General features: G+C 36.0%; 11 protein-coding genes and 3 long non-coding RNA genes across 35 annotated transcripts in view; 8 read left to right on the forward strand and 6 right to left on the reverse strand.

Moving 5' to 3' along the window:
• Positions 1 to 9673, forward strand: part of slc46a1 (solute carrier family 46 member 1) — a 10870-nt gene extending 1197 nt beyond the window's left edge. The window contains 5 exon segments of the mRNA NM_200285.1: positions 1111 to 1502; positions 2838 to 3298; positions 5802 to 5885; positions 5962 to 6118; positions 9233 to 9673. Of these exon segments, the coding sequence (NP_956579.1) occupies positions 1111 to 1502; positions 2838 to 3298; positions 5802 to 5885; positions 5962 to 6118; positions 9233 to 9296 (1158 nt within the window). The 3' untranslated portion in view covers positions 9297 to 9673.
• Positions 9674 to 12695: 3022 nt separating this feature from the next.
• On the reverse strand, positions 12696 to 22914 carry sarm1 (sterile alpha and TIR motif containing 1). Its single transcript, NM_001130596.1, is given in 8 exon segments — positions 12696 to 12911; positions 13072 to 13193; positions 15736 to 15925; positions 17795 to 18121; positions 18471 to 18562; positions 18662 to 18874; positions 21191 to 21809; positions 22152 to 22914. Coding segments are annotated over 8 exon segments (2142 nt in total). The 5' UTR covers positions 22610 to 22914; the 3' UTR covers positions 12696 to 12790.
• A 2407-nt stretch (positions 22915 to 25321) lies between these two features.
• Positions 25322 to 32078, forward strand: vtna (vitronectin a). Its single transcript, NM_001020672.1, is given in 8 exon segments — positions 25322 to 25398; positions 25476 to 25595; positions 25673 to 26017; positions 27281 to 27420; positions 27907 to 28063; positions 28161 to 28313; positions 30429 to 30881; positions 31669 to 32078. Coding segments are annotated over 8 exon segments (1545 nt in total). The 5' UTR covers positions 25322 to 25343; the 3' UTR covers positions 31791 to 32078.
• A 546-nt stretch (positions 32079 to 32624) lies between these two features.
• Positions 32625 to 46950, reverse strand: scarf1 (scavenger receptor class F, member 1). Of its 2 annotated transcripts, XM_087284263.1 has the most exons (12): positions 46809 to 46950; positions 46367 to 46425; positions 46061 to 46162; positions 44286 to 44817; positions 41233 to 41451; positions 40648 to 40776; positions 40458 to 40561; positions 40269 to 40377; positions 37341 to 37465; positions 37094 to 37222; positions 33978 to 35064; positions 32625 to 33182 (listed from the first exon to the last, which is right to left on the reverse strand). In XM_087284263.1, the coding sequence occupies exons 1-11, from the start codon at positions 46907 to 46909 to the stop codon at positions 34007 to 34009; spliced, it is 2667 nt and encodes an 888-aa protein (XP_087140389.1). In that variant the 5' UTR covers positions 46910 to 46950; the 3' UTR covers positions 32625 to 33182; positions 33978 to 34006. The 2 variants fall into 2 exon arrangements, with proteins under 2 accessions (XP_087140389.1, XP_087140388.1); XM_087284262.1 differs by lacking the exon at positions 32625 to 33182 and having other exon boundaries at positions 33703 to 35064.
• On the forward strand, positions 36596 to 42054 carry LOC147833698 (uncharacterized). Its single transcript, XR_015509605.1, has 4 exons — positions 36596 to 38598; positions 38689 to 39318; positions 39461 to 39825; positions 39995 to 42054. It is a non-coding gene; the product is annotated as an uncharacterized LOC147833698 (long non-coding RNA).
• LOC141377859 (uncharacterized) lies at positions 45632 to 47583 on the forward strand. Its single transcript, XR_015509600.1, has 2 exons — positions 45632 to 45919; positions 46773 to 47583. It is a non-coding gene; the product is annotated as an uncharacterized LOC141377859 (long non-coding RNA).
• On the reverse strand, positions 47256 to 70682 carry rilp (Rab interacting lysosomal protein). The gene is made up of 8 exons (XM_087284273.1): positions 69998 to 70682; positions 65091 to 65214; positions 63365 to 63486; positions 61147 to 61341; positions 59602 to 59762; positions 53777 to 53899; positions 53593 to 53691; positions 47256 to 50649 (listed from the first exon to the last, which is right to left on the reverse strand). The coding sequence occupies exons 1-8, from the start codon at positions 70352 to 70354 to the stop codon at positions 50505 to 50507; spliced, it is 1326 nt and encodes a 441-aa protein (XP_087140399.1). The 5' UTR covers positions 70355 to 70682; the 3' UTR covers positions 47256 to 50504.
• A 1631-nt stretch (positions 70683 to 72313) lies between these two features.
• prpf8 (pre-mRNA processing factor 8) lies at positions 72314 to 85786 on the reverse strand. 2 transcript variants are annotated; one of them, NM_200976.2, is made up of 42 exons: positions 85668 to 85786; positions 84932 to 85063; positions 84664 to 84832; positions 84399 to 84563; positions 83783 to 84001; positions 83491 to 83703; positions 83287 to 83412; positions 83086 to 83191; positions 82814 to 83004; positions 82446 to 82565; positions 82037 to 82346; positions 81821 to 81955; positions 81582 to 81711; positions 81309 to 81505; positions 81027 to 81233; positions 80778 to 80941; positions 80545 to 80671; positions 80247 to 80439; positions 79876 to 80063; positions 79520 to 79758; positions 79281 to 79427; positions 78983 to 79193; positions 78634 to 78750; positions 78300 to 78547; positions 77547 to 77726; positions 77332 to 77467; positions 77060 to 77229; positions 76855 to 76984; positions 76616 to 76762; positions 76260 to 76420; positions 75936 to 76127; positions 75604 to 75841; positions 75386 to 75514; positions 75162 to 75275; positions 74908 to 75081; positions 74569 to 74762; positions 74246 to 74485; positions 74025 to 74166; positions 73526 to 73666; positions 73278 to 73417; positions 72953 to 73155; positions 72314 to 72850 (listed from the first exon to the last, which is right to left on the reverse strand). In NM_200976.2, exons 2-42 carry the CDS (start codon positions 85050 to 85052, stop codon positions 72696 to 72698), a joined length of 7029 nt encoding a protein of 2342 aa, NP_957270.2. In that variant the 5' UTR covers positions 85053 to 85063; positions 85668 to 85786; the 3' UTR covers positions 72314 to 72695. The 2 variants fall into 2 exon arrangements, with proteins under 2 accessions (NP_957270.2, XP_087138705.1); XM_087282579.1 differs by having other exon boundaries at positions 72321 to 72850; positions 84932 to 85060.
• A 5508-nt stretch (positions 85787 to 91294) lies between these two features.
• On the forward strand, positions 91295 to 176026 carry myo1cb (myosin Ic, paralog b). Of its 12 annotated transcripts, none has more exons than XR_015508716.1 (33): positions 91329 to 91413; positions 91503 to 91687; positions 144784 to 144939; positions 146037 to 146152; positions 149714 to 149912; positions 150353 to 150433; positions 152502 to 152681; positions 154004 to 154102; positions 154730 to 154843; positions 154987 to 155058; positions 156403 to 156522; positions 156762 to 156841; positions 158075 to 158180; positions 158520 to 158600; positions 158686 to 158777; positions 158857 to 158951; positions 159094 to 159140; positions 159236 to 159316; positions 161078 to 161183; positions 163036 to 163153; positions 163503 to 163616; positions 164475 to 164551; positions 164628 to 164781; positions 165579 to 165738; positions 165814 to 165897; positions 166623 to 166716; positions 166796 to 166851; positions 167073 to 167208; positions 169495 to 169565; positions 169644 to 169741; positions 173262 to 173361; positions 173448 to 174955; positions 175181 to 176026. XR_015508716.1 is itself a non-coding variant. In NM_001317189.1 (32 exons), exons 2-32 carry the CDS (start codon positions 91595 to 91597, stop codon positions 173472 to 173474), a joined length of 3207 nt encoding a protein of 1068 aa, NP_001304118.1. In that variant the 5' UTR covers positions 91295 to 91413; positions 91503 to 91594; the 3' UTR covers positions 173475 to 174679. The 12 variants fall into 12 exon arrangements, 4 of the variants coding, with proteins under 4 accessions (NP_001304118.1, XP_087139293.1, XP_087139292.1 ...); XR_015508717.1 differs by having other exon boundaries at positions 173448 to 174912; NM_001317189.1 differs by lacking the exon at positions 175181 to 176026 and having other exon boundaries at positions 91295 to 91413; positions 173448 to 174679.
• On the reverse strand, positions 141016 to 144096 carry LOC147833699 (uncharacterized). The gene is made up of 2 exons (XR_015509604.1): positions 143775 to 144096; positions 141016 to 143613 (listed from the first exon to the last, which is right to left on the reverse strand). It is a non-coding gene; the product is annotated as an uncharacterized LOC147833699 (long non-coding RNA).
• Positions 176027 to 178560: 2534 nt separating the features above from the next.
• On the forward strand, positions 178561 to 190052 carry si:dkey-118k5.3. Its single transcript, XM_087284264.1, has 7 exons — positions 178561 to 181193; positions 184748 to 185170; positions 185279 to 185365; positions 187659 to 187742; positions 187822 to 187905; positions 187998 to 188081; positions 188160 to 190052. Exons 1-7 carry the CDS (start codon positions 179386 to 179388, stop codon positions 188251 to 188253), a joined length of 2664 nt encoding a protein of 887 aa, XP_087140390.1. The 5' UTR covers positions 178561 to 179385; the 3' UTR covers positions 188254 to 190052.
• Positions 190053 to 192346: 2294 nt separating this feature from the next.
• slc43a2a (solute carrier family 43 member 2a) lies at positions 192347 to 232221 on the forward strand. The gene is given in 5 exon segments (NM_200251.2): positions 192347 to 192454; positions 194308 to 194533; positions 200599 to 200827; positions 202574 to 202593; positions 229591 to 232221. Coding segments are annotated over 4 exon segments (462 nt in total). The 5' UTR covers positions 192347 to 192454; positions 194308 to 194373; the 3' UTR covers positions 229644 to 232221.
• A 1978-nt stretch (positions 232222 to 234199) lies between these two features.
• pitpnaa (phosphatidylinositol transfer protein, alpha a) lies at positions 234200 to 248598 on the forward strand. Of its 4 annotated transcripts, NM_200935.1 has the most exon segments (12): positions 234217 to 234332; positions 239503 to 239533; positions 241918 to 242066; positions 242199 to 242290; positions 242448 to 242455; positions 242941 to 243015; positions 243131 to 243214; positions 244921 to 244998; positions 245080 to 245190; positions 245398 to 245520; positions 246550 to 246615; positions 247798 to 248598. In NM_200935.1, coding segments are annotated over 11 exon segments (816 nt in total). In that variant the 5' UTR covers positions 234217 to 234315; the 3' UTR covers positions 246598 to 246615; positions 247798 to 248598.
• A 6651-nt stretch (positions 248599 to 255249) lies between these two features.
• The window catches only part of git1 (G protein-coupled receptor kinase interacting ArfGAP 1), a 49169-nt gene continuing 16060 nt past the window's right edge, over positions 255250 to 288358 (reverse strand). The window contains exons 6-21 of one of the 6 annotated variants that reach the window (XM_087284265.1): positions 287429 to 287559; positions 286439 to 286533; positions 286059 to 286101; positions 285588 to 285614; positions 283836 to 283884; positions 280863 to 280935; positions 280219 to 280316; positions 276700 to 276811; positions 276439 to 276566; positions 270305 to 270457; positions 266883 to 267164; positions 262986 to 263063; positions 262820 to 262899; positions 260649 to 260813; positions 260493 to 260556; positions 255250 to 257754 (exon numbers count right to left, since the gene is read on the reverse strand). In XM_087284265.1, the coding sequence (XP_087140391.1) occupies positions 257539 to 257754; positions 260493 to 260556; positions 260649 to 260813; positions 262820 to 262899; positions 262986 to 263063; positions 266883 to 267164; positions 270305 to 270457; positions 276439 to 276566; positions 276700 to 276811; positions 280219 to 280316; positions 280863 to 280935; positions 283836 to 283884; positions 285588 to 285614; positions 286059 to 286101; positions 286439 to 286533; positions 287429 to 287559 (1794 nt within the window). In that variant the 3' untranslated portion in view covers positions 255250 to 257538. Of the gene's footprint in view, positions 257755 to 260492; positions 260557 to 260648; positions 260814 to 262819; positions 262900 to 262985; positions 263064 to 266882; positions 267165 to 267424; positions 268787 to 268838; positions 270458 to 276438; positions 276567 to 276699; positions 276812 to 280218; positions 280317 to 280862; positions 280936 to 283835; positions 283885 to 285587; positions 285615 to 286058; positions 286102 to 286438; positions 286534 to 287428; positions 287560 to 288358 lie in introns of those variants that run through there. The other 5 variants (XM_087284266.1, XM_087284267.1, XM_087284268.1 and 2 more) reach the window with 5 other exon arrangements.

Here is a 288358-nt window from a genome sequence, read left to right on the forward strand (position 1 = left end):
CAAAAAAATGGCACTTGCATATAATCCATTTAGTTTGATTGCTGAATGAATGACACTTCTGATCCATTTTGTTTGATTCCCAATTGAAGGATTGTCATGAATTGGTTCTTTTTTTGTGTGTGAATCAAATATACAGTAAAGCACATACTTTAGTTTGATTCCCAGGCAAGCCAATGACTTATGAACTGTTTTTTTTATATATATATCAAATAACTGGCAATAAAGCACGCTAACCAGTACTTTGATTCCTGAAAAAATGATTACATTTTTTGAGTGAGTCAAATAACACACACAAAAAACTAAACCAGTGATCTTTTGGCTCCTTAGCGAATGAAACTTTATCTTATTGTTGTTGTTTTTTAGTTAATTCAGTGAGAAAATATCATAAGTGTACCCCAATCAGTGTGTGATCAGACAAGGACAATGTCTAAACAAATGACACTTGAGTCAATGAGACAAAAAGTCATTTTTTGTGTGTGTGAAATAAAAACAAACAAACTATGTAACCAGTGAAGTCAAGCTGATACAAATTGTTCCTCTTACCAGTTTTGTAAACCTTTGTGAAATTTTTTTAAATCTAGCCAGAAATAGGAAGAAAATCTAATTTATTTTTTACCTTAAGACACGATTGAATATTTACTTAAAGGAGAAGAACCACCAAAAAGTCAATATTGCAAAAGAAACCAAACTGTTAAGCATATTTTTGTGGAATGCCCTATTTTTAATGTTATCAGACAACAATTTTTATCTGGACAGACTTTAAATGAATAATTTTAAAATGTGAATGCCTCTACAATTTTACAATTTTAACTTAAAAAAAAAACAGTTTTAAGTTTTTATCTTATATATTACCAATACTATTGTTAATATGTATGTTTTTTTTTTTTATGTTTTACTATAGAAAAGTGGTATTTAAAATCTGATAAACTTGATCAGTTTTTTTGCCATGACATAGCCAAAGAAGCTGAAATGGCTATAAACTCAAAATTCTGTAAGTTGCCACAAGTAATATAAACAGTTACCACTTCTCTGTCAAAACTCAATAAAGCATCTGTTGACATCCTTCTGTGTCATTTGGTGCAATTCTTACGGTTTTATTTTATTTTCAAGGAAGTGGAGACTCTGACTGCACACTGGAGCCTGTACATCAATTTAGGCGGCTTTCTAGTTGGACTGTTTATGGTGATCCTGCTGGGCTCATGGAGTGACCGTGCGGGCCGGCGTCTGGTTCTGATCATTCCTTCTCTTGGCCTGGCCGTTCAGGCAGCTGTGTATCTGACAGTAATGTACCTGAAGCTGCCCGTGTTCTGGTTCCTCATTGGGAGGATCTGCAGTGGCCTCTCAGGGGACTTCAATGCTATATTGGCTGGTTGCTTTGCATATGTGGCTGACACGAGTGAAAGGGGCTCTCGCACTTTTCGTGTGGCCATACTAGAGGCTTGCCTGGGATTGGCTGGCATGTTTGCAAGCATCATTGGAGGACAGTGGAGACGGGCCCAAGGGTATTTCATTTTTTCTTCTAAATTGGAATCTTTCTAAACTCAACCAAAACATAGCTGGATTGCACCCTTCGCCATGTCATCTTTAACTCCCCCATCTTCTGCCATTAAATTTTCTACTTGCTGTTTCACTTTCACTTTTAAAATTGGCTTATAATTAAAGGTCTTGTGAAATTAAAATAAAATAAATTGAGGTGCTATTTTCAGTCTGTTAGTTTTGAGGATATAAATAATTTAGTGGGCAAAAACTTAACAAAATTCACATTTAGAAAATTTAAAACTGATATAAGCAAAGCTTGCAGTTTATCACTTCCGTCTAAATTAAACCAACATTTTTTCACCTCACCTCATACCTCAGTTTCTCATCAAATCTCAACCAATCAAATGCTCTCTAGTATCTGACATGTCCCGCCCCCTTCAAGACGCATTCTATCAATCACTTGCACTGGCAGAACTGTGATAAAAACGAAACGCTATTGGCTTTTTTTTAAAGGGGAGGAGCTACTGTATGCCCCACCCTTTCCTTAAGTTTCAGTTGAGATTACGTCAAACATCAAATTAAAAAAATACCCATTTTAAAGCACTTCACGAGATCTTTAACATAATACCACTCACACACACATTACACACAGTACACATATGCCAGCACAGTACATCTGACCAACATCCGCTTTTCCAACTGCAATCAGTTATTGGATCTTTCCACTTGTCTTGTTTTGCGTCTTACTGTCACTTGGTTTTGTTCTAGTGATAAGGGGTCACATTTATAAAACCTTGCATAGAAACCTTCCTATAAGTGAACATAACGATAGAATAAATTTCAATTAAATTGTTAATGATTATGTGTCATATGATCATTTAAAGTGGTTCAATTAAGTCAATATTTAAGTTAAATATGTTTACTTAGATTTTACTGTGCACATTCTCTCGTCAATTTTTATAGATCACAGCTTTTGTTTAAGTGACATATAGTGTGTATAAATGCATTAAGAAATGAGACCCCTAGTCCCATGGTCTGTCGATTTGTTGTTCTGTGTTCGCTCTCCCTTTTACTGTATGAATATGTGTAAATTCATATATGGACAATATGCAAACATAATAAAAAATAATAATAATAATAATTTTCCCTCCAAAGAGGGGTGGTGGGGGTGAGGTTCTAAAAATATAATAAATGAATTATTCTTATAAATAAACTAATAATATACTAATAATTCATTAATAAATACAAATTAATCTATCTAAAAAAATCCACCACTGATATAATTTCAGAGACATTATTTTAAGGTAAAACAGATCTGTTTTTATAATGCAAAACAAATGGCTATTATGTTCCTGCAGGTATATCAACCCCTTCTGGTTAGTCCTGGCCACAAATCTCACAGCGGCCCTCTACGCCTACCTGTTTGTGCCTGAAACGGTCACCCCTGACCCTCAAGCCAGGCTCTTCTCCACCAGACACCACCAGGCCGTCTGTCGCCTCTATTCTTCTGATGCGCCGCCTGGACGAAGGTCTAAGCTGTGGCTGTACATCTTCTGCTTCTTCTTGGTGGTGACTGTCCATTTGGGCTGCAGTGATCTGTATGTGCTCTATGAGCTGAGCGCGCCGCTCTGCTGGGGCCCGGAGCTGATCGGCTATGGCTCTGCAGCCAAACATCTGGCTTACCTGACCAGCTTGACAGGACTGAGGGCCATGCAGTGCTGTTTGGAGGATTCTTGGGTGGCTTTGGTGGGCCTTACCTCTAATATGGTGGGCTTGGTTGTGATTTCGGTGGCTGACACTACAGCGCTGATGTTTACAGGTATTTATAGACTGCTGATGAAAGATTTTTCAGGCACACTTTATTTTAATGTACAATTCACACTTTTAACAAACCATTAGCCATCATAGTCAACCATCACACCAATAATAGTTAGTAGTTGGATTTAGGTATTGGTCAGGGTTGGGAATGTAAAATAAGATCATCCTTTATAAGTGCTAATAAACAGTTAATATCTTAATAATAAGCAGGTAATAGGTCTTTAGTAAATGGTGTGAATTGTTGCTTAGGGTGCTTTCACACCTATGAATCGATTCAGTTGTTCCGAAACAGAGATTAAAATTGTTACATTGTTGCTCTTTGCTCTTGGAGCGGTTCGCTTTCACACTGCAAAGTTTAAAATCGGACCAAAAGAGCTAAAACAAGTCATGTGCGAGTAAACTCTCCTTAAATTGGTCAGAGTGTCAGGGTTTATTTTGCAGCGTCCCGCTCAGCTGTCAGGAGAGGTGGTGGTTTGGTGGTGATTGACAGGGTGCGCGCGCATGACGTGTCTGAGGAGAGATGTGGTGGGGAGGGGTGAGAAGGGTGCGCGACGATGCCTATTTGAGGACTGGGAGAGAGACGCGAGATTACCGGGAGATCATCACTCGTTTGCGGGCATCCAGAGACTCGCGAAACTTCCCGCCCTACTCATAATTCTCTCTTCATATAGCCGTAAGCCTATTACATATCCATAAAACACTGTGATATAACCGCGCTCGGATCGGATCGCTTTCTCACTGCAATCGAACCGCTCCAGGGTTCGTTTCAATCGAGCCGAGACCACCTCATTCAAGCGATCTCGGAGCGATTACTTTGGCGCGGAACAGAGCGCGATTGCCCTGTTCACATATGCCAATCGAACCGCGCTAACTGGGCAAACGAGATACGTTCCGAAACAAAAGTGTAGGTGTGAAAGCACCCTTAAACTAAAGTGTTTCAATCGATTTTTCTTTTAACAAAATCCATTATCCTTATCTTAACAAGGTTAACAAGGACTTCAGTTTTTGATTTAAAGTACACTGACAATTCCAATAGTCTGTAGTATTATTATAACTACAACATTCTGCATTTCTAAATGCATTTAAATTCTTGCGATGGCTGCTTTATTTTCAGTATTTAGGTACTCTAGTCCAGGGGTTCCCAAACTTTTCAGCCTGCGACCCCCAAAATAACAATGCCAGTGATTCACGACCCCAGCATTTCTTGGAGGTGGTTATAAATATGCAAATGTTGCACACACAATAGGCCTATATAAAGACGATCATATTGACAATACAAAAAAGCACAACAGTCTAACAATCATATAATTTTTATTGTTTAATTTAATATTAACCTCACCTAAAGAGACTGGTGGGCATGGTTTAATTTTGGAGACCGCCACTCAGGGATCATCCTAAATGTTCAGTTGTGACCTGTATTTATTTTTAATGTATTTGATTTCCATAAAGTTGTCAAAGTTTAATCTGGTGCTATAAAATCAATCTGCTGCATCTGACACTATTGCTGTGTAGTTAATCTAACATAAACACACCAATTCTATGAAAATAATAATAATTGAAAGGCTGATTGCTTCTCATTGGCATGTTGTTGTTTTTTATGTATCTATTAACTACTATGTTTGTCTTCTGTGGGTTATGGATAAAATATAGTAATTCTAATAGTTTATTAACATTTATTTGACTTTTAGAAATCACCAAGGGACCCTCACTGCCCCCTACTTTGGAAACCACTGCTCTGGTCTTTCACAAGATCCTTCAGAAATCAGTCTTTAATACTGATTTGGTTTTCAAGAATGGTTTTGTAATATTATTCATTTTTTTATATACTACTTTTTATTATTTTATTTTACTCATTTATTTTAAGGACATTTAATTTGAAAAAATATTTAAAATAAAAATAATTGCAAAATGAAAATCTAGGGTTTTTTTTTTAGTTATTGATATCAACATTTTGAAGGCTTAAATAAATGCATCATTATAAAAAAATGGATGGATTTATGCATTATATATGTATATATACAAATGTGTGTATATACACATTACATGAATTTTTCATAAAATATGCTTAAAGGCACGTATACACAGACACAGTTTGTGTTTCGCATAAAATATATTATTTTATTACCTATATTGTTTTTTTAGTCATTTAGTTGTTTGTTTGTTGTGATTTTTATTTTATTTTATGCTGGTTGTTTTGTTGGGTAAATATCTCGCTTAAAAACCTGTCAGAGAATGTCAGGAAAACAAAAAAAAAAGTAGCAGTAAGCATATTCAGTTCCAAGCAGTTATCTTGCTCATTTTTTAACCAGAGAAGACTATAAGACCTGATGTTAATGTTTTACCATTTAGATTAGGCCTCCATTACAGGATAAAGGTCAAGACGATGCTTTGGGAACATTTAGAAATAAATGTAGTGCTGATGCAACCTCAAACTTTTCCTTCATCATGGTAAATGAACTTGCAGGGTTTACTAAAAAAACTGCTTCTCTCTCTGTTTTCAACAGGATATGGCCTCTGCTTTCTTTTTATGGCCTCTACTCCAGTCCTGAGGTCTAAACTGTCCAAGCTGGTGGACCCTGCAGAACAAGGTGAACAAGAACAGCATAAGTACTAATAAATGAAGTGGAAGAATGTGTTTTGAACATCTTTGTTTTTTGTTTTCAGGTGCTTTATTTGCTTCAGTAGCCTGTGTGGAGGGTCTCTGCTCACTAGTATCTAGTGGGGTCTTTAATGCACTTTATCCTGCAACTCTACACTTCATGAAGGGCTTTCCTTTTGTCTTTGGTGCCGCCATCCTTCTCATTCCTGCTGGCATTATTGGGTAAGACCTTCAATACTTGTTATTTCAAGGTGTCTGTAGGGTCCTAAAAAGTATTAAAAGTTGATAAATCAATTTAAAGAAATGTAAGGCCCTTAAAAAGTATTAAAGTCTTAAATGGTTTTTTTTTTTTTACAATGTATTACCTTTTGTATCAGTATGCTAAAGTTTGCCTGAATTTAATCTGTGAATCTGTCACGTTCCTTTGTTTACTGTAGTAACCAAGGCCACCTTCTGGACTAGCATTTTTATTCAGTATATGAATATAGTGAAGGAACTACTGCATGATGTATATTTGTATGCAAAAACCCAGAAGCAAGTTAGCATTTTAGCAGTTCTGGTTCCCTCATCCCAAAGTCAGTGGGTATTTTGAATGGGATTTTGGTTAAACACAACATGGCTGACACAAACTCAAGATATTTTCACTATTTTATCGTATGACATAAAACACATCAGTTACATCTCACTCTTGATTTTTTAAATCGGTTACGCTTCTTTAAAAAGACGGTTGCTGTCAAGTTGCTAAATTGGACTACAGGCGGTGTCAGAGACATACGTCATCGAGCTAAACTGGTCTGGAGCGCAGCCTGCTTGCGTTAGGCATTTGTATTTGTCTGTTATTTAAAGGGCCATGAAACCCCCTTGTTTCAGCAGGGTTTTTTTTACACCTCTACTTTTAAAAAAGTCAGGAAAGTGGGTGTTTCAAGCTCTGTTTAGGGAGGAGTGTCAGAGTAGGGGAAAAGGGAAGGTCTGTAAAAATTTGCATAAAAATAGGAGTGTCGGTTTGGGCACGTGCAAATTTTGCTAACGTGGCAAAACAAACACACAGACACAGGGCAGAAAGACGGTGACTGTGTTTACATAAACATTACTAATCAAATTATTTGCCAAATTAATTAATGGTGGACTTTAACTGCAGTTTGGCTCTTTCATTCAGGAATTTCATTTATGCCCCTCGTGACAAACGATATATTTAATTCAAGGAATTGCTGGAAGCATGTATTTTTCATGCAGTGTTTGTCACCGCACGGCGAATGAAAGAAAAAAAAAACCTCTGCATTTCTCTGTAACTTAGATGCACTTGGTAGGTAGCATCAGAAAGCCGAGTGTGTTATTCCTGTCACAAAATGCAGTAAAAATCTTACACGACAGTAAGATTGACTGTGGTGCTTACATGTTTACACTGGGAGAGCAGCATTTACAGGAGATTTTTCAGTCCATAGTATTGTAGTGATAATAGTGTACGTACGGTAAACTTTACTAACTTAGAAATCATTTGACTAAGGTTCGTCTTTAAACACTGAAAGAGTACTGCTGACGACACAAACTAACTTTGCCTCTGAATAAACAAACAAAGAGCACTGATCGCTTACCAAATCTGTAGAGACAGGACAATCAGCAACAACTGGAGCCGCGTCTTTATTAAAAGAAGACGAGCAGCAAATCCGGATTTCACCATTTCCACATGTGAAAAGCTCTCGGGTAAACAAATGTTCCTTAGACAGGTATTTCTGTCGCGCGTCGCGTGCACTGATCCACACGTGAGTCCAGCTGAGCTCTCATAGAGGGAAAATGAAAACAAAACCTTCACTGCAGCAAATTATAAAATGCAACACTGACAACCCGTATCTCCAAACAATTCTTGTTCTCCCGCTTGGCAACACAACATGGCGTCTCCCTGCCGTCTGAACACTGTACGGGTACAAACAGTCTTGGAAGCTATCATACATATTAATAAAGTTGCACCGCATACTCAATAGAGCTGATTGGTTTGTCTTACTCATGAATGAATGCAGCGCACTCAGAGACGTAATACGGTACTCCCATGTACAGACATCCAGTCTACACGCTGGAATACACGCCTAAGATCTCATGGCCGTAATGCAGCTTCAAAAATTCATTTCAAACCGGAAGTACGAATTTGCTTGAAATAACGCAAAAACTACCAATTTTCACTTTTTAGTAAAATATATGTGCCCTACTAGTGTTTTAAGCAACATGGGGGACACGTAGCACAAAAATGTGTTTTGGTGTTTCGTGGCCCTTTAAGCAATATTATGGGGATACACCTTACCAGTGCAGCCTCCATGTCTCTTTCATGCTCTCAGTAATGCAAACGTGTAAATAAATATGTAAAAAATATATATTCATTTGTAAATTTTTGTCATTTTAACGTGATCAATTGATTTTTCGTCATTTTTCTTTATCTGAACATATTTCATCCTGTCATAACTGCAATATTTACACTCCTCCCTACAATTTATAGCATATATGTTGTTCTCTATCCATGATGAAACTTGCAGGCATATTTGCACTTGCATATTTCTAAAAATAGGCTTGAAATGTTGTCTGTAGCAGGGTGCTGTTGACGTCACGGGTGAGCTCCCCGAAGGCACTGTAATCCGTTTAGAGCCTGATGTTAGATTTTTTTATTCTTGCGTTAGCATTTAAGATTCAAAAGTGATAAAAGTTGTATTTTCGTGTGAGGATTATCCAGTTGGACAAACGTGTAAGTGTAATGAATTGTGTTTAAACACAGACCTTATTATTTGCAATCTTCAAAAAGCCTATGGAAAAATTATAGAGGGATTTTATAGAGGGAACCAGTTTTAAGCTAGCAGCCGATTAGTCTACAAGTTGATGTCATAGTTCCTACACTACACTCTATACTGTTTTAGTTTAGGATTAGTTTCTTACAATCAGTATTTAGTTAATGTACTGTAAGTTACATTGTTGCAAATGTTACCAATGAATCCTAAAGTGGCGATGAGGTCTTAAAATGTTTGGAAAGACTCTTAAAAAAGGTCTTTAAAAGGTATTGAATATCACTCTGATTTCTGGATTAACCCTGTATTTAGCTGTTCAATCTGTGGATGAACCAAAACAACAAGACAATGTTAAAGATTAAGATTTGAATAGAAGTATTGAAATTTAGATGTAGAAGATGTTGAATGTACCATATTTAAATTTTCTGCATTATTATGTTAATCTTGTGTTTACCTTGTAAATAATGATACAATTAATTAATAAACAAAATAATAAACAATAAATAAAGGACTTTTAGTATGGCAGGAGGCCTGTATATTAATTATTACATTTTTATTTTGACGTGTACAGGGGCTTGGGTTGCCAGGAGAAGAGGGAGAGCAGAGAAAACAGAGAAGGATTTGGGATATCCTGACATTGAGTTATCCTTGGACAAAGTAACTCCTAGAATACAGGATGATTATAGGAGTAGATCCTGAATCTGACTGCCAATGAAGTTTACAAAAGGGACGCATGTACAACTCATGATGACTTGGGCATGGCATACTTTTTTTTAATTACAGTCTGGGATCAATAAGATATATTTTAAGATTTAAATTTTGTTTTTGTTTTCAGCAAAGATTTTTTCTAATATATTGACAGAATATAAATGGGTTAGAGACAAGCAATTTGATGCTTGAAAACCACACTTCCTTGACGCATACACTTTGTATGCATTATGCAATTTTAAGATTTCTGTTATTAATATATCTGCATATTAAAATGATTCCTGAAGGATTAAGTGACAATGAAGTAATTTTCAATGAATTTGAGATTTTTTTTATGTAGCACTGGTGAACATCAGCAACTTGTTTCTAATAACCTTTAAAAATTTATATTAAGCCCAAATGTATTAATGTTTGGTGCATTATTGCTGTTTTTTGTATCACGTTTGTAATTGAATGTCATTACTGTGAACTTCACCAGATTTAAATACCAGCAATGAAAGTTCCAAGATTAATGATTTTAAACCACACTTGCTGTTTAGACTCCACTCCAGACACTTTAAAGTATTCGCCATCTTGGAATGGTCGACATCAAAACATCTATACGTTTTCCAACATGCTACTTGTGCTATGAAAAAAGTGGCTGTATCTCAATATGCGTTCTTCAGAGATCTTGCGTCCTTATGTAACATCATAATCAACTGCCAAAGTTCAGTTCCAATACTCAAGACCACAAGAACGGAGGACGCGTGAAACATCACCGATGTGTTCTTAATATCAAGGACGCATGGATACAGACTTTGTCACTGAACTCGCTTGAGAAGTCCCAGAAGTCATTGTGACTGTAGGTGGGAAGCGCAGCATTTCATAAAGGTTTTTTATTAAAGTTCAGACATAAAGCTTATTTATCATAGGAGTTTGAAACGGTGAATATAAACATCTCAATGAAAATCTTAAGAGGCATATACACATTAAGGGTGTTTATTTTCTACAATTCGTATTAAAATCTGTTTTATTTATATTGTGCAATGCATATTTGTAAAGGCTTTATGCATAGTATATTTTTTTAAAAAGGGAAAAACAATAAATCGCTGTATGAATGCTGTAATGTTTAAATCATAAGGACGCAGCATCTCTTTTCTCACAAGATGTGTTCTCCGTTCTCGTAGTCTCCCGAGTTCATTCTTCTGAGGTGACCTGGCAAGACAGGTCTTCATAAGAAGTCTGTTCAAGTCTGTTCTCTGCGTTCTTGGAATTGAGAAACAGCCTTTATTTCAGGGTTATAAGCAGCCTGACACAGCAATGTTAGCTTAACCAATGGCTTAAGTTTCGGTTAGAGCTAATTGGGAAACCAGTATAAGCCGGTTTTTGCATCACAGCTTGGTGAAAATTACACAGTTAAAGGGTTAATTCGTCCAAAAAATGAAAAATTACTTGCCCTCATGTCAATCCAATACCCTGAGATCTTGTTCATTTTCCAAACACAAATGTAGATATTTTAGCTCTCTCGTCCATAAACAGCAAGGGTCCTGAGATGTTCAAAGTCCAGAAAAGGAACCAAAAACTTTGTCAGAACATTCCATGTGACTTCAGGGGTTCAAATGAAATTAGATGAAGTTCCAAGAATACTTTTGTGCCCCTAAAACCCTGTAATAATGTCTGTGCTCATAGTAAATCCACATTCTGACTCGAGTGAACAAAGACATTTTTACTTTTTTTTTGGTTTGTTTTTTTGTCATTTTGGAGATGAACGAAGATCTCAAGGATTGTAATGACTTTAGGGTAATAATTTACAACCTAAGTGTCATTTTTGGGTGAACTAATGCTTTGACATTTGGACATTCAGAATGTTAACTGGAGACCGCTCTGGTTCACTGGTGAATATTAACTTTGAGGCTTCCACATGTTGGTTGTGATCTAAACATGTCAAATCTGCAAAAACAGCTGAGAGTCATGTGGATTTGTGAAGAAACTCGTGCAATAATGGCTTGTATGCGTGGTTTTCTAACAGGAAGTGAAAATAAAATCTAAAATGCTTTTTGTGTCTAAAAAAATATCAAATCCATTATCCCAGCATTTCTGTGCTAGATTAGATTAAATGGAATATGGAAGTACAAAATAAAAAGATGTTTTCTGAAACGAGCTTTATTGCTGTTTAATTCTGAAAAAAAGGACATTATTTCATACAGGTTTGACGCACTGTATTACACCTGAAAGACAAACATCATAAGGCAACGGTAGGGAGTTTAACAGCAGGATAAAGCTTGAAGTGTTCTTAAATGCATTTTCCTCGACCCCTTGCATCCTCACAGTGGCTGAAAACGTATCTGTGACTCAAAGCAGCTGTATAGTATTTTCACAAATCCTTAGAAAGCCTCTAAAGCAGTGTTTTGAGCTATTTTTGTTAATACTGCATGAGGAGATAAATAACCATAATGATTTAATGTGGGTTTCATGAACTGCTGGGACATTTGTCAGAAGTGAAAAATGTTAATGATGCAGGGTACTTACTATAACGACAGCATAAACTTGTTAGCCATGAAGGGCCTACTGAAGAAAATTTAAAAAAATTATGTTTAATGTTCCAAAAGTCTATCTATTAATGCTTAAATGCAAGACTATTTAGTATATAACAGTGGATTGACTATGCTTAGCTTTATGCTGATGTCATAAATACAATAAATCCTGAGTAATAGAAATCGCCCTCAATTCTAGGAGCAAAGTTTATATGATTATTAATTATTATTTTAGCGCAGCTGATGTATTTTCAGTGTTATTTAAAGCCACTTATGCTGTCGACTTCCATTATGCAGTACTAGTAATTCACTCCAAATGTTCATTAAAAGGATAGTTCACTCCAAAAATCAAAATGATCATTTACTCTCCCTCAAATGTTTCCCAAAACTTTCTTTTTATGTTGAACACAAATGAAGATATTTTGAAGAATGTTGTCAACGGTAGCCATTGACTTCTATAATAGGAAAAATAAACACTATAGATGTAAACGGCTAGTGGTTCCCAACATTCTTCAAATCATCTTTAGTAAATGACAGCATTTTCATTTTATAAGAACAATCTAATTAAACTGTGGTCATATTTGCTGTTGTCTGGTGAATTTTCATTGACAAAATCCAGTACTTTCAATAGGAATCCACACAATGGAAGTGAAGATTTTTTTTTTTTAACAAGTGAAATCTCACCAAAATGTTGCTATTTTGTCCAAACCTTTAAAGCTCTATTGTATCCCAATGTAAATTACATTCTTTTCCCAAAATATATCCCCAACAGGAATTAGACCAGCTACATGCATATATTAAGAATATGAAGGAAACACTGGCCTCTGAGGGGTAAACAGTTGTGTTGTGGTGTAATTATTTGAAACACCTACTTATTACAGGCGATAAAAGACTTTTAAACTAGTGTTCTACTTCTTTTGTGGCTCTTTTTTGTCCGTTTTTGCCCCATCTGGTTTCTCTTGACTTGGGCATCCCTCGAGAAAGCGCAGAATCTTTTCTATTGTGGCTTCTTGATACTCATGGGACCACCTGTGAAGAGATTTGCATTCATTACCTCTACAATTAAATTAGCGCAAGTGTCATTAAAAGCTATCATTGATCTGGTAACTGCCAGTTACAAGAGTGGTATGTATTAAGTGTCAAAAAGTAACAACAACAGGTTGTTTAGTCAATCAGAGTGTTGACTCACTTAATGCCATTAAATTTTAGAATGGTGCTCATGTCCTCCGGCAGAGAGGTTGGATCAGGCCACACAAAGTTATCAGTTACAGGAACAATGTTCTTCTTTCCATTCAGAGCGGTGACGATCTCCTGTGGAAAACAAAATATTTAGCTTTGCATGGCAGATTGATGATACAAAGATATACAATAACACATTTTGAGGTGTGTTGGCGTCAGGAATGTTTTGATGTATTCTGAGAAAATATTCATCGGTTATAAAATAGGGGTTTAATGACTAATGATGGAAGCCTTTGAGAGTGTGTAAGTTGTTGGTAACTTGACACTGGAACTATCAGAATTCTATAACTACTAGAATTACCATAGCGGTCAGAATGTAAACATTCTCGTAAAAGACGTCATATTGTTGCGTCATATTTACATTCAAAGCTTCTATTGAGATATTAAAATTAAGCCTTGAAAGTCTGACATCATATTAAATTAAGTCATCACCCTAAATTTTTTTTTTTTAGCAATACAGTCTATAAATCTAGTTAGGCTACTAGAGCACCCATGAATGTCCGCGACAACTAAAATGCATGTGGTCATTTTGATTGCTATGGAAGTTCGAGGTAGAAAACAAATCTAACTCTTTTGTATTTTGTAATTTAATTAATGTTAGAAGGAAATATACACATATTTAGTAATGTCAGGGAATTATAGATGTGTGTTTTATTTCAACTAAGTTCAGGGTTTCTGCAGGGTCTTAAAAAGTCTTAAATCTCAAAATCTAAATTTTAGGCCTTAAAAAGTCTTAAATTTACTGAAATATTGGGCTTTATTTTGACGGTCCATGCGCAAAACGCAGGGCGCAAACGCCTTCAGGGCGTGTCAGGATGCGTTTTTGCTAATTTAAGGACAAGAAATCAGCCTTGCGCCACGCCGTATGTTCTAAAAGGGTTGAGTTCATTTTCTTAATGAGTTATAGGTGTGTTTTGAGAATAAACCAATTAGAGTCTCATCTCCCATTCTCTTTAAGAGTCAGCTGCGTCGCGCCAAGAACGCATTTGCTATTTACAGGACGCAAAGTAAGTCTAAGTGGAAAAAATGAGCATTTCACAAGCAAACAGTAAACAGTTTTTTTACAGAAAACTGTTAAATAGAGCATCTACTGCGTGAGAATGAGAGATAATGGATCACTTTCGCTCTTGGATAGGGAAACCTTTACGCACAGACATCAATTAGTCTATAAATAAATACTTTTGTTTGTTAAGCGCAAATATTCGTTTCAAAACTATTTCTAAATTCAGTTCTAATTTCCAGCAAACGAATAAATGAATAATAATAGCAAAATGTGCCCAAAAACCTGAGTTATATCCTAAAACACATGCTGTGCCCCATATGGTCTAAAACCTGACAGGTGGGCAAATCTAAGCTTGTTTTTAATAAAACAAATATAAATATGGATATAATAAATAATACTGCTAATAATAATAACATTATACAAAAAGCAAATTGGTATGAATGAACTGAAAAAGCCTCCCGAGATGAAGAAGACATAAAAGCAGTGGTTTTTCATATTTATGTAGGCTAGAAAATAATATGTTTTGTAATATTTAATCCTTTATATTTATATTCTATATCTATTCTTATTATGTACTATATATATCCTTAATATTTACATTTTTTCATATGAAAAGATATTTGCCTATTGCTCTCTTGTGCGTATTAAGCAGTGTGTAAGCGAGGCGCAACTCTGCGCCGGAGTTTAGACTGGGTTAGCTTTGGTCTAATGAAGAATCAATTATAGATTCTCAAAATAGCAACGCGCCAGCAGTGCGCCTCAGAACGCCTTCCTTTTTAGACCAGAACGCCTATGGGCGCAAAAATGAGCGCTAATGCATTTTCTATTTAAACAGCGTAGCGCAACGCCTCAAAACGACTCTTGCGCCAAGCTGAAACTACCAAAAGACTATTGCGCCGTGCCTTGCGCCACACTGCGCCGGGTGTATGATAGGGCCCATTGTGTTGTTGGTCTTGAATCTTTTTTAAACAGGTCTTAATTTTCCTTTGTTCATGTATTGCTACCAAATCTGGCCAAAACCCATACAATCACCAACAATCATCTGAATAAAACTTTAAACTTTTTATTTAAAAAAGTCATTTTTACTCTCTTTATCATAATGGTTTAATTTTTTACCTTACAGTAACATCTGTTTATTAGTTCTCCTTGTATTTACTGCTGGACACCGACCTGGACAGATTGTAGATTTAGTTTATTATAGTTTTGAAAACTTTTAAAACATTTGTTCATTTTTTAAAATTATTTTAAAGAAAGTTTATGTTGGAAAAAAGTGTTTGAATACAAGTAAAGCTTGCTTGTTTTAACAAAATATTTAAAATATTTAGCTAAGAGATAAAATCTAAAATATTTATATTTTTATCATAAATGTATTTTTGTATTATTAAATGTATTAAATTATATATATTTTTGATGGGCAAATAAAAATCTTTTCCATCTGGGCCATTTCCATTTAGCCTTTAGCTCTTTATGGGTCTAAAATTTCATTCATAATGGTCTTAAAAATGTCTTAAGAGTCTTAAATTTAACTCTCTAAGTTATCAAATTGCAAAAAATATAACGTTAATATAGTATACCATATAGTGTTAATATATGGAGATTTCTGCATCTAACCTTATGAACCCAGTCCTTCATAGCCACGTCACCCATGCATTTGTCCAAAGCATTGGCAGACAGCACTAAAATGAAGTTGCGTGCTCTCTGGACGCTTGTGATCAGCTTCTCCTCAAACCTGCCTGCTTCCAGCTTCTCCACGTCGATGAAGACACTGAAGCCACGTAACTGTAAGTGCACCTTTAGCAAGCTGCAGAGAAACAGAAGAGACAGTCCTTTATCCTCTGCATTTCAATTTATTTTATGAACCAATTAACAATTAAAGGGTTGTCCAATATTATATCATATTTAAAAATGTGTAATGTAGCTGTGTTAACATAAACAACATCTCTGAATGTAATATGCTCAAGGTTCAATACAAAGGGAGCCTTTGTCTTTTACAGAGTTAGCTTAGCAAAGCCTACAGCGAACGAAGTTTGGGGACTACAAAAAAAACATCCGGGTAATTGATGTCATAATCCCCATGCAGCGAAGGGGCGTGGCTGGAGGCGCTGTAATGTTATAGCACAGAAAGCTAAAATGCAGTCCAAACGCTGCTATTTCACAGAGCTTCTTCTGTTTCTGTATTTTGGGCTTGCAAAGGACACAACACAAAGACAGAAGTGTTTGTAGTTTAATTTTAATTATGTTCCAGAGAATATTTAAAAAAAGATATAGCTAACATTTGAGAGGTCATTTACAGTTACACTGACTGACAGTATTTACACAGCAGAGGCAAAGCATGTGCTAGTAGAGGTGTGACGCTGCCATCATGTTAGCTGGCCAATCAGAAGCTCTTGAGGGCAGGCTTTTGGAGGAATTAAGAAATATGACATATGTCATATTTTTTCGTGTTAGCAGATTAGCTGTATATAATCAAATAAGATATATATAACAAATAATGTAATTTTTACAAATGAAGCGTGAGCACACATTGCTTTGCACCATGTAAACACAACCAAGCCTTAAAAATTCACTCTGGACCACCCCTTTAAGACTTTCAGGATCACCCAAATCCTTTCAGAAGACTCAGAAACCTGTTTTAGTCTACACAGAAGGCTTACTCTGTTTTTGTTGATACTAACATTAATAAATAAGGAGGATGTGCTTTTTTTGTTTGTTGGATCTATACTGACAAAATCTGTAGTTTCTTATTCTCCATTACATTATGTATAGTCTTGTTAAATACAAAAACAAGTTAACCGATAAACAACTAATAATAAAATTCAACACAATTATTTATAAATAACAAAAGCGTAATATTTTTCCACCTCAGAGCAAAACTGGTGTATATATATATATATATATATATATATATATATATATATATATATATATATATATATATATATATATATATAAAATATAAAGCTAATTTTATATTATATAATTATATAAGCCATTTTGAATGAATCACTTTATCACTTAGCAGAGCAGGAACTCCCTCCTTTTAATTTTTTTTTCCTTTTACAGATATTTCCCAGTATGTTTAAGATTTACCATAGCAAAAAAATTTCACATTATTTCCTGTAATATTTTTTCTTCTTTTGGAAAATATCTTTTTTCTTTTAGTTTGCCTGGAAAGAAATGTTTGAAACATTTTTACTTAAAGTCAATAACAACAAAACACTATAAATCAATGACTTACCTGAATAACCTAACATAGATATGGCAAAAATAAAAGAAATTAGTTATTAGAAATATTTTTTTAAATGTTGGGAAAAACTTCTTAAACAGCACTTGGGAAATATTTTTCAACGAATTTAAATTTCACAGGACAGCTTGTACTTTAACTGTATATATGGCAATAAAATGGGTAATCTAAGGTGCTATTATTAAAAAAAAAAGTTTTCATGTTACCCCTGTGTCAGTGTGTGTTTACACCGGATACTTTGGTTTCCTCCAACAGCCCAAAGACATGCATGTTAGGTCAATTGAAGATACCGAATTGTCTTTTAAGATGATCATATATGAATTAACTGGTTCTTATCATCAATATAGACAAAGATGCTGAAACGGCGTAAGTAAATAAATTAATGTACATGTAAAGCATGCTGAAGCATGTTATGTGTGATCTGACCTGGCAAGCTGTGAACCCGTAGTGCGTCGGTAACTGATGAACACATCAGGGCCCTTAGGCTGGGAATCGGTTAAGCAGGGTTTAGATGGGCGTCGGGCAGCAGAAAGGATCTTGGCACGATGGATGCCATTCTCTACATGGCAGTCAGTCAGCAGCTGTTGGTCTGTGATGTGGACTATATTGTTTCGATCAACTCCTGACTGAACCAGGCCGTAGGTGTATTGGCGGAACCGAGGGTCTGCATCAGCCAGCCAGTCTGCCAGGTTATTGGGGTCACATGTGGAGTAATTGGCGTAGGTTTTCAGCACACGTAGATCTCGAAGAAACCTGTAGAGAGGGTGAGATGGAACTGTTTCAATAATAATAAATGTTTTCGTTTTGGATGATTGTAATTGGATTTTGTGTGGCTGTCAGTCACTAGTGTGGATAATAATTCTATGTATAGTAAGTTTGATCCAATAATGAATTAGAAAAATTTAAAATCTTCTTAACAGCTACCTCTGCCACTCAATTTAGTAAACATTATTAGAAGCTTATTGTTGTGAAATTATTTATTCTTTTTATTTTATTGATTTTAGATCACCGTTAACTAAAGAACTGCATGCTTTAAATGATTATACATGTAAAAAAATTTGCATAAATATGCAAGAATGTCCAACCACTGAGAAACACTAGCCTCTTGCGAGTGAGCCCAGACGTCATGCCCAGATCCTGGATCAGATCCTGTTCCGTGATATTGAGCAACAGATCTCCATCCACCTGCAGTTCCTGAGAGATGTGGTGCACAAGACTGTGTTTAAAAACTGAAGGAAACACCTGCATGATATCAACACATCTTCCAGCTTCATTTTGGTGAGCTCAACAGACCTGAAAGCGTTCAGAGAATGCACTGAAGCCAATCTGCTGCAGCCAGGTCTGCACCTCTCCACTCTTCCAGTTGGGTACAGATGACAGGATGCGCCTCGGGACCTCCTCACTCATCATTTTTAAGGCCCGCTTAGCCAGAGAGCAGACGGTGGCATTACTGGAGTACATGACGATCCTCTTTAGACTCTGAACAGCACCAATCTCCTGAAATATCTAAACAAAGATCCAAGAAAATATTACATGAAACATATATCAGCATTATTTAAATAAAATCTTTTTTACTAATTATAATTTAATCAAATAAAATCGCTTTATTATTTCTGAAACATCAAATTTGCTGCATAAATATGCAACTGATGTAATTATAATATAATTACATTATAACTAATGTAAAAGGTAATTATTTCTTTGGTTTATTAATGTAAATATGTAAATTATGTACCATCATTAGGGCACAATGTGGGTTTATTGGGTTTAACTAGTGTAAAACAACATTTAAATGTTTTAAATTTTTAATTTGGTAGTTGTTAAAAAGTTAGCAACTTAAATGTCTATCTATTTTTAATCATGTTAAAAATTACGAAAAAAAATCTTGTTTTACAATAGTTTAGGCCAGTGTTCTCAACCATGTTCCTGTAGAACCACCAGCACTGCATGTTTTGGATCTCTTTTTGTCTGTCACACCCATTACTGGTATTTCAGTCTCTGGCTGTGTCCGAAACAGCCTACTACTCAGTAGGTACTGTATTTGAATTTAAACGTACTACTCGGCCATTTAAAAAGTATGTTCTATACAGTGTGAATGTGAGCAGTATGAATGGAATTTGGACGTACTATATCTGCCATTTTGTCATTGTCACATGAACTACACACATCAGTTTCATCGCTTCACTCCAATTCATGAATTCTCTCGCGAGGCACCATGGGATAGCACAGCATGCAGGAGACATGCACTTTAGAATCTCACCGAAAGTAATAGGTCATCCAGGTATTTCTCGCGTACTGATTTTCGAATTCTATGAATTCAGACATACTACTCGGCTCGCATACTGTTTTTAGCGTACTATATAGTATGGAAGTATGCAGTTTCGGACGCAGCCTCTGCTAATGTGCTGATGATCTGAATCAGGTGTGTTTGGTTAAGGAGACTTGGAAAATGTGCAGAGCTGATGGTCCTCCAGGAACGTGGTTGAGAAACACTGGTTTAGGCTATCTCTGAGGGCCAAAAAAGCCCTGATTGTAATTATTATCATAAATATACACTTGAAATCTAAAATATTAGCCCTGTGAAAATGTCATTCTTTTTTAAAAAAACATTTCCCTAGTAAATATTTCCTAATAGGGATGCTCCGATCAGGATTCCTGAAGCTGATACAGAGTAGCGATTCCTCGTCATTGTGATCAATACAGAGTACTGATTCTGATGCTTCAAGCTGTATAATGCAATAAGCAACGTTTCCCTCCACGTATATTACTAAGTGGAGATCTCTACTTTCCTAAGAGAATAAATGAAGGATGTTGCATTTAATCCCTTAAACATGTCTCTTATAACAGTTTATTGTAAACATGTCATTGTCAGAAGCAGCTTTGCATAAAAAAGTACACAAGACAGATAAAAATTTGGTAAGAAAAATTGCTAAAAATGCCATTTGGAAATACTGCAAATGTGGGAAGGAGAATCCAACCAGTTTCAATGAAGAAAAAGTTTGTAGCGCATATTTGATGTGTAAGAAGTTCAAATGGATCTTCCTCTGCTTGTAAACACTTAAATGAACACTTGCAATTGGTCAGTGTGAACAGCCAGATTAGAGAGTACCAATCAAGTCATAAAATGTGATTATCGGCTGATACCGATCTCCGGCCAATCAATCGGAGCATCCCTATTACCTAACATTTTTTTTTTCTGAAGAAGAAAGCTGAAACTAACTGGATTTTCATTCATTCATTCATTTTCTTGTCGGCATAGTCCCTTCATTAATCCGGGATCGCCACAGCGGAATGCACCGCCAACTTATCCAGCAAGTTTTTATGCAGCAGATGCCCTTAAAGCCGCAACCTATCTCTGGGAAACATCCACACTAACACTCATACACTAATGACAATTTAGCCTACCCAATTCACCTGTACCGCATGTCTTTGGACTGTGGGGGAAACCGGAGCACCCGGAGGAAACCCACGCTAACGCAGGGAGAACATGCAAACTCCACACAGAAACGCCAACTGAGCCGAAGCTCGAACCAGCGACCCAGCAACCTTCTTGCTGTGAGGCGACAGCACTACCTACTGCGCCACTGCGTCGCCCTAACTGTGTTTTTTAAATATAATTAACTCTGTCTTTGTACTCTTAATCTATAATTAAAGCAAATTATTTTTAGAATTTGTATGCTTGTTAATATATATAAAAACATTTTATTTTATTTGTATCTAAAATTATTAATAGCTTGTACTGTTATACAGATTATATATACTGTCAAGAATAGCACCAAAATGAAAACCTAGAAATCTTGTAGAGTCTAGTTTCTGCCTGACCTTGGTATTACGTTGTCGTGATTTGATGCTAGTCTCCACACACAGGTAAAAAGCAGCGATGCATTTGCCCTCCAGACGTGTGCCATCCAGCAGAGGCAGCAGGTGTTGCAGATCTGCAGCCGTTCTGCCCTGCATGCTGTCTGCGCTGTCCAGCATGTTACGCGCAAACTCATCCGGGTCTAACGACGCAATAAAGGGCTCCACCAGCTCCAGAGTGCCAGACTTCACTACTTCTTTCTCCATCTCTCTATTAGCAGCCAGCACAGCCACCGCCAGACAGGCATGAAAGCGGATCAGCTCGTCCTCTTTGGAGAACGCCAGAGGAAACAGCCATTCTGCCGCCTGCTTCTCGATCATTAGACGCTGGCATCGGTGGCCGCCGTACATGGCACAGTTTGACAGGGCGACAGCACAGTGTCGCAGGACGGTGGGGTCTGTGCCACGGCACCAGTACAGGATGGTGTCCAGCGCCCCATTGGTGATGAGCTGTGCAGATGTTTCCTCTGTGTGTTTAAACATGTGCTCAAGGATGCCAGACACGCTCCGTGCCAGCTGGGCATCCTCCTGCTCACGGGTCAGGTTCAGGATGACGCCGAGCCCCATACGTGCAACATAATCCCTGGAGAAAATGTTCATATACAATTACTGAGATGCATATGCAATAATTCTGATGTAAGCTTTTAATCCAACAACAAACTAACTATATATAATATAATATAATATAATATAATCACACCAGATGGCCCCTACAAATGAATGATACATGACTTTTGAATTTACTTTTTACTGTAATCGCAATAGGATTTTTATTGGACACATGAATTGATCTTATGCTCACAAAAATAGCAACACTCAAAATGTACTAAAATTTTTCAAACTGTGTCCGTCTTTGAAATGTTTTTTTAATACTTTTAAAGGCCCACATGAACAAAAACCACACTTCCTCTGAAACGTTCCTCACCTGTTTTCTGACACCAGTATCTGTTCAAGCAGTTTGGCAGACTCGTATGTGATTTCCACAGCAGGAGTCTGCATCAACTGCAAGAGCAGCTCCAAACCGCCATCCAGCCGGATTCTGTTGCAGATCTCCTCCGCTACCCGTCGGCCCACTGTGGGCAAGACCCAGGCCTCCTCAACCAGCTGGAAAGTCTCAGCAATGGCCCGGCGGGTCTCTTCCAAGTCCCCCGTGTCTTTGGAAGACCTCAGTGTTCTGATAGCAGAGCGCAACGCGGGGAGAGAGCCGTCCAACACGGCCTGGACGTCGGTGCTGATCCCCGGGGACACAGCCCTGGGGTCGGGGGCCGTCCTGCGGTTGTGCAGCCGACTACTGACATATTCGGGAACCGTGAGCCTGTCGGAGCTAAACATGGAGAGATAACGGCAAATCTTGCTAAGGTAAACGACGAGGGACAAAAACATCTACCAGCTGATTGTCTGTTGCTACAATCGTTCTTATGTTTCTTTGTTTATCGACTGTGACGGAAATTTAACTCATTCCCTTTATTAGCTGCACTCTTATGCGAGATAATTGATTATCAGCGACTGTTATCATCACAGCACATTATCCCGCTGATGTCAGAAACAAAATATAAACACAAATGACGTCAGAGCCTTTGTGATCAATCCACCTTCAGAAGGAGACCGCGACGGTTATTTAAAACCTAAATAGCATGCTGAATCTTGGTATTTTGAGGAAATATAGACATTCGCCGGCTTGTATTGCTGTACACTGGAAGTCGATTGTAAATTGTCAGACAAAGACGACTGTTTCCACTCTCCTTTTCCCACCCTCACAGAGTCCATTGAGAAAGCCAACTGAAGTTGTAGTTATTTGTTTTGAAAAAGCAATCTGAATGCGTTAAATTTTAAATAGTCACGCTTGTTGATAAAGGATCTTCGAGCATCCTTAGTGTCCGCTTGTAGACCCGCCCAGTGTTTGTAGATGATGTGGATGTGGAGGATCTGCCTCAGCATCACAGGCATGTGCTGTTCAGTGTTGGGTTCCCCCTGCTGGAGAAAGACGAAAACGCGCTGTTACATGATTACATTTGAGGCAACGAGTCGACTGATTTGTGCTTAGTACTAAATTGTCTAAACTAAACAATTAGGCTGTTAACCTCATAAATGCTCATTGCGGTTTCAGCCCAAATGCCATATAGCCTTTAGCCACTAATGTTAACTTATTGCAAATATTTAAAGTTTAAATAACATCAGCAGCACATTTCTGAATGCCTCTTGTTGTCAGGTGCTATATTTAATTAGGTGGCTTTCACTGCCCAGATAAAGGGCGTTTTATTAGCTTGTCACTTATAATTACTTAAAGATTTATGTTATGAAAACTTTTTTTCTGAGCTAACTGTGTTTGATCCCTGTTAACGCTAGTTCACCCAAAAACCTTTACTTGTTCAAAACCTATTTGAGTTTCTTGGGTCTGCATGCAGACCTGGTGCAGTGCAATCTGAGCTGCATCCAATGCTTTTTAATAAGCTTACCTAACCCCACCCCAAACCCTACCCAGGGGTTTGTCAGTGGCTGGATGGACGCCTTATTTTAGACTTATTTGATATTTTGTGATACTTATTTTAGATACAGTATTTGTGTTAAAGTAGCCTACTCACTGTCTATGCACACCAAACAATTATTCTACGTAACTTTCAGAACCATTGATATTATTAAAAAGATTGAGTTTTTATTTTGTATTTGCAAGAAAGAGACATTTTGGCAACTGCAACATGTTACAAAAGTAGTCAAAAACACACAAAATTTCATATTTTTTCCTGCAACTGCATTTTTAAAAGAGCCCAATTGTGCAGGAAAACTGCACCATAGCAACACTCATCTACAAACAATCACAAAAACTACCTCACTTATGAGCCACTTAAATATTCATGAGGTTTCTACAGTCAGCCTGTTTTGCTCAGTGTGTAAACTCTTTTTAATCACTGCATATAACACCCATCAGTAACATTTTTTTTATCTGTTCAGTAGTCAAAATAAGTGAAGATTAAATATAAACTAATTGTCCACAGCTGGTCCCACATTAGCTTACAGTTGATTCATAAATCAGATCATTCCTAACTCACTATAAACAACCAGATTCTTAATGCAGTATCTTTGTCTTACCCCACTCACCCCTACTCCCCCTCCGTCCTAGATAGGTGACACAGTGGCCCAGGGATTAGCACTGTTGCCCCCCAGCAAGAATGTCTCTGGTTAAAGTCCCTACTAAACCAGTCAACATTTCTGTGCAGAGTTTGCTCGTTCTCCCTGTACTCGTGTGAGTTTTCCCCGGGTTCTTTGGTTTCCTTGCACAGTCCAAAAAATACGCAACCTAAGTAAATTCAACATACCGAAATTGGCAACATAGTCAAGTTCTTAGCAAGCTGTATATCTCTCCTTAGCCATCCCTATATCTGTCATTAGCCAGAAATAAGCAGTGGAGTTCATCGAGATCTACTTGAGCTCAAACTACGATCTTGCTCTGCTAACAAGAGCGAGCCCAGGGCAGCAGGGCTCGAGGATCCTATAAGCCCAGGGCTCTCTCCCGGGAAAGCATGCCAAATGAGCTTTATTTTCAATCATTAGCTAAGTGTAAACTCTTGAAACAAATAAGTAAGCTAAACTAAAGTTTAAATTCAAATCATCAGTGAATAATGTTAGAGAATGGTGGTCTATTAATCATTCACTCTTCACAGAGGTCGACAGGGTTGTTGTCCCAAATCTTGAGCAATTCACTCTCATGTTTTTCTAAAGGAGAACCCCGCCTTATAACTTTAGAAAGTTGAAAACAAGCATTATTTGTTTTTTACTTTGATCACCCACATGAAAAAATATGGTAAACACTATAGTGTTTTTGAAGCACACAATAGTAAAGCACTATGCTGTAGTAATTACCCAATGCTGTGCTAAGGTTTGTATGACTACATAAATTAAACTAAAGTATACTACAATATTTGTGTAGGAGTGTTTCGTGTATGTCCTGCTTACTGAACAAAGATGAAAGACAATAAAAAGTAAAAGAGAAAAGTTTAAGTCAAAGAAAATAAGTTTAAGTAAACAAAAGAGGGTGAGTGACCTCTAAATCTATTGATCCACTGATTTCTCTTTCCCCAGATGGTCTGTTTTTCAGTCACATTCTCTGTGAAACACCAGGATGAGGGTTTTTCTTCTGCTTCTCGTACTGCTTTCTTTTGCAGACGCGGCTGAAGGTAAGAATAAGAAGAATGCACAGTTTCTTTGTTACATTTTCTGCGTTATCTTGAATATGCAGTCTTCTTTCTTTCAGAGTCATGTATTGAGCGCTGTGAAAATGGGTTTGACGCCACCAAAAGCTGTCAGTGTGACTCGATGTGCACATACTACAAGAGCTGCTGCACCGACTATGAGTCCTTATGTCGTATCAAGGGTAAGTGTCGTCTTAAAATACCCATTAATTCACATGAACCCTAAACATGTCCAAATGATAAACTGTTTATGTTTCAGCTCGTGGAGACACCTTTCCTTCTCACCCCGAGGATGATTATGATGAGGAAACAAACAGCACAGAGGTTCCAATCAGATCTAGACCGCAGGTCAGAGTTTTGTCTCCATCTCCTTTGGAAATATCCAGCATGGTAACACCAGTTTTGGATACAGCGAATGAGCCAACACCAGTCGTTGCCACTGCTGCCACTCCAACCAATAAAAACCCTGCCACAACACCAGGTGCAACCACAACTGCTCAGCCCACACCAACTAAAGCCAAAGACCCTGATGCAGAGGTGTGCAGCGGCAGACCCTTTGATGCCTTCATGCAGCTCAAAAATGGCTCTATATATGCATTCAGAGGTACAGCAGAGATGAACAAAAATTTTAAAAGTTTACAATATTACTTTATACCTCAGTTGGACTTATTTTTAATAATAATAATATTGCCAATTTGTCAATGAAAGCATTTTTTGGACTTTTGAAGTTTGAGTTCTGACTTTACAGGATGTTTGGTAATACTTTACAATGCATGGCTTTGCAAGTTAATGTATTTCCCAACATAAATGAACAATACATACACTGAAAAACAATTCTAGCTACCTTAAATGTTTTAGTTGAATCAAATAAGCTTTTATAATCGTCTCAAAGTCAAATCAGTCGGACAGCCTAAAAATATTAGGTTAAGCTTTGTGTAACTTAAAAGATTAAGAGCTGAAACGTGATTGACTAATTAAAATAAGTTAAAGCAAAATAAATATACTTGCTGCCTTGACTTTTTGTTATTACATTTTTTTACAGTGTAGATTAAAATGTAATAATGCATTATTAAAATTTAGCACTGTGCTTAAGTCAAGTCAAAGTCAGATTTATTGTCAATTCAACCACATGTAGGACATACAGAGAATCGAAATTGCATTACTCTCAGACCCTAGGTGCCACTTATAATATTAATACAAAACTTAGAGTTTTTAAAATAAATTTCAAAAAGTACAACTATACGTAAAATGTAGTGTAAAAATATAAGTAAAAAATAAAATTTGGTAAACAATACAATTACTCTTAAGGGCAAATGGTACTGAGCGCAAACCAGAGTTATGCAGATGTAAAACAGTAAATAGTGCAAAAAATACAGTTTAATGTAAAAGTAAATAGTGCAAAAGGCTTGTAAACATGATAATTATTATTACGATAAAGTCAATGGACCGTGAGATAACATGAACTAGCTGGGACAGTGAATTCCTTGTTGATTTCACTGTCACCAGGAGGTATTGTTTTTAGACGCACGACACTTGCTCGATCCTTTTTTATTCTTGCTTCCCAAACAGGTTCCAAAACAAACATCTTACAACATTTTCTCAATGTCTTCCAAAGTAGCGTTTGAGTTTCTACCCACTGGCATGCTTCTTGCTGATTAGGTTCAGCTGATATTGACTCTCCTACAGTGCAGTGACTAGTATGCTCCATAGGTGGCAGCACAACAGCTGACAAAAAAACAGACCAAAAATAATACATAATAAAATAAAATGATTACATTACTTTCACAAATTCAGGGCTCTTACCACTTATACTTATGCTTTTACACATTTTTTGCTCATTTAAAATGATATTCATTTATGTCGCCAGGTGAATATTTTTTTGAGCTAGACGAGAAATCGGTATTACCGGGTTACCCAAAGCTCATCGAAGACATCTGGGGAATAAAAGGTCCAATTGATGCTGCTTTCACTCGCATAAACTGCCAAGGAAAAACATACATCTTCAAGGTATGGATGACTTCAGATTTATATCTGTAAGGCAGACAATCTTTATACATTAATCAAATGTCATTTAAAATATCTGAAATATATAACATATAGCGTTATATTTAATTGTATTGTTGGGAATTAATAAACTTGCTTCACTTCAAGATTGTAAATGATTGAGCATAATATTATATTTGGCATTTCTGTGTGGAGTTTGCATGTTCTCCCCGTGTTCGCATGGGTTTCCTCCGGGTGCTCCGGTTTACCCCACAAGTTCAAAAACATGTGGTATAGGTGAATTGGGCAAGCTGAATTGTCCCTAATGTTTGTGCGTAAATAAGTGTATATGGATGTTTTCCAGTGATGGGTTGCAGCTGGAAGTGCATCCACTGCGTGAAACATATTCTGGATAAGTTGGCGGTTTGTTCCTCTGTGGTGACCCCAGATTAATAAAGGGACTAAGCCGAAAGAAAAATGAATGTATGAATAATACTATATGATCCCCAGGGTAATAAATACTGGAGGTTTGATGATGGTGTATTAGATGATGACTTCCCACGAGACATAGCTGTGGGATTTGAGAAGATACCGGATCATCTGGACGCTGCCTTTGCCACTCCTGCACACAGCCATCATGGCAAAGAGAAGGTTTATTTTTTTAAGGGTCAGTCCTGCCTTTTAAGAATGGATTGAATTTAAATGTACACTGGTGAACTTTAATTTCATGTACATTGGTGAAACCGTACATTCCTACTTTACAGGAGATCAATATTACCATTATGAGTTCAAGCACCAGCCATCCCATGAGGAATGCATTAAGATGTCACTGAGATCTCCCTCAATGCTCTTCAGAAGATACACCGATATATACTACGACCGATGGACTGAGCATTTCAACCAGCTTTTTGGTGGAGGTAAATTTCTGACCCCGGACCACAAAACCAGTCATACGTGTTGATTTTTATTTATTAATTTAATTTTGTATGTCATCTGAAATCTAAATAAATAAGCTTTGCAGTGTTGTATGTTTTTTTAGGATAATATTTGGCCCGGATACAACTGTTTAAAATCTGGAATCTGGGGTTAAACAATGTAAAGATTGCCTGTAAAGTTGTCCAAATGAAGTTCTCAGCACTGTATATTATTGATCAAAAATTAAGTTTTGATATATTTATGAGGAAAGTTACAAAATGATTTTTGGCATCAAAAAAATTATAACTTTGACCGATAAAAGGTATTCCTATGCAACAAATGACTTAAGATATGATAAGGTTTTACGGTCAAGGGTCACATTCTAGCATGCTGTCAACATCAACAAAGTGGTTCTATTGTGCTTCCTTTAGTCTGTAATGTTGCTGTTTACGCATGTAAAATATCTGTAAAGTTACAAGACAAGGCTGTATGACATAATTGAAGAATAAGGAAGAATTCATTATGAGTATGAATTATGAGTATGAATATTTCAATTTCACAATTCTGACTTTTCTATTCACAATTAGCAGGGGAAAAAGGTCAGGGACCACGTTAAATTCCCTTTCAGTCACGAAATGACACTGTACTTTAAAAAAAATAAAACACTTTTAAAGTTATATAGATATTACTTTAGTAATATATGCGTAGTTGACAGATAGGCAGTAATATGTTTTTGTATAATAAAATTTTTGAAGAAAAACAATTCTCTCACCATTTTTTATTTTGTAGTTGCAATCAGAATGATTAAACCCCCTTTGATTTTTTTTTATTTTTTCAAATATTTCCTAAATAATGTTTAACAGAACAAGGACATTTTTACAGTATGTCTGATAATGTTTTTTCTTCTGGAGAAAGTCTTATTTGTTTTATTTTGGCTAGAACAAAAGCATTTTTTAATAGTTTATAAAACATTTTGAAGTCAAAATTATTACCCATTTAAGCTATATTTTTTGTCTACTGAACAAACCATCGTTATACAATGACTTGCCTAATTACCCTAATTACATTTAAATTGCCTTTAAATGTCACTGTATAGAAGTGTCTTGAAAAAAATCTAGTCAAATATTATTTACTGTCATCATGACAAAGATAAAATAAATCAGTTTTTAGAAATGAGTTATCAAAACTATTAAGTTATTATTAAGTTATTAAGTTTAGGAAAAGTCTTCTTTCGGTTAAACAGAAATTGGAGAAATAAATAAACAGGAGGGCTAATAATTCTGACTTCAACTGTATATACAAATAGCTTGAGAGGGATTTATCTTCATTGTTGGACACTTATCTTTATTTAGTCCTATTTTATATGAAATTCTAAATAATATTTTTTTGCTTCATGACTTGTCATACTTGTTCAATATTTTCAATAAATAGAGGTGTCACCAAAGTTTAACAAAATATAATAATTTTACAGTGGTTCCAAAAAAAAAGTTAACTATGTGAAAAATTATGAGACAAAACTTAACAGGTGCACATTATGAGCTTAAAAGGGCTTCAGTAACATGATCTTTAAAAGGGTCCTTCATTTAATTAAAGTTTTCATTGGAATTGCACATTTAAACTTAAATTATAATGTCACACCAGACCACATGGTTTTCAGTGACAAAATGGATCAAGTTGCTATGTATTTAAAATTATATGGATACAAAAAAATGATTGCCATTTATCAAAAAAACAAAACTCTTTTAAAATTAGGGCTGTGGTATTTATTAACGATTTAATGATTTTCCTTTTTAATTTAGAAGAGTTGAAATTTATTAAATTATGCTAAATTAGAGAGTCACCACTGGACATAGATTTTTTTGTGATTTTGCTTAGAAATGTAGGAATACAAATTGTAACGACGCAATGTTTAACCATTTACTGCATTTTAAATTACTTTTTTCATGTCAACAACAATATTTCTGATGAAATCCAAACTCAAATGATTTTATAAGATGTATTTGAAGTCGTTAAAACCACACAGAAATGCTAATGAGTAATGTATTAGAACTGGGATGGAAATGGAGCTGATGAATTCACACATGGTGTGTAAACATATACTACTTCCATTCCTCCAGCTCAGAGTCATCACGGCCATCACTTCATCAACAGAGACTGGATTGGTATCAAATCCCCAGTAGATGCTGTGCTAGTCGGCAGACTCTACGTCACTCCGAGATGGCAAAACAGAAGGCGCCAGGACAGAAATCGTCAGGACTGGGACCAGCAGCAGGGTCAGCAATATGGGCAGCAGTGGGACCAGCGTTATGGGCAGCAGTGGGGCTCCAGACGCAGACAGAACAGATCACCCTACTGGGAGAGCATGGCTGAAAGGGGAATCAGCATTGGGCAGGAGTTCAGTCAGAGGTTTGGGCAGGACAGGTGGCGAGACCAAGACAGACGCAGAGACTACTATTATGACAGACAAAATGACTACGATTATGACTACAGATACAAGCCTACTGAAGACATCGTCTACAACATACTGCGCAGGAGTCAGCCTTTACAGAGTGTCTATTTCTTCAAAGGAGGTAATGGAAATGAATGAAAATATTATATCATAATATATTACATCACATTATAATATAATATAATATATTTTATTATATTATATTATATTTTATTATATTATATCATATTATATTATATTATATTATATTATATTATATTATATTATATCATATTATATTATATTATATTATATTATGTTATATTATATTTTATTATATTATATTATATCATATTATATTTTATTATATTATGTTTTATTATTTATTATTTTATTTTTATTTTATTTTATTTTATTATTTTACATTACTATTTTATATTACATTGTATTACATTATATTATATAATATATTTTATTATATTATATTATATTATATTATATTATATTATATTATATTATATTTAAAGTAATATAGTCACAAATTATTATTGGAATTATTTAATCTGAATTAATCTGTTATTTTATTTTATTTAACAATTGACCGAATTTTATTAGTGTATAATGTTATATTATATTATATTTACAGTAAAATAATAGTTATAGTTATTTGAACTCTTTAATCAGAATTAATCTGCTCTTTAATTTTCTTTAATGACTTGACTGTATGATTTGAAATGTATACTATATAAAATATAGTATATTAGTCTACACTGTAGTTATGCCTTTCTATAATATTTAATATTAAAATTGAATTATTTTCTGTCATGTAGAAACTGAAAACGATAATAATTGCTTTCAGATATCATTTTTATTCTACTCTAATCCATTATATTGTATTCAGGTGACATTTTCATATTTGTTTTTTACAGATAAGTATTACAGAGTGAATCTCCAAACGAAGCGTGTTGACTATGCCAACCCTCCATACCCAAGACCTATTGGAAAATACTGGCTTGGCTGCAAAGACACGTCGGGAGCAGAAAAACGATGAGTCCATCTATAAAACACTGCCATTCAATAGTATTTATCATACAACAAAAATAAGTTCCTTTATACAATATCTGTGCTGGTTTTCACACTAATAGAAAGACGCTATTCATAATGTTTTACAGGCCACCGTAGGAACTACTCTGAGTTATATTCTTACTCATGCTCAGTCATCATGTAATTTTTATTCAAAGTATAACAGCTTTAATGAACCAATATATGGATTTGATCATATTAGAATTGTACTAATATGAAAATAAAAAGATCGTCTGCAATCTTCAATAAACATCAATGCCTTTGAAAGTTCTCTTAATTACACCGTATTAACAGGAATTGCTTTCACTTTTTGGCTTTTATCTTAATCGGCACAGTTAAAGACAGTTTCTTGTGGTTTTTACTGCCAACAACCAATGTCATGAACATTTCCAGTCAATGTTTTGACACACGTTATCTGTTTATTGTGGTTTCATGCTCCATTCTTAGTCTACTGCCAATAGCAGGCAGTTTTATAAGGCAAAGTTTATCTACATAACCTCATATTACATGATCAGAGTCATTCTGCCAAGAACAACTGCTCTTTAGGGATGCATGTAAAGACTGATCCTCATTTATCATGCATAGAGAGGCCAAAAACCAAAACATGCCATTGCACAGGAACATATACAGCCTTAAGAGAAAAGACACAGGAAGTACCTGTCAAATTATTCCAAGCCAGGTGCATTTAAAAAAAAAAATATATATATATATATAAGAAAGTTATTTCCTGCATAATTGCTGTGGGGTTCATGTCTTGGCTCAGTATAGATTTACACCACAGTAAAATGCATTAAAACAGTGATAATGTGAAATATGATTTATTGCAATTGGAAATTTAATTTGAACATATTTTAAAATGAAAATTCTACCTCTGCTGGAAAAGCAAACATCTGCATCTGTACTCATGTTTTCAGTGTGACAGGATCATTTAGAAATCATTCTGTTGTGCTGATTTGGTGCACACACAAAAAAAAAACAATGTCTTAATATCCTCACTGTTGAAAACATTTGAGCTGCTTAAAATGTTCACTGAAAGATTTTTTGGGGACTCAAAACTTTTATAATATTTATGTTTTGATTATCAGATTTAAAGTGTTAATTTAATTAGTAAAAAAAACTTACTATCCTCAACCCTCTGGTTATCTGTGTATGAAAACATCAGTTATATCTGGTATGTAAGAGGAACATCTCAATAAAATATTTAAAATATCCTTTAAAATTAGTTTTTTTTCTTTTCTTTCTTTTTAAAATAGCAATTTCAATTTAATGCAAATGACATGAAAGAGCAAAACATCTTTTTTAAGCAGATGTGTTTATATAATTAAAACATACAGTACAAGTTAAAGAAGAAAGTAATGCCCTTTAAGAGTGTGTTCACAGATGTTTCTCTTCATAGGCACAATATTACTCGTTCACCTACAGATGTCAGAAATTTGTCTCAAAAGTTTGTAGTAGATTTTGATTTGTGCGTCTTTTTTTGCCTTTACACAATTTAGTTCTCAAATGATAAAATGTCTTCACATGCATACACATAGAATGAATGTGTTTAAAACTATATCTGTTGCTAAATATACAGTTGAAGTCAGAATTAGTAGTATAATTTAAATAATAATTATTAGAGTTATTATTTTTTGTATATACTTTTCTGTATGTAGTTTTCAACACATTTCTAAACATAATAGTTTTAATAACTAATTTCTAGTAACTGAGTTCTTTTATCTTTACCATAATGACAGTCCATAATATTTTACTAGATAGTTTTCGAGATACTAGTATTTAGCTTGAAGTGACATTTAAAGGCTTAACAAGGTTAATTAGGCAAGTCATTGCATAAGTGGTTTGTTCTGTAGACAATCGAGGAAAAAATATTGCTTAAGGAGGCTAATAATATTGACCTTAAAATAATTTGTTAAAAATAAAACTGCTTTTATTCTAGCCAAATAAAACAAATAAGACTTTTTCCAAAAGAAAAAAAAAATATTATAGGAAATACAGTAAAAAAAAAAAAATTCCTTTCTCTGTTAAACATCGTTTAGGAAATTATTGAAAAAGAAAAAGAAATTCACAAGAGGGCTAATCATTTTGACTTCAACAAATATTTTTTCATTATTGGTTCGGAATCTGTTAAACCAAAATAATTAAATTGTGAACACACTCTTAAAAGCATAAGATGTAGCAGTGTTATCAATGCTTTAAATAAACATTCTCATAATTGGGCTCATTTTCTGCTTGGTCCATAACTGTGTCATTAATAATAATCTCTGAAGAGGTGGACACAGTGTCAGGCAGAGCCACAGTCTCATAAGTGTGCTCAGTCTGTATGCCAGTCTCCTCACTGTTCGGTTCCACCTCTAAACTTTGAAATGGATCACTCTCAGGAACACTTTTTAAAATGGAGGACAGCGGCCTCTTGGGGGCGCTGTTCTCTTGAGGAGAGTCTATTGCCCCGACTATGCATGGAGAGCTGAGAGAGCTGTGTTTTTTACGACTGGGTTTCCTCATGACCACTTCTGATTGGCCTGACCCGCTCGCTTGCTCCCATGCACTGGCTCGGGCACCTAGTTTCCTCCGTGGAGGCTTAACAATCGATTGGGCCTTGCCTTTAGCAACTTCTTCTTTTTGCCTCTGGAGGCTTCCTAGTCTGCGCAGCATCGCCTGAACAGGCCCTTCTGAAGGAGGCTCTTGCTTGACCATTTTGGAGGTCTTACCTACAGTAACGTATACTGTTGTTAACTTCTCTGAATCTGCGTCCTGTCCGCCGTCAGATGACTGGATGTTCTTTTTGGGGTTAGAAAGAGTGCGTCGTCTTCCACCGGGTACAGTGAGGTGAGTTCTCTGTGGGCCCGAACTATATCTTTCCGAATCATTTTGTAGTGTTTCAGAGGAAGCTCTTTGCTCCTCAGAGATGTTCTCCTCATCGTTTTTTTCTTCTTTCTCTGTTTCCGTTTCGTTATTCTGGTTTCCCTGTCCTCCTTGCAGGGCGGAGATCATCAGGACACCCCAGGGTTTGGGTTTTCGAGCGGTCCCTTGCAGATCTTGAGTTGAACTGCGACGCTCTTTTGGGCTGAACTTTGTACCCTCTGCGAATGACACTGAAGGGCGTTTGGATTTGGCGATGCTGGAGGTACGGGGGATGCCAAAAGCTTGTGACATGTCCTCGCTGCTGAAGGTTGATGGGTCAGGGAAGAAGTTACACTTGGAATTCAGCTCCTGAAGCTCTCCGCCGGCCTCTGTAAGAACATCTGTGACAGGAGGATGTTGAAACATGAATCAGTGTGTTAGAATGTAGTTCTGGACTGAAGCGGTTTTAATTTACTAGAACTTAATCTAGCTGTTTGACACAGTCTACACTGCTAAACTGCTAGATAAACAAATTAAATGAATTGAATACTGCTCTTCTACACTTCCTGACAAAAGTCATTCATTCATTTTCTTGTCAGCTTAGTCCCTTTATTAATCTGGGGTCGCCACAGCGGAATGAACTGCCAACTTATCCAGCAAGTTTTTACGCAGCGGATGCCCTTCCAGCCGCAACCCATCTCTGGGAAACATTCACACACACACTTATACACTACGGACAATTTAGCCTACCCAATTCACCTGTACCGCATGTCTTTGGACTGTGGGGGAAACCGGAGCACCCGGAGGAAACCCACGCGAACACAGGGAGAACATGCAAATTCCACACAGAAACGCCAACTGAGGCGAGACTCGTACCAGCGACCCAGCAACCTTCTTGCTGTGAGGCGACAGCAACACCTACTGCGCCACTGCTTCGCCCAGACAAAAGTCTTGTCTTAGGAAGTTTTTGGAACAACAAATAATAACTTGACTTCTAGTTGATCATTACATATCAGAAGTGGCTTATATTAAAGGCAAAGGCCTCTAGATTACGCTTATTTTACCAAAATAAAATATTATCATGCCTTGATTTTTAATTATTTAATAAGGACAGTAAGGTCTGACTTTGCTTAGACAAAAAATCTTGTCACTTAACAGAAATAATGTACGGTAAAAAATTTAAAGTCATGCTGCAGTGGGAAAATAAATTAATATTGTGTATGACTCCCATGAGATTGGAAGACTGCATCCATACATCTCTGAATGACTCAAATAACTTATTAATAAAGTCATCTGGAATGGCAAAGAAAGCATCTTGCAGGATCCCCAGAGTAAGTCAAGATTCTTTGGATTCATCTTCAATGCCTCCTCCTTTATCTTACCCCAGACATGCTCAATAATGTTCATGTCTGGGGACTGGGCTGGCCAATCCTGAAGCACCTTGACCTTCTTTGCTTTCAGTAACTATTCTTTGATGTGGAGGCTGCAGTATGAGAAGGAGCGCTGTCCTGCTGAGGAATTTGCCCTCTTCTATGGTTTGTAATGTAATGAGCAGCACAAATGTCTTGATACCTCAGGCTGTTGATGTTGCCATCCACTCTGCAGATCTCTTGCACTCCCCCATACTGAATGTTACCCCAAACCTTGATTTTTCCTACACCAAACTTGACTGATTTCTGTGAGAATCTTAGGTCTATGTTAGTTCCAAAAGGTCTTCTGCAGTATTTGTGATGATTGAGATGTAGTTTAGATGATTCATCAGAAAATCTACCTTCTGCCACTTTTCCAAATGACCAACTAGAAGTCAAGTTATTATTTGTTGCTCTTACAACTAGGATCAACGACAGGACGTTTGTCAGGTTGTGTGTATATGGCCACATTATGTGTGCTTCAAAAGCTATGCCTTAATTCTGCATATTTGTATGAATTATATAAAACCCATTAGACATTAATGTCAATTCTTTTTCAATAAATACAAAGTAATGCCTATGTAAAAAAAAAAAAATTATCATAAAAATTTTCTTTACAAGTGCCCTAGAGTTAAACAGTTGCGTTTTACCATTTTAAAATATTTCCAGTCGATCTCTGCTGGGTCTGGTAGGAGTACTTTTATCTTAGCTTAGAATGAATTGTGGAACTGGATTAGACAGTAGCATCTTACTCAAAAAAATCCAAGAAAAGTTTCGATTATTTTCCTATTTAAAGCTTGTTACATTGTGTACTAAAACCACCAGAAAATGAAAAGTTGCTCTTTTCATATACTCGACTCTGCGCTATTTCCCGCAAAAAGTGGAGTGTTCCATTTAAATACAGCCATTATAGCTCATGATTATAGCTAAAAAGGACACCCAATGCAAAACTCTTGCTGCAGCCATAAAATAATAGATACAGTGACAGTGAAATTAAAAATACTGAGATAAACTGCTTTACCTTCCCTGGGTGGTTCGCAGTAAACAGCTTCTCCATCCTCATCAGTTTCGAATGAATCTATTACCCAGCCGGATGATGGCTGCTCGATGAAGCTGTGGTTAAATGTGAGCTCAGGATCATGATGCGAGACTGAAAACACACCAGAGAACATTTAAAGTCCACTTTATGATCACCAAAACATAATCCCACTTACATATACTGTATTCCTCAGCGACAACTACATTTTAGTAGAAACATGTTAACATACCAGTAACCCTGGGCAAACCAGATGACCAAAGAGTGATGCAAGGCATTGCTGAACCCATGTTGGCCAACACAGTATAAACATGGTGCTTCATGCGGACTGCAGGACTGCCATCTCCAACTGTGACCCTGAAGGACAGAATTGGAATCATAGTGGGTACATTTAAATGGACATGAATGATGTAATTAGTAACCTTATTCAGAATAAGACAATATTATAATTAAGGTGTTTCCATGAGTTGCTTTTAGAAGATTAATTTCATTTTTCCATTTTAGTACATTTAGGCCAGATTTTCTAATGCAAATTTTATGGCAAGGCAGTATTTAAATGAATCACGCAATGGGATTTGCTACCAAGTTTGCTCTCCTTAAATTGGGTATTAGCATCTCTATTTAAGGGCTAAAAACGTGCTCTACCATTATTGGCCCTGTTTAGTAAGTCTGGCCTTTAGCTTTAAAATAAATAGACTGTAGACCAGAGATGCCCAGACAAGAGCCCACAGGCCAAAGTTGGCCCCTAGTAACCTTTGATTTGGCCTGACAACCAATAAGAGAAGAGATGGACAAATGAAGGGAAAGTTGGTGCAAATTTATCCAGCATATGTTTTACACAGCGGATGCCCTTCCAGCTGCAACCCGGAACTGGGAAATATCCATACACTCTCATTCACACAATATGGTCAATTTATTTTACTCAATTAATCTATACCCGCATTTCTTTGGACTGTGGAGGAAACCGGAGCACCTGGAGAAAGCCTATGCGAACACAGGAAAAACATGCAAACTCCACATAGAAATGCCAACTTGCTTGGACTCAAACCAGCGACCTTCTTGCTGTGAGGCAACAGTGCTAACTACTGAGTTACTGTGTGTTTTTCTATATATATATAAAATATTATTAAATTAGGAATTTACCATGTCAACTTTAATGTAATACAGTTTGGTATATTTAGGGCTGTGCGATTTGAGGAAAATATCGAATTGCGTTTTTTTTTTACAGATATTGCGATTTTTATTTGATTTGCGATTTAATTTTGTAGTCAAGCTTCAGCTTAATAATCTGCATTGTAGCTTCTAACTGCTGAAATGCAGTGAGTGTTAATAAAAAAAGGAACTTTATCAAGAAAATGATGAAAACCAAGATGAAGACCAAGACAAAGAAGAAGACAAAGAAGATGTAGACGAAGACACAGATGACGACTGAGATCAAGAAGATGACGACTAAGACGAAGATGACAATTAAGGAGACGACGAAGAAAAAGGTGAAGATGAAGACCAAGAAGAAGATGAAAACTACGACAAGGACAATGAACTAGAGGATGAAGACTAAGAAGATGACGACTAAGAAAAAGGTAAAGATGAAGACCAAGAAGATGATAACGACCATAAGGATGCAGATGAAGACAAAGAAAACCAAGAAGAAGATGACGACAAAGACTAAGACCAAGCTGACAATGACCATAAGGACAAAGATGGCAAGGTGTTCATAAGGTGAACAAGACAAAGACGATGAAGAAGAAGACTAAGACGACAAAGTAGAGGGTGAGTGACTTTAAAACCAAAATATTCCCATATTACCGACATACTGTTTTTCTTTAATATTAATTAGTTTATTAATGCTTCTGAAGTGGTAGCTGCCATCATCCCACTCGTCCATGATTTCCTGTTTTTTTATTTATTTTTTATTAATTGAGTAGAACAAAAGTGTGCTCACTCAACTGGCTAGTAAGATGGAGGTCACGCATTTGCTCTGGGAGGTGGAAGTTAAATAATTTATATATTTCATATCACAGCCTCTTGCGATTAGCTAATCACAACATTTAAAATCGCAATTGCGATTCGATTTTGATAAATCACACAGTCCTAGCTTCAGCCCACCATCCTCAATCAAGTTTGATCTTTGGCCCTTCATAACAAAACGTTTGGGCACCCCTGCTATAGACAATAGACCAGCGATCACCAATCTTATTCCTGGAGGGCCGGTGTCCTGGAGATTTTAGCTTCAACCCTAATCAAACACACCTGAACAAGCTAATCAAGGTCTTACTAGGTATGCTTAAAACATCCAGGCAGGTATGTTGATAAAAGTTGGAGCTAAACCCTGCAGGGACACCGGCCCTCCAGGACCGAGATTGGTGACACCTGCCATAGACTATAGTACATAATGACAAACTTCATTACATCCCCCCACAACACCATCAAGCTTTCCCTGCAGAATTACACATTAACAAAGTTCTTCTTCGGTACCATATACAGTTTTTGGTGCTTCATATTAAATATTATGAAAACTTTAAGTGCAGTAAATTATTTCTCATGCTATACATGCAAACACGCAACAACTGATACAAATTATTGTTAAAAGCTTTAGACTTTTTGTTCGATGTCAAAGTGTTGACCACTCCAGTGTGTGAATTCTGTTGCAAAATGCGGAGCGAAGTCTGACAAGATGGTAATAGTGTGAATAAAGTCCACGCGAAACCCATATTTCAGTATGTTGATGTATTTCATATATGAAATATTGAGATGGGGGGTGGGGCATTCTTTTGGCACAAATATTTGACTCAAAGCAACTAACAGTCAGAGGGGCGCGGTTAAGAACATTGTGGTTGAAACCCTCAAACTGATGTCCGCAAAGAAGGACCGCCAATCCAAATGTAGAAGCAAATTCTGACTTTGATTAAAAATATTTGTAGTAAATAAATTTGCACAGATTGTTCACTTAAAGAATATCAATGTGCGCTAGTAAGATAAAAACGTGTTTACTTTGAGTATGACTTGAATAGCTGGATTAAGCTAATCAAAAATCTGTTTAAATGACGAATTCTTGATCAGAGTATTGTCTTAATTGTGTTCATAACAGAATATTGCTGTACTGTAGATGTAAATATACTGATTGTTGCATGATGTAAGATTACATATAACATATTCATACCTTTCCTTTCCTTCGACTGGCCTCCCACAACAGCAGCAGCAGAACAACAAGGCGAGTATTAATATGCAGAGAGGAATCAAAAGCCCTGCTAAAAGACCAGCTCTGCTACCTAGTAGAAAAACACACAAAGAACAGATGAAGGCGATGTGGATACCAGCTGTGAAAATCAAATATTGTGTCTGTACATACTGTTTGGACAAGCCCCAGTGGCTGGATGGCAGGCTTGACTTCCACAATCACATGTGGAGGAGCAGTTGAAGCCATAAAGATTAAAAGGACATGTGCTGTTACAGCTACAACAGAGATTGACAAGTGAGAGACGCTCATTTGAATCTTACACCAAGTTGAAAACATCCTATAAATACCATTGTACCCTCACCTCTCACCCTGAAAGCCAGGAAGACAAATGCATCTTCCTGTCACATGGTCGCAGTGGCCATGATTGCAAGTTTTACAGAGGAAGCGACAGCCATCTCCGTATCTACCATCTGTGCAGGGTTTGTCACATCTGCAGAGAGGAAGAAGACCAAAATCATTAGTCAACTGAAAGATCTAAAATCACACATTGTTTAAAATAAATTAGATTGGATTCTGCCCAAGTGACTATGTATGGTAGTCAGATCTTTTAGCTGCACAACTAATGCTTAAAATGAACTGCAATGTAGATAATAATGTTGGTTCAGTTTGTTTCAAAATCTCTTGTTTTGATACTGTTTAGTTGTTCAATCCCAATTAATTGGGTACATTTAATTTATAAACTAATAGCCAGCTTATGAGAGTCATTTGTTTGTGAATCTGTCTACACAGCTCACACTGTATGATTAGGATTCACTAAAAAAAGATGGATCATTAGAATCAATTTGTTGTGAATCAGACTAGACAGGGGTGCGTTTCCCAAACAACGAATCAGTATGTTAGGCGACAGAATGTTTTCTTTAAGAGCTGAACTCCACTAAATCTGTACCTTGGTCCAGTCCAGCCAGGATTACACTGCAAACATGCACCAGTTTCCGGGTCACATGGGTCCATGTTTCGACAATGCGGACAAATTTCTTGGCAGCGATGGCCATAATAACCCGCAGGACAGCGTTGATCACAGCGAGTGCCATTCCATCCTGGTTCACAGGCATCACACAGGCCGTCCAGCTTAGAGCAAGGCCTGCCTCCTTCACAACGTCCACAGCTACCCTCACATATAGATAAGAGGACACACAAATCATCAACAATCCAAATATAGTAAACTTGTACTGAAAAATGAAACCTTAAATCATGTATAAATTATCAAATGTACATAATTATTGTTGGAATATCTAGCCAACTCCATGCGTGTTCAATAAGAAAAGGTCAGGAGAGGGTTTTCTTCAATGCCAAAAATATTAGTAATTTATTAGATACAAATGAATAATTTGATGACTGAGCTCTGGGTTACGTTACCCCAATGCAATAAAAGAATTACATTTAAGAGGTTCACAACTAACATACATTTCCCTGACTCCAGTATTTATACACAACTGATATTAACAGGTGGAGTTTTGGTGTAACATCACATCAGTCATTCTGCTAACTAAGTGTTTGAGTTTGAGTGTTGCAACCAGACATACTTCCTCTTTCTGCAACCTCTCTATGCACACCAGAACTGAATAATTAAGTGCATCTTGAATATATATTTCCCCCGCACTATATTTAATCTTATTCTGCTATTTCCCTCTTGTCAGCAGTTCCTTCTAAGAAGTATGCAACACAGTAAGAAAGAAAAAGTATGTCTGGGTAATATATGTTATCATACAAATAAAAAAGATTAATAAATCTGTTGTTAGTCTGGCCATTTTTCTAATAAGAAATTAAGACACAAAAGTAATTAAAATAAATTCCTTTTTTTCCACATTATATGCATTCATTATGTCCTGCTATAGCTGAACAAATATACAGTTCATGAGTTTGGGGTTAGATTCTTCAGTGTCAAACAATTCTTTAAAAATTAATGTAGCCGTTAGCCTAGTGGTTAAGTATGCTAACATATAGCACCATGATGTTCCTGGTGACTTGAGTTCAATTCCCAGCTTGAGGTTCTTTGCTGTATCTTCCCCTCTCGCTATTTCTTGTCAATTCTCTGCATTATTCTATCCATTAAAGGTTAACCTCTTGGTTCAATTGTTTTTAAATTGTATTTTAAACCCAACTGCGTATACATTTTTACTGTCACTTTAGATATACTTTATACTTAAAAACTAGAAGTGACAATAAAAATGTATTGAAAACACTTGTTCAGCTTAATAATTTTGTGCAAATATATTTAGCTACACCATTTACATCTTTTAAAATGGCTTTACTGGCTTTTGATACATTTCATGCATTATCTCTAAATAAAAGTATGCATTTCATTTACAGAAAAAATTTATAAATAATATTAAAAACAATGTTGATTAAAAAAGTAATACATTTTGTTGCATCTTTTCACTACTGTTATTTCTTAATGAAAAGTTTAATCTGTTGATTCTTGCCAAAGGCACCCTGTATCGAGATCCTGAGGGAAGGATTTGAAATAAATGAAAAAGAGGATGGGATATATCAGATGTAATCTGATGGGCTTTCATTAACACTTGGATTTTACACATATAACCCAGGCACTGATACTTTACTGCAGGTATCTAAAACCTTAGACAGTTGTCAGAGCAATAGCCTAGTGGTTAGTGTGCTGACATGTTGCAGTAGCACTTCAGGGCATCCAGAGTTCAAATCCTGACATTTCGCAATCCTTCTCCCAATTCGCTTCCTGTCTCATTACTGTCCTATCTAATAAAGTCAATAAGGCCACAAATAAATCTTTAAAAAAAACCTTAGACAGTGAGCAAACCAACAAATTAATGGAAAGGTTAGGCTTTATAAAATGCCTATCAATATTAAACTTGGCTAATTTCTGCAGAAAATAAAGTCTTTGCTGGCCTGTCCTACATAGTCTTACGGTATTTTCATTCATTCATTAATTCGTTGTCTTTTAGGCTTAGTCCCTTTTTTAATCTGGGGTCGTTACAATGGAATGAACCGCCAACTTATCCAGCATATGTTTTACGCAACGGGTGACCTTCTAGCTGCAACCTATTACTAGGAAACACCCATTCACACACATACACTACGGATAACTTAGCCAACCCAATTCACCTGTACCACATGTCTTTGGACTTGTTTGGGAAACTGGAGCACCCAGAGGAGACCCTCGTGAACACGGGGAGAACATGCAAACTCCACACAGTAACATCAACAGACCCAGCCGAGGCTCTAACCAGCAACCTTCTTGCTGTGAGGCGAACATGCTACCCACTGCGACACTGTGTAGCCTTTAAAAATTTTAATTTATTATCAATGATAGTACCTAGATACTTATAACTTTAAACTAATTCGATCTGGTGGTTATCAGCCATAGTACCTAGAACTACTTTCTGCTTCCACCGCAGGTCAATGCACATGTCCTTTGTTTTCTGTGTTCAGACTTTGACCACCCTCTTAACACCAATTTGAAAAATACTCAACAACAGGTCCATGTTCTCCCTCCTCATCAGTCAATAAACCTAAAATAACGGTGTCATCCGCAAACTTAAAAATGTAGATTTTCAAAGGGACTACGACACTCATTTGTGTATAGAATGTAAAGTTGTCGAGAAAGAACACACCTCTGTTTTGTTATATTAGACTTTACTTTAAATCACTTTTAATAAAGTCATACTTGCCGAATTAAAGTATAGATTAAATGATTAAATAAGTTTGATTATTTAAATGAATAGCATAGCTCTCCCATAATATGGTATTCTGATCTTTTAATTCAGAGGTGACCAACCGTGCTCCTGAAGATCAACCGTCCTACAACCCAAAACACACCTGCCTTTGATTATTTGGTGCTGTTTGGATCCTGATTAATTGGTTCAGGTGCATTTGATCAAGGTTGGAGCTGAACTCAGCAGAAGGGTAGATTTCCAGGAGCAGGGTTGAGCACCTCTGTTTTAATCATACCTTTGCCCTCACCTGTTCTTACAGCCTCGGCCATATTTTCCACTGTCACAAGGCTCATTGCAGAAAGGCTCTTTGTAACCTGGGTAGCACAAACAGCCACCAGTTTGCACATCACAGTCAGCATTGTTGAGATTGCAAATGCAGCGGCGGTCACAGGACGGGCCCCACCAGCCATGCAGGCACTGGCATGTCCCAGTGCGCTGCTGACAAGGGGACACATAGCAGTTGCATGGCAGGCTGCACTTTTGGCCCCAATAGCCCTCATTGCAAATGCAGCGGCCTGTGGCTTGGTCACAGGTGGAGGTAGCGAGGTGGCACTGACATGCTTTGGAGCAAGTGGATGTCCACCAGCCCTCCTCACAGGTGCAGTTCCCATAGACAGGGTCACATTTGCCATGGCGGCCACATTTGCAGCTGTTCTGGCACAAGCTGCCCCAGCGGTTGGGCAGGCATGAGCATACGCCAGTGGCTGGATCACAGAGTCCGTGAGGGTGGCAGGGACAGAACTCGCGACAGTCTGGTCCCCAAAACTCAGGAGGACAAGCTGTGGAAAAAGCATATTCAGATTTGTTACAATGCAATGCTATGTATTGGATTGCCAACAATGTATAAACTTTTGTCAAACAATAAATCACATTCAAAATAAAGTTTGTATTTACATAATATATGTGTTGAATTTTCGGGTTGTTCTGCAATTTATTTATGAAAACAACCCGTATAGTTACTAATAAACATTGATTTAAAAACGGTGTATAATGCATACAGTCATGTGAGCTAGTTTCATTGGCCATTGCGCTTTTGATGAAAACTGGCAGCACTGAGGTTGATTCTGATCAGATTCTGATGCCTTTTTTCTATTTATTTTTTATTAACAATGTTTAAGCAATAACAGTAAGGCATTAATACTTTTTTAAAAATTACACAAAAGACAGAAATAACAATAATTTTTTGTTCACAATCTTTCCATCATCATTAATAAAACAACATATATAAATACAATAACAAAAAATGTACAAAAAAATAAATGATAAAAAAACTACTTAGGCGGGGAAGTCAAAGTTCTCAAAATATTAAACCAAAATCTTCTAATGATAAAAAATATATATATATTTTTTTTGCTTTTCATCTCTCCTAATGTCTTCAAATATATCACAAATTCTTCTTTAAACACCACTAGTCTTGGGGAAATTTTTAAACATTTACATTTAGGAATATAAAATTGTAATAATAACAATAAATTATCCATTATATTAGATATCTTTATCCTTAAAAATCACTGTTATGTCGATTTGTCCTACCTTGTCAGATTGTCCTAACTCCCATTCAAAAGTAGGTAGCCCATTTTGATGACGCAATATGCTACCCATCAGATTTTGCTACCAGTGTAAATTTTAATGTGAATGAGTGTGAAATGAAGCTATAATATTGTCCTATAACCTACCTTATCCCTAACCCCAACATCAGAACAATTCAAATACAAGCGGATAGGATAAAATGTGAGGACAACGCCAAACTAACGTTAAATAATTTCCCATGAGTAGTTAAGTCTTAAAGATATTTCCAGATTCTGGTGTTTGACGGTTGGAACTACTTTTTGTTTGGCGGAGGAAGAACAGACAAGCAGTAACTGACAATATGTGCCAAATGTAAGTAATTCTATGATTACTTTATGCTTATATAAAGTAATATCACACTTGTACAGTTCCTGCTCTGTTCGTGTAATATTTTTAATCTTTAAGTTTGTAAAACGCAGTTCCAAAACCAGAAACTGAGATGATATTACTCACGAGCTTTGCACTGGTACCCGTAAAATCCAGCTTTACATCGACAGAGTCCAGGGTAAACACACACTTCATCCTGCAGACAGGCTCTTTCTCCCTCACAGAGAGCTGAGAAAACAAAAAAGACGGATAATCCGGATCTATAGCTACAGAAAACTGTAAGCTAACATTACCGAAAACAACTATTTCTCAAAACTGCTAACATCAGCAGGCTTACAGGAAATAATCCTTTGACCTTGATTCATCAATTAAACAACACATCGGGATATTTTGTATCAAATGTACAGATGATAACGTAGCATGAATACTCACGGACAGTGCATTCATCACCGCTCTGGCCCCATCCAGAACAACATATTGCAGAGGAATCCCTGGGTAATAAAATAGAGCAGCTTAATCTTTTGATTAAAACAAAAATAAGTTCATTTTAGGTCACAGAGACAATGTTTATAACATCTGAAAGCTTTAGGAAAGACAAAATACAACTGACATCTCTTTTAAAACTCAACTCATTGAAACGCAATTTAAGAATCAAAGGTCCTACTACTCAGACTAAAACGAAGAAATTTCAACAAAGAAAGTCGATGAGTTCAATATTATCAATTATTTCACATCAAGTTTCCTTAAAAATATCTTGTTGGGATCCACATTTGTTTTCATGGTATACCTTTATTGTATGTCATACAAACAACATATTTGCTTTTATTTTTTCCTTAAGAATTTGAAGATACTTCAACTGACCAAGAATCAGTACCTGACACTGAGGCAGACGTTCTTCCCGGTCAGAGAGAGTCTCTGAGCTGAGTACTGGACACACATGAGCATCAGTCCAAATGAGGTCAGAAAGGTGTCCATTCCCTCCGGACCGACCAAAACCTGTGCCACCTTCTCCCACCACAGCACCAGTACAGGTTAGTTTTGTATTAGTGGAACAGAAAAGATCCAGTCGAGTCCCTTTAGCAAAATGGGCTCTCCGAATCCCTTTGTTTCCTCTGCAAGTTTCCTGAGGAAGAAAAGCCAGCTTCCTCTAATTCAACAAGCCACTGGTTGTTTAAAGACAAAATCAAGGCCCAAAGTTTTAAGGGAGGAGTTGGCTGCTTTTAATGGTCAGAGTGCATGCCAATATTAGCATTTATAAAAAATATTATATGTTATAGATCCCTTCTTTTACAAACATCAAGAAATCACAAACACACAAATGTCACAACATCTCAGAATTTTATTTAATGTTGATAGTTTTTTAACAGAGATTTTTACAAAAATAAAATACACAACCAAAAGGTCAGTACAGGCCTCTTTTACTCATACCTCATAACTTTAATTTCTAAAGGTACAAAGATAAATGGATGAGTCACAGACACCAAAGGAATATGGAATTTAACTACAGGCCATAACGGGTATCCATTATCTCTGATTTCCTTCCTAGGAAACACAGACTTCCTTTCAATCAGGGAACACCTTAAGACTCATACTGAGTAGATCCGTATCACACGTTTTTGCTTCTTTTTTTTTTTTTTTTTTACAAAGTAGCAATGGACACACCATATCCATTCAGTTAAATGGCTGAAATGGGCAAAGCGCCAACTTATTAAAGGGATAGTTCACCAAAAATGAACATACAAATAGAAAATAAAAATGAAACGTGAAATCTGACTGTCAACACACTAAGTTTGGCTTAAGGTGGTAGTTTTTTTTACATGTTTCCTTAATAAATCCATAGTGTGATTATGCTGAGGCAGCAATATTTTTGGAAGGCAATACAATGTCTGAATTTTTCAATCACAGACAGTATTCCTAACGAATAAACATTACATCTCATGTACATATATCCCATTTTACCATTGTTTCACACAAATATATATACAAAATATATATATTTTTTTGGCTGTCCTGCGTTATAAAGCACTAAAATGGCCCATCTCTGCATGTTGACAATACAATTTTTACAGTCTTTGTTTGAAGTCTGCATGAAACCCAAGTTAAGATTGTAATTTTTTAAATATTTTGTGATAAATTTAATTGAAATTGTCCTGAAATTGGACAAAATGCAGGGTGGTGCATGACTTCATCCTGTAGAAACGATTGGATCTTTTGGATTGGATCATTGGAAGATGGGTGTTGCTATGGAAATAGAAAATTAACGAATGAACCAAACCAGGGCTGAAACAAGACAAGCACTAAAATGCATTTCATGTGACCAGAAGTGAAGAAAAGTCGTTTTGAGGGGGGAGGGAAGGTTAAAGTTTTTGAATAAAGATTAAATTCTTCATTCATTCATTTTACTTCGGCCTTGTCCCTAATTTATCAGGGCTCCCCACAGAGGAATGAACCTCTAACTAGCACTAGCACTACTAAAAATTAGACTAGAAATTTCATGCCAATTTTAAAGACTTTTGCCATCCATTGCCATCTATCCATCCAGGTCTGGAACAGGATAAGTAAATGATGACAGAATTTTTATTTTTGGGTGAACTATCATTTCAACAGATCAGACAATAAGCATTTAATTTAACATGCATGTACGTCTTTTGTCTCTTTGTAATGCATTGAATAACATCAGGTTCACATAATCCAAGAACTGTAATCAGAAATGACATTGCTAGACATGAACAAAACTACATGTGGAGGCAAATATTAAAATATATTTATATTTAAAACCATGCTTAAATTCTTAAAATACATACAAAATCAATGATTTTTAGGGACAGTCGACGTTCTATAGGAAAATATACTTGAATTCAAAATACTCTAATGCCCTCTAGTGACGTACATAAAAGGGTCAGTGTGATTATCTCATAGTAATGGCAATACAATGTCAGTATCTTTGGTTAAAATTCATATTAAATATACTCTCTATAAAAATAGCTGCTCTGCTCTCTGTTGCTTTCATGCAGAAATATATAGCATATAATGCCAGGTGTATTATGATTATCAAAACACTGCACTCCCATTTTTTTAAGTGCACCAGTCATTTATGCATCACCAAATGAAATTACAGGAATAAAGATTGTTTTCAAACCCTCACACCATCCCTACCAAAATAATTTCCCACTAAACAGTTTTTTATAGGTAGCCACATCCCATGCTCATGCCGTTGCTTGAGCCAGAAACACATTTAGGTTAGTAAATAGTAATTGAAAGTGCTAAAAACCATTGCTTTTAAAAGTGCGATTCTTTGGAAAACCAGATATCTTTCTTACAGTTGTCTTTGCATTTTACTGGGATAGAAGAATGAGGATTTGTACACATTTACATGTATTATCCAAAGTGAGGGCACACTTCACCTTTCATTAGGTTTGGGGTCTATAAGATTTTTTAAAAAGCATGTATACATAAAATTAATCAATAGAGACATTTATAATGTTCCAAAATGGTCTACTGCAAATAAATGCTGTTTTTAAAAGATAATCGTCACATTTTAAAATCATGAAAAAAATCATCGAATCTTATAAAATAGTGTTAAATATATTTCCACACAAATATTACACATAATTACTGTTTCTTGAGCATTAACTCAAGATTTCAAAATGTTTTCTGAAGGACAACTACAGACTGAAGTAATTTTGAGATTCAGCTTTGTCTCGGTTTAAAAAAAAAAGAAAATGAATTATATTAAAATAGAAAACAGTTATATATTAAACTATTACATTTTCACAGAATTACTATTGTTTACTGCATTAATGCCCAAATAAATGCAGTCACACTAAACATTAATGACTTTTATGAAAGACTTTTAAAAAATCGAACCAACCCCAAACTTTTGATGTGTGTCTGATTTATACTTATGCGTCAAGTGCACGAGTATGCTCCGGCGTATAGCCCTCGCCGTGGTTGTCGCTGACGCTGATGAGTGTGTGCGGGACCGAGACCCGTGCGAACCTGTTGGAGCAAGTGTTTACAAGTGTAGATTCCCATGAAGGAGGTCCAGATGCAAAGTTTTGTTTTCTGTTTACCTTATGATTAAAGTTGTTGATGGTCCCCTGGTTCCTTTTTTGTAGTTTGAGCTACTTCTAGATTAAGGTAGCGTTCCGAAAAAAACAAAACACAGCGAAGAAACTAGACACAGAAGAACAAATAGCCTCACTGCCAGCTAGCATTTTGGAAGTGTTATTGCAGAGCAACACAAATTGCGCACAAAAATATCAATGCAGAACTATGCGCAAACCATGCGCTGTAGGTCACGCTGATCACTCGACGCAGAAGTATAAACCAGGCTTTATGTGTGACCATCAGCCACGAATCTAACTACTGGTTAAATTAACAAAAGTGCCAAGTTATTTTGTACTATGAGTAAAAATGGCAAAACACATTAAAATACCATTTTTGCATAGCCAAATACGTAGCTATTGTTTCTCTCAATACAATCGTTGATCCATTCCTTTGTCTGAATTCTAAAAGAACATATTTGAAACTTCTCTTTCACAGACGATGAGTGATAGATGGATGTTTCTCAAGAGGAGCTGAGGGTTTCTGCCTCCTCCTCGACTCCCTGCTCATCTGGATCAATGATTTCCCACGTAGAACTGGATGCCGGAAGGCTGGATGACGGGGAAACCGAACTCCTGGTGAGACTGGGCCGCGTCAGGAAACCAAATCTAAAGGTTTGAGTCAGAGGAGATAAGAAAGCTCTAAATCACTGAGATAAAAATGACACAACAGAAGATTTTAGTGCTATTTCTGAAACTGTTCAGCTGGCTAGCTGGCATGCTCACTTACCAATACTCACTAAGGTTGCTAAGCCGAAGAGTGAAATGTGATTAAGAGATTAGGGTTTTCCTAAGAACATATAGTTTAAATGCTGCTAAAAGCCTGAAGACACAGCTGATATGTTTGAGTACATCACATGTGATGCACAAACAAGAGAGTTTAAAAAAATGCATGACCTCTCAATGAGTATATTGTTCATTGTGCATAACTTGAATTCACCAGCTTTCATACTTGATGTCCCATGCTTTACAACATGCATTTTAAGGTGCACTACGCAATATTTGAAAAAGATACACTTGAATCACTTTGTTTGTTTTGGCTCTTTTAACAAAAGTGTTTGTCAAAATTCACTGAGTGCACCTTTAAAATTAATGTTTAGCAAGCCCAAACTGCCCTTCAAGCAACACTGCATAAACGTCTGTCAGGTAACCTAAAATGTTGTAATATATATATATATATATATATATATATATACAATAAAATATGTATATGTTTATATAAACAATAATAAAAATAAAAAATGTTAAAAAAAGTAACCAATCATAGGGGTGTAAGAACTCGCTTGACAAAGCTCAGGAAGCAAGCAGGATATTTACGTTTGTTTATTTGCTATTAATGCTCACGTCGTTCTGTACATGTGCTCGAGTTTTTAAAGATACAGTTCATAAATCTAACTTTGTGTTAAAGGACAAAACTGTATTACAAATAATATTTAAATATATTTCTAAATTTTAATTCAAGAAATGTTGTGCTGTGAAGTAAAATCATATTGTGTATGGAAAGCATCGTCAATGCACCGTGATGCACCGAGATATCGAACTGTACCCAATCGATGGTGTGATTTTGATTTGCCCTATAAACATTTTTTGAAAAACTTAATAAATGTTTATAACATTTTTGTTAATTCTGAGCAAAATATTTTAAATATTGTTTCAAAATAAGCAAGCTCTAGTTGTACAGTTACACTTTTTTTCAACATAACCTTTCTTAAAATAAAAAAACTGATAAATGTTTTAAAGGTTTAAAAACTATAATAAACTATATTTATTTATTTGTTTGTGTGTGTGTGTGTGTGTGTGTGTGTGTGTGTGTGTGTGTGTGTGTGTGTGTGTGTGTGTGTGTGTGTGTGTGTGTGTGTGTGTGTGTGTGTGTTTGTGCGCAACAGTCTATCCAGGTCAGCTTCTTTAACAGCAAATACATAAAGGACTTTTAAATAAATGTTATTGTAAGACAAATAATTAAACCATGATGGTAAATAGAGTTAAAAATTACATTCTTAAAAAAAGTTGAAAGTTTTATTGAGATGAGCTGTTGGTGATTGGATGGGTGTAGGCCAGATTGGGTAGCTATACATGATAAAGGAAAATTAAGACCTGTTTAAAAAAAGATTCAAGACCTACAACACAATTTTTCAGTAGATTTAGGACTTTTTAAGACCCACAGAAACCTTGATTCATAATGTATTTTTTTGCAGTAGACTAAAGGCCTCTTCCGTATGGAATCAGATTAGTCTCAAAAGAAATTCACGCAAAAGACACGTTGTACACATGCGTAGCCAAATTCACGTGCATAAAATCAAATTCACGTGCGTAAAATATTTATTTAAATTCACTAAAATTTTTCACGTGCACAAAATAAAAATACATTTTCATAAAATACATTTCACAAATGCAAAGCACGATTTGCAAATGTATAAGCAGAGGTAGAAAGTAACGAATTACATTTACTCAAGTTACTGTACTTAAGTAGTTTTTTTGAAAATTTGTACTTTTTAGAGTAGCGTTTAAAATCTGTAATTTTACTTTTACTTAAGTATGATTTGCCTAAAGTATTGTACTTCGCTACAATTTAAATCATATGCGTTACTGAGTAAAAAATAAATATAAAGAAATGCAACGGAAAAAGAAAGGAAATTGCCCCCGGAAACCACGTCACTGCAGCCGCAGCGTGAGAAATATCTGCGGGAAACTTGTCTATTCACTGTTGCTGGAGTTTAGAAAGTTTATCAGCAAAATGCCTGTCAACCCCAACAATGACAAGGTAAGCTACACGGGCACAGTTTAGAATGCTTAGTATAAAAGCATCTCCAATCCCTTGTTTAATGTAATGTTTGCACTTGTTAGACTATAAAATCAAGTCACTAACGCTAAAGTTTGATAATCTTCCGTAGATCTTACGCTGACATGTGTCCTAGTGCGCATATCCCACAGTGTGCATTGTATATGGTTGCCATGACAGCCTAAAGCCCTAAACTGACACTTCTCTCACTTACTCGTGTCACTTACTCGTCCTTGCTTGTAATAGGCCTAAACATGTTTGATTCTCTTCCTTATGTTGAACACAAAAGAAGATATTTGTAAGAATGCTGTAAAGCTGTATCTAATGATTTCCATAGTATTTGTTTTATAAAAGTTGTGACGCAACCGCGGCTTGCACTTGTTTCCAGGGGGAGTCGTACGTGAAAGAGGATTTGCACATTCTCATTCAGGATGAACTCGCAAACATTCAAAACTTTTTGTACACTCTTATACATTTGCAAATCGTGTTTTGCATTTGTGAAACTTGTTTTATGAAAATGTATTTTTATTTTGTGCACGTGAAAATTTTTTTTGAATATAAATAAATATTTTACGCACGTGAATTTGATTTTATGCACGTGAATTTGGCTACGCATGTGTAAATCTAGTCTAATCTGTCTCCATACTTCCGTAAACCTAATTCTGCTGAGACCAGTTTTCGGTGACCTAGGTTCGCATTTAAGTACATTCCTGTGTACAGAAATGAGTTCTTAAACTATGTCAATAAGGTTTTAGCATGAATGCATCACTCACAGGTTTCTGATGCGTGACTCTTGCGGCCTGCTGTCAGTGCTGTCTGTATCATTGTCTTCATTTCCACTTCTCTCAAACAAAGGCCCGTCTGTCTCATCTCTGCATGATGGTGAAAGAAACACAGTCAAACACAACAGTAATCAAGTTGACCTTTATTACCAGAACGTTTGTGTCGCATACTCACGTGCTACATTCGCTAACAGGTATGCCGAGCATTTTAGACTTGATGACGGTTCTCTGCTTTTTTATAGCTGAGCGCACGGCATCGAGTAAAAACCCTGGACATCTCTCATCATTTAGGATTTCCCTGAAGAAACACAGATAAGCGTGTGTTCAGATTGTGATATTGTTTACTACAATTGGACTGTTCAATGAATAGGTGTACTACAGTAGCACATGTGGGATACAGTTTAACATATATATGAGCCTGTTTACACACAAAGAGATTTACTGAGATATACTTTTACTCCAAATTCACTTCTCAACAGAGTTCCCACACTTTCATGAACAGCAGATTCAAGGACTTTCAAGCTATTTTAAAAGCACCATTAATTTTAAATCGAGCAATTTTATACAGTGCATGCGTAAAGTATTCCACATTTTCCACCTTTTCACCATTTTCCACATTTGGTTATGTTACAGCCTTATTCCAAAATGGACCAAATTTATTTAATTCCTCAAAATTCTACACACAATACCCCATAATGACATTGTGAAAAAAGATTTTTAGAAATTGTTGCAAATTTATTTAAAAATAAAAAACCTAAAAAATCTTTGTTGATGCACCTTTGGCAGCAATTACAGCCTCAAGTCATTTTGAATATGATGCCACAAACTTGACCTACCTGTATTTGGGAATTGTTACCCATTCCTCTTTGCAGTACCTCTCAAGCTCTATCAGGTTGGATGGGAAGCGACGATGTACAGTCATTTTCAGATCTCTCCCGAGATGTTCAATAGACTTTATCTCTGGGCTCTGGGTGGGCCACTCAAGGACATTTACCGAGTTGTTGTGAAGCCACTTCATTGATATTCTGGCAGTGTGCTTTGGGTAATTGTCTTGCTGGAAGATGAACCATCGTCCCAGTCTGAGGGCAAGAGCACTTTGAAGCAGGTTTTCATTCAGAATGCTCATTCAGAATTCATCTTTCCCTCTATCCTGACTAGTCTTCCAGTTCCTGTTGCTGAAAAACTCCCCAGAGCATGATGCTGCCACCACCATGCTTCCCTGTAGGGAAGGTATTAACCTGGTGACAAGCTGTGCCTGGTTTTCTCCAAACGTAACACCTGGCATTCACTCCAAAGAGTTAAATTGTAGTCTCATCAGACCAGAGAATTTAGTTTCTTATGGTCTGAGAGTCCTTTAGATGCCTCTTGGCAAATTCCAGGTGGGGAGTGGCTTCCGTCTGGCCACTCTACCATACAGGCCTGATTGGTGGATTGCTGCACAGATGGTTGTCCTTCTGTAAGGTTTTCTTCTCTCCACAGAAGAACACTGGAGCTCAGACAGAGTGACCATTGGGTTATTGATCACCTCCCTGACTAAGGCCCTTCTCCCCCGATCACTCACTTAGACGGCCAGCCAGCTCTAGGAAGAGTCCTGTAGCATCATATATCAACGCTGCCTACACACAAAAACTTAGCGTAAGCCAGGTTTCACGCTCAGAATCGCTCACGTTTGGATTTAGTAATGATGAAATGAACGTGAGAATGTGCGTTGTTCCACGCCAACTTCATTTCTTGTGCGTGTCTGTTTTATTTCCATTGGCGACTCTTAGAGACAGTTGTGTTAATTTGCACTCTACAAAGTGTCTTTGAGCCGTGCAATGGCAGCTGTATGAGACGGGTTCATCCGCATGTCTAGCAGGTATATAAGGTTTCCATACCATGAAGTTGACCAGCCAAACATTAGAGCGCAATTTGCGGCCATCGCCGTTTTTCCCAATGTAATCGGAGCAATCTACTGCACACACAGTGCTATAAAGGCACCATCTGAAGATGAATTTGCATGCGTGAATCAGAAACATTTCAATAAATGTGCAAATAAAATATGATGCACAAACTTATTAATAATTCCTACTTGTCTTCCTCATGATAAAGAGTATAAGCAAAATCTGATATGCAGTGGTGGAAAATAAAGAATGAGGTCATCAGACGCTGGATTCGAACCGAGTTCATGCTCGAACGTGTCAAAACATGGTACCATGCGCTTTACGAGCTACGCCACTCACGCTGTTAAAGATGCTGCAAAATTTTACACCTATAAATCACACTATTTCTTTTTTAATCCACTCAGTGCGATGTTCAGACCCAACTGTGTTAACCACATCAGCTCTCCCACTCTATTTTTTTCTTTTGTTATTAATTCCATAGGACAAACTTGCAAATAACACCGTTTTTCTCCAATCTAACTCCGAAAGCAGCACCTCCAAAGCACCTGCCTCACGAGCGCAAAGTCCCTCCCTGCCTCCTCCCCCGTATGAATATGCTAATGACTCTACTTTGGCAAAACCAAACGAAAAAGTAATGTCAAAAGCAAGCAAGAAGAGAAACTTTGAACAGAATGTGAATTGGAGGTGCTGCTTTCGGAGGTAGACAAAAGAATTAATAACAAAAGAAAAAAATAGAGTGGAAGAGTTTAGCTGATGCGGTTAACACAGTTGGGTCTGAACATGGATTAAAAAGGACATAGTGAGATCTATAGATGTAAACTGTTATAGTGTCATTATCATCCTGTGTGGCGTAGCTCGTAAAACGCATGGTATCATGATTTGACACATTCGAGCAAGAACTCGGTTCAAATCCAGCAGCTGATGTATTCATTCTTCTTTTTTTTCCCACTACATATCAGATTTTGCATACTATTTATCACGAGGAAGACAAGTAGGAATCATTAATAAGTCTGTGTATCATATTTTATTTGCACATTTATTGAATGGAAATGTTTCTGATTCACGTATGCAAATTTATCTTCAGATGGTGTCTTTATAGCACTGTGTGTGCAGTAGATTGCTCCGATTACATTGGGAAAACAGGCGACCGCTGCAAATTGCGCTTTAATGTTTGGCTGGTCAACTGCATGGAATGGAAACCTTATATACCTGCTAGATATGCAGATGAACCCGTCATACAGCTGCCATTGCAACACTGCTCAGACACTTTGTAGAGAGCAATTTAACACAACTGCCTCTAGGAGTCGCCAATGGAAATAAAACAGACACGCACAAAAAATTTGCGTACGCCTGCCATGAAGTTGGTGTGGAGCTGCGCACATTCCCACGTTCATTTCATCGTTACTAAATCCAAACGTGAGCGATTCTGAGCGTGAAACCTGGCATACGCAAAGTTTTTGTGCATACGCAGTGTTGATACATGAGGCCCCTGGTGTTTCCAAATATCTTCCACTTACGAATGATGGACACCACTATGACTGTGGGATTTGGGGAAAATATCTAATTGCGGTTTTTTTTTTGTTTTTTTTTGACAGATTTGATTTTGGTTTTATTTGATTTGAGATTTAATTTCAAAGTCAAGTCAAGTCTTATATTAGCAAACATCTCTGAAATTTTACTTTGCTGTAGCTTACTGGAAGACTCTCTGTTATTGCCTTACTTAAACTCATCAACTACCAGTAGCTCAGTGGTAATGTAACTCACCTCTCATGCCAGAGACCAGGGTTCTATTCCTGACTCTGACAGAAAAAGAGCAAGATGATGACCAAAGGCCAAAAATCAACTTACATAATTTTCAAAAATTTACAACAATTTCAGAAAATCTTTTTTTCACATTGTCATTATGGGGTATTGTGTGTAGAATTTTAAGGAAATTAATTAATTTAATCTATTTTGGAATAAGGCTGTAACATAAACAAATGTGGAATATGTAGTGCCATGAAAGTCTTTACTGTACATGTCACTTTCACTTAATATTTATGTTAAATATGTCACATGAGTAATTTTCAAAAATTGTCTTTTTTTAAAAAGGTGTGTTTTAAGAACTAAATAAAATTTTGTGAATTTAATACTGAGATCTTAAAATTATATTTATATTAGATAAAATCTGATTTTTTTTGTCAGTGTTTTTGTACTATCCACAATCCAAAGATTTTTTGACAGATATTGAGATTTGATTTGATTTGCGAAATACATTTGTAGTCAAGCTTCTGCTCAATATTCTGTATTGTAGCTTCTTACTGCTAAAATGCAGTGTGTTAATAAAAAAGGAACTTAAGATCTTATCTTAGCAAACATCTCTGAAATTGTACTTTCCTGTTGCTTATTGGAAGACTCTCTGTTTTGGCCTTAACTAACTTCATCTCTTATTGAGGATTTTTCTGTTAATAATGAATATTCACAAAGAAGCAAGTTGCCTTTCGTTAACCGGATTCATCGACTCCCAGTAGCTCAGTGGTTACGTCATTCACCTCTCATGCCAGAGACCCGGGTTCTATCCCCGACTCTGACAGACGAAAAAGAAGGCAAAGATGAAGACGATGAAGATGACTACCAAGAAGATGAAGACCAAGAAGACAAACAGCATGATGACGCAGACAAAGAAGATGACTAACAAGAAGATGAAAACAAAGAAGATGAAGACCAAGAAGAAAAACAGCATGATGACGCAGACAAAGAAGACGACGATCGAGACCAAGAAGATAAAGACATAGATAAAGAAACTGGCTATGATAACATAGACGAGAAAGACCAAGAGCTTGTCTACAAAGAAAACGGAGGCTACCAAGATGAAAACTAAGACAAAGAATAAGTCGACGACCAAGAAAACAAACACCTAGAACAAGGAGGATGATGATGAAAATCGCGACCAAGAAGAAGACATAGATGATAGAAGATGAAAATGATGATCAAGAACAAGAGGATGATGACAAAAAAGACAAAGAAGATGAAGACCAAGACCAAGAAGATGACAACAAAGAAGATGACGACTAAGAAGAGGACAAAAAAACAAAGAAGATGATGACCAAGAAGATGAAGACTAAAGCATAAATGACGAAAAAGACAAAAACCAATAAGATCAAGATGACAACTGAAACCAAGAAGATGAAGACCAAGATGAAGAAAGGACCAAAAAGATACCGAAGACTTAGTTCAGTTGTGCAAGTCTGCAAGTGCAAGTCTGATTGGGCAGAGAAGCAAGTTGCCTTTCGTTGATCAGGTTCATCAACTAGTAGCGCAGTGGTTACATGACTCACCTCTCACGGCAGAGAGTTTTATCCCCAACTCTGACAGAACAAGACGAAGACCAAGCAGACGCCCAAGGCCAAGAAATTAACTAAGACGAAGATGATGACCAAGAAGACAAAGAGGAAGATGACGACAAAGGTGACAACGAAAACAAAAGAGACAGAGACCAAGAAGATGACAACCAAGGGCGGTTTTCTTTGATATTAATTAGCCTATTAATGCTTCTGAAGTGGCAGACACCATCATACCACTTGTCATCAACTCTGTTAACATCTTTTGTTTTTGACATGGTTTCATGTCACAGAATATGGAAGAAATTGTGCCATTTTATACAGTGATAAAGGTTATGTCGGTTAGCATTTCATTATAAATGTATTTTAATCTTATAAAAAAACACCCAAGATGACAGGATGAAAACTGATAAACCATAAATTGCCACAGTTATACTGTTCTCATGTTTGACCAGATTAAGCATTTCTATATTATTTATACTCAGCTTCAGTGACACATATGAGAAATTTGTGCGCAAGGTCGCCCTCTAGCTTCCAGTATGAATGAAAAAGTAATTAATAATATATTATATATCATAAAACATAATTATCATGATTTTGTGAATGCTTATACAACATATTTTAAGATGAAAATTTGGAAAGATAAAACTTCTAAATATTTTGTGTTTTTTATCATCACTGTTATTGTAATAAATCCCCCCCCCCCCCCCCCCCCCCCAAAAATGCGATAGGGTTTCATGTCCTGTGGTCCATATCTGCCATTCCTATTGCTGAACTATGTCAAACAGATGTCTCACCTTTGGTAATATGCAAGCTCCTCTTTCACCAGAAAGAGATTGGCCTTCAACTCATTCCTCTCAAAAAGCATGTCTCGTACTTCCTGCTTAGTAAAACATGGCCGGTTTGGATCCTTCAAGTCAATAATCATCTTATCTGTAAGGTCAATGGCTGAACTGCTCTGAAGGAGGCAAAGGTGGAGAAATATAAGTACGTGAGTGAAGCACCATAAATGTCTAACTGAGCTGTTATAATAAAATTAAACAAGATAAAAACAAAAGACACAATTTGCACATTTTTACTATAAATCCCCTAATTAATCAAAAAATGTGTGGTACACAATGTGGCCTACATAAAAGGCTGCAAATAATTTTATAAGAAACAATAAGAGTTAATCACTTTATATATGTTATTATATTTTATTATAAATATTATATTTAATTGTAAAATATTTTTGACCACAGTTATGCACACAACTCTTTAGTGCATTAAAAATCCTTTTAGTCTGCAAATTTGAACTTAACTTTTTTCATTAATTCATTCATTTTCCTTCGGCTTAGTCCCTTTATTCATCAGGGGTCGCCACAGCGGAATAAACCGGCAACTTTTCCAGCATATGTTTTACACAGCAGATGCACTTCAAGATACAACCCAGTACTAGAAAAAAACCTTTTTCATTTTAACAAAAATAAAATGCTTATTTGATTTTTGAATTGAAGTCATATCTGTTCATTAAGCATAACAATGAAACTTAAGTTTAAATTAATCAATTTTAAAATAAAATATTTATAAATAATTGTACAGATTTAGCTAAGATCTTCTGCATTTCTTGTTAATTTAAGCTTCTTTTATTTATTTCTGAATTTTAATCATTTCTGCTAATTAAGAAGCTAGTAAACAGGGTCAGAAATGAAGAGACATGTAACAAAAATGCATCTAAAAGTAATACTAAATTCAAGATAAGAGGTCAAAATGCCTTAAAATGTTAAAAAAATGTACAGTTAAAGAATCATTAAAGTTAAATCTACAAAATGATGAAAGGTTCAATTTGTGATATTACACTTAGACATATGCAAGTTACATCAGATATTATTTTGATTTATTTTAAATGCTTAAATCGAAGTATTCGACTTAATAGACAACACTGATACGTTTTCTAAGGTAGTTATAAATACTGCCCTCACAATGTTTGCAAAAAAAGCCCCAAGAAATCACATAAAATATTGCCCCTAATAAAAAGTAATAATTTGTGACCCTGCTAGAAATGCGAAAAAGATTCTGATAAGCATTTAATGTCAAAATGTAATCAAGCATCAAAAGCCGGTAAGCTGAAGGGAGTTGTGCACAAACATGTCAGTTCCACTGCTGTGAGGGCAAGCATGACCTATATATGCCTCATCCAACCAACCAAAGCGGAAATTAGTGTGCAACATAATAATACTTCAACCCCTCAAAGGGAACGTAGAAGCTTCTGTGAGATTATGACTTTAGGAAACAGACATACACACATACCCACATATTACCTATAAAAGGCAATCACCTTATTGTTAAGAATTATGACTAACCGTTTCAGCAGCAGTATGTACACTGGATCTTTCCAGTTGTGAGTTCAGACGCTGTATCTCTTTCTGCTTTTCGCACAGATCGGCTTCCAGGTCTGCTTTTCTCTCCACTGCGCTTTTCATCTGTGTATGTATGATGTTCTGCTTGTGTCTGAGCTCTGCATTTATCTTCATCAACCGTTCCTGCTGCTCCTGGAGCTAAACGACAAAATGCAGACACACTTCTTCTCACTGAATATCATTCATGAATGCTAACAATGCAAAAGAAGTTCACTTAAATCATTAAGTTAGTTTATAGATTTTCTGTTAATTTTTTATGCAACTTTTATCTCAGTGGTACCAGTTTGGCCAGTTTCAAACCCAAGGCAAAGCAAACATACAACATAATAGGGAAAACTCTGAACTGTAGTGTCTGTGACCACATGTATGTGCCTCTAATGCAATTCACGAGCAAATAATTGGCGGCCACAACCCCTGCCGTGCTGCTTGTTTGTTTAGTGTCAGTTGCTGCGACACACTGTTGACATTGTGTCCTAAATTCAACATGAAAAACCTTGATGTGGTGAAAAGCTAAACTAGGTTTGATGAAGAGAAAAGATCTGTTTCACTGTGGGGGGAATCGTTTTTACTATTTTTATGCATTTTGAAAAGAAATCTCAGATAGATTTTTGGTTATAGTACCTTTAAGGCCTTGACATAAGCGAAATAGAAGAACAAACTGGTGTGACATCTTTTTGAACAAAATCAGCCCAAATAAGTTTTGAGTTTGATACAGTCTGCTAAATGTCTTTAATTGGTATTTACAGGAAAGTCTCCCACATTTCTTCGGTTAAGTCTGTCAAAGTTAATTGTCCATAAGTAAAAGAATAAATATGAGAGAGCTGAGTTGTAGTACAAATTGTTGAGCTACACTGATATAGAAACTTTAGTCAAAATCGATTAATGATCTTTCTATAATTTTGAAGCAAATAACAAAATTTTAGGCTGACAAATACAAGTATTGATATGAAATTTGAATTAAAATGCAAATAAATAAAGTGGACAGCTGTATTTATTTATTTTTTTTAATTAAAAAATTTGTATCAATTACATTGTTGTGTCAGTAGGTGGCGACAAGTAACTTTAAAAAAAATCCATTGGACATTAATCGTACGCAAAAGAGATTCATTCAAAATGCTGACTCATTCACTGTGAAGCAAATCATGCTTTTGTGGGAGACTCATTTAATTTTTTATTACATTTTTTAAAGACGGCAGTAAGTTTTTTTTTCTGAACCACTAGTATTTACCATACTATTTTATTTGGTTGTCACCTCAGAATTATAAAAGCGACCTGGCAACCTTTATTGTAAACAAACAAATTGCGCTGTGTAGCTGTACTTTGAGTATAATGATCAGATTTCCTCTAGGATTTTTCCAGCTGTGGCGGCAGACCTTTTACACAGATCTACCAATTACCTATCGTGCTATTTCAGTGACAAATGTTGTGAGTGCAGTATTACAAGTCGAGATCACATTCATGTAATACAAGCATGCAAATCTCTTTACTAGCGCACCTATTTCCTCTATTCGTGCACAAAACTTCTTGCACGCCCGCTCAAATATACACTGCTTAAGTGCCGATTTTCTTGTGCGATTTGGTGCGTTTATGTAACAAGTATGTCTCTAACATTTATTAGATTTGCAAGGAATATTTATGAATGTTTCCAGTAGACCTATAGAGCGGCATTTATGTGTCCTGATAAAGTGAAACGGCTTTCAGCATCCTAGCTGAAAGCTACAGCATGTTTGCTAGCCTTATGCATCACGTGCCTGTCAGTCAGTCATTAAACAAATAATGCACAGCACTACTACTATTACAGAAAAGTTTGCGCTGTTATAATTTACTTACATTTTAATTCGTTTAGGTGCGATTATAATTATAACCTGCTATTGAAAAAACAAAAATGGGAAGCTGTTAATGTAGCCGTTGCAAGATAAATGTTGGTGTGGCGGCCTGCCATTGAAGAATGAATGTAGCAGAAACCATGATGAGGCATTCAGCATTTGTTTTGGCACAGATTATTTCTAATTTTATCCAACAAACAAAGACAAATAATTATCTGAGTTCTGTAATTTTATTATAACACTTGTAATCCCAAGAGTCATGGTTTAAACCCTGGTGAGAGTGATTGATAATATGCAGATTTATTTGAGCAGCTCAGTTTATATAAGATCCATACCGCTTCCACCTCCTTGGACATGCTGGAAATCTCCTGAACCTTCGCTCTTAACTCATCGCGCTGCTTATCCACCACTTCCTTTAGCTTGAGCATCACCTCTCGCTCCTGCCGCTGAGTGCGGTCTAGAAAGAAGAAATGTATGGTCAAATTTTAAAACAATGCATAGAGCAGTAATGTTCTAGAGCAGGGGAGCCCAAATTTTTCTTATAAAGGTCCAAAAACCATCCTTGACTGAGTCTAGTGAGCTGAAGGTAAATATAGTTGCCATGGGCAAGTTCCTAATTTATTTAATAATATTTAAAAAATAACTAGAAAACATTGCTTAATATTAACTAATACAGTATAATTATTTAATAATTAATAATGAACTTATTACAGTAAATCTCATTTATAACAGAATGGAGCTACACTATTTATTTATTTATTTATTTTTTGGCTCACCGATGTCTTCTGCATAGTCCTCTATCTGTCGGGTGATATTGTTTACATTTTTTAAAAACTAATTCATTTACAAAATTTCATTGTAACACTTCATTTCAGTTAGCTTTTTTGTAGCTCACCAATAAAACAACCAGAAAAAGGTTACGTCAAATTAGAAATGACCCCCAACCAAATCAAAGGTTACAATGGGCCAACTTTGGCCTGCGGGCCCTACTTTGGGCATCTCTGTTCTAGAGTGAGAACTACAAATACATTATATACAAACAGTATATAACATTAACAGTTGCTTAAGTACAAGAATTGACAACATAAATGCGTTTGTCTGCACTAATAGCCTAGTGGTTAAGTGCGCAGACATATAGCACCATGGTCCACACAGCAACTTTTTGTTTTCTGGCTCGAGGTCCTTTGCTGACCCTTTCCCTCTTTCTGCTCCCAACTATTTCCTGCCAATTCTCTGCACTATTCTCTACATTAAAGGTTAAAAACCCCTAAAAAATAATTATAAATAAATAAATGCATTTTGCAGACATTAACAGCTTCAGCTTGTATGGGTTCAACATTCCTGACTGCTGACTCAACAGTAATAAATAAGGAAAAATAACCACTCCCTAGAAGGAGATTAACAACGTTATTCAGTCCAAACTGAATATATGAGCTCATCACCTCTAAGAAACATCTAAAATAAGGAGACAGACAACAACCCAAATGGGAAATCCCATGACTTTGCTTTGTTCAAGCACTAACACTGTGGACTTTATACTGTACACAACAATTATAATAAATTAAATTGGTCCTACGTGGAAAGGCAATGGGCCTGTAATACTTATAAAACAATAAAAGACTTTGGATAATAATTACCCTTTTAAATAACAGATTATACCAGTTTTAATAACAGATTTTATAACTTTTTACAGAAAAAAACAGTCTGATTTAAAACAGTTATAAACCTGAATTCTAGATCCTATAGTGAATGGTTCATCTATGATTGGTTCACTGCTAAAACCTCAGAATGTAACCAAAATGTCATAACTAGATCTTCAAATGAAAACATCAGACTTTTTTGGTCTCTGGGATGTGCATGACAATACCAAAGAACTGTCTGTTGTTACTTTGGTTTCATCATGACTAAAATATATGAGCATATTTTATAAAACACTTCGTTTCCATTCCAGAAAGTGTCCTTAATCTATTATTACAATATAAACGATCATTTACATTTTTAATTTGACAGTGCTATTTGTATATATTCTTTAAAGTTTATATGCTTCTCATATTATTTTACCTTCTTTTGAATGAGTGCATTGTATGCGGGTCAGAAGCTCTTGGTTTTCTTCTTTGAGCTGATGCACCTGGGACTGTAACACTTCTAGGTTGTTCTTCAGTTTTTTTTCTGTCTGATGCCAGTCCTGAAGAAAAACAAAGCAAAACGTTGCAAAAAAGACAAAAAAAATCCCTTCAAACCACAAACACATGAAGTGAGACTCACCAGATGTCAGGCTGACATTAGTTTCATAAGCCCAACAATTTAGCAGATCACTTGAGAACACAATGACTTGTAAATCTATTCATGCATTATTGATGCAGGACAGTCCCTGTGCATTACATAAACTACCCCAAGCAGACAAATTATTATTAGAGAGGATGTAGTGTATGCCGTTTTATTTTTACGAATGAGGTGTCCAATAGAGTGCTGCAGCTGTGACATCAAAACATAACTAATTTACTTTTGGTTCCTTCAAGATTTTACTAGAGGTTATTGTTTTTAAATAGGGGGTTTTCATTTCACAAGCTCTGTGACAAACATAACTTACCACTACTTGGATGTTTTGTTGAACAAAATAAACTGCTGACAACATACACTCACTGGCCACTTTATTAGGTACACCTTACTAGTACGGAGTTGAATACCCTTTTGACTTTAGAATTGCCTTAATGCTTCATGGCATAGATTCAACATAGTACTGGAAACATTTCTCAGAGATTTTGGTTCATATTGGCATTATAGCATTACACCACCAGCAGCAGCCTGAACCATTGATTCAAGGCAGGATGGATCTATGCTTTCTTGTTGATGCCAAATTCTGACCCTAACATCCGAATGTCGCAGCAGAAATCAAGACTCATCAGATCAGACAATGTTTTTCCAATCTTCTATTGTCCAATTTTGGTGAGCCTATGCGAATTGAGCCTCAATTTCCTGTTCTTATCTGACAGGAGTGGCACCCGTGTGGTCTTCCACTGCTGTAGCCCATCCGCCTCAAGGTTAGACGTGTTGTACATTCAGAGATGCTCTTCTGCTGTTGTCTTTCTTTCAGCTGGAACCAGTCTGGCCATTTTACTCTGACCTCTAGCATCAACAAAGCATTTGCACCCACAGAACTGCCACTTAGGTGCTGCTCGATTTTGGGAAAAATCATAATCACGATTATTTTGGTCATAATTGTAATCACGATTATTCAAAACGATTACTGTTGAAGTCAAAATTATTAGCGCTCCTGAGAATTTTTTAAAAATAAATATATAAATGATATTTAAAAGTGCGTGGAATTTTAAGAGTATTTCCTATAATATTTTTTCTTCTGGAGAAAGTTTTATTTGTTTTATTTTGGCTAGAATAAAAGTAGGATTAAATATTTTGAAACCTATTTTAAGGTCAATATTATTAGCCCCTTTAGGCAATATATATATTTTTATTGTCTGCAGAAGAAACTACTGTTATACAATGACTTGCCTAATTACCCTAATTAAGCCTTTGAATTTGAATGCTTGTATTTTGAAAAATATTAAGTCAAATATTATTTGCTGTCATCATAGCAAAGATAAAAGAAATTAGTTATTAGAATTGAGTTATTAAAACTATTATGTTTAGAAATGTGTTAAAAAATCTTCTTTCAATTAAACATAAATTGGGGGAAAAGGGTTGCTAATATTCAGGAGGGCTAATAATTCTGACTTCAATTGTATATATACAGTTATTTTCCTTTCTGCAAAGGAAAGAGAAATAAATACAATAGAATAAAAATATTAAATAAACTGTGCTTTAAGCATCTGCACTGTAAGAAAAACACTTTAGCTACAAAAGTCCTTCAGTCAAGAGCAGCGAGTGATTTTCTCCTTTTGTTATTTGATTAATAATGATCGAAACAGGCGGCAGCAGGAATGGTGCACTGTCACTTTATTGGTTTCGCTTTCACGTTTCTTTTAATCCTCAACTCGTTTGTTTATTACACAAATACACCATTAAAGCGCTTACATTAAGATGACTGTAGATGCTCTGCTGGTCACAGTGTGCGAATGAGACTGAATGCTGAACGCATGCTTCTGACTGTGTGTACGCGCTGCACTCACACAGGAGCATGCGGTTTAGTTTGCGCTTTTAAGAGCAGCAAATGTTTACAACTGGAAAGGTGGTGGTAAATAATGGAATAATTGGTTATCTCGATTAATGGTTTTTCATAATCGTTAGAAGCCAAAATCAAAATCGGATTTTCGATTAATTGCACACTGGATATTTTCTCTTTTTCAGACCATTCTCTGTAAACCCTAGAGATGGTTGTGTGTGAAAATCCCAGTAGATCAGCAGTTTCTGAAATACTCAAACCAGCCTGTCTGACACCGACAACCATGTCATGTTCAAAGTCACTTAAATCACCTTTGTTCTCCATTCTGTTGCTCGGTCTGAACTGCAGTAGATCAGCTTGACCAACTGTTTGTTCAGTTTGTGTGTAAAATTTTAAAGTTTGTGTGTCCTGCTTCTTTAATAATAATTCAATGAATCAGCACTTTCTGAAAATTAATTGTTCCAGAAGTAAATCTGAAAATTAACATTTTCAGCTGTTTAGTTCGTTTTGTGTTCAGTTTGAAACAAAAGACATAACTGATTATGTTTTTGAACTGGATTTGACAGTTCAAATAAATCATTGACTTGTGCTCTCTTAATTAGTTTAAAAAACGGATTTCTTTACAACACAAAAAATACATAAAATAAAACATACATATACCTTAGGAATGAAATAACAGAACATTTTAGCTGTTTTAAAAACTTGACTTTTTCAAACTGCGGTAAACCTTAAAGCCAGTTATTATCCCATACCTAGATTCAAGATGTTTAACTATATTGTAATAACATGAACGTAATAGACATAATTTAAAACCAAACATGATTGTCTTGAGAGCATCAGAGACACGTGCTGTAAAGGATCCGCAGCTCATTTGTATTTAGTATACTATCACTCAAAAATGGGCATCTGCAGGACCTGTGGAGTAGTTTGAGCTAAACTTCAGAAACATTCATTCATTCATTTTCATTTTGGCTTAGTCTCTCCATTAATCAGGGGTCGCCACAGCTGAATGAACCGCCAACTTATCCAGCATATATTTTTGTTGTGAGGCAAATGTGCTACCCACAGCGCCACCATGACGCCCTCAGACAGTCTTAGATCCATTTTTTTTTACTTTGCTTCAAATCAGACTTTGTAATTTGATTCAACTTGTAGCTATTAGGTTCTGTTCACTAATATTAATTATTAATACTTTATTAGAAATACCAATAAAAGTATCTGCCCTGATGAAAAAAGTGGGCAGGTACTACTGTACTATAATAATAATAATAAATAACACTTTATTTTAATTATAATATATTAAAATATATAATTATTCTCTAATCAGTTGCCTATTATGTCGTGAATATACCCCTGTAATGCATACTTCACTCCTTTTTTGTCTGGCTTTCTCAGATATCTCACTTGTTCGCCAAAAATGACATTATATCCCTGGCAATGTCTGACATCGGCGCACACATTGAAAAAGCCATGCCAGACAGGAAAGCTTGACAGGCGTAGCAACAGTAACTAAGGAGGGTGGGGCTTAGCGAAGGGTCCATTCCCTGAGCCCTAAGAAACTGCTTACCTCGCTTATTGGTTATGTCCACCCCTGGTCATTTCAAATAATTATTCATGCATTATCACATAGATCTAACCCTTACTATATAGTAAGATCCTGTAATTAATTAATATAACTCAGTTGTTAAGGGGCGAGGCAGTGGCGCAGTAGGTAGTGCTGACGCCACACAACAAGAAGGTCGCTTGTTCGAACCTTGGCTCAGTAGGCGTTTCTGTGTGGAGCTTGCATGTTCTCCCTGCCTTCGCATGGGTTTCCTCCGGATGCTCCGGTTTCCCCCACAGTCCAAAGACATGCGGTAAAGGGTGAATTGGGTAGGCTAAATTGTCCGTAGTGTATTAGTGTGTGTGTGTGAATGTGTGTCTGGATGTTTCCCAGAGATGGGTTGTGGCTGGAAGGGCATCCGCTGCGTAAAAACTTGCTGGATAAGTTGGCGGTTCATTCCGCTGTGGAGACCCTGGGTAATAAAGGGAATAAGCCGACAAGAAAATGAATGAACTCAGTAGTTAAATGTACACTGTAACAAGGACACCTTGATAAAGTGTAACCAAATAATGTGCATTCATTTATTTTCTTTTTTGCTTAGTCCCTTTATTAAACTGGGGTCACCACACCGTAATGAACCACCAACTTATCCAGCATATGTTTTTACGCAGCGGATGCTCTTCCAGCTCCAACCCATCACTGGGAAACATCCCTACACTTTCTACTCACTCAAATACACTACGGCCAATTTAGCTTATTTTACCTGTACCGCATGTCTTTGGACTGTGGAGGAAACCGGAGCATGATGTGGGGAAAACCGGTGGAAACCCCTCCAACACGGGGAGAACATGCCAGAAATGCCAAGTGGCCCAGTCAGGTCTTGAACCAGCGACCCTCTTGCTGTGAGGCCATTGTGCTACCCACTGCGCCACCGTGTTGCCACCAAATAAATATTTTTTATTAAATATTACGAGGACATGAATATGAAAGGTAACAGGCATATATGAAAAGGAATGCGATATAATTTTGATATATTGGCTACAACATTTATGGATCGGCGAACAAGTGGTTTGAATGAACGGATTAACTGTCAAAACGAAAGCATTAAAACCCCCATCACTAATTAGATGATGGGCAGGGCAGCCCGGAAGTGACTTTTATTTGGCATTTTCTGTAATGTTCGAAATGTAATTCGAGTCAAAAAGCCCTCATCCAAAAGTGGCTATATTAATAGACTGTTTTAAAAAGAGCCTCGCTACACCAACAGTGTTGACATGTCGACCATGTTGTGTGTTCTTCCCTCACCCGACTCTCTGCGCTGCTGCTGCTCTCTTCGCATTCCTTCACATGCCGTTTCTTCTGCTGCTGTAACTGTAAAGTCTCGAACGCTTTCAACAATTCCTCTTCTTTACATTTATGAGACTGGTTTCTCGCTGCAAAACTCTCCAGGAGCTCCAGCACTTTCACTATGCGAGACACCAGACCTTCCACACTCGACTTGCCATAGCTGTCGATCAGCTTCTCCACTTCTGCTCCCACCACTTTCGCGATTTCATACACATCATCCACCGTCATAGAAGAAAATGTCCTATCGAAACACGAATGTGCCTCCTTGGCTGTGTCGTTTTGGTTTTCTTCGACGGCTATCACGCAAGTCTCCATAATGCACTTGAGTTGAACTTGAATTCAAACAGCGAGAATCGACAATTATCAGTCGGATCTAAACATGCTTCCAGTTGCGCTTCAGTCCGAGTGTTGTGCCGTTTCACTTTTAAACGCGTGCATATTCGCTCCGGGTTGTTTTATAACTACATCTTTTGTTGATACGCTCCAATAAGCACGACTGAGTTATAAAACCCGACATGTCCCTATGCGTTGGGAAAACTTGCATGTCATAACCTGATAATAACTTGATGATCCACGCACCCGTCACGAACATGTGGGCGAATTATGACCGTGCATGTTTGCATTGTGATCTTTTATTAAAAGTAGCTGAACAGAGCTACAGTGGCTTGCTTGAGATGGTTGTCCCTCCTTCTTTTCTGTCCAATGCAACTCGAGAGCTTTAACGCAGCATATATGGCAAGCCATTTTAATATTAAAAGTACTCTAAATAGTTTCAACGTTACATTCATATTTTTTATAGTGGTAGGCTACTTCTAATAGTGAGAAGTATCTATTCCTAGTCAACTAGTTCATCTGTAGTAGGCTAGCTGTGCTAAGTAGCATCTTTCCCAGTTGTAACATTTATTTGGTACTGCTGCTTTTAATATAATAAACTGATTATTATTAGTTATTAAAGAAAAAAAATAATAAAAACATCCAGGTTAAGGAGATCATAAACCCTGCAAGTTATGCACATTTACCAAGCACACATAGTGGCATGGCCAGAGGAACTGTAATGTTATGACAGAGAAAGCTAAAATGCAGGCCAAACGCTGCTATTTCCACAGAGCTTGTCCTGTTTCTGTACTTAGGCTTCCAAAAACATGACACAAAAAGAGAAATGCTTACAATTTCATTTTAATTACATTCCAGAGAATAAAAAAAAAAAATAAAATAAAAAAAAAAAATATATATATATATATATATATATATATAGAGAGAGAGAGAGAGAGAGAGAGAGAGAGAGAGAGAGAGAGAGCTAACATTTGACAAAGGAGAACTTCCAGAATCTGTCTCAGTTCAGAGCTGGATTCAGCTAAAAACTCCTTCAATTGATGAATTGTGAGCCACAACCTGTTTTTATTAGTTAAAATTGATTAATTACATACACAGTTTCTAGTGTTAACGGTATGCTGTAGCGAGGATGTAAACAACAGGAAATGCTGTTTGGCACCGCTAACAATTTAGCTACAAATTCATATTTATCAGTCAAACACTTGTAAACACCCAGTCTTCACTAGCGCTGCAGTGTCTCTACAGTATGTAGACGCTTTCCGTGCGTTTTACATCTCAAATAACAAACTCGCAAAAGAAATGTGAAAAGTTTATATTACTTACACATGCTTATTCCCAATATATGTAAAAGACGCTTGAGAGATTTTATTTTAGAGAGCAGGCGTGATGTTTATCGATGTGCACTGTACTTCATTTTCTGTCCGATTCAGCTACTGTTTACACAGCACCAAGGCGTGGGCTTGTAGGGGCATGATGCGAGCCGATCCGCAAATCACAGCACATGTTAGCTGACCGATCAGAGCCTTTTGAGGGCGGGCCTTTCAGAGGAACTAGGAAATATGACTGTCATTTTCATGTTAGCTGCCTTGCTGTATATAATCAAAGTAAGATATAAAAAAATAACATGACTTTCTACAAATGAAGCATGAGCACACATTGCTTTGCATCTTTTACAACACAACCAAGCCTTAAAAATACACAGTAGACCACCCCTTTAAATTATTTTTTTCCACCAAACTTGAGTACTGTTATTTTATCAGTTAATATTACATTTAAATGTTAACACATTTTGCCATATTAAGTTGAGTGCTGAGCTGTTCAGTGTACTGTAACAAATGCATGCAGATTGGTTTCCTCTGAAAGCATAGTGTCCTTGCACTTTAGATAATAAAGCTACTGTTAATTTAGTAAACAAACCAATAATTTACTCTACGAAACAAACCAGAGCTTATAAAAGTTGTAATCTTTATTTAAACCCAAACTACAGTGTACATAACAGATGCACAACATAGCTACAGGGAAAAGACAAATTATTCCGGATTTATAAAAAACACAATGTACTACAAACAACTCCGAAAAAGGGTACAGATATTTTTAGACAAAAAAGTCATTCATCTCACAACAACAGACAAAGCACAATGTGCTTTCAGACTTGTGCATAATCAAGTCAATGACAAGCAATTAATGATAAAGCAAAAAACAGATGACATGCTTCGAGTTTCCAAGCATTTACATTACTGCTAACAGTATAGAGGGACAAAACAGAACCAAAGCATTGCTTTAGCCTGTGGGTGCTTTTACTTTAAATAGTCTCTGTTTGTACTTATGCATACATATCCTCACGGTCAGCATTGTAGATTTCACCCTCCTGCAGAGAAGCAAAATTGAGGAAGTGAGACGGTCTGTGGACTTCATGGTAGAACTCTTTCGGATTGGCCAACTGCAGGTCATACTTCATGTTGGGATCATGGCGGACACCTAAAACAAGAAAAGAGAAATTAGCAAAAGTGCACTGTGGTATCTGCAATTTACAAACGTGTATCACTTCAATATATATCATAAAAATGAATCTATGCTCACCCATGAAGTTGTAGTTCCAGGAGACTTGGCCAGGCACCATGAAGAAGCCAAGGAAACGGTCAGACAAAAGCATCTGAACCCTTTCATAGTGTGAAGGCAAGTAACCTTTGGGGTTATTACCCTTATCTGTGTTTTGTCGACCCCACTCATATCCACTGGGAGTCAGCTTGTAGGCCGTCAGTGTGCAGGAACCAGGGGTGAAGCTAGACAAGCAAAACCAATAGGTTTAAGTCTCACATGCAATACTATATTATATGTAATGCAGTACATTATAAATTGGAAGTTAGGAACACAGCCACATTGTGTTAATGTGTTTAATCTATACCTGCAAGTGATAATGATAGTCTTTTCGCCATCCCAGGATGGGTTGTCAGCCATGACCTTTGCATGGGTGGTGACATCCTGAGGAGAGAGCTGGGGCGATTCATTGGGCTGTGTATGGATCCATCCAAGAGGCTCCATTTCCTATAAAAGAAAAAGGGCAGCATTTGAAAAGGCTGGGAGGACACAGACTGCTGATAACACCAAATTAGATGTGCAAATACAACAAATGTGCATGTGTAAATTCCTGACCTTCAAGTACTCGTGTTGTGGCAGTTGGTTGGGAAGGTGAACGGTCTGATGTGTACCCCACTGTGGCACCATCACAATACAGCGGATCTCCTTCACCTGAGGGTTATCTGGAGGGCTGGTTCCATACAGGTAACCTGCAATCTGCAAGGGGGGAAATATACAAGCACAAATAATGCAAGAAAGGTAGTGGAAAACCAATTTTTTTATTTAATTTCAAATAATTATTTAAAAAAAAAAAGGCAGATTATCAAGTTATGATGCAGAAATAGACGCTTTTCAATATTACACATAAAATTATATATTAAAATAGTGTTAGTCTCATGAATTGCCATACTTTGAACTAAAGAAACTTTCTCCTCCAAGTCTAATTTGTTTTACTCATAAAATTTTTTCAAGACTCCCACAGATCATATACTGTTTAAATCTGATATCATGACAGCCCTGAAATGATTCTAAGCAAAAATAAGAGAAGACATTTTAATTAGACTGTTAATCTAACCTGAGCACGCAGATCTGAGATGCAGATGAACTTCTTCAGAACGTTCTTGGGCAGGATGTAAGTGTAGCCCGTTTCTTTGATGTCATCCGATGACACATAGATGTGGTTGGTACGCAAGTGCAAGTTTGCAGCAGAGATCGCCCTGTGAGATGAAGAAAACGGTTTAACAGCGAACTTTAGCTGTGCTTTAATGACCAAAAAGACAAGAAACATTTCCGTACCTTACTCTCCATTCAGTTTTGGAAGAGAAGGTCTGCGTCTCGTAGTTGCTGGTGGTGGAGGTGATGATCTCATCTCCGTGTTTGTTGACTGTGCGAGTCTGAGTGGCCGTAAGCTGAGACTGCTCTTTGGTCTGCTTCTCAATCTCAGCGATCTGCTGTCTCTGCTGGGATGGAGCAGAGATTTCCATTCCCAGGATGATGTCCCTGATTTCAGACTGAGTCAAAGATGCCACATTCACACTGTGGAGAAGATTGAGAATTTACAATCTTGAACATCCCAAAGTATATATTTTTGAATGCACTTGGAAATCTGTATTTCTTACTTGTTCTTCTTGCCATAGTCAGCCAGGATGAGATCTTTGAGCTGCACCTCCACTTTGATCCACTCCTCATCCGTCAGAGTGGGCCAGATGTGGTGGGGCTCGGTAATGGTGGTCTTGTCAGGTTTCAGAATAACTTTGGCACGATCATTGTTGACATGAAGCGCTCTCAGGATCAAAATCAAACGAGAGAATGCCTAGGCAACAAAAACAGATTTTAGTTTTAGACATCGTAGCATAAGTGGTGGAACTCTCAGAAACAACAAAATTTTGCTTCAATGATTATTTAATTTAATGAATAGCTTATATTTATTAAGTTTATAGAATAAAAGCTGGATTTACAGTGTAAGAGGAGATGGTCTTCAGCCAGTCGTCATACAGATTGAACAGGACCATCTGAGGCTCTGTGGCCTTCAGAATGAGGTCTCCAAACTTCTCCACTTTCAAACAGGCCTGGAAGGGGAGCTGGAGCTCAGAGCCTTTGATTACAATGTTGGGGAAGTCCAGCAAGTGCACCTGGAGAAAACAGATAGTTGTTAACCTAAGAGTTAAGAGCTTCAACACTCGTTTTGGTTGCTAAAGGTTAAGTGCCTAACCTCAAGAGGATCCAACATGCCCTTCCTGGTCACAATAATCTGTTTGGGCTGCTCTTCAACAGGCAGCGATCGGATCAGGGCAGCCACTTCTTCAGCAGTCTTCCACTTAGCCAACTACAAAGGCAGAACCAGTAACCAGTCGGATAAGTAAAAAAAAGTACAAAAAAATAATAATAAAAAAATAAAAAACAACTGTGTAAACAAAATACGAGTGATAAACAGACCTGTCCAAGACGCTTTTGTCCAGCCCATACAGAAGTGTGAATGATCTTCAAGAAAAGCTGTCCAGTTCTGGGGTTGAAGATGAAAATGGCTCCATTGATGGGTTTGGTGGTCAAGTTACCTTCAAAGGTCTGAAACAGGATAAAATTGACATTTTACCACACAACCCAAGGTCAAAACAATCAAAACAACAAGGAACATCTTTAAAATGTTGACTTGCCTTGTGGATGGTGACTCTGTACACATTGGTGTCATCTACAAACCAGATGATCTGGTTTGAGAAGAGCTCTCCATAGTTCTGGGAGGACAGGTAAGGCTCAGTGGGCTCTGAAGAGTAGAGTTGCAGACCCTTGCGGATTCGCTCTCTTAACACATACAGAGCCGGATTGGCCTTCATTATCTTTGCCATTGCCTGCTGGATCAGAGGCTTGGCTCCGGGAAACCAGTTTCCATAGGCACTGCAGAGAAAAGAATAAATACTTGAACATCTGTTTTTTTTTTTTAAAGATTGTTCTTGATTATGTGACAAATCACATGATCTAAAAATCTGACCTGTGAAGATTGTAGGCCAGATCAATGGCAATCAGAACTCCAGTGGGTGATGGGTAAATACTCATGTTGTCAGTGGTGTAGTCCAAGAACTTGGCCCTGGCATATCTCTCAATGTCATGAGAGTCATAGTCACCCCATCTGAGCTGAATGTCAATCCAGAATTTCTGTGTGGTGGTGCTGTCCATTACATCCCTGTAGAAAGAAATGCAAGAATCTTAAAACAGGGCATCAGTATGTCACTTTCATGAGGGTATATGGGCTGGCACCATGCATGACATGATTCCACTTAATATACAAGTCAATATCTATGAAGCTGAGACATACTTGGAATCTGCTAGAAGTGAGGGGCGTGAGACATTCCACTTGTAGGAGGCAAACAGAAGAATGTCCGCACAGGAGGAATTCATCTTGTAAGACTTCCTGGGATGGATTGTCTCTTTTTGGACAGTCTCAATCTCCAAAGCATCCAGCTCTTGGTCAAACACCTACACAGAGCAAACAGAAGTTGGTTAAAGGACACTCACCAGCACAACTCTGAATTCAGTCAGTATTGCCAATTGAGCCAAATGTTAGCAACAGTTCAGTCCAAGTGTCAAATCACTTTGTATTAAATAACCATGAGTCATGTTTATTGCATGCTAATGTGATTAATTTATATGCATGTAAATGTATGCGTTTACCTGACAGAGATCCATGACAATGCTCTCATGAATTTTCTGCCACAAGTGAGCTCTGAAGATCTGGATCAAAGAGATCTTGAGGGTTGGGATTTTACCATGCATGAAGATTCCAGTGAGGTCCAACTGCACTTGGAAACCTACATATACCTACAAGAACATCAAGAGAACAGGTGAGTCTAAAATTGAAAAAATAACTTTGATTGTTTAGTGTAAATGTAAAGGTTTTTACAAAGACATACGTTGGCTCTGTTGATGGTAGGAGACCACCACAAGGTGAATCGTCGGTTAGGAATCTGGTTCAGACCAGATCTCTGAGCATTAGTGAGCTTCTTCCATTTCATAGACTCTTCAAAACCACTGGCCTTCTCCCTGCAAATGATTGCAATGTTGAGTTATTCAACCTTAACATTTTTGGGAAAAGTAATAATTGAATCAAATGCTTACCAGAAGAGACCCTCCCAGGTAGGGAAGTAGGTACCCTTGAACAGTGTGTGCTCAAGAATGCCTTCAACCCCTCCAAGTGCCTGGATCATGTCTGTTCGGTAATTGTTCAAATTCCATAGTTTTCCATCATGCCTTTGGTGAGTCCACCAGAATGGATTTTGCTTCAGCACCTGAAACATTAAAAAAATATTTAAAATGAACACTACCAATGTATCTGAAGTGCCACTGCCTTTACCACGCAAATCACTTTTACGAGAAGGAAAGACTCGTACCTGGTATTGCTTGAAGTCTGTTCTGACTCTCCAGCCCTTATCATAAGCAAGAGTATGTCTGTCCTTCTGGAAGAGGGTGTTGATACGTGGAATACCTCTGTCCCAGGAGTCCTCCAAATCCTCCAGTGTCAAACGTCTGAGTATCATCAAAGTTATATAATTATACCAAAAACATCACCATAATCTAGATTAAGGTTTGGTTTAGAGGACAGTACCTGTTCTGAGCAATGGCCTCCTGTCGCTTGAGGGCATATTCAGCCCAAACTCTCTGAGAATCAATGAACTCACTCTCCCATGGCTGGATGTAGCGGTACAGATTAGGAATAAGCTGATCCTCCTCATGACTCATACCAGAGCGGAAATGAGTGATACCCACATCGGTCTGTTTGGACCACCTGAGCACACACAGAACAACTATACATAAATTGCCTGAATCTGTAGTTGCAAATCAATTTCCTTAACGGCTCTTAACCTTTTTTGGGTCAAAAAAACAATCCATCATCTAGATTTCTTGGCACCAGTCACCCAAAAAAGCATGTCACTGATTGCAAAATAACCTATTTGATTTGGCCAGTTTCAGTATCATTACCATCAGTGTCCCAGAAAGCAATTCAACAGTTAGAAATTCAAACATGAATTAGGTACCTTATGACAAGCAGCAAACAAAAAACCTTCTTATGAATTTCAAGAGAAAAGGCTGGAGTATTTAGTGATATCATCTTCTTTGGGTGCTACATGCTGGAGTTTACCAAGGCAACAGGTAAAACGTATTTGGACAGTTTGCAACAAGTGTTAAAACTGACAAGCAGTCACAATGTTTCAGCTTGGTTGTAGATCTCTGGTGTAAACTAGCCTTTAAAGTATCAGCCAATGTTCTCTGAATGCATACCTGGGGCGATACCATAGCCATTAAGAAATGCTGCTGTAACTCATCAAGAAAAGAGCAATAAAAACCTCAAAGGACTCACCTAAGGTCAGACTGTGGGATCAGTACGTGTCCCATGGAAAGCATTCCCAATCCACCCAACTCCTTAGGGGTATAAAACACCACAGGAGGAAAACGGCTGGGCATTTTGGAGTTCAACCCAATCTTGATACGGGTTTGGATCTTATTCTCACACTTCACCAACAGGTCCAGAAGCTCTTGAGTGTTGACCACAGCTTCACGGAAGTAGGTCATCAGACCAATCAGAGCAGTGTTCCACTTATTCACGATCTGAGAAAAGCAAAATTATCTAAAACTGTGAGCAAAAAAAGAAATACAACTTGCTATCTGTTTAAAAACTGAAATTAAAGGCTCACCTTGGTGAAAGTGGTGGACCCAGAAGCCATCAAAATTTGTCGCACTCTATTGTGGAACCTTTGCATGGACTCATCATCTACACGCAGGAAACACTGTGCTGTCCTTTCTTTTGTTACCTACAAATGAAGCCAAAATGAACCACTATGCTTTTAAAAGGACTAAAAGCCCTGGTATACTTTAACCACAATTCTTTTTCATTCTTCTTTTGAGGGGAAAAAGTTTTTAAAAAGGCTGTGTGATTGTCTACTGGTTTTTGCAGTAATCTTGGTTGTAAAGGTGCCATTCTGCACAACACAATGATGTCTACTGAGAAAGAAGATAATACGACTAATTCGTCTTTTTGCTTACCTCATTCTGCAAATTCCAAACACCATCTTTGTGAGTGAACTCCTCATAACTAGTGCGACACTTCGGGAGTATGCGACACTCAAAGCCACACATGTTAAAGAGCAGATTGGGGTTGTCCTTGCTGTACACAGACACAAAACTGTTCTCCCATTGAATTGTGGTCACTGAACGAGGGAGGCGATTTTTGATGTCCCAGAACACAGCACGACCCCTGTGTGAAAAAGACAATCAATCATACCATGTACATCAGCCTGCGATTTATTGAGGGGTTCAGAAGGACAAAATCTAAGGGACTTACAAGTTGACATCATGTTTCATCAGTCTCATCCTAGCATCTCGAGGCCAGCATTTCTTATTGTTGTACCCCACAATGTTCTCATTGTTGGGGTCCGGGTGCTCAGTCAGGTACCTCTGGATCAAATCTCTGGCCTCATCAGCAGAGAACCTACATAAAGCCAAACCAGTAGATTAGAAAATATAACTTCAAGAATTAAACTGGGCAAAGGAAGATATAACTTATTTATCTGCACTACTAACCTGAAGAAGATATGAATGCGGTCTATATATCTGCAGTACAGACGGATGGGATGCGCGCTCTCAGTGGCCGTATCCTGGAAGCTGAGGAAATCATTAGGCATCTGAGGAGGTCCTGCCATCTCACTGGCTCTGTGCAGACCCAGCACCAGCAGGTCCATCACAAGTCCATAGTACTGCACAATGAAAGAGGCAAACTGCAGGCCACGAATGATACCGTACGAGTTTGTATGGTTCATGTCCTGTCAAAAGAAAAAACAGACATCTAAATATCAAGCTATGCAATGAAAGTAAACCTCTTAAAAGTATAAAGAAAAAGGGGATTTTAGAAATGAACTATTCAGTGCAAATAAACAGACCTTATAGTTAATGACAACGTTGTTTTTAGCTGTCATGTAATCAGCAATGTTGTGATCAACAATGAGACGCAGAAGCCTGTTCAGCAGCGTCAGATCAATCTTCTCATACATCTTCTCGTAGCGAGACTCCAGCATAACATTACATTCACCCTCTGCTGTCTCCCATACATCCTGCAAGTTGTTGATTCCTGCAACCACAAAGATAAAATGTTAAATAGTGAAATTAAAGACAAAATATGGACTCGGATAATTACAGGCATCACGCAATAAGCTTTTGTCTTTGGCCAAAGAAAATGTTGATTTAAAATTATTCCAAAGTAAAAGAACAATTATAAATGGGTCAATCTAGAAACAATAAATTCCTTCTTCACCTTGGCACCATTTGTACACCAGCAGTGGTGGTGGCTCTGTGTCAGCTGGTTTGATCCAGGGTGGGAAAAGCCTACGTTTGTCTGCCTCGTACCACAGGTACTGATCCAGGTATGCGTCAGTGATCTTTTCCAAAGGTTCAACATCATAAACCGGCACCAAGTGACTGTAAAGGTCCATGAACTCAATGCCAACCTGGAGAAGAAATTAACTACTTTATATGAAAGCTAGGACCAGTAACAGGCCAAGAGGAATTCAGAGGTTATATAATGTCTGCTGAAATTGTGATTGCGTACAAACCTCTTTGAAGGCTCTCTGAGTGAGGAGGTGACGTTTGATTCTGGACAGAGCCTCATGAGGGTTGTCATAGGCCTGCTCAATCAGACCCAACTCCTCACGCTGTGACTGGTTCAGCCTAGACTTCACACTGTAATAAAAAAATAAAGAAAAAAATAAAGAATGTCAGAAAAGATGCAATCATCTAAACCAACCCAATAGCTTCGCTCAGGTTTGTTTTATGGAACTGGCCTGACCTGTAAGCTTCCTTGAGTCTCTCCAACGCCAGAATGAGCAGCTTGGTGTCATGCTTGTAGGAGAGAGGAGGGAAGGGAATCGGAGAGAACCGACGACTCTCCAGCCAGTGCACTGTGGTGGTGTAGATGGCCACGGCCTCCTCAGCTGTGATGTAAGGCCCATCCTATAAAACAAATTATTATTTATTCCATGTTCCTTTATGAAAACAGCAAACTGTTTAAAGCTTATAAGAACGCACAAAAATGTACCTTCAGGTAATTGTGCTGTCTCTCCTGCTCTGCTTTTAGGTAGAGTCGAGTGAGACGTCCCAAGTTCTTCTTGCACACAGTCTTATCCACAGTTGCTCCTCTTCTGATTCTCTCACGGTTGTAGTGAGCCGTGTTGGTCCACCAGTCAGCTTTAGCCTTCACGTAACGAAGAATCATGTTCTCGATGGGAGTTGGAAGCCCAGGAACCTGAAAAATTAAGTAACAGTCCCTAAATGATAAACTTTTAAATCTGAATAATATTTATAAGCAACAAAACTGTACCTTCCAAGGAATGTTGGCCTTCCAGCATCTCCATGACTCACTGAGGTGCTGCAAGATGGTTCTGGCCTTGTTTTGCTTGATACCCTCAGGCATCATATCCAGGATGTCATGCATCACAGCAGCTCTCAGCTCCAGATCAAAGTGAGATTCCACACGCTGTTTGGTCACAGTCTTGGCAACACCCTTAGAGTGTCGACCTAAACAGCAATACACATCAAATTAATCCAGAACACCACCTTTCAGCATCCTTTGTAAATACAAAGCTTATTTTACCCTCAAACTGCCTAGCCAGAAGATTGCCGAGCCACCGCTCCAAAAGAGGGGTAATGCCTCTCATGAAGAACAGCCAGACTCTCCATCCTGGTGCCCAGAACCCACAGCCTGGACCTTTTCCAACTGGGCCCTAAAAGATAGATGACTTTAGTTGCAAGGAATAGCATCAATCCAAACCATCCATCCATCACATGTGACAGAAACAATGTTTTTTGATAACCCCATTGAGTGCTACTTACTGTGTTGAAGCGATAGTAGATGAGATGCTTCAGGTCTTTGCACATTCTGATCTGCCTCATGAGCTTGTACTTGTAGCGGTACATGCCAGTCAGTTGACCCACATGGGCAAAGATGTACTGCAAGCCATCAGCAAGCTACAGGAAGGCAGACAAGTTTATTAGTGGTCACAAAACTAACAAGCTTCACAGAGTGCATAAAGGTTGTATTTGTTATACCTGGAAAGCATCAACATTTCCAAGCCTGTACTGTACATGACTGTCCACCACCAGCTTGCTCAAGCGCAGAACCTCACGGCACAAGTGAAACGCATTTCCGAATCTAGACTTCTTACGTTCCTTTGTTGTGAGGGTTTTTACAGGCTTCAAGTTGAAGTTGTAGTCCAAGTGCAGGTAGTTCAGGTTCTTTCTGTGAATCAGCAGGTTCAGCATGTTGTAGCCCTGCCGGCACACCTGGAGTCCGACTTCTACCCAGTCCAGCTTTGTTGACTGGAAGAATTTGGTGGCCTTGAAAGAGCGGAACAGGTATCTAAAGAAGAGAAAGGAAAATACAACCATTGTTATATGCATTACAACACACCTCTTTTTAAATTACACCTTGCTACAGGCTCTGGAATAGCAGACTCACCTCTTTTTCTGTGCCTTTGGTGGTCTGTGTTTTAGAGCATTCAACACATAGTACTTCAGAAGCTTCTGGTAAGACACACGCACCTTCACAGGCTGGCCTGCAGGACAGTGCTCACGATACCTGGTTGCAGAAGAGAGAGCCTATTTATAAAGTTGTAGTCTTCTTGCAGAGTTTCTTAATCCTCACGTAGTATGCGAGTCCAGAAGGACCGGCACAGAACACATTTGTGTTAAACATAAGAGACACTTTAAACGTTTTTAGAAAAACAGTGTGATCCCGCAAAAGATCATGAACACAAAAAAGATCCATGCTTGAACAAATGTGTTGTGTGTGAATGGTCTTCTGCAGTATATTTTTCAAAAACCAACCAGTTTTTGACGAGAGGAACATCAATGGCTCGTCTGGTTCTTCCAGAGCGGAGATTGAATGGACGAGGTGCCCACAACAGAGCGATTCCATTAGCAGTGTTGTCAGTGTAAAGCGGCGTCTCCTTCAGGAACGGCTCTACATACTCAGGAAGTTCAAACTCCTCATCATCATCTGGCAGTGGCTCTTGGCTCTATGGAGAAAATACAACTTTGCAATAATTGTGGACTGAATGCACAGACGTTTAATTCATACAGTTTAATTAATTTCTGACCTTGACTGAGTGCCTATGAGAGATGGGGTTGATCAGAGGGTCAAAGTAGAAGGCGGGTAGATCAGGATCTTCAGTCTTGATGAACACCACATTTGGTGTATGGTACCTGTATAGACCACCACAGAACAACAGTTCACTTAAAAACATCAGTTCAAGAGTTTTTGTGAATGATTGAACTGAAGGAAAGATAATGGTTCCTACCAGGTGAGGTGCACATGATGTGGCAGATTGTTGTACAAGTAAGGGAATGCAATTTTGTATTCTGTCCTGATTGGCTGTCTGATGATGATCTTGTTGATGTCATTGAACTCATTCCAGTCTTCATCCCTAAAACGAAAGTCAAGTTAGATCCCTGGATAACATAAGCAATTGCCAAATATACCACAGTTAGGACACAGTACGTACTGGAGGTTAATGTCTCTGACAAGTGGCTCAAATTTAGGTCCTCCAGGAATGGCCATGTTCAAAGCTTTAGAGGTGAAGAAAGCTTTCAAGTCAAACAAGTAAAAGTAATTGTCATCCACCAAGTCTGTCAGCAGCTGATTAGCCAATCGATACAGAGTGGACATCATTGGCAAAGTGAATTGCCATCGTCTGTATGTGGTCCCATTCACGTATCTGTGGAAGGAAGAAAAAAGACAAACCATAAACAAATGAAGCAAGTAACCATATTTTTAAAATTGTCCCCAACACTCACTTGGTGGTGTCTTTCAGAGGTTGATGCTCATAGAGCCAGTCTGTGACAGAAGAGTCCTCATCAGGGTCCAGCTCCATCTGGATCGCCTCCAGAGGCTCCACATCCAGGATGTTGTCTGCATAATCCAAAGGAGGCTCTTCATCATCAAATGGCGGGAAACGCATGCGCTTGAAGTGCCGTCTGTCTCTCTTCTCACGACGCATCATGATCCACATTGTGCTGGTGTAAAGAGAAACAGTTTAAACATTATAAAACAATAAAAAAAAATAAAAAATTGAATAAACAATATTGCTACAGCTTCTCCCCAAAAAGGGCACTATAAATCTTTCAATCAAAATATTTCCTTCTCAAATATGACAAGCAAAATATTACAAAAAAATTAATTTATTTAATTTTCCTTGTTTTACTTTGAAATACGGTAATGATAAGATGTTTTAATGTTAATAATTAATTACAATAATATGACAATTTTTACTGCTAAAATTACACTTTGGTCGCATAACCACAATTTACTGCACAACTACGCAGCACCCCAAGAAAATACTACAAATGGCCTTAGCCAACATTTTTTCCCACTAATCTATCCTCTCACAAGTGACATCACACAGCCACTTACCCCCACTGAGAAATGTACACTGGCTCAATAACCCAAGGGATTTCATTCACGAAAGATATAGCGCCTGTGATGTGGTAGAGCACAGGTACATCTCTGATCTGCTCCCAGGGCATTGGCATGTTCTCCAGCAGTTTGAGCACTGCATGGGGCATATACTTCAGGGCCCTGCAGATTAAAAACAACAATTAATTTTACATAAAAAAAACTTTAATAATGATAATCATATAAAAACCAGCTACCTTTGTAATGATGCAAATGTTCTTACCCTAGGTAGACTCTTTTATCATGACGAAATTTCCTGTTCGTCATGTCACCATGATCCCTGATAATTTTGCGCACATGTTCTGGTGGCATGTCCTCTTTCTGAGCATCCACGAAGCCAAATTTCCTTTTCTCAGAGTAGCGCTTGGCCTGCAGCTGCTGCCATTTACGAGCTACAAGAAGGAGATTTCATTTGAAAAAAAGGAAACAAACTTTGAGTCTTGGGTACAAATTGCATGCCGTTGTTAACCTCAAGAATTTTGCCAACGCACCTTTCTCTTGCAGTTTCTCCTCAGTCATATAATCTGGCACTGGAGCAACAGCAGGAGGAGGTGGAGGAACACCTGGAGGCATTGGTCCAGGAAGACCTCTGTAGGGGAAAGGAGCTGCCATGGCAGCGTCTACTGCAAGCAGAAACATTAAATCATAAATATAGAAGGTTACACTGCAAAACATGAGTAACGCACAGAAAAGACAACAATTATTTCAATAAAACACGTCCTCACAAGCCTACAACAACAACAAAACCTAAATAAGAATTCAGTAAGCAGGAAGACTGACCTAACTAATGCTAATTTAATCGTTCTAAAAGAAACTAAAATGTGGAAGTATTATCAACTAGCTTTAAAGTACATAACTTAATCACATTTTTTTCATAACAATCACATCAATGAACTTAGCCGACTAACTTGCTATCGCGCCTGAACTCTTTTCTTACCTTCGAAAAATAATCTAGAAACTATTTATTTACACAAGACAGCCACCGGGTAGACTTTTACACAGTCTTTATCTTAAGTAACAATATTTACGACTGGTGTGTATGAATGTATGTGGTTTGATTAGTTTCTGTGGCATCGATAACGCATTAGTTAGCATGTTAGCTTAGCTTACCGAATATTACACAACAAGTAAACCGTTTCCGGAAACAAACAGTTTCAAATCGTAAGTGATACTTTGAAATCTTGCAAATAAAATATGCACAAGCTCGTACAGAATGAAATAACTTACAGTTAAAAGCAGTTTCTCGCCAGTGACTGTAGTTGTACGGTGGTTTTGTGCTCAGCGGAATGGCGTACTATGCACGTTGTGCGTAGAGTCTTTCCATTCTCCAAAGCGCTTACGTATCTGAACAATTCTACCTCAACGGAAATGATAACAAGCTACGACTTCGAACGTAAGAAAATGCGTAGGACCCAACTTCCGGATATGACACCGGATTTGAAAAGTCTCGCTGTCCTTTTTAATTTTTTACTAACATTAGTAATAGGGGACACATAAAACATTAATTTGTCCTAATATTGTGTGACCAGAATACTAATGATACATATTCGTTGTACAGCTAGTTACAAAGATGTTACAAAGGCTAAGAAAAAACAATACATAAAATGTTTATATATATATATAAATATATATATATATATATATATATATATATATATATATATATATATATATCTTCAGCATTTCAGTTGTCTTGGCAGCTTTCTTCTTTAGCAATTCATAATAAAGTTTTAAGTCAATACAAAATGTTCTATTAGGCAAACACTGAATAACTCTACATTTGTGAAGATGGAAAAGGCCACAAAGAGGTAAAAATGTCAACACACTGTCCAATTCCTTACAATCTGACTCCCAAAACAAAAACAATAAAATAATTGTCTTAAAATCAATAAGGATTTTATAAGCTGATAAGACAAGCCAAGATATTCTGTCTAAAAATAAATGTACTGTTGTACTATTAGATTTATAGAATGTGCATTGTAAAGAATTGTTTTTATTAAATTTAGATAGTAAAGAATTACAGGGATAGTAATTATGAAGGATTTTAAAATAAAGTTCTGTCATCTTATTTGGTACTAAAAACGTATTGATACCAGGCCAAATTGTAATGAGGGATAGAACCGGGTAATTTAATTTAAAGTTATAAAATGCTTTTCGGTACAAGCTAGACTTATTAACAAAATTTCTTCTAATGTGCTAATTATTACATTTAATATAAGTAATTTATCCAATAGCTAATTAATAAATAACTAATTTGTGCATTTCACATTTTAAGTCTGTATAAGCATAGGTTCTAGTCAAATATAATAGTTTTGTTAAAATAGATTTTATAACCAAATCATACTCTGGGCTAAGTATCCCTTCAGAAAATTGCAGAAAACTCAAAGTAAGAGTAAATGTTACCGTCCTTTTTTAATAAATCTAAAATAAGAACTATTCCTCTGTCCACCAATTCTTTAATAGAAATAGATTTTCTACTCTACAGCACATTCTGATAATTCCATATTATAGATGTGTTGAAAACAATTGTGGCAGAAATCAAGTTTACCTGCTTCCAAAGCTTACTTGTGAAACTTTGCAAGTTTGATAAGGAGTTTATTACAGCTTAAATCAGAGGCTGTCTCGTCCTTCTAAAGGCCACCTTTCTCCATTCTTTTTTATTTTATTTACTGCATTAGTCTTAATTTTTGTTATTATTATTTTATTGATTAGGTTTCTTCTATTCGACTCATGTGTAAGTATAGCTGGATAAAAAGTGTCTGCCAAATTAAATAATAAGTAACGGTACTGTAGAGTCAACATTTTATATATTCCCTTTATTATATTTTTTCACATTTATCGTAAACTTAATGCAGACAACTGGTCATAAGGTTTATAAACTTTAAAGAAAAAAAATATTTATATATAACCGTTGAACATTTGATATGTACAATACATCCAATATTCAAGTTTTAATATGGCTTTTTCCATTATGTTGAATTTGAAGATGCAGCACGTTCCCAATAGGTGGTGCTGTTGTATGTGTTGATGTCAAAAAGCAACCAATGATTATTAATGCCTGCTTCTTTAAAATAAGTAGAAAATATACGTTATAGTGTTCTTGTGGTTTAATTAATTTTATGAAAATAATCCCTAATATGTAGTGTTTTGAGCACTTTATAATATTTCCTGTTTAATTTAATTATTTTTTTTATTTACTTGAGCTAAACTAAGACTATTATACATCTTTATCATGTTTTAGGAGAGAAAATGCTATAAGAGTTAATTAATTAGGAGTAGTAATTAAATATATTGTTGGTAAAGGTAAAAGAAACCATTTGTGAGAAATTCTGCTGGACAGTTGCAATAGTATAAGAGCGAGACATGGGTAATAGGATGAAATATGTGATGCTTCCTTTTTCCTCTAAAATAGCTGTTTCATTTATTTTCAAGAGTTATTCTAAACGACCTCTTACGTAACTGTTGCAGTTCTGTTTACCAAGTGAGTATGAACACTCAAAGTTAGGTTTACCCTGCCTTCACCTCTCACCCTCCACACCTCAAACGAGTCCACGATTTCCCTTTTTTACAAACAGGATATCATTAATCCAGCTTTCAGTCTCAGGCTAAACCATCTGCAGTTGATCTGTGTTTGCATGATCTTTAATTCCCTGTCATTTTTTTATTTTTTTTGCTCTTATGCTGACCATCTGTTGTGCTCCCAGCACACTTTATACAACCAAGACAAGCAACGCATTAAACTGTCATCAGATAAAACCTTCCTATGTCAGCTTCATGCAACTCACTAAATGCTTTGCTGACAGGGATCAGTGTCTTTACCTAAATATAGATCATACTGTGCTCCGGGATGCCAAGGCCACTCTTTCCTGTTGATGCCCAGAAATCATGAATGTCTCAACTAAAGTCACAGGTCAGAGGATGTGAGTCTCTGTCATTTCCCCTTGTGGCAATCACAGTTTCAGGGAGTCGTGTATTGTAATTTCAAAGCACTTAAGATGTACTATAAACTTGTAGACAGATTTATTTCTAAGAGGAACTCTTCAGCAAACACAGTCTTCCATAGCACTAGTATATGGTTCCTTCTTGATTATTATTTTTTCATTTTCAATTCCCTACTTTTAAAAATAATAACAATCATACGTTTTACCATGATTTAGAGAAGACACCCACACAAATGTCATGCAGTGTAACAATAGTACTCTATACACTGTATTCACTCAACAATAGTAATAAACTCCGTAAAAATTGTTTGGTTATTTTAATTTGGAATCTAAATTTTATTTAAAAAAAACATACTAAATCATACAGTGTAAAATCCAAAAAGTTAAAGTAACGATCTATATGATTACTGTGAACTTAATCCATTTAAGTTGAAGTAATGAGGTATTTAATTAACTCATTACTTTCAACACTGAGTTCAAAACTCTTTTAAATGAGTAGAGTTAACTTTCAGAAAATTTTGAGTTAATTACATTTCATTTGATACAGTTGACTGTTGGGTTTAACTGTGTATTAAAAATACTAATACTTATAATTGTCAAAATCTTCTGTACCGTCTTTAAAACCATTTTACTCATTAATTCGTTTATTCATTCATTTTCTTTTCGGCTTAGTCCCTTTATTAATCTGGGGTCACCACAGCAGAATGAACTGCCAACTTATATGTTTTACGCAGCGGATGCCCTTCCAGTTGCAACCCATCACTGGGAAACACCCATACACACTTATTCACACTCATACACTACGGGCAATTTAGCTAACCTAATTCACCTATAGCGCATGTCTTTGGACTGTGGGGGAAACCGGAGCACCCGGAGAAAACCCACACAAACACAGAGAGAACATGCAAACTCCACACAGAAATGCCGACTGACCCAGTCGAGGATCGAACCAGTGACCTTCTTGCTGTGAGGCGATCGTGCTACCTACTGTGCCACCGTGATGCCCCTACACATTAATCAACAATATAAACATTTGTATGATCATTTATTGTTTAAAAGTTTTTTATCAAGTACAGATTTTTGTTTGATTTTTATATAAATATGTCACGTTGAATAAAATTTTTACATTTTTCAAAGAAAGTGAAAGAAAAAATCTAGAGAAAAAGTTGGGTCCAACCATTTCTCCTCTAGCCAAACTTCTTGTGCAGAGCTGCAGTCTATGCGCCAGGGGCTGGAGAACGCTGGATGATTATGAAACATTTTTTAACCCATATTCTATGTATATGAAATCAATTTAGTAAATTCAATTTAATATAGACAAAACATCTCCTCTTTGACACATTTATTACAAATATAAAGTAATACATGTATTATATATATATATATATATATATATATATATATATATATATATATATATATATATATATATATATATATATATATATATATCCCTTTGATTTTTTTTCTTTTTTAAAATATTTCCCAAATGATGTTTAATGGAGCAAAGAAATTTTGACAAAATGCATTATATAAATAAATATATTATAGCTAGCGTACCCACAGTCCAAAGTCATGCAGTATAGGTGAATTAAACAAACTAAATTGGCCATAGTGTATGTGAGTGTGTGGATGAGTGTGTACTGGTGTTTTCCAGTGTTGGGTTGCGGCTGGAAAAAATGTGCTGGATAAGTTAAAGTTCATTCCGCTGTGGCGACCCCTGATTAAAAGTGGACTAAGCCGAAAAGAAAATGAAGGAAGTAATGATTAGTGTAATGATTATGAAGTATGAAACTACTATTGCTACTACTATAATCATTGTTATTAATTTTATTATAACCATTAATAATAAATTGATTTTTATAGACCTACATATATGTAGTGACATAAGATATGTCCTCAGTGTAGGATTTATATATTAGAATAGTGTAGGATATATCTATAAGGGCTGCACGATATTGGGAAAAATCTAACATTGCAATATTTTTTTTATTTTGCGATATATTGCGATAAAAATACAATCCCACTAGATGAGTTGAATAAATTTTTGGAAAGAATTTATAATTTTAGATTGATTGGGATAAATCTGTAGGAGAATGCTTAACTATAAGAAACAATCTACAATTGTTTTCCGAGGAGTCGAACTGTATCAAGTATTATTTGCTATATATAATTCTGTTTGTTTATCTATTTTATATCAATTATTAATTAATTAACAGGGTGAGGCAGTGGCGCAGTAGGTAGTGCTGTCGCCTCACAGCAAGAAGGTCGCTGGGTCGCTGGGTCGCTGGTTCGAACCTCAGCTCAGATGGCGTTTCTGTGTGGAGTTTGCATGTTCTCCCTGCGTTCGCGTGGGTTTCCTCTGGGTACTCCGGTTTCCCCCATAGTCCAAAGACATGTGGTACAGGTGAATTGGATAGGCTAAATTATCTGTAGTGTATGAGTGTGTGTGTAAATGTGTGTGGATGTTTCCCAGAGATGGGTTGCGGCTGGAAGGGCATCCGCTGCGTAAAAACTAAGTTGGCGGTTCATTCCGCTGTGGTGACCCCGGATTAATAAAGGGACTGAGCTGACAAGAAAATGAATGAATGAATGAATTAATTAACAGTTCATATATGTGTAACCCTAAAGAGAATCAGAGGACAACATGTCTGGCTAAAGGTCAGCTGATTGTTCATGTCAAGATATTACAACCTGTCAGTAAACCTATAATAAGCTACATCCAACCCATCATACCTCCCTTCTTTCCCTCAAAAATGATATTTCCTTTTACCTGTCATCATCAAAACTCGCTCTTTTTTTAATATGCATCAGTAATGTGTATCTGCTTCAAGTGTGTGCAAGGGAAATGGAGTGAGGAAAGCTCCTCCGGTGTTTACCAGGGAATGTCGAGGACAGGATGCTGAAGGCGAGAGGAAGCCCTGACGGCAGACTCTCAGGGCAGCTCAGTGTCCGGATACTTTCATTACAGACCAGACCTGGACACCATTTACACATCTAACAGCCTAAACAGACTCTCTTTTTGGCAAGGGGTAAATACGACAACACCACACAACCTGGTTTGCTTCATGTTTCTGTCAGTAATAAACCATGTCCTCCCTCTTTCTCTTCTATCCAACAGAGCAGAAGCTGCAGTGAGGCGGATTGAAGCGCCTCTTCATTCACAGGCTGCTAGTGAGGAACGCCACTCGTACTAAGTCAAAGAAACACATCATGATGGAGCTGAAGATCCAGCTCATTCCCACAGGAGAAATCATTCTGCCTCCTGGGAAAAATGGAGAGTTTTACTGCCAAAGCTGCACAAAGGTAAGAGACTTTTTGACTGCAGAATTAACATAGAAACTTCTTTATTGTATCAGAATGGGATTTAAAACTCATTCATGAAAACAACACGTTCATAACAAATTGCTTTCTGTCAGGATGTTTTGTGTTGATCATAACTGTCCATCCCCTAAAATGAGGGCTTTTTAGTATTTTCCCTGATGTAAGCAAGATCTTTATTGTCAGCATATGTTTGTCTATAATAGAAGCAAACATCGCAAAATGAAATTGCAAGGTTTTGACTGGCTTTAAATGAGCCCACATGAAAAAGTACAGTAATTTATTGTAAATAAATACTAGTGTTTTGAACCATACTGTGGTAAAGTGTATTATACTGTGTGTATATATTATACTATTTACAACTCTTATGTTATTGAATGATACAGCATGCTGCTTTATTCAATATAGTGAACTGAGAAACTGTAATAGATATTGTACTACAGTATATGAAGAGTTTAGATGCAAAAACCTCTAAAAGCCATTTGATATTTTCTTCTAGCATCTTTCTCCAACTCTTGTGTGTTGGCTCTTTAATTTTACGTTCTTTGCATTGCCTTTTAAGTGAAATAACTGAACACAAACATACCGTAGGTGGCTGGGAAAGATTCTCATTTTAGGAGAAGTTTCAGATGGCATTTAGAGGTTTTTGCATCTGAACTCTTCATATATATTACAGAATATCTATAACTACAGTAAACCGGTGTATTGTAGTATAATATACCCCTATTTGTTGAGAATTTAGTGTATTGGGTACATTCTAAAAATGATGTGCAGTGTTGGGTCAAATAGGGATAAACTCAGAACTTGGTTATGTTTTTCCAATCAAACTTAATTAAACGATTAAAAAAGTTTGTCCATGTTTGACCCAACACTGTGTTAAAACAGCCCAGCATTTTATTGAGTCCTACCACAGCAAGTAAAGAACTACCCCAACAGATTCATTCAAGTACTAACATTATAGAATGTAGAAATTACTATAGTATTATGTGTCTTTTGTTTTCAACTATTTTCAATACACTTGAAATTCTGTAGTTATAAAATGTCAAATGGCTTTTGATATAGAGAATATAGTCAGTATTTTGTATCTCTGCAATGTTTTTCCTTCGACCACATCTTAATGTTGAGAAATTGGTCTGGATTGCTCCAGCACACTCCAAGGAATGTAGGGTGTATACTAAAATCTGTCTGTGTGTGCATGGAAAATGACCATTAACTCTGACAGAAGTTTAAATGTTTCTTATGGATTGCATAAAAGTTCCAAAGGAAATGCTCTGTTTGACTGTGAGTGTTACACCCGCTTCGTTCAAATATGCTCCATTTTTCTTCTTCGACTTGTTTTCTTTCCTTGGTTCATTTAGTGTCACTGGAATCTTGTTGATAAGAATCTGCTTTGCGTGTCTTTTCTAGTTTGAGAAACACTTGAGTTTAGTACCCATTTAATAGAGGTTAGAATGAAGTTCAGCTTGGATGAGGAAATGACACAGAAAATTCCGGAACGGCATACTTTTCCTGACTTTCTGGCAAGGTCGTGTCATCCTCGCTGGCTATGTTTGAGCTTGAGAGGGAGGTACACTAAAGGAATAGTTCACCTAAATAAATTCAAGTCTGTCATCATTTACTCACTCTCCACTTGCTCCAAACTTTATTGTTTATTGTTACTTTTTAATTTTGTCAGTATTGAAAGGCAGTGAATACCGATTTCCAAAAAATTCCTTAAAATATCATGATTATAAGTAATCTATCCCTTATATATAGATAAAATGCTGTACTATTATTAAATAAGCGATAAAGGCAGGAACAGTAAGAGTTATGCCCATTTCCACTCGACCGGTGACTGGAGACATGGACACTCCCTTTAGTACTGTCTGTCCCACATTGCCTTGTCAACAGGATACAACCTTTCCTCTCGTTTAGCCGGTCGGCACAAATGCGCTTAATGTCAGTCCAGGGTTTGGTAGAGAGCAGAATCGATCACTCCACCCTCTGGCTACAGCAGGACACTGCACTTCACATGCATTATATCAGCCGTCAGGTCACCTTGACATGGGGGATTGTCTTTCAGCAGTGTTTATTGATACGCTGGAATGTTTAGACGTGGATTTCCTTTCACTGTGTGTGTAGACTGAAAGAAAAGAGAGATGTTTTCAATGAACAGCAGTGATTCTGTCAGTGGCATTCAGAGATTTTCCTTCTGAATAGCATAAAAAGGGATTTATTCTTTTATTTTCCTTCAGCTTAGTCCCTTATTTATCAGAGGTCTCCACAGTGGAATGAACCACCAACTATTCCAACAAATGTTTTACACAGTGGATATCCTTCCAGCGCCAACCCAGTAACCATTTACACACCACTGTCAATTTTTATTCTAAAGTTTATTCAATTCACCTATACCTCATGTCTGTGGGGTACTGTGGGGGAAACCGGAGCACCTGGAGAAAAACCACACAAACACGGGGAGAACATGCAATGTCCACACAGAAATGCTAACTAAGACTCAAACCAGCAACAGTGCAAACCACTGAACCACATTGTCGCCCCTGTTAAAGTGTTAGTTCACCCAAAATGAAAAAAAAAAAACCTGCAATTGAAAACCTGTAACCATTGACTATAGTGGGAAAAACAAATACTATAGACATCAATGGTTACAGGTTTTCAGCATTCCTTAAAATATTTTCTTTTGTGTGCAAAGGTCAATTAAAAAGCCCAACAGGTTTGAAATAAGTAAAAGTCTGTAAATTATAAAATAATTGTCAGTTTTGGCTGAATTATCTCTTTAAGACCATTAATTGAAAAATTTAGAGAATTGTTGATTTGGGCTTAATAATGCCAAATACATGTGCATCAAAATACAGTATTTTGTTGATAAATCACCATAGAATTAAAAAAAAAAAAAATGTTCTCCCCGTGTTTGTGTGGTTTTTCTCCAGGTGCTCCGGTTTCCCCCACAGTACCCCACAGACATGAGGTATAGGTGAATTGAATAAACTTTAGAATAAAAATTGACAGTGGTATATATATATATATATATGAATTTTAAATAAAGTATAATCAAATAATTCAAATTATTATAAATATGTAAATAATAAAATCCAATATGTAAACAATAGAAAAAAAGTTTTTAATTAACTAAAACTTATTTTATTTCATTTATTAAAATTAGATAAAACATTACATACAACTTTAAAAGGACAAATATATGTATGGAGAAAATATCTAAAAACCACAATATTATCTCAATTGCACATAAACAACACTGCAGTCTATACCAGGGTGCCGTTGACTGTTGTTTTCTTCTTTATCCTCAGTAGAGGGCGTTATAACGCTTATATGCTCAGTTTCGAGTAACGCCTACTTTATCTCAAGTGTCCCTCATACCTCGAGATTGATGCATTTGTCGAAATACAAAGTAAATGTTCACTAAAACTACACATGCAAACAAGCACATGTAATCTGAATAAGCGATTAGTCATACTTATAAAACGAAGATGTAAGCCGTGCTTCTATTTCTGTATTTAAATATTACATATTATGCTTCTGAATGGAATAAATAGGCAATCTGAATAAAAAATCTCTTGTTTTTCCACTCAAAGCCTCCAACTTTTACTGTACAGAAGTGAAAGTCCCAGAGATACACATTATTAGTCGTGAACTTCCTGGTCGAGTGAAAGAGAGAGGGGGAGAGAGAGAGGGCGGCTGCCGGGTTGGTAGTGGTAATATATCTCTAACACTCGCTTCAAGCCAGTTCTGAGAGAATGTCCTTTGGCATGACGTTAGTTACTTCAACTAGAGCATGACTCTGTGTTTATTTACACTTAAATCTCCTGTAGTCTACATCTGCCAACACGACGTAAAAGCGGATTTTTAGTGCCATACAGGGGTACATATTAAGGTCGGTGGGATTCACACAGGAGAGAAAAGTGCAATTACAGCTGAAGTGAGAGAAGAAGTTTCCCATCACCGCCGAGTGTCTCTTATGCAGTATTACGGTTGTTTTGGACGTTGCGGGGTTTGAAGTTGGCGTGCTTTAATCAAGGTAAGTGCTTGACGCGCCATTCATTTCATTCAGAATCAAAGCACGATGTCAGTTTACGTTTCATGACGTGTGGGTTTTGAATCCACACGTGTAGTGTCTGTCTGTGTTTCCAAACGATTTGTTTCTTGCACATTTGCTGTATTCAGAGTGAATCGTTTAAAACGGTTCGTAAAATCGGTGTAGATGATTCTTTTGAGAATCGGTCAGAGCAGCTCTCTTTCTGGACATCCGATTCGTAATGAACCGAGCTTTTAAATGAACTGAACGACAATTATATATTTACAATATTTATCATTATTATTATTAAAAAAACTATAGTAATACTTGTTATTGTCATAACCTATCTGTGTTAAAGCAGTTCTTTATACCATTTTCAGACTGTCAGTCTAAATCTAAAATTTGTCCACACCTGAGTAGAATCTGTTTCGCAAGTGTGAACAGAAAAAAATAAGTTACTACTTTTACAATTCATTTCAGATTAAACCAAAGAACAAGCTGTGGTTTTTGTAGCTGAACCATGGTGACCACAAATTAATCATGTTTTTGCCACATTATGGCCATAGTTTGTTATCATTACAGAAGGAAAAGAAGAACAAAATATATACGAACTCAAACAAAATAGATATGGCCATAGTTTGTAAATACATATTACATTTTTACATTACACAGTTTAACCATTTAACCATAGTTTAAGCATGTTTAGCAAAACCGATTATACAAATAGTTATAAGTGTACCATAGTCTTAGCACTTTAGAACCATAGCATTTTTAATAAATAAACCATGTCTAATGTTAATTAGGACATTTATATCAGATTTTAGTCTGTACACACATTTTCTAAACAAGCTTTAACTGTTTATTACTGTTTAATATTAGCACTATTTAATATTACTGTTTTTCACTAAGAGAGCACACTCTGTCTAGACAGTAGGGCATCAGGTGTATGTCAGCTCTCTAGGGTTTGAAACACAGCAAGTGTCATTTGTTTATGGCCACTTAGATCACCTCCTACTTCACTCTGTTATTCATGAAAATACCACCCTAACCTGTTCACATTTGATTCAAATGCATGATGGTAATACAAACAAACCTCTATATCCAAAGCTTTTGTTAGGGAGTGATTTGGGCGGCTTCATACCACATTCTTTTCAGGACTCTCTAATGGACATAGGGAGTTAAAGAAGACCAAATGCTAATCATTTGTCATGCCAAAATAACCTCCTCTAGACTAATTATACATCAGCGCCTCCACTGGCAATATACTCCGCATTACCTCAGAGGTCAGTCTTGTAAAATTGTGTTGAAAATGTGTTGTTTTTACGATACTGCACATATAAGAGGATGTTGCTTTCACCTGTGTGGCCGAGCTGCACTTTGCTGATGACATCTTAAGGTCACTGACAGGTCGTGTCCTTAAGTGTCCTCATGCACATTCCCCTCTTGCATGTCATTCCTGTCTCCATGTGTCGAAAAACCTGGCGAAGACAAGCCTGTCAAGTTGAATGAATTGCTTGCAGAGTTGCAGTGGGAGATCTGTTTTATTGCGCAACACTGGATTGATGGTGTAACTAGTATAATTGACAACATTTAGGAGCTGACAGTTGCTATCTATAAAGAATTGAATAATGCAATAAACATGCTAGATTAGAGGTGTGTGTATGTGTGTGTATGCGCTGTCTTCCAAGAAATGTGTGTTTTTCATTTCTAGTGGTAGGGTTGCAAAAGATTAGTCTTGTTAATCTTAAAGTATGCTTCAGTTTTTATGTGAATAATAGAGTACTGCAACTGCTTTTAATTGTTTTAGAATCATCTTGTCACAAAGTTTCAACAGCAAACCAAGCCTTTCTTTTCCAGTCAGATAAGAATCATTAGATATGGAACAAAACAACCATAAACATCTGATCACACCCATGTTAATGAGGGCATTAATGAGGGGAATGACAATCTGTTTTACAAGTTCATTTAAATGAGTAGAAAGTAGGGTTGGGACATTTTTCGATGTTGATTTTCATGCACATGTTGTCAGTAAGGGTGTCACGATCCTCTAAATCCTCGATTCAATAACATTTTCGATTCTAAAGGCACGATTCGATTCGATTTTCGATTATGAACAATTAATTAATGATCAATTAATTATTTGTAGCCTACCGTTTAAACTACCTGACCTGCATGGTCTTTGTGTTACCCATAAACAAATCATACAGTAAATGAATAAAGGCAAGATACACACATAATTACCACCTGTCAATCACTTTTTTTCTGCGGGACTCGTGAATAGGCAGTGATCTGTGTCGTTATAATGGCGTCGCTAAAAAAGACGCACAACCAACAGGAACCAGCCAACAGTATCTGAGGTGTTCGCTAAAATGACTAAGTACAAGTGAGTGAATGATTGAAGCAATCTACTGATCCTCTGACTGCCTGAACCCGCTGTCTCGAGCCCATGGCTGTGTGTGTGCGTCTGTGTCTCTGTGTGTGTGTGTGTGTGGTCACGTGATGTGTGTTTTCAGCGGTAGTGAGGAAGGAGGGCTGCTCAGAAATGCTACACGCCACTGTGGATGTCAAATCGTTGTCGTTCTAAATGCCATTTAAAAACAAAGACAGTGTAAACAGGGCCTGAGTGTGTACTTTTTGCGAGCGGATTTGCAACGGGGGCGGGCGGAGGATCGCGATGCCGGTGTTGTCTATCAGACGAACCCTAATACGTACATAGCAGAGCTTGCAAAACTGTGTTTTTTTGTCGACAACACGAACGTTGTCAACATAACTCATTGGAAATCCAAAATGCTTACACACCGGCGACTTCATTGAAAGAGGAGAGGGTTTAAGTTCTGTCGACGGGTCTCCTGCTTCTGCAGTTTAACAAGCACTTCAACAAGCCTGTTTTTTTTCCCGCTTGGCAAGCCAAACTGACGTGACATGGGGGCGTGGCAGCATCGACGATTCTATTTTTGATTCGATAATCGAAATTGAGCATAAATTTCGATCGATTTCGATTAAAAATCGAAATCGTGACACCCTTAGTTGTCAGTCAAGCCGGTTCTAGTAAAGCTTCAACACATGCTTTCAGATGGAGCAGCATTCACTACACGGCACTATTGTTTACTGAAAAATTGGTTTCAAAATGGGAATTGATTTAATCAGAAAATAAAGACATTGAGATAAGCTCTGTGTGATATTGACAACGTTTGCATAGCTTCTCAATGAACTATGGCACTATGTGCTCCTAAAGGTCTACATCCCCTCCAAGAGCCTCCGGCCGGGGTGAAAGCACTGACTTGTGTTGCCATTGCAGAGAGACTATAGGTGCGTCTCAAATTGCATACTAATGCACTATTCTACACCATTTTGTAGTATTAACAGTGTAAGTAGTGAAAATAATAAGTGCACTTTAATTACCCGGATGATGCACTTATTCAACCGATAAACAGAAGTGTGGAATGATAGACACTTCACACACTCAAAGGAAGGGGTGGAGCTTTCAGGCACTGATGTTGAATTACATTATTTGTTTTACATTGAGGAAGCCAAATTCTCCTTCGAGAGTGATTATAGCACCTCCCGATGGTGAATGCGGTTATACTCATGGCAGGTATTATTTAGTAGTTTGCTCATTTATTTTGCTAATTTGGCAACCATGATCAAACATCATCTGGGGAACAGTTTGAATTTCCGCTCAGTAAAAAAAACATAAGTGTTCCATTTGGGACAACACTACATACAGTACATATACTATGCTGTTGAATGTGCATAAGTACAAAGTGCATAGTGTATTCGCTTGTTAAGTCGTGACATTTGGAATACTGTTTCCGGGTCCAAAACGCTACCCATTTGAATTGAGAAAATATGTATTTATTACCAGTTTTTAGTCAAATCACACTTTAAAGAGAATTTTATATAAAATCATAGTGTACACAACAGTCTCTAGATTTGCTCCATCACAAATACCAAAATTTGTTCAATTTATAAAAAATCAGTCACTTTCTGGCTGTGGAATTATAGGCATGGATATACACATGGATTTTGATTTTCGAAAGTATTACATCGTTTTGTAAACGTTTATTATTACCATTTGATGTGTCTCCCCATACAGTTTGATAGAGTGCTTGGACCCGGAAGTTGCTTGGCGTGACGTCACACTTAACAAGCGGATAGTGTGCCATTTTGGACGCAGTTAACCTCACTTTCTAAAAACTAATTCAATGCTCCACTCTGGTGGAATAATCTTCCTATTCTCACTTGGACTGCAAATTTATTGGTATTCTTCAAAGGACAACTAAAAACACATCTCTTCCGAGAACACCTGAACCCTGGTGAATAAAACGTAGAAACACTTTGTCTCTCTCTCTCCCGCTCTCTCTCTAAAAAAAACACTCCTACTCTAGCACAAAATTCTCTGAGCACAAACAAGCTTTGTATAACTAGCACTTATTGCGTGTATTGCCTCTTTTTGTTGAATCACTGAATGCCTCCCCAATTTTAAGTTGCTTTGGACAAAAATGTCTGCAAATTGCCTTAATGTAAATGTGTAGTAAATGCTGCACGGGAAATTACCACATATAATAACATGTTTTTACTCCAAACTCAGTTCACAGCTTTAGTTGAGTGTATGAAATAAATCCTAATTAGAGATGATTACGTGTATTTGGAGTTTCTGTCTGGCCTTCAGAGGAGATTTACAACTGATCACACAACCGTGCTTTCCTAACAAGATGTGCATGACAGTAACACAGGGTATTTGTGGGGTCTTAAAATGTTTTAAATTTTAAAACCAAATTTTACAAAAAGTCTTAAATCCACTAAAATATAACGTTGTAGGGCTTAAATAATTTTAAACAGGACTTCATTTTCCTATGTCAATGTAAAGCTATACCCAATCGGGCCAACACCCATCCAATCACTAACAATATATTTCAATAAAAGTTTTAAGAAACTTTAATTTATTAACTCTATTTACTTATTAAGATGGTTTAACTATCTTCCTTACAATAACATTTGTTTTTAATATTTTTTTTTAAGGTTTTGACTTTACTATTAAAAAAATCTTACAAAGTCTTAAATTTGACTTGATAAAACCTGAAGAAATCGTTACAGCTTTGCTAAATTTAGTTGGAAATTGTCCCTAAAAACACATGAATAATGTTGATTCAGCTCATTTTAAATTAGTTGTTTGAACTAACAGCAAACGTCATTTTTTTATGTGTATGTTGTTGAGTGTCATGTGTTGAGTTAAAATGGAGTATACATTTAAAGGTTGTGAAATCATGTGCGCTAATGTGTGCATAAAAATAAAATGTATACTTCTTACATTTATGGATTATTCCATTATTATAAATTATTTAAATGAGCTTCTTATTTTTTTAATGAATGTGAGTGCTTAATCTTTTATCAAAACAATGCTGCACCTTCCACTTATAATGACATCTCGAACAGTGGCTTAAGGGTGGGACAACATGTCACCCACGTGAGATCGACCAATAACAAACCTCACTAATCCCACTTGGCAAAATCAAGTCCTGCCCAACATTTTAAGTCTTGTCAGTTTAAACTCTTGATAAATTTGTGTTTCCGAGCACATGCATGTGTTGCTTCTCTGTCAGAAGCATGCAAAAATACGCAACTGAATACACATAATGTTGAAAATGTTTCTGTGTATACTGCCGGAGAAGAAATGGCATGTGTATCAGTGTATGTAAGCAGTGAAACAACATCTTCTGGATATGGAGTCAACACACTACTAAGTAACTTGATCAGTGGCATTAGAGAGTCCATAAACAGCACTTAGTTATAACGAAAGGACTTACTTATAAAGATAGTACTTGCTTTGTAACTTTGCAGACCTTTTTCAAACTCAAACAGAAATATTATGCACTAAAGAAAGTTTAATATATAAAAAGCAAAATTGGATCCCTTTAAGTCATCCCTGCAAAAATGATTAACTCAGACTTGTAATTGATACTTTTGCGACTTTGTCAAAGGGAAATATTTTTGGATGGGGCATATTTTCACAGCAGTGGGACTCTGGGTTTTGGTTAAAGGACAACTTTGTACTTAAACTATTTTCCAGCTTCCCCAGACAATTAAGTTTGTACGTCTGTCAGCAGTGAGCCATGTAAGTGTACAGTGTGTGTCCCATTTTCCATCTTACAAAAAAAAACATAGTCATACTTTGTGTCGGACAAAAACACTTGCTGTATCGACTGTTGAGACTTCTTGTTTAGTCTGTTTCTTAATCTCCCAATTACTCTCTGTTCATTTTGTTTATGGAGATGGTGAGATAACGGAGGAATATTTGGTTTGGAGTTTGAGAGCTGGTGACGTGTGTGGCTGTGCAAACCCAGCCCTTCCTTTATTGCTGGTCTGTCAGCTGTCAACGTGTCCCAGAAAGATCTCAGAGGGGATACACCTGCTTCTCAGATACTCAGAACAGGAAGTGTTCAGGGTTAACCAACTGCTTGCTTTGAGCTGAAGTTCTGTATTTAGTTGACTAAAAATAGTCATTTGTATTCCCTTAACACTATTTACTTCATATGCACTTTCTGTCTGTGTACTCTTTCATCAAAATATTTAAGTCCCACACTACGCTTTTGAAGCTGCATTGCATTGCCGAAGCAAAATAGTTTTGTAAACATCTTTGATGTTTTAGCTCCACATTGCAAGGTCTTTCTTCAGTAGACAAAATCATTCACCCATGTAATTGTGTGGTTTGAAATGTTTGCATGTAGAGTATGAGTGGTGTTAGCATTAGCTATGTTTCCATCCACCTATTTTTATGTGCATTTTGGATGTAATAATACGGTTGATGGAAATGCCAAGATGCCCATCTGTTTTGAAAATGCGCATAAAAGTCGTATGTGCATAACTGAGTAAGGTCATGTGATTATCTTTCAAGAGATCATGTGGTGATAAAAATGTATGTGAATGGATAAACCAGCAGGCTGACCGCATTGTAAACATCTGAAATGTTGTTTTGGTTAGTCTAAAACAGCTTAATTGTTTCAGTATTAGTGTTATTATACTTTTAATTACCTCCAGACCGTCTGAGGTCTGTGCTCTGCGTTTCATGCCTTCAAACGCCACTATGCATTAATTGCGTGTTGGCATGGGATAATAAGGTACCTCTTCAAGGTATACCGCGGTTTTGGAAAGTCAATGATTCATTTGAATAATTTAGCCTGACATGTTTACTGTTCCAAAATATAATAAATCTTTCAAAAAATAAATTATATTGTTTTCAAAGGGGGAAAAGTTTTAATTTTTTTACCCAAATATTTTAAAAGAATTTATTTTAGATCAGTAATCACAAAACCGTGATACCGTGAAACTGTGATATTTTCATCCAAGGTTATCATACCGCCAGAATCTTATACCGGCCTATGCCTAATTGTATGTCGCCATTGCCTTGTGAGGTGTAAGTAATTTATTAAATAAAGAAAAGATTCACGCAGCTTCTCCTACCGCAGTAAAGTCCGTTTTCACTTTTGATACTTGGCGCCATACAGTTTATCAGGAAGTGACAATTTTGTTCTCTTTGACTTGTTGGATAGAAACACTGCTTAATTCGCACGTCTTATGCAATATTCCAGTTTTGCACATAAATTTAATTTGCATCTTTGGATGCAAACATAGCAATTGATATCTTATTTGTTTACTGAATGAACAATGCAGGTTTGAATCTAGGTTTAGTGCGAGAACTGAAGAGTGTCAGAGGTGGAAAGAACTGGGGATAAGAAAGAGACTGTGGACTTGTGTGAGTAAATGTCTTTATGCCCTGTGGTGAGTCATGAGCTCATTGTAGGATCTGCAGTTTTTCTTAATTTAGCTGTGGCTTTTCCACTTGAAGTTTCCCATTGAAGGCCCAGCCCTTGGACTCCGTTCTGCTCCATATCAGGGAAAAAATGCAAAGGCCAGAAGAAAAACTTTTATCTATAGCTGTAAAAATGCATGGCTCATTTTAATGGTATTTCAAGATTCTTGTACTTAATGGCTATTAAAAGTACTGTAACTGCTGTGATGTACAGTAGTGAAAAATATTTGGGAAATTTAGGATAAGCAATATTTTTATTTTATATTCTTTTAGAAGTGAAACATAATAACATTTCAGTCACTTAATAAAAAGGCTTAATGTCTTAGTACTTTTTTGGCCATTGCTTATCATAATATTAAACGATTTGGAACTTTATTGCACTTAAACAGACTACGAGGAGAGGTGAGACCATCTTTGCATAGACCATCAGTCAAATGTTTTCACTTATTCTTGTCGAATGGGCAATGAGTCATTTGAGATTGCAGATGTGTTTACCTGCTCCTATTACATGACTTATGCTGACTGTGTGCTTTGGGAGCTTAAGATCCTGGTTCACAGATGACACACATGCACGGACTACTGATTAACCTGATGGTGTGATATATTCTGTAATCCATCTGCGATCCTTTCTCTGAGGCTTACAATCTGCAGTGATTGACAAGGACGGACATTGGAGCTGAGGGATTATTATAACACAAGCCAAGGTTACATTCCTTGTTCCAGAGGTGCAATTTGAGATGAGTTTACAGCGGTGATTGCTTCTTTTCACTGTACATCCATATTACTTTACATCCTTTGTGTTCCAGCATGCAGATTTGAACACAGCAAACACTTTTTTCCTTCCCAAGCAATGATGACCTGGTGCCCTTAAAGCATGAGAATGAAAGCTATTCTATGGGTTATCTTGTGCATGGTACCATTCTTCACATGCTTATGTCCTGTTAACCTATCATCAGGATAAATCAAGGTTTCAGAGCTGGTCTTTATCAAACCTTTGAAGTGATCACTTTATGAGCTCCCTTTGCTTCTCACGATCACATTGAGATCTGTAAGGCATGGGTTAACCTTTAACCAGACTCTCTCTCCTGCATGAAGATAAGTCATGCAATCTAGGCCAGGTGTGGCCTTAACCCAAACCACAGAAATAGGCATATGGCGCCTGAATGGTCCAGAATTGTTGTTCATTTTTGACGACTCTAGTGTCTCCATGATGGCACTGGTCGGAAAATCAATAAAGGATCTCCCTATACAATATCTACTCTGTCATTGTGGTGTTTTAAAAAAATGAATGTGATTGCAACATTTGAAGCAGGTGCTGTTTTCCATTTAAATGCCATAACTAAGGCCTTATAGTTTCAGTGATTTTGAAAACATTGGAAAACTTGGAATCCAGTCATAAAACATGTAATTGTCTATATACTGAAATAGGGCTGTGTGTATATGATGAAATATATCAGATGGACAAAATAAAAAGTATATCGTTTCTTATTATGCACTATCATTTATTTTGTGGTGTCACAAAATACATTGTTTATGGTAATATTTTTTTCAGAATTTATATGAGCGCAATATTACACGCCGTAGTGGGATGCAGACAGAAACATCATTAACATAAAAAACACCAGCAAATAAAGAAACGATCTTCATCAATTTGACAGCACACAGGTTGCAAATTGGTCACAACATAAACAATTGAAGAAACACGCAGCAAATTGATCACAACACAAACAACTGAAGAAACGCGCTGCAAATCGATCACAACACTGGCAAATATCCACGTAACACATTAGAAATGTATCTAGGGGACCCAAAAGCATGATGGACCCTGCTGAGATGTGTATGTGTTATAAGCCGCCTGTGGTTGTGACATCATTACTGTTGCTCAGTGAAGTTATTGGTGGTCTTTGAAAGGTGAGTTGTTTTTTTGTTTATTTTAACATCCTGATTACACAATATAAAAACATCCACATCTCAGCAGGGTCCGTCATGCTTTTGGGTCCCCTAGATACATTTCTAATGTGTTACGTGGATATTTGCAAGTGTTGTGACCCATTTGCAGCACGTTTCTTCAGTTGTTTGTATTTTTTATTTGCTGGTGTTTTGTGTAATTGCATGTTCTTTCTAAAATTGCAACGTCGCGTTAAGCTCTCTCGGCCACCTCAATAACAGCACCTTGAGAAAGTTCCAATATTGAAAGTACAGTGTTTACAGTTTGCATTTTATTTTGCAATATTTGTAAAAATAGGTTGGACCTGGTTAGTATTTTATATTTTTGAAATATTTATTTAATATTTCTACATTTTTATCAAACATTTGCCCTGAAGTTCTAAATCAAGTAAGAAATATGATCACATATGAAAGAGCAAATGCCTGAGTATATACTATAAAATAAGAAATATAAAAAAGTACATTTATAAAAGAAAATATACTATTCAAAATAAAGGATCTTTTACATGTGATCAGTATCTATACTTGTTTAAACTCTTTGTTTAAAATCAGCTGAAACAACACAATTCTGGAGTTTTTTGGGGGGTAAACTTAATTGTTTTACATTAACTCTACTTGCAGTCCACATGAACAGGAAGCTGTGACCATTTTTTTGTATTGTGACAATGGGTGTGGCTTGTTTTTTCTTCTGCAAGCTGATTGGATGTATTAAAGTAGGCATTTTATTCAGAAAGATCGGACAAACAGTTCGGGAAGAGTTATTACAACCTAACAGACTCCTCCTGCTCACCATTTCTGTTTGTTGTCAAAACTGACAGTCGGAGCAGCGTGATTAAATATGTTAGCCACGGCCAATTCCTAAGATATATGTAATCTGACAATTTAACTGAAAAACAAAAACACATACAGGAAGTGCATTTTCAGATTTCAATTAAAGATTAGAAGGGCAAGCTATTTTTTCTCTTAATGACATGTCATGCACAGTTGAATTATTCACCACAAAACTAGCAATGTGAGCTAACAAAATCATATGGCTAGCTTTGATTTTATGGGGAATTAAAATTAGTTACAGTTACTTAATAGATTAGTGTTGGGACAGAGTGAATTGTGTGGAGTCGTACATTTTTAACAGTGTATAAATTATTAGTTTATTGAATATACAACAATAGTATTATATTGTGATCAGTATAGTTGTCAGGATATGTATTGTGATATGTTTTTTTTTTTGTCAGGGCCCAGCTCTACTGCAGATTGTCACAGAATTTAGTAAGATTATAAACGAATAAGTCAAAAGTAGGGCTACACTCACATACAAATAAAAAAAAGTCAAAGTTCTGTTCTGTTAGTGTTACTGAAGAAGTGTGTGAAACTGGACACAGCACACCTTGAAAAAAAGCTGAGCAGGCATTTGCAGTCATTGTTTGTTTATAATCATTTATTTTTAGAGTTAAGAGTCACAGTTTGTAGGCTTTTTTGCCTTTATTATTGGGGGCTTCTTTAGGAATTTTATCGCATGTTGATAGTATCGCAAGTGCAGTAGAGTGTGTAAAGTCTAGTCCTGGCATGTTTCAGAGCAGTCAACAACATCAGATTTTGATTTACCATGCCTACTATACACCTCATTAAAGCACCTCATTTCCCAGACATGGCAGTTGTTACCAGACATGGAGTGACTCAAAGTAAAAACAAGTGATTTACTAAAGAAAATATGCAGCCATAAGCTCTACCAGACAATGAAGGGTGTTTATTTTTTACATATTTCTTCATTGGAAAAGAATGGATGAATGATGTTTTTAGAATTTGATTTCTTGTCGTAGATATTGAGGACATCATAGTTGTCATCATTTTTGATCATGTTTAAACTTAAGTTACTACATACAGGTTTTATTTTGTTTTTTTTAAAGAAATTATTCTTTTTTTATTTAGTGTGTAAACGTGACAATAAAGACAAATATCAAATATTTCCTTTTAAAATAAATGGAGTTTATAAAAACATTTGTATACATTAGAATTTCTTGGAAAAAGTTGTGACCCAAAATATTATGATGCACAGCTATTTTTAACCTTTTTGCTTTAGTTTTGTTTTATCTTAAACCTAAATAAATATTTCTTGAGGAGCAAATGATAACATTATGATTTCTGAAGTAACCCAAGTGAGCCTGGGGTAATGGAAAATTCAGCTTTTTAGTTAATGAATTGTATTTAAATTAAATAGAAATAGACACAAGTTATTTTTGAAGATCTTATCAAGATCTTATCAATTTCATTTTATTACTTTTATACTGTGTTAATGACATAAATTCAGCCTTGGTGAGCATTAGAAACTTTAACCACAAACCTTAGAACAGAGATGCCCAAACTAGACTGCATAAAGTGATTACTTAAAACAAGTGAGTAAACCCATTCCTTTAAATATTACAAGTTGATTTTACCTAAAAAAAATTAAAAAGCATTTATGTTGTAACTTTGAACTGTTAAGTACACAGCTTATTTTTTATAGTAATGCACAGTTTGTTTGCTTGATGATTTGAATGCAATGAGTTTACCCACGTTTTTCAACTAATAGCTTTTTACAGTGTAGGGCCTTGGGACCAAAGTTGGCCCATGGTAACTTTTGATTTAGCCTACCATCCCATCTAAGAAGAGAGAATGATGGGAATGGTTTTGAGATTGTCAATTCAAATTTAACGTAATCCATTTTGTTTGTTTGTTTGTTTTATCGGTAATGGCCCATTCACACTAGGCTTCAACGATTCCCATTCACTTTAAATAGGTGATTTCAAGTGTTGCCGAACTGAATTGTGGATCTGTTGGTGCCACTTTAGTGGCATTGCTCACTGCAGAAGTTGGGAATTTTTCAACTTTTTAAGTGCCAACAGATGTGTCAGCCTATTAGATCGTTTTATGCAAATACCCCAGCTCAGACAGAAGTCGATTGTGGACTGAGTTCATTGGCTGGTGCTGCTATGATGACAAAGTCCCTTTAAAGCAAGTCGTTTCACTCGGCGGCTGTCTTTGAAATACCACTCTGGCAGCATGCTCGGGCATTCTGTCTGAATGGGGAAACATCAAATTTTTCAAAACTGCTTGCCAAGCTAACGATTTAATTTCAGATTTTGAATCACCAAAACAATTAAACAACAACAGTCTCTTTAGTTTCATTTCTAATCATCTAAATCACACAAAATCTGCAGAAACTCACGTCTGTTCCAAGCTCTTCCCCTGAGTATCGTCAGTCTATAGCGATCGATGATTGGCTCCTGTACTAGAAGGCAGGATTTATTCACCATATAGCGATCGATGGTTGGCTCCTGTACTAGTAGGTGGGGCTTTAGTCACCACATTGACCGTTACACTTTTCCCCCATTTAAAAAAATACACGTGAAATGTCTTGTGTATTCTATAGTCTTTGTATGGCGATCACATCAGCCCTAACTTCAGACACATCCTCTGTCAAGCATTGATGCTGAAGCCCCATGTGAATGGGGCATGAAAATCTAACTAAAATTTAATGTTTCAATTAAATGGTGTACATGAATCAGATTTAAATGTTTAAATGTACATACTGTTACCCGACAATCAAGAGACTTTGGTGAGCAAATCAACTCAAAGACAAGTTCTGCTTTTATTTTTTTTTTTTATTTTATGTTCATGTTTTTATTTCAATAGGTATCATTTAAAAGTTATGTTGCAATAGTTAATACAATTTAAATTAATGCTTTCTATTTATTATTTCTATAATTATTTCATATTAGGAAATTACAGTAACTTTAATATAGTATATTAAAGACACTTGGTATATTTACCTTCGGCCCATGGCTCTCAATGATTGTTTTTTGGCCCTTTACACAAAAGTTTGTGCACCCCTCTCTAGAACAATAATGTCCTTTCAACAGTGCTAAACTTGATGTTGTCTAATGCAAAAATAGCAAATCCCCCTGCTCCTGAGTACTCAATTGGATAGAATAACTCGAGTGCCCTAATATGAGTATATCTATAAACTCTCCTATTGGGTCAGCAGTAACACTGTCCTAAGGTTGTTAGTCCTTTTGCCCTTCCCTAAGGAAATTGCTGGTATCTCATAATTATGGCTGTAATGTGTGGAATGAATGGGTGTGACGACTCTGGGCCTTTTGCTTGAAACTGTTACGTTTACGCGGCAACCAAGTGTCTGGTCAGCTGCTGACCATCAAGCCAAATGGTCTGCAACTGAACATTGTGTTTGTGTGCATTGTGTGCTCGCCTCAGCCTATGACTTGCATTTGAGCTATGCAGGATAATGAAATGAGGTTGCCATGCTTAGTCATAGCTGAGATGTTGTAAGAGAATGTTGTAATAGGCCGTCTTGTCCTTTCAGCGTGTTCCTTTGGGAGCAAAAGATTTTCACAATGGAACTGCAAATGGTTTGCTTCATCTCATCACTCCAGTTTTGTTCTTCGGGATTGGGTATAAAGATAATATCCATATTAACCCAAATAATCAAAAAATTTGCTGTTGCATTGATTGATTAATGCAGGCTGCAGACTAGACAATATTAGTGTGGTTTTGGCTTGATTGGTCTAACATACACTAAAAAAAATTGTTTATTTACAATTTCTGTATTTTGAAAAGTGTTTTTTACATTTATTTATGGTTGTGAATGTAATTTTGGGACATTGATCCCTGCTCTGTCAACGTTTGATGTTGAAAATTCAACTCTACAGTTTAACAAAGTGACTTTTATTGACATTTTAGTAGTTTAAAATCATATATAGAGACATTGGTCTGTAAAATAACTGAAAATGTACTGCCAGTTTTTTACAAGCTTTTTTGCTGTAATATACGTCACCAATCCAGACAATATATCGCTTTAAACTATTCCAATCCAGACAATATATCACTTTAAACTATTAAAAATTTTATTAAAAGTCACTTTTTCAAGGTTAAAAGTTGTCGGAAGAAAGATTGAGGTCCCAATTCAATTCAAAAGCAGAACTAAACAAGGAGAAAATAAATATACATAAAACTGCTAATTTATGGATCTTTTTTGACTTTGTAGGGTATCATGGTGATTCATAAATGAGAAAGGGTGATGGGACACAACCAATGGCGCATCTGGGACATTTCAGTTGATAATTTTGGCAGGCTTTTTATTTTAACAACACATGCCACTTGAGGATCCATTATTGTTTCATACTCTTGGTTACAGAAGACAGTCACTAGTTTCACCTTTTTATTGACACGATCACACACAATTGATGGCAAGTGATGATAAATTGGCAAGTAGTGTGTTCTCTGATTTGTTTCTTATGTGTGAGACATCAAGATTTTAGAAGTCAAACTTCCATAATCCGACACAGTGACTATCATAACAGACAAAAATATCATGTAGTCAGAACCTGGCAAAAGTCATGCTTTCTTGGGTACACAGTGACGTGCGGGTTGTGCATCATTTAGCATTGCCTTAACAGCGGCTTCAAATTCAAATTCAATGAATTTGAATTGATGTAACAAAGATAAATTTGCATTGCAATGTCATTGAATAAAAAATAAATCCATTGATATTTTTTCTAAGGTTTGAATGTTTCTTGATGGTTTTAACTCCAGCAGAGTTGCATGGCTTTACAGAACTATTGAACTTTATAATGAGTGATTGTTTCTTTTGAGTAGGACAATTTGAGGTGAGAGGGGCAACTGTGGGCTGCCAGACTCTGAAATCTGCAACTGTTCTTTGTGTTTTGTAAGAAACAGTCTGATTGTTGCCAATCATGTTCACTGAAGTACTGTAAAGCAATGAAAACAGGAAGGTCCATCATCTGTATTTTGGCAGCATCTTCAAGGATTGTTATGCAGTCCATTTCCAGTGGATGTGGTGTTGAAAATGAAATATCAACATCTCTAATTGACCTCTGTGTTCAGCTGCCTTGACTTATCAGTAGAGGAAGAGATCTCAGATCATGTATTAACAGATACTTAATGCTATAAACTCAACATAGCAGTAAAATCTAATTTCTAAACTTTTTTTTTTACAATGCATGAGAGATAAGAATAGGGATCAAAACATCTAAAAGCTAGTATTGTTGATTTGAGGCAAAGAGAGAAAGCAGTCAAGCATAGGAGCTTAAATTATGTACTTAAATTGAAAATAAAAATACCAAATATGATCTAGTAGTCATTCAAATATACAAACCGTAAGTCCAATGCATCCAAAGTAGGTGAACAAGTTATAAAAAGCCTTTATTGACATAGATATTGTTTAAAAAACTGCACTGTGCACCACACCTACAAGTTTTGGTGAACTTGCCTTCATCAAGGTGACCAGTCAGAGAGTCCTTTTGTTGTTCACAATAAAGTGTGGTGATTCATACCTTTATAATAATATCATAATAATTCACAGTAAAATGTAATAATAATAATAACAAAAATAAAACTAGAATAAAAAACATTGTTTATTTTAGTTTAATTATTCAAATTACTTTAGAAAAATTTCTATAAAAAAAATTGACTGTTTAATTTAACAAAATACAGTAGAATATATGACTCCTCTTATTGGACAATGGAGCAAAGGAAGCAGCTTGATAGAGGTCAGAGAAAGAAAAATGAAGGGAGGAGATGGCTGTGTCATCACTGTTTCATCCTCCATCCGCTCGACATTGGATAGAGGCTGGAACCCTTGTGGGAACCCCCTGTCCCACGCTCACAAGCATAACCTGCCCTTATAAGGCATTGTGGGTATTCTAAGATCTCGGAGGAGGAGACTTGAGGCCATTGCATTGCCAACCCAGCTGCTCTATATGAAAGCAATGGGAGATCCAGCTGGCCCTCAACAGCGCCGCTGTGCTGCTCTTCAGACCAGGCCTGGAAAAAAAGAAGGGCCGCTTGGGGGTTGGGTACAGGGCTTTTGCATGAGTCGGATGTTTGGAGTTCCTCTGACGAGTACAGTCTTGTCTGCTTGTCCCTCACTGAAACTTCTTTGGCAAGAAAAATGGCAGTAGTGAAGTAATGCTTGCCACTTGCCCCCTTCATTCCCTATAACCTGTTGGCTGCTTTAGAATTGGGCGTGTCAGTGGTGGACTCGCCCCTAAATATGTTGCTCCACTCACTATAGTAACAAAGAGAGCTAGAAAAGTGTGTAGGCATGGAAAGATAACCTGTTTCAAGGTTTACCATGGTTTGAAAAAGACAAGGTTTTAAAATCGCTACAATTTTCTTTTATACCATTCTCATGGTATATATGTATTATAGTATTGTTTTTTTTATTGTTTTTTTATGACTAATTAATTTAGTTATTTTTAGAGCAACAGTTTCTCCACATCAAAAGCTACTGGTCAGCCTAAATTCAGCAAACATCTGAGAAACAAACTGCTTATAAACCAGCATACAAGCATGCTACAGAGCTGAACAGTGCTTTACTTTATATCCAAAGAAAAGAAAGATATCAAAGATATATTTTCAAGTCAAGGAATCTGTTTTTGAAACAAATGAAGACAGCAGGAGTCAATGATTTATCTTAATTATTTAGCCTAACATGTTTACTGTGCCAAATAATTGTAATGTTTCTTTAAATAGAATATTGTGTTCAATAGGGGAAACTTTGTTGTTTACCAAGACATGTAAAAAGAGCCTTTTTTAGAGCAGTAGTCATAATACTGGGATATTTTTATTCAAAGGTTCTCACAGTGTCAGAATGTTATACTGGCCCATGCCTAATGTGCATGATATTATTGTGCTGGAGATTTCATATATCTATTAAGCCTCATTCACACTAGCTGCGACTTTGTAGCTGCCAGAGGCTCAGAGTGGCGATTGAAACCGTTAGGGGCCGATCACAACGAACACGCTTTATGCATTGAGAGGCGCCTTTTTTGATTGATTTGCTAACAGCCACAAGGGTTTTGCGCCCTGCACGCCTCGCATTTTAACCGCCTGCTTCTCCTCGCTTTTTTGCCATTGTGCGCTGTGCACTCGCAGTTGAAAAAAGTCAACTCTGAGCGGAAAAAGCGCATTGCGTCAGTCGATCTTTTACATTCTCCAATCAAATGAAAGCAGAGGCAGGGTTTCCGTTGAGGTGACAGCAGTTTGTGTTGTCAAGATGACTACGGAGACTTTTGAAGATAGAGAAGAGCCTAGTGGTGGCACTTTTGAAATATGCGGTAATGTGTGACTTCACAAATCTTAAATATCACAATATTATTAAATATTAAAATGATACCAATATCCACAGCAACACTCGCGCACATTGGCCAGCTGATTTAGTCATTGCCTTGCGGCATAAAAAATAATGCATTGCACATTTCTTTATTTTCATTGTGGAAGAGTTTACGTTACACTGAAAGTAAACATTGCTCAGAAAAACTCTAAATATAAATGTAATCAGTACATAAAATGCTTTATTAGAAAGATGATCAAGAAAAAAGTGAGTTCTCTATCATTGCAGCTATATATCTGCTACGAACTAGGGCTGGGCGATTTGTCCTAAAATCAAAATCTTGATTAATTTCACCACGATTATAATTAATGAACAATTATTTTATGAATTTTTATTGTAATAGAAAATATGATGCCTCAAGACATCTCTGCTGCAGCTTCCAATCATCGTCAATGTAGTGCAAACGTGTGATCTTGTTACATTTTTTAAGAGGTGCGTGAGTATGCGTCTGCGTGAAGCTGCGCTGGACCAATGGTCACTGTCTTCCCGTAAGATGGAGCTCACCAGAAGTCACTCACTCCCAATTGAAATGAACTGTCACTTTGCCGCAGCGAGTCACTCGTAGTGTGAATGCAGCGTTATACCTAATATAAAATATAAAGTACATAAATTAAATTCAATTCAGCTTTATTTGGATAGAGCTTTTACAATGTAGATTGTGTCAAAGCAGCTTCACATAAATGGTCAAAGTAACTGGATCAGGGTAGTTCAGTTTTTAGTGTTTAAGTTCAGTTCAGTTTAGCTCAGTTCAGTGTGGTTTGAAATCATTACTGAGGATCCAAACACTGAAGAGCAAATTCATCGATGCGTAGCTTTTCAGATCCTGAACCATGCAAGACAAAATCAGCCAAAATATGAGGAAAAATAAGCAACTAATACTTACTTTACAATAAAGAGCACAGAATGCATGGCTTTTCCTATAGGCATTTGTGCATAAAATGTGCTTTAGACTCAAGCCCAGTTGTGTTTTTAAGATTAACCTTCCTTTTTCCCCTAAAACACATAATTTTAGAGGCTCCAGGTTGTGTAGAAATGTGTTTAGTTTTGTTTAGTGGAGCGAGCTGACACTCACACTACCACGCGAGGCACTGTATGACTCAAAAATACCTAGATGAAGAATGGATGAGAGGAAACCAAAGAGATTAATGCGGCTTCACTCTCACTCGCAGTCAACATACAACTTCCTGCCTCGCACGTTGCCACAGTGACCTTGTTTAGTTATATCACAACATTGATTACTACATTGTGGTGAGATGGTGATGGGTTTCCCCCATGTTCACCTCCGACTCAGTCTTTCTCTTGCTGTCCCCAGTCCTGTGCTGACTGTTTAACACCCACATTACATTCTTCAGTTCTGACATCACACACACTCTCAGCTTTCCCTCAGTTTTTTTCACCCCCTCCATACACCTCCCACCCTCCTTCATGTAATCAAATATCATGTGTCATGGGCGTCCCATAAGTCTCTTATTGGTTTATGTTCTCTGTATGTCTCTGCTTCCCTCTGCAGGTCTTTTAATGTGTCCATTTTATGTTCACTCTCTCGTTCCCATCCTCCAATTCCCATGATGCTTTGGGCATTTTCCCAGTATTAGGCTTTTCTCACCACTCCCATTGCCCGAGGCTCTGACACATTAGTAAACAGTGAGTGGCTTATTGTTGCTTTGTTGTATTTTCTCTGCGACCACATTCTCAGGCTCAGACTTATTAGGTTAGCAATCTCAAAATTATCACCCTTGTGTCATTTCAAACGTGTGTGATTTAAGTGAATTTCTGACAAATATCCTGGTTAGTTTTTCAATATGAGTCGATGTGAATGGAAACTCTGGCCTAAAATGGCAGAAAGTACCATGAATATGTTCCAAATGACTCATGCGCTATATCTGACATATTCTGAAATCATACGATAACTCTGTGTGAGAAAAAGATCCACAATGTTCATTGTTGTTTTGGCCCTGTTTACACTAATAAATGTTTTAGTTTTAAAACGCATACGTTTTGCTATAGTTACGCCTTCCATGCACACTACCCAGAGTTTTTGAGTCCTAAAAACAGAGTGTTTTAGAAATGCTGAAGAGGCTGTTTTGGTTTTAAAAAGCTGCTGCTGCATGTCAGTGTGAATTAGGGAAAATGGAGACATCTGAAAACGGAGGTGTGATTGCTGACATTCTCTTATCTGATCTGTTTTTTTTCTTCTCAATATTAAGTAGCCTACACAAAGTCGCATCCTTTCCTCAGACTTTATAAGCTTGATATGGAAAACAAACTCCCGAGGGCACATCAAGTAAATTTTTAAAGGGAACAGTGTACTTTATAACCTCATTCACATCACCCTGCATGTTGTTTCACTATGTAAAAAAAAATTAAAACATCATACAGGGAACTGCCTATTTTCATTTTGATATTAACTTAAAAGACACAAAAAAATTTAAGGCGTCGTGTGGCTACATATTTATATGATCGTCATCTTCACTGTATATGTATAACAAAAACAGCCTATAACACATAACTGCCTCCTTTCATTTTCTTTGAAAAATACAAAACATACCCTCTCTTTTGCTGAATATCAGTTTTAATAATCAATAATGGCCATTATAAAAGTATAATGTACAATTGTACAATGTACAAAGTTGATAATTATAGGAAATAAAGGCAAGCAATCAGTCAGATGTGCAGAATCAGTGTATGTGGTTAAATATATTAATGTATTAACTTATCTTTGCGCTCAGCCAAAACATGTTACCTGATGGATTAAAAAGACAAAATTGTTGTTAGATGGAGACAAGATTAATTAAACATCACGTTTGACAACAATAGTGAAATTAGATCCAGCGGTATATTCTTGATAAACTGTCTGACGAGCACTGCTCTCACCTGTGGAGGTGTGCTTAAAGTACCCACTGACTGCCTGGAGCTCAGACCTCTGCATACGCTGCAGCGCATGCCAAAGTGTGTGTGCGGTCACGTGATGTGCAATTTTAGCTGTGTAGTGTGGATGTGGATAATTTTGGTTTTAAAATGCTGTTTTAAAACTAATACATATTAGTGTAAATGTGGCCTTATTTATAGATCAATCAGTCTAATCATTAATCACCACCCTATTTCTTCTAGGCAAGGGTTTCAGAGCAAATCAGTTCATGAACAAATATTGAGGGTATGCTGCCTGGCATGCATTGAGAGTACTGACCTGACATGCACAATTTGGTGCTTTTAGCCATTCTTGTTTATTTGTGTGCAAACACAGATTTGTGTGTGTATGACACTGTTGTTGCCTATTGACCTTATTGTTCAATGCGGAAGTGCGCTCGTTTTTGCGACTGTTGTAGAATTTCCGATTAAGTTGCCTGAGGGAGAAATGACTAGGAATAATAAACGGCAAAAAATAGTCAAACTACTTGCTCTACAAACAAGTGTATTCATGACTATACAGACGAAGTTGAATAATATAATAAGAAAATATCAGTTTGCAACATCAAGCAGCGTAACGAGCCGTTTTTAACGTCTAATAATGTTGCTAAAGTGCTTAACGTTGCTTAACGTTGCTTCAGTAACGTTGTTGTTAACGTGCTTAACGTTGCTAAAGGGCTTCTCCTGAAAGCACTTTAGCAACAAGACCAGCAGTGTGCGTGTCCAGCTAAATTCTATCAGCAAGCGCTCAGGAGTGTATATAAGCAGCTAGCCTCACCGCGGCAGCTTGAACTCCTTGTTCTAGCTCTTGTTCTCTCCAGACTGGACTATTAGTAGAGACCAACTCTCTACTAGCTTCCAGCTAACTCTATCAAACCTCTTCAGCTGCTTCAGAACGCAGCAGCACGAGTGGTCTTTAATGAACCTAAAAGAGCACATGTCACTCCGCTACTCATCCGTTTGCACTGGCTGCCAGTTGATGCTCGCATCAAATTCAAAGCTCTGATGTTTGCTTACAAAGCGACTTCTGGCTTTGCTCCTTCTTATCTGCTTTCACGCCTGCAGATTTATTTGCCCTCCAGAAACTTGCGTTCTGTGAATGAATGTCACCTTGTGGTTCCATCCCAAAGAGGGAAGAAATCACTTTCCCTAAATCTCGCATTCAATCTGCCGAATTGGTGGAATGAACTCCCTAACTGCATCAGAACAGCAGAGTCACTCCCTGTCTTCAAGAAACGACTAAAAACTCAACTGTTTAGTCTCCACTTTCCTTCCTAATCTGCAATTGCCTCTCTGGCTCCACCACTAACTGTATTATAATTATTTTTTTTAATTACTAATGTTTTGCTTCTTACACTTTACACACCTAAAACTTTGGATAAAAGCGTCTGCTAAATGACTAAATGAATGGAAGTGAATGAGACAGGAAGTCTCAACCAAAGATATTCAAATGGCTTTGGCCCCTCATACACCAAGAATAAGGTGAACACATGAAATAAAAAAAACACACAAAGGTTGTTCTGCTTTCATTCTCAAACTGAAGTGAAAAAATAATACAAAAACCAACAACAGCATTCTAGAGGTGAAGAGTTTATTTATTTCCTCATTCAGCTGGCAGGTAGAAGAAGTGTGTTTTACCAGATCAGAACAGGGTTTTTGAAGTTCATTCTAATTTGCATTTCTTTTTAACTTCAGCACTGGCCAATAGATTCATATAGTTGAACAATAACACAGCAGTCAAGGTTTATAACTTTGATCTTCAACCCCTCTGCACTGTCCTCTGCTCGACACAACAGTTTCTACAAATAGACCTGTCCTGGTGTGAGAGTATAAATAGGCTTGTGACAGAGTAGGCGGAGAAATGGAGGGAGGGGCAGAGAGAGAGAGAGAGAGAGAGAGAGAGAGAGAGAGAAAAGAAGTAGAGGAGGTGGAAACAGATTGAGTAAGTACAAAGACCAAATATTTTCATAAGTCTTTTTACACACAATTTGAAATAAAATCCCTCTCGCCCATTATTGTGTCCCATCAGGATCCAATTCCATATTAATGATGTGGACAGATGATTGTGGTTTGGAACAAAAGGGATTCAAATTTTTTGCATGGGTTAATTGACTTTTCCAAAGCACTAACAGGAGATCCAGAGAAGGCGAACATAGTAAAGTCCAGTGACTGAAATATGACTCATCTCTAAGTGGCTGTCAGCAGTGGGTGGAACATTCACCATGCAGAATCCTCAGACGTTTTTATTACAAACAGAAAAAAAAAATAGGCAGAAGATGTGTACTGTACTGGCAGCGCATCTATAAATGTTTTATTAGCATGATATTGTACAGCAGTTTCTAGAATTCTGAAAATACAATAAATAACAAATCAGTGATGTTTACACTTCTTATGGTGGCAGTAAGATTTGATATATTTATTTTAAGTTACTAAAACTTTTATTAAAAACAATATAACAGAGTTTTTACAACATTTTTTTTAGTGCTCCCCAAAAAAAAGAAAAAAAAAGAAAAAAAAATATATATATATATGGCAACTGAGGTCTGTGTCAAATATGGACCAAACAAGCTTCATGTTTTGACCCAGCTGATTCGGTTAACAATTCGACCCTTGACTCAGAGTTCGATAAATAACCTAAACAATCCAAACACACAAGCTAAACAAACCAAATAAAAATTTATATGTGTAATTTCAATGGAATGACACAAGGAGAAGGTACTGAACTCAAATAAAATGAAATGCTTTTTTGGTAATGATGGCTTCAATACACCTCTTGTATGAAGAAAATACACAGGCATTGCTTAGGTGTGATTTAAAATAATAATAATAATAATAATATATATATATATATATATATATATATATATATATATATATATATATATATATATATATATTTTTTTTTTTTTTTTTTTTTTTTTAAGCTGTGAGTCTAAAAATCTTGACCGTTCTGTGGGTCTTGTCTATCACCTCAGATCTTTACTTCTTGTTTTCTATTGGATTTAGGTCAGCCATTGTTTTGGCTATTTTAGCAGCTTTATTTTCTTTTTCTGAAACCAGCTGAGAGTTTCCTTGGTTGTGTTTTGGTTCAGTGTCTTGCAGAAATGTCTATTCTGGTTTCATCTATATTATCCTGGTAATGTAGATGTTGGACTGAAGCAGCTAATATTAATTTACACTGACAATGAGCAGGTTGCTTTTTAACTACTGTGATTTTATTGTAACACACACAACGTAATGTCTAAGCTAAAATATATATATATATTTTTTGTATGTGTGGATTAATAATGGACATCTGGTGAAAATTTCAAGTGAACAGCACATTAAGAAATATGTTTACTGAGAAAAATTGTGACATGTTCAATACTTTTACCCACATACATTTAACAATCACTTTATTATTTGCTTAAAAGGAAGGCAAAACAGGTTGGAAATTAAACAATCAAACACAAACATTGTTTCTGGAGACCGTTTAAGCCATAACCCAACACTCTGGTAAGATAACAAAATGTCTTAACCCAGCAATCTTGTAAAAAAATGACCCAGCATTTTTGAGATTGTGTATAATTGACTTTAAATTTGCATGTGAAGGAATTTGTTCTGTAGATTGAGCGATAAAGAAAGAGGAAGTGAAGGGCAGGGACCTTTAAAGTGGCCAATATGAGTATAATAGGGGTGAGAGCACGACAGGCATGCGGGGAAAAAAGACAGAGTTTCCATTACTGATTTCCCACGGATGTCATTTGACCACTATAAGGGAATAGAGTACTCCATATAACAAACAAAATTCTCACAGTGTTTGTTTCTCCGCCAGAAGGCCATGTGAGGATGTACGAGTCCTGCTCTTACAGTGACCTGTCTGTGTGCAAACATAATGAATGAGGCTTTATGCCATCTTTTAAAGGAACAGTTCACTGGAAAGTGAGTTCTGTCATTATTTACACACCAAACTTATTTATACAAAGACCAAGCTACCTATGGGTTTGCATACAAAACACGGTCAACACAATACATTTATGAAGAAATAAGGAAATATGAGCCCCTATTACACGTTAGAAAAGTTCATATTTTGATTTTGGGGGTCTCCAAAAGCAGATATGCATGCAAGGTCAAAAAACACCTATAGTGTGTTTCATTATCTTATAATATGCATTTATTTTTACCTACTTATCCCAACGACTGATTCGTTCAGTGATTCATTTGTTCCCAAACCACTTCTTAGCATGAAGCTAATCTGCGCTATTGGTTTGATGACCCAGTCTGTTGTGATTGGTCGACTGGGTTCAGCACGAGACCGAGAGAAACGCCCACCACAGTTATAAAGTAACACATAGAGTATATGCAGGAATGCAATAAAGCAATGCAGTTAAACACCAGCATACCTAACCCCAAGTAATAACAACTACACTCATTCAGTATTAATCCACACAGTGGCAAAAATTTAACTATTTAGAAAACTTATTGTGCCGCGCATGTGAGGAAAAGCTGATGGTGGCCATAGCAAAGACATACGGCAGAGGAATGCAAGTTCAGAAACGCATTTCAATTGGTAAAGGAAGAAGCAGCATGCGTAGTGTTTTCAGTGTGGTTTAGGACGGAATATGTGAATAGCCCCATACAGATCTAACCTGAGAGATACAGTACAAACACTAATCTATAACAGATAAGTGATAACAAGGTGTGTGGAGCGATTAGAAGTTACTACACACAATTAAATGCATATTTTGCAAACTACACAAAATGAGGAAACACTTTTATTTACACGTACCATAGGAAAATAAACTGGTCCATATGAACTGTAAAAGTTACTGACAAAGTCCCTGTCAAATTCTGACAAAGTCCCATACATAAGTCTCTTCTGCTCCTTCTTTTAATAGCAAACCGCCAGCAAATCCTGCATTGCAGTGTAGGTTATTGTATCAATCATCAAAAAAATGACAGGAACAAACACATCACATGGTTGGCTATACTGTGGTGTTGTTGTGAAAATAAACTTTAATTCTTTATTCCCCGCAGCCGAATCTCCATCTGTCAGTGGTCATTATCTCCGTGTCATGATCAGTCCCGTGGTTCCCATATTTATAACCCATAATATGGGCTCTTTAAATATGTTCAAATTCTGATCTGATTAGTAATAATAATTATTAAATGTATTTAATTGAATAAAATTTTAAATAGATGATGTGTGTTTTTATTTAGAATTTATTTTGAGAATTGTATAGGTGTATGTGAGTGTGTGCAAGAGTATGTGAATGTTTCCCAGTGTTGGGTTGCGGCTTGTAGGGCATGCGCTGCGTAAAACATGTGCTGGATAAGTTGGTGATTCATTCCGCTGTGGCGACCCCGGATGAATAAAGGGACTAGGCTGAAAAAGAAAATGAATAAATAAATTGTATACGTACATTTTTGTTTATTTACTGATTCACTCGCTCATAAATGTATTTACATATTTAATAATGTGTTCATTAAATTGGCAATAATAATTTAATGCATTCCTAATTGTTACAGTTTCTTATTAATTATTGTTATGAATGTATGATGGCAACATGGTGGCTCAGTGGTTAGCACTGTCGCCTCACAGCAAGAAGGTCGCTGGTTCAAGCCCAGGCTGTGGGCCAATTAGCATATCTGTGTGGTGTTTGCATGTTCTTCTCGTGTTCGCGTGGGTCTCCTCTGGGTGCTCCAGTTTCCCCCACAGTCCAAAGACATGTGGAATAGGTGAATTGAATAAACTAAATTGGCTGTAGTGTATGAGTGTGTATGGATGTTTCCCAGCACTGGGTTGCAGCCGAAAGGGCATCCGCAGTGTAAAACATATGCTGGATAAGTTAGTGGTTCATTCCGCTGTGGCAACCCCTGATGAGGGTCTAAGCCAAAGGAAAATGAATGAGTGTGTGGGATGCCATTTATTTTGAGTGCTACAAGTATCATTCATTCATGTGTGTGTATTTTTGTATTGGAAAAACAATTTAAACATTCAGCTAACGTTTTCTTTTGTCATGCTGAAATTGTGTATAGATTTTCATATTGTCTTAAGATTAACAAATGAGTTCAAATTACCTGTTTCTTTCCTTGTATTTCTCTATTAGGAAAGCTTTAGCTCATCTTTGGCTCAGTTTTAAGCAAAGTAAGGTGGAGCACTAACAAATTGCATTATTACCTGAGATTAAAGGATAACAGTGAGACAGCTTTTAAAAGAGAGATCAAAGTGACCCTGATCAAACAACAGGATGATTTAGAAACCGCTGTTTGTTTATCCGGTTTCTTAGACAACCATTGTAATCCATTGACTGCGGTTGTGTATCATAAATTCATAAAGTTCTCACTAGTACACACCTAGAAAGCCGTGTGCACAATGCATAGAGTTACAATGACATACTTGTGACTTTTCCTGCTCGACCTGGAGTGTCAATGTGTCCCAGTGAGAGAAAGAAAGAGCAACTCACGCCGTCTGGAAAATATTACTCAGATTCCAGCAGGCGGGGTTTCTGATTATGTTGGCATAAGTGGGAATAGGAGCGAGCAAGAAGGAGAGATTGATGGGACTGATGGAATAGGGGAGGATTTATGCCTATGCAATGCGGAACTCCTATATTTTGCAATCTATCCAGAACATTTCAGCATTTCTTTGTGCTTTTGGAGTGTCCATCAGAGGGCGCTGCTCTGTTTTTGGGTCAATGCTTGCAGTGACCTTGGTTAAGATTTTACCTGTGTACTGCTGACTATACAAGTGTGTGTGCGTGTGTGCGCGTGTGCGTGTATGTGTGTGTGTACAAGCGATTTGTCATGTTCATATTGGGTGGAGAGACCAAAATGGGTGTGTTGTCATTCATTAACCCTTTGTCCTGCACCAGAAAGACTTTATATGGTCCTCTAATGAGAGCTTTCGTAAGACTTTGACACGCTTTTCTCAACTTGCGTTTCTTCTTTGGTTTTATCTTTCTCTCTATCAGTTTCTATATCTGTTTATCAACTACGTTCACTTGATAAGCATGTATACAGCCGCCATACATGTAGCGGCATACATTTGTAGCACACTAGGCCTGTTTTTTTTAATCATTTTTTAAAAGGTGACAGAGCCAAATGCATCAATCTTATCTTCTTGATGGATCCCTATCTGAAATCTCCCTCGAATCTGCTTCAGCATGCTGGGAAAAGAGGAGGAAAATCTGCTTGGCATAATGACTAACTGCAATTCATCCAGCTTGCAATGAGAGTTACAGAGCTTTCCGGAATTCCAAATCCCGGATTCCTCGAGTCTGTCAGTACAAGACATGGTTTTTCATACAGTTTTTTACACATTTTGTTTGTTAACTTTTGTGTGCTGTAGGGGATGTTTTCATTCAGTTTTGGCCACAACATGCACTGTGTTTCAGCTATGGAATGATTTTTGATGACAAGTCTTATTTTGACAGATATTTTGGGAAAATGCTTTGAAAATATTCAAAAACTCAACAATACACTCAAATTTACTACCCTTTCGTTAAGTTCATGGCTGTTTTTTTGTCCCATGGACTTTCATTATAACCACATTTTTTTATTGAAAGGGCCTGAAACTATATTATTGTGTATTCTTTATTGTTGGTGGTTTTTCCTGTTAGAGTTAACATTTGTATTTTTTTTCTGTTGGTCATAAGTTGCTCTGAAAAAAATGATTAATTTATGGCTTTGGATTCTGGCTAAAATCAGAATCATGATTTATTATTATTATTATTATTATTATTATTATTATTTTTGCTCAAGATCACAATTTTCTCATGATTCTGTAGATGTAAAATACAGGTTAATATGAGTAGGCTATTATTATTGTTATTTCACAAACATATGGTACAACACTAATAATAATATTAGGCCTATTTGTGTAGGTCTACTGTTAATTAAAATACTATTTTTTGTATAGGCTTGGAATAGTGGATTTAAACAGACTTTAAATTTGTCCTGTTTGTTAATTCACAGTAAGTAGTGACTTATTATAATAACTTCATAATTTTAAAGTTGAATTATTATGTTTGAGACATATGCTTGTCATTTGTCATTGACAACATTATTAAACCATTTTTTAGTGGTAAAATAAAACATTTGGCAACATCACATTCCTCCTTGCATTTTATTCAACATTATGTTGGCTAAAGTAGTTATACTGACCCTGTAAACATTTATTTTCATGCACAACACTTTGTGTTTGCTATGAAAGAAAACACATTAAATGCTTTTCATAATCATAACTTTAAAATTCGTTATAATCGTTTAATTGATGTTTCACTTTTACTGCTGAGTGTGCTCATGTCATGGCTGCTGTCACAAAAACACACATGCAAATCATGCTTCCCGCGCGGCTCCCAATCAATCGCTCTGTGCAACAAACTGAAAGTTATTTACAACTTTATAACCTGTTATTCACAGCCTATGCAGGTTCTGTTAACTAAAGTAGAGTTCATTGGCGGGCACTCGCGTGTCCTCTTTGTAGTAAACAAACAGCTCATGTTTGATTTTGATGCCGCAAATACATCACGTTACATGAAGACAGAAATGACATTTTTGGGTCAATTATACCTTATAAATTCAGCATGTGACAACACATATAAAACAATGTGAAGACTTGTGCGAACGCTTTTGCTTCTCTCCTGACCTTGAAAAAATAATTGGCTGAATCGTAGAAAAGCAGAATTAAGATCGTGTGTAGGGTCGAATCGAGATTGTGATCTTTTTTTTGATTATCCGTGCAGCCCTACTTTGGAATTATATGTAGTACACTGCAAAAAATGCTGGGTTCCACACAATTGCTTTGTTACCTCAACTCAAATCGATTAACTTAATTATTTAATGTTCAATCCACTTAAATTGTAAAATCAATTAATTTGTCCCAAATAAATCCTTAAGAATTGTGTTGATTCAGCACATTTTAAACAAGTCGTTTGAACAAGTGGCTAAAGTAAATTTTTGAGTGGATATTGTGTGCGTGTGTGTGAGAGACCTTTGTGCACTTACCTTGATACGTCTGAGAAAAGCAGCTCACTCTCAAGACACACACACACACACACACACACACACACACACACACACACACACACTGTAATTAGCTCTTTTCCTCCATATTAAAGACAGAAACTTTTTTGCACATGCCTAAACACCTAAAGGGTTAATGGTGCTAAGTGATGATCAACAGTAAAAATGGCTAATTTTACCTCATCCCAAAAAGGAAAACCACCAGCAATCAAGAATGCGTGATTACATGATGTCATGGCTTTGCAATCAAAAAGTGGTTATAATGGAAGTCAATGGGGCAAAACAGCCACCAACAGTTTGAACAATATACAAGGGTTATGTAGAGGTACAGATTGGTTTTCAGGACAGGCACATGCAGTGCTACTATAGGGGGGTGCAAGGTTTTAGCTCTTGCTGTAAATCCCATTTCAGGAGGACAGAGCAAACGAGTGGAGGAAGGCAGAGAGAAGGGGGAGTGTGTCACTTTTCAGAAGGACTGACTCGTGCCTCCGTAGGCAGCGAGGGGGGGAGAGAGAGAGAGAAAGAGAGAGAGAAAGGGTGAGAGAGACTTGGGGAAGGAGAAGAAAGTTAAAGCTAAAGAAATGGCAGCTGGGACGCTCCCACACATGGTGCAGAAGAAGTTAAAGTAACAAACTCGGCACACTTTCTTGAACCAGAGCCGCTGTGTTGGAAATATTAATAATTCATATACGTGCAGCAACAAGCTGGGAAGAACGGGGAGATGAAGTATCGTGGCATGGTAAGAACCACAGCATGCTCCGTACTAAACTAAAGCAGCTGGGAGATTTCTGCAATGTCAGTGGAGGGCTTACGAAAGTGAAATATGTGGTCCTGGTCTGAACTCCTCAATATATTTTGTGGGTTTAGAGATTATGTAATGATTGGAAGGTAGTATCAGAGACTGTCTGTCTTATCTATCTGTCTATCTATCTATCTATCTATCTATCTATCTATCTATCTATCTATCTATCTATCTATCTATCTATCTATCTATCTATCTGTCTGTCTGTCTGTCTGTCTGTCTGTCTGTCTGTCTGTCTGTCTGTCTAATCTCTGATCACTCATATCAGGGTTTTTATGTTTAAAGGTATAGTTCACATAACAGTTTAAATTTGCTGTTAATTTATTCTCTCAGGTGAGGTAAGGTAAGGTCAGGTGAGATGCAAAGTATAGGGTTGTACAATATTGGAAAAAAACTGATGTTGCGATATTTTCATTCACCACGATATATATTGCAATTTCAGCAGATGACTTACATAGCTGGTGAAGAATCCATAATTTTAGTGGAGCATATTATCTGCATAAGATATAATAAAAAAATGACCACCAAAGTTAAATGCAACAGACAAAAGATGGAACTAAATAATAATTTATGATTTTCTGGGGAGTCAAACAATATTCAGAAACCGAAATGAAATAATCAGCATATAATAATAATAACATTTTATCGTTTTAATTGAGTAAATAATTATATAATGTACAGTTATTCTTTAACCTACAAACAGATCATTTATTGTGCCCAAATGACTTAAATTTCTTTCAGATTTTCATAGTCAGGTCTTAAAAACACATGCAAATGATAAACGTTGAGTCTAAGGTTAAAACTTGAAATTACTCCACTATGTTGGTAGCTAATATCTGGTCAATTATAATCCAAACTACATTGCAGATCCCTGCGATATGACAACATTGCGATATCGATGCCGACACGATATATTGTGCAGCCCTAATGTAAAGTAGATGTTGCTGAATATGGGATCCTTGTTCATTTTAAAAACACAAATCAATGGTTTCTGGCACTTTAAGAGTAAAAACAAACATACAGGCGAAAGGAACGGGGACAATAAAACTAAACATTCCTCAGTTTTTCTACACAAATCAGCTGTTACCCCTCATAATACTCCAACTGTGAGAAAAATTTCATATTTGGATGAAGATTAAAATCTTAACCTAACAATAAAACCATAACAGTTTTTTCATTTTGTTTATTGAAGTCAATGCTGACTAATGAAAAAAATAACGACCAAACTGTTAAATTAAATATTTAAACTGTTAAAATTAATTAGAACAGTTAAATACTAAAATACAACTGGCTCATGCATCATAAAGTAATGATATTAATTGTAAAATTGTAAAATTAATTGTTTGTCAATCCCATCATGTCCTTGTCCTTAATTGTAAAATTGTAAAATTAATTGTTTGTCAATCCCATCTTGTCCTTATCCTCTCTTGAGACCCTCTTTTATGCCGGACATTCTGACCATCAGTGTCTTGATGTGTTTATGCCATAGTGTTGTCTCACAGTGAAGCAATCTCTGGCTTTGACCCAGCAGCAATCACTGTTGAATTCCAGACTAGAAAGAGGGTGAGAGTCAGAGAGAGATAATGAAACTGGCGTCTGTCATCAGGCCATTCCACCCTGCTACATTTCTTCCCATCTCTGTCATTCACGACCTTCCTCTGAATGCTAACAGAAACTTTAAGAACAAGGCCTCAGTATGTGAATGCTGTGCTTTCTGAGGCCTGTAAGCTTTTACCTATTCAGTGATGTCCTATCATTTGAGTGTCATTTGAAGAGCATTATTTAGCATTCCAAACAACACACCTTGCAGTCAGCCCCACTTCAGGTGTGTTTAGGTTTCAGATTTGGGGCACATTATGTCATAAGCAGATAACTGATGAATGTGTGACAGTAGATTTATGGCATCTGGTGCAGTTTCATTCGAAATTCCACTGAGTTGCTAAACCGCTGCATTGCTCACAGAAAGATCCACATCTCAAAATATGAAGTTCATAGTGACATGTTGGTCTGAACAACTCAGTCCTGAGATATTATTGTGGTTCATAGCATTGTATCTATATATGATTGTGTGCTGTGCTGTATATATAAACACAACTGAAATCCAGTAAGCAGTTTACAGTCCTCCCGACTCATGCTCTTCAAATGCCCTCTGGCCATGAATGCATTGCGTTGTCCGGCATGCTGGAATGAAGGAGAACTGCTCACTTTCTATCTTCTACATGTCAAAAGGAGTGTGTGTGTATGTGTGTTTTACCATGTGTGCATATAACGCAAAGGCCCTTCACCTGTTTAGACAGAGCCGGTCACACCTGTCTGTTGACTTTCTCCACCAGCTGACTTTCCACAGCCCCTTTAACACAAGGACAGCCGTGCACTCAGCAGATCGGCGTGAATTACAATGCCACCTATGGAATTTCTTGCCATCTGGGTGGCGGTAATTAAGAAAGCATTGTAAGACATCTGCTGTGAAGATTGCTGATAGATGTGGCCTAATTAAAGGCAGAGTGTGTCATTTTCACTGTCATTTGCAGCAAATGAAGGTGTAGTTTGAGAAGTGTGGGATCATGGGAGTTGTGGTCTTCATTGCATTCAACGGGACTCCTGCAGAAATCGTGTTCGTGGTTGAGCGAAAGTTTGCAGAACTTATCATGGCAGTATGAAGCAGAATGTAAGGCTGATAGAAATTAAAGCGAAATAAGTTTGTTAATGATTGACAAATGCCATTCATCTGAGTTTTTAATATGGCAGAGTTGATCATTGTGATCACATGGGAAAGAATCAACAACATTTTATCATACTAAATACATATACATTTAGTATAATACAATACTTAGAGTTTTGTTCTGTTAAAGTTATCCTCTTTGAAGTCTAATAAAACCAACAACGCATTAAAAAGCATCTTTGGTGTTTTCCTATTTTCGAAAACCAAGGGTGTTTAATGCAAGTCACATAGCAGGGATATTTGATTGCATTTTTTTAAACACTTTTATTTAAATTTTGTTTAACACTGCAAATTTAACAATGCAAATTAAGAAAGATAAAATAAAATAATAAAATAAAATAAACAATCACAACAACATTAAAAACATATTGAGATATTGTACGTGCATGTCATATTTAAATTATGTACTCTGCTATAATGGATACATTATACCTTTTTGCATTTTTAGCACTTTAGCACAGTGTTTCATTGCCATTTTCATGACTATGCTTTATTGGTGGCATGCAAAGTAGAGGTCACATTTGTTTTAGAGAAGTGCTAAAAATGTATCCCTGACCATCTGGATGCTATGCTGCAGGGGTCTGATCTTTTCACACTTCTTTTTAAAAACACAACAAAAAAAAAAAAAAAAAAAAAGCAAGAAAACACTTGTTGCTTCTCACATATGTCATTGTTAGTGTTTAAAGTTGTGTGAAGTCTCCTTGATTTATTGTTGTTTTTTCAGCTTTGGGCATTTCTGTGTTTGTGTATATTTTAGCTGTTTAGTAAGCCATATTAAACACATTTTACAGTCTTTATTTGCATCTCCCAATTCTGTCAGTAGTTTTTTTTTTAGCTTCCGTTTTACTACAGTGTCATTTCCTTTAACAGCATTGGGTATGGAAATGACCTGTTAACCTTTTCAAATAACTATAAATAGTTATGTAAATAGTTGGTTTTGGTGGTTACAAAGTCATAATTTATTTTTTAGATGAAAGAAATAATTTTCACATAATGATTTTTGAATTGAATATAATTTTTTTGTTTTGTCATTTCACAAATAATAGAATTTCTGTATAATAATGCAGTATTTATTATTATTATTATTATTAATTTCCTTTTTTATTATTTTACAAATTATATAATGTCTATATAATAATACAGTTATTATTATTATTATTAAAATATATTATTAATATTATTATTAATAATAATCATAATGATAATACGGGGGACGCAGTGGCGCAGTAGGTAGTACTGTCGCCTCACAGCAAGAATGTCGCTGGTTCGAGCCTCGGCTGGTTTAGTTGGCGTTTCTGTGTGGAGTTGCATGTTCTCCCTGCGTTCCCGTGGGTTTCCTCCAGGTGCTCCGCTTTCCCCCATTTTGGGAATGCTCATCAACCCTAATACATAGATATACCAACAATATATAACAAAAATAAACCATGTTGTAATGCATGTAAATAGATTAATAGTTCCTTTAACTTTTAACATATTTCTTAACAAAAAAGCAAAACATTTGCATTTGTTGTAGCTTTAAAAACTATTTAGTTCTTTTTAATACAGTATGAAATTTTGTTATAGGATATGATATAAGTTGTTTGGTAATATCACACAACCAGGAATGTTTCTATGTAGTATGAGTATATAGTATGAGAGTATGTGTGTGTGTGTGTGTGTGTGTGTGTGTGTGTGTGTGTGTGTGTGTGTGTGTGTGTGTGTGTGTGTGTGTATATATATATATATATATATATATATATATATATATATATATATATATATATGAGCAATTCCATGAAAATGTCAACCTTATCATGAAAAAATAAACTTTTGACCAAAATAACAAAACCTATTTCAATTTGCTTATTAAGGTCTATATTTTATTGTTATGATGTGCTCTTGTTGAATTTTTAAGGAAATTGTTTTGTTTATCCATGAAATATGAGGATTGTGCCAATGGTAATTTTCATTATCATCCAACCACTTTTCGTGCTTTCAAAAAAGGGGTTAAAGACTCACCTTTTCCATGCTTTATGTTAACAGTAATCATTCTGCAGAAGGATTGGAGTCTGTAGTATAAATAATTATCCTTACTTTTTCATAACATTATTGCCCTTTTGATTTATGAGCTACATATTTAAGACATCACGCAGCTTCGGTCACGTGTCACGTCCGTAACGATTTAATGAAAAAGTTTATATTGTGGAATAAATATTATAACAAATAAAATGAAACTTTGTATACAAAGCCAAAATATGTCCATACTAATTATAATCGCCAACTCATCTCAGGTCTTTGCTCTAAACAACCACAATTTTGCGTTACGGACGTGACCATTTTTGAACTCCTTATTAATATAAGCCAATGACTAGCGCATATTTGTTCATTATGATGCTGCATTACAATTACTGACTTACATTACATAACATCCATATGTTATATCAAGAACTGAACATTTTTATTTAACTATAAACCACTTTAGTAACATTTCAGAAATAAATGTTTAATAAGAAAACAACATTTTACATATTGCCATTGGCCATAATGACTTAACCTATATTTCCTCCGTCTTACTTGCGGTTCATGTGCGCACGCGCTGCCTATAGTGAAAGATAATGATGAACCATAAGGCTTTGAACCTATACATTTTGTAAAGTATAGGCTAAGCATATAACAATTTTGTAATTTACATGTGATACTGCATTAATTTGCATACATGTTTTATAAGCTGTAAAATGAAAGCATCAGTTTGGTGCGAAGTTATAAAATATTTTTCTTTGTTTGATTTGTAGATTAGGCTATTTAAAATGTATATAAGAACCATTAATAGCTGTTATTTTCCAAATGGAAAAAAGGGTGGTTTGTTGATTGTAGTCTGCACTAAATCATGAATATGCCTAGTTGAGTTTATGACGCGGCTCCAGGCAGCACAGACGACCAGGATCAGCGCTGGTTCGTCAACTCCTGTGTCAAACTGTGGCCAGAATATCCTTCTTTCATTTTCCTTTTTTGGCAAAAAACATCTGTAAGCACGTGTGCTTGCACGTGTTACTGTCATGCGAGTAAACAAATATGTGTTGCTCATAAAAGCCGATCACAACGAACGCGCTTCTTTATTCCAGAGACGTGAGGCGCTCTGCAATGCATTTTATGTTGACAAGAAGAAAAGGAGCACGGTGCTCTTTTGAATGTCACTATAGATAACAACTGAATCAGCTGGTCTATTGTGCGCGAGTGTTGCTGTCAGTGTTTTCATAATTTAAATTTTTAAATAACATTATGAAATTCAAGATTTGTAAAGCCATATTTGGATGACTTAAAACAGCGACCACAAGTCTCTCCGTCATTAAAAAGTTCGCCGTAGTCATCTTGACACTTCTGTCACCTCCAAGGAAACCCCGCCTCTGCTTTCGTTTGATTGAAGAATGAAAGACGCCACTGAGGTAACATGCTTTTCTTCTGGAGTGCACAAAGCGCGCAATGACAAAACGTGAGGCGCGCAAGGCGCATAATCAATAACCTCCATGCATTTGGTCTTTTCCCACTGCTCAAAATGCGCACGCCGCGGGTCAGGCCACTGCGGAGTTTTCGTTTCATGCAGAGCATAAATGTTTTTTATTTCATTAATTAAATAACTATTTATAAAGATAAATTATCAAAGTGACACAATTCATTTTCCAAGCCCTTTATCCAAAATAGCACTTTCAAAGCTTGAAAATTGGCTATAGCCTACATTAAAATTGAAACATTTTCAAAGATTTCCAGCACCCGGCAAATGCGCTTGAGTGCTTATTAAAATTATTTTAATAAGAATAAGAATAAAATAAGAATAAAATCTTAATATTGATCTAAGCTTTAACTACATTATATGAGTATTAAATTTGTTAGAAAATCGATAGGACCTGCAGCTGTAAATATTTAATTCAATATTACACAATCGGTTAACTATAGCCTAAAAATATAAACATTATAGTCATCCATCGTACATGCCTACAACCAATGACTATTTTTCTATGCTTGTTTAACATAGCCTACACAAAACCTTTCTTAAGTTTTAAAGTTTTCTCTCTCACCCTGGTGCGTATGAACTTTTTGCAACCTGTCCTGAAGTGACTGCCGACGAGAAAAAGAAAGCAAGCGCGAGTGGAGAAATTAAATTATTTATTCCATCAACTAACACGTTAACTAGAATAAACTAAAATAAACTTTGTCAAATATAATATTGCCATATCTGTGACAAAACTAGATTTTAAATATTCTCCACGTAGACACGGTCTTGCGCAACAGTCGGGCAATGATTTAATTCAAGTTTGTCTGGAAACACTAACTTTAGGAGCCTGCTAAACATAGGCCCATTATAGCTGATTATGTTTATTATAAATTCTATATTAGTCAGAGTATAAAAGCACCATGTTAGCATGCAACATTGTTACCGAATTGAGTTTTGAACATTCGAACGTGCGTTAACCTTTAACAACACACATGCCATAATACGAATTAAATAACAAGGTGATATCTATTTAAGTTTGATTAATTGTGCAACCTTACCATTCAGATGTCTCAGAGGTTAAAGTTTATTGGTTTACACACCCAACAGATATCCACAAATAGGTCTTTGGTCAAGTTTTGAAAGCATTTATCTGATTTTCATAATATGTCAACTGTCAATTTCAGAGCAGTCACGTCCGTAACGAAGACAAGTCACGTCCGTAACGATAGTTTTTCCTCATTAATGCAAAAATGAAAAACTAAATAAAATTAATTATATATGTCCCATGCAGAGCCAACCCTTATCCTTTTGACTGTTATATATATTTTTGGCTTCTGCATTTTCATTCACAGAATTTTCACAAAGTATGTCAACTCACAAAACTCATGTCTTTTTTTTGTCACGTCCGTAACGCATTCATTTTGCCGTCATTTTAAATATAAAACACCTGCATAGACTGATATTTTTTTGATGCCTGAACTCCATGGTTAAGGGGTAAGAAAAATATAAACATATATTTCAATATACTGTTAACATATACCTTCTCTGAGAATATACGTTTCATTTTTTTACTGCAAATGTCACGTCCATAACGCTGGAATCAGCCATATATATATATATATATATATATATATATATATATATATATATATATATATATATTAGTGCATCTAAGAGCAACACCTTCATGCATTTATCATTGTTTTGAAGTTTGGTTCTGTAGCTGTGCTCTTCAGGACAGTCTGTGTGCCTCCACCCCGTGTTCTTTCTTGAGGAGGAAAGTAGAGAGAGGTAACAAGTGAGCCAAATGACTCAATCAGGATGGAAATAGTTGGTAACCTGAAAAGCTTGAAATCATAAGCAAGCGGGCAAGATTTACTTTTCTTCTCCACCATTCCCGGTGAAAAGGGGAGGCGCCCAATCCGCCCATGCGTTTCTCTGGATATCCAGGAATGTGCCCTTTATCCACTGCCTTCATTAATTATGAAAATAAAATGCACAGTACTACATTCTACTCTCGATCATCAACTCCCTGAATTGTTAACAAGGCAGAATCATTGACATCTCCTTAATGAAATGAAGTACTGGTATGTTTGATTTGCTTGTTCTCTCTTTTGGAAAAATCAATCTTTGTAATCATAGCTCTGCTCCTTATCCGTCTGTTTCCAAAGACTGCTAATGTCTTCATGCAATGTGAGAAGTGCTGACGAAAGCAGCTTGACTCGGCAGATCTTACTGACACAGCTCTGCTAACAAGAAACAGGCTAATCGGTAGGATGTTGCAAGGTCAAGTTAGAGCCATTTATTGTTCATTTCTTCCTTTGTACATACAGTACAAAACGCTCCATGTTTTTCAAAGAAGTTTAGAGTGAAAATATTTGCCCATGGTCCTGTCTGGAGTGTTTCAGTCCTTTTGTTTTGAGAGCAGGATTTGGAAAAAGTGAGCACATGGCAAGGGCGCATAGACCAGTATGCTTGGGAAAGGGGACCAGGGGTGGGAGCAGGAAAGCAAATTCATAAAGCCCCCAGAAGAACAATGCTGTAATGGAGCCTGTTTCTGAAGAAAGTGACTTGGGAAGGACATTTGGGGGAAAGAAGTTTTGCTTTCTAGCAATGGCATATTTATTGTTCTAAATGAATGGCTAGGTTCATTTAAATGTAAAGGTGTGTGGTATTTGTGGTATTTGTTGTCTGCAATATTATCATAATTGTAGTTTTAATGGTGTATGAGATGACATCATCAAGTTTGTCAATCACTTTGAAAAAAAGAAACAAACATTGAGTCCAAAACTGTGATGATTGTCTGAATTTAACATCTGTTACACTGGAAATAAAAAAGATTCAATGGATTTACTCAAATTTTTATTGTTAGTGGTTGCAATCAATTGATTTAAGCACTTTATTTGTTTGTTTAAATTTAGCCCATATAAATTGTTTACAACCACTAACTTTAAAAAATTTAGAAAATGCAATGAATAACTTTTACAGTGCAGAATGCAGTTATAATGACACTATAATTCCAGTTATAAAAGATTATTTATCCCATAAAAGGGTTTTGATTTATTTATTTTTTATTTTTTTTAATGTTAAGTAAGTGATCAAGTACATCCGGGCTGTTGTTATTGCAGAATATAATGCCCAACAGGCTTATCGACAGAAGCAGAATGGGGGCTGTTCTGTTGTAGGTCTGATGGGGCTTTATTCTGTGCAAACTGACTGAATGTCCTGACTGCATTTAACACTTATTAATTTCCCACTACTTGCCACAAAACATAAAAATTAAACACAAAACATTGTTCTGAGCCATAATAGTTGATTAAACGCAAAGCTGACCAAAGCAAAAATGTCTGAAAGAGCATACACTAATTTTACTCTGTCACAGGATGTTGTTGAACAGTCAAAAACCGCAGGATGCCAGACAAGCATGTGGATATACAAGCATATGGATGTGAACATATTCACTGACGGTCAAGTTGATTCTAAATTCTTGGATGAGTCTGTGTTGTTAGTTTCAGCGGTTGTTATCTGGGAATAACATATCTTGGAATGACAGAAAATATATTTTCCATAAAAGCAAAAAAACTGATGTGTTGGTTGTTTGTGGCATGGCTCATCCTTGTTATGCAATTGTCTCAACAGCGCTATATGGCTGTAACTTTTGCACTTGCTTTTTTACTTAGCTTTGGCTCTGCATGTGTGGCATAACCTATGTTTAATGTGTCTTTCTGGTTGAGGGAAAAACCCAAAGCTGTCCCATACTTTGATTTTACTTTTTGTGTCAGTGGCAAAATTTTATCTATTTTAAATCATGATCTGCGATTCACTTTGCAAAGATGGCCACTGGATATCAAGTGATGCAGCAGTATTGATATGACAGCAGTTGATATGCATCATCAGGAATTCATGATTGTATCGCTGTATTCTGATCACTTCACTATTAGACTTATCTAAAACCTAATATTATATGACTTTGGTATCCAGTTGAGTTTATTGGATGCTCATTTTTCTATTTTAACCTCCATTTGTTGTCATTTAATGCCTATTTTAATGCTTATTTTGTTTATTTTAAAAAACATGTTTATAAAAAACATGATTTTAAAAATTGTTTATTTATTTATTAATTTTAGTTTCCGTGGATGTTAGTCTGCCAGTCCAACCACTTTTCCAAATTTTCATTGCTAATCCCAAAGGTTTGTTTTAGGTCCATTTTGAATTTCCACACAACCAGTGCAGACCCATGGGGGTCAGGGAGAGGCTGGCTTGACCTCCCCTAAAATCGCTGTAAAACAAGAACTGTATGTATATATATATATATATATATATATATATATATATATATATATATATATATATATATATATATATATATATATATATATATATATAATTTTTTTATTATAATTTTTTAAAGATTTATTTTTGCCCTTTTTGCCTTTATTAAGTGAATAGGACAGTATTTTAGACAGGAAGGGAAGTGGGAGAGAGAGAGAGGGTATAGGGATGGTAAATTTCCTCAAGCCAGGATTTAAACTCAGGACACTCTGAAGTGCTACTGCACCATATCTCAGCGCGCTAAACACTAGGCTATTGCGCCAACAGATGGGCTATCCAATAAATATAACAGACAGTATAATAGAACATAAACATAAAATTTTTTTATTATTATTATTCTAAATTTAGATTATTATTAAATACATACAGTATTTTTTTTCTTCTAATTTGTACCCCCAAAAGTGTACAGGTAGAATTCAGCTTATTTTATCTTTGGTCATGACATGCCTAAAAAATAATACTAATCTGTTTAAAAGACAAATATTTAACGAAAGTAAAAGCAGATCTGCATTATATAAGAGTCTCAGTGTAAGTACAGTAGCTCCAGTACAAATGGTCTGTCAATGGGCTGGACATGTTATTCTTTGGTTGGCCAGCAAATGATGTCATGGTCTGTCTGGCCGGCGTGTTTAGTTTTGATTATGACTCCACCACCGATTATTAACTGTCAGCTCTGTGTCATGGCAGAACAATAAACGCATGAAATACGAGACAAACGAGCAGATGCAATTAGAGCAAGATTAAGAAAAGTGTGCAGTATGTTCACAGCTCACTTTCCTGATTTGATTATCAAATTTGAGCTCTGGGATTGAGCGACTACATTCTTGTTTGTTTGATTTGAATATACACACCAGCAGTCAAAAGGCTGTAAGGATTGTTAGAAGTGAATGGATTATCTCATGCTCACCAAGGCTTCAAAATCTATTTTAATATAGTAAAAACATTTCATTAGACTGAATGGTTGCCCATCTTGCACTTTTAGTCTGTACCTTTCAGATGAGGACTAGTGCTGATATAGCACAAGCATACAACCCTTTCTTAAAGTAAAATCACAAGTTTGAAGAACATGACATTCCCCAGCCTATTCAATTTAATATATTTTTTCTTTTCTCTCTCTTTTATATATATTTTTTCATTTATTATCATCATTTATTTTACTTGATACACCATGCTGCCAACCTCAACTTTCAGTCCTGACCTGTTTATATGCTTAATTTGTAAATTGAATGCACATCTTATATTGTTTATGCACATTATTTTCTGCTTGTAGCGCAATATGTGGGTTATAGTGTGGTTTATTTTTTAGTTTTTTAATCAATTTTGTATTGTTTGTGTTTGTTTGCGTATATGTGTGTATAAATATATGTATTTATATATGTATATATATATATATATATATATATATATATATATATATATATATATATATATTTTTTTTTTTTTTTTTTTTTTTTTTTTTTTTTTTGTACAAAATAACTTTAAACTTTAAAAAAATTTTGTGTTTGGCACAAAAATCTGAATCCGATAAATATATTCTTTAAAAAAAATACATTTCATGTAGTAAAAATAGGATATGTTATTGTAGTGTAATTGTAAGGTTTTATAGGATTAATTTAATAGGATTATTTGATATACAGAAAGTTCAAAAGAAAAACAACTTATCTGTAATAAATATTGATTTACATATTTCATCCTTGCTGAATAAAAAAAATAGTTTCTTTAAATATTCTAACTAAAACCATCGTAGTGTTAAGCATAACATTTACATAACATTTTTATTTGTGTATTTAACAGACTTAAAGTGAATGGGGCGAATTTAGCAGCCTGATCTCACAAGGAAACTTTTTTACATTTTGCCAATTTAGTGGCTAATTTGAACGAAAATGTATGTACGATTGATTTCATACAAATTAGCCACTAAATCAAAAAGTTACAAATTGCCATAAGATGTCGTTGATTTTTAGAGACAAATATACATTAAGGATATTTGGTTGATTCCAGACATTGAAATCAAGGATTTCTATTTTTTGTTCAAGTCATGGAATATCTGGGATTTTTGGTTGTCAGTTAAATTTTTTCTTCCCATCTATCAACATATAATTTTTCTATACCGTGCTCACATTGTTTCTTGTGTTTTGCCAGTGTTATATTTAGGCTATTTTTCACTTGCATTGTTCCTTTCCTACTTGTGAAGCAGCAGTTAATGCCATCACCTATAATTTTACCTGTTAAAATACTGTCTGCGGCAGTTTAACTGCTCAGAGCTCAACCAGTCCCTCCTGGGAGAAATTTCTGACTTTTGTGGCCTAAAATGACTGGTTTTGTTGTGGCCTTCTCAAAACATGTGGCAAAATTTCTTTTGTCGATTTGCTGCTAAAACATTCATACATTTATTACACAATTACTCATAAAACATTTGTTATTTACAAGATCGGCTGTATCACTGTCTCTCCACCTATAGCTGATGTGTAGTGAGCACACTGGCGCAGTTGTCCGGCGGCTGCTGTCGCATCATCCAATTGGATGCTGCACAATAGCGTTGTGGAGAGACCCCCTCATGATTCTGAAGAGCTTTAGGTGTATGGCCATACACGATGCTCTATAAAAATACACACATTACATTACATTATTTAAATAAAGATAACACTGAAACAAACAGAGAAAGCATTACCTTTTAAGCACATATATGAAGCCTAATAAATCACATGAATGAAGATCACATTTAACAAAAAGTCTGTTGAACAATAGCATTACAAAATAATGTGAACAAAACTTCAAAATGCAGCGATCAATGCAACGAATGTAGCACAGTGTCTTTGACAGCTAGAGCTATTGCACACCAGATTTGTTTTGTTATTGATTGATAACCAATAAATAATTGGTTAATTGGTTCAATAATTGATAAATTATGCATTTCTCTGGTGGTTGAACCCCTTGATATGGCTTGCTGCCTGACAGTTTTTTTTAATTAATTTACTGTTTTTTAGATTTTGGTTATATTCTGTGACTGTGTTGCTTTATGCATCTATTTTCAGGCATTTTATTTTTGTATATAAAAGTTAGGCCATAGAAATGAATGGGAATAATTGAATAATAAAGTTTAGAGATCAGTTCAAGCTTTTAAAATAACATCATTTGTTCACTTTATGCATTTGCCTTTTGTTTTTAAAATCATGCAGAAAAATATGAAAAAAAGTATATTTATTGGCTAAGATATCGACTATCGGCACCCAAATCTTAATAGTTATTGGGTATCAGTATCTGTCAAAAATTCCGTATCAGTGCACTTTCTATAGGCAATCATAATATTATTTAAAATAGAACAATGCAGATGGCACAGTAGAAAATTAGATGTTTCTTGGCTAGCCAAAATTTGTAGGACATTGTAGGCAATAAAAAAATTAGCTTGATTTTGCATTAAATTCTGCAATTTCAGAATTACATATTTCTGGAGGGACTGCATGCTCAACACAACAGGTCATGTAAATTCTGTTTTTTTTTTTTACATTTGGCTAACAGTGGTGTTCCTAATGCTCCTCTCTGAACATTTAGCTTTGCTTTTTTCCTGTCATATTTGTCAAATTTGCTTTTGCCCTGAATGACAGCAGCCCACAAAACACAGGAGCTCTTAAACTGCTTCTATATGAGAACCACATTTCATATTGTTGTTTTTTTATTTTTATTTTATTTTATTTTTTATACAGATTGTTTAAAACCAGATTTAAACAAAACCAGCCTAAAAGTAGTTTGAGTCCGAGGATTGGTCAGTGGAGCTCAGTTGGTGCATTCACCAAGCTGACGGATTGGGAATGAAGTCACTTCCTGGCACTACACTTGTCGACTGTTCTCGGTTATATTTTTCTTTCTACTTGTTTTTTTCTCTCTCTTTCACTGTTAGCCTCTCTCTCTCTCTGTGTGTGTACTGTTGTAGTTGGTGTACATCACCTTAATTAAAGTGCTTTCTCAGGTGTGCTGTATCTGTCTCTCTCTGTCTCTGCCTCCAGGGGACGGCCGCTGCTGTGTCAATAGCAAAACAACAGCCGTGGCAGCTGGTGCGTTCACACAATGTGACTGTGTGTATTTCAATGAATAATCACGCATTTGTTCATCTGAGTGTGGTTGTGTGTGTGAGTGTTTGTGTGAGTCGGTGTAAGTGGGTTTTTGTGTTTCAAGATAGGGAAGCGTCATCCATAGTCCACTTTGATCAGGATTGCAGACATTAGATGATCTGCTAGAACTTTTTTTTAATGCTAAAGACCATCCTAGGATAAGGATTGACTGCTAATGTTGATTCGGCACCATGGATTTGTCAAATCTCGGGGATCTAATGAAAAAAACCCAGAGCTCCATTGTGGAGAAGAGTTTTGCATTTAAAAATACAGATGCGGTGGTGAATGTGAGTATGATTGGGTTTCTGTTTCCAGCACTCTTGAGGTTGGGTGGAGTTTGCACTCATACATAGTGGTTTATGTGTGAAAACTAGTGGTTTGGAGCTTCTTGTTTCTTTTTTTAAAGGTATTATTGTCAAGATAATGATGACAAAACAGCCTTGTATCCTTGTGTTGCATACTAGGATACAAGTGTTGCAGTGATAACATTTAGCAATGATTAGATGAAATGCTAATATTGTGGTCAATTGAATAGATGTCATATATGGATTTATTATACATGCACCAGTGTGTCTAATGTGTTTTAAATACCTTTTATGGAAGTGCAGTATTAAAAATATTGTGTTATTAAATTACCAAAATATGTGAACAAAATATGATTAATGACAGTACTGTATACAGCATGGAAGATACATGTTTGTTTTCAAATTGGGTCCCACTTTATATTAAGTGGCCTTAACTAATATGTACCTACATAGGATTCAATAGTTTGTTACAATGTACTTATTGTGTAAATACATGTATTTATCGTGTACTTATGCTTGATTAAATACATGTATGTAATTACATTTGTAATTAACTTTTGTAGTTACATTTGTAAATACACTGTTGACCATCCCTTACTCCTTAGCTTACCCTTAAACCTACCCATGCCACCAAACCTGTCCATAACCCAACCTCTATTCCAACTCAAAAGCACAAGTGTTCTCAAATACATTATAAACACACTAAGTACATTGTATTTATTTATTTTTTGTAAGTACATAGTAGTTAGGGACACTTAATATAAAGTGGGACCTAAAATTGAGTTGAGATTGCATTTAACGGTTTTATTTTATTTATTAAAAAGATTAAATATAAGGGTAAATGTTAGGTGATTGAGCATGTAATATTAAATATCAAATATCAAGAAATGGCCATAATTTAAAAGGGTAAATGTGTTGACCTGTATATTGCTAAGCTTGAAATTGTTTCTTTTTTGAAAGAAGTGCCTTATCGTCACCAAGGCTGCATTTATTTGATTAAAAACGCAATAAAACAGTCATAGTGTGAGCATTAGGGATGTCCAGGTCTGATCACATGATCTGAAATCAGGCCGAATCACGCAGTTTCAGACTCGATCGGAATCGGACGTTACCCCCTGATCAGGACTCGAATATATTTACATACTGTATATATATTTACTCATTATTTTTTTTAAACATATCTATAGTTATGCGGTGGCACAGAATTAGACCTCCTTCTTCACAGCAATGTGTGCGGCATGACATCACTTTTTTTGCAGAGGTGCTATTGGTTAAATGCCGGCAAAGTAGAACATGAAGCAGCTTGAAGCAGAAAGCTTGAGTATGTATCGGTCTGGAGGTATTTTAAAGTTGATGACGACAACATTGCTATAGCAAACTGTGATATATGTAAACTTGGCATTGCCTGCCGGGTATTTTAAGTTGAGGTGCTGTTTGTTTTTATATTCAATTTTTTAAATATTTACTGTTACACTAAAGTCCAAAAGTGAAGAATTGATGTTACTTATTACTTGATTGTTCAAGCTACCTCACAGAAGTGCTCTGTTTGTTAACAGAGTTGTTGAATGTTAAATAAGGTGAATTCAATAAAGCATAAGGAACATCCTGGATCTGTTTTTTTTGCTCTTCGTTATTTTTTTATATATATATTATAGAAGTGTTGGATCAGTTTTGGGTATCAAATGACTCGGACATGGACTCAAGGGCAAAAAATCTTGATCAGGACATCCCTAGTGAGCATTATTTTACATTTAAAATGGCCACTTTCCTTGAATATATTTTAAATTGTAATCTGTCCTGTTAAAGCAAAGCTAATTTTTCAACCGCTATTCCTTTGCATGATCCTTCAGAAATGGTTGAATGTTTGGTTCTTATTAGTTGCTAATATGTGCAGTGAATCACACTGCTGAAGTTGTTCCAGACAGGTTTTGACTGCGTTACAGTTCCATATCACCGAGCCATTTCAGTAATTTCAGCTCCATACTGCTAAGAACCTATATGCACAAAGACAAGCAATTAATTACAAATGAATAAACATAGCAAACTCTCTTGTATTTAGACAAACAAACACACACACACACACACACACACACACACAAACACACACACACACACACACACACACACACACACACACACACACACTCACTCACTCACACACTTTTTGCAACTTTATTAATAAAACTGTTCTTAAAGCAGTTAAACATTTTTGCTATTCGTGTAGATGCTGCTGCTGGACACTTTTAAGAGATTCTCTCCAGTAATTCTCTCTCTCTCTCTCTCTCTCTCTCTCTCTCTCTCTCTCTCTCTCTCCCTCTCTCTCTCTCCCTCTCTCCCTCTCTCCCTCTCTCTTTGTCTTGTTCAGTCTCTATCATTTTCTCAAACTAGGAAGCAGACAGACACTGTCGGTAAAGAAGCATTATCAGCAGACCTCAACATTTGCACCATTCATCCATTGGAACTAAAACCAATCATTAATTCTTGTAATAAAATCAGATGTCAAGCAGAGTGGGATTTATATACTTCAGACCATTAGGCCATTCCAGAATTTTTTAATATTAGAAGAAGATTCAGAAAATTGTTCTTTCCATCAAATCCCTCTAGCACTGACCCTTGTTTAATTACATTGTGCTGGTTTTTAACATAGCGATAAAGCTTTTGCACTATTTCAGTCATTTTTAAACCATGTTGAACCAAATATATATTTCAATTAAATTGATTATTAAATTCTGTAATTATACCAAAAACTTCTCTCCATTATAGAAGCAAAAAAAAAAAAAAGACTAAACAAATAAACACGTTACTACGATCTGCTATCTTTTACAGTGTAGATCAGGGGTCACCAATCTCGGTCCTGGAGGGCCGGTGTCCCTGCAGGTTTTAGCACCAACTTGCCTCAACACACCTGCCTTGGTGTTTCTAGTATACGTTTTAAAACCTTAATTAGCTTGTTTAGGTGTGTTTGATTAGGGTTGGAGGTAAAATCTGCAGGACACCGGCCCTCCAGGAACAAGTTTGGTGACCCCTGGTGTAGATTGTGTCAAAAAGCTTAACATATATAAAGTTCTAGTATATTGAAACTGCTTCAGTTCAGTTTTCAAAGTTGAAGTTCAGTGTAATGTAAATGTCATTGCTGAAAGCCAAAACACTGAAGAGCAAATTTAACAATGCGCAGCACCATAGATGGTAGCATAATGTTCCCAAAGTTCATAGCAATACTTTAATATAAAAGTTGCACGTTTTTGAGCTTTGTTTTCAAATGAGCATGACTGTGTGCTTTGAAAAGGGAGGGGTTCTGCTGGAGTGTTTGAGTTTATTCTCAAGGCTCTCTGAGGTCCTTGATGAACTGCTTGCTTTGCAGTGTTTATATATCACCTCTCGCTGCTCTGCGTCTGGAGGGTGGACGTGTGACTTTGTATCTCAGTTCTGCTCTCTCTCTCTCTCTCTCTGTCAGGCTGTGGGCAGTGACGGAATCCGGGTCATGATGGAGAGTGCCCTGACAGCCAGGGACCGGGTGGGTGTGCAGGATTTTGTCCTGCTGGAGAACCACACCAGCGAGGTGGCGTTCATTGAGAACCTCCGCAAACGCTTCAAGGAGAACCTCATTTATGTAAGAGCTGCTGTCTCTCTTCTGTTCACTCAAACATTAAATTCATTCATTCATCAAAGCAAGACATTTTAAATCTGTATAACTGTCTTTTTTGACGGAACATAAAGTAATATGTTTTGTTAGGATAGGTTACCCCAAAGTTTAAATATACTTGCTATTTACCACTCTCATATGGTTCCAAACATTTTCTTTCCTCAGTTGAATACAAAAGAAGGAAACTGGTAGCCATTTAGATTCATATTAGGGGAAAATAGCGTAACACTTTATAATTACACACTATGAACCATTTATTAAGCAATAGCAAATAGTGAATTCATTATCTGTTAAGTATTAACTATTAACATTAACAAACGTTAGTAAGCAGTTTATTACTGTAGCTACAAATGCTGTATTCTTGACGTATAACCACATTTATAATGTGCCTAATAATTGTATTTTTATCATTTGTTAATGATTCATTTTTCATTACTAAATAAGTATGGCATTATTTACAAATCAGTTATTTAAGCATTTATTAACATACATAATAACCATTTCTATATGCCTGAAAAATAAGATGTATAAATGTTGATTTCAGTAGTTTATTAATCATTTACTAACTCATTCTGAATTATCTTAAAAACCTCCAACTACTCTAAAATACAAATGGTTTGTAAATAACGCAATGCTTAATTTAGTCATGATAAATTAATCAGTAACAAAGTATGAAAATACAATTATTAATGTGGCTGTAAGTCAAGAATACTGCATTAAGCTGCACGTATTTAGCTTACTAACGCTTATTAATGTAGAGGTAATGCTTAACAAATAATGAATTCACTATTTGCTATTGCTTTGTAAATGGTTCATAGTGTGTAGTTATAAAGTGTTACCGAGAATTCATATGAATTATAAATCATTTTTATATTTTGGTTATTTTACAGTTAATTTGAGTTATTTAACAATGGGCAAAAAGGCCAAAAGAATGAATGAATGTTCTACAAAAGAAAGAATTGACAAATTTGTTATGATGGGAATGTGAGTGTATGAGTTTTATGTGAACTCCAAAGCTTATATCCTAGAGTGTTCATTTGATTATTATTGCATTTCTTTTTCAGACATACATCGGTTCAGTGCTGGTGTCTGTAAATCCCTACAAAGATTTGGAGATCTACACTAAACAGCACATGGAGAGATACAGGGGTGTCAATTTCTATGAAGTGTCGCCTCACATGTAAGCCATCTTTATTACCCATGGTTCTGCTCTCTTCTAGAGAATGGCTACTCCTTTTATTTTCTAAACAACAGCTACAGTGGGTTTATCAATCATCAAGTTTTGATAGTTGTATTCTTTCTTTAGCATAAAATACAGCAGATATTAAATGCACACATGAAGTTTGACAAATAGATATTGTAAAAGAAAAGGCTGGTCCACTACGATATCATATTTTGACCTTTAGTTGATGTGTAATGTATGTGTGAACATAAACAACATCTCTGAATGTCTGACATTGGCTTTTACAGAGTTAACTTAGCAAAGCCTAAAGCGAACAAATTTGTTGACTTCAAAAAATTACATGGAGGCTAGTGAGATCACAAATGCTTCAGGTTGCAAAAGTGCTTACAATTTAATTATGTTCTAGAGAATTTTAATAAAGATGTAGCTCTAGCATTCGACAAAGGCTAGCTTCCAAAATCTCTCCCAGTTCAGTTCTGCATTCGCCTAAAAACTCCTCCAACCATAATAGCAGAAGCTGTGGATTGTGAGCCACAACCTGTGAGTGTTTTTATTTGTTAAAATTGATCAACTACAGGCATAGTTTCTAGCAGTATGTTGTAGCAAGGACGTAAATAAGGATGTAAACAACAGGAAATGCTGTTTGGCACTGTTAACAATTAAGCTACAAATTTATATTTATCAGTCAAACCGCTGTAAACACCCATACTCTCAGCGCTGCAGTGTCTCTCTATGCGGCCACTTTCCCTGCATTCTATATCTCAAATAACAAACTCACAAAAGAAATGTGAACGTTTCCTATTTCTTACACATGCATATTCCCAATATATGTGAAAGACACTTGTCAGGTTTTATTTTAGAGAGAAGACATGAGGTTCAGCTGTGTCCTCTTGTGTCATTTTCTGTCTGATTCAGGCCCAAACTGATACGGCTATCTGCTTCTCTGACTGACTGTTTACACAGCGCAAAAGCGCATGCTTGTATGGGGCTTGACACTTTTCCTGGTGATGTGGAGCCGATCCGCGAATCACAGCACATTATGTTAGCTGACCAATCAGAGCTTCTTGAGGTCGGGGTTTTCAGAGGAACTTGGAAATATGACAGTGGTTATCATGTTAGAAGAGTAGCTGTATATAATTAAATATGAAAAAATAACACGAAGCATGAGCACACATTGCTTTGCATCTTACAAACAAAACCAAGCCTTAAAAATACACTGTGGACCACCCCTTTAATAAATAAATAGTGATTTTTATATAATAATAATAAAAATGTATACAAATATTGCATTATAGCTTAATAAATATATCAAATATATAATAATGTTTCATTTATAATAAATTTGTTGTAATTCTTCTTTGAATTGCGAATTATGTGAATTTGTAGCATTATTTATGAAAAGGATTGCTTTATTAATTCATTTTTTTTGTAATTCTTGGCAATAAATATATTTTTCTTAATTTCTTTTTTATTGCTTTAATTGAATGAAGTTAAAATCCTGTAAAAAATAAAACATGACCTATATGTAATTATTAAAACCATGCATCCATGTGAAACTAATAGCTCAAAATCCAATATTCATCCAGGTTTTAGGCCAACAAAATGAGCACTTTTGTTAAATATTCATGATTAAAAATGTATATGAAACATGTTTTTGATTTCTATTTGTATGCCAAATATGCAAAATGACCTGATAGTTTGTTCTTTTTGACTAAGTGAAGAGGAAATTACTTTTTATTTTATAGCAGTAGTCGTTTATTATTTCCGTTTGTATTATTATATGTAATATTATTTATAATAATTATTTATTATTATTATATGTCTATTATTATAACTTTTTTCTGTTTTATAATATTAGTTTTGTGTTGGTCTAATAGTATTAATAATGTTAGTAATAGTAGTGTATTATTGTTTCAGTGTAAAATCAAAACTAGCAAACATTTTGAATAAAATATTAAGTAAGCAGTAATATTACTTGATTTATTATTATTATTATTATTATTAAGTATTTGACAGTTTGAATGCATTTTAATTTATGTAATTCAAGCTGATTGTTCTTTCTTTTTGACTTCTGTGAGTGAAGAGGAAATTCCTTTGGACTCACTATGAGGAATGTTAAGGACTATAAGTTTTGCTTCAGTTAAAATGTTCATAGACTCTTATCTGTAAGGTTCATATGTGGGAGCTTACAGCTATCAGAAGTCATATAAAGTTGCAGTAGGATGACCGTACGCCCACTGTTGCACGGATCTCATCTCACACTGATAGCAGATGTGTAAAAGTGATGAAAGTGTTATCTCAGCTCTCATACAGGCTGAAAAAACACAGACCGTCTCTGGTGTCACCCTGCTCTTTCCTCAAGAAAATGATTGTCAGCTTCATTTGCACTCTGCGCTTTTCCACTGTTTGCACAACACTTTTCTGACAGCTGAACATCCATTTAACTCCTCCTAAGGAATGTGTTATTTTAATGATCTCAGAAAGCAAATCTTAGGCAACTTTGCGCATTCTGTATAGACGGAAAGAGATCAGAAATATTTAGTTACATTTTAATGAAATGCATGTACTGCTAATTAAATATACATCTATACTATTAAAATAAGTTTTGATTTAATAATAAGTTGAAAAAGTAATACACGTTTTTTATTATTGTTGGTAAATCTGCACTGATAGAATTAACTAAAGCTTAAAATTAATTCTTAAACAGTACTTGAATAAATAACGCGTTTTAAATTAATTTAAAACTGCATTTCTAATCTATAAAGACATTTAATTTGTATAAATATACTTTAGTAATTTTTGTTTTTGGATGTATTATTATTTGTGTGTAGTGCCACAGTACATTTATTAGCAGTAGTAGTTTAATATTTGCTTTTATATTTTTTGTTTTTATTTTTTTCTAACCTCGTTTTTTAGAATATCGTTTTTGTGTGGGTCTAATAGTATTGTTAGTAGTAGTAGTAGTAGTAGAAGTAGTAGTAGTAGTAGTAGTAGTAGTAGTAGTACACTCAAAAAATACTTTTGCTGCTTGTTTAAGTTGAAATAGCACAAGGTTTTTTTGGAACAACTTCATTGTTTTATGGACAATCCAACTACATTTTTAAAAACAATTAAGTGACCTTAATCGATTTGTGTTGGTCAAACATGAAGGATTTTTTTATAGTAAATTTTTATTATAAAATAAAAATGTTTGTAGTTGTGTATTATTGTTTTGCTGTAAAATTAAAACTAGTAAACATTTAATAAAATATTAATTAAGCACTAATGTTACTTGCTGATTATTATTATTAAATATTTGCTTACAGTTTTGTGTTTTAATTTATGGAATTTGAGCTCATTTAATTATTAAAATTAAATAATAATTATAAAATTAATTATTCAAATTTATGTTTTTAACAACTAAACATTTCTAATATGCATACTTTCATCTAAATATCGATATTATTTTCTTGATTATTATTATTTAAATAATTCAAATTTGTAAAGTGTGGATTGTTAAATAAAATAAACAATCAAGTATTTGTGATCATAACCTATTTCCTATAACCCTATATACAGTTATGCAGTGGCTGATAATGCATATCGCTCCATGCGGACTGAGAGACGGGACCAGTGCATCCTCATCTCGGGTGAAAGCGGTGCCGGCAAGACTGAAGCTTCCAAGAAGGTTCTTCAGTACTACGCTGTCACCTGTCCTGCCAGTGATCACGTGCAGACTGTCAAAGATCGCTTGCTACAATCCAACCCTGTGCTGGAGGTACACATGCACTCAGCACTTCTAATCCAATGATTTTCATGGCATACAATTTTACTAATCCCCAAGTGCCAGCATGTAGTGGAGAGATCAGCACAGGCTGTAATTCCTGCCCTGGGCTGCTGTCATTGCACAAAATACTCCAAATGACTCCCAGCGATGCCAAGGAAAAGAGCAGAGTTTATTCTGAGAAGCCGGTAGTCCCGCTAAACCTCTCCAGTAATTATATGCCACAGTTACTATCTGTACGATAAGATTGGAACATACATGAAGACGTCTAAAAATGGGATAGGCCAAAGGAAGTGGCGCAGACGGCCAGTTTTACCAGATGTTTTGCAGATGTGCTGGAAACTGGCAGTGTGTGCACATCTAGAGTGTCTTTTTTTCTCTGCCATTCTGAATTGTTCTATTCATCTATATTCCATCATTGTTTGTTTTCTCAGGCCTTTGGAAATGCAAAAACTTTAAGAAATGACAATTCCAGTCGCTTTGGGAAATACATGGACATTCAGTTTGACTTCAAGGTGAGGTTACTCATGTTTAAAAGGTTATTTCACATATTTGCTGGTAATTTACTCCCCTCAGGTGATCTTAAGCTTTTTTAATGGTCAGTACAGTATGATTCGGCTTAGCATTGCTTCAGTTTGGTTTCGCCCAACAATACAACAGTGGCCTGCCGATGACTTTTTCAATATAGCAGGTTTGGTGTCTTTTGTGGTAGTGATGATTCTCTCTGACCACATTTTGGTAATGAACTGTTTGCTATTGTTGGCATCCAGCATTCTTTTTCCTGCAGTCACTGATCCACAAAACTAAAGCCAACTCAATCCTTAAGGCATCCAGACAGTGGATGCCCTGCACACATGACAGTTGGAAGTACACACTGGATGTGCACATTCGCACCACATTCTGACTGGGCACCACAGACGCCACTGATGTACCCGTACCGTTATGCCTACCCTGACATAAACGTATGGTTACCATTCTAAAATGAATAGCGCAGCCGGTGTGTCACCCCCTTTATGATGGTCTTGCTGCAGACAGTTACAACCCTTTTTGCATCCTTGTTGAAACTCACACTGCTAGCTATCAAAGATTAATGTTAATTTGGCAAGCTGAACGCATTCTGTACTGTACAGGAGACATAGAGGAGATTGATTGACAATGGTTGACAGCCAATCAGGACGTAGAACACAATGTGTTGTAAAAAATAAAATAAAATAAGCATGTCAAATTGTATTAAAAAAAATCTGCAAAACTGTGAGGCCGCGTGTTATAGCGAGGGACCACTATACATTTTTTTTGTCGGTTGAACTGTCTCTTTAAGATGTACGTGAATTGTTTTCTTCAGTAGAACATTAAAAGATTATTTTTAGCTCAACCTGTGGTCTTTGGAGATGCTGGCCCAGTCCAAAAAACACATTCAAGAAAAATAAAATATCTGTGGTCAATCTGTGAAAGAAATCAAAGATTATTTATAACATTATTAACTTTAATCCACACAGTGCACTCAGTCTGTAAATTATAGTTAATAACGTTGTAAATAGTTTTAAAGCGTTTTTGCACAGAACAAAGTATTTTGACTCTCAAAGTGCAGATTTCAGTTAACCATCTTGTTTCATGTTATACTGAAGAAAATGTCCTCTACATATTGGATGGCCAGGGGTGGATTTAACCAATAAGTTAGGTAACCGGCTGCTTGGGACCCCAGGAAATATGTGAAAATACCTAGAAGTGTAAATTATACCTATACATTATATATATCATCATTGTCTATATCATAACATATTTTGTATAGTGAGGGTCTAACAAGTAAAATGTTCATGGAATTATTACATCTGCAAAAATGTGTCTCCTACCCCCATCATGAAGCATTCCAGCAATCAAATTGGGTACAGATGTAGTTTTAAGATTGCATTAAAATAAAACAAAGAAGAAAAAGCAGCACAATAAATAAGTAAATAAATAAAAGTACAAAGGGTGCATTTTAGGACTGTTGGCCCCCATGGTCAGAATTGCTTAGAGCCTCCAAGTCACTAAATCCACCTCTGTGGATGGCCTGTGGGTAAGTGAACTACATTTTCGTTTTTTGGGTGAACTATCTAGTTTACAGTATTCTAATTGTTGTTTATTTTGTTTAGGAGGTCTCCTATAGTAGGTTTACAACAGGTGACGCATCATTTTCTCATAAAATGCATAGCTTTTCTCTCATTGTCTGAAACAGCTATGCAAATTTATTACAGACCCGAAGATGACTAAAATAATTTGACAGTAACGTTCAGAATCACTTCTTTCTTTGGGAGAACAAGAAAATTTATTGTGCTCTTTTACATTCACAATCAGTTATTTTAACACTGCAATACAAAAGCATTATTGTTGTTATCAACTGAAACTTACATCTCAACTGCTGTGATCCACTTTCTGTCGATGCACCTTTACCCCTACAATGCTCTTCTTGGTTTGGGGATTTGCCTGCATCTGCTTGTGTGTTCTTGTTCTTGTGCTTGTGTGTTGAATTATTCGTGCTTGCATGCGTGTCAGAAACCCGGTATTATCCCCTCTGCTTCTCCCTTTGGGTGTCCCCGTTGGCAGGGTGCTCCAGTCGGCGGTCACATCCTGAACTACCTGCTAGAGAAATCCCGCGTCGTGCACCAAAGCAACGGCGAGAGGAACTTCCATATCTTTTATCAGCTCATCGAAGGAGGAGAGGACGATCTGCTTAGGAGACTAGGCCTGGAGAGAAACGCCCAACAGTACCAGTATCTGGTCAAGGTGAGAGACTGACCTCGCTTGATATGATACAGCAGATGTCTATAGAGAAACCAAAACTGGCTTAAAAAAAAAGCTGGGGTTTTGTAGCCATTTCACATGCTTCAGATTCAACTCATTTCCTGCAAAAAATACTTTTATAAAACAAGTATAAAAAAAAAGTGTAAATAAAAAAGTATAAATACTTTTACAAAAAATAGAGTTTTGCTTACCTCAAAATAATCTACCACTGGGGTAAGCAAAATAACTTCTTTAAAAAACATTGACAACTTCTTTATTTATATAGTACATGCATTAAAACATTATAAATATATGTTGAACAAGATAAATAAAACAGATTTGAATTCAAATTTCAGCAAACAAACACCCTTTATTCGTTTATTCCTTTATTAAGATGTTCATGGTAATGTTTACTTTCACCGTTTCATTTAGGGAAACTCCTGAAATAAATATGTTATATCTCTGAACTTTATTAATAAATCTAAATAAAATGTTGCGCTTCCCACCTCCAGTCACAATGACTTTTGGGACTTCCAGAGCGAGTTCAGTGCTCAGGTCTGCATCAGTGCATCCTCGATATCAAGATATCACATCCAGGAAGTTTCACGTGTCCTCTGTTCTTGCGGTCTTGAGTATTGGAACTGAACTTTGGCTGCTAATGATGACGTTACATGAGAACACGAGGACGCAAGACCGCTGAAGAACGTATATTGAGAAACAGCCTTTAGCTCCAACTTGCCTCAACACACCTGCAAGGATGTTCTAGAAAGCCTAGTAAGAGCTTGATTAGCTAGCCCAGGTGTGTCTGATTGCGGTTGGAACTAAACTTTGCAGCACACCGGCCCTTCAGGACAGAGTTTGTACATGCCTGCTGTAACTACTTAATATTCTCATTCTTGGTGTAAAAGTAAAATCACGTTTTATTTTGACTCATACAAAGTATTTTGAGCTATTGCCAAAAAGCTACCTGTGCAACATAGGGCTAGTTTTGTCATCCAGGGATACATTTCTATTTTCAAACCTTATTTACAGTTGGCTAATCTTTTTTTTTTACTTTTTACCCTAAGGCAGGTACAGTATTCATAATCAACACAAATATAAAAAACACCAATATATGTCACCATATGCGTTTATGTCAGACCTGCGTATGAGTATTCATCATAAACGGCATCATCAGTTTTCCGACAACTATGTAGGAATGTCCCTCTGTTGCTTCCCCTCGCTCCCCTGGTGTTTAATAGAGGAAGTCAAGAGCGGCCCCTCCTCCTTCGGTTTCCTCTGCTGCGATGAGTGATCGTGTGTGTGTGTGTATGTGTGTTTTTCAGGGTAACTGTCCTAAAGTGAGCTCAATTAATGACCGCAATGACTGGAAGACAGTGAGGAAAGCCTTGAGCGTCATCGGCTTCACTGATGATGAAGTGGAGGTATGACAACCGGCCAATCACAACACACATTGTGAAGAATGATTCAATGTTTTTCTCCAAGAAACAGAAAGGCTCTCTTTATGTATGCAAACAGTGCTTATTTTGGAAATGTGTTGTCTGAAATTGAACTTTACAAAGCACTGCAGGTCATTTTGAGTATTTCAAGTTTGCTAAACTTTAATTTTTAATATGCAAATGATGAAATAGTTTTCCCAGAGATGGGTTGCGGCTGGAAGGGCATCCGCTGCGTAAAAACTTGCTGGATAAGTTGGCGGTTCATTCCGCTGTGGCGACCCCGGATTAATAAAGGGAATAAGCCGACAAGAAAATGAATGAATGAATGAAATAGTTCATTAAACAAATTGATCTTGTGTTTAATAGGAGAATGAATACTCAATTTGAAATAAACGAGCCTTCAAAAACTATTGTAATTGAAAAGCCATGAAATGATAAATTGAAAAAGTCAAATTGAAATTGATGAAAGTAAAATTAAACACATAATTACACATATTTTGGAAGGTTTCATGGCCAAAAATCTTTTAATTGACATAAAACTGCATAAAAAACAATCTCCTGTGTTTAATTTGTGATATTTCCTCTCATTTGCACCCCTCTCTCTCTCCACAGGAGCTTTTGAACATTATTGCCAGTGTGCTACACTTGGGGAATGTCCAGTATGGAGGAGAGGACAGCGGCAGTGCCTACATCACTACAGACACACAGATTAAATACTTAGCCAGGGTAACAGGACGGCTTATTTATATTACTGGGCCACAGCCACATGTGCATGACTTCTGTGCTTATTTAAAACCTCTTACCATCTCTCTTTTCCTGAAATGACATGTTTTTTGACACTTTTTTGTTTCGTGTTTGTGATATTGCAGTTGTTAGGCGTGGATGGCACAGTTCTTAAAGAGGCTCTAACACATAAAAAGATTATTGCCAAAGGAGAAGAGGTATGCATGTAATGTTTACAGTGAAAACGCTGAGCCAAATATCTTTAAGTAGGGTAAAATGAAATTGGGGTCCTTGAAGGATCCATAATATGTTAAAAAATGTATATAAACATAGATTTGCATTAAATTATTGATATGAGTACACTACCTGACAAAAGTCTTGTCGCCTATCCAAGTTTTAGGTACAACAAATAATAAGTTGACTTCTAGTTGATCATTTGGTATCAGAAGTGGCTTATATGAAAGGCAAAGGCCTCTAGATTACGCTTATTTTACCAAAATAAAATATGATCATGCCTTGATTTTTAATTATTTAATCAGGACAGTAAAGTCTGACTTTGCTTTGACAAAAGTTTTGTAACTTAACAGAAATAATGTACAGTATAGAATATAAAGTCATGCTGCAGTGGGAAAATAATTATTATTGTGTAAGACTCCCCTGAGCTTGGAGGACTGCATCCATACATCTCTGAATGACTCAAATAACTTATAATTAAAGTCATCTGGCATGGCAAAGAAAGCGTTCTTGCAGGACTCCCATGATTTCATCAAGATTCTTTGGATTTATCTTCAATGCCTCCTTCTTCATCTTACCCAAGACATGCTCAAGAAGGTTCAAATCTGGTGATTGGGCTGGCCACTCCTGGAGCACCTTGACCTTCTTTGCTTTCAGGAACTTTGAGGCTGAAGTATGAGAAGAGGCGCTATCCTGCTGAAAAAATTGCCCTCTCCTGTGGTTTGTAATGTAATGGGCAGCACAAATGTCTTGATACCTCAGGCCGTTGATGTTGTCATCCACTCTGCAGATGTCTTGCACGCCTCCATACTGAATGTAACCCCGAACCATGATTTTTCCTTCACCAAACTTGACTGAGTTATTATTTGTTGCTCTTAGGACTGGAATTGTCAGGTAGTATATGTATAGAAAACACTATAATTTTAAGGTGATCAACATTTGGGAAAATTAACTTTTTTTTGCTTCAAAATATGCATTATTTGTATGAACCATGTTAAATAACACATTTGACAACATGAAGCAGTGCTTTTTTATTATAATAAATTTGAAAAGTTTTTTTAATATAACAATGTAATATGGACAGTTGACATGTAAACACTTTTGTTTACAACATGTAATAATTGTAATAAAGGAGTTTTAATATATTATTTCCAAAACAAAGTATATAATATAATAAAATATGACATAATATAATAAATATATTGATTAAAAAGTGAGTTTTTTTGTTTACTGTTGCACAGTTGGGCAGTAAAATATAGTATGTGTGTACAATGTATAATAATTGTCCTGAATATTTCCCATAATCCTACTGTGTGTTTGCGTTGCAGCTGATGAGTCCTTTAAATCAAGAGCAGGCCGCTTCGGCGCGGGATGCTTTATCTAAAGCCATATACGGGCGGACTTTTTCTTGGCTGGTCAACAAAATTAACGACTCTCTGGCCTTCAAGGTATGGACTCGTTCTGTCGTTAAATACACAGTCAGCACTATGACAGAGAGGCTAGTTGCAAAATGTAAATATATAGCGCTCTCATGTGGAGAAGACGTGTAAACGCGCACCATCTGATTACAGCAGTTTTCCGTTGGCTGTTTTTGGAACACAGTTTGGTCATATCATGTCTGTGTATGTTTAGTCTGAATGTCTTGCTTGCAGCTGCTTAATATTTCTGTGCTTTTAATGCATTGCAGGATGAGTCATTTAGCAGTAAGAACGCTTCTGTCATTGGCCTGCTGGACATCTATGGTTTTGAGGTCTTTCAGAACAACAGGTAGAGAATATCTAGGTTGTTATTGTATCACTGAGGAAATTTTTGGGCATTTAAAGGTTTGATGCATTTCTTTTTTTATTTCTGTATTTTTTTATTTTAGTTATGGTTAGTTTAGTTTTAAGTTTTTAATTTAATTAAAAAAAAAAGCAAAAAAGGTGTTAGTTAACAAATTTGTAAAATGTAATAACATTGGATGTATTCATTTATTTTACTAAAATATTATAAAAAAATAAATAAAAATTTCCAATATTGATATAAGTATTTAAAATAATTAAATGAAGACTATATTTATCCAGTCTTTTTTTTTAGTTTTGATAATTTTATTGTCCATAATTGTATTTATTTGTTTATTTTTTAGAAATCTATGAAGTTTATTTATATTTATTTATATATGTTTTTTTTTAGTTTTATCTTTTAGTTTAATTATTAGGTTAAACTAAACGAAAAAGATTTATATAATATATATATATATATATATATATATATATATATATATATATATATATATATATATATATATATATAAATATATATATATATATTTTTTTTTTATTTTATTTTTTTACAACTAGCTGAAATAAAGTAAGTTTAACTTAAAATTAAATTTATATGTATTTGTGTAATTTTTTTGTTTAAAATTATTTCATGTGACAATTAACTTTTGTTAACTCATTTAACAAATTAACATTAATATTAATTAATATTAATTAATATAATTGATGGATTATTATATATGTCTATCAGTATTCAATATGGATTTAAGTATTTTAAACAATGAAATTGCATAAAAATGAATGCTTATTACCAGTATAAATAAGTGTTTTAACATTTCAGAAATCTAAATATTATTGTAATTATTTAAAATTTTATATATATATATATATATATATATATATATATATATATATATATATATATATATATATATATATATATGTTTTAATTTATGTATCTATAACTCAATTCTCCAAACAACTTATAATTTCTAACATTTATTTTATAGTAAAATTGTATATTAAATGTTTTATGCATGCCTGTGTGTGTATCATTATTAATATTATTAAATAATGTTGTATACATTTTCTAAAAATAAATTATCATTATTTGTTCAGTTATTTTGGAATCAAGCCAAAATAGTTAAGTTACATTTTAGTGTGTCATCAGGCAAAATATTTGTGTGTTATTTGGTTAATTGTCAAAGATATCTCACTCTGGCCCTCTTTGTCCTTAAAGTTTTGAGCAGTTTTGCATCAACTATTGTAATGAGAAGCTGCAGCAGCTCTTCATTGAACTGACCCTGAAGTCAGAGCAGGAGGAATATGAAGCTGAGGGAATCACGGTGAGGATTTCCCGACACACAGACGTCTTAAACGCATCGATACTGTATGACTCACACATTCATTGTTAGAATGGGTTCTTACCCACTGGCCCTCAGTATGGGCAATGTGTTGTGGGCTTTATTCTGTGCTGTTAGTATGGTAATGCTGACCTCTCACACTGCAGATAAAACATTTTGACGCATGCAAAGTTAAAGAAAGGCCGTTTGTGGCCATGACATAATGGTGGGCTCGGAATGCTTGGGATTTGCATTGCTTGAATTTCCTAGCAAAAGCAACATCACAAATGTTTTCCACTGATTTTGAATGCATTAAATGCTCATGTTTTTCTGTTTTTCCAGTGGGAGCCTGTGCAATATTTTAACAACAAGATCATTTGTGATCTTGTGGAAGAAAAGTTTAAAGGAATCATTTCCATCTTGGTGAGAATTCCCTCCATGAGTGTCCATTAACAACATTTTAAGTCTTTGCTTAAACTGAAAAATATTGAGCTTTTTTTCCCTGCAGGATGAAGAGTGTCTCCGGCCTGGAGATGCCAGTGACATCACCTTCCTGGAGAAGCTTGAAAACACTGTCGGAGGCCACGCCCACTTCCTGACGTCAGTAGCATTTTGTCATTGTAATATTGTACTTAAACTCATATATTGAGCATCTGAAAAGCATGGTTGTATATTTCAGGCATAAGCTTGCTGATGGAAAAACCCGTAAAGTGATGGGTCGTGAGGAGTTCAGACTGATCCACTACGCAGGAGAAGTCAACTACAATGTGAAGGGTCAGTTATTGAACAGAGGGCAGGGGAAAGTGAAGAGACTGAAAAAGAGTGTGTGCCGCTGAACAACAGCGAGCTCTTATGCCCACAGAGATTTCCCAGGCCGAGCGCTGACTGACGTCATTGTGTATTTTCCATTTTCTAGGCTTCCTGGACAAGAACAATGATCTCCTTTTCAGAAACCTGAAGCAGGTGAGGGAACAAAAAAATAATTATAGGAAAACTAGACTGCATTTGTGCTGAAATTGCCGTGATTATTAACTGTGTAACTGTGTCTGTATGTTTAGGTCATGTGTATGTCTGAAAACAAAATACTCAATCAGTGTTTTGACAGAGAAGAGCTCTCAGACAAGAAACGCCCAGAGACGGTACATATCTATCTGTCTGTATATCTATCTATCTATCTATCTATCTATCTATCTATCTATCTATCTATCTATCTATCTATCTATCTATCTATCTATCTATCTATCTATCTATCTATCTATCTATCTATCTATCTATCTATCCATCTATCCATCTATCCATCCACCCATCCCTGTCTTACTTTTACATTTTATTTATTTTTTATCTGTCCATCTATCCATCCATCTATCTATCTATAGTTCATTTGTTCATTCTATTGTTTGCTCTCTCTATTGTCCTGTGTATATAAATCTATCTATGTATCTATCAATAGATTGTCTATCAATCGTTCTATCATTCTATCTGTTGTTCTGCCTATGTCTGTTCTATTCTCATCCATTCATATATCTATCATTCTCTCTCATTCTATCTATCCATTGTTCTATGTACTCTTTCGTCAATCATTCCATCCATCTATCCACCCATACATCATTGTATCTATTGTTTATCCATCCATCCATCATTTTATAGTTCCATCCATCCAATGTTCTATCGTTCCATCCATCCATCCATCCATCCATCCATCCATCCATCCATCCATCCATTTATCAGTTCACTCACCCATTGTATCTGTTGTTCCATTCTTTCGATTATTTCTATCCATTCATCCATTATTTTATAATTCCATCAATTATTAGATCATTCCATCCATTATTCCATCATTCCATCCATCCATCCATCCATCCATCCATCCATCCATCCATCCATCCATCCATCCATCCATCCATCCATCTATACATCATTCTGTCAATTTAGCTGTTTATCTGTCATGTTGTTCTACTTATAACATTTTTATCTATCTATCTATCTATCTATCTATCTATCTATCTATCTATCTATCTATCTATCTATCTATCTATCTATCTATCTATCTATCTATCTATCTATCTATCTATCTATCCATCCATCCATCCATCCATCCATCCATCCATCCATCCATCCATCCATCCATCCATCCATCCATCCATCCATCCATCCATCCATCCATCCATCCATCCATCCATCCATCCATCCATCCATCCATCCATCCATCCATCCATCCATCCATCCATCCATCCATCTATACATCATTCTGTCAATTTAGCTGTTTATCTGTCATGTTGTTCTACTTATAACATTTTTATCTATCTATCTATCTATCTATCTATCTATCTATCTATCTATCTATCTATCTATCTATCCATCCATCCATCCATCCATCCATCCATCCATCCATCCATCCATCCATCCATCCATCCATCCATCCATCCATCCATCCATCCATCCATCCATCCATCCATCCATCCATCCATCCATCCATCCATCCATCCATCCATCCATCCGTATTACTGTTAATCATTCTGTTTTCTGGTAGTATTATTATTGTGAATCAGTGCGATGTTTATTATCTCATGTATTCATAAAGTTTAGCATCTTGGCCTGTGTCCGTGGTATTAAGAATCTCTGCCACCCACATTATAAGGAATGCCCTGGCTCTGTGGCACCCCCCATGACCGAACACAACCCTGAAATCCCCCCATCCCATTGCAGTGCCCACACTGCAGAGCTCCATTGGTTGAGTGTGGGTGGGCTGCTGTTTAGTTGTTTGCTTGCATTGTTGACCACTGGCTTCTCCCACATTGTCACTGCCTGACTGGACTCTCACACTGCCACTTGTGTTCCCTCACTCACTGCCCATCTCTTTATTTTCCTGTACCTTTGCACCGTTGGCTCGCTGCAACCAGGCAGCAACCCAGTTCAAGAACAGCCTGGCGAAGTTGATGGAAATCCTGATGTCTAAGGAGCCATCTTACGTGCGCTGCATCAAGCCTAATGATGCCAAGCAAGCAGGTTAGTGATCAATCTTCTATACTCTTTTTACAGATTTAGTGCTTTCACTTTTTTTCTCTGATTTCTTTCAGGAATTTGCAGTGTTTTCATGGTATTTACGACAATATTGTAATATTTTGATGTAAGGTAGCATGGTTTACTGGTACTATGGTAGTACCTCACAGTACTATGGCTCCAAAATACTGGTGGTGCCACTGTAGTTTGTAAACGGTAGTATCGTCATCAATGGTCTATCTACAATAGATAATGCATGTAGAAAAGTCACAAAATGCTCACATTTGTGCAACAATAGACCATTTTATTTTAATAGTCTATGGAGCTCTTTAAGGTTGCAAAACTACGTAGAATTTGCGCCTTTTATGGTAGCCTATTGCACCTTTTCTAACGCTTTAGTTTGAACGCACATCTGAATCTGTTCATTTCTGTTCCTGTCAATATGATTTAGTAGCTACAACAACCATGATAATATCTTTCTTACCCGATGTGACTGAAAAAAAGAAAAAAACAATAGATAAAACCTAAAATAGCAACAGGAAACATTGAAACAATTGACCACTTCATACAGCCCAGTTGTGTTGGAAAAATGCTCTTTTGTAACAAATTTCATTTGGTAAAATTTGTATCTTTATTTTAATATATTTTTTTTGTTGGTCAGTTATCTACAAAATAAACAAAAAGAATGAATAAAATTTAGGTGAAGTGAGGTGCATATAATACGTTTTACAATAATAAGGGAGTTATTAACTAAATTCAAATAGGCCTATTATAACATATAGTAATTCTGACAATTTTCTTTATAATTTGAGTTATGAGTTACAGTATCGCAATACTAATTATGATTATCATATTTCAGCTGGTATAGTATCATAAGATGAATTAATGGTATTGCGACAACCATACTTTGTATTGCATTGTTCTGAATTATTGGGATATTTCTATATACGGTATTTATGTGATTCTCTAAGGTATAACTATGATTGTATGACTTGTTGTCATGCTTAATCAACATTTAAAAACAATGAAAATGAAAAATGTTAATTAAATTAAAATTATTAAACTAAAATACATATTTATATTTATAATAATAAATTATTTATATGAGTACACCCCTTTTTGAAAACGAATATTTTATCCACATATAGGTAAAATATTTTGGTGGATTAGAACAAAACAGATTTATTAAACAGATATATTTATTCAAATTATATTTTAGTCACAGAACGTCTTTAAAAATGGACAAATAATACATTTAAATTGATGTAAAGAATTGCACAAAAAAAACTACAAAATGTTATATATTTTTTGTTTCTCTAGATTTTTGCTCCTTTTTTAATTAAATTTTAATTTAATGAATTATTTTTCCCTAACATAAATTTGAGCTACTAATTTTGGACCATTATCATAATTTATTTTGTCAGATAAGCTCCAGATTTGGCTTCACTACTGACTAATCTATTATATATGCACAAATATAATATTGTAAAGCTTCCTTTAGATAATATTCATTTAAATTAGTTTTAAAGTACATTTATTTTATTATAAATATATAAGTACGTTTAGAAATATAATGCTAAATCTTTTCATTTTTAAGACCAAAGTTTTTTAGTGCTATGTTCTTCTTCTCCATATGTGGTGCAATGGTTTCATTGTTCACACTGCAGTCATTCGTTCCTTCACTCTTATTCTCTCTTACTTAATAAGCTTCTTTGTTTTGCCATCCTCTTTGTTGATAGTTGTTGGTGTCTTTTGTTTGTTAAGCTGCTCTTATCCTCAACTGTAGAAAATATAATGGATTTACACCTACATTACATGTATATTTTATATTATTAAACTGAAATACTTCTCTCTACAGGGCGTTTTGATGAAGTCCTTATTAGACACCAAGTAAAATATCTTGGTCTGATGGAAAACCTTCGGGTGAGGAGAGCTGGCTTTGCATACCGGCGTCGCTACGAGACCTTCCTACAGAGGTTGGCATGTACATACTGAAAAAACATCAATCTAGACTAGTGCTAATGCTAATAAAACATACCTCATAATAACCCACAATCTGCTTTAATTGTCATTCATGCTATCCTGAAGAATTTTAGCTGATTTAGGCTGTTCTTTTCCAGCATGCCTCCACTAAAACTAAAATTTAGTAGTAAACTATGGTAAATTTGACACTTTCTAATCCTCTTTTAAAAGCTCTGTACTTCCTGTGGACTACAGTGGTAAATAAGGTCAAAGGGAACCAACAGTGTGTCAAAAACAGTGGTTCCTGTTTCTGCTTCACATGTGGGTAGATTAGTGGGTAATGCTGGTGTTTTCCTCTTTCAGGTATAAGTCTTTGTGTCCGGACACCTGGCCAAACTGGGACGGCCGTCAAGTGGATGGTGTGTCCACACTTGTCAAGCACCTCGGCTACAAGCCCGAGGAGTACAAACTCGGCAGGTTGGTTACAGAGATAAAATATTTCAACCTTTTTTATGCTATTAAAATCTGTATGTTTCACAAAAAGGCCTGAAGAATCATTATGTTGTGTTATGAAACAGTTAGGTCTTTTTTAACTAAAATCATAATGTATATGATTAGCAACTTAATATATTTACTATATACATACTATTACTAATACATATATTTATATTTTATATGAATAAAAATGTTCAGTATTGATGAGAAATCTTATTGTAACATATCATTGTAGGAAATGTATAATGTATAATCTGGGAATTCCCAAGAACAACCACTTTGGAATGAATGGAATTTTTATTAAATTCCTTTGAATATTCAACTAATGATGAATGTCTTAATTGTCATATTTATGACACCTAAAGGTGCTCCAGACCGTACATAACAAAATGGTGTAAACATATGTTTGTAACTTTTTTTTAAATTGTATCTCTTAAAACTCTTTTAAAAATGAGTTGTTAATCTATCAAGTATTTTTCAGATCAGTTTGCTAATCAAGCCAATCACTCTTTCGTTGGGTAGCCAATTATTCCTGTGGTTATTTTACCAGTAAACAATAGCTGAAAGAAACCATATTTTGAACAAAACTACATCAGTTGCTTATCATCTATACATTTTCTGTGTCTACTGGTCAAAACAGGCCTGAACGCATTGCTAGGATTAATGTTTTAACATTAGTATTATTCATCTAGAACCAAAATTGATGGAGACAACTTTCAATGTAAATAACAAAATTAAACTTTAACTCTAGAACTTCTATGTTAAGCTGCTTTAACACAATCTAGATTGTAAAAGCGCTATAAAAATAAAGATGAATTGAATTGAATGTATTTTTTAAAGGACCAAAATCTTCATCCGCTTCCCCAAGACCTTGTTTGCCACTGAAGACGCACTAGAAGTCAGGAAACACAGTCTTGGTATGAGCTGTTTTAAATACAAATCATGCCCACTGGGTGGTCTGCCTAATGTTAACCTTCACAAACTGTCCCTCAGCCACCCAACTTCAGTCATCCTGGAAGGGCTACAGTCAAAAAACCAAATACCAAAAAATGCGGCACTCGGCTGTCTGGATCCAAGCCTGGTGGAGAGGAATTCTGGCCCGCAGGGCAGCAAAGCGCAGGAGAGAGGCTGCCGACACCATTCGCAGGTCTGTCATACAAGATGGTCATCCTTAAAAGGGACCTATTATGCTCCTTTTTACAAGATGTAAAATAAGTCTCTGATGTCCCTAGAGAGTATATGTCGGCTTGAAATACAACACAAATAATTGTTTTAAACTCTTTAAAACTGGATCGTTTAGGCTTTGATCCTAATTGTGCCATTTTGGTGACCATTTTGGTGTAGCCTTTGTCTCACCATAGCGGCAGATTTAAAACTCTAAAGGTGGACGCTGCTTCTCGCTCAGGGCTGTTTATGCTAATGATGGAGAGATCGTCACTAATGAGCGGGGCTTTCCCCTTCTGATAACATGTAACAAAGGGAGAATGTGAATCAAACTGTTTCTGCAGACTGTTTTAATCAAGTGTGATTAAAAAAAATAAATTATTAGTTTTGACCAATAGAGGCTGGCTATATTCACACACTGTTGCCCCACAACTGTGCTTAACCCCCCTATAAAAGTGTTTTTTGCATAATAGGTCCCCTTTAAAGTTGAAGAATGAAAGTTTCAATGTTTATTTTGCTAGCTTACATTATCTGAGTTGCGTGGATAAGAATAACAAAGTGCTCACTGATCATTATCAGAAATGTTCACAGCATTTGTATTAAATCTATTTTGATTGATTGGAATTTAATCAAAGTGTATCAAGAGCTTGTGAATCAGAATAAAATTGAAGTGGAACAGTGAATCAATACCTAGCCTGATCAGTACAGCCAGTAATGCTGTTATTCTGTCCAGTAAGAGAGCTTATTCTCACTGCAGCTTTTGTTTTTCACACGTTACAGGTTCATTAAAGGCTTCATCTACCGCCACCAGCCGCGATGCCCAGAAAACGAGTACTTCCTGGATTACGTTCGCTACTCGTTCCTGATGAATTTGCACAGGTGCCAGCCTAAAACAGTTCTGGATAAGAGCTGGCCAACACCACCTCCAGCACTGGTCGAGGTAAGATTATCTCAGTCAGGAATCAGCCATGTTTTCCTCCAGATCTGAGCTGAGAGATTCAATCTTTTCTCTCAGGCTTCACAGCACCTCCGCAAACTCTGCATGCAGAACATGGTGAGGAAGTACTGCAAGAACATCAACCCAGAATGGAAGCATCAGGTCTGACATCTTATGAGATATTTGTTTGCATTTTGTTTATTCATTATTTCATATTAAATCTTTTGTTTATTAACTTCTTTGTTGTCTATTAGAAGTAAAGATTGAGCCCAGAATTTGTTTTAACATTTAAATTAAATTAAAATTGAATTGAATTGAATTTTTTATTTGTTGTGTAATGTAATGTAATTGTTAAGTTCTTGGAAATTCTATAAGATAATATAAAATCATATAAATCATATTTATAGGACTTTTTTTATTCACTTGATTGATGGACCTAAATAGAAATTTTGGAGGCAAAATTGATTAAAATATTTTATTTAATAAAAAATGTCATTGTTATATTTATGTCTTAAATTTTATTGTTATGTTTAATGCCGTTTGTTTATATTTGAATATTTACTTATCTATTTTTTGCCACCTGCATATTGAGCTCTAACTTAAAATGTAAGCAATCTGTCTCATTTTGAAATTTACTGTATATATCGTATTCATTACAAATTATTAATGATTTTATTTTATTCTTTATTTATTTTTTTATAAATGTATTAATTCATTCAACTATAGCTATCTAGATACTGGACATTAAGAAAAATGTTGTCAACTTCTGCACACATGTTTAGTTTTTAATTATTATTTTTATTATTATTATTGACCAAATTTAGTTTGTTATTGATTATTCATTATTTAGTCTACTGCAAATTAAGCATTATTATCTGCTGTTTCAGATGGAGCAGAAAGTGGTTGCGAGTAAAATCTTTAAGGACAAGAAGGACAACTATCCTCAAAGCGTCCCAAAACTTTTTGTGAACACAAGGCTCAGTGAGTTTTCAGTCACTATTATCAAGCTCAATTTAGAGATGCGTTGTATATTCTAAATGTTCTTTTGTGTGTTCAAAAGATGGTGAGGACATCAATCCTAAAGTGCTGCAGGCTCTGGGAAACGAAAAGATGAAGGTCAGTTGAATTCTGGACAGGCTATTTTGGAAATCTTTCTTTAATGTGATTCAAAAATCCATGAATCTGTCATTTTACATAATTAATTGTGAAATATTGCTTATTAGCCTACTTTGTTTCTTCAGAAAACAAAACAAAAATCCCAAAATGTGAAGCATGTGATCATAGACAGTATGTGAGTCTGCTAATGTAATCTAACCTTCATCCGTCCTTCCCTGTAGTATGCTGTTCCAGTCATTAAGTATGACCGAAAAGGATATAAAGCACGCAACCGACAGCTCCTGCTCATGTCTGACAGTGCCGTTATTGTGGAGGAGGGCAAACTCAAACAGCGGATCGACTACAACTCACTGAAAGGTGAGAAGGAGGAGGGATAGAGCTTAAATATGAATAGTAGTTTAACCTAAAAACTACAGTTAGGATTTATGTGAACATTTTGCAATGACAGATTTTTTTCCGTTAAACCTTGTGGCATTTGTAGTAATCACTCTTTCAGATTTAAAATTGTTGGAACAAGATGGTGTTTTAATCATCCAATGTTATTTACTTATTTACTGTTAGCAGTAGTCCGTTTACTGGTATTTGTGCCTTCATTCATTGACCAAAAAAAAGCATGTCTTGTAGAAATGTATATTTTGATTGTAGTATGTGTGTTTTAGTAGAACTGCTAGGACTTTTTCAAATATAAGAGCTGGTTAACGGAGGGAAGATTTTTTAAACCCATTTTTAAACAAAGTTTTAATAAATATTTAGCATTTCCTAAATCCATCGTTCCAACGAACATTCGCAAACTGCGTTGCAAATTTCAACATTTGCAACCACATCTCTAGAGCTGTAGTTCGAAGCATAGTTCCTGGCTGTGTTCTATTCCCACTTATCCACCCTATGCCCTATACCTTTCAAACATTCCAACGTTTAAACTTGGAATGATTTAAAAAAGAGTGTGAATGTGAATGTGTGGGTGGATGTTTCCCAGAGATGGGTTGTGGTTGGAAGGGCATCCGCTGCGTAAAAACTTGCTGGATAAGTTGCCGGTTCATTCCGCTGTGGCAACCCCGGATTAATAAAGGGACTAAGCCGACAAGAAAATGAATGAATGAATAAATGATTAAAAAACATCTAAATCATCTGTGGTAGATGTTATTTGCTTTCAAAGTATTTTTACAGTTCAGTTTTAGCGATCTTCATATTGTCAATTCTGCTCCCTTTGTGGTGCACTTTAAAAACTTTAATGCCAATTTTGAATGCTGATGTGGCTCATGACGAAAGCTATAGGTGACCTATTATTTGAAAGCAGAATTTACATTTACGTCTCCAAAGCATGTGGAAAAAAAAAAACATAGTATACGTTAATGGTTTTAATTTATAGTAAGTTATTTATTAAGTATCTGAACTGTATATGACATGGGCCTGTTGATTAGAACATTTCTGCAGTGGTTTGAATGCATTAAGGTGTTAAAGTAGGCTTAAAAATAATAATAATAATAAATAAATAAATAAATAAATAAATAATAAATATCCTACTTAATAATAATAATAAAAATTAATAATAATTATTATTTTTAAGTAGGATTTTTTTGTCTTTTCTCATTACATAAATTACAACCATTAACAATTTTTATGATTTATAAATGAGAGTAGAATACATGTTAGCTTAGTGGTTTCATGTTCTAGAATAGACTATGGAACATTCTCAATAATATTTGTAAAGGAAACATAGGCCCTGTATGTGCCGTATACATATATTTCAATTAATATGGAAAATGAGGGCATGTTTTTACAAAAACTCATATTGGATTTTTTTTTTTAAATGTGTGCGTGTGTAAACAATGTAATTGGCACAAAAAAAAAATTTTTCTCTAAAGAAGTTGTTACTTCACCCCGTTTAAAGAGTCATTATAGATATTTTATGTTAAAACTAACGTGGTTCAAATGATAGATCTGCGGCAAAGCAACTACGGTTTTAGAAAACACTCATCACTACATCGTTCTTTGCCCAAACAATGCATTGCGAGCTATGTCATTGTTTGGAAAAGACACTTCAGGTTGGTTTAATCAGTCATTGGATAACTTGGACAATTCTAGCCAGCCCGAAAAACTTATTTTCTTAGGGGGCTAATAATTTTGACCTTAGCAGTTTTTGTATATATACATTTTAAATGTATATCTATATTTTTATTCCAGCCAAACTAACAGAAATAAGACTTTCTACAGAAGTAAAATATACTGTAATAGGAAATACTTAGAAATTTTAATTATTTTTCAAAGAATTCTCAAATGTTGTTTTACAGAGCAATGACTGCACGTAGGTGTTTGCACTACCAAAGCTGCCCGATTAAACATGCTTTCAACTACCTTTTTTCCCCTTTATTATTAAATCTCACTGAACTGAGCTGTGCTAAACTGAACTTAAACAGTAAATACTGAACTACACTGTTTCAATTTACTATGCTACTATACTTTACTTACTGCTTTGACACAATCTACATTGTAAAAGCGCTATACAAATTAAGGTGAATTGAATACTTTTGGAAATGTCTACACACTCAAAACATTTTAGACTTCACTTACACCTGTGTTGATTTTTTTAAAAAGTGCTAACCAACGAAAAAGTGACAATGTCCACTTCTGTTTTGTCTGTAGGGATTTCTGTCAGCTCTCTGAGCGACGGCATGTTTGTTTTTCATGTTGCTTCTGAGGACAATAAGCAGAAGGTAAATCTAAACATTAGTTATTTGCTATTTATTCTCTTAAAGGAGCTGTTAATATGTGACCTGTTTTGCTGTCTACAGGGTGATGTGGTGCTTCAGAATGAGCATGTCATTGAGACGTTAACCAAAGTGGCTATCTGTGCTGACAAGATGGACGACATTAACATTAACCAGGGGAGGTGAGTTACAAGCCGAGTTCAAAATCAAAGATCAAGTCAGATTTAAGAGTTAGAGATGCACCACATTTTAGATAGAAACGTTTGATTTTTGGCCTGAAATGGTTTTGAAGGGCTAAAATTATTGAACAAAACCCAAATTTTTATTTATTTATTATTATTATTATCATTATTTAATTAATATATTTATTCTTGGCAGTGTGGCCGGTGTTGCTAGATTAGGCTGTTTTGAATTTGATTAAATGTGCGAGTAAAAAACAGCGTATGCGATGCGGGCTGACAAAATTTGGACGGTTTTGAAATGTTAATTTTATCTGCAAATTATTTAACAGAACATAACAGTGCTCCTGCTTCATTCAGTTAGTAGTTACTAGTGCATAGCGCAAACTGCATGGGCCCACCCGCAAGAGGAGGTGAAGGAAGTTGAATCAAAATCTGACTCTTTCTCATGCACGAGCTTTATGCAGTGCCAGCAGTTAAACTCACAGTGGTTTAATCATAACACTTTTATCAATCATATTTTTCTGCAATTGACAGCAAAAACAAACTTAGAAGTGTTGTCTGATTGAAAAGCAGCACCTAAATATGTTCAAAAGAATTTAAAACGCCAAATGGGACAAATCTATACCACATTTTTGAAAGTAAAACATACTCTAATAGGTAGTGGAATCTACACATCAAAGTGCAGTGTGTGGGTGAGCGGGGCACAGTGTTTCTGTGCTGTATGGTTAAAGGAATATGACAGTTAAATTAACTAGACTAATTTCTGATTTAGATAAATTTTAATTAAATAAAATATTAATCTAACATTTTGGGTGTTTTTGTGAGTTTGGGCGGGTTTTGGACAGCTTTTGGGCTGGAAAAAGTCAGCTATATCTGTCAACACTGAGTGTTACTGTTCAGTCATGGTGAAAATTTGTTCCAGAAATTGCATCAATTCACAGATATTCAAAATGCGTCACAATTTTCTCTTGAATCAATTGTGAGCTTATATTTTAACAGCATATGGTGCTCCAGGCTAGTTTTTAACTGTACACTCAAATGTCCTTAAAGGAGAATGCTTTTGCATACAGCTGTCATGTGAGCTGGTTTCATGAATTTATGTAAACGCAAATAACTTTAAACACTCTTTCCTGACTATAATTATTAATGATTATTTAAGGTATTTTAGATGAGTGATATTTTTTAAGGAATTGGATGTAAGCCGAGTATGCCCATTTGTATATCATACAGTGGCATCAGCATTATGAGAATCTAAGAATTAATGCAGAAACTATTTGCTCTAGGGTTTTCTATATAATTTTTTTCTATTTGAAGTAGTGTGGAGTCATAAATAAGAAAAACTTGCAAGAAGCGTATTAATGTTTTCAATAAAACCAAGTTGCAGCTTTCAGGTTTAGATCAGATTTCTAAAATAAAAGCATATCTTGCTGGTTGGTTAGTGTTACGACTTTACAAAATAGCTCAAGGGGTCAAAGAGGTAACATTTTGATGTAGAGAGTTGGTTTTGTAACAAAGTTCTGCAAACTGAAAACCTTTATAACAGACTTAAAAAACAAGTAACATGAAATCCTTCCACATATGTATGTTATGTACAATACACAAATTAAGGCTAATTGCCACCAACAAACACAAAAATCATCACTATTTCAAGCATCTTTTTATTAAAAGAGATCCTGGACGAGCCCCCATTTAAATGTTACAACTTTAAAGTTTAGCTCTAGGGGTTAAAGACATTTTGATTCGACTCAGTTCGTAGAGAATTGGTTTTGTAACAAAATTCTGCAAACTGAAAACCTCCATGGCACAGACTAAACAAACAAGTAACACGATATCCTTCCGCATATGTATGTTATGTGCAATAAACAAACTAAAGCCAATTGCCACCAACAAACACAAAACATCATCACTGTTTCTGGTATCTTTTTATTAAAAGAGATCCCGGACGAGCCCCCATTTAAATATTTTGACTTTAAAGTTTAGCTCTAAGGTAACCTTTTGAAGTGACCCAGTTTGTAGAGAGTTGGTGGCAAAATAGCAAAACGACAACCAAATAATGCAAAAAAACAAGTGAATTTATTTACAAAATTGAAAAGAATTCAAACAGCAAAATAATATGTACAAGTTTAAGTATCTCTCAAGAGAAAGATTAAATCATCTAATGTATGTTATTAAGGGAAAGAAGATTTATAACTTTAAACACTCTTTCCTGACTATATTAATGATTCTTTTGGGTATTTTAGGTAGATTATTTTTCTTAGGAAATGGATGTAAGCAGAGTACAGCTGTTTGTAAACTTCTAAAGTTTAGGGGTTAAAGAGGTAACATTTTGATGCGACTCAGTTTGTAGAGAGCTGGTTTTGTAACAAAATTCTACAAACTTAAAACCTCCATGACACAGATTAAACCAACAGGTAACACGATATCCTTCCTCATACGTTTGTTATGTGCAATAACGCCAATTTCCACCAACAAACACAAATATTCCTGTCAGCCCTCTCTTACAAAGCAAAGAGGTCAGATTCATAGATGTGTATTTTATAAGCTAAACGTATTATTGCTCTTAATTGGAAAAATATAAATCAACCTAGAATTGGAAAGTAAATTTAAGAAAATGCATATGTCAATGGAAAAGATCACATACATTGTCAAAAAGAAACAAAATGTGTTTGAAGATATCTGGAGACCTTTTAATAACTTTCTGAAGTACAATGTAAATGCTGGCAGTCTGCTACTACAAAATCAAGTTTAGAGGGAGTAGGGGAGTATCATGGTCTAAACATAGACCCGGGAAACATTCTGTTCCTGATTTAATCATATCCTTTATTTTCCTTGTATATTTATTTATTTTTTATAGGCAATGGGTTGATAGGAAGGAGAATAGGGTGTAAAAAGTTTGCTGTGTCTTCATGATTATTATTCTGTTACTGTGTTATCTGTTGTAATATGCAAATAGAACAAAGTAATAAATATGTTGTGCCAAAAAAAAACACAAAAATCATCACTATTTCAGGTATGTTTTTATTAAAAGAAATCCCGGACGAGCCCCCATTTAAATGTTTTGACTTAGAAATTTAGCCCTAGGGGTTAAAGAGGTAACATTTTGATGTGACTCAGTTTGTAGAGAGTTGGTTTTGTAACAAAATTCTGCAAACTAAAACCCCCCATGACACAGACTACACAAACAGGTAACACAATATCCTTCCGCATGCATATGTTATGTGCAATACACAAACTAACCAATTGCCACCAACAAACTCAAAAATCATTAGCCCCATTTGAATGTTAAGACTTTAAAGTTTAGCTCTAGGGTAACATTTTGATGTGACTCAGTTTGTAGAGAATTGGTGGCAAAACGACAACCAAACAATGCAAAAATAAGTACATTTATTTACAAAATCGAAAAGAATTCAAACAGCAAAATAATATGTACATGTTTATATAACAAAAACTCCAAACTGGCTGATTATTATCCTTTAAACTACCTAATAGAAATATGCTTTGCTTTTTCTCTGATGAACAGTATAAAGTTCGATGTGGCACAGGGAAAAGAAGGGATCATAGACTTTACAGCTGGCTCAGAGTTGCTGATAGTCAAGGCTAAGAATGGACACCTTTCTGTGGTGAGCAAATACATTTGAATCTATGCTTATCTAAAAATAATTCAAATCAAAAACAGTGTGAATAACAGCATGTTTGTATTCGTCAGACCGCCCCTCGCCTCAACTCAAGATGATGGACGAGTCGTGACCAAGCACTTCCAGATACGCTCCTTAGTTCTTCAATCACATGACTACAGGCGGAGCTTTTCTCCACCAATCAGACGCCGGCCAGCCAGCCGCACCAAAGGCCTCTGCTTTCAGTTGCGAAAATCCAGCAAACTTATTTATGTTTTGGGGGATTAATACTGCTATATGAATATATGATTTTATATGTCGAAGCCAAGAAATAACAATATATGTATGTGCATTTTTTCATCTTTATCTAGCTTATTTGGGGGGTGTTGAATGATTTGTTAGAGACGGTGACCTCAGCCATGATCACGAGGTAAATCAGGGTTCACAATTAGCTTTGGTCCTATTTATGATTCTTTTTGCAATCCAAACCCACTCAGAACCAGTACACATTTGCTTCTGTCACTATGATTTGAGTTATTATTGCTTGGTAACTCAATCAAATGTTCATAGGAAAGGTATTATGACTTTTTTGCATAGAAAAGATGACTTTCAGATTCTGTTGAACCTGTTTTACACACTATTTGTGCGACATAATTTCACTCACATGCCTAATAAGTTATTAATATTAGTTGATGTGAGGGATGTAAAATAAGGAGAGCATATGCCAAGTTTAATGAATGTGATTGTGTGTGATTTGTATGAAAAGGCTATGAAAATGATTGGATTTTATTTCTTTTTCTAGAAAATCAGCCCTATTGTGAGTCGTAATTCATAAACTACTTTAAAGGAGCACTCTTTGTTTTTGCAAATAGGCTCTTTTGGAATTTTTACAAACCCCCTATAGTTAAACAGTTGCGTTTTACTATTTTAGCTTAGCATAAACTATTGAATCGGATTAGACCAGTAGTATCTCGCTCAAAGATATCAGAAAAGAGTTTAGATCATTTGACTATTCAAAGCTAAACCTTTCTATAATTATAGTTATAAAGACCTACATAAATTGAAAAGTTGATATGAATTTTTTTAATGAGATGCTAATGGTCTAATCTGATTCAATGATTTATGCTAAGCTAAGCTAAAAGTGCTCCTGCCATACCCGGATATAGGCTGAATGAATTTCAAAATGGTAACTCAAAACTGTTTGACTCTTTGAAAGGTGAAGAGTTTCAGAGAGGTGGAGAGGCCTCATAATGTTAGGATTGGATTTAGAGAGTATCTTTGATAAGGGAAAGAAATGGGATGAAATACAGTGATGGACAATTGATTCTTAAATCATTCAGGATTTTTTTCTCCTAATACTTTGGCCACAATAACCTCTCTTATTAATGTCATTTCCCCATGTTAGCATTACTCTAAGTTCTTCATGAAGCTTGTGTCAATTGTTAGCTTTAATGGTATAAAAATTGTACATTATCTATTGTGATTCATAATTCATTGCCTACTTTAAAGGAGCACTGCACTTTTTTGGAAATAGGGTCATTTTACAGGCCCCCTAAAGTCAATCAGTTAAGTTGTACTATTTTTGAATTTATTAAAAGAAGCACTTTTAGCTTAGCTTAGCTTTAATCATTGAATCGGATGAGACCATTAGAATTTGCTCAAATATTTTTTAAAAGAGTTCATATTTTTTATGAAATAAATCTAAATCCTATGTAGTTACATCGTTTATAAGACCAACATAAATTGAAAAATTACTATGAATTTTTTTGAGCGAGATGCTATGGTCTAATCCGATTCAATGATTTATGCTAAGCTACGCTAAAAGTGCTCCTGCCAGACATGGTGATTGGCTGAATGGATTAAAACATGGTGAAACTCAACTGTTTAACTCTAGGAGACTTGTAAAATGTTTCTCAAAAAGGAGGAGCGTTCCGTTAATTTGAAAACTGACATCAGTAACAATTTTTTAATCTCAAAATTGTGCCTCAAAAGGGTAAGATTGGATTCAGAGAGTGTCTTTGATAAGAAAAGATTCCCAAATCATTCAGGCTTTTTGCTCCTAATCCTTTGGACACAATAATCTCTCTTATTAATGCCATTTCCCCATGTTAGCATTACTCTACGTTCACAAGCTTGTGTCAATTGTTAGCCTTAATAGAATGGAAGTTGTGAGTTATCTACAGTTAATATGGAACTTGGCTTTCTTATTTTTCTGAGGCAGGTTTGTGTATATGTAGATAAAAGGTAACAAAGCACTACTAAATGCTCAAAACCAAATGTAATATGTCATTTTTGAAACCAAAAGTGAACTGTGGCACCTAACGCTGTTGGTAGCACAGTTATTTGATTTTGCCATTGAGCATGTGCCTATCATCACTAGTGTCATAGTTGACGATGCTAAAGAAAAGAAAAACACTGTAAGAAAGACACACGATTAAATAAAGTCAAGTGCCGCATGTATTTAGAGCAAATATCTATTTTTGACATTTATTAAAACAAGAAATACAATACTATTTGCATAAGCTCTTGGCCCATTAATTAAGATGTAATTCACAGTTTGTGAGTTTGTTTTATACTTTTTGTGTAAAAAAGAAAAACCTGGAAAAATATATATGACATTTTGAAGCAGACTGACAATGTATCTGAGCATATTAAAGCTGATTAAAAGCTGTGAGCGTCTGGTTTATGTATAGTTTTCATTTGATAATGACAATAATTATTATTTGGAATGGAGAGAGTTTGGATCATTTTCATATTTAAAGCTGAAGTGAAATGAATTGTTTTGAGTGAGATGCTAATGGTCTAATCTGATTCAATGATGTATGCTAAGCTAAGCTAAAAGTTCTTCTACCAGACTGAATTTACAAAATGGTAAATCTCAACTGTTTAACTCTTTAAAAAAAGGTGAAGAGTTCTTTAATTTGAAAATTGAGGTCAATTACAATTTTTATTCTAAAATTTGTGCCTCATAATGTTAGGATTGGATTTAAAGAGTATGTTTGATAAAAAAAGAAATGGGATGAAATAAAGTGATGGACAATTGATTCTCAAATCGTTCAGGGTTTGTGCTTCTAATACTTTGGACACAGTAATCTCTGTATCTTCTTGTAAAATTTTAATTTGATAATGACAATAATTATTATTTGCAAAGGAGAAAATGAATTGTGTTGTTTTGGTAAGTCTATCCAGAGTGTGAGACAAATGGCAGCGGTTGGATTTTCACTAACCAAAATGTTTTGAAAGTATTTTGAACTGTGCATATTAATTAAATAAAAAGGAATCATTCATTTGTTTTAATATTTTAAGTTTTAAAAATATAAACTTTAACAGAAAACAGTAGGAAATGGAAATTGAGCTGTTAAACTCTTAAAACTAAAGGTTCTTTACTGGCATTTGATAGTTCGGTGTGCATTAACATTCAAAGAAGCATTCAACACAAAAACATTATTGTGGAAATATGTTCTTTGTTTATTTGGTAACTCTTTGATTTAGCAGGGTGTCTGCAGAGTTTTAAAAAGTATTAAAATGTCTGAACTTTCACAAACTAAATTTGAGGACTTAAAATGTATTAAATAGACTGAAATTTTGACTTGTCTTAAATTATTGTAAATAGGTTTTAATTTTTCTTTGTCCATAAAAGTCTACCCAATCGGGCCAACATGCAGTGGGTAGCACAATAGCCTCACAGCAAGAAAGTCGCTGGTTCAAGCCTCGGCTGGGTCAGTTGACATTTCTGTGTGGAGTTTGCATGTTCTCTCTGTGTTCGTGTTGGTTTCCTCCAGGTGCTCCGGTTTCCACTATCCAAAGACATGCGCTATAGGTCAATTGGGTAAGCTAAATTGGCCGTAGTGTAAGAGTATGAATGCAAGAGTGTATGGGTGTTTCCCAGTGATGCATAAGCTGCGAAAAACATATGCTGGATAAGTTGGTGGTTCATTCCGTTAGTTCCTGATTAATAAAGGAACTAAGCTAAAAAAAATTATAATAATCAATGTATATGCATACAACTAGGGTTTGCTTGTTTTGACATTTTTTTTTTTTTAGAATTTGCAGCTAAAAATAACTTAGAATATAATGTATAATAAAAAAGTCCTGTATAAGTGTGAAATGTAATTCATAATGGTCCTAAAAAATGTTTTAATCAGTCTTTGTGAAACCTGCAGAAACCATGTTTAAGGTGATGTAGTTACATGTTCCATATGCTCACAATTGTAGTTACAATGAATTACGCATCATTACATGTAACAAGTACAAGTATGTGCTGGGGTGGCTTTAAGCACTCCCAGGTATGGGGCTCTAGCATTGAAACTCAAAACACTCTCTTTCTCTATCGATATTAAATATAAAATATATTTGATGTGGAATCTTTATCTTCTTACTGTAAAATTAAATACAATAAATTCACACATATAAAGGAGGTTCACAAACTGCACAGTTAATGAGCCATACTTGATAAGACTTTAATATTTGCATGTGCAGTACAGAAGAAACATTTAACTATTCATAAGGGTCCTGATATTGAAAAGACGTAATGTTGTTAAAACCTTAAGGGTTATGGATAGATTAACCTATGATAGAACATTTATAAAAGAGCTATAGAGCATGGTCCCAACATATTTCCTGTTTTATATTTTTAATTTATAGAGCTTCAGAGATTTCAAAAAGAGACATGTTGATAAATAATTGTATTATAGCTTATTTTTCATAAGTTATGATTGAATTGTTGAATTGTTACAGTTATGGAATTGTTTGTTTGATTGGAAACGATCAATGGCATGACCACACTGAAATGGTCTATATGATTAAGGCTTATTGGGATTGGTCGGGTCCCCTAAATCCCTTGCTACTTGCTTAATGAAATTAATTAGTTAAATGAATAGTTACACTGTTAATATGTCACTTTAAAATAAATGTAACTGATAGTTCTTTACACCAAGAACAAATATTTTACTAAACTATTCGCTGAAATAGTTTAATATAGTTAATATAGTTTACTAATCGTTTCTTTGGTTTTGGTTTTCTCATAACGCACAGCAAACTCCTTTATTGAACCTTTATTTTAGGGGGTATTGTAAATACGAATGCACATCAGTAATCAGAAACCAGCCACATATTAAAGGAGACTGTTCAGAGAAGAGCACGAGTGTTTCTGGCTGTAGGCGGAGATCCTTCAACTTCTTGTATTTTGTTATTGCTCAATAAATCAGGTGACTTGCGGGGGAAAATGACAGAGCATGTCAATCATATGGACGCCTATAATGTTGCCGTTATATACTATAGCGATTCATTTATAAACTGTAATACGGTAGTAGCTTTCGTGTTAAGTAATCGATAGATATCTCCTATTTGTTTTACATCATGTGAATATTTTGAATACGGCTATTATCAAAGGAAAGTTTCACTTTCAAAATGAATGAGATTCTACGGAAGTGAGGGAAGCGTGTGATACTGTTTATTGGCGTATTTAGCCATTCCTTTGTTTTGGTTTAGGAGCTCTTATTATACCTGTTTGGATGTACACCGGTTATACAGTAAGCCAGATTTAATTCAGAGGTATTTAAAGGAATGTGTTGGGTTACTTTCTGGGCGTCAAGCTATTCGTTTGATTTCCCTGTCAGAGTTTGTTCAGTAATGTTAAGTACCGTTTAAATAATACATTGTGTTTTATTGATATGACAGTGAACATATTTGGACAAACACCTTCTGAGTTAAGAAACAATGACACAACATTCATTACTTTTTTGTCGATTTACCACACGATACCGACATAAATGAGACACGTTGTGTTGTCGTGCTGTTTTGGTTAAACTCTGACAAACACTTGTTTAACAGACATGTATCGTTGTTGAAATGTTATTTGAATACGCGGCTGGAATAACATTAATTGTACAAAAAAAACTAATTTTAACATAAAATTAATTAATTATTCTTTTTAAATAACTTCAAATTAGAATTGAAATCATTTTCAGGGGGTTCAGGCCATAATAAGGGGGCCCCAAATTCCCCCAGAGCCGGTAATATTTTAAAGTGATGGCTGTTAGAGTCTGTTGCACTGAGATTCAACTGCGTCGCGTGGAGCTGGTGGAGAACTACAGTATACACTTGACACGCCTTCTGGACGTGTTGTTTAATGTGGGGGCATTGACCGAAGAGGACCTCAGTCTCATAAGGGGCTCGTCTGTTAGAGGCGAGCGGGACTGTATGAGATTTCTGCTGGATGTGCTGAATGGTAGAGGAGAAGAATCATGCAGGGCGTTTTTCTATATACTACCAAGTATCCAAGATGGGACCTTACAAATAGGGCAGATCGGCAGACAAGAGCATCTCAAAAAACACAAGGAAATCTTATCAAGGGAGCACAGCCTGGTGGACTATCTCAGCATCAGGAGACACACTTCAGGGCAGGATGAGACCAGACAGTTGACTGATATCACCTTCTCAAGACAGGCTGGTTATGCATCATCTTCTCAATGCCGACATGAATCAACTGGAGTTGGAGATGCATTCAGAACATGTGCAGATGATATCTGCGTTTTCAGCGATGTTTACGGCAGTCTGCTGTCCAGTCAATCGAGTGGTGTGAACATGTTGTCAGGAGTTGCTGGAAGTGGAAAAACCACAGTTGTAAGACGCTTGGTGCGAGAGTGGGCTGCAGAAACCACTTCACACAAAATTGTCTTACCCTTGTCCTTTCGTGAGTTAAACCTCATAACTCAAGAGCAGAGCTTGCAAGACCTGCTCTCAGATCACTACATTCACCTCAAACCTTTCCTGCATGACTTACTCAAGTCAAAACCAACCCAGTTTTTACTCATCCTAGATGGTCTGGATGAGTTCTGCTACCCTCTTAATTTCGAGCACACTCCCAAATGCTCAGATCCCGAGAGGGTGCTGCCTATACAATCCATTGTGGTCAATTTAATCAAGGGAAATCTGCTTCCAGGCATGTCCGTTTTTCTCACCTCAAGGCCTCATGCGGTCTCCAAAGTTCCTCCGGTGCTGGTCAGCCAGTATTACAGCCTGTTGGGTTTCTCTGTAGATCAGCAGAAGCAGTACTTTGAGAAGAACTGCAGATCTCCTGAGGCTGCTGCTGCAGTTTGGGCCTCAGTGTCGTCCCATAAACCCCTTCTCCTCATGTGCCACATTCCCGCATTCTGTTGGATTGTGTCCACTGCCTTGCATGACGGTGGCTCCTGCCTTTATCCTGATCCTGTAAATGCCAAGTCAGGAGAGCAAGAAGGCCTCGATAAAGATGACCTACAGATACCTTCTGAGATGAGCTCCAAACCTGTGACGATCACCGAGATTTACTGCTGTTTCGTTAAATCCATCGTGCTGTTCCATGCCCAAGGGCGAAGCGAGGGCTCCCATCACACCAGGCTTCAGCATGCTCCTCATGTCCTGGCTGAAATGCAGCCAGTACTCAAAAGTCTCGGGGCGATGGCCTTCAAAGGCCTCCTGGAGAGACGATTCATCTTTGAAAGCTCCGATATAAACTCTTTTAATCTGGATAGCACCAAACTCTCACAGGTGTTCCTCTTCGAGATCCTTAAAGAGGATCGAGCGTCCCTCACCTTAGAAAAGGGCTTTCATTTCCTCCACACCAGCGTGCAGGAGTTTCTGGCCGCCTTGTACTATGTTCTACAGTCACTCTCAGGATCAGATGCGTTTTCAGGCCTCAAACCAAGAACAGGCCGATATCTTCAGTCTGCGCTTAAACAAATGGGATCAGCTGTCAACAAACTCAGCAGGCCGCGGCGTCTTTTCTGCAGACGTATTAAGAAGGCACTTCGCTGTGGGGAACAACATCAGTCTGGACACATGGATCTTTTCTGCAGGTACCTTTAAAAAAAGCCATATATAATTAAATGAATGCATACCCAACAAACACATTTACGTTGTAGCGATGTCTGTACAACGTTGCATGTTTTCAAAGGCAACATCACCACTAACCGCTTACGTGCTCGCTACATTGTTAAGACGTGAGAAGGCTGTAGCAACGTTGTCGTGTGACATTAAGCAACTGTGAGGAGACATTCTTGCTACATGTATTAATGTTTTTTTTCTCCTGGCAGTTTATCAATGCTGCCTAGAATACCGGATAACTAGTAATGATTTCCAGTAATGCTTAATATTAAATATTGGTCATTCATTTTTCTTTTTTAATTTAACAATTGCAATTGAAGTGTAAAAATGCCGCACAAATGAATATGATTAAACTTTTTTATTACATATTTCACAACACTTAATACATACAGTACACATCTAATTATAAGCAAACAGTATAAAATGAAGATTAAATCAAATACTTAACTACATATAATTAAACAAAGCGTAGGCTAAATTAAAATGTCAGTTGAGACGGTACAAACAATAGAAGTAAACAAGAAAGCATTAAAAATAAAAATAAATAAATAATTAAATAAATTTTTATTAATTAAAAAATGCAGACACGACATTAAAGTTCTGGACTGGAGAACACAGCAGACCGGGGAGCGCAGTCGAAAACCAGGTGTAACTTAGTTGTTGGTTCGGAGAAATCAGTCAGAGATAGAAATCCAACAGAGAATCCAATTCAGAGTTGGATCCACAGCAGCCACGAGTCAAAATAGGCAGTGAAAAACAGATCAGAGCTTGACACAACAGGACTACACAAATCCCCACTGATGACTTATTTAGCAAGAAGAAATAAAGCAATACTCACGTCTCCTCCTTAAATGAGACACTGAAGGCTCTGTTGAAATTTAAACTGATTCATTGATGATGAGTAAATGTTGCACAGTGGTCTTCCATGCCACCTAAGTACAACCTAAAGCAACAGATGTTTAAAATGGCAACATGACACCGCTGTGACAACCTTCAGCAACAACGTAGATCCTCAACCTTTTTACAAGGTTGGTACAACATTGTAGTAGCGATGCAATGGATAACAATTTCACTATTAACCGCACTTTAATTCGTCACTGTTAGGGCTTCTCAACAGGCTTCTCAACACCATGTTTCTGCATGGAACAAAACTGCTGCAACTTAACAAAGTTATGCCAACTGAGTGCTAGTTTGAAGTTCCAAGCTTGTACACCATGCACACTGGATTAACTATAGCTGAGGCTATTAACTAAGGGCCAGTCACATATCGCGTCTTTTGCGCGCGCAAGTTCGTCCTTTCTAATGGAGGTGCGTGGCTTGCATATGTGGAGTAATAGACTCGTTCTTTCAACCTACTTGTTGAAAGAATTCCGTGAGCGCCCTACACTGAGAAAAAAAATAAAACAAAATGAAAAATACCAAACATTTTTGTTATAGAGTTGATCAAAAGGTTCAGCAGCGATTGAATGCATTTCTTCACTGTAAAAGGGAAATACTTAGCTATCATGTAACTTAGATTTACATTAGACAAATACTATTTATTTATTTATTTATTTATTCATTTATTTATTAATTTTTAATTTTATTAATTTATTTTAATTTTATGTATTGATTATTTTAATTTATTTCATTTTTTATTTTAAATTTATTTATTCATTTATTTTAAATGTATTATTTTATATATTTTCATTTATTTTTAATGAATTAATTTATTTAAATTTTATTTATTTATTTTCATTTATTAACATTTATATTAATTTATTTACATTTTATTTATTTATTTAAAATTAATTAATAAATTTTTATTTATTTAAAATGTATTTATTTATTTATTTAAATTTTATTATTTATTTAAATTTATTATAATTTTTTTATTGACATTTGTTTTCAGTGTAAAATTATTATTTATGTTTAAATGTTTAAACGTTTTCACTTATTTTTACGTCCAAAGAGAATTGGACAATTGTTTGTTTTTTATTATTGTTTTTTGTCATATTATTTGGTTACTGAGCAACAATAAAAATCACTTTAATTAAAATATTAAAAATGGAGTTTTCATGTGATTTTTCTAAACTAGCTGTGTTTTGAAATTAATGAATGCATAATAATTGTGATAACCGTGATTATTCCTCAGACTATAATCGCACAACCAAAATCTATAACCGTTGCATCCCTACATTGTAGGAAGGACGCTATATGTTGAGGCAACGTTGTGTGTTTGTTGGGTATTTATATTGACACTTTTTTCCTTTTGTTTTTTCCTAAAGGGATAATTTTAAAAAATGAACATTTATTTACTATTTAAGACTGATTTATACTTCTGTTTCAAGCGCACGGGTATGCTCCGACACAGCCTTCGCACGGTCGCACAGCTCTCGCCGTGTTTGATGCTGATCCGCACCTCTCAAAAAATATAACTACACATCGCACCGATCCATAGCACAAGCTCTGTGATTGGCCACCTTGGTAACTGTGATGAGTTTGGGCAGTGCTGAGAGCCACGAGCCCGATGGAGCGAGTGTTTACAAGTGTCGACTCATTTGAAGGAGCTCCATATGGAAACTTTAATTATGTGTTTACTTATGATCAAAGTTGGTGCACGTTCGCCGGTTCCTGCCTCAAAATGAGCAAGTTTGAGCTACTTCTACATTAAGGTAGTGTTTAGAAAAAACAAATCACCGGTGAAGAAACTCAACACAGAAGAACATAAAAACCTCACTGCCAGCTAGTGTTTCTGAAGTGTTATTGCAGAGCAACACAAACAGCGAGCAGAACTATAAATGCAACTATGCGCCTTAACTCACCCTAAGGTGGTTCCAAACTTGGTCTTGGAGGGCCGGTGTCATGAGAATTTGAGTCCCCGCTGAGAATTGGGCCTGCCTAAAGGACCCAGAGTGATCCTATTGCTTTACTGGAGTTGTAAAGTACAGTATATGAAATCACATTCATAATTTATATAAAGTAAAAGGTGTGACTATTTCATTTAAAACGGCACTTATAAGCGTTATATTGACTCTTTCTCTTACTTGTGTATAATTAAAGGCATGCATTGGTAGTGAAAATGAGTATTTATTTTTTATACTCTTTAGTTAGCCCGTTAGCTTATTTGTTAGCATTATCCTAACCCTTACCCTTCTGTTAGTCTCCTGGCTACCATAAGCTAACGCAGTTCTGATTAACTACACAACAAGGTATCATTATAATGGCTTTTGATCAAGCGTTCAACACAGAGGATTCCTTAGGGGTTCTAAACGAACTCGATTTCGCGGGGGACTTGATTTCTCACCACACAGGTATCCTAAGTTTAGTTCCAATCCCAATCAGACACGCCTGGGCTAGCTAATCAAGCTCTTTCTAGGCTTTCTAGAAAAATCCTTACAGGTGTGTTAGGGCAAGTTGGAGCTAAAATCTGCAGGACCAAGTTTGTATACCCCTGCCTTAATATAAAAAATCTGACCAACTTTTTGAAAAATTTTGATCTATTTTGATGACTGCATTTCACTAAACTCTTATTTTCCTTCTGCAGATTTGTTTGTGGCCTGCTGGTTCCCAGGACACGTCTGATCCTAAATGGATTTTTTCCTGATGGGCCCAAAATGCATCTGCTCCGTTGCGAGCTCTCTCCAGACTTGACTCCTCCTTTCCTGCTCCATCTGTTACATTCTCAGCTCCAGAGCTCCACCCTGGGCCCGGAGAGGCAGGTCAATGTTTGTCACTGTCTGTACGAGGCCCAGGACCCAGGTCTGTCACAGCGCCTACAGGGTTGGATGAAAGTTCTTTCACAGCAGGCCTCAGATCAGTCTGGTTCGGTAAACAGGGACTGGAGTGAACTGGCTTTCCTCTTACAGCTCAGCCCAGACCTGCAGGTTTTACATTTGGACGCTCAAGGACTTGATGCTGATGGATTAAGCAGACTCCTACCAGTCCTTCCTCTTTTTTCAACACTGAGGTAAAAACCGTAGGCATAGTTTTTTTTAGACAAAAACAAAGCATGTATTGTTAAATGTTATTATGTATTGGGTTTTGTAATATTTTGTGAATGTTTTTCTGATAATAGTCTCGGTCAGAATCCTCTTGGTTCAGAGGGAGCTGCTGTGTTGTCCCTTGTTCTGAGAAGCCCAGACTGTTGTATTGAGAGGCTATGGTAAGTGCAGAAGGTCAATTAAATATAAAGTAATAAAAAGTGAATAAAAATGTTAAATTAAAGGGTTAGTTCACCCAAAAATGAAAATTCTCATTATCTACTCACCCTTTACTTGTTCACTTGTTTGACTTACTTTCTTCTGTGGATGATCAGGGGTGCACTTGATCAGCACGGCCACCCTTGTGTAAACTCTGGCCACCCCAATGTGATTTAGTTGTTGATATAATTAATTTAAATGTACTTACGTAAATTAACATTTTTTCAATAAATAAATTAATCAGTTAATTAATAAAATGCAGCCAGTAAACTATTGTGGATTGATCAGCGCCACTGACATAGCTGATTGACTAAGATTGCACACTTTTTATTAAGAAATTGTTATTTCTGAAAAAAAGAAAGTTGTGTTTTATCTGATTAAAAACCAGAAATTCAAAAAAATAAACATTACATTTTGAAATCAGCTTTTCAGAATCTAGTTTATTTAGCAAGTGGGTGTATTTTGCAATAAGGTACATCAAAAGAAGAATATGTATTAATGTATTGTGGCTCAAAAAGGAGCATGGATAAATGATAGTATTAGGGTATGTATAGTAAGTGTGTGTGTGCGTGTGTGTGTGTGTGTAGTAATGTCTTTCTTTCAGTTTGTTCATTTGTTTGTTTTATTAATTGGGTATATGCCGAGCTAGTGTTCTTCCCATACTGATAAACTTCCGGTGACCAGTTATTGTGAACTTTTTTCAATTTTATACGGTTCCTTATACAGCATCGATGTTGTAATGTCATTAAAATACATTCAGTTAAATAAACTTTGGCATTCATTTAGTTGTTCAAGTGTAAAACGAGACAAAAAGCCATTTACTCGCACGTGCCCGTCAGAATTGCCAGGCTAGCGCAGAAGCTCCATTGAATATACTGGAGTAAAATAAATGCTCATATTAAAAAGACAAGGCGGATGTTGTTTTAAAACGGTTCCCAAAGTGAAAAGTTCTAAAATCTACACCCTTGTGTTTTCCTGTGTACAATCAATCTATTGTATGTATTTTGTGAAACAATTAAGTCATCATCATGCCACATCTAGACCCTAGTCAAACACAACTACACCTATGTTTTATACGCATGCTCCAAGTCTTAGTTTTTTTGTGTATCTCTGTGATAGAAGAATTACTGTGCTACATACCTCAACCTGATCTCACTAAGTAGGACATGTTCCTGGATTAACATCCATGTTGATTCTGGAACGACAGTCCAATTATTCAGAATTAAGGCATATGTTTACCATTTATGTTAAGTTTAGGCTTATGGTTAAGTTTATGCACTTCTACATGATTGCTATACAAATATTTTTCCCCTCTGATTTTGGGAATAATTAACAGTCATGTTTGGGTTTAGGGATAGGGGTTAGGTATGGATTACATTTTTCAAACAAAAATGATGCTTCAGGATCAACATGGATTTTAATCCAGGATCGCATTGTACATGGCAAAAGTCATGACGTGTGCTACATACTTGTCTAGCATGTAAACAACATTGTTTGTAGTCATTGTTTGTTTTTTTGAGAGTACTCTTATAAAATTTAGGCAAAAATAGGCATCTGGCTTGATATGGATGTAGCCTGGGATGATTTGAGCTTTGTGACATGATGTCCTGTCGGAATGATCATCACAAAATGGGTTTACGGTGGTCATAAAGGGATGGACATGGTCAATAATAATGACCTGGGTCTCATTGATAAACATGCTGTACGCATAAAAACAGGGTGGAAAAGTGCATTTGCCAGTTCCCACGCAAAAGTTGATAGGAGAATGTGCACAGCTGTATTTTAAATATTATTATTAATATTGTTATTATATTAAATATTGACTTAATTGAGTCACTTTAAATCATATGAGCTATAATAATTAAAAATAAATGCAAAATTACTATGCTATTACTTGAAGGAAGGTTTCTACATAAGGTTTTATAAACGAGACACCTGATCCATTACTAAAAGCCAAGATGGTTCAATGCTTTTATGTTGTTCACACCAAATTCTGGCCCTGCTATCTGAATACTGCAGAAGAAATCGAGACTCATTTGATGTGCTGTGTGTTCAAAGATGCTGACCCTGATTGTACTGAGTGGCTATTTGAGAGAATGTTGCTTTTTATCAGCTGAAGCAGTCTGACCACAGGATCTAAAGCACTGATTTACTGCCATGTGATTGGCTAGATATTCAGACATGCCTAATAAAGTGGCCAGTGTGTTTTTGTGTAATTTATAATAAAATAAATAATAATGTTCATGTTCAATATAGGGTGGTTGCGACAGGGCTTGGATGCGAAGGCCTGAGGATCCTTGCAGAAGCTCTGAAGGAAAATCGTACCGTGACTGACCTCAGGTGAACACCGCAAAATGTTCAGTTACAAATACTGTACGTTGTGCTTTCCTCGTTTAACGCTCGTAATATCATTCATTAGAATGGCCATCAATAAAATTGGAGATGCTGGAGCTGGTTATCTTGCAGACCTACTGAGGACAAACCGCACGCTGACAGATATCAGGTGACCAAGACTAACCTCTGCATTGAAATTTCACAATAAATCAATGGCTTATCTTCAGCGTTCAATATGTCTGATTATTTCGCTTCCTACAGACTTCGTGACAATCTAGTAACAGATAAAGGAGCCGAAATCCTCATGTCTGCACTCAAAGAGAACACTACCTTAAAGTATCTGTGGTAAGAGTCATCTAGAGCTGATTTATTTCAGGTTATTTCTCTAACACAGGTGCTATAGATTTTCTTTATTTACTGCAGGCTCTTTGACAACAAGTTTACCAAAGATGGCGTCAGAAAACTGAAAGAATTTGCAAAGACCAGACCCAACCTGGACATTAAAGTGTGCATCTGACACTCAAACTGAAAACATCTCTCTAAAAGGAACGTTCGTTTCTGAAATGGTTAAGCAAAATTTCATTCAGAAATACTATGTTGCTCTGATATGTTATTTTTAACACACTGTTTCTTCCTTGTTTATGTTCATATGCCTTTTCTGTGACAACTTCTGAATTTCATTGAGATTTTCAAACCCTCTCATCTTATTTAATCAAGATCTCTACATCACTATTAGTAATACAGTGAAGTATGAATACCTGGTTTTACTGCACTTTCTCACAACATGTCCCATATATGTCCCATAACTGTAATGTCAACCACTAGTGCTTACACTACGAAAGCAGTCCAGGCACATGGGTTTTAGGTCAACAGTGGAGCTCAAAATATTTAGGCTCCATTTAATTCTTTCAGCTTGCACAGTAAACAGTGCAGGGTTTCACACAATTCTCCATGTTGTCCCAACACAAATCGATTAAGTTAGCTTAATTGTCCTTACAAATTTAAGTTGATTGAACATAAAACAATTAGGTTATCCCAAAAAGCTCAGCAATATTGTGTTGATTGGAAACAATTGTGTTGATTGAATTAACAATAACACATCTTGAAGGGATAGTTCACTCAAAAATGTACATTTACTCACCCTCAAGTGGTTCCAAACCTTTATGAGTTTAAGATATTTCAAAGGAATCTAACAATCTCTAACCATTGACTTCCATAGTAGTAAAAAACAAATACAAGTTTACAGTTTTCTTCAAAGTAACTTCTTTTTTTGTTTAATAAAAGAAGCAAGTATATTATAGGTCTCAAACTGGATTGCTGGAGGGCCGCAGCTCTGCACAGTTTTTCTCCAACTCTAATCAAACAGCTGATCCAACTAATCAAGGTGGTCAAGAGTTCTATGGTGTACATTAGAGGTGGTTGAAGCTAAATTATGCAGAGCTGTGGCCCTCCGGGAATTGAGTTTGAAACCATTAAAGGAAATTGTAAGTAAATGATGACAGAATTTTCATTTTTGCTGAACTATTATTTAAATATTGAACTATTCCAGGTGTAAACAGGGTCTCAGATTCACACTTCATTCTCTGGACACTGAAATGTATTCATTTTAGTAATACAGTGGACTCTTGTTAATAGGCAACCTTTTTAGCAAAAACCCCACAGATTCATAAAATGGTGCTCTCAAAAGACCTATATAGGTGTCTTACCCTTTAACTTGCACTATAGGAAAACTAAATTTGGCCATTTTGTTTGATTAAATTGAGTTCCTGAAACCACTCTAAGCAAATACTGAGGGTTTTTTAATGGTAACCAATGCACAGGCTTGTTAAAGGGTTAATACACTCAAGTTTATCTTGTACTTTATTATAAATTATTATCTTCTCTTTTTTAGCATCTCAGTCTAGTGCCAATGGTTTATTGCTCATTTTTGTGGGTGTTTTTATATATGCAGAGCTTACGGCTCCTGTAGATGCTTCATAAACAGAAGTAAAATGTACGTGTAAAATACACAACGGTATTGCATTTGTTGTTTAGTCAATAATAATATTATTAGTAATTGATTCAACATGTCAAATTAACATTAGAACTTCATGAACTTTGCTGTTTCTTAACCCCAGCTGTCAGATAACTGTTAGAAAAGTTGCACGTCTGTCTTCTTTCTAAAAGTTGCATAATGTGTTTCAGGCATTTCATTTCATCATGTCATTGACTGCCGCAACATCGTGAAATATGAATTGTGTAGTTATAGAAGTGTTATTATACAGCCATTAAAGCAAAATGTACAAACAGATGTTGAATAAACACAGTACATGGATACTCCAGATTCTTGTTTGCTTTTATAATGGAGTCTGCGGTTTGTCGTCCCTGCAAAGTGTAAACAGCATTGCTTGATGAATGATTACATATATTACTGCATGCTGTCTTGGATGCAAACACTTTCCATACATACCACGTTATTTATAATGTGGAACAGAACTCTCATATGTGGCATTAAGTTAGCCTAACTGATTTACAGGTAAATAATCAACTCCTACAGTACACACTTATAAAATAAAGCTTCTCTAGTGGCCTCAGTGGTTCCATGTAGAATCTTTGACATCTGTGGAAGCTTTCCATTCCACAAACGGTTCTTTATATAGCTGATATCAAAGGTATGGTACATTTAATAATATATAAATTACATAAAACATCCTCAGGCTTTTTTAATAGGATAATTCTCCAAAAATGTAAGTTTCCTCAATTTAAAATCTGTTGAAATCTGTTGAACATGCTCAATGCTTAAAATACATCAATAAAAGCAAATACTACCCACATAGCAAAATAATCTCTGACCCACACAATCAGCGTTTGCTTGACCCACATGGCCCAGTGAATTACGGTACATCACTGGACCAAGTTTGACTTTCAGAAAAGGGACAAAAATGGACCATATCTGGGTCAAGTCTCAGCCAAGTAAATAACCCATAACTGAGCCTAAACTGGGCCAGATATGTTGGTTTGTCATGACTGCAATGAAATTGAAAAACCCATGAATTATTGCAATTTAGGCATGCTATGGGCATGCTTTTTCACAAAAAAAATGTTTTCTTTATTTGAAAATATTTTAAATGTGGGTCAAGGTAGCCAAATTCACATGACTCACTTATCAATTATTAACATCTGGGCCGAATGCTACATTTTACATCTGGCCCAAATATTGTGTGCTCAGCCAATCCAGGGCCATGTTTGACCCACATGCTGTATGCCAGTGCCGGTGTCCTGAAATTTTATCCTACCCATCAGATTATGCTACCAATACTGTATTCGAATGGTTCTGGGGTTGGGGTTAGGGCTACATATCTCCACATTAAAATTTAAACTGGTTGCAAAATCTGATGGGTAGCATACTGCGTCATCAAAATGTGCTACCTACTTTTTAAATGGGAGGTAGGACAATCTGACAAGGTGGGAGAAATCGACAGAACCCCGGATGAATGCCTGCTGTGATTTACTGTGTGTCAAATCTGGGCCAGAATTCCTTGCTACCTGTGTATAAAAGTCAGCGGCTTGCGTTTTTCAACATTTAATATAATGTGTCTTCAGAAAGGAAGAAATTCAAACAGGTTTGTAAAACATAAAGTCTGAATAAATTACAACAAAAGCTACATTTTTGGGTGAACTGCCCCTTTAAGTTTACTTTTAACGGAATAAAAGTTTATTGGAGAATGAAACTGGCCTCTAAATGCTTTTGAAGTCGTTATTGTTAAGAATATGAACAAAAATTAAATAACGAAAAGTGTATATGCTGTTCCACAAGTTCATTTGAGATCAGTAATCCCCCATAAAGTAACATATTTCTGGAGTAAGGGGAAGCTGCAGGCCCGGAGACTGCATTTGAATGTAGTTGCTCATTTAAACCACCAGATGGCGACGTCATGTTTTATGACTCATAGACGATTAGTCCTTTGTTCAGTTCAGTGCTTACAAAAAATACAAGAAACCGAATACAGCAAGCTACTATTAATAAAGGTCTTCGGTCTTTGTTCGGATTCCATGTATCATAATACACCCTTTTGTATTTGCTACCAAATTAGCCTATTTATCAGTAAATGATCTTTGATAAACAGTCCATGACTTCAGAAGTTTGAAAAGAGTCTGAATATGATACCCAGTGTGCAAATGACTGAAAAACATCGAAACAATGTCAAATTCAATAGCCATATGTTATAATATTTCAGTTCATCAGTCGGTTTTGATGTGTTTTTGTTTTGAGTATCCTATCAGCTTGGCCATTATTATCACAGATGTTGAATTCATAAAGTATGGGGACAGCTTTCTTTGTTTTGTTTCGTCTTTTGTGTGTTATGAATGTTAAAAAGTCTTAAAAGGGAAGCAAATACCGAAAACGATAGCAGGAAGCACAACATCACACAATCCCCTGTGCTCTGAGTGTTGTTCTTTTGCTGTGGAGCAAAAAATAAAGTAAAATTATTTATATATATATTCGTCGAGCGGCGCTCTGATTGGTCGGTCTCATCTCTAGCTCAGGAACCAGCCAATAGGCAAGTTGCCTTGTTTATGTGAAGCAAGCGGTGCAAATATAAAATCGGCAATAAGAGATGTTTGGAAATAAATTGATGTTTGAACATAACCCAAGGAGTGAACTCGGCTTCAGAAAGCTGTTTATGCCTTTTCGACGCTGAAGACAGGCGAAGCGAGGATTTGGTGAAGGAAAATAGGTAAGACTTATTATAAGGATGCTGAGCTATAAGTTTACCTGTTATGAGTGTTGACATTGAAATAGTTAATATAATCATTGATGAACAATTCCACAATATGTATTTGTTTTAACCCATAGGGTATTCATTTGAAGACGTTAGATGATTTCTAGCATGATGTCATATAATAACGACCATAAAATAATCTTTGTTTAGGCTAATAACTGCACATTGCCATGTCAGTTGTTGTTTTGACGTTATGAAGCGTTACCAAACTGTGATGTGCTGTTTGAACTGTATATAAGGCGGTGAGTGTTTTATGCCGCAACTTTATTCAGTGTGTACTGTAAACAGCTGTATGACTTTGTGCTTTGACATGCTGTTCATTTGTGTTTTTGTATGTCATGGTTGCCATGCAAAAAAAAAATAATAAAAAACGTTTTATTTGATTCCCGTTGTGATGCGGGTTCTTAAATTTGACCTAGGAAACCGCTTTGCAGCATCTTATGACAAACAGCCGTCAAATCTGCCAGTACATCACATCTTAGCTATAAATGACACTGACTCTGCATTAATACAGTATTTGTTTACCCTAATACCGAACAATAGTGTGAAGCGAAAACCAGGAAGCGCATTTAAGGGGTCTGTATGTGCAGAGTGTGTGTGTGTGTATATATACAAGGACCAGCTGAGCTCTGTGTGCATGGGGAAGGAGGGGAAGTGGGTTCACACATACATATACACACACAGGCGGAGGCACTGATGATGATGATGATGATGCCTGTCCAGTTTAGACCAGTTTTTCTGGGCAGCACGTTTTCCGCAGGATACTGCTTATCGTTAAGACACAAACAAAACATCGCGAGCAAATTAGGGAAGAAAAGTCAACCAGTCAAACGACCGATTTCCGATGCTTAAAATTGTTTTATGAACCGTTTGCGAGCATATAAACAGCTTCTGTTATATTTCTGTTGGAATTCCCCAAACGACATCGTTTGTGCAAAGCAAGCATAGAAATAAACGTATATTATGACGTGATGTCACTTCCCCGCTGGTTAAATTGATTTAGTACAAAGATATCCGTAGCACAAAGCGGCTGACTCGCGCCGCACTGGTTCGAACCGGCTGGATCTTGGTCTCACGTGGAGCTGCTTTCTGAATCTGTTTATCGCGTAGCCAATGAGCGAAGAAGCAAACATTTGAATAGCCAATCAGATGATACAAGGGCGGAATTAGAGGCGGAGAAATGGGCGGGGTTTAGACCAACAACATGCTCTTTTGGAACTCAGCTTTTTTCCCTTCATGAGCTGTTTTGAAGCAAAGAGAGACAAAGGGATTGGATTTAAATGATGTTTGCTAGGAGTTGCGCTTAAAAGAAGCATTTTGTATTGTGATAAACAATTATGTGTATTCATTTGGATATTAAGAAGAATAAAAATATCAAATTTATCATTATATTTGTATTGATGCAGTTAGTTTACCCTGAAATGAAAATTACAGCATTATTTAAGCCCCTCAAGTGAGTCGTTGCAAACCTGTAAGACTTTTGAGCATTTTCTGAACAATAAATTAAATTATTTTATGAGATGCTGACCCAAAATGAGAATAAAAGACAAAATAAAGTTGTTTCTTTAGAAGACTTATTTATTTAGGTTTTTGGACATTTAGAAGTTTTGAGTGTACAAATTTTCAATGGTGACCTCAAACAACAACAACAAGCAGGGTTTTTTAAACATTTTAAATTAAACAGAGTGAGTAACGATGACAAGAGATTTAATTTCAGAACTTTAAAATACAAAAGTAATAATATATTTATAGCAGTATAATGTTTGTCATTAATCAACTAACACCCAACTCTATGGCCACTTTCACAGGATCATCCAGCGTTTAAGGGGATTTCCTCTGTATTCCCAGCACAGCTTGTATCATCTCCTTCAGCCATGGCTCCTACACTGGCCACAGCCTTCTCCAGGCGCTGGTGGATGGCCATCACTGCGGTCATCGAGAACCTGTTGTTCTCAGCCGTCCTGCTGGGATGGGGCTCGCTGCTTATTATGCTCAAATCTGAGGGCTTTTACTCCTACCTCTGCAGAGAAGCAGGTGAGGAGGGGGGCAAACGAGTGCACACACAAACAAACACTGGAGACAACAAATGCACTATGGATGCCAGATTGAATGCTGCAAATAATTAAGCGAACATCAAAGAGAGGGCTTATACATAGACAGCATATTAATTGCTTTAATAGTTTTGTTTTCACCCAAAACATGTCATAAAAGCTAAGATGTTGACTTGACCTACAAAAAGTTTATTATTTCGCAACAGAGGCTGCAACGGTTTATAGATGTTATAATCATTTCATTGCTTGAGGGAATGTGGTGCAGTGTTATAAAAAACAAAAAGTGTCTGGCGCCCATCACAGGGCTTATGGGAGAATCCAGACCTGAACAGGCCATCAATCGATCAATGAGAGTCTAAACCTTATTTGGAAGCTCTTTTGCTTTGTGTTGCAATTAAAGGAATTACAAACAGCATCTACACGCTTATTTGGCATTAGAATGTTGGCAAAAGGGGATCTAGATCATTTGAGATCTATCACAACATGCACACAGACCAGAGGACTATTAGTCTGCTTATATAATACAGTACATCAGCTCTATCTTGAGGATCTTCAGAATAGTTCAAATGCCTGTTAATTGCTTATTTGTGTTTCCAAAACAAGCATGACGAGAAGATGAAGAGCAGAGAACTACTCTGAACTGAAATGTGGGTCAGCTTACAATTATCTATATATATAGTGCACAAAAAAGCACAGGCTTTGATACAACAGATACACTTTTTATTATTATATATTATTATTATTATTTATATATTATATAAATGCATATTATTAAACAATTTAGTGTATAATTTTTGTGTTTAATAAAGTATATTATTGTTTATATATTAAAGTATAGATACAGGAGGTATTTCAAAAATATTTTATAAGTATCATATAATCATAAATATACAAACATCTAAGCATTCTAAACTAGATGCATTTCATTGAGAAGCAAAATTACTTCAAAGATGTTAAGTCTTCCTTCCTCCAACGTCTAGCATGATTAGATAACCAAGATGAAACTCGGAACTGCAACCAACAAACCAAAACACAATTTTTTATTATTCATTTTTAATATCCCACTTTTTATTTTCATAAATTTTAGCTATGATCGTAATTTAAATATAAAAAAATTAAATTAAACATTTTAAATGTAAAGTTGAATAATTAATGAGTAAAAGTTGAAAAAAATAATAAATCAAATGAATGAATCAAATTTATTTATTTGTTTTAGTGCTGTAACCAGTAGTAAAGAAAGGAAGAAATGATCTGTTCATGTGAGCTTGATCCATGCTGCAGAAACTTGATACATGCTGTTTAAACAAGTAAAAAAACTATTTTTTATTTGTTGAATTTTGGGATTAAATCAACAAAATGCAATAGTTGACACATTTAACGAGTATTTACAGTTGAAGTCAGAATTATTAGCCCCCTTCTTTTTTTTTCTATTTTAAATATTAAATATTTCCCAAATGATGTTTAATAGAGCAAGGAAATTTTCACAGTATGTCTGATAATGTTTTTTCTTCTGGAGAAAGTCTCATTTGCTTTATTTCGGCTAGGACAAAAACTATTTTTCATTGTTTTTTAAAGCCATTTTAAGGTCAAAATTATTAGCCCTTTTAAGTCATATATTTTTCGATAGTCTACAGAAGAATACAATAACTTGCCTAATTACCCTAACTTGCCTAGTTAAATTAAATAACCTAGTTAAATGTCACTTTAAGCTGTATAGAAGTGTCTTGAAAAATATCTAGTCAAATAATATTTACTGTCATCATGGCGAAGATAAAATAAATCAGTTATTAAAAATGAGTTATTAAAACTATTATGTTTAGAAATGTGTTGAAAAAAAATCTACTCTCTGTTAAACAGAAATTGGGGGAAAAAAATAAACAGGGGGGCTAATAATTCTGACTTCAACTGTATATTATTATATTGATTAAATCTCTTAGATCAATATTGGCCTAATACTGTAACTTTTTTTGCAATAGAGAGTAGAATATAACAAGAAAGCTAAAGTAGAGTGGACGGAAGTATCAGCAAAAAGATGCAAGGCAGGAATCACACTGAGGTCACATTTGCGCTAAATGTGTGTTTAACCACAAGGCTAGACACACTGACCTGAAACTGTTTTAATGCATGCAGACACACCAATGCAAGTGAGTTCATACTGAAAATAAACATGTTCTCGATTAAAAGGGAAAACAAGTCAATGTTTCTTAGCCATTAAGGCATATTCATTACAGATGAAGACAAAACCAAAACTACTGTGCAAGAGCATTTTTTGCCAGTGTAATTAATGCAGATACATGTGGACTGTAGCCCTGAACGACTGTTCAGCTCTGTTTACGACTCTTGGCATGTCTGTGGAGAACAGCATGTTCCTTCTGACGTCCAAGATTAACTTTATTTATTAATACAACCTGCATCCATTAATTACATAATCATGCACTAAAGCACACGTATTCGTACATGTACATATTAAGACTGCTAGCGGAGCTCATGGAAATATCATCACAAGGCCAAATGCCTCAGAGGTAAGAAAAAACATGAAAGCACAATGTGAGCCAAAAGCCATGTTTTGAACATCCTATAGAGTATGCCAAACAAAGACATTTGTGTTATGTATATTCATATCTAAAGGGGAAATGCACAATGATGAATAACGGCTCAGCTATTTGATTTTTGACCTTCTGTATGTTCATAACGTGTACTGTGTCATGTGGTTGTTGGCAATAGCAAAATATCTGCTTGTTGACACTAGTGTGGAGCGTTACATCTTGTTCTTCACAGCAACTTTTTCAGGGAATGGGGTCAGCAGACGCAAGCATGCTGCTCCTGGGTTATTTTTCCACTCTAAAATCTGTGACCTAAACGATTTAACACAACATTGTGAAAACACATTTCTGTTTTTCCAAAGAATCTTATGACCCATTAGCACAATAACACACCAGCACACCTACACCTTTTGTTTAAACTAACATGCGCCTTTCGATTATCCCATCTTTACATCTGTATGGAGCACTTTCCACTTGTCATCCAATTGACAAAAACACATTTTAATACTAAACTGAGCCTTAAGGTCTGCCATTCTTCATTTATGTGTTTGAGGCTTTGTGTTTCACGTAGCAATGTGAAGTGTGAACACAAACACAAATGCGTGGCGTTCCTCCTCCCAAATCCTTCTTACAACACTTACTTGACACATTTATTGATGGGAGAGTGATATATTAGTTCACAATGCAATCCTGTACATTCACAGTTCACTTCTCTCTTTATTTTCCAGCTGTCGTCAGCATGTAGACATCAGATCTCACATGAAACACGGAAGTATATGTGGCTTAAGTGTTTGCTCAGTGTAAATATTAGGCTATCTTGCTGTTTCCTCACCTACTTTAGTTTTTTTTTCTCTTGGACTCAGCTTTTTGCTTCATGTTATCTGCTGGTGGCTTCGTTTTAATCATCAGGCGTGAAGAAACACAGATCAGAAAAATGCTTGTCTGGCTAAATACTCTAGCTCAGCACGTCTGACCGAGGAGTTCATGACGTTGGTGTGCTTCAGACTCTATTCTGTTCTTCTCTCACTTCTCTTTATCAAAGCAAATGGAAAAAATGAGGCCTGGTTGTCTCTGGTTTGCCGGCGCTGATTAGATCTAGAGGATGAATGGGTTCAGGAACTCCTGAAATAGAGCTCTTTGCTCAGATCAAGAGACTTTGAAGGTGAATTTAGCAACAAAAAAAAACTTTTTGTCAGTTTGTCTTAGTCATATTTAAAGTCAGAAGCATTTGTTTGTAATTGATTTATTATTTTTTGCATAATAAGTATAATCTTAGGTAACAAACATTTTTTTTAGGATTTTTTCATAAATTAAAAGTTAAAATAAAAGTTCAGAAAAATGAAAAACTGAATATAAAAAATCTAATGATACAGATTTTAAAAATTTTGTCATTATAAATACCTTAACTGTCACTTTTGATTAAAAATAATGCATCTTTACTGAATATTATTATATATTCATAAAAGTAATAATAATGTTTCGGCGCTAATAGCCTAGTGGTTAGTTCGTCAACATATAATAATATTATTCGTAATTCCTTACATTTAAATAGTGCTTTTCTGGACACTCAAAATGCTTTACACATTTGGGTGAATCTCCTCATCCACCACCAGTGTGCAGCATCCACCTGGATAATTTGACGGCAGCCATATTGTGCCAGACATCAGCTGAATGCAACGGCAGCCATATTGCTATGATAGGCAGAGGCCAGTGGGCAAATTTGGCCAGGATGCCGGTGTTAAACCCCTACTCTTTTTCAAAGGACATCCTGGGATTTTTAAGGACCACAGAGAGTCAGGAACTCGGTTTAACGACTCATCCGAAAGACGACGCTCACTGAGCAGTATAGAGTGCCCTTCACTATACTGGGGTGTTAGGAACTACACAGACTGCAGGTTGAGCACCCCATGCTGGTCTCACTAAGACAACTCCCGACAGCAACCAAGCTTTTCCATGTGGTCTCCCATGCAGGAACTGACCAGGCGCAGTCCTGCTTAACTTTAGTGGGTGACCATGTGAGAGTTGCAGAGAGCTAGCTGCCGAGCTCGATTTCTGGCTCAAGGTCCTTTGCTGATAATTCCCCTCTCTCTGCCCCCATACTTTCCTGTCTGTAAATTTCCACTGTTCTATCAATAAAGGTGAAAACCCCTAAAAACAATTATATAAAAAAGTAATAATAATGTACAAGTATTAATTATTTTTTAGTGTATATTCCTGACCTAAAGTTTCCAATGGAATTTTTTATTTATTTATATATTTGATTTTTGGAGTGACCCACATTGTGTATAGAAAATTGCTTTATTCATTAAAACCTAAAACTTAAAAAAACATATACTACATATTGCCAACCTCATTTGACCAAGTACGACATGTTCTCAGATTAACATCCATGTTGATAATGGAACAGCATGTCAATCAGACAATCAGAGTTAAGGGATATGTTTACCATTTATATTAAGTTTAGGCTCATGGTTAGGTTTATGCATTTATACATAATTGTTATACAACTATTCCCTCTGATTTTTTTTACAGTTATGGTTGGGTCTAGGGGTAGGGAATAGGTATGGATTATATTTAAAAAAAAAAAAAAGCTGATGTTCCAGGACCAAGATCGCATTGTACTTGGCAAAATCAAGATGTGCTACTACATATGATGTCAGTCTATGCCTGCTAACTGGAGCAGCTATTGAAACCAGTGTGTATTGATTGACCCAGGGAAGATCTTTCTTTATTACTCAACAAAGGCCCAGCAGATACAGTATCTCTCCTCTAATGATCAATCGCTGAGCTCTAACCCATTTCTTCACATCTTTAGTCTGCTCAGCTCATCTCTGCTCTACAAACACAGCTCATCTGATTGTTGACTATACACACTGGAACAAATATCCATCACACAAAGTCTCTCTGTCTCTACCCACCCTCTTACGTTCATAACAGCTTTCTCCATATGCTGCAAACAGCCCCATCCCCCCATCTGTTCGCCTCAGAACAAGTTATTCCAGACCATTTTCAAGGCTGTTGACTGAGATTAGAACAGCGCTGGAAAAACAACTTTCTCGAGTCTTCATGAACAAATTAATGAGACTTTCTGGAAGCCAAAGTGTGATTGTTCCTATAGTCAAAACAGCCTGCAGCTCTGGGTGAAAGAACAGGCTTCAGTGCTAGTCAAGCTGCTTAGACGTTGAAGGAAGGTGTTGATTTCAGGAGGTTCGAATAGACTCTTGTGCTATTTCTGCAAGTTGTTTACAGTCTTCGCTGTTTATTTGACCCTTTGCCCAGCATCCTGGTCTCTATGGGAGGGGGAGGTGATGGCGGCCACTAAATCTCACAAAAGTGTTTCCTGCAGCACTTCCCAGAGTGTCATATCTGGTTTCCTAGAAGACAGACTCCCGTAATCCATAACATTGTGCACGTGCCTGCAGAAAATACCAGCTCAGGCATGATTTTTCCATGAATTTAGTCATTAGATTGCTCAATTTGTCTCTTGCTCTCTCCAATCCTCCAGGTAACGGTACAGGGCACAACGTGTCTGAGAGTGAGAATGGTACGATGAATGCCACAAGACTTGAGGAGGAGGATAATCTTCAGATGAATGGCTGGCCCATATGTAAAGAGCAAGATGAGATGCTGAACCTGGCCTTCACCATCGGCTCCTTCCTCCTGAGCGCCATCACACTGCCACTTGGCATTATCATGGACAAATACGGCCCACGCAAACTGAGGCTGCTTGGCAGGTATAAAAGAAAAGTGTCTAAATATACATAGTATAGACCCAGTAAGCAAATTCATCCAAATCCAAACTGATTACATCAGAGTGAACAGTGACTTGTGGTCAGTTTTCAGTGAATTATTCACTCTTTCGCTTAAAAACATTGTAAGAGTTTTGAATGATGAGGAGTATAAGCAATCCATACAGCTGAATGAATGTTATATTTATGCACTGACAAGCCTTACTATTTCTATATTTAATCATTTAAATTAACTTTTATTTAGAGGGTGTTTTATTCCAGAGCATTTTTTTAGGTACAGTAGTAAACAGAATAGAGTGTGTTAGTAACAGAAGGTTAAGGCCCTGTTTACACTAATACATTTCAGTTTTAAAACGGCAGTCACATTGGCGTTTCACCCAGCGGTTTTGAACAGCTCTCTGTTCACACTACACAGCTGAAAACGCACATTATGTGACCACACACACACTCTGGCATGTGCTGCAGCGTATACGCGTGTCTGAGCTCCAGGCAGTTAGCGGGGACTTTGAGCACAGAACCCCTGCTGAGAGCAGTACACGTCAGACGGTTCATTAAGAGTCTACCACTGGATCTAATCTCACTATATTTGTTAAACGTGATCTTGTCTATATCTAACAACAAATTCCTCGACTTTGGTCTTTTGAATCTATGACTTGTTCTCAGGTAACGTGTTTTGGCTGAACGCAAAGATAAGTTCATATATTAATTTATGTAACCATATACAGTGATTCTGCACATTTGACTGATCGCTTGCCTTTATTTCCTATATTGTATAAACTTATTGTACAATATACTTTTATAATGGCCATTATGGATTATAAAAACTGATATTTAGCAAAAGACAGGGTATGTTTCATATTTTTCAATGAAAATGAAAGGAGGCAGTTATGTTATAGATATAAAAATGCATACAGTAAAGATGACGGTCATATAAATATGTAGCAGCATGACGCCTCAACATTTTTAGTGTCTGTTAAGTTAATATCAAAATGAAAATAAGCAGTTCCTTATATCATGTTTTCATTTTATTGTTAAGAAAATCAAACAATGAATGCAAATGACATTATAAAGTAGCCTACACTGTTCCCTTTGAAGATTCACCCAATGTATTCTCGGAAGTTTGTTTTCCACATCAAACTTGCAAAGTCTGAACTTAAGGAAAGGATGCAAGACTGGACTTTGTGTAGGCTATTTTGGGCTAATATTGGCTTGTATTGAGGAAAAAGCCTCCGTTTTCACATGTCTTTGTTTTCCCCCATCCACATTGACACGGAGCAGCAGCGTTTCAAAATGAAAACGGCCTTATCAGCATTTCCAAAATGCTTAATTTTTGGTGCTCGAAAACTCCGGGGTAGTGTGTACAGAATGTAAAATCACAGCAAAACGTATCCGTTTTAAGACGAAAACATAAGTCTTGATGAAAAAGATGAATAGACCTTTCTTGACAATGACTAATGATTTTGCTGACAACTCAGACAATAGAAGCAACAAAGTAAACAAAACACTAGTAATATATAAGTACTTTGACAAGTCCCTGTTGAACTAATGCATCGCACAATTAACATTCTTTTGAAGTAGATCGAAAATAAAATGTAGAGTGTAAGTGGGCGTAAAGTCCCTACAACTTTTTTCCATTGACCCCAGTTAAAAAGCAAAATCCTCTGTGGAAAATGTATAAAGCTTTGGATTACTTTGGATTTATAGTATAATATGCAATTTTTCCAATTTCAGTGCCTCGTTTGCTATCTCCTGCATCCTGATTTCATACGGAGCCAGTGATCCTCAAAGTATGTATGCTAATCATCTGAGACCGTTACTCTTAATACTTGCCACTGTTTAACCATCTTGTCTTGTTATTATTTTACAGATCTCTCCATCCTGATCTTCTTCGCTCTGGCGCTGAATGGGTTTGGAGGCATGTGCATGACCTTCACCTCGCTCACAGTAAGTGTTCATGTTGTACTTGCTGCGGGTCTCCACGGGTCTGCTCCTCAATCTTTTGAGCAAAGGTCGTGGCGCATTCTCACATGCTGGCTGCATGCCACTAGACTCAGTGCAGCTGAATAATGCATTGGTTTTCTGCTCCCAAAAATTGCTCCATCATCATTTATTCATCCTCAAAGATACATCAGCGGCCCACAGGGTCATCCTAGAAATTGGATTGTACTGACAAAAGATTGAGTTCAAATCTGTGTATGTTTTTAAAAAAAAAGCATCAAGAAGATCCCAGCAATGCCACAGCAACCATGTAGAAAAGCAACCAATCAGTTACACAACCATTTACCACCCTATCAATCAACCTGACAGGATGGCAACTATGCTATAGTGCCCTGGAAATCTGCTTGATAATGAAATAGGACATGACAATATGATGTATAACTCATCCACATTTATATGGCACAAACAATAAGAGTAGTGCAACACTCATTGAAAACAGTCATTGTTTTCAAACGAATCAAGCAAATGATTCAATGTCTCACTCTTACAAACACTGGTTGAATTATATAACTATATATGAATAGTTATAACTATTACAACAATTATTTTATAATATAACATACTCATAGGCCACTTTATTAGGGACACCTTACTAGTACCAGGTTGGACCCTCTTTTGCCTTCATAACTGCCTTAATCATTGGTGGCATAGATTCAACAAGATACTGAAAATATTTCTCAGAGATTTTTGTCCATATTGACATGACAGCATCATGCAGATGCTATCATCCAAATGTCAGAGCAGAAATCGAGATTCATCAGACTAGGCAACGTTTTTCCAATCTTCTGTGGTCAAATTTCGGTGAGCCTGTGTGAATGGTAGCCTCATTTTCCTGTTCTTAGCTGACAGCAGTGGCACCCGGTGTGTTCTTCTGCTGCTGTAATCCCTCTGTCTCAAGGTTCGACATGTTGTGTGTTCAGAGATGCTCTTCAGCATTTATTAGTTGTAACAAGTTTTTTATTTGAGGTACTGTTGCCTTTCCATCAGCTCGAATCAGTCTGGCCATTCTCCTCTGGCATCAACAAGGCATTTGCGCCCACAGAACTGCCACTCACTGGATATTTTCTCTTCTTTTTTTGACCATTCTTTGTAAACCCTGAAGATGGTTGAGCGTGAATATTCAAGTAGATTAGCAGTTTCTGAAATACTCAGAGCAGCCTGTCTGCCACCAACAACCATGCCATTAGAAATTTGCGTTAAAAAATAATTGGACAGGTGTACCTAATAAAGTGGCCGGCAAGTGTATAGTATAATATAACATAATATAATATAATATAAAATATAATATAATATAATATAATATAATATAATATAATATAATATAATATAATATAATATAATATAAAAATATAATATAATATAATAATGGTCCTTTAGTATCTAAGATGACTAACATGACATGCTAATTCAAAGATGACAGTTTGTTTAAAATGTGCAAACAGAGTCAAATTACCACTAACAGAACATTCCATGTCAGTCATTTATGGAAATGTTTTAGTGTCTTTGAATGCAGCTGTCGAATGCAGCAGCTCAGTGCCATTGTGTCTCTGCACGTGCTTTTGCAGTTTCGGTGATGAAAGCAAAACATCTGCAGTTCATCGGGTCCGTATTGAGAAACATCACCAGGAGATGTAAAGAGAGAGGAATGGGTTGAAGTAAACAGGAAGCTGTACTCATAGCCAGCTGACGCGTAGGTGCCTCTTGTTACTGTGCTGGAGTTCAAAGCTGATGGCACAGACATTTTTTCAACCAGTTTCTCCACTTGTGTTGTTGGTTGTCTGTCCCGGGTTCTTGTGCTGCTTTTGCAACATGTCTCAGCCTGTCTGGGCAACTCTGCCTCTGTTTGATACACACTCACAGACAAAGAAATGAGCATGCAGAGAGTAGGAGCACGAACTGACATGCATGAGTGCAGAGTGGAACAGTACAGACTGTTATCTCAGCTGCCGGGTTCTTATGACCTCTCCCAGCTGTTCTGTGTAACTGTGTGCTTTACACTGCTGGTTGTTGTGACGAGAGATGATAACATGAGGCTCACAATTTAGACATCTGTTATTTTGCTGCCTCTCTCAAGAGCTGCATTACTGCTACTCTTTTAGACTTATTAAGAATCCTTGCTATGTCTTCACGGTTACTTTACACATAGCTATGGTTTGGCATTTGAACAAATATGCAAACGTCAGTACATAACTTGGATGCAGATATTAAAGGGCACCTATTTTACACCTTTTACAAGATGTAAGATAAGCCTTTTGTGTCTCCAGAATGTGTCTGTAAAGTTTCAGCTCAAAATACCCATCAGATAATGTATTACAGCCTCCAGAATCTGCTTCTTATCATGCATTACGTCAGATAAACAGCCGTCAGTGATAGAGACAGACTCGGATGAAGCTGAAATACAGCTCATTAGTCAATATTACTTGGTAAGTTTATTTGATGTATTTGTGGTGGAGTTTGTTTAAGCCTTTCTAAAATGATGAGTCTCACACAAATGCCGTTTGCAGTACACACACACACACACACACACAGACATATTAGCATTTACTGACACCATCAACAGTGATGATTATAGCCGTTAAGAATTAGATAGCGATTTTACTGTCTTTATTACAAACATGCTGAGTTTTAAAAATAGTTTTAAACTTAAAAAAATCACAGAGAGTTGGAACAGATATTTTAATCCCAGTTAATTTGCTAAATAAATGTTCTGTGGACATGTGTATACATGTTATTATATAAACATGGTTGAATTTTATCATAAGGTGCCTTTTAAGAGGCCATGACACCCCCCACTTTCGGTTAAAGTGTACTTCAGAATTTTTTCAAAAGATGCATGATTAATGTGGGTGGAGCCTCGCGAGCATCGGGCAGGAGTGGGCGTGGCCAGCAGGGGAGAACGTGAGCGAACGAAGCTAGCTCACAAAATGATACAAACCGTGAGGAGACGCATGAGCTTATAGTTTACAAAGTTAAAATGCTAAGAAATGAACAGTGATTTAATGCCCTGCTACATTTGTTATTCGTAATTTCATATACACATAACCACAATTTATATCATTATAATGATAAGTGTGTTCATGTAAACCCTATAAATGAGGACTTCTCCCTCAATCCCCGTATCCAAGAGACTCAGTGCAGCAGGTCTCCTGACCTGTCTATTTTAACCGTTAGCCGTGCTGGTAATCTGGAGGATTTAGGCAAACACAGCAGCACAGTGATGTGTCTGAATGTGGACGAACTCCTGATAAAAGACAGCGTCCGCCATTCTCTAATTCTCGTGCTGCTCTCCCGACAAAAATGCTAGCAGCACACACACAGCTTTGCTGTATGATCGGCCCTGACAAGATCGCGGGGGAAAACATGCAACAAACCCCGTGGATCATGGAAACAAACGCATATGAGCCTTCATGAACGGCTAAATACTGTGTGCCCGTGCCGTGGGTCCGTGACGTGTCTCACAGCTCAGGCTTTTCTCATAGGATAAGAAACTCCGCTATGAATAATACTGAGAAACCGACGCGTCATCATTGCACTTGCAGTACTGTGCTACGTCGCCGATTTTGATCCCGCCCCAAAAATCATTTTAAACACGGAAGCTGAAATTTGCTGACAAAAGCTCAAAATTATCCAGTTTTCCCCACAATTAAAGCTGACAGGTGCTAACATTGTCTTAACTGATGCTCAACACACACAAATCTGTTAATATAAAAAAAAAGTTCTCCAGGGTGTCCTGAACCTTTAATAGCGAAATTAAACTTGCTCTATACTGCAATATTGCACAAACCATTCTCAATTTTCTATTAAAGGGTCAAAAAGAACAAAATCGTCACCTCCTGATTTACTGGAGAGACCTTTGTTCATTGTCACTTATATTAAACAGCCAGAAGTGATCCCCAGAAAAGTTATGTAGTATTACCCTCGCAACCACTTAGAACAACCCAACAACTATATTATATATAACAGTGGCAACCCCATGGTAACATCCTAACAACAATAATCTAGTAGTTTCAAACCAAGCACCCAAACACAATTTGAAGTCAGGTGATTAGGTGAAGCTTGCCGTTTCGACTTCTTCCTGTTCCTCACGTTCTTGTCTCTGTCTCTTTCTGTATGCACACTCAGCAGTTTATAGCACAGCTGCTGTAAGAGCTTATGTTTCCTCCTAGCACACCTCTGATGTTTTCCCAGTACACTGACTCAGCTCTCTCTGGCTAATGGCTGTGCTGTCCCCAACCCCCATCACTAGCAGCAGCAGCCTCACAGCCACCTGACTCACTGTCTGACCTCAATCCTTCATCTGTCCATTTCTACAGCCCTTTCCCTTCTCCCGTTTTAGCTCTCTGTCTGCCTCTGATATATGTCACCCCTCTGGCTGTATGGCAAGCAATCATCTTTATATGGCGTTCACAACACTAGAATAAATGTAAATAAATAGCATTTAAAAATAAATGATTAAGGTGTTGTCTAAAATAGATCTTTCATTCATTCATTTTCTTTTCGGCTTAGTCCCTTTATTAATCAGGGGTCGCCACAGCGGAATGAACCACCAACTTATCCAGCATATGTCTTACGCAGTGAATGCCCTTCCAGCTGCAACCCATCACTGGGAATCTTCCATACACACTCAATCACACTCATACATACGGGCAATTTAGCTTACTCAGTTCACCTGTACCGCATGTTTTTGGACTGTGGGGTAAACCGGAGCACCCGGAGGAAACCCACACAAACATAGGTAGAACATACAACCTCCACATAGAAATGCCAACTGACCCAGCCGATGCTCGAACCAGCAACCTTTTTGCTGTGAGGCGATCTTGCTACCCACTGCGCCGCCGTGATGCACCAAAATAGACCTTTTCCTACTCAATTAAAGTAAATCAATATCAGAAGAAAGGCAGTGATTAAGTGATTGCAACACATCACACCTCAGCAACCATTTAGAAGATCCCAGCAATTAGTTAATTGCCTCGTTCAGTACATTAGCAACCATCCAGAACACGTTTTAGCAACATTCTGGCAACTACACAGCTATACCCTAACGGCCATCTAGAACAGCATGGCGACCAGACTACAATACAATAAACTACTATGCATTCATTCACTTTCCTTCGGGTTAGTTCCTATAATCATCAGGGGTCGCCACAGCGGAATGAACCACCAAGTATTACAGCATATGTTTTATAAAGCGGTTGCCCTTCCAGCTGCAACTCAGTACTGGGAAACACTCATACACTCTCATTCACTCTCATACACAATGGACAATTTAGTTCATCCAATTCACTTGTACCGCATGTCTTTGCACTGTGGGGGAAACTGGAGCACCCGGAGGAAACCCATGCAAACACAAAGAGGACATCCAAACTCCACACAGAAATGCCAACTGGCCCAGCCAGGGTGCTAGACACTGTGCCATCGTGCCGCCCATCAAAGACAATATTATTATATATTTTTATTATATATGTAATATTAATATATAATATTATTATTAGTTACTTAATGCATTTGTTTTATAACTGCATGTCATCATTTAATTTCTTAAAATCTTATCAAATAAAATTGCAAAATAAGAGCCATAGAATTTCTTTGGGCACATCTTGTTCCTCTCCCAGCTCTCTTTCTCTCCCAGCTCTCTCTCTCTCTCTCTCTCTCTCTCTCTCTGACGCACTAATGCATTTTTTGTATGTATGTGCCTTTAGTCCATTTATCACCCACTTCTTTAGGTTGCTGAGTCATGTGAGAAGAGTAGAAAAAAGGATTATAATGTGGGAATGAGAGTCTTTAGGCTCCAGAAAACATTATTAGATTATTAAAAAAACACTCAGACAAGCAGGCATCATTATCAGACACTCGTTCTCCCTGCTGCATGTCCATCAGAGACTGGCTGGAAATAACCTGTGAATGTTTTTTTTATTTTATAATTAGTCATCTAAATGCACCGGGCCACAGTCAGGCTCTTTCTGACAGCCTTATTAGGCATTTTGCAATATCAGGATTCGCTCAGCCTCTACTAGTTTTCACCAGCTTATACTTCAAGAGTCGTTCTTTCACTTCTCTGTTCGCATGTTCATTTCCTCTCTCATTGTTGTTCTCCCGTGGCAGCAAATATGACTGAGCCACTTCACCGCCCTAAACCCATTTACAATGACTCACCCACCGTCCTTCCTCTTAGAAAGAGCTGGGAAAAGGATTTGACAGCTTTCTGTGGTCATATGTTGCACAAACGGCGATGAGTGAAGCCAGATTTGTAACGAAGATCGGTGTGATTTCTCATTGAAACGTTCATTGATTTGTTTTCTTACAAAAGGCCCACACATATATCAGGTTTGACAGGTGTTTTGGGCAGAGTGAGTGGGAATTTTCTTTTTTGTTTCAACAGATCAATCAAGTCGCGCCCCGTGAGTTTAGTACACATTGATCCCAAGGTGAGCAAGCTTTTAGGAAGCTCCAGGGTAAAAACAGCACTGAGGCTGCATTTATACTAGTGCATTTTTTTAAACATTCTTTTTAAAGAATTCAATTAAAGAATTTTGGCACAAAAACGCTGATATCATTGTTTACATGTGAATACATCATTTTTAGAACAGTTTTTAGCATCATATACTTTATACGAGGTAAAGGGAAGACAAAAATGAAATTCAGGAAGAATAGGAGGAGAAAAATAAATAAACTGTGCTATTTCAAATGCTGCTATCTTGTTAAAGTATTCAATAAAAGGGTTCTATGGTTCATAAAAATACACTAGTGTATTTTTGTTTTAAAATGAAAACACTTTTCATCCAGACTAGTAATTTTACTGCGTTTGAGAAAAACGATCTCCGTCCACACTATACAGCTTAAGATGCATGACCATTCACTCACTGAGCAGGCATATTTTGCAGGTATCTGTACTTGCAGACTACCGTTTGTGTAATGGTCATATAAAAGTAGCTTGACCATTCTGAGATGTTTGTGGATACCTCTGTTTTCAAAAAAAAAAGTTTTGCAAAATGGCTCCATTTACACTAGTGCATTTTTCTTTTTTTTTTTAAATGCCATTTTAGAATGGAAATGCTCCCTGTCCAGTCTGCCAGTTTTACTGTGTTTTAGAAAAAAATATTTCCATCCATACTGTGGTGTAAAAGGCATGAAATGTGACCATTCATACCCACTGGGCATGTGCACATTTTGCCGTTATCTATACTTGCAGTTTTCCCCTTGTGTAATGGTCATATGAGAGGGGTTCGAAGCAGTGAACAATACACAGTAGTCCAGAAGACCTTTCAGGAACCAACTGTGGATAGCCATGCCTCGTTTTTCAAAAGTCTGCATTTCAGTCCATCTATATTGAAATAAAAAACCCAGCATTTTTAAAATAAAAAGGGGGTCTTCAGCATTTTCAATACAGTCCATTTTTGGTGGTCAAAGATGCAGGAGTATAGTGAGGATGCCATGCATAACAAAATGTACGCTTTAAAAATGAAAATTATTTAAAAATAATTTTAAAAATGAGTTTAAAATTATTATAGTGCAGTGCAGATAATCTCACACCTATGGTTTAACATTTTATTAGTTGATTCAACCCAAATTTGGGTCAAATATGGATGAAATCAATCAGTGGATAATTAAAAAAATCTAAAATAATTTATATTTGAGTTTACACTTTATTTGTTATTGTGAACAGTTTGCACATGGTTAGATACCTGTTTTTAAATGAATAACATATAGTATATAAACTATAGATATAAAGTAAACAATATGGCATTATACAGAATTATATTCTGATAGGTTGCACTTTAATATAATTAAACTAAACGCTGTTAGAATTGAATGTTTTTACACTAGAACATGCATATAAAGTTTTAAAATATTGAATAAAACATGCAAAATATTTTGTATATTTTTTAAAATATTTTTATATTGTGTAGTTAATCTAGTGTAAACAAAAAATCTAAATAAAGGCTTCTGCAATGCAAAGAACACTTTTTACATGCATATTCAATTCGGTTTGGGATCAAATCGTGATATATTAGGAGTTTAAAGAATATAATAGAATGTCTAACACATGTCAGAAAGTTTCTTATGCTTTTTGAAATGAACAGTTTGACTACAAATACTTTACACCCCTTCTTACACCCCTTCCACCAAAATTAGAAATTATTTAAAATGTTTTTCAAAGATGCCATAGTGTTTGGGTGTTTCCCAGTATTGGGTTATGGCTGGATGGGAATCCGATGCATAAAACATATGCTGGGAATAGTTGGCGGTTCATTCCACTGTAGCGATCCCTGATAAGTAAGGGATTAAGCCGAAGAAAAATGAATGTATGTATTTCAAAGTTATGGCAGTAATAGTTCATGTTATGACAGGTAAACATACAAATCTCTCTCTCCCAATGGCCAAGGCTTCAGAACCGCTTTGTCTCAGTGGATGTACAGTAATCCATACATTATCAAATGACATAAAAAGTTGGTTTCCAACTTTCAACATTTTATTTCAATCCCCATCTGACATCATTGCAGCAGGAACAAGACAAGACAGACTATGGCGTTATAATGCGAGATAAGTGTAATGGCAGCTAATGAAAGGGCCTTTGTTGCTGTGTGTCTTTGTGTCTGACATCACGTGGCCAGTGGCTGTTGACCGTCTGAGCAAGCAAAAGAACACGGTATTGTTGAAACAGTCTCTTGGGTACTTCACATGTTGCTCAACTCCATGAAAAAGCCATTCCTCTGTCTGTCCGGGCCGTCATGTGGAGCTCGGTTCATCGCTGGCCCTCTTCCACACTACATTCGCCAGAGCTGCTGATCTGGGTGTGTGTGTGTGTGTGTGAGGGTTATTGTAAGTGTCGTTTGGGATGTTTTGGCTCTGAAATGACCTTTACTCTAATTAGAGGCTGTGAATGACGTCTGGCTTGAGTTCCAGTGGAGAGCTTTCCCTCATTCTTGTCTTTTAACAAGCTTTTTGGACGGCAGAGTAAGCAGGGAGGTGGAAGATGTCCAGAGAGTTCTTGGAAAATCTGTGTTGATGTTGAACTGTGTGTTGTGGAGGAAACACACATTAAGACGATGGCGGCTGTCAGCAAGTATGACAGAGATGTTAGACTTTTATATTCAGAGAAAAACCGAAGATATTATATTAACATTTTAATTATTATACTAATATGTAAAATGTACTCCTTTTAGCTGTATAAAATGTATTTAATAAATAATAAAATCTGTGATGTTAAAGCATAACAGAAAAAAGGACATTATTGAAACTAAACACTTGTTTCACAGTTTGGTTCGGTTACGAAATAGTGAAAATAGTGAAATAGTGGCTCGTAAGTGCTGCTGTACTTCGGTGTCAGGGAAAAACCGACCCAGCAAACTCACAAGCAGTGAATTGTGCACAGTTGTCTGCTTTTTAAATAGTTGGATTGTTACATTACTTCCCCTCATATTGTTCGCCACAGTATTCTACCGCGGCATTGCGTATATGTGATAAATGACATCAGTACTTAATAACCGGTTATGATCTATTACTGAACCGATACTGAATTATCCGTGTCTACATCGCGGCGATATATATATACACACACAGTTGAAGTCAGAATTATTAGCCCCCCTGAATTATTAGCGCCCGTTTATTTTTTTCCTCAATTTCTGTTTAATGGAGGGAAGATTGTTTCAGCACGTTTCTAAGCAAAATAGTTTTAAAAACTTCTTTCTAAAAACTGATTTATTTTATCTTTGCCATGATGACAGTAAACAATATTTTACTTGATATTTTTCAAGACACTTCTATACAACTTAAAGTGACATTTCAAAGCTTAACTAGGTTAATTAGGTTAAATAGGCAGGTTAGAGTAATTAGGCAAGTTATTGTATAACGATGGTTTGCTCTGTAGATTATCGATAAAAAAATTAGCTTAAAGGTGCTCATAATTTTGTCCCAAAAATGTTTTTTTAAAAATTAATAACTGCTTTTATTCTAGTTGAAATAAAACAAATAAGACTTTCTCCAGGAGAAAAAATATTATCAGACATACTGTGAAAATTTCCTTGCTCTGTTAAAAATCATTTGGGAAATATTTAAAAAAGAAAAAAAAATCAAAAGGGGGCTAATAATTCTGACTTCAACTGTATATATACAGTATATGGCAAACACAAATGAGTATATTGTACCAACAATAAAATAACAATAAAATATTAATAAAAATAATTCATTTAAATTATTTTATAAACTTTTTATTGATTTGTTTTTGAAATAATTTTTTCACTTTATTTAATTATTTAAGATAACTACAAATAAACATTATTGCTATTTCTACCTCATGGAAATTATTAATATTTAGGATACATTTTAATCTTCATTCATTCATTTTCTTTTCAGCTTAGTCTCTTTATTAATCAGGAGTCGCCACAGCTGAATGAAACGCCAACTTATCCAGCATATGTTTTACACAGCAGATGCCCTTCCAGCTGCAACCCAACACTGGGAAACACTCACACACTCTTGAAAACACTCACACACACTACGGTCAATTTAGCTTATTCATTTCACCTGTATCGCATGTCACCTGTATCGCATGTGGGAGGAAACCCACCCTAACATGGGGAGAACATGCAAACTCCATACAGAAATGCCAGCTGACCCAGTCTTTCTTGCTGTGAGGTGATTGTGCTACCCACTGCGTCACCGTGCTGCCCATATTCTAATCTTATTAAATATAAATGTATTTTTTTATATATTTTATTTTTATGTGTCATGCATAGTAATATTACATTTCATACAGATTTAGATTTTTTGAATCTTAATTTAATTTCGAAGTTCATTTAATCCTATCATCTTATTTTGATTATGAATGTTAATTTAGAAAATTATATTAATAACACTAATTATTAAATGTAAAAATAGTTTATTTAAATGAATAACAATTAAATGACAGAAGTTCAGCAGCATGTCAGTGAGGTTTGAGAATATGAAGAGTACATTGTGTCTCTTTGTGGCTCATTTCCTCTTCTGATCTTCTATCTGCAGCGCTCTGACTCTCTTCCTTCCACTGTATTTGGACTGTGCAGCGTCTGACAGTTGTTTACCCTGACACTGCACTTTAGAACAGTCAGTGCTGTTCTCCTCCACCAAATAAGCATTACACAAGCTTCTCCAGTGTCTCTCATTGCCAAAAATATTCACGGCATGCAAGCCGTGTCCCCCCACCTACATGTTGATCCCAGCAGAGAACATCACTGCTCCCCTGATATAATGTTTACTTCATACCCGCTGCTATATCAGATGTGTTTTTCGTTTCAAACAGATCCAGTTACAAGTTCTCTGTTTTTGTTTTGCTTGTGTTTTATGCTCGCAGTATGGATGAATCTATTAGCGTTTTGTGCTATTATAGAGACTAAAGAGTTTTTAATCTCTCTTGTAGCTTCCCAACATGTTTGGTGATCTCCGCTCCACTTTCATCGCACTCATGATTGGCTCGTATGCTTCATCCGCTGTCACATTCCCAGGAATTAAGGTAAATCTGAAAACTATGTTGAACTTATTTAAAATACAACAAGTTAAAGAAGTAGATTCGGTATTGATCAAGTAGAACAAGTAAAGGGAAAATGAGTAAACGATAAGAATTGTTTTTTATTTTCTATCCCTTTAAATAAGAGGTAATGATGGCGATTGTTGCTCTGTCAGGTGATTTATGACCTTGGTGCTGCTTTCATCACCATCCTCCTGGTGTGGGCTGGCTGTGCCGGCCTCGTCTTCATCAACTGCTTCTTCAACTGGCCACTCGAACCCTTCCCAGGACCCGAGGACATGGATTTCACGTATGTATTGCAGAAAATGAATAAAAGGAAAAAAATGTAAATGATAAGCGGTAGTAAATAAAAAAGCAGAATTGTTGATACTGTATGTGTAATCTATTACTGGAGGTTCATCAATAGATCAGCCAATAACTGATAACAACCAAAAATAAAACATTTAAAAAAAAGCTAACTTTCATGGCCAATTATAATAGAATCTTGGGGTGTTTTCACCTGCCTTATTTAGTTTGGTTGAATGACACTAGAGTTCGTTTTCCCTCTCTTCATTTGGGCAGGTGTGAATGTAGCAATCGCACTCGAGTGAGCACTAAATGCAGACCAAAAAAGCATACAGAGACCCCCTTGAAAAGGAGTCTTTCAAATGAACTCTGGAGCTGTTTGTTTGTGGTGTGAGAACATGATCCGAACTAGAATAGACCCAACTGTAAAAAGTACTGCGCCTTTTTAGATTAATCCTGCTGCTGTAGTCCGATGCACTGTGCATTATAAGATGTGGGGGAAAATATTTGTTGACTTTTACCAACAATTTTAAACAGATAGAGAGAGAGAGAGAGAGAGAGAGAGAGAGAGAGAGAGAGAGAGGGAAAAAATAATTACCTGATGGATCGTCGCAGTTTAGCTAAATAAATTCACGCCTCCTCCTGAATTGACTTGCGATGCACCTTCACCGTTTGTAATGCATTAAAACATAGGTTTCCAGCCGCTTCATTCTCAAAATGTATATTGTCTAAAGTGATGTAAACAATTTATATAGTATACTTTGACCAGGGATACACTCAACAAGCGCAGTCGTCCCTCCGTAGTAAAAAGCCACATTGTGTGTCTGCCGGTTTGTTTACTTGTGGGAGTTTCATTGGCATTTTCCCGCACGTTAATTCTGACTAATCAAAAAGCAGTTTAGGAAATACATTCAATAACATCTGGCTAATGAGTGATGTGGATTTTGTCAAATGACTGCATTTTGGTTCTTTTCAACTGGTTCCGACTAAAGTAATCAGTGTGGTGAGAAAAGGACCCAAAAATGGCAGAGATATGCTACGATGTATCGTTTGTTGCCCTTGGTCCAGACCAAATGAACCGAACTAAAGATGTGAATGCATTTTAATTCAGACCTTAAGTTTAATTTTGATGTCAAAACTGTGGTTTGTACTACTAAAAGTTTGTAAGGTGGAACTATTTGTTATGAGTAAATGTGATCACAAATTAGTTTCTTTTTTTTACATTCAGTCAATTTTAATATGACATAATATAGCTCAAAGTCATAATCAAAAACAATGCATAAAAGGCAGAACCATCAAACTATCGGTAATAGCTAATATCACTCTGAATAATTGGTTATTATATTGAAGAGTTTTTTTTTTTTATGGGAGCAATTCTAGCTAAAACCAAAATTAATTTTAAGATTATAATCACAGTAACCTTGCTTTCCTACTCGCTTGGAAGCATTGTAACATGAGTTTGATTATTCAAGATCTGCATTTTGAAATACCTGGTGGAAATGGTTGTCTCTCGGATCAGATCAGGTGTAACCAGAGCCCTTGTCTCTTTAACAGTGTGAAGATCAAGTTCAGCTGGCTGGGCTTTGACCATAAGATCACAGGGAAACAGTTCTACAGGCAGGTGACCACCGTCGGCCGGAGACTGAGTGTGGGCAACTCCATGAAGACCAACCCAAAACAACTGGCCACGCAGGACGGCAATAAACTCTGCCTGTCCACCCTTGATCTGGAGGTCCAGTGCAAGCCTGAGGAGGAATGTGAGTATCGTCACTAAATGGTTTCTATTGACCGGTCTTGATAATCTGAAAGTGAAAGCTTAAAATGTAACAAACATCCAAAACAATGCTGTCTGATGGGTTAAACACGCTTTTAAGGAATGTGTGTACATATGATGGTATCATTATCAGCGGAGAACTCATGAAGAGTTTTGAAAAAGTGTAAAGGAATCAAAGAAGCGTAGCACAAACAAAACATGTTACAAGGAAAAGCATTTCTGATGCCTGAAATGAAATTTAATGAGCAAAATTGTTGACTACAACGAGACAGAAACAGGTATGCTTGAGCATTCTTTTTTTGTTTATGCTCACGTCCTGTGACATTATGTCCTGTTCTTGTTCTCTTTGGTCTAAGTTGCATTCATATTTTTAATGAACCACATCTGAGTTCATTTGGAAGCAAATCGAGACCCATTTTTCAGCATATTTGGGGCTCACCAGAGTTAAAATGGCATCGTTCACACTTATTCAAATGATCTGCACTAATAGATCTATAACACCAGAGTATATGTTCATCAAGCCAAACATGCCAACACACCCTAAAGTTTTTGTTTTTTAATTCATCTTTATTTCGATAGCGCCTTTACAATGTAGATTGTGTGAAAGCAGCTTAACTTAGAAGTTCTAGTAAACTGAACCTGTGTCAGACCAGTTTTCACAGTTGAGTTTCAGTTTAGTTCAGTTCAGTGTGCTTTAAATTTCACTGCTGAAAGTCAAAACACTCAAGAGCAAATCAACCAATGCGCAAATCCACAAGTCCCCAACCAAGCAAGCCAGTGGTGACAGTAGACAGAGGAAGAAACTTCACCATCTGACAAAATAGATCCTCTGGCCAAACGCCTTGTGCAGAGCTGAAGTCTAGGCATACATTCATCTTGGAGAAGCTGCAAGTGGGAGAGGTCACCAGCTGGTGTACAGGTTGGCCCTTTAGGATCAATGCAAAGACTCGTCTGTCACTGGGGTCTCATGATCACCACAGCAGCTGCTCAGGATACAACCTGGTCTAGAATTATGAAAACCTCTGGAATAATAAAAACAGACTAACATAAGCGCAGACGCCGTTCACATTATAAAGTCTTGTAGGAAGTGTTCCCGGCTCCAGTTGCCCTAAAGAATGAAACTAACAATCCTTTAAAAGATTTGGATTTCAACAGCATTTGTGTTTTATGTGTATGATAATGCAGAGAGATGTGCCTTTAATCTAGTTTTAATGTGTACAAGTTTGGCAACAATTTTAAGCTTTACAGATATATGAAATCTGGCCTTCAAATGACAGGTTGCTATCAAAACAGCTTTGGTCTGAAGTTTTAAGCAAAATATCAACACTTAAGAAAAACTTAAAAACATTATGATATACTTCGTAAATTTAATTAACTTAAAATTATTCATATTAATTAACAGATAAACTAAAAAACAAAACAAAAAAATGAGGTAACTAAAAAAAAATATTGTACCAGCAATAAAGTCTAAATAAAATAATTCTTGATTGAGTTTATTTGATTATTTATTTATGCATTTATTATTATTTATGAATTATTATTTATTATTAATTATACATTTTATTATACGTTATACAATATTTAATTTTATTTATATATTTCATTTTTATATGTTATATTTTTAATTGTGTCATGCATAGTAATAGTTCATTTCATACAGATTTTCATTCTAAAATTTTCTAAAAGTTCATTTAATCCTAATATTTGAATTCTAAAAGTTATTTTCTACAAATATATTAATCACAATAATAATAATTAAAGGTAAATTAATTAAATTAAAGTTCAATCAAATCAATAATTTTTAATAGTTTATTTGATAATAATAATAATAATAATAATAATAGTTTTTAGGTAACTGTTGATAACATCTGGTAAAAAAAAAAAATCCAAATTACAAGTATCTTCATTAGTATTCTGACACTGTTGGATTTCACTGTAAGTGTCATTTAGGGTCAGAGATACTGACGTCACTGCCAAGCAAGAGATCTTTAATTCAATTTGATCATTCATTATTAAGGCATAAAAGTGATTATCGGATTACCAAAACTCGTTTACTTCCATCGTTGTAATGCGTTAACCAAAGTCTCAGTTCATCAAATTCAAGTGACTTATGCAATCCCACAATCATGCATATTTCATCCAGAAGCAGACAGAACACAGAGAGACTTGGCTCTCCCCGACGTTCTTCCTCGTCACTGCACACCAATCGCCATCCAGACACGCAGACAGGGGGCGATGCTAATGAACGCTTCCCAGTAAATCCCCTTTACAGTAATGGGGATTCCTTCATTATCCATGAGCCTGCTTTCTGACATCTGGGTGTTCATGCTGCGTTTGCACTTTGCTTCTACTAACCCAAATCTGTGTTTCGCAATTATTCCAAATTCACCTCAAACTTGTCAGAGTAATGGCTAAAAGTGAACTCACTCCCCACCGGCTCCCTTTTTTAGGGTTTCGTGACCCTCGGCGGGGCTCCTGTATGGGCTCTTTTGTAGCAAACGGAGCATGCAATTGATTGAGACTGCGTTCCTGGAGGACTCTGGGCATGGGGCTAAATTTGGCAGAAGGTGGCAAGGGAAAGGGCAGATACATGAGGAGCTGTTGGAGACACGCAGCTGGAGATGTTGAAGCATTAAAGACTGATTCATTTACCGCCCCGTGTTTCCATTACCCCGCTCAGACTGGAAAGTGTGTATGTGTACTCATAATGAGGCCATTTGTTTGTGTATGCACATTGCTTTCGGAGCAGATCAGGTGGCTTTAGCACAGATTCCCCGTGCACCAGGTAACTGCACCATAAATACATTCTGTGGAGTGAAGCGTGTATTTAGGGCTCTAGAATTAGTGGATTATTAACAAACGCAGACCCCCAGGCCTCTGTGTTTGTGTGCCAGGCATTGAAGAGTTGCCTGGGTTGTTCTTCCATGCACCTGTAGAGTTATTTTCCATCTGGACATTCCTGTTGCTCTACTCTCGGTATATTGCTGCTCTCGGTTGATTTGAAGTGCTTCTTTTATTCTCATTTATTAGCTGCTTTGGATAAAAGCATCTGCAAAATGAATAAATGTAAATAAATGGTCAAAGACACTGGAGGATCATGCTTTTGATGAAGGTGACAAGCTTTCCTGTGCTTTTCAATGGAACAATGCATGTTGTAGGAATATAATGAAAAATGCTGCTTGGGGTCATAAATATTTAGCCTTACCTGCCAATTGCAGAGAAAATGTACATATTTTTACTGCCTATCAAACTGTAATATGCATTATTTTATTAAAAACATTATTATTATTAAGGGCCAAGCACCAATTAGCTATATGCACACAGACTTTTAATTTTCTGGCAGGCAGCCCAAGGCTTCCAGTGAACTGTCTTTGCATTACAAAATTGTCACGTTTAAGATCTGATTTCTTCAAAAAAAAATCTTCACCGCCGGTTAGATATACGATATGAAGTGGGTCTCATACCGGACAAGAAGCACTGCAATAAATTCCACCCCCTCTGCCATGTCTTTAAAATATGACAGTTCATTTTATCCCAGTATTTTTAATGGAATTTCTGTGCTAGCCTGTTGCTACTGACGGCGCTAGTCATTACATGGTCTTTTGTATCGTTTTACGATTGAACAGCTAAATGAATGCTTAATTCTATTTAACTGAATGTACTGTAGTTACATTACAACATCGATGCTGTAAAAACAAACTTGTAAAATTGAAAATAGTCACATTAGGCTTTCACTGGGAGTTTATCATTGGCTTTAAAACTCTAGCTGTGCATAGAGCCCATTGTTTTCAATTATTATTATTATTATTATTATTACGCCGAAATTTGAATGGCAGCCTATAGATCTGTAAAAGGAAAAGTTTTATAATTTAGCACAATGATAGAAGGCAGTGTCAACATGAACCACAGCAAACCTGAAGTCTCTAAATCAAACTCTCTAGGGCCACCACTTATCCAAAATTGCAAACTTTGTATGCTAATGACTTTAAGGTCGTAAATTAAATTTCCTCTGAAAAATCGTAAGGTTTTTCTTTTTTTCTATTTTGAATAGTTCGTTAAATTTATTTAAAATCATCCTTGAAGGTTTGTCCTGTTTTGACCAGAATTGGCTCAGATGACATCACAGGCTAAATTACTGCAATGGTTTGAAGTATTAAACCAAACAATTGTGTGATCTAGACCTGACATTGAACAAACCACATCAGTTTGCGCCACCTTCTGGGTAAAATTGACAAACAATTTCAATTCTATAAATAGAAATCACACAAATTTTATCAAATGACTTTTAAATAGTTTTTACTATTGTCATGACACTGGTCTTGTTAGATTACTTGGATCATGCTAAGAACATTGATATCATTTAATGCCTAATCGTCATGTCATGTTCACCATATTGGATTGTTGTTTTGAACTCTCCGTAGATTGTTAGTCTAATTTCTATAAGAATCTATTAGATTGTTAGTCTAAAGTATAATAATAAAAATTTGTCAACTTTTTATTAAAAGTACAAAAAAATTTATATTAAATAAAAACACTATAATACTATTGCTATTAATACTATTAAGTATTTCATAATATTAATTTATATAATGACAATAATAAATCTATCAAGCAGAACAAATAGAGGAAACATTATTATTATTATACATTATTATTATTATTATTGTACAACAGTAAAACCACAGAGCTCATTATTTTGGCAGGAAACTGCAGGGAAATGTCAGATTCATTGACTGTGAACAAAGACACTGAAAACATAAGCTCCTCGCGTCAAAACATCACAATGCTGCCCTTCAAATGACATTTTTATATAATTACAGTGAAGTCTTTGGAATTTCATAATCTCTGTAAACCAGTTCAGGCACTTTTAAAATTCATCCAAAAGTAATTAACCATCTGACATTTATTTGGCAAGGCTGATTTTTTAAATGTTATTTCTGTGATGGACAAGTGTTCATTTGAGCTCTTGTGGCCATTCAATCACAATTATACATTTATGAAGTGGATTAAGTTGGAAATTTGAATTATACTTGTAACAAAAATACTAACAGATATGTTTAATGCTTGTGTTTTTCAGCCCAGTCCTTCATGCGGAGTATCTTCAGCCCTATTTTCATGCTGAGCCTCATCACCATGTGTGTGACTCAGCTGCGCCTCATCTTCTACATGGGGGCCATGAACAATATCCTGGAGTCTCTCGCTGATGGAGACCTGACCAAAGGTATGAGTGTGACAAACATTCAAAAATGTGTCTGACGCTACGGGCTAACAGCTGTTTCTGCTGCTCTCGTGCTCAATATCACCTTTAGAACAGCAAACAGAGCAAAGTCCTATTTATTTTCTCCACAGAGTTTTTGCTTCCTGTATAAATACTGCCCCGTCCTAAAAAGAAACAAAAAGTCTTGATTAAATGATTGAATAGATTTAAAATTATATATTTTATTGGATCTGAATACATTATGTATTTTGTTCTACTATATATTTTGTTCTAATATATATTACTATATATTACTATGTACTACATACTATATATTATAATATATATATATATATATATATATATATATATATATATATATATATATATATATATATATACACACACACACATACATATATATAATTAACAAATTATATTAAGTGTAATTTATACATAAAATTCATATCTATAACACTTAGATTATATTTATTATATATTATATATAGACTTCATATTAAATACATTATATATTTTTATTTTTTGATGTCAGTGGATAAAATAAATGGGAATAAATATTTCCATAACTAGTACTGCAGGGCGCTCTTGTCCTTTCTCTCCTACTTAAATGTTATCTAATGACACACACATGGTGATCGTCTGCTAACACTCTTAATCACGTGTTTAATATGAACCTGAGTGGTCGCAGAAGGTTCACATTGTTAATTCCTCACTGTCTGTCTCTTGTCCTCTGTTTGCACTCTCTCTTACGCTGCTTGCTGTATTTTCAGTGGAGATGATGGAAATGGGTAAGACTTCTGGCCAAATCAGCTGGATCTTAAACTCTCCCCTTTTCACCCCACACCTGAAACACTCCGTCCTCCTCCACCTTCATCTCACACTGATTTATGTTGACATGTGAAAGCATGAACCCGGCATTTGTTTGTTACATATGTGTCAGAGTCATTCATCTGTCCATCTAACCTTCACTTGAGCAAATCATGAAGACTGCTGTCTGCTTTGCTACCATTATACACTTTGTGAGACAAATAATGTGTTTAGATCTTAGAATAAACAAATGAGCTGAATTAATTTTATAATAAGTTACAGGGTAGTTCATATAGGAATATGTATTTATTTTGCCAGTTTAATTTGAATTGGTGCCTATAAATAATTTAACACTCATTTTTTAAATACATATTATTTTATTATTGATATAATATTAAAGTAAACATTTATTTGACATCTTTAAATTAATTTGACATTAGGTGCCTATAAATAATTATGATTTTAATGTAGATGTTTTGGAGCCAGGAGAAAAACCCTTCAATAGACAAAAGAATAAATCAAAATAATTAAATATTACACATTTTATTATTAACATTTTTACAACTATATATTTTTTTATTATTTCTGTGATGCAACCTGAATTTTCAGGATCATTTCCCCAGTCTTGAAACTCCAGAAATCATTCTAATATGGCCATTTGCTGCTTAGGTAACATTAATTAATTAATTTGTAAAGGTTTTTAATGAAAAAGTCAACATGAACAGCATCAACTTGGAAATATAAAACTTTGGTTACATTATTAATGTCTTTTGGTCAATTTAATGTATGCCTAATAAGTAAAAGTATTAATTACCATCCAAAAAAAAGTGAACTATCCCAAACTTTTGAATGATTGTGTTGGTTTAGAAATATACATACAGTTGAAGTCAGAATTATTAGCCCCCTTCGGTTTTTTTTTATCTTTTTTTTTATTTTTATATTTTCCAAATGATGTTTAACAGAGCAAGGACATTTTTATGTATGTCTGATAATGTCTGATAATATTTTTTCTTCTCGATAAAGTCTTATTTGTTTTATTTTGGCTAGAATAAAAGCAGTTTTTAATTTTTTATGAACTATTTTAGGGACAAAATTATTAGCCCCTTTAAGCTATATTTTTTCTCGATTAATCTACAGAACAAACCATCGTTATACAATAACTTGCCTAATTCCCCTAACCTGCCTAGTTAACTTAATTAACCTAGTTAAGTCTTTAAATGTCACTTTAAGCTGTATAGAAGTGTCTTGAAAAAATATCTAGTCAAATCTGTATTATTTACAGTCATCATGGTAAAGATAAATCAGTTATTAGAAATAAGTTATTAAAATTATTATGTTTAGAAATGTGTTGAAAAAATCTTCTCTCCGTTAAACAGAAATTAGGGAAAAAATAAACAAGCGGTCTAATCATTTAGGGGGGATAATAATTCTGACTTTAACTGTATATAGAAATTAATACATTTTAGTATGTTAAAAGGTCGTTAATATACAAATACGTTTTTGTTTTGCCAGTTTGATGTGAATTAGGTGCCTATAAGTAATTTAACACAGATTTTTTTTACATATGATTTGACATCATTAAATTAATTTGACATTAGGTGCCTATAAATAATTATGATTTTAATGTAGATGTTTTGGAGCCAGGAGAAAAACACTCCAATAGACAAACAAATAAAGCAAAATAATTAAATATTTAGAAATCATTCTAATATGTTGATTTGCTGCTTAAGAAACATTAATTAATTAATTATAAAAGGGTTTAAATGAAAAAAGTCCACATAACCACTGTATACATTAGCAAATATAAATCTTTGTTAGCATTATTAATATATTTAATGTCACTTTTGGTCAATTTAAGGTATGACTAATAAGTAAAAGTGTCAATCGGTGAATTTTGTTCCTCGCCACTGTTGCCAACTGGCTTGCTTGGTTTGCAACTTGTGGATTTGCGCATCGATGGATTTGCTCTTCAATGTTTGGACTTTCAGCAGTGAAAATTAAACCACACTGAAATAAACTAAACTGAACTTAACTCTGAAAACTGGACTGATGCAGATTCAATTTAATAGAACTTTTATGTGAAGCTGCTTTGACACAATCTACATTGTAAAAGCGCTATAGAAATAAACATGAAATGAATTGAATTAAATAATTACCATCCTAAAAAGGTGAACTATCCCAAACTTTTGAATGGTTTTGTATGCTCAAAAAGTATATATAAAAATTCCACTAGCTTCAAAGTTGGCTCTAGCTGCATGGTTCAAGTCGTTTTTAAGCATATGTGTAATGTAAAATCTCAATTTATTTTCCCTCAGTGAGCACATACACGTCTATCTTCGGCGTGCTGCAGTTGCTGTGTCTTCTGACGGCTCCAGTGATTGGCTACATTATGGACTGGAGGCTTAAAGAGTGTGAGGAAGAAAACGAGAAACAAAGCGCAAAGTGAGTGTAACCATGAGCCTATAATGCTTCTTTCCGACACCCACCGCCATCCAATTCAACCTGTAATTATTATCTGATTACAAGCTTAATGTGCCATCGCATCTGCAGTAATGCACACTTTGCTTTTCCATCAGGGATCCCACTCAGCCAAAGAAACGGGACAGACAGATCCAGAAGATCAGCAACGCCACCCGTGCGTTCATCTTCACTAATTTGCTGCTGGTCGGCTTCGGGATGACGTGTCTGGTGCCTAATCTTTATGTCCAGGTAAAATGAGAGTGAAACATGAGTCTGGTTTCCTGCAGAATGATATTGTAGGCAGCGGATGGTGAAGAAGTGCTGCAAAGAGGGTTGACATGTTACTGCAGTGAATTGATTGGGAATGAAGAAGCTCAACAGCGCCTCTCTGTGGCAGCATGAAAAGCTAGATTGTCTTTATGTATTAGGAAAAAGTACAAAAATAAAATGTTTTTGCTCTGGAAGAGCATTGAGTAACTCCGCTCTCTTGTTTTGCTTGTAGATTTTGTCCTTTGTGTTGCACACAATCGTGAGAGGCTTCATTCACTCTGCAGTTGGCGGTTTGTACGCTGCTGTGTGAGTATGCTTTTGTGTTTTTGGTGCTGATTTTAACCATGATTAACCCATTACCAGAATAGATAAGAGTAAATATGTAAAAATAGATTTTTGACTTTAAAATAGATCTTTGCAATCCTCAAAATACACATTTTTATTGAATTATTTGTGAAGATGTGTAATATCATATTTAACTTTTAAGTTAAGCATTTTGTGTTGTGGTCATTTGGGGCAACGTGGAGTACCTTTAGGTGACAACGTATTTGTAAAATGATCTATGAAGTTATTGTTTTGGAATTTTGGGAAACATATTCAGCCTCATCTGCATATTCAGCACTGGTTTTTGTTGCTGATATATATTCAGTTTGAAATGTTTTACATAGTAATGTTTATGTTGTTTTGTTAAAAATACATCCCATATTCACAATTTTAGACTTAATTTTGATTTTGAGTAGTCAGGAGTTCAAAAGAAATGTAATTAAAGTTCATTCCATTGAGTTTAACACTGGTAGATCTCATATTATTCTGTTTTTAAAATTATATCACATGATGATATATTGGAAATGTGTTTGTATTTTGCACTATAGTTTTAAACGTGGTTCATTTTTCATTCTTATTTTAAACAATTTTTAAAATAATTTTCACATTTGATATGGTTTTTGTAGCAATTTTGTCCAACTATACATTTATACCGGTTGCTAAAATAATAGTTCTTTATGTCCAAATTAGTGCTGCACGATATTGGAAAAATCGAACATTGCTATTAATGTTTCTTCTGCAATATATATTACAATATGAATATAATTTCACTAGATGAGTTGGAAAGAGTTTAACATTTTAGATTGCTTGGGATGATTCTGTATGGGAGTACATATGCATAAAGTATAAGAATCTTTTTACAAATATAGATAAATTCAATAAAGTAAAAGATACCAATTAAATACACAGCATTTGAATGTTTTACGAAGAGTCTGACAGTGTTCAGGTGTACAGTAATTAAATGATAAATAATCAGTGTTAAATAATACTGCATAGTCTTTGTTTTATAAACAATTCAACCGTTATTCATTTGTCAAAGTTACAAACGGTACCATTTCCTAGGCCTGAATGCTTTAAAAACCCTCACACAGTCACAGGCCTCAAAAAACACTTGCGAAATGATCAATTATAATCCAGACTCCACACTGCATATGCTCATGATGTGACTATTGCGAATGATCACATTGTGATAATGATGCGATATCTTGTGCAGCCCTAGTCCAAATGGACCCAAATGTGAAAACATTCAAAGTACAGATTTTAAATGCATTCTAATGGCTAAAAAAGAGTGGTTTGGTTTATGTGTGCAGGTACCCGTCCTCTCAGTTCGGCAGTCTGACAGGAATGCAGTCCCTCATTAGCGCACTGTTTGCATTGCTGCAGCAGCCCCTCTTCATGGCCATGATGGGCCCGCTGGAAGGAGATCCACTCTGGGTGAGCAAAGAGACTGTTACTAACATTTAAACCAATAGCTCATACAGAAACTAAAGTTCTGTTTTGATTTATACTACATACGATCTGATCTTCACCAGCAATACTATTCAACACACAGACTGTACCACTTCCCCAACGCAGTTCTACTGGTTTAGCTTCACTTGTTAGTACAAAATGTCTCGTTTTCTTTTCTTTAAGCGATTATTCAGGATGTTTTACTTTTTAGAGTAATAATTCATATCAGATGCAATATAATCCCATCAGAGTTTAAAGTTCTGTTTTGATTAATACTATGCATGCTGTTTCAAAACTATTCAAAGCTCTATGCTTTCATAATGAAAGTGCTTCTATGAAAGTGATGTAGTAATGATGAAATAAGTTAGTGAGTAAAGTTTAGTCATGAAGCACATTTAACTTTAGTTTGGCACTGACCAAAGTGCTGAACAAAACCGTAACTCACATTCTACAACAGTTAAATAACAATAAAAGTAATAATTAGAATAATAGTATTACAGCAACAGTGCACAAAAAAGATTAAAAGCCTGGGTAGGCAATAGAATAAAAATGTGTCTTAAGTCTGGACTTAGAAATAGAGAGAGAAGAAGAAGCACTCATAATGTCCGGTGGCAGCTGGTTCCACAAACATGGAGGGAAGGGTCTAAACAAAATCAAATCCAAACACTTATAAGAGATGCATCTGAAGGCATTTTAAGCATTGTGAAACATTTATGCATTTCAGATTAAAATGCATCTGAAAACTGAAAGCACATGTTTTTATGAGGCAGAAACCCTTATTCTACAGTCGCAATGTTCAATGGTGAACTGAACCAAGTCCACATCCAACAATTGTTTTTTTAATAACTGGTCTCACTCAGAATGTACAGTCAGAATTATTAGCCTTCCTGAATTATTAGCCCCCCTGTATATTTTCCCTAATTTCTGTTTAACGGAAATAAAAAAATTCAACACATTTCTTAACAGAATAGTTTAATAACTAATTTCTAATAAATAGAGGTGTGACAAGACGCTTACTTCACAAGACGAGACGAGGCACAGGATCTGCTTCACAAGAACGAGACAAGGTTTTGACACTATTTCTAAAAAATCCTCGATGAAATATATGAATGGAAAATAGTCTTTTATTCAACTAAAACAAATCACAAAATGCAAAACACTTAAGTTGATTTTTTTTTTAAATCAACTTGTAATGAATGTTATTTTACTGTAATTAAAGACAGTAAAGGACATGCAAACACTGCAAAATATTTAGCTAATATATGAACAGAAAATAATCTTTATATATCATCTTAAATATCAGCATATTTGGTGAAAATAGGCCAGCCTGGGTTGCCAGGTGTGTGCAAAGCATGTCACTGTGTGTCACTTTTCACCTTGATGAGAAATCTCATCTCACCCCTACTAATAACTGATTTCTTTTATCTTTGTCATGATAACACTACACAATATTGTGCTAGTTATTTTTCAAGACACTTCTATACAGCTTAAAGTGACATTTAAAGGCTTAACTAGGTTATTTAGGTTAGCTAGGCAGGTTAGGATAAATAGGCAAGTTATTGTATAACGACGATGGATGGTTTGTTCTGTAGACAACCAAAATATAAATATATATATATAGCTTTAGGGGGTTAAAAATATTAAACTTAAAATGCTTTTCAAAATATTAAAAACTGCTTTGATTTTAGCTGAAATAAAACAAATAAGACTTTCTCCAGATGAAAAAATATAATAGGAAACCCTGTGAAAATTTGCTTGCTCTGTTATGAAAATGAAGTGACAGGAGGGCTAATAATTTTGACTTTAACTGTGTGTCAAAATACAGAACCAATTCCATTGTTACGACTTTAAGAGTCCATGTGACTCCTAAACCCATGTTATATTTCTGTTCTGCACAAAAACTCCTATATAACTTACTATTGACCAAAGCCATCCACAAGATTCCAGTTACCATCTCTGACATGATCCGAATATCTCTCTTTCAGTCCCATGTTTGCTGGGTTCACCAAAAACTACCTTTAAATCTCATTGGTTCCTGCTTTTCTCTGCAGGTCAATGTGGGGTTGCTGGTCTTGAGCATGCTGGGATTCTGCTTGCCCAGTTACCTGCTGTGCTACGGCCGAAGGCTGCGGCGAGAGAAAGCCGAGCGTGAGGAAGACCCCAAGATCTACGTCCAGATCAACAACAGCACCAACACCGAGGCATTTGTCTGACTGCAAACGCACAGATGATGACAGCCGACAAAAAGAAGAGCAGGAGGACGATGGGTGGGAAATAAAAACTGGACTGCAGGTCACAAAAAAAAAAACGAGTGATAAACACCTCCCTGATTCCTCCTCCTGTCTATCACACACTCATGTATTCTCAACACTCAAACTGGCACAAAATACAGCCAAAGCAACCAAGAGTCTCACAACGTGCCACACAAACACACACGTTTACATGCAACGGACACTGTGAAAGGCAGGTTTAGAAATTAAAAAAGATGCCCTTGTCCTTGAAACAGACAAGGACATCAAGACTTTGTGTGCTGCCTGACAAGCAAGAAGAGAAAGGCCCTCTTTTCTGAGTTTGATTTCTGAATTTCACACCACGATACATAAAATTAGGAGCAACTTCAAGTGAAATTCTCTCAGGTTTGAGGAAGCCAGCCTGACGAGGCTTCCTGAATAGTGTTACACGCACCACTAGTGTTCAGCTTTATTACCAGTAATCAAGGCGATTCTGCATTTTTAGTGACTGTAAACCCATTTGCGGACTGATTACGAACAATTTCTGTTGCTTTCAGCTCATAAAGCTGCTGAAATGCAAGTAGAGGACTCTATTTTGCAGTTATAAATGACAAACTACCTTAAAGCAGATCAATTCTGCTTAATATCAGTCGCATATGGGTTTCCATCGGAAGTGGGCAGATTTTCCGATTTTAATCTCATTCATATACCAGCATGCTTTGGGCAGCATGAGCATGAAACCGCAGCTTTCTCTGAACTGGGCTGATTTTAAAGGACTGATCTGGCACCCGGGGCTACTGTAATCGAAGCTTCATTTTAGTATGGGAATTGTGCTGTTATTTGCTTTGGCATGCAGATCCTGTACACTTACAGTACGAGCGAGATGCATTTTTGTACATATCAGTCCATTCAGAAGGTTGTAGAAGTCGGAAAGGTTTGGTTTAAGGCCGTATGTTGGGGATTTAGCCTCACGTTTCGATCTGATCTTCACCAGCAATACTATTCCACATCCACACACAGACTGTACCACTTCCCCCGATGCAGTACTACTGGTTTAGCTTCACTTGTTAGCACAAAATAATGTGTTTTTTTCTTTTCTCCAAGCGATTTATTCAGGGTGTTTCACTTTTTAGAGTAATAATTCATATCAGATGTTGTTCACCTGCAATATAATCCCTTCAGAGTTCACTTTATCACCTACAGTATGTGCACTAAGGAGCTGTGTTTACACCTGCTATTAAAATGCATTATTGCTGATCAGATCACTATTAGATGAGGGAGACAGAGTTCCATTTACATCCGGTGCTTAAATCTGTCTCTTTTATCCACTTTCAATCCACTTTCCTTAGTTATTTGAGGGGAAGATGTATATGTTATTATATGACAAAATTAGCATGAACACAAGACAGTGGAAAGAGCCTAAAATCAATCAGGACTGCTTAGATAACATTGTGGTTGGAAGCTTTCGCTTTACGATTTCCGAAAGCAAAGTTAAAATTCTGTCTGGATAGCGTGCTTCATCAATAAAGTATCGTAATCTTTAAGAATGAAGCGGAAACAAGAGCTTCAGTGAACGAAATCCAGTCGAATGTTTTCGACTACCTCAGGAAGAAGTTGAAAGTGGACAAACTCAAAGCTTTAGACCTCGTTTTCATCTGTAAGTAGCGTGGTCCGCTTGTGATCAAATCAGCAAAAACAGATCTTAATACCAGGTGTGAACGAGCCCTCAGTGCACTCTCGGTAAAGAGATTAGATGCCATTATCGTATTTATATATCTTGCACTACAGGGTTCGTGATTACAGAGGTGCTTACGTTAGCCATTACAGAGTATAAGCGTCCTGTTACAACCTCATGCGTACATGAAAACCACGTTCGCCATATGATTTTTATGTATGTCCTCAAGATTTCTGGTCTGGTTACCATTTTAACTACGGTGCTTTAGTAGAATAGAAAAAACAGGAATGATACAGATAGCGAATACAGAATTAAGCTGGCTACTCAACATTGTGGTGATAAAAACTTGAAATTAATTCATAGCGATTCGAAAAAGGGAGATTTTTTAAGACATGCTTGACGACAATCCCTTTGAAAACCCATATCCTTGTAGTGGGTTGCAGGCCAGTATATTGTCCCCTACGAGAAATCATCAAATTGAGTGAAATCAGTTTTTTTCAACTGTAAAATCTCTGATAAATGGTTTCGTCCGACGTAAAATCAATCTAGTTACATTTCCAGTGTCGTAGTTTCTACATTTGATGAACATTTCTCAGCAAATGAGTTATAGTCCACTCACTCATTCACTTTAACAGTATTTCCACTGTAAATGTACATGAAAAGATGAATGCAAGATCCTGGATGAGGAAACAGGACTTGCGCATGTTGTCTTCTCAACAGTTGCCATAAATGTGACCTTACTCTATGACCCCCTTAGAAGAGGAATAGGTCAGATCCACTTCGCAGCATCCACTTATATCTGTCACACTGTTTTTGTGAATAGTTTGTCAGAGCTGAAGTCCTGGATGGACTGCGTTTGCTGGCTTGAACACGCCTGGATATTGCAAGTGAATTCCAATCTAATGCAGTACTGTACTAAGCGCAATGAATGTGAGAGTAAGATCGTTTACTCTCAGGACGAGAGAAGTAGCACTTTTTCTCACTGCCATACCTTAAATTTTCATTCTTTATTCAGTTTTCACGTTGATTTTGGTTTTAAATGTCGGTTTATTATCCCATTATACGTGTATGAGCGTGGAAAAATGCCCACACACACATACACAGATGTAAGAGGGAAGAAAAGAAGAGCTTTAACACCAGTGTTTTCTCTCTGTATGGTATTGTACTTTTATCGTCATTTGTTGATTATTTTGTTGATTTTTCTACCTTTGTAGCTTGTGTTTTCAGTCACGTGTACATGTACATAGTTTTTCTCTTTTTGTTTTGTGGCCGTTTTACTGTACTTGGCTTTTGGGTTTCTTCATTCTATTACTATATAGCACCTTTTTGAATAAATGTCTCAACAAAATATCCAATATGTGAAAATAAAAAACTATTCATTTGTATATGAAGGTTTTTATTTCTGATCATGTTAATACTGTGAGATAGCCGCCGTCTAATGGCAGAGTGTTATGAATTACTGAAAGTTGATATCAATTTCAGTATCATTACAGTAGATGGCAGTGTGGCTTCATTTTCAAGTGCTGCATGTTCTTTATTTTAAATTAGTTTTAGTTTAACTCTTTTTGTTGGCAATTCTCAATCAGAGAGTTATTACAAGTGAGGAGAAGAGAAATCATTCCTTCATTTTCTTTTCGGCTTAGTCTCTTTAATAATCAGAGGTCACCACAGCGGAATGAACCGCCAACTTATCCAGCATATGTTTTATGCAGCAGATGCTCTTCCAGCCGCAACACAAGACTGTAAAACACCCATACACTCTCATTCACACACACGCACACACTACAGACAATTTAGTTTATCCAATTCACCTATAGCGCATGTCTGTGGGGGAACCCGGAGGAAACCCACGCCAACACGAGAGAAGAAAAACCATAATACGATTATTTCACAATATTAAAGAAAAAATAGTGGGTGGTAATTAAATTCCTTAATCTTTCAACCAAATTCAGAGGAAAATAAAAAAACTAAACAACAACAAAATATTATTATTATGTTTTTTTATATATATATTCAAATAGCTGAATTCTGACTGAAGAAAGTTGAATGTGCTGGTTAGTTTTTTGCCTAAGAAATGACAATAGAGTACAGTTTTTAATTTAAAACTTTAATGTAATAACTTTAATCTAATACATTTTTATTTTAAAAATAAGTATTTATTCATATTTCTTTATTCTAAATCCTTAGGAAATATTTTGGTACATTAAAAAGTGTGGTTATGATGACCATCTGACAAGATAATCCAGCTAAAATAGTGCTTAAAATGTCACTAAAATCTCATAAATAAATAGAAAATTAGGCCAATAACTGCAAAAAGGTTCACATTATGAGAAAAAAGAACCACTCCCTTACACCAGGCTGGTACAGCCCTGATAAATGACCTCGAATTAGTCATTTGAATGTTCCTTACAACAATTTCCATAAAGTCATTTATAGTCAGCAACAGAATAACTAAATATCCAGAACTTCTTAAAGGGCTTAATGTTAAAGTTTCTCATATAACTTAATACTAATATGATTTCCATATACACATTGGTATAAGTTTAAAATATCAAATATACTAAAACAAGAATTGATTATATTCTGACACTGTTGTATTATTATAGCACTAGTGTTCAATGATAATTGAGATTGAAGCAAGAATAGTTACTCGTCAGACTGACTGGAAAGGGCTTAATGTTAGTTTTTCATATCAGAAACCTTAATACTAATATGATTTCCATATAGTCATTCATTCATTTTCTTTTCAACTTAGTCACTTTATTAGTCTGGGGTCGCCACAGCGGAATGAACCACCAACTTTTCCAGCATGTTTTATGCAGCGGATGCCCTTCCAGCTGCAACCCATCACCGGGAAAGATTTCTATATATAAATTGTTATAACCGTTTTAAATATCTAATATGTTAAATCCAGAGCTTATTATTCTGACGCTGTTGTATTATTATAGCAGCAGAGTTCAATGATAATTCCCACGGAATGGAGAAAGACTCGTCAGACTGACCGGAAAGTCAGGTCTGACACAGGCTTACATTCAAAGAGGCTACAACAACACCTTCACACCCAGATCATTTCTTCTGAGGTCTCGTCCTAAACCGAAAACCAGCGGAACAAGAACGTCTGCCTTGCATCGATGTGCACGATTTTGTCCCGTGTGTTTGAGTGTTTCCGTCAGGTCGTGCGTCTATTTTAGTGTGAGTTCTACGTGAACTATTTATTATCAGAGCAGGGTGTGGCGCCACGGTCAGTGCGTGCTCTTGGCCAATTAGATCCGTTCCTGCGGCCGTTTTCAAGCCGGTAGGTGTGGTTGCTGTGACGACGCGGCTCTCCTGTCGACATCTTTCAGGAAATGAATTTAAAGAAATGAGAAATCCAGGAACTTGAGCTGAAACGAGTCACGGCGGGCAGATCTGAAGAGTCGACGAGGAAACTCTCTTAAAGCCAGTTTGAATGTTGGACACGGGGCGGCAAAGGAGATAACATGTTGATAAAGGAGTTGTAAGTATTTTAGTGAGATTTAGGTGTGCTGAAGTTTTCATTGTGCGCTGAACTTGGCTTTCAGGCGCGTGCTTGTTAACTTTCGCCGGCTGTTGACTAATGAAGGGGATTTATGTTTCAATTCTGGCTAATTAATGTTTATGTTTTTTCTTGGGAGAGTTCGTTTTTATCAAATTACGTTAGTTTGAATTAAGTTATGAACATTTATTTGGAATTATACTGTGTATATTTCAGTTAGTTCAAAAAGAGCCACATAATGGTTAGCAGACAGCAGTTACTTTGTTTTCTTTGGTCATTACTTTACATTTTGGTCATTTTTGGTCAATTTGCATTATTTGGTCATTGAAGTTACAAAACTTTACAAACCCAGGTACAATCAATGTGATTGTCACATGCTCAGTTCTGCCGGTCACGCGTCATAATGTACCGGTGTGCACCTCGCGTCATAATGCACTTTGAGACTTAAATTATTATACTGTTTTTTCACGTATTCAGGAATTAGATAATCCGCTAACCTTATTATGACAACAATATTTACATAACAAACGACTGGAATGTGTCCTGACTTGGTAAATATTGTATTAAACGTCATTATGTTGATGGTATGATGTCATGACAGCCATACTCGTCAAGTATCCCAAATCCAAATGGTTATGCAAGCTTAATGTGTGATTCCTCCCTGCTTTCAGTGTATATATTTAAGAAATAGGCTACTTTTGATGCGTCTCTAACATCATTTCTAGGATGGTAATTTTGTTAAAATCTTTTACATTGTTTTTTTTACAAAAGTCTTGTACATTTTTACATTGTTGTTTTAAAGTACAACATATGTTCTTACACAACTTTGGAAATTTCACATTCATGTAAAGAAATGTTTTAAAGCTAAGTCAAATTGTTAAGTTTCTATAATTCAACAATATGGCAGCACTTTAGACTAGGGCTGCACAATACATCATTTCAGCATCGATAGCGCAATGTGTGCATTCGCAATAGTCACATCGCAAAGTTGTGCAACGTTGAGTTGACTTTTCAATGTAATTTTTACATTTACATACACAAAACCATTATGCATGCACTGTTTATTTCACATTTATGCTTGTAGTTTATTTATTACATGTTATGCGTGATTCATTTACTCCCCTACAGAATAATCCCAGCCAATCTAAATTAATACATTTGGAAACACTCTAGGGACCAATTCTCACTATTAACTAGTTGTTTATTAGCATGGAAGTTAGGCTTGGGCGGTATCCAAATTTTGAGACCGTCAAACCGCCTCCATATTTTACCCCGGTATCCGGTATTACCGGCGTAATAAAAAAAATTATGACGTAAGGCTCAGACAGCGTCACCAAACTGTTGGCTTGAGCCTAAACCATTCAGAAACTGCATAACTTCTATGCAATCTTAGGCTCGCAGTCAGAGAGGAGAGGGAGAGAGAGAGGGAGAGAGAGAGAGCGCCAAGCGACGCACAACACCCCTCTCTCTCTCTCTCTATCTCTCTCTCTCTCTCTCTCTTACACACGCACACATCTCTCCCGCGATTTATTCAGAAGTTTACTCCCACACCGTAAGAAATCTGGTCGCGGAACAGCAGCGGGAATGCAGGGCTGTAATCGGGCCATAAAAATTATACCCGATAGGTCCCGAGTCCGACAGGTACATTTTGATTGACAGCTTTATTAAGTCGAACCCGTTTACAGCCCGACATTATTCAAATGTGCTCCTGCACACAGCTCTAATGCATTTTTTTCAAGAATGAGTCATTTATATGTTTTAACATCATTTATTCGTAACAAACGTAGACTATAGGCCACTTGAAAGTTGGAACAAATAAAATAAGTCCTCTGAAACATCGTAACATCTCAGCACTCTAACACTTTGCCTTTAAATTGGCTAACACAATTTAAAAAAGAAATCGTGCTTAACAAATCAAATTAAAATAAACTCTAAATGATGACGGGTATTTTGGCAATAATGAAATTAAGATAAAGGCTCTGCAAGAATTGTTTCTCCATTTCTCTTCACAATCTGGCATTAGGGCGGCGGTGAAGCTGAATATTAAAAGAATAATGCCACCATTAGCCTGTATACTCTGTCTAAATTATGATTATATGGTTTTATTAATATTTATTTATAATTTTAAACCCTGTACTCACCAAGATTAGGCTACGTGTGTTTGTGGAGGAACATTATTAAATCCACTGGCTTTAGCGCAGTCCTGCGCTCACGGGCTCCTGCAGCTGAACACCCTTTCCTGCTGCTACAGGTCGAGATGCAGAGTTCTGATCTGGCAAGTTTTAGGTAGGTTTGTTTGTTCATCTTCTACCAGTCAGGAACATGCATTTAATTTGCCATGACAGCAGTTTCAGGGTAGCGAGTGGCCTAGTCATTTTACCTGTCAGCTTGCGGTTTAGGGCTCTACCGTAATACGCAGTGTATGTGCGACCGCGAAATACCTGCGGCTGGAATAACCGCTCTTTCTGAACTAGTGACTGGCTTGACCGCCGTCAAAATTCTCTTTTTTTTACTACTTCGTCATCATTTGCTTCACCTTTGCAGGGATGGATTTTAATGCAGGGATTTGGATTTTTTCGGGTCTCGCCGGGTTCGGGCAAAGATCTTCAGCTCTAATGCAGACCTCTCGTTCATATTAACCACGTCTCCCTTCTATTCATTCGAAACTGCCAAACTGCAGGACACTTTGAAGCGCCCCCCCTCCCTCTCACCCTCTCACCCTCTCCCCCTCCCTCTCCCTCATTCTCTCTCTCTCCTCCACACTGTCCCGTGATGACAACCACACATACGTTTTTGTAGGCATTAAATAAAGGATATTTAATATTTTATGACGGTATAACGGTATTGAAACTCACACCGTTTCTATTTTTAGATCCCGCGGTATACCATAATACCGTAATACCGCCCAAGCCTAATGGAAGTTATTGAAATATTGGCTGCTATTGTTCTACTAAAGCACGTTTTCTGTATGATCTTATTCTACATCCCTAATCTTGCCCAATACCTAAACTACCTTAATAACTTTTAATTAGAAGCAAATAAGGAGTTTGAAAAGTCAAAATGGTGTGCCAAGAACAGGAATTGAACAATAAAATAAAAAGTATATCGCAACATATATCACAGAAAAACAAAATATCACAATGTCAGATTTTTTTCTATATTGTGCAGCCCTACTTTCGACAATACAAAAAAAATATTTAAAAAGCCACTTTAATTCAATTAATGTGTTATTAATGGTAAATGTGCTGTCATTTTATGAAAGGAAAAACTATTCAGGCATTACAGATGTGACATTTGCAGTAAAATCTCAAAACATAAATTTATAGAGAAAGCAAATGTTAACATTATATTAACACATCTGTCAATATTTTCCAAAACAACTAACCACAGAGTTATAGAAGCAGAAAAATATTAATCTGTAAACATGTTTTAGATTTTAAATGAGGAAAATAAACATGCTTTATGGATGTGACAAAAAAGTCAATGAGTTTACAGCATACAATATACTTTGTAGAAATTCTTTGAACTAAACTGCACAACCCAAAAGAAATAATGCTTATCAAAAGCATAAGAGTTGGCTCTCTATAGAACAAAAATGATTGATTTCATTTTATTTGACATTTGTGGCATTTATGAGGAAAAAATCTTAATTATGGATGTGACGTCTCTCTGTTAATGGATGTGACCGATGTGAAATTGGCGCTGTTGTGATTTTGGTAAATCAAATGTAATTGTTTGAAAACATTAACAGAGACATTTTGAGTGGTTTTTAAAGAGCTGTAAAATACTTGCTTGCACAAATAAAGCAGAAACGGTTTCGCTATTTTGACGAAAACTAAATTTTTTCATGGCAAGGTTGACATTTGCATGGAATTGCAATAATGTTGTGTATTTCATAGGGCTGGGTGAGTAATAAAAACTATAATCAATTATAGGTTCTGAGTGTCAATTTCGATTAATTTTCAAGGTCCATTTTTTTTTTCAATTACTTTCCCTATCATGTGTGGAGTTTTGCGACCCTGCTCTGTTAAGGCTACTTTCTACTTATTATATTATGATTTATACTTATTATGTTATTCTGATATTATACTTCTGCCAAGCGCACACGTATACGGTCTGGCAAAGTCTTCGCATACCCGCGCACCTCTCAAAAAAATGAAAACTACACATCACAATGACACGTAGCACAAGCTTTGTGATTGGTCGATTTGGTAGCGGTGACAAGGGTGGGCAGTGAGGAGAGCCACGCTTTAGGCAATGTGTGTTTTAATTTCAGTTGATCAGCGTTGAGGTTCAATAAAAAATAATAGATGGTGTGTTTCCTTCAATTATTTTAAAGTAAATTAATGCACCCTTCAATCAAAAATCTCTCACTTGTAATATGTGAGCATATTTATTGTACAAAACTTGTCAGTGAACTATGAGGGCAAAAACATAAATAAATAAAATAATTGTTTATTAATCGTAAATAAGTTAAAATGTTCAATTAATCGAGTTTTTGATTTTAGGCCAAATCACCCAGCCCTAGTATTTAATTTATATTTTATATTTGTAAATGTTTGTGTACATACTCTGTCATTTATTTATTCTGTCATTACATATTCTGTCATTATGCATATGGTCAATAATCTTTTAATTCCACAAGTTTTCTAAGGACATGGAAAAACCTGTGGATTTAAAAATATTAGGGGATTTTGAAATGTGAGAATTAATCCTGGTTTTAAAAGATTAGGGTACTTTTGTTTTGTTCAACAGGTTTATTTAAATGTGCTTTTATTTGCTGCTCTTGGTTAGAATAATAAGTTTTGGAGCTCAAAAATATTTTCAGCATGCTGACATCTACATTTTTTGATAGCTTTGGTTTATGGACAAATCTTACTTTCATGCATTTATTTTCTAAGCAAGTAAACTGATGAGAGACCGTGTTATCTGAACATGTTATTTCAGAATGAAGCATCACCAGTGCACACTAGCTGAAGTGTTCTGCTGTTTATACAACATTATTAATGCATTTGTCTATAGACTGTAAAAACGGGCTGGTTGCCAAGATGTCAAAGAAATGTATGTGACTGAATAAATGAAGAGTTCATAGGTCACTGTGGCATTTTTGCTGACATAATAGGCTTACTCTGTTTTTCTTTTCTTTTTTCAGTCGAATCGTCTTGCCCGTTTCTGTTGAAGAGGTATGTACTGTATTTTTTCCATTTGGAGTTTTTATGGTTTTATTTATAAAACATTTCCATTTTGGTCTTGGCACAATTGTAAACACTCTTAAGGTTTCTGGATATGTTTTTGGCATAATGGCAGTTTGTCAGTTTCTCCAGTTTTTCAGGCTCCACCCAGTTTCTTTTAATGGGTAGGACAGTTTAGACTGTCAAATTGATGAATTGAAGCACTGCCACAACAGTTTGTGGGAAAGTGGCCTGGTTAACTGCATGCCTGTGTATAGTAGATGAGGATTGATTGTAATTAATTGTAACCCGAGACTAAGCTTATATCATTTTATCAAGTGTACTGTCTCAGCTCACCAAGCAAAGGTTGAATTTGTTTTGGCGTTGTAATTTCTTGCCCACCCTGTTGTAGTATTTGTTAATTTAGGCTGGGGTGTTTGATATTTGAATGCCTTTGCATGGTCATTCTGTGTTTGTCTTGTTTGTATAAGAACTCATTGGCGATAAAAGAAGTCAGTTGTTCTTGTCTACAAGGCAGTGAAAACAGACACAGGTTTGGCACGTGAAGTTGCATTCCTATCAGTTCACCTGTTCAAAAGACAGCATAATGTGGAGAATTGAATTACCAAACCAGATAAAACAGGAAAGATGTTGAGGATGCTGCATTGTGGAAAATGGAATCAGACTGAATGTCAGTCTTTTCACTGGTTTAAAAATAAATAATTTTTTTGACAAGTAATTTTGCTGGAATATATTTCAAGAGTTCACACTTCGATATGCGTGACGCTATTAGCAGGTTTGGCATGCTGTCCTGGGAGAGAACCCTGAGCTCAAAGATAATTGAGTCCAGGCTCCTGCCTGGTCAATAAGTATATAAGGGGGTCCGAGATCAGGTCTCGAGCTCACTCTGATAAAGGGAAGAAAAGTAGGAGATGAGGCGAAAGGGGGGGATATTCTTTCAAAAGAAAGATAAGGGAGTAGGGCGAATTTGGTCTATTTATTGTAATCTTGAATCAGTCTGATTGGATTATTGCTGATTACAGATGAGAGATCAGCCGTTATCAATCATATCACGTGCTCCTCTCGAAATTATTTCGTAAAACTTCACTTACTAATGTAAAAAATGATATTTACACATTAATATATCTGTACACTATAATTTGTCAGTTTGTAAATGTGTCCGTATTCATCTGTTTTTATATTTAGATGGCATAATAATCTGTTGCACCCTTTAATGTACATTTCTAAAACACAAATAATGTTTTGCATGTGCTTAAAGGCATTTCAAGAGAGTTTAAAGCATTTAAGTACAAGATTTTTACAAGATACAAGATATGTTTAATAAATAAATAAAAACAAAAATACAAGATATTTTTAATAAACAATACTTTTACTGAATTAAAACAATAAAGACTATACAATTTCTGCTCCTGAAAACCATAAAGCACAGTTTATTTAACTTTTTTCGTTGCTCTACTGTAATTATTTTGCTTGCAATTTGTTTATTATTGTCCAATACATGATTCAAACCCTTACAACATCACCCCAATCAATCTAAAATAATATCATTTTTATTTTAATACATATATTTAAATAGCTTTTTGAAAAAAAAAAATCATTAACACATTAATATATATGTACTCTAATATTGCTCAGTTTTTAAATGTATCATTATTCCTCTGTGCAACAGATTATGGCATCTACATATAAAAACACTTTAATGTACATTTGTAAAGCACAATTTTATAACACCTAATCTTTTTAAAGGCTACATTTAACAACATATTTTAATTGTTCATTATGTGCATCAAAGTAATAATTGCTTCTATCATCATTCTAAGTGTATTATTAGACGGCACCCCTGGTATACATTTTAGCAGTTATCAATCATTACATGAAAACAATAAAAAGCCGTATTCTGTATGTTGATTCATTATCAAATTTTCTTACATTCTAAATAAAGATTTACTTGTAGTATTTATGTAAACAAAATGGTTAATATCTGCAAACTTACTGGTTGTTTTCTATACTGCAAAAATATTTTTGTACTCCTACAGCCTGTTTGGGATCTTGGAAGCTTGTCAAAGCTCTTATGCATTTATTGGAGACATTGGATAACATTTACTTAACATTAGTTTCCCATTTTTATATAAGCATAACAGATTGTCAGGTTGGAACTTCCTTTGGTGAGCCATAAAAAAACGGACAACTGCAGTCTATATATGGTTATTTATCTATGCAGATGTTGAATCATCTTTCAGCACTTTGTGTAGCCGTGACATGCAAATGGTGGACATGACAAAACATTCTTTTGTTTGTCATTACGACATGTTATTCTATCATTTGCAATTGTAAGAAAATGTGTAAAATATTTAATATTATTCTGTGATCTGCAGTACCAGGTGGGTCAGCTGTACTCTGTAGCAGAAGCAAGTAAGAATGAGACTGGAGGTGGAGATGGAGTGGAAGTCCTAAAAAACGAGCCCTACGAGAAAGAGGATGGAGAAAAAGGACAGTACACGCATAAGATTTACCGCTTGCAAAGGTAATAATATTATTAATTATTCAGCACTATGCTGTACTGCATTTTGTGGTGATAATATTAAGCAGAAAACTGTTCATAGACTGTATCTTAGGGTTTTTCTATGGGATTCTCAATCTCTTTTTTTATATGCAGTAAAGTGCCAAGTTTTGTACGGTTACTGGCCCCTTCATCTGCCCTGATTATTCATGAGAAGGCCTGGAATGCTTATCCTTACTGTCGCACAGGTACTGCACACTATCTCACAACTTTACTGAATATACTGGAGAATTTTAACACCCTGACATGGAGCAAGTAAACGACTGATACAGATAAACAATGAAGTTTACAACTGTTTTTCTTATTTTTTTTATGTGCTGCTTGCATTGTCATGCATCACTTCAGTTCTTACGGTGAGTGTAATGAAACCAGTGTAAATCTGTTCATGTTTTTATATATATATATATATATATATATATATATATATATATATATATATATATATATATATATATATATATTTATTTTTTTTGTTAACTTAGAAAAGTTGGTTTCATATAGGTTGCTTTTGATTTATATATATATATATATATATATATATATATATATATATATATATATTATTTTTTATTTATTTTTTTAAATACAGTAAATCTAAAATATTGTAAAATGTTATCGCAATTTAAAGTAAGTTTTTATTTTAATATATTTTAAAAATTTAGTTCTTTTCTAACCAATATTTTAAAGCAGTTATAGGATGCGGTACTGTTTCATTTTCTATAATTCTTCTTTTTAAATAATTTTCTCTTTTATAATTTAATATATTTTTTTTTCTTTTTAGAATTCTTTTTTTTTTTTTTTTTTTGTAAATCAAATCTGTTCTGTGTCTCTTTTACAGAATGAGTACATGAAGGACAATTTTCTAATCATGATTGAGACGTGGCACAAACCTGACCTTGGTGAACAGGAAAATGTGAGTAGGCAACCAACATTATGCAGATTATAATACACAGGACAACAAGAAGCAAAATTTGAAAACATTAATAAATCTTGCAAAACTAATCACATCCCTTCTGTTTTTTTTAAAGGTTCATAATCTTGACTCTGAACGATGGAAACAGGTTGAGGTGATACATATTGACATTGCTGACAGATCTCAGGTGGACACTAAGGTAAAGAAAATGCTCTTTAATTCAGATGCATAATTAAACTCATGTTTCACTTTTTTCGGTGGTGTAACAATAGTAGTCAGCTTGGACTCATTACTGTTTACGCTTCTATTGAAAGTGACATAGGGTGCTTTCACACCTGTGAATCGATTCAGTTGTTCCGAAACAGAGATTACTATTGCTACATTGTTGCTCTTTGCTCTTGGCGTTGTTCGCTTTCACACGGCAAAATTTCTAAACGGACCAAAAGAGCTAAAACAAGTCACGTGTGAGTAAACTCCCCTCACATTGGTCAGAGTTTCATGGTTTATATTGCAGAATCCTGCTCAGCTGTCAGGGGAGGTGGTTTTGTGGTGTTTGACAAGGTGCGTGCGACGTGTCTGAAGAGCGAGGAGGAATGCGGTGGGGAGGGCTGAAAAGGGTGCGCGACGTATTAAAGGCATTCGGGAGTCCCTGTGCTTTGCGGGAGACTCCTGAAACTTCCGGGAGACTTGAGATGTCTGTAATGAACTCCCGCCATACTCATAATTCTCTCTTCATATAGCCGTATGCATATTACATATCCATAAAACACTGTAATATAACCCAGCTCGGATCGTATCGCTTTCTCACTACAAACGATCCGCTCCAGAGTTCGTTTCAATCAAGCCAAGACCGCCTCATTCAAGCTATCTCGGAGCGATTGTTTTGGCGCGGATCCGAGAGCGATTGGTGGATTCAATAGAGTGCATTGATTGATTCAAAATGGTAAAGTGAGTGAAATATCTTTTAGCCACTAGAGGAAGCTACTTTGCTCTTTTCTTGTGTTTTGAAATGAAATATAGGATATATTAAATTTCTACTCAACAAAAGGGACTGATCGAGATGTATTTAGAGCTCTATTTTGAAGCTTTTACTTGTATAAAAAACTCATAGAGGAATTAATATCAACCACTTTATAAAGGATTTTTAAATAGTATATTGACGTCAAAAAGTATAAAGAACAAGTCACTCCCTGAGAGGACGAGTCACTAAAAAAATTTGAGTGAATCATTTAAGACCGACCTATTACTAGTGTAGGCCTAGACACTAGTGTGGTGGGCTTTAATATCCCTGCCTCTCCCATTTTCAAAATAAAAGTCTCACATACATAGTAAGTTTAATATAAGTTTAGAAAAACAAAAATAATTCTAATAATTTTTCTCACTTTATTCAGCAATGCCGAGGTATATCTATATTTCATTATATGACAACTTTAACATGCATCTCTTGTGACCTCTTGTGTTTGGATTTTGTTTTATTTTATCATGCTTTTTCGGGGTGCTCAAGACGATGCTCAAGTATTATTGAATGAAGGAACTGAAGTTACAAAAGTAGCTGCCAAAATGAACCATGACTAAACTATGATTTAGATGGTAATCGATGTGTTTTGGTACAACACAGCAAATATGGTATCCCAATATTGATAACTGATCACACAAAGTTAGTAGGCAGAGAGTAGCTAGTCTTTTGTGTTTATGTTTGAGCAAAAGTGTTTAGATTGTACAAACAGTCTAATTTGATCTAATGTGTTTTCATCATCCGGAAGTGCTTAGAAGAGGACTAGCTCAAAACATTTTAAACCCCATTTACACTTGCATTTAGTGTTATCCACTTGTGATTGGGTTTGCGAAAAGGTATAATGGGTATAAAGATACTGAAAATTGCTAATATTTCAAACTTTTCAACAGGACTATAAACCAGACGAGGATCCAGCCACTTTTAAATCACAGAAGACTGGTAGAGGCCCATTAGGACCTGATTGGAAGGTGCATTTTGATTCTGTATCTGAAGCTCCATTTATTTTTTTGTAGTCATGTGGCTGATCATGTAGTTTATGTGTGTTGCAGAAAGAGCTTCCTCAGAAGAAGGACTGCCCTCATATGTGTGCCTATAAATTAGTCACTGTCAATTTCAAGTGGTTTGGCCTGCAGAAAAAAGTGGAGGGTTTTATCCACAGGGTATGAAACTATGAAAACCTCATGCTGCATTCAATTTGACTCACTGCTTCTATGAACAAAATGTCTATTATAACATAACGGAGGTGTGGTTTAGAAAGATAAACAGTTAGTGTTTGTTCAATTTATTGGAGGGCTTGGTGTGCTGTTCTATTTATAATGCAGTGACTGACTACTATAACATTTATTGTTTGTTTGGTTTTACTTCAGCAAGAGAAGCGTCTGTTCACCAGCTTCCACAGGCAGCTCTTCTGCTGGTTAGACCGATGGATCGATTTGACCATGGAGGATATCCGCCGCATGGAGGAGGAGACACAGAAAGAGCTTGATAAGGTGAGTTAAAGGATTACAAAAAAATCCATTCTTCACTTGAGCCATTACACAATTTTTACAATTTTTAAAAAGCTGAATTAAAATGCGAGAAATTTAATTTAAATTTGGTAGATTTTCAACTAACTAAAAAATGATTTTAATTTAAGGTTTAGTTAATACTAAAATGACTATAAATAAAATAAAGCTATCATTCACCCAGAAATGCAAATTGGTTCATCATTTCATTGCTATATATATATATATATATATATATATATATATATATATATATATATATATATATATATATATATATATATATATATATATATATATATATATATATATATATATATATATTATTATTATTATTATTATTATTATTATTATTATTATTAATATTATTTATTTTATTTTTTTTTAAAGATAAATAAAAATCGTACTTATGTTTATCAATTTAAAGATAATGAATGACATCTAGCGTTTAGCTTTTGAAAAGAGACACAAAAAACTTCGTTTCGGAGTGGTCCCATGCAGCATGTGCCATTAGTCTGTAATTTAATAAGAGCAGTGGAAAATAAAAACATCAGGGTGTTCAGTATTTCAGTTTTTTGGTAATGATGCCTTTATTTCTTTATTATTATTATTATAATTATTATTGAAACATTTCTGTTTTTGAAAAGTTATTAAAACATTTCTATTCACCGCTGATGCAGTAAAGATTCTTGTTAATAATACTGATCAACTTTGGTCAGGGGAGATATTTTTGTGGCTGCATTGACAAAGTTGTGGCCGATATCCTCAAGATTATATATTTTATGTCTTAACAAATAATTGCTAAATGGCAGATATTGTCATTTTATATTGTTTGTGCCGAAAGAAATTAAAATTAAATCTCTTCACTAAAATTCTAATGTAATTGATTGCATTTAGGCAAACGCATAATGTAAAGTATGACATTTTTTATCTGCTAAAGATCACTTTTATCTATGTTGTTAAATTATTAAAATTTAAATATGAGCTTTACGTGGCCTTTTTCCTTTTTTGCAGATGCGAGAGAAGGATCCAGTGAAAGGGATGTCTGCCGCAGATGAATGAGGTGCTGCAGTTGGGACTGTGAGTGTGATTTAGTTTTGGTGAGCTTGTATTAGTTGTAACTTTATTTTGCTGTGCTGTTTGCATGCTTTTCTGCTATTGTAGCTCATCTGCTTCAATGTTGGATGTGCTAGGAAATGCTCTTCTGCAGACCTCGGTTATATTAAGTGGTTATTTAATTACTGTAACCTTTCTATCTTTTCCAACTGGTCTGTTCATTCTCTGGCATCAACAAGACATTTTTGCACGCACAACTCATTGCATTTTTTTTTATTTTTTTGCTGTTCTTTGTAAACACTAAAGATGGTTGTTTTATAGAAATTTTAGTCAATAAGTGGCTTCTGGAAACTCATACCAGACCATTTGTTGCCAAAAATAACCCAGGCTCATTGAAAATGCATGTTTTAAGCCTACAATTTTACAAAATGTAAAATGCGTCGCTCCGGCCATGAGTTTTTCGATGCATGTTTCAGATGACATCTACTAGAGGACGCTCTCGACAGTTTTGCAAATCTGAAATGCATTACTTGGGATAAGTTTTGATATACTCGTCAGATACACATCCTTTTTGTGCAAGTTCACAAGATGGTAACACGTGCCATACAGATCACTTTGCGTACGACTGACCTTAACGCAACCAGTAGTGTTTTCAAAAGCAATTGTAAGAGAAAAGTGCACTGCGGCCACATTGCGGCCACACTGCTTTTATCTGTTTTGTGGGACCGTGCTTTCCAGAACTTGAACCAAAGCTCTCTTCAGCCCCAGTACAATAGTACAAAGTGAGCTACTCTGCAAACTGACCACACCAAAAAAATGGAGATGCAAACGTATTTGAGCATTAAAAAAAAAGATGTTTTGTGGTATTTATTAGGGAAGAACTGCACACAAATAATCCTATATTTGTTGATGATGCAACCCTGTAAACCTACTGCAATCAATGGCGAAATGCGTTATGTGCTTTTATAATGTAGGCTGAAGCATTTATGTCCAATGAGCCAGTGTTGACCATCACCAAAATCTTTCTGCCTCAATCTGAGACTTAATTTGAAGTTCAGCAGATCGTCTTGACCAGGTCTACATGTATTGAGTTGCTGCCATGTGATTGGATGATGAGTGTCTTGCAATATTAAGCAGCTGAACAGTGATGCCTAATAAAGTGGCAGACACGTGTATAAATAAATGTTTGTATTTCTTCTTTTTCAGATGTCTGCAGCTGTTTGGCTGTGTCCTAGTATTGGATCGTTTCTCTACAGTATGATTGGCTGTTCTTTGTCTTCATCCTTCACTCCAGTAGTTTCTCTTTATCCACCTCTGTACAAAGAACATCTCATCCTGTGATGTTTCTGAGCATTTTTTTTTTTTTTGGTCTAGTCCATTTTCCTCAGATTTCCTCTATTTTGATTTTCAAACTCTGTAATTGCATTTCCATAAATGTTTACCCCCCTTTTTTGTTTAAGTTCAGCAACACCAGCACTCGTGTATTTAAACACCCCGTCACTGCTTGCATCTCTAGCATGTTAACATGCTTCTCAAACAGATGCTCCACCCTTAATATATTTGCTTGAGGCAGCTTCATCTTGCACAAATAAAAAAACTCAAGATGAAGCTGCCTCATGTCAAATGACCATGAGTTGATCGTATTAGAGGGCTGCAGCTGACCCATTGTTACTCATAAGCCACTTTTCTCAGGACTTTTTGTAGATCTTAAAAGACTGAATTTGAATAATGTGGTAATACCAGGTTTACAGTAATGAAGTAATGGTAAGCTTACTTCAGTTCTGCTGGACTTCCAAACAGGGTCTAGAGAAGTAAACATTGTGTTGTGTTGGAGATGTATTAGCACAAGGTTCACTTAAGGATTTATTATGAACTGTATTCAGATGTTTAAGTGTCATTCTGCTGCTCTGTCCTCTCCAAGACTACGTTTACTGGACATGGATACAACTCGTTTCATAATTGTGCCTCGACCCAATAATGATATTAAAAAGAGTTTATATTATTGTTGTCAGTGGTATGCATTTACTTATTTGGATGAAGTGCGACAACTCATTTAGAAAATACTTTTGTTCTTACATTATATATATACATTATATAAATATAAAATTTACGGTGAGCAAAGTAAATTTTAGACTTGTTATAGACATGTTTGTTCTATTGCAAAATCAGTAGGTAACGAGTATTAGCATACATAAAAGCATCCCATTGTCTTTTAAAGCATGAACAAGACTTTAAAATCCCTCTGCAGTCTAAACAGTCAAATAAGATGAGCCTCAAAGTGCGAACTGTATGTATTCAGATGTTTTTAAGTAGTCTACACCAATAATAATTGCAGGGCTTTAAAGCTTTGTTACTGGCCAGTTGGTCATTAGCATTTTTTGCTTATTCAGACCTGAACGCCCGAGAATGGTGTGGTTTAGCATGATTATCTAGTAGCTAAAACTATTGTAATTATAAAAATGTCAACAGTGTCATTATTAGGCCTATTATTATTTTTTCAATGTGGTCATGTCATTGGCCCGTGAATTCCTGCTTTACAAACCATTTCATGACTGTAAATCATAACAATGTCAAATTAGCCATCATGACATTAGTTATCAATTTGTGGCTCTTTTTGGATTCTCAGAAGCTCTAGAAATTAAAAATGTAAAACAGGAAATATGTTGAGATCATTGATGCTGTTTACATCCTCAAATTAGCGTTTTCAGTGTCTGCGAACATCACTTGTCATTATTCTGCCATTAAAATTGTTGGTGTTTAACTGTTGACGTATTAAATAACGTTTTATTGAAAGTTGTAAGTATTTATACTTTTGTCATAATTACAGTGACATAAGCAGTTTATTTGATTAATTATAAAAATGTATTTCAACCGCATGTTTATTCAGGGAATAATGCATACAGTTTCATAACCAGTAAACTTCATCACCAGCCTTTGCAGGTGTGACGTTATTTGGCAGAACTTAAATTAACAGCACCAACCTAATGGCGATTAGATGTAGGCAGTTTAACACTGTAACAAATAAATTAATTCAAATATTGTAGTCCCGGTTATGTCCACACATTTCTATTGAAAAAGTGCAGTAATAATAACTAGATTATTAAAGTTCGTCAGGACAAATTTTCAGGCTGGCTTGAGAAAGCCTGTTCGTAAGAGTTTATTTAAAAAGGATAGATAGATAGATAGATAGATAGATAGATAGATAGATAGATAGATAGATAGATAGATAGATAGATAGATAGATAGATAGATAGATTATAGTAGTTTGAAAAAGTACTGACAGACAGAGATAGATTCAATGTTAAGTCAATGACAGTCACTTAAAATGGAAGTCTATGGGATAGTTGCTAGGGGACAGTATCTGGTTGTTAGGGGTGTGGCTAGAAAGTTAAAAGGCCATCAATGATTGGCTGCTGGCTAGACTGAGTTAAATGAGCTCAGCCATTAGTCTGTAGGACAGTCTGGTGCAGAGTTATGAGCTCACAGAGATGGATCCAATTTAAAGTCAATGACAATCTTTGGAATGGAAGTCTATGAGACAGTTTCTAGGGTCCCATAAGTGGTTGCTAGGGCGTGGCCAGAAAGTTAAAACTCCTCAGTTACAGACAGGTAGTCTGAGTTAAATGAGCCCAGCTAGAAGTCTGTGTGACAGTCTGATGCAGAGTTATGAGGTCACAAAGTTTGGTTAAGTCTACAGGATTTTTTCGTCGGCCCCGCAATGTTTTTCGGAAAACCAAAAGTCGGATTGGTCGTAAAAGATATAGCACACCGAGTCAGACCAGTTTGGAGGTCTGGTGTGAGTTTGGTGGTCATAGCTCAAAAGCTCTAGAAAGAGATACTTTGATTTTTAGTCTCAGAAGAAAAATAGGATTTCAGTAGTCTGGCTTGCTTTCACAAGCCAGCCTAATAATAAGCAGTGTATGTTTTAATTAAAATCGCCTTACCTTAAGTCTGAGGTAACGTTAATTAACTTGGCTAATTTCTTCAGTGGGGAGTAGTAATCCTTAACTATTTGGTGGAAAATAAGGCTCCATAGTAATCATGAAGCTATTTAGTACAATCTCTCAAGATGTTTAAAATATTTTAGCAAAATTTAGTTCGAAGTAATGTTACAAAAAATAAATCTGTAAATCTGACGTGGAAAACCAGCTAAATTCGGCGGGAAAATGCATCAATCATGCATAAACAATCCTTGAGGTCCCAGCAGGCCCGGCGCTACGAGGGGCAAAGGGGGGCATTGCCCCCTCAGAAAGAGTTTGTGCCCCCCAGTTTTTATAAAGGATTGTTCACTCAAACTGAAAATTGTTTCTGTCATTAATTACTAACATCCCCATCCTTCCAACCTTCAGAACACACATTTAAATATTTTTAAATATATGACCTAGCAATTGAATTATGAGAATGGCTATATCATGATGAACAGTGCTTTATAATAACAATAATAATTCCTTACATTTCTATAGCACTTTTCTTGGCACTCAAAGCGCTTTACACATAGCGGGAATCTTTTCATCTACTTTTTCATTTATGCAAGAAAGAACATTACTAAGCTATAGTATGAACAAAGAGGGTTACATAAATATAATTCCAGCAAGTTAAACAAGTTTAAATGATTTACACCAAGAAAGCGTTTTAAATGCAGTGTAATTGTTAGAGTCTTTTAAAGAGTTCACATAAATTTCAAAGTCATGAAAATAAAAAAGTAAGGGTGTTTCTTTGAACATTTACATTTATGGATGTAAAATTTTGTTTAAAAAAGCAATAAATCAATAATAAATTTACAATGAAAAGGATCTACACTCAGAGAGTAACCAAAGAATACAATTTTTGGAAAATACAGAAGTTTGGAAATAAGAATTTTTTAATGAAATTGGAAAAGTCAACCCAAAACACTTTACAGTAAGTACACTCCCAAAATAAATGGTTTAGAGTTTAATCATATTGAGAACAAAATGAGCATTTAGGGGAAATATTGTTATTAAATTTAGCTAGTTTGGTATTTATTGAGTAGCAATCTCCTCATCTACCACCAGTGTAGCATCCACCTGGATGAAGCGACAGCAGCCATTTTCCACCAGACCGCACACCACAGAGAGAGAAGAAAGATTAATGAAGCCAATTATGATATGGGGATGGTTAGGACTAGGAGGCCTCGATGATGGACAGAGGCCAGTGGGTAAATTTGGCCAGGATGCCAGGGTTAAACCACTACTCTTTTTCGAAATACATTCTGGGATTTTAGGGTATATGCTGAAGCATGCTAATAGGACTTTTAATTTGCCAGTAACCTGTGTTAAGCGCTTCCGGCGAACTGTAACGTTATGCCAAAGGAAAAATCTGCACGTTTTTTAAGGTCTGTTTTCTTTAAAAAATCATCTCCACTGGCTGAGTGATATCCGATATGAAGTGGGTCTCAGATTGTACTAGAAGCACTGCATTAAATTACATTTTCTCCGCCATGTCTTTATAATATGAGCATTTATTTTACCCCAGCGCTATCCTGCCGATCCTGACGGGCGAGTGCGAGTAAAAGGCCATTTGTCTGGTTTTACGCTTGAACAACTGAATGAATGCCAAAGTTTATTTAACTGAATGTATTTTAATTACATTACAACATGAATGCTGTAAAAGGAACCGTATAAAATGGAAAAAACTCACAATAACCGGTCACCGGAAGTGTATAGGTATATGGGAACAACACTAGCTCGGCATATACCCAATTATATTCATCTGTCTCCATATTCTACTGCATCCCAGAATATTACACAGCACCAAAAATGTAAAAAATATACATATTGAATATGTTTAATATATTTTTGTGTAAGGCAGAGGGCAACTCGCCGTGACGCAGATTCCCGAATCTGTGTCCTCCAATCAGGTGAGCCCTCTTCAGCGCTCGCCATGACAACGAGACAGCAGTGACGTGCCTTGTAAAAATTTGCATCTGTACTCCTATAAAGCTTGTGTGCTCTATCAGCGTTGTCAGTTCGTTCGGTGTTGCTGTTTTTACTTGACCAAGGTGAGTTCAATACCGACGGGTACGAGTGGAGCCACGCCAATCTTACGAAGTCCTCTTCGTGAAGCTTCACTCGGGCCCGTCTGTGCTGTAGTTCCCTGTGGTTTGCGTACATAAACGTAACATCGCAAAGAATATTACGTGTTTGTTGCTCGAAATGTGCCGCCGAGCAACATCCAGTGAATACTGGCACGGCCTGGCGCCCGGTCTTCTCGTGCACTCCCTGGGGCGAGGCGGCCTTTGAGCCCTAGGCAGGGAACAAACAACCCCCGAAGACCCTCAGGGAAACAAGGGGGGCCGGTAGTGGGACCTCGCTGCGAGGGTTATGGTGGGTGGGAGTAGCGAGGCCCAATCATCGTCTATTTTAAACTATAGTTTCAAACTTTAGTTTACTATAGTTTGAAATAGACACCATGGTTACTGTTGTGATTTAACTTCATGCAAAGAGCTTAGAATGACCAAGAGCACCAGCCCCGGATTCTGCCGTTTTGAAGTGAAAACGATCGGCCGTCCATTGGATCTTATTGCTGTCGCAATGAAAAGCAGCTGCTTTATTTTTATTTAATTTATTCAAAAAGCGCGCTGTTGTTTCCCAAATTGTAAAGTGTCGCCTCTTGGTGATTCTATGCTCTTTGTCTGACTGCTGTAATGTTTTGCTTTGTTTTTCAGCTAAGCTGTTGAGCAAAGAAGGACCATTGAAGACAACAGTTAAAGACAAGCGCGGGTTATATTCACGGACGCGCGCGTTATAATGTTTCCGGGTTGTTTTCTGAAAGTTTGTCTTGTTTGCATGTCAAACTAAATAAACTATACTCTTTCTAAACAGCTGTCTCGTGTTTTATTTGTCCTCTACAGCAATGCACTGTCATGTAAGTCTGTTGAATGCATTTGTATGCAACATGGTTTGACAATGCAGTAGTCAAACAAATAACTGGTTGTTATAAATGGACCTTCATTAGTCAACATTTGGTGTAGGTAATAAAAAGTTAATCAAAGATGTTCTAAGACATAAGGGTTATGTTATGGTTGTTTTATAACTATATTTATTATTATTCTGTATGTTTAAAACCAGCAAATTATACTATATATTTAACACGTCATGAACTTACTGTTATTTTAAAATTTGCTTAATAAAATGTCCTAAGACAAGAATGAGTGTTGTTTTGGTTTTATGTCAACCTACAGTAGGATTTAGGTTGACTACAGCAGGTATAGGCTACACATCATAGGGAGTTTTTTTTAATGACCCAAATTAACACGTCTCTTACTCAAGCACTTTTAGCATGCAAAAGTCAAATTTAAGTATATAAAATAGTTTCCAACAACAAAATTTTGACGTGAAAAAGACCAGTGTGGTGGTGAGGGGAAAAAAAGTCGTTATATATATTTATAAAAGAAGTTGAACAAGTTGTCATAATATTTAGTCATTAGATTATGTGACCGCTAGATGGCGCTCAATTAAAAGAAGCGTTCATTTCAAAGGAGCGCTACCCTGTACTAAAATGGCGGCTCTATTGACGCATTCCTTCCAATAGACAACATCAGGGTAGGCGACATCCAATGTATATTTCTTTGGGAGCTAACTAGTATTCACGTCATATCATGCTCAACTCTTATTACTCTTTTACGCTCTTTGAGAGTCTTGGCGGGATTTCAAAATGATATTTAGGCTACTATGAAGTAGCAGTACCGTCTGTGTACCATAGTTACACAATGCAGCATTTAGCTCGCTCGTAAACATCGCTGTCTGAGCAGAAGTTTCATCATTAGCCCTGAATGTCAGATCTCAGGAGCTGTATTTTTAGATTGCCCCCTCAGAAAGAGTTTGTGCACCCCAGTTTTTATAAAGAGACCAAAATCAGTCACCAGGTCTAGTGCCCCCCTATGGATTTAAAGTGCCCCCTCAGGTTTGACTTCCTGGCGCCGGGCCTGGGTCCCAAATAGCAAAATACACTCGGGCCAGTTCCGGCTAGATTCTCGCCTGCCGGAGACTTACCACGGCCCGACTCCGGCTGCCGGACTCGGATGCTTGTGGACTCACTGCCCGATTCCGGCCCTTATCAATCGGGCCAGATGCGGCGGCCGTAAGCCGTAAGAATCGGCCCGAGAGTAATGTGTGCTGCGGCCCGGAGCTGTCGCGACTCAGTATATATATATACTTTTATATAAAACCTTTTGGTATTACATTGGTACTTGATACATGGTTTTACAACCCTTTAAGTTGATATAACAGCAAATGCAGGCTATAATGTAAACACAAAGTGTAGGCACTGCATTTAACCTTTGAATAAAATGCAAACAGGAAACAGCATACATCCTATGACGAAAATAATCAAACGGACAAAATAAATACTCACTATCATTATTTTACTTTTGAATATTGGTCTTATTCTGTATATCATTTCTGCTCAAATTTAACATTTCAAAAAACACTTACTCTTTAACAGGCAGTAGCCACCTGGTTGACCTTTTATCCATAGGTTCATCATATTTATCATAGTTGTGTCAGACTGTCAATATATTTTTCAATCCAAGATTTGAGCCAAAACAATTTTTTTAAGTTGATTTAACCTTGATTAATGTTGGCATTTGCACAAATGTGTAAAACACATTGATAAAAAAAAAAAACACAGGACACAATGAACTTTCGGTTTTGTTTATTACAAATGTACAGCTTATGAGTCTTTATTACGATTTAAATGGTTTTGCTTAGTCTTTTATTTAATTTCTATATTTTACAGGTAGCCTCTGCTAAACGAATTTCACCCATCAGCTAATCTCTCAAGTAAGAACAACTGAGTGATAAAGAACAGTCCTAACAGGTAGGTGCAGCTAGTATGACTGATCACAGAATAGTGTCAATTAGTCGGTTTAAAAATAATTCCACTGGTGCGTTACGTGAACAATGAATGCATCTGCAGCAGGACTGCTGGGAAAATGCCTACAAACTACTTCAAAAGGAATCAGAGTTGGACCTAGTGTGTGCAATTACTCCCTTTCCCATAATCCTCTCTGAATTTAGTGCTTATTTAATAATGGCCCAAACTCTTTCTCCCAAGGCATCATTACAGTAAACCATCTAACAGTGACATGTTTAGTGGGAAATTAAAAATCTAGAAAAAATAAAAATAAACAATGCATACACTGATTTTACTCACCATGTGCTTCTAGTGTGAAAGAGAGAGACGCCAGTCACTTGATTGCGGATTAAAGTCAGTCTAGCAGATGTGCAAAGGCAATGATCAGACAATCTTTTTGACACGTTTTTAGGGACGCTAAGAATATCCCATTCCCCAAGTTCAAGAAACAAAAGGCAAGAATGAAAAAATGGCTTAACTTAAAAGGCTGGTGGGTAAAACCAATATGGAAAAAAGGAGGTTTAAGGCTCATAGCATGACATCTAAAAATGCAAAGTAACTGTACAACAAATACTTGATTTGATCACGCTCGCACACAAACGTGGCATCAAGCCTCAGGCGGATAAACGTTCATGTATGTGCGTTTATCCTGAAAGCTCCAGTTTAACTCCTCTCCCATGAACATCCATAAAGCGAGGTGCTCATTTGCCCCAATTCAACAAAAAAGAAACCCCGATTGCCCCATCTACCACCACAGAATGTGACTTCACTGGTCCTGATGCAGCAGATGGACATCCCGTATTTTTCCCTGTCACTGTCTCTGAAATGTTAGTGTTGAGAACATTGATAGTGGTCATCTTCAACCATCAACATTCACATGATTGTAGCTTATGAAACATAATTAGGGTCTTCTTACATTAAAAAAACATTAGATGTGTGCTAAATTAAAAACAAGAAAAATAAACAACGGCAGGAAATCAAAATCAAATATTTTCAAACGGACAACCAACCACACACACAAAAAAAAGCCTGGTCCAGAAGAGTCTCTGCTAAACTGATGAAGGCCATTCGATTAAGTCAATCATGTGCAGATAATCTAATAAGTAAAAGACATCGTGTCCGAAATGGGTGGTTTTGTCCTAAACTAATGAGCTAATGTGATGATTGTGCTAACACATTTGCATTGTTCTGATAACAAACCCACTAACGTAGGGATTGAGATGCAATGAGATGAGAAAAGCCGGGACGTATCCCGGACGAGCCCCCGTTTTTGTACCCCAACTTCTGTCTTTGTGCTCAAACACGACAAACAACAAACAAACAGAGGAATCCGCAACTGTAGTGTCTTCACTCTCCTCTGCTCCTTTGGCTAGTGTACAACACACCTTGATTAAAACAAAATAGTGAAGTAAAACACTGTGTGAGTGAACCAGTGCTTCTATCACTGGAGGACGGGAGTGTTCCGGTTAGTTTTCACAGGTTACTGTTCACCCCGTTAATGTTCGCAAAGCTCTGTGTGACAAAAAAAATTAAAATAAAATAAAAAATCAAAAGAAGACATCAATAACAGTAACAATAATATGAAACAGAAGTCATAATCATTAAAATAACTCCAGTGTGTTGTTTTCGCAAGTCAATACATTTGTCCCAAGAGAAACGAGTCAATGGAGCGGCACTTTAAAAACACAAAAATCAATCGAAAGGGAGATGGAAAACTGAAAACAAATGAACATTTCTGGCTCTCTGTAGGTTAGGAGTGCCTGTGTGTTTCACAAAAAGAACCAAACAGCAGCCGCCCATGCGCTCACTGACCATCAATCCTCTGTTGTGTAGTGTTCAACCATATAGATATAAGAAAAGGAGTGCAAGGAAAAGCAGGCCGCTCCATTCGGCTTCTCCCACATCTCTGCATCCAGATGCCCAGAGCTGGATTCATCACTCCGTCTTCGCTCCCTCATAGCACTTTTTTTTCATCACCTGACTAACGATTCCCAGCCGTCAGTTTTTACTCAGTGTCTGCTCCCATTTCTCAGTCTTTTCCCCTGCCCGATGGAGCCCAGTGTGCCGGACGGGTCACTGTTTTTTTTCGCGGGTGGTGATGGTGACCAGCTGCTTGGCGGCTTTGGCAATGTCGTATGCGCACTGGATGACCTGCTGGGTAAGAAGCTGGTAGTCCACTGTACTGGCCGACGAGTCCGAAGGCGCCGCTTTACGACACTCCACCTGCAAACGTGACGCACTTGCTGCCAGGAGCTTCAAGGAAGAACGTACTGCATCCAGCGCTGGTCTCTGAGGGAAACAAAGAGGAGGACATAGAGATTCAGTGCATCTGGTTTGACATTTTTAAGCCAAAAGTATAACTCATTTTTTTGTGTGTACATTAGCAAAACAATAAGAGAATAACCTAGATTAAACTAGGTGCATTATTGAGCAAAAAGTCCTATAGTCCTGTAGTCCTATAGCGAGTTGAGCGATTTGCTCGTTTGAGGCATGAATCGCTTGACTTAAAAAATCTGAACATTAGCGGACATTCGCGCCATGTTAATCAAGAGCCTTTATTTATGGGGGCGTGATTATGTAGTAGTGAGTGTTGTTGGTGTCCCGAGGGGAAATCCTCTTGCAGACACCGAACAACAGTTCATCAAACTGGGCTCGGCTAAGTTCCAAGCACAGCTGAAAGCTTCCATTATCCAGGTATAGTTTCTGGAGGAGTTGATGAACTGGGAGAATTGGGTGCTCCTCTGAAATCAGGATCTAGTGCACAAGACATGATGCTGAACGAAATTACGCTGCTCTTCAGCCTTCCTAAATCACAGCTACTTTCCCAATAAAATCCATGTTAGCCATTTAGCAACAATGCTAGTCACCGGGCAGACAGAAGCCCTGCTCATGATACAAATACGCATCTATTGTGAAGTGAATTTGACACGCAAATGAAGCAAGTAAGCTCAAAATATTTACACGCAAATAATGTGATTTATTCACATGTGCCACCTGGTGAACACAGCACCCACAGAACACACAAACCTCAAAGCCTCATTGCGCTGTTGATGTTAAAAAATACAAAGTTTCCATTCACAACAGCAGGGAAAAAAAACACTCAAGATTTGGGGAAAAAAGAACTTCTGCAGACTTTGGTGGACACGCACCTTTAAACCACCAGTAGATGGCTGCAAGTCAGAGTCCTGCTATGTGATTCACTGAATCATTAAAGGGCCATGACACCCCACACTTTCGGTTAAAGTCTACTTCAGAATTTTTTCAAAAGATGCATGTTTAATGGGCGTAAAGCTCCGCGAGCATCGGGCAGGAGTGGGCGTGGCCAGCAGGGGAAAACATGAGCGAACGAAGCAAGCTTACAAATTAAGACAAACCGTGAGGAGACGCATGAGTTTATAGTTTACAAAGTTAAAACGCAAAGAAATGAACAGTGATTTAATGCCCTGCTACATGTTATTCGTAATTTCATATACACATAACCACAATTTATATCATTATAAAGATAAGTGTGTTCATGTAAACCCTATAAATGAGGACTTCTCCCTCAATCCCCGTATCCAGCAGACTCAGTGCAGCAGGTCTCCTGACCTGTCTATTTTAACCGTTAGCCCTGCTGGTAATCTGGAGGATTTAGGCAAACACAGCAGCACAGTGATGTGTCTGAATGTGAACGAATTCCTGATTAAAGACAGCGTCCTGCTCTCCCTACAAAAATGCTTGCAGCACACACACAGCTTTGCTGTATGATCGGCCCTGACAAGATCGCGGGGGAAAACATGCAACAAACCCCGTGGATCATGGAAACAAACGCATATGAGCCTTCATGAACGGCTAAATACTGTGTGCCCGTGCCGTGGGTCCGTGACGTGTCTCACAGCGCGGGCTTGACTCTGGCAGGTCTCATGAATAATTAAGCAGCCGGCTCTTCTCATAGGATAAGAAAACTCCGCTATGAATAATAATGAGAAACCGACCCGTCATCATTGCACTTGCAGTACTGCGCTACGTCGCCGATTTTGAGCGATTGTAGCTTACAAAAGCTCAAAATTATTCAGTTTTCCCCACAATTAAAGCTGACAGGTGCTAACATTGTCTTAACTGATGCTCAACACACACAAATCTGTTAATATAAAAAAAATGTTCTCCAGGGTGTCCTGAACCTTTAACTCCATTTGTTCTAAATGGGTGATTCATTTAGAAATGAAGCAAGCAACTGTTTGTGATTTGATCATTCACTCAAGTGATTCGTTTAAAAACATTCCTACATAAACGAAACACCACACAAATATTTTCACTGGCAAAGGAAAAAAACATTATCTAACTTCATCTTTGTTGGACTGTTATATAAAATCGATACCACAGTTGTGATCACATTCAAACTGATACTTCAGAACACAGGCACTCTTGCTTGTGTGATATCATTTAACTATATTATTCTCAATAAATAAAACAAAAGCCCTACAGCAGGGGTGTCAAACTCCGATCCTAAAGGGCCACAACCCAACAAAGTTCAACACTAAATAAACCTGATCCAGATAATCAAGTCATTCCGGCTTATTTGAAAACTATGAGGCATGTGTGTTGGAGCAGGATTGTAGCTGGACTCTACCGTTTGCACAAAGGTTACTCTTTGCTGAAAAGACTCTAAAGAGTTCAAAGTTATTGTATATTAAAGGTCATTGCATTATAATAGGTTTCATATAGTGAATGATTTTGGTCTCGTTTTTGTTTTCCAATTTAATTGTGAGCGAGCAGATATTTTTTTAACTTTTACTCACTTTGCAAAACCCCCCAAAACAAAACAATAAACATGAAATTATTGTAGACAAAAGGAAAAATAGACCGTAGCCTTTTACTTTTTACCTTGTTTTTGTATTCACCTTAGATAAAGTTGCAATGAAATATCTCTTAATCTTTTAGCAGATTCTTGATAAGAGCTAGGGTATGGATAGTGTACGTAGCCTAACAAAAACATAGTAGTATGCTTAAATTTCCTAGGACATTTTGAAAAATCCGCAGTTATTTACCTTGGGAAACAGCGAGGCCATTTCTGTCACAGCTAAGTGGATTTTCTCTGAGCATGGCACAAAACTGCAACCAAAGACAAATGTTAGAATAAGTTTATTTTTTTACTGTAGAAAAGCAACTCTGCAATCAGCTTGACAGGTAAGAGTCCATCAGACCTGTCGTGCTTGAACTCTTGAGCAGCTCTCAGGAGCTCCTGGATGTTTTTGGTGACCTGTTCAGTTTTAAGGATGACGTCCTCTGTGCAGGGCAGTGTGGGGTCAGGATCGCCCTCGGTGTCGTCTACATCCCCCCTGCTGTCCTCCTCACTGCTGCGGCCCACACTAACAGTGGAGATAACACACATCATCACTCACCTATAAAAACACTCAGATTTACAGGCTAAAGGAATGACTTTAATCTTTAGCAAGTTAAGTTTTAAGTAGCTAGTTAAGTTATTACTATTAGTAAGTTAGTAGTAGTTAAGGTATTTATGAAAATCAATAAATAACTAAGAAAAATATTGATATATTACTGTAAAATATTTTCAGACAATATCAGAAACAAAAACAATTATGTCACTATTGTGCTTCATTAAATATTCATTCTTTTTATTATTAATATTACATATTGTAACTGTTTTTAAAAAATACATATTTATTATAATATTATTTCACCATTGTACAAAAAATTATATTACAAATATTTATCGAATATAAATATGCACAAATAGATGTGCATTACAAAAACATTTATACAAATGATAAATACCAATTTTTGCTTGACGTAAAAACAAATTACAATAAAATAATAATAATAACACACAAAATATTAATTTGGTAATGTTGTTATACTTCCCAAAAAATCATAATACAATTAATAATGTTAGCTATTTTATAACTAGTAATAGATTAGTAACTAGTAACTAATTACTAGTAATAGTAACGAACATATTATGATAACACTTAAAAATAAGGTTAGTTAATGTTTACTAACATGAACAAATACTGTAATGAATGTATTGTTCATTGTTTGTTCCTGTTAACTGACGTTAGTTCATGAAAATACAGTTGTTCATTTTTTGTTTGTTAACTCACGATGCATTAACTAACATTAACATGCATGGATTTGTATGTTAATGCATTAGCAGATGTTAAACTGGTTAATAAATGCTCTACAAGAATTGTTCATACTTAGTTCATGTTAGTAAAGTATGACCCATATTACTATACAGTGTATATTACGGTTTCTTATTTGTAGATAAATTACATATATATACAAATATATTACTCCTGCCCTGTCACAAAATAAAAACTTTCACATGTTATCTGATAAATTAAATTAATATATAATTTTATTTCAATATAACTTGACCATTTCTAAATATATTTCAAGTACAAAGTTAATACAATGACAGCAACTCATTTCTATCTGTAATAAGAGTTGGACCTTTAATTTGGTATTAATTTTCATAATGAAATGCTGTAAAGCTCTGTTCGCAATAAAAAAAAATCAATTCTGTTATGACCCGTTTCCATTGAGTGTAACAGTACAGTTCAAAAGGCGTACCGAAACAAACCGTACCCTTACACTTTTTCAGCAACCTTTCGAAAGGGTACCAAAAACAAGAAAGGGTACTAAAAGGCGGAGCTAGACGTGCAGCTGAACGCTATTGGTTTACAGAGATACGTCATTCGCTTACCCAACAAGCCAGAATGAAATCTAAAATCCCACCATGTTTAAAATACACACACAGCTGAGAGATTACACCGGAATTATATATACATATAATAACGAGTCATGGTCAATCCGGGCTCAAACAAACCTTGTCTTCGTCTTGATGAACAGCCACAAAGCCATGGAGTCGAGCAGAATCTACCCTGTGCCTCGTAGTTTTTTACTGAAATAACAAACTACTTGACCTGATGATAATAACATGCGCTTAATTATTGACGAGAGTGAAGAGCTAAAAAAAGAAGCTGGAAAAAAGGAGCACACTATTTTTTCAGCAAACGTGAATAAACTGCCTTGTTTTAATTTTTATCATCACCTTTTGGACTTATATAAACTGGGAATGATGAAATTACTCTCAAAGACGTGCTGCTGAAGATTGCAGACACAGATGAGAGGTTTTCACTGACTGTAGGCTATATATCGTATATGCGAATGAAAATTTCTGTCATACACTACGCCCACCAAAAGGGTACCCTTGGTAGTGGAAACGCAAGCCTCATAAAGGTGACCCGTACCGACCCAAACCGTACCGCACTGTACCAGTCAGTGGAAACGAGCCATTAAATCAAACATTGCCGAATCTGGTGTGTTTGAGTTCAGTGTGTGTTGCGCTAACCCAATGGAGACGTCATATGTTTGAGAGTTGTCATAGTCGCTATCAGTCCCACTCCCGTACTTCTCTCCTGCTTTTGGATGCTGAAAAGGACAAGCACAGGTCTGTCACACATCACAAATCTGCAACTGGCATGTCAGAGCAGACATCAATGGAAACTGGCACTCACATTATAGCGTCCGTCAGTGGAGGCTGACAGGTGCGCTCCTCCGTATGGGGTGGGACCCGCTGGAGCGCCCTTTCGCACCTAAATGCAAACAGATTGGGATTAAAAGGGACGAGTAAAAAAAAAACTGACAGACAATCAGCAGGCAGACGATTGAAAAGAAAGAAGAAGCTCTGAAAGTCTTTCAGCACAGGACTGTTAAAAAGGAAATCTGGAGGGAATTAGACGAAAAAAATGCTGTTATACTCCTGTTAAATGCAAGTTACTCAGGGAGTGTTCACACTTGTAGTTCATCTAGTCCAGATCATAGAAGATCCATTTTTTATTTTGTGTCCACACTTCCAGATTTAACCCTTTAAAGAGCACTTTGGAAAAACATGTAGTGTAAAAGCTGTTAGATTTGATATAATATATATATATTTAAAAATATATATTGTGATCAATGTCGCCATATATGGTTCTTTGCCTGATAAGGGTAGAACCTAAAAATACAAAACAAAGACAACGTATTTTAGAGCAAACAATGCTGTGTGCTGGGCTATACTATATAATTTGCTTCTAAAATGTGTGACATCAAACATGCCAGTAAAACATGAGTCAGGATATCTTCTATCACACAGGCAAATAAAAAAATGAAGCAAGAAGATGAAGTCTGTTTAGGGTTGCATCTAGTGACACCATCTTGTGTTTTTTTTAGTTCATTTAGACCAGAAATGCCCAAACTAGAGCCTGCAGGTCAAAGTTGGCCCATGGTAACCTTTTGGCCCGCTATCTCATCTGAAAAGTGAGGGAGAATTTAGGGGTGTTGGAGCTAATGCCTTTAATACACATTGCCTTTTCTAATTTTTTCTAATTCTATCAATTTCATTGATTTGTTTTATTATTAAGCTACAGAAAAGCAATCAAAGAAATGTTTCAATCAAATGTTGTAAATGAATTCATATTTTTTTCAGATGAACATATTGTTGCTCAACAGATCGACCACTATTCAGAAGTCCTCAGTGAGCAAATCAAGACAAAGACATGTGCAGCTTGACTAATGAAATCATTCAACTCCATTGTGGTATAAAGTGAATTCTTGTGTTTTCATTATGATGGGTTCATTTTAAAATGTCAAAAAAAAAAAAGTCAAAAAAAAAAAAAGTCAAAAAAAAAAAAAAATAAAATATATATATATATATATATATATATATATATATATATATATATATATATATATATATGCATTATTTAATATGATTAAAATAATGTTTTTTAATTTATTTTTAAACGAATGAGGAAAATATATTATTATTATTATTAGTTTCATATATTTAGACAGCCCTAGCAGCCCTGATTTAGACCTCTTTGGTCTGTGTTGTGTTATATTTCAGCCAAACCACAAGTTCATTTGAAAGCATTCATATTTCCATCTTTTCAGCGATTGTATTAATGTTACAGTTTTTAATTTTAATTAATTTGATATTATAAAATGTATATATTATAATATAAATTAAAAAAACAATCTCACTTTGAATTTATTGAAAGTATTCCTAAAATTCGGATAGAATCTATTTAAGAAAAAAAAAATCCAATATATTATTCTGATAAAGTTCTTATTTATTAAATAACTACTATTATAGGCAAAGCAGAAGTCAAAAATTTAACTGAGTAGCTTTTGTAACTGCATAGAATTGAATAAATATATTACAAAATCATTTAAAGCCAAATAAAAATAAATCTCATGTTTTCCTTTGTGGTCCCAGGATCATTTGATTTTGGTTCATTGACACTGTCAGTGACTTTCTTTTATCTATAGAATTAAATCGACAAAGTTTTTTAAGACATTTTTAAAATGTATGCTGGAGAATCTCACACATGCACAAAATTAATTAATATCAAACTGCTGAATGCATAGCACTATAACAATGGCTACAGCAGAAGCATACATTTTCTTTCAGCTAAAAAGCAACAATGCCATTTTTATTGGCTAAAGATTTACTGCAATTTTAGAATTTTAGTCAAACCAAAACTGCCAACTGTGAACAGACCCTTAGTGTGGAGATTTTAGATAGTTACTAAACAGCAGGCCTCTACATTATAAGCTCAAACACAAAACTGAATTAACAGTGCAGTAACATTTTACAGAGAACTAATGAAAATGCTAAACATAGACACTTGCCGATTAAATTACTTGGTAAACAGTGCCATTCGTAACACAAGCACACATGTGCACCCAGATACATTAACCACGACTAATAAAACAAAGTAAATCTCCTACACACAGTCAGCAATGACCCAAAAGTGGAGTATTGCATAATCAAAACACGCCGTATTTGCATAATCACCAAAGCGAGTACAGCAAATTAAAGCAAGGCATTAAAAACACAAACAGAAGATGATCTTTCGGTTTCATCGCTGTCAGAAGCAGCACAACGATTCACTGCACACTTCCAGGAATCACTTCATTAAGTGTTTGATACGTGCCATGCAGATCGACTCATTTCATTAGTTTCACTCTTCGGGCAACCAATCAATCAATTTCCTGCACATTCCAACATGTCAAATAGCACAAGACAAGCACATCTCTCAATGAGAGCCTCTCTTGGCATATCAGTCAATTCAAGAATGATTCAACAAATTCATGCCACTTCTATCTTCCTATGCTAGATACAAAAAATACTATGGTTGTCTCAAAAATGTTTTGAGTTGCCCACTAAAACAGCATTTTTGAGCATCATTGACAAACTTGGTATTAGCATACATTTTGGGTGAGCAGGGAACGATTCTGATATAACTTTGTGTGTTTAAAATGTTGTAATGATATGAACTTCAATCAAACAAAATAAATAGACAAACAGAAAAAAATTTACATTTCTGAAATTTTCATAAACTTTTCTACATTTTATATATAAGTCAGAATTATTAGCCCCCTGTTTATTTCCCCAATTTCTGTTTGACAAAGAGGATTGTTTCAACACATTTCTAAACATAATAGTTTTAATAACTCATTTCTAATAACTGATTTATTTTCTCTTTGCCATGATGACAGTAAATAATATTTGACTAGATATTTTTCAAGATATTTCTTTACAGCTTAAAGTGACATTTAAAGGCTTAACTAGGTTAATTAGGTTAACTAGGCAGCTTTGTAACTTCCTTTATTCTAGCCAAAATAAAACAAATAGGACTTTCTCCAGAAGAAAAAATATTATCAGACATACTGTGAAAATTTCCTTGCCCTGTTAAACATCATTTGGGAAAATATTTTTAAAAATCCAAAAAAAAAATCAAAGAGATGCTAATAATTCTGACTTCAACAGTATATGTTAGGGGAAACATTAAATACAATTTCCGAAAATACCAAAAATCAAGATAAAATGTTGTAGTTTGTAATTGTTTTGTAATATTTTGCTTGAATTTAATTGTTTTATATTTCCATTTCTAAAGATGTTCTGTGACTAAAATGTTATTTTAATAATAATATCTGTTTAATAAATCTGTTTTGTTTAAATGCACTAATATATATTACCCATATTCACTGAGAAATAGATAAAAAAAATTCATTTTCAAATTGGGCTGTACTCGTATATGCTGAGCACTGTAGATATACTCATTTAGCTAAATTCACCCACAAACTAAATCATTTAAGAGGGTTGTTGATACCAAATTTAAAATTGAAAATGCCCCAAAATGCTTATGTTTAGAGAGACAGTCAATAAATGCATCTACAAAAGGAAGAGTTATAAGGACTGGAAGTGTTTTTGTCTGGTCAGAAGGTGGCGGTAGAGAGCAGTAAGTGACAGTAAAGCAGCAGCAGCAGCACACCGGTGTGGCCTCAGGTAAGCAGAGGGAGAGAAACAGCCTGACAGGAAAAGGAAGTTTAAAAACATCAGGCCGGCCACTAATGCTCACACTTACAGGGCTGAGAGGCTGCAGGCGGCAAGTCAGGGGGTCCAGGGCTGGGCTGAGGACTTTTGAGGTGGTGCCCACAGGCTCATACATAGAGAAAGCCTGCCTGTCCCGTCGGTGGGGGGTGGACGAGGGTGCAATTAGGCTGGAATCTCCACTTAGCCCTCCTCCACCACCCATACCCCTTACTCTATCAGGCCAGTGTCCTGGAACACCACCTCCAGTCATGGTGGCCCCCGACCCAGCCTGGGCCCCCCGCAGCGCGCTGTTCTCCGTCTGCATCCGCGAGATCTACAGGGATGGAGGGGCGTCACACACACATACACAAAACACAAGGAGCAAAGAAAACACAACAGTTGCAGTGTGGATGATTACATCATGCTGGGGGGAGGGGAGGTAAAATAGCTAAGGTTGTGTGATTGAGGAGGGGCTTCATTCCTAGGTGAAGGTACATGGGATTTGATTTTCACACCACCGTTCATAGTTTTAGTGTCAGTAGAAAGCTCGATTTTTGATACTCTTACAGCAAAGGTCTTTTTTGTTCTTTGTTTAAGGTGTAAAAAACAACCAAACAGCTGGTAAACCGTTCGTCTCAATGCTCTACATTGTTGAGATTGATGATTAGATCAACATGTAAAAGGACGACAAAAAAAAAAAAAACTATAAAAATATAAATAAAAATATTCCCTCAATACCAGGCATTCAATAAATGTTCAAAATCGAAACAGCATTACTCGTTTGTGCCACATTAAATGTTTATCATTTGAAGTGAGTTATAACTAGGGCCAGACACAATCTGTGGACATTTTTTTGCTATTTTTGTGAAGAATTTAGAAAAATCTGCAGAATTATTCGAAATTATGCTGAGAGTATCGTATGTGAAATCCTAATATATTAAATAAAAAATAATAACTTTTATTTGATGTTTACAATGCAAATACATCTAAACCAGGGGTCTCAAACTGTCCAACCAAGGGCCATTTACGGCCCGCCCTCCTTCTCCCTCCGGCCCGCAACCGACGTCAAAAATATAATGAGATTCGACTCGCCAAAACATGTTTTTTAACCACTTGTGGTGCAGTCGCATCTAGCCACTTGTGGTTTTGACCCACCACCTAGTCAACATTTAAAAGTACTGCATTTAGATTATTTTTACTTTCATTTTCTCTCAGTGTGTGGTCAAGAGTAACATTGTGGGGCTGAATTAAACATTAAAATAAATGTGTCTGTAAGTGCTCTATTTTTCCTAAAGCTCTATTTTTGTAAATATTCAAGGGTCGTTATATTATTATCAGTTTTATACTACCTGTATTTTGTTGTACAAACCCTTCTTTATGGCTCACACTTAAGTTACTGCTGTTCTTACGCTATTGGTACAATACAATGGGTTGGGACAGAATATTAACTTTTATGCCTATTATTTGTAGTATTTCCATAGCAATTTAAACTACCTCTTCGATATGTACAACAAGAAACGAACAGCTAGAGTTTTGACTGCATACACTGTAGGAAAATGGCTGAATGTGTGTCTAACGCTCTGCCATACACACAACAATCTCAGATATATTTCAGCAGCTGATGTGTGACACGATAAACATGCTAATTTGCATTATTACTGGAGACAGGTAATGCTTGAAATATAAACGTCATGTCTTTTGTCCTTAGACGCATCAATTTTGTCAGATTTCCGATTTTTTCTTGTGTTTGAATGTTAAAGCGGCCCTCCTATGAATTGTCAGTCACTGAAATGGCCCCCCGCCAATTTGAGTTTGAGACCCCTGATCTTGATCCACTTATTTGGAAAACAAAAGCAAGTCTCTCATATAATACCTCTACTAAAAGACAGAACATATGACATTACAAACTATTGTAAATAAATTAAATGAACATGTTCATATTAGTCAATAATATTACTGAAATTAATAAAAAAAAAAAAAAGACTAAATATACATTACGCACATTTACACAAGTAAATAAATAGACTCAGTGATGGGCTAAAAATCTGTTCGTGCAGATTCTGTGTGGGCCTAGTCATGATCAACAGAAGTGAAGTTTAGTAGGTTTAACTAACTTTTCAGAAATCTTTGCTTTGTCACTTTTGACTCGTTCAAGCAGGCACAGGAGGTTAACTTGATGTCAGATTGATGTTGTACCCCATTGTCACAATCTTGCTTTTTGTTTGGGAAGGAAAGTTGGGTTGACTTCAATGTCCAACTTCCAACCAAAAATCAACCAAATATCAATGTCTAATATTACAACTTGATGTTGTATTTATTGACCTGATCAATAAATGTAAGTATTTGACGTCAACATGACATTAGTTTGAGAAGTTGGATCGACATTGGATTTTGGCCACTTTCCAACACAAACTTAAATAAAACCAAATATTGACATCGTTTGGCATCATTATTCATTCATTAATTTTATTTTCGGCTTAGTCCCTTTATTTATCAGGGGTCTCCACAGTGGAATGAACCTGCAACTTAACCGTAGCGATTTTTTTTTTACACAGCGGATAACTTTCCAGCCCCAACCCTACTACACTACACCTACAATACGGCTAATTTAGCTTATTCAATTCCCCTATAGCACATGTGTTTGGACTGTGGGGGAAACCAGACACCGGAAGGAAGCCCATGTGAACACATGCAAACTCCACGCAGAAATGCCAACTGACCCAGCCTGGGCTTGAATCAGCGTCCTCCTTGCTATGAGGCGATCGTGCTACCCACAGCACCACCGTGACGCCCTTGCATGTCATTATTGACCTTCAAAATAACATTGTCCTTAGATGCTGGCTAGACATTTAATTTTGGTCACCCAACATCATGACCTAAATCTAACCTAATATTAACGTCTTATGAAGCGGTGTGCCTGCTGGGCTGAAACACTCGGCCTAATTTTGTTTAAAATAACAAAAAAACTGTTTGCTGTTGGATTTTATGCCAAGTATCTCAAGGTTTTCAGGGTGATTTCAAATAAATTCGTTTGAACTTTTAAAGGAATTCTAGATAGAATATTTAAAAAATGTACTGTTACCAATACTGATGACTACAATGATTACTAGAGAAATACTAGACCACTACTAAATACTAGAGTAATGACTACTGAAACCTTTGAACACTTTTCGAAAAATTGAATAAATGTAATAGTTACTTTAAATGCAAGTCATTTTTGCACAATAATATTGCACTTTTGTTTACATAAATGGAACTTTGCTGAAAATAAATTTCATGTCATAACAAAATCTTTAAAAATATCCTACTGATCACCAACTTCTGAACGGCAGTGTTAATTCTGCACTTTTAATGGTTTGGATTAATTTGCATATATATATATGATGTGAAGTTGTATTAATGGCAGCATTTCATAACTATCTGTTGAAATTCTTGTATTTTCGAAATGTAGGTATATAGTGTGTGTGTGTGTACCTCTTTCTGCAGCCTCCGCAGCTCCTCACTCAGGTTGTTGTTGACCTTCATGAGCTGCTGAACTTTAGCCTCAGAGGAAGCCAGTGCTTTCTTCACCTCCAGATACTCCTGTAGTGTGATTGGTCCATCTGACAGATCTGACGAGTCCATACTCTGAGACACACAACATAAATCACCAATTACTTCTCAATATAATGCCATAGCACAATAAACGCCAGCAGAGGGAACACTAATAAAAAGCTATTTATATAGTTTTAGAAGATACGTGCAATTATTGAATTTAATTTAAGAAAAAAAAAGGATTTTTATTTAGTAAAGGATGCAAAACACTTACAATATTAAATACAACTAGAGCTTTACATTAACAACCGCCAACCAGCCAAATGCGGGTAGATTTCAGCTCTGGTGGGTGAGACAGCCGCTTCCACTAGCCACTTTGGCTGGTTGGAAATAATTTTTACATTGTAGTTTTCTTAAAGCAGGATTCGACAATAAGGATGGCCCAATATGCAAGCAAATGTGGTCTTAGAATCGAGAAACAGCACGACTGACAAAAATAACTGTGTTAGCGTGAGCAAAAGCAGGTGAATACCTTATGAGAGGATGATCACTCGCGTGCACAGGTGATGTGATGCGTGCGACTGTCAAAAAGCATGAGCGCTCCTGTTTACTTGCGCATAACAACCGTGTGTAGAGCAAACGCAACTTGTGCGATCGGTTCTATATCTTTTTGAAAGCAGCAGTAGCAGTCACTGCTTTCGTTTTAATTATTTTTAGGCACGTGATCATCCTTTCATTATCACACACGGTATGTTTTTAACTGCTTTTTTTTACTTGCAGTTATTTTTGTTAGTTTAATTATCATCCTTTACAATAACATTGCTTTAATATGAGATTAACTCCCCATTTATGTGCAGTAAACTGCTGATCTGGGACCTTTAGCCAGGACAGATTATTGTGCATATTTTAGATACATGACAATAGATCTTTTTAAATGTCAAGTTTAAAAAAAAACGAAAGTTTTGTTGAATAAAAAGTACATGTATCCAGCTGTATTTTGCTTGTTTTGACGCATTTAAAATGTGTGGCTAAGAAATAATTATTTCTTTTCAGTGTGGTCAGAGATCATTTTGGTAAATCCTTAATTTTGAGCCCTAAAAAATTCATGTGAAACAAAAACTAATTACAATGCAACACAACCCATTTGCTCATGCACAGTGAGCAAGCTCATACACAATACACTCAAACAGTAAAATGAATGAGGAGGCATGTGGACAACACAACATCTAAATTAAGTCATTTTAGCATGTCAAAGTCACATTTATTCATATAAAATATATTTTCCAAACAACAAAAGTATGCTAAGTAAAGTGGCTAATAATGTTGGAAAACTACTAGCCACAGTGGCTGGTGATCAAAAAAGTTAATGCCAAGGCCTGCATACAACTATTTTTTTAAGTAAATGATTCTCTCATTTTACTTTAATTTCTAAAAAAAAAATCCTGAAGACCAGCCAGAATGCCATAATGTCTGCTGAAAATTACACTTCACAAAGCGTGAATCATCTCAGACTGGTTTCTTGACAATGAGTTCACTGTACTCAAATGGCCTCCACAGTTATAAAGGTAATTCAGTAGCAATACTCGAGAGCTTGCAAATGTAAATGTGAGCACTTGTGATAAGAATATTTGTATGTGTAGGTTGAAATGTACACTTACAGCTCTGATGTGAACAGCTGAAATCCTCGATTTGCACACACACACAACAATCCACACACTTGTGTTTTGAATCGGAAGTTGCAGATTAATAGTTGTGTATTTGTAAAATGTCATTCACAAATACAAAGTGACAGACACACGTGTGCACGGCAAATTTGACTGCATCTTTGCTCTACAACCACAGGTCGGCACTCACAACCTCTCAGATTCGTCAGTACAACTACAAATCTCCCGCGCTCTGACTTTTGCTACACATCTCCCGCGATCTCTGTAGCAGAACTCATCTGTGCACTCGCAGATGCAGAGGCGTGAGCAGCGCGGAGCGGGGGAGGGGCGGGGCTGGTGTAAAGCTGTTTCATTGGCTGAAGCCTGACCAATGAACAATGCCAGCAGCCAACAGGACTGAGGTGCAAAATAATCATTTCCCACGATTATTTTATTATTTAGGGTTTATTTCAACTATTTTCTGAAAAGATTTTTGTTAAATATCATTAATTCTACTGTAATGTACATACCAGTAAAAGAGCAGCAAAGCCAGTTTATTGGCTACAGCCAGCCAATGAGATGGGGCGTTTCTGTTTGTCAGCACACAGGGCAGCTACGTTGTTGGAGGCCTCGAGCAATCAGAGGGTAAGTTATGATTTTTAATAATTATCTATATGTTCAATACTGTTAGCTAAGCTAAGGACTGTGCTGGGTGCTTCTCTTGTGTGTTTTTTAAATAAGAAACAGTTATGAGTTATCTAGGAGCTGCTTTCAATCATGTTATATGGTTCTAAAGATACGATTCAACCCACATGAAATAAGAAGTTGTAATAGTATTTATAGCAAATAATAGTACGTTTTTGAACCATACTAACTATAGTAAACTGTATTATACTGTATATATTGCAGTATCTACAACTTTGTTAATGAATGCAACAGCACACTGTAGTATTAACTAGCATAAACTTTAATAAATTGAAGTATATTTACACACACACACACATTAATAGCAATTAAAAATAACACTAGGCGTTTCAGTTTCTTACAGATCATACCGGTTTTGGTTATTATAACCTGCATCATGTCTATCTATCCATCTATCTATTTACATGTTTGTGTACAGTGTGTCCTTTATATCACTTTTTTAATTATGAACGTTACTAACTATAGGTTATTTCTCAGTTTCCTGTAAGGATGGAGTGACAGGAGAGATCAGCATGTTTCAAGTCGATGAGGAACTCAGAGAAGCTGCATAGCTTGAATAGGATGTTATTTATGCTAAAGATGACATGATGATTCAGCTCATCTACAAACACTTCAAAATGATTCAAATCGTTCAAGAGGAAGCCGACTTAATTTTCTCTTTTTACCTGCCAAGATGACTACAGATTTGAACAAAACACACACTCACCCACACACACAACTTTTATTTTGATAATTGTTTAATGTAGTATTTTTACACTTTACTGTAAGGCAGGGGTGTCAAACTCAGTTCCTGAAGGGCCGTAACCCTGCACGTTTTTAGTTGCAACCCTGCTTCAACACACTTAAGTGAAAGTTTCAAACAAACCTGAAGGACTCAATTAGTTTGATCAGGTGTGTTTAATTAGGGTTAGAACTAAACTTTGCAAAGCTGCAGCCCTCCAGGAACTGAGTTTGACACCTGTTCTGTAAGGGAATGTAATTTGTCAAATAAAATTTACAGTCCAAATAAGTGCAGTGCAAATGTCTAGTTACTTGTATTGAAATATTTCAGGGTTTTTCCTTGTTCATAATGAGATGGAGGTGGTAAATCCAACTTTATCATTACCCAATACCCATCAAATGTTATCTCCTCTTTAATACTTTGCTCAAGCCTTTACTAATGGTCAGAAAGCAGGCCGTTGTGTAAAGCTGGTTGATGCTCGCTGTAATAGAGAGAGATGATGACTGTTCAGCTTATGTTGCTTAACCCTGCAGATGAGATGCTCAAAGTGGACGCTCAGCCGAGCGATGGACACTGTCTCCCTCACCTAGTTGCTCTTCCTTTGAACACACATATCATGTTGAAGGATGCAAGTTGTGGACCTAAATCAGATGTAATGCATGTAGATGTATAAATTAGAAAGAAATGAAACTGCTTTAAAATGTATTAGGTTTTACATATAAATGCGTGTTCTTAACAGATTTGTTTCAACTTGATATTTGCATAATAAATGGCATTAGAATGTTTAGTTTTAAACAGATAGCTATATTTCAATTTTTTCAAATTTAAGCTATATATATATATATATATATATATATATATATATATATATATATATATATATATATATAATATATATATATATATATATATATATATATATATATATATATATATATATATATATATATATATATATATATATATACATATAAGTATACTTCAATTTATTAAAGTTTATGCTAGTTAATACTACAGTGTGCTGTTGCATTCATTAACAAAGTTGTAGATACTGCAATATATACAGTATAATACAGTTTATTATAGCTAGTATGGTTCAAAAACGTACTATTATTTGCTATAAATACTATTACAACTTCTTATTTCATGTGGGTTGAATCGTATCTTTAGAACCATATAACATGATTGAAAGCAGCTCCTAGATAACTCATAACTGTTTCTTATATAAAAAACACACAAGAGAAGCACCCAGCACAGTCCTTAGCTTAGCTAACAGTATTGAACATATAGATAATTATTAAAAATCATAACTTACCCTCTGATTGCTCGAGGCCTCCAACAACGTAGCTGCCCTGTGTGCTGACAAACAGAAACGCCCCATCTCATTGGCTGGCTGTAGCCAATAAACTGGCTTTGCTGCTCTTTTACTGGTATGTACATTACAGTAGAATTAATGATATTTAACAAAAATCTTTTCAGAAAATAGTTGAAATAAACCCTAAATAATAAAATAATCGTGGGAAATGATTATTTTGCACCTCAGTCCTGTTGGCTGCTGGCATTGTTCATTGGTCAGGCTTCAGCCAATGAAACAGCTTTACACCAGCCCCGCCCCTCCCCCGCCCCGCGCTGCTCACGCCTCTGCATCTGCGAGTGCACAGATGAGTTCTGCTACAGAGATCGCGGGAGATGTGTAGCAAAAGTCAGAGCGCGGGAGATTTGTAGTTGTACTGACGAATCTGAGAGGTTGTGAGTGCCGACCTGTGGTTGTAGAGCAAAGATGCAGTCAAATTTGCCGTGCACACGTGTGTCTGTCACTTTGTATTTGTGAATGACATTTTACAAATACACAACTATTAATCTGCAACTTCCGATTCAAAACACAAGTGTGTGGATTGTTGTGTGTGTGTGCAAATCGAGGATTTCAGCTGTTCACATCAGAGCTGTAAGTGTACATTTCAACCTACACATACAAATATTCTTATCACAAGTGCTCACATTTACATTTGCAAGCTCTCGAGTATTGCTACTGAATTACCTTCATACACAGTCACCACATCTCAATCCAATAGAGCACCTTTAGGATGTGGTGGAACAGGTGATTCGCATCATGAACGTGCAGCCAACAAATCTGCAGCAACTGCGCAATGATATCAAATCAATATGGCCCAAAATTTCTAAGGAATACTTCCAGTAACTTGTTGAATCTATTCCACAAAGGATTAAGGCAGATCAAAAGGCAAAAGGGGGTCCAACTCTGTACTAGGAAGGTGTACCTAATAAAGTGGCCGGTGTGTGTATGTTATAAAACGATGAATGGATGGATGGATGGACAGATAGATTTTTTTAAAGTTTAATAATTATTTTGCATAACTGCATAATTGATTAAAATTTAATAACAACGTAAAAATACACTGTGACTAATTACAATAAAGTACATTATTTATGTTACTAAGAATGAGCACTACAAAATATTCCACACAAAAAAAAACGCTCAATTGAGAATGATAAATGCGCAACACCTCAAACAGCAATGCCACCAGAGATGTTCCAGCCAGACACCAACGAATTAGTGGTTTACTTAGTGCTCTCCTACTCTCTGCCATGTCACTTCCTGTGCAGTCCACATGCTCAGACACAGCTTCCTATCTTCAGCCTGCAGAACAATAGCTTCACTGATCACAGCCTTGAAAAGATGATGTCATTCTGCAAATATGAGGCAGGGCTGCTGCTGCTCTTCCAGCGGTGCATGCTGGGACAAGACAACACTGGCTTCTGTACTACTGAATAATATAATCTTTTGCTGGTTCTGCAAAATCAGGATCAATAACTATCAACAATAATTCAAGAAATCAAACATATCAGTGGAGCTGCTGTCGATTCATTATGAAGAACGACAGAAGTTTGGATGGATGAGCACAAATCTTGAAGCCCTCAGACCTATAATCAGGTTTAGGTGGAGCGCAGTGATCATTTTCCCCCTGGTAAACACCCAGTGAGCTCACCTTGGCCCGGTTGTTGCGTTGGGTGTTGTTATTATTCTGTGCGGTCAGCTCGCTGTCTGTGTCTTCATCAGACGCTACGCTGTCATAATCGTGCTGGTCATCGTCCACCTGACTCAGATCCAGCGGGTCTGAAAAACAACAAAACAAAAGATAGCATCATTAATATTGGGAGAAGCAGAGATAGACTCCGCTATATCCATCTGTGCTGAAGCTGTGTTGACGTTCTGCTGTGGTTTAGGAAATGCAATGTGGGTGTCTGACCTGTGGGGCTCGTCAGGCCTTTTCCATGTTGCCGTCGCTTGGCGTCGCTGAGGATGTCGATAATGAGGGTGGCGAATTCCCGCGCATTGAAGCGTGCTAATTTCTGCCGCCCCTAACAATGACAAAAGAAATAAACACAAATGAACTATAATCGAAACATTAAGAGACCACTTGGGAATTCTAAGTTTCTCTGGATTTGGAGTTTTGTATTTAAGTGTTTGACTAAAATGTAAATTTCGTTACTTCTTCTGTGACACTGACTACACTTACAGCACACAGTTCGATTAACTTCATTGCATCACCAAACTATCCACATTTCTTCTTGAGTTTTATGTAATTTCTGGTCTTTCATATTTAATTTGTCGACTTTAACAGCAGTTTGGCACTTTCACTTTCATTTAGAAACATTTCATGCATGCCCCACAAGACAAACAAGATATTGGATGCGAGTATGAACTGCAGAGTGTTGTTTTAAAAGAATTTAATACAGCACACTATATTGGAAAAAAAACCTCCACATTTAATGATGCAGGTGTCTGTGGTCCTTCACTGACTTGGTAGGTGCAGAGAATAGTGTCAAACAGCTGTGGGTGTATAGACTATCCTGTTGCAAAATTTGGCAAAAATCCTACACGACGGTAATAGTTTGACTAAAAAGTTTACAACATGTCTGTACTGCACTACAATAACAGGGCTAAAATCGGCATACTACATATGTCTTATATTAAGATGTCTGTTTAGTTTGATTATGACCTTAATCGGACTGAAGTAATCAAAAATGGCTGTTTACATGGTCGACTCTTAATCAAAGTATTGTCTTAATCATACTAAAACCGGATTATTGGTGTCCATGTAAACGTACTCACTGACAATTAGAGCATTTCATTAGAGCATACGTTTACAGACTTGTTTATTCTCATGTTTAGACCAGCAACATTTTAATTCATTCAATTTAATTAGGAAATTATTACTTGTTGGAATATCCCTGATTTTTAAAATCACAACTTTTTTTTCCATTTTTCTTCAAAATTTAGATTTTCTGACTAAAGGGTATTTCTGAGGGGGAAAAAAGTTCTAAATGACAACCATTCTTTTTTAAAATTTGAAAGAAATGTTAGCAGACCTTTACCGAATAATAATAATAATAAACAACAATAGTAATAAAAATACTTACTCCCAGGGTCATTTATTTCGAAGTTGATATTTAGTCACACTATATTGGTGTTTCGTAATATATATAAAAAAAAAATAAAAATTTATATATATATATATATATATATATATATATATATATATATATATATATATATATATATATATATATTTTACATATATAAATTTTTTTTTTTTTTTTACATTTAACTTAAACCCATACCTAATAAATCTATGAAAACTGAGAAGTAACATTGGTCTTTTGAATCTTTTCTGTAGCTAAACAGATATACATTTTTGCCATTTTGACAAAAATGTTTTATATATATATATATATATATATATATATATATATATATATATATATATATATATAAACATTTTTGTCAAAATAATGTTAAAAAAGTTAATCAAATACAGTTTATTAATACAGTAAAAGTAGTAATATTATGAAATATTGACTTAAAATACACTGATTATAACAATATATATATATATATATATATATATATATATATATATATATATATATATATATATATATATATATATATATATATATATGTGTGTGTTGTTATAATCAGTGTATTTTAAGTCAATATTTCATAATATTACTACTTTTACTGTATTAATAAACTGTATTTGATTAACTAAATTCTCTCCTGATGGGCATACAGGCTTTCTGCAGGTTTCATCAGGTTAAATTTAAGACTTCTTAAAGACTTTAAGACCATTATGAATGAAATATTAGACTTATACAGGGCTAAATGGTAAGGTTTTTTCCCGAATATCCCAGTTGCAAAAGATTTTCACTTGCCCTGTCAAAAACGATTTATATTTTTTGTCAAATAAGTTTTATTGAAGACAAGGAAAGAAAAGGATTCTCTGTTTTACACATTCTGTCCACATATAACATAGGCAAAGCAAAAAAAGGAAAAACAATCTAAAAATCATAATAACAAATAAAAACCCACCCACATAACAAGCCAACTTGTTTACAACGACTTGTTTGAACAACAGAGTATGATGACAAAGCATATTCTGATAAAGATGACATAAAACATTACAGAAGTGATGCAGTATTCCACAAGGTTTTTTTTTTGTGGGAACAGATAAAAGGATTACAAATGTTGTCAAATTGCTCAAGTTTTCTTTAAAAAAAATATCTAATTCACTTAAATGATTATAATTTAATACATTTAATAATACAATAATAATTTAATAGTAAGAAATATAGGTCAGGTCAGTATCTTCAGTGGTATTTAAATGGAGAACTTTTAAACAAATGTTACTATAAGGAATGTAATTAAATGCTATTTTTAAATAAGAAGTTAAAAGTTTTATTGAGTTTATTGGAGATTGTAACGGCCAGATTGGGTAGCTATACACGATTAAAAGGATCAATTGGCTACTCTGGCATAACACTTCACATTATAAACAAGTAAAGTAATAGAGCCTTTAGATTACATAATCTTACCAAGCCTTGCAAAGTGATTGTGATTTCAAAAATAAAAACACCCAGATTAAATTTGTTGATTGTTTTACACTAATGTTTACGTTAAAACCAGAGTGAAACTTAATAAAATGTGTTAACTGCAAAACACTTCACTCATTATACAAAACAGACAAAAACATGAAATAACCAGAGGTTAAAAAAGTGTGAATGCAGCGTAAAATGTTTATGAATGAAAGCCCTTCTGTGGGATTCTGGGTCAGATTATAAAGCGATACTTGCAAATTTGTCAAACAAAGTAGATAGTATTTGAGCACTTAGTTGTTCTCCAACATGTTATTACAGAGGGCGACGTTTTTAAGGCTGAAAAGCACTGCCACATCAACAGCTCAGCGCTCCCACTCTTGACCACTGGGTGTGTGTGAGTGTGTGTCCCTCCGCCCATCATCTCTTTCCATGTCTCAAAACCTCATGTATACGCAAAAGAACAGGAAATTCTCAGCCTGTCCAATCAGCCTGCAGGAAACGTGTCTTCGAACAAACGCACTTAGTGGTCTTGCTGTATAAAAGAACTATTTCAGGCAGTGGCACTGAGAAGGTCAGATGAGGATGCCAATGGAAATGCTGAAAGGGAGGGAGTCTGTGTGCGTCTACAGCAGTTACGCAGCTGGAAAACATACTTTTCATTGGTTTGCCGGCCAAACCTGAGCCTCAGACGTTTGCACAACCACAAAACGTCTATTTTTAGCCCTCCTCCTGCCGCACCACAGATATCATCTCTCCTTTGTGCCTCCATCAAAAACGGGCCCACGTGGAAATGACGTCCCCTTACGCAAGGGGGCAGCAAGAGAGGAATTCTTCCTCCCAAAATGTACTTCCTCTGAGGCTCAGAAATAAGTTGTGTGTGTGTTTACCTGGTTGCGTGTCGCTGAGTATTCAGGATTGACGGGTAAGAATGGGACAGCGCTCCGTTCGGTCACCAGCGTACTGTGGTTCTGAGTTGTCAGCCACACTGAGAAATAGAACGGACACATGTAAACACCACAATTATAAACAAACAGACTCTGAAGTCATGAGGTTTTCAGAAAGCATCTACTCCTCCCGTTAGGATTGTATGTATTTATGTGTGTGTGTGTGTGTGTGTGTGTGTGTGTGTGTGTGCGTGTGCATGTGCATGTGTGTGTGTTTGGACCCCTGCCTTGCTTCCAGCCCTGCTTACCATCAAAATCTCAGCCTGGCATCCCAGCATGCTACCTCTTCTGCTCTACTACCAGGAACGAAAGTTGAAGGAGTGCGAAAGAGAGAGAGGAGGAGGAGAGATCCCTGAGGCACTCCCTCGCTCTCTTTCACCCTCCTTCCATCTCTCCCTCCCTCCCTTCTATACAGACTGACTGCACGGCTAAAGTCCTTCTATAGTCAGTGTTTATAAAGCACACTGATCACTGTGTCTCGTGGGACAGAGATTCATGTCCTCCTCACGCCTTCAGACCGTTCCATAACTACATTAGGAAAAGAGAGAGAGAGCAGGGGAGGCTGGGAAGGGGGTTTTGAGTCTTACCTGCATCATTCTCTCTACGGTCCACTTCATCGTACACGTCCATAGCCAGCTCCTCGAACAAACGATTATTTAACTGTGTCCACACACACACACACACACACACACACACACACACACACACACACACACACACACACACACACACACACACACACACACACACACACACACACACACACACACACACACACACACACACACACACACACACACACACAAACAAACAAACAAACAAACACGTCAGTATGTGACATTAAACTTCAGATAGAAGATGGAAAAAAACAGGGCACACACACACACACACAACAGGAAGACATCGGTGAGAAGACAAAACAAAGCAACATGCTCCAACAAGGTGCTAAATAAAGATTAACGCAAGCAGAGGGAGTTCAAAGCATCTGCTAAATATATCTGCAGAATATCTGAGCTTTTGAAGATTTCATTAAATATATTCGACTCAAGTCGCTCGAGAAGAGAGGATAATCAGGATTCCTGAGAGAAGTCATTATTCTGATCAAAAATGCTGCATGATAAACATAGTCACAGACAGTAAGAAGAACATACAGTTGAAGTCAGAATTATTACCCCCCCCCTAATTATTAGCCCCCTGTTTATTTTTTTCCCCAATTTCTGTTTAACCAAAAGTAGATTTTTATTCAACACATTTCTAAACATAATAGTTTGAGTTACTCATTTCTATTAACTGATTTCTTTTATCTTTGCCATGATGACAGTAAATAATATTTGACTAGATATTTTTCAAGACACTTCTATTCAGCTTAAAGTGACATTTAAAGGCTTAACTAGGTTAATAAGGTTAACTGGGCAGGTTAGGGTAATTAGGCAAGGTATTATATAACAATAGTTTGTTCTGTAGACTATTGAAAAAAATAATAGCTTAAAGGAGCTAATAATTTTGACCTTAAAATGTTTTTTTTTTTAAATTAAAAACTGCTTTTATTTAGCTGAAATAAAACAAAACTTTCTCCAGAAGAAAAATATTATCAGACATACTGTGAAAATTTTCTTAAAAAAAAAATTAAAAGAGGGACGAATAATTTTGACTTCAACTTAATTTAATGTGAGGAGCAAAAAAAATAAATTAATGAAATGTCAGTGTTGTTGGAGTTTCCCAGTGCATTGGTTACAAATATATAGACTGTTAGCTAGTTGGTTAGGAAAAATCTAATGAAAATTCCATTAGTGAACTTTCAAGAGGAAGAATATAAGTCTTTGGCTGTAGTTACAGATGACAGATATTTTTACAAGATTAAATAAAATATTTCAGCAACCAGGTCCATATTCTCTGGACCTATGATTTTCAATTTTAGCATTTCTTTCAAATTTCAGATAATAATGTAGTCATTAAGACATTTCTTTTGACATAAAATACCAAAAGAGGTGTCATGTTTTTAGACATGTTTATATTCATTTATGACAATATCATAGGTATACTTTTTTTTTTGAACAACAATTTTTATTTTTAACATTTTCAAATTGACAAAGATTTCATTTTTTTCAGTTAAGCAAAAAAAAAAAAGAATAAATAAATAAAATATAACAAGAATGATATAAACTCAAAATAACTTAATAAACTTTGAAAAAACAAAAGAAAATTGTAGTAGTAAATAGTTATACTAATATTAAATAATTTAGAAATAACATATTTGTCTAATTTATATACTTTCAATGACCATCAGTTCAACTAAACTCACCATCTAGACTTTCCAAAAAGTCATAAAAAACTTTCCAAATAGACCAAAATATACGAATATGTATACATTATAATTCATATTTATAAAAAAAAAACAATTTTGTAACATTAGAAGCACTGATATTTGGTAGAATAATCCTGAATGTCAATGACAATTTATTATTTATTATTCTTATACATTTAAATTTTCTAAAAAAAAAAAAATAAATAAATAAATAAAATCCTTTAAATGAAAATTGTTTTTAATTAGTAAGAAATGTTACATTAACATTTTTTAAAGTTCACATTTCACTCAACCCCATTTAAAACCCAGTAAATAAACTCAGTAAATCCAGAGAAACTGAAGTGAGTATATTAAGTACATATTAAAAACTAAAAAGAAAAAAAAATAACATTCTCACCTGTAAACGATTATCTCATTTATGAGGGAAGTTAAATATTTGTGTTTTTTACAACCAAAGGCTGTGCACACTTAAGAATATTGGAAAAGTCATAGATTTTTTATTGTGAGTGACGACACAAACTGACCATTCAAGACGTGTTGATGTGTTTGCAGTGGTCAAGTGTGAAATCAGTGTACAAATATAGATCTATCTTTCCTATTCTAATGGCATCAGTTTGAAAGCTTTCACAGAACATTGTTATCAACTCACCATTAAAATCAAGCCAACCTTTATTTCATCTCATTAAATATTTCGTTTAACATATTCTTAGTATATAGGCATATTGTAAAGCTATTATATATTAGTGTACATAATATATACAGTGCTCAGCATAAATTAGAACACTCCAATTTAAGAATGAATATCTACGTCTCAGTAAATATAGACAATATATGTTGATGCAATTGAACAAAACAGTTTTATTAAACAGATATATTTTATTAAAATAATATTTAGTCACCAAACATCCTTAGAAATTAAAAAATAATACAATTAAATTCAAGCTAAATATTGCAAAAAAAACTACAATTTTTTTTTTATTTGTATTTTATATTTTTTTCTAGCATATAAATTTGGGAGTACAAATTTTTGGATAGATGAATATATGTGTATTTATACACACACACATTTATTTATTTATATATAAATTACAATACAAGTTCACCTGAACATATGTGCTAGCATTTGGAAAAAAAAACAAAGAATCATTTAGGAATGAACCACACATTTTATCACTTGTTGCTTTGGGTTGCGCCAGTCTAACAAAATCTAATCCCTAAAATTCTCTGTAGCAGCTCATCAACCTGCATCACTCACCGCTTGGAGCTTCTTCTTGGCTGCCTTGGCCAGTTCAGAGAGGTCCAGGCTACACAAAGACAAAGACACAGACACAGGAGTAAAAGGATGCTGGAGACATGCGGACAGAGAAAGATGAGGAGAGAGGAAAGGAGACATGTGGGAAGAACGAGCTGGATGAATTAATGGATTGATGAATTGATGAATGTATGGATAGATGGGGTGGGACATGGGTAGCCGAAAAACATGAGGAGGAACAGGAGGGTTCTAAACGGGACAAATATATTTTACTTGATATAATTTGTTAGAAATCCACTGGCTTTTAATGCTCCAATGTTATGAAATAAATGTGGAAAAGAGTGGAAATACTATAGTAACCCTGTCTACTTAACTTTATCCAACAGCTTGTGTGGCCTCAGCTAATTTGTTTCTAAATAATTATATATACTAAATTGTGCATAATAAGAGAAATAAAATACCTTGTATATAGGTAAGAAAACATAAACCATTTTGATTTTTATTTGACAGTAAGGGTATGTTCACACTTTTAGTTCAGTTCACTTGGTTCTTGTGATTAAGCCCAATTTTGTTTTTAATAAATAAAGTAATGGTTAATTTAGCTTTCATACCTGATTTAATGATATGATGATCATAATTAGCTTATCATGTCATGACTTTTAAGACCAAACTTAAAAAACTACAAATACATTAATAAAATGGTTCTCTCCGTGTTCATGTGGGTTCATGTGGCTGGAAGGGCATCTGCTGTGCAAAACAAATGCTGGATAAGCTGGCGATTTATTCCGCTGTGGTAACTCCTGATTTAATAAAGGGACTAAGCCCAATGAAAATGAATGAATGAATGAATGAAAAATGGAACTTTTAAGATGTATTTTTTGCCATTTGAGTTTACTAAACATTCAAACAGCAATACTACTGTAATGGCCACATGTGTTTATGTGCGTACATTATTAGGCTTATGAGGATATCAGATTTTCTTGTTGCGATTAATTGCTGAAACTTATATCACAGCATTGCCCCAAGATGTTTAATAACACTTTATTGATATATAGTATACAACCAAGCACATGTTGTTCATTAGAAGCAGGTAATGAAGTATTAACCATTTACCTGTCTACGCAAAATGCGAGCAGGCTTCTGTGGCTCCGCTCAGGCTCTTCTTTTTTTCACTTGTTTGGTCACCAGCGATCGTTGGGACAATGTGCGAACAAAATGGCGATGATTGGCCACGCCTACTTGTAGCTTTATTTGCGCTCTTCAGAAACCTATGGGTGACGTCATGGATACTACGTCCATATCTTTTACAGTCTATGATATCGACATACATCTATCATACATGATATTATTGGAGTTGTGAGAACTCTTGAAGATTGTGAAAAGATGTAAAAACCGCATCAGGAATTCCTCAACAGATGTAGACCAGCTGCAAGCAGATGACATTTTAAACAGCTGCACTGAACTTTAAGTTTAAATGTAAAAACAAAACAAACAAAAATAGGTATGCTTGAGTTTGTTACTTTAATACAGTGACATAAGGTCCTTTTTTGCCTTATAGCTCATGGTTTTGCTAATTTTCACTACACTGAACATCGCAAGTGTGAACATACCCTTAAAAATCACATGATATTGTGCAAATCTCCAACTCCTGCCTCATCTCTCCAGATACCCACATCCAGATGAAGTCCATGTGAGAAAGAAAGTGAGCAGAGTTTATGAAGAGGGGGATGAAAAGAGAGAGAAGGAGAGAGATACCTCTGCGTCGGGCACTTAGGGCGAGCTCTGCCTCCAAAAGCGCAGCAAGATGGAGAGAACAGAAAACGAGTGAGCGAGACCGAAAAGTGGGCAGAAGACAGTAAGATAGAGGGAGAAAGAAAAGGGACAGACCCCGTATCAACATTCCTTCTGGACAGGTCAGTAAAGTTCATTCAGATATGGTGCATTTGAGCTTGTCAGCCTTTCAGGTTAAGGGCACGCTGTGTCCTAATGTAATCTGATTAACCGTGTAGCACAACCTGCTGGCCAGCACACTCAAATACACCCGCTGTCAACTTATCTTAACACTCTATCTACCCTATACGGGCAGTGCTTAGGAAAAGACTTGAGGGAGGATATCATGCATGGTGACAGGTAATAAACAAAACTGCACTGATGCTTCTCAATATGTATAGACAGTATTATTTCTATTATGAGTCAGACACATACAAAAACACTCAAACAATGTACCTGTCTGCCATCTGAGGGATGATATAATGACCATTCTTATGATCTGCAAAAACACAGACACAAGAAAAACAATGTAGAAGTTTTCATCCTCATTTCAAGAGGACAGACTGCTTATTTTACACCACGCACAAACAGGACATGCTGATTTTGATGCCCAAATTAACAGGTTGCAGTATTCACACTGCAAGTGTAAACCTCACAGCAGAAGCTTAGGTGTAATGTGTGTTTCAGCGCTGAGCCTATTTTTATGTGGAATCTGCACTGAATTTGGTTGGTTGAAAATGCATTAGAAACTTATCCATTCTCTGCAATCTGGATTTTTTTAAAGAAGGTCCATACACTGATTTATCACCATTATTAAAGAAATATTGAATACTCACCTGGGCGACGTCCACACAGGTAGAAGGCCAGTCTGTCCGTGAGCTCATACTGACACTCCACCAAGCGTTCGGCCAACTCCACGTGACCCGCTTGCCTGCAAGCATAAAGTCACATCACACACTATATAAAAATAATACATTTACACACACACTATCATACAAAGGTTTAAAGTGAGGAAGACTGTAAGGTAATTTTTTTGTTGCTTTTTGAACAGAGTAGAATGTTCCAATCTTAAACAACTTACGGTAATGCTACTGACTTAATATAACATTTACAATAGCATGGAGTGATGGATCTATGGAAGTATAGATGAATGGAAGTGTGAAAGTATGAATGGATGGAAGTATTGACGTGTGAAAGTTTGAATGGATGGACGGATCATGGAAGTATGGATGAATGGATGGATGGAAAATAGATAAATGGAAGTATGAATGGATGGAAGTATGGATAAATGGATAGATGGAATTATGGAGGTAAGGGTGAATGGAAGTGGTAATGTAAGGATGGATGACAGGATGGCAATATGGATGGATGGCAGTATGAAAGAATAGCAGTATGGATGAAAGGAAGTATGGATAGATGGAAGCATGGATGAATGGAAGCGTGAAAGTATGGATGGAAGCATGGAAGTATGGATGAATGAAAGTGTAAAAGTATAGATGAATGGAAGTGTGAAAGTATAGATGAATGAAAGTGTAAAAGTATAGATGAATGGAAGTGTGAAAGTATGGATGGATGGAAGCATGAATGAATGGAAGTATGGATGGCAGTATAGATGGATGGAAGTGTAAAAGCATGGATGGAAGGAAGTATGGATGAATGGAAGTATGTATGGATGAATGGAAGGATGAAAGTATGGATGGATGAAGCAAAGATGCATGGAGGTATGGATAAAAGTTTTGAAGTATGGATGGAAGGATAGAAGTTTGGACAAACAGAGAGGAGGAATGGCTCAACAGAGAGACAGTAGATGAATGGAAGGCCTTTACCGTGCATAGTCTATGGGTGTTCGGCCATTGATATCTGGAGCTCCCGGATCCGCTCCATACACAACCAGCAGCTCAGCCTGGAGAACCTGTCCCGCTTTGGCAGCCACATGGAGAGGGGTTGTGCCCTTTTCCTGTGGAGGCAACATCAAGGGTGTGAGTGATAGGCATGGGACGATAACCGTTTTCAAGGTATACCGCGGTTTAGAAAAGTCAAGGTTTTAAAAACGCCAACATTTTCAGTACTACCATTCTTAATGTATGTGTAATATTTTTTTTACATTTTTGTTTCTTAGGACAACAGTATCTCCAGCAGAAAAGATATCTAAAGGTGTCGTTTTAAACTGTAAAGAAATCTATGTTTTTGAAACTAATGAAGACATCAGAAGTCAAAGATTCATTTGAAATATTTAGTCTGACATGTTTACTGCTCCAAAATATTATAAATCTTTCACAAAGGTGAAAAAGTTGTTGTTTCTTACCCAGACATTTAAAAAGAATATATTTTAGAGCAGTGATCACAATACCATGATACCGTAAAACCGTGATAATTTTATCCAAGGTTTTCATACCATCAGAATCTCTCTACAGCCACTGTTCAATCAGCTGATTTCATAGTCAGTCTACACGTCTACATTTCAGATCCACCGTTTCAGAAAATAAGAGCTTTAACACCAGGTTGTTAGAGGAAGTCAGTAATAGGAACTGACCATCAGGTCGGTCCCTCAAGAAATATATCTTCTCTGGGCATTTTCATGTTTGTATTTACACGGTCACTAGAAACTCTTAAGTGATGCTTGTCGACCAACAGCAACATCAAGAGCAGCAGCCAATAAAAGCAATAACTGGATGATGGAAGATACTGTTCAAAGTTGTGTTTTAGTTGTGTGGTTTGTGAGTTTGTGATAGATACACGAGTTGTGATTTAAAGAG

This window comes from Danio rerio, chromosome 15 (assembly GCF_052040795.2).
Source record: "Danio rerio strain M-AB ecotype USA chromosome 15, GRCz13ab, whole genome shotgun sequence".
Taxonomy (NCBI): domain Eukaryota; kingdom Metazoa; phylum Chordata; class Actinopteri; order Cypriniformes; family Danionidae; genus Danio; species Danio rerio.

Coding starts and splice junctions, on each gene's coding strand:
- scarf1 (XM_087284263.1), bottom strand. CDS start 46,909: ATGGACACCTTTCTGACCTCATTTGGACTGATGCTCATGTGTGTCCAG. Junction 37,466..40,268: donor CCAGTCGAAGGAAAGGAAAG/GTATGAATATGT, acceptor TCTGTCCTTCAG/GGTCACAGTTGGAGATGGCA. Junction 35,065..37,093: donor CTGCGAACCACCCAGGGAAG/GTAAAGCAGTTT, acceptor CTCCTGTCACAG/ATGTTCTTACAGAGGCCGGC.
- rilp (XM_087284273.1), bottom strand. CDS start 70,354: ATGGAGACTTGCGTGATAGCCGTCGAAGAAAACCAAAACGACACAGCC. Junction 61,342..63,364: donor TGTCCAAGGAGGTGGAAGCG/GTATGGATCTTA, acceptor TTTGTCGTTTAG/CTCCAGGAGCAGCAGGAACG. Junction 59,763..61,146: donor TACATACTGCTGCTGAAACG/GTTAGTCATAAT, acceptor TGCCTCCTTCAG/AGCAGTTCAGCCATTGACCT.
- prpf8 (NM_200976.2), bottom strand. CDS start 85,052: ATGGCAGCTCCTTTCCCCTACAGAGGTCTTCCTGGACCAATGCCTCCA. Junction 75,842..75,935: donor CTGGCCTACAATCTTCACAG/GTCAGATTTTTA, acceptor TTTTCTCTGCAG/TGCCTATGGAAACTGGTTTC. Junction 75,276..75,385: donor GACAAAAGCGTCTTGGACAG/GTCTGTTTATCA, acceptor CTGCCTTTGTAG/TTGGCTAAGTGGAAGACTGC.
- myo1cb (XM_087283165.1), top strand. CDS start 141,216: ATGGATTTGTCAAATCTCGGGGATCTAATGAAAAAAACCCAGAGCTCC. Junction 154,103..154,729: donor TCACTGATGATGAAGTGGAG/GTATGACAACCG, acceptor CTCTCTCCACAG/GAGCTTTTGAACATTATTGC. Junction 166,717..166,795: donor TTTTGTGAACACAAGGCTCA/GTGAGTTTTCAG, acceptor TGTGTTCAAAAG/ATGGTGAGGACATCAATCCT.
- si:dkey-118k5.3 (XM_087284264.1), top strand. CDS start 179,386: ATGGCTGTTAGAGTCTGTTGCACTGAGATTCAACTGCGTCGCGTGGAG. Junction 185,171..185,278: donor CCTCTTTTTTCAACACTGAG/GTAAAAACCGTA, acceptor TTCTGATAATAG/TCTCGGTCAGAATCCTCTTG. Junction 188,082..188,159: donor ACTACCTTAAAGTATCTGTG/GTAAGAGTCATC, acceptor TATTTACTGCAG/GCTCTTTGACAACAAGTTTA.
- pitpnaa (XM_087282577.1), top strand. CDS start 242,252: ATGAGAAGGCCTGGAATGCTTATCCTTACTGTCGCACAG. Junction 244,999..245,079: donor CATTAGGACCTGATTGGAAG/GTGCATTTTGAT, acceptor TGTGTGTTGCAG/AAAGAGCTTCCTCAGAAGAA. Junction 245,191..245,397: donor TGGAGGGTTTTATCCACAGG/GTATGAAACTAT, acceptor GTTTTACTTCAG/CAAGAGAAGCGTCTGTTCAC.